General features: G+C 32.2%; 14 protein-coding genes and 1 long non-coding RNA gene across 21 annotated transcripts; 8 read left to right on the forward strand and 7 right to left on the reverse strand.

Moving 5' to 3' along the window:
* Window positions 1–1,729: 1,729 nt before the first annotated feature.
* Window positions 1,730–8,851, reverse strand: LOC130451730 (cullin-4B). The gene is made up of 5 exons (XM_056790943.1): window positions 8,485–8,851; window positions 5,869–6,948; window positions 4,995–5,800; window positions 4,110–4,262; window positions 1,730–2,354 (listed from the first exon to the last, which is right to left on the reverse strand). Exons 1-5 carry the CDS (start codon window positions 8,612–8,614, stop codon window positions 2,259–2,261), a joined length of 2,265 nt encoding a protein of 754 aa, XP_056646921.1. The 5' UTR covers window positions 8,615–8,851; the 3' UTR covers window positions 1,730–2,258.
* Window positions 8,852–10,625: 1,774 nt separating this feature from the next.
* Window positions 10,626–14,143, reverse strand: LOC130450757 (60S ribosomal protein L17). Its single transcript, XM_056789369.1, has 4 exons — window positions 14,038–14,143; window positions 13,757–13,847; window positions 13,417–13,689; window positions 10,626–10,851 (listed from the first exon to the last, which is right to left on the reverse strand). The coding sequence occupies exons 2-4, from the start codon at window positions 13,835–13,837 to the stop codon at window positions 10,651–10,653; spliced, it is 555 nt and encodes a 184-aa protein (XP_056645347.1). The 5' UTR covers window positions 13,838–13,847; window positions 14,038–14,143; the 3' UTR covers window positions 10,626–10,650.
* A 68-nt stretch (window positions 14,144–14,211) lies between these two features.
* LOC130450795 (tyrosine-protein kinase Shark) lies at window positions 14,212–20,814 on the forward strand. The gene is made up of 11 exons (XM_056789426.1): window positions 14,212–14,655; window positions 14,708–14,845; window positions 14,946–15,298; window positions 15,368–15,614; window positions 15,677–15,879; window positions 15,939–16,079; window positions 16,151–16,403; window positions 16,924–17,208; window positions 17,722–17,860; window positions 17,923–18,082; window positions 18,198–20,814. Exons 1-11 carry the CDS (start codon window positions 14,568–14,570, stop codon window positions 18,393–18,395), a joined length of 2,205 nt encoding a protein of 734 aa, XP_056645404.1. The 5' UTR covers window positions 14,212–14,567; the 3' UTR covers window positions 18,396–20,814.
* Window positions 20,815–21,855: 1,041 nt separating this feature from the next.
* On the forward strand, window positions 21,856–26,321 carry LOC130450765 (protein-serine O-palmitoleoyltransferase porcupine). Its single transcript, XM_056789387.1, has 6 exons — window positions 21,856–22,024; window positions 22,088–22,239; window positions 22,315–22,564; window positions 22,620–22,845; window positions 22,895–23,231; window positions 25,823–26,321. The coding sequence occupies exons 1-6, from the start codon at window positions 21,993–21,995 to the stop codon at window positions 26,227–26,229; spliced, it is 1,404 nt and encodes a 467-aa protein (XP_056645365.1). The 5' UTR covers window positions 21,856–21,992; the 3' UTR covers window positions 26,230–26,321.
* A 2,764-nt stretch (window positions 26,322–29,085) lies between these two features.
* Window positions 29,086–37,288, forward strand: LOC130451450 (testicular acid phosphatase homolog). The gene is made up of 6 exons (XM_056790466.1): window positions 29,086–29,256; window positions 29,309–29,404; window positions 32,134–32,373; window positions 32,444–32,753; window positions 36,808–37,001; window positions 37,123–37,288. Exons 1-6 carry the CDS (start codon window positions 29,176–29,178, stop codon window positions 37,267–37,269), a joined length of 1,068 nt encoding a protein of 355 aa, XP_056646444.1. The 5' UTR covers window positions 29,086–29,175; the 3' UTR covers window positions 37,270–37,288.
* A 2,760-nt stretch (window positions 37,289–40,048) lies between these two features.
* LOC130450881 (IDLSRF-like peptide) lies at window positions 40,049–52,998 on the reverse strand. Its single transcript, XM_056789585.1, has 3 exons — window positions 52,712–52,998; window positions 42,479–42,763; window positions 40,049–41,723 (listed from the first exon to the last, which is right to left on the reverse strand). The coding sequence occupies exons 1-3, from the start codon at window positions 52,842–52,844 to the stop codon at window positions 41,530–41,532; spliced, it is 612 nt and encodes a 203-aa protein (XP_056645563.1). The 5' UTR covers window positions 52,845–52,998; the 3' UTR covers window positions 40,049–41,529.
* A 9,352-nt stretch (window positions 52,999–62,350) lies between these two features.
* On the reverse strand, window positions 62,351–81,089 carry LOC130450882 (sodium/potassium-transporting ATPase subunit beta-1-interacting protein). The gene is made up of 6 exons (XM_056789586.1): window positions 80,799–81,089; window positions 80,603–80,740; window positions 80,432–80,515; window positions 80,178–80,345; window positions 77,927–77,987; window positions 62,351–72,839 (listed from the first exon to the last, which is right to left on the reverse strand). The coding sequence occupies exons 1-6, from the start codon at window positions 80,850–80,852 to the stop codon at window positions 72,118–72,120; spliced, it is 1,227 nt and encodes a 408-aa protein (XP_056645564.1). The 5' UTR covers window positions 80,853–81,089; the 3' UTR covers window positions 62,351–72,117.
* LOC130451077 (tigger transposable element-derived protein 6-like) lies at window positions 66,647–70,691 on the forward strand. Its single transcript, XM_056789875.1, has 3 exons — window positions 66,647–66,928; window positions 67,003–67,198; window positions 70,366–70,691. Exons 1-3 carry the CDS (start codon window positions 66,647–66,649, stop codon window positions 70,689–70,691), a joined length of 804 nt encoding a protein of 267 aa, XP_056645853.1.
* Window positions 81,090–82,819: 1,730 nt separating the features above from the next.
* On the forward strand, window positions 82,820–100,926 carry LOC130450604 (proton-coupled zinc antiporter SLC30A2-like). The gene is made up of 7 exons (XM_056789080.1): window positions 82,820–83,114; window positions 84,679–84,866; window positions 93,583–93,693; window positions 94,906–95,206; window positions 95,266–95,437; window positions 99,786–100,026; window positions 100,672–100,926. The coding sequence occupies exons 1-7, from the start codon at window positions 83,086–83,088 to the stop codon at window positions 100,809–100,811; spliced, it is 1,182 nt and encodes a 393-aa protein (XP_056645058.1). The 5' UTR covers window positions 82,820–83,085; the 3' UTR covers window positions 100,812–100,926.
* Window positions 100,927–102,637: 1,711 nt separating this feature from the next.
* On the reverse strand, window positions 102,638–120,964 carry LOC130451188 (facilitated trehalose transporter Tret1-like). Of its 3 annotated transcripts, none has more exons than XM_056790037.1 (4): window positions 120,831–120,964; window positions 110,755–110,994; window positions 105,958–106,071; window positions 102,638–104,763 (listed from the first exon to the last, which is right to left on the reverse strand). In XM_056790037.1, exons 2-4 carry the CDS (start codon window positions 110,881–110,883, stop codon window positions 103,501–103,503), a joined length of 1,506 nt encoding a protein of 501 aa, XP_056646015.1. In that variant the 5' UTR covers window positions 110,884–110,994; window positions 120,831–120,964; the 3' UTR covers window positions 102,638–103,500. The 3 variants fall into 3 exon arrangements, with proteins under 3 accessions (XP_056646015.1, XP_056646017.1, XP_056646016.1); XM_056790039.1 differs by lacking the exon at window positions 120,831–120,964 and adding an exon at window positions 116,195–116,397; XM_056790038.1 differs by lacking the exon at window positions 120,831–120,964 and having other exon boundaries at window positions 110,755–111,306.
* A 62-nt stretch (window positions 120,965–121,026) lies between these two features.
* LOC130451190 (uncharacterized) lies at window positions 121,027–123,236 on the forward strand. The gene is made up of 2 exons (XR_008910691.1): window positions 121,027–121,211; window positions 122,046–123,236. It is a non-coding gene; the product is annotated as an uncharacterized LOC130451190 (long non-coding RNA).
* Window positions 123,237–124,494: 1,258 nt separating this feature from the next.
* On the reverse strand, window positions 124,495–141,294 carry LOC130451189 (sporozoite surface protein 2-like). 4 transcript variants are annotated; one of them, XR_008910690.1, is made up of 3 exons: window positions 141,085–141,294; window positions 134,303–134,480; window positions 124,495–125,506 (listed from the first exon to the last, which is right to left on the reverse strand). XR_008910690.1 is itself a non-coding variant. In XM_056790041.1 (3 exons), the coding sequence occupies exons 1-2, from the start codon at window positions 141,095–141,097 to the stop codon at window positions 128,988–128,990; spliced, it is 888 nt and encodes a 295-aa protein (XP_056646019.1). In that variant the 5' UTR covers window positions 141,098–141,179; the 3' UTR covers window positions 124,557–125,506; window positions 128,970–128,987. The 4 variants fall into 4 exon arrangements, 2 of the variants coding, with proteins under 2 accessions (XP_056646019.1, XP_056646018.1); XR_008910689.1 differs by lacking the exons at window positions 134,303–134,480; window positions 141,085–141,294 and adding an exon at window positions 128,970–130,053 and having other exon boundaries at window positions 124,557–125,083; window positions 125,195–125,506; XM_056790041.1 differs by lacking the exon at window positions 134,303–134,480 and adding an exon at window positions 128,970–129,862 and having other exon boundaries at window positions 124,557–125,506; window positions 141,085–141,179.
* A 5,436-nt stretch (window positions 141,295–146,730) lies between these two features.
* Window positions 146,731–224,924, forward strand: LOC130451104 (3-hydroxy-3-methylglutaryl-coenzyme A reductase). Its single transcript, XM_056789908.1, has 14 exons — window positions 146,731–146,795; window positions 188,153–188,329; window positions 210,302–210,416; window positions 212,920–213,007; window positions 213,064–213,254; window positions 214,562–214,668; window positions 217,089–217,231; window positions 217,441–217,551; window positions 217,984–218,252; window positions 219,851–220,185; window positions 220,437–220,678; window positions 220,742–221,026; window positions 221,637–221,836; window positions 221,894–224,924. The coding sequence occupies exons 2-14, from the start codon at window positions 188,165–188,167 to the stop codon at window positions 222,304–222,306; spliced, it is 2,664 nt and encodes an 887-aa protein (XP_056645886.1). The 5' UTR covers window positions 146,731–146,795; window positions 188,153–188,164; the 3' UTR covers window positions 222,307–224,924.
* A 5,419-nt stretch (window positions 224,925–230,343) lies between these two features.
* Window positions 230,344–243,006, reverse strand: LOC130451105 (phospholipid scramblase 2). 2 transcript variants are annotated; one of them, XM_056789909.1, is made up of 7 exons: window positions 242,804–243,006; window positions 242,642–242,747; window positions 242,328–242,498; window positions 232,859–232,966; window positions 232,516–232,733; window positions 231,639–231,965; window positions 230,344–231,453 (listed from the first exon to the last, which is right to left on the reverse strand). In XM_056789909.1, the coding sequence occupies exons 2-7, from the start codon at window positions 242,694–242,696 to the stop codon at window positions 231,403–231,405; spliced, it is 930 nt and encodes a 309-aa protein (XP_056645887.1). In that variant the 5' UTR covers window positions 242,697–242,747; window positions 242,804–243,006; the 3' UTR covers window positions 230,344–231,402. The 2 variants fall into 2 exon arrangements, with proteins under 2 accessions (XP_056645887.1, XP_056645888.1); XM_056789910.1 differs by lacking the exons at window positions 242,328–242,498; window positions 242,642–242,747; window positions 242,804–243,006 and adding an exon at window positions 239,623–239,729.
* A 1,385-nt stretch (window positions 243,007–244,391) lies between these two features.
* Window positions 244,392–245,973, forward strand: LOC130451110 (ras-related protein Rap-2c). Its single transcript, XM_056789915.1, has one exon. It carries the CDS (start codon window positions 244,636–244,638, stop codon window positions 245,179–245,181), a length of 546 nt encoding a protein of 181 aa, XP_056645893.1. The 5' UTR covers window positions 244,392–244,635; the 3' UTR covers window positions 245,182–245,973.
* Window positions 245,974–288,358: the final 42,385 nt, after the last annotated feature.

The raw sequence follows: 288,358 nt of genomic DNA on the forward strand, positions 1-288,358 counted from the left end.
GTGAAGCAGTTTTATTAAACTTGTTAAATGATTAAGAAATTGAAATCAGACCACATGATTGCTTCAGCGAAATTTTTGCAAAATGCAAACGTTAGGAAAAAATGTTCTCCCTCGAAAGGAGTGAAGGGTTCAAAATTTTGGTATAATATGTATACTGGGACACTTTAATTGTTGCTAAATAAGCAAAATCTGGATTCATTCATTCAGCTACTGTGGGTCTTTTTAGTCTAAAATATCTTCAGCAAACTGTAGTTGTGGTAGAATCTTGAACCAAACAGCTACATGGACTAGAAAGTAGCAAAACATTTAAAATCACTAACGTCACGCTTTCCAATACAATGAGAGATTTAGAATTACTTTTAGTGCAGCTGTTGGGCATGTCTCATGACCCCGATTGTATATGTGCAAGCCAGTATTTGTACCTTTGAGAAATTGTTCCTTATGGTATTCAAACTATTTTTATTACCCCAAACCACTGCCCCATATGTGTTGATCCGGAGTAGGTTCTTTGGGTCACAACCCCAATTCCTCCACGCCATCAGGGTTATCTCCTTTTAATGTTTTTTCCAGATGTTTACCAAATAATGACTTTCCCGTCTAGCTTGATGGTTTTTTTCTTCCTAGCGAAGGAAATTAGTTGGGTCTTATGCGGTTTGACATTTAGTCTCACTGATTGGCTTGTTGTGTAGTTGAGTCCTCTTTGAACTATGTCATAGATGACTGCTCTCGTCTACATAAGTTTGTATACTGCTAGATCCACATAAATGGGTATGCAACTCCCGATTGTAGTCATCCCCTGTTTGCAGTGATTTAAATGGTGTCTTGCCCTACTTTCATTTCTGCTGTTCTAGTAGATGGTAGTTGTGCCAATTATCTGGAGGTTGTCGTTTCGGCTCCTCTCGCATCTAATGCTCTTTTGACAGCGTCGTTTGGAGTATTGACAAAGGCGCCTTCTAATTCTAGTAGTAGTTAATCCGACTTTCATCTCTATTTAGTAATGAAAAAAAAAAGCTTGCTCATGGTCAAATTTTCATGCATAGTGCCTTCTGATATTTTTAGAGCCTCAGCTATCTTAAGCAATTTCAATTTGCGATTAGATATAATTAATCAATTTGTGGACTTTTTTGATGTTTAGCATTAATTGGATGACCTGAACGTTCACCATCATCGGTGTCTATGCTTTTCGATGGAGCAAAGTCCTGATAACACTTTTGAAACCATTGCTGAACTCGTTTGATATTTTTTTTCATCAAGAAGCGAAGATAAATTAACACACGAAATTGTTTTCAAAATAACGAAAGTAGCTTCACTTAAATTGCTGTCACTTTCTTCTGATTAATCGAAATGTCATTAAATTTGACACATAGTCTTTTGAAAGTTGATATTTCATAAACATCATATGTATTTGACAGTGGCAGTCACACGACTTATTGGGCGATGTAATATTTTATCGTTTTTCCTCTTCGGTCATGATGCTTGTTTAGGTTTTGATCTAAGTTTATTTTCTGTATCTTTAATTACTTATATCTCATTTTTTTCTTCCCAACGCTTTTATGCTAAAACAGAATTTTTTGTTGTTATTATCTTTATATATTGTTTGTTCAGTTTCTTCACCGAATTCTTTCCAACATTTCTGTTTCGTTCTTCTCTTATTTTGTTTTATTTACTCTTCTTTGGAATTCAAATGTTGAAAGATATTTTTATAAATGTTAAAAGTAAATGAAAAGACTCTGTGATATAAATTCAAGTATATTTTAATAAATAATCTGTAACAAAACCATATGTTTGAGTGTACAAAGAAAATATATAAAATTTAATAACAATTGTCGTACCTTCCAAATGTTCAGCCTAAACAAAACCCAGGAGTGTAGATTTACTATAGATAGGGTATCAGTTAGAAAAGTAAAATGTAGACTTTTTATTATGGGCACAATCAACTCCGACAATTACTTATCGATCATAATTTAAATTCATGCTAATTTCGTGTTTGACAATAAAGATATTTTTGTTATAGTACTAATGAACGAGCTTGGATGCGATCTTTATGTCAAACTTGTCAATAGTTGACTGGTTTTGATGCAGTTTTCCTAATTAAAATATTATAATAATTAAAATTTCATTATTTTCAGGACACATAAAATAAATTAAACTAAATCATTATGTACATTAGGTATAGAAAAACGCCAGAACTTTCACTGGACTAGATATTTTTTATCCGAAATCTTGGAGATATTGATAGGACAATATGAACTTGCTACTTAAGCGACGTAGTTGTATTGATTGGGGTTGTCTTTATCACGTTCCATATAATCTCTATCGATTAGGGACTCAATGCGTTTTTTCAAATCTGCAGGCTGGAAAATAACAAATCACATTATATTTCATATATACAGCGCTTCTCCAAAGTTCTCCCCTCTTTTGAACGTCACAATTTAAACCCATTAAATCTGGAGTTCCACAAGGGCCATTAATATTCACCGCAGACTTCACAATCTCCAATCACATTTGCGGACGACACTCTAATAACCTAAAGTAACATCCGCAAATATACAAGAACATATATTCGAAGAACAGAAGAATGGCTCAAAAGGTGGAGAATAAATATCAAAGGAAACAAGACCCCAAATTAAACTTAAACAAATAAACTTTGAAATGAGACAATTTTTTGGTAGAGAATCAAAAATGTAGTTAGAAAATGAAATATTATTGTACAAGACAGTCATGATTACAATCTGGATTTACGGATCAATAGCAGTCATACAAAGGGCGCAGTCTAAGATTCTGCGAGCATTATCGATGCTCCTTAGTATGTTTCAAACCAAATGATACACGAAAACCTTCCATTTACAACAGTGCAAGAAACAATACAATGAAGAAGTCAAATGCATTTCCAAAGGCTGGAATCACCCGTTAAACCCTTACCATTGATGCAAGGAAGAGAAGATCGAAGACTAAAGATAAATTGGTCAATAGACCTAAAATGAGATGTGGAGGAGATCTTCTTATGCTGGGGCCACGCTAGCGGCTAACGTCAATGACCATTAGCGCGATAATTGTTTGCGGGTGACTACACTTGTCAATGTGAATACCTATTATTGGCAATAAAAACGGCGTTTTACTAGGATTCAAGCAAGATGAGCGTCGACGGAGCTCTGTATTTCATGACAATACGTAGTGTGGCCGCTTCATGGCATTAATTCTCGCGTTAATTTCTTTGATGTACCGCCACTTGATCTATCGCCTAACGCCAAACGGTAATGTTAATGCTGTTGTTAAATTATCGCGTTAATTAATGGAATTTCTCGTTAGTGTGGCCCCATGGCTACAGAAGAGAAGTCTCATTAGAACATATACGAGTTTTTTTCATTGTAGCCTCCAACACCAAATAACCTATAGAATTGTAAATTCTAATTGTTATTGAAAAAACATTATATAAAAAAATGAGTGTTTATTTATTTTAACTACCAAAAACATCGTAAATCCAAAAAAAATTAGTATGGTCAATTTATCGGAGAAAAATAGTAAACCAAAACAATGATCAGCACGTGAACATCCCGGGCGAAACGGGGCACGTCCAAATCAGTGGCACCATAATATTGGACGAATAAAAAACCGCGTTGGAAGGGAGAGCGCCGCATCGCTAGAGAAGCCGTTTGATTAGGTGTAGTACAGGGACGGCATCGTATTGCAGTGAGATTGTTAATATTCCCCTAAGGGGGGAAATAAAAAGTTTCATTTTAACGCTATCAAAAAACAAATGATTATGAATATTTATAAAAATGAAATGCAAGAAAATGATGAAAATATTGACACGTGTTTACATTCCATATTTTTGTAATAAGAATCGTGCATAATTATTTTTATTATTAATCTGCTGTATGAAACCGCAAATTATTTCTTAAGTGCGAAGTACGGTCCTGTTACATGCTCGGCTTTGGTATTTCCAATTCTGATCACGTGCACTTTACGTGAATATGTTTTAGTTTACTATTTTTCTTCGATCAATAGACTTTAGTAGAGAAACTTACAATAAGTCTTAAAAATGACGGTTCAAAAGAAAATAGAAGGGTGTGGACTTTTAATAAGCACTGTATATGATGAATCCTTACCTTTACTGGAAATTTAAGTTGTAAATACAACTCGCTGATAAGCAAATTGTGACCAAGTGTTTTCCTCATCTTCATAATACGCACGATTGCAGCATCAATTTGATACTGTCTGTCTTGAAATACTCTCTCTTCGGTAGCTTTCTGTTCTTCAGTCTGCAACCATTAAAAATGATACCACAATTGTTAAAACAATTAAAATTTTGGAGCTTCGATATCAAAACGAACGATGCGCGTCAGCGCTCAAACGTAAGCTTCAAGAATTTTTTTTTTGGCGTTATAAAAAATACTTACATCACAATTTTTTGTCAAAAGGTTCTTTATTAAGTGTCCTTCGCAATAGTTAGAAAAAATTTGGAAAAATTTTAGGGCTTCGACTTCAAAACGAACGATGCGCGTCGGATCTCAAACGTAAACTTTACGAATTTTTTTTGACGTTATAAAAAATACGTACATCACAATTTTTGGTTATTTGTTTTTCAATTAAGTGAATTGTGAAATTAATAAATATTTTCTTTGTTTTTCGGTTTTGTCTTCTGTTCAGAATCATGAAATATGTAGTTTAATAGTTTTTTATCCACTTAATCTTCAATTTTTGGGAGTAAAATTACGTTACCTCTAATAATGTCATTATTGTCAACATTTTTTTGCAAAATTTCAGTTTATTTTGTAAAAAAATATTCGTAGTAAAAATCCGTGGATGGCACAGGGTTCATAATCGAACATGTTTAAAGTAGATAAAAACACAGAAATATTTGAATCACTAACAGATAAACACTCTAGTTTGATTAAAGGTCTATATTTGTGATTTATAAAGTTCAAATTCACTAAACTATGAACCTTGATAATATCGTTTGAATTAAAAGTAGTAAATGTACTGGTACTTACAGTTTCCTTCATTTGAATTTGATTAATTTTAATTCGGAATAACTTATTAGTAAACTCGTTATTAAATCTAAATTTATCGCAGTCGTCAATGTCTCTTCCTTTGGGAAGTTTATTGAGAACTCTAGCTTTACCACAGGCTAAGGACTGAAGGGTTCGTCGCAGTTCTCCATCTTCTATATTAGTAGCTGCTTTAATGTATTCGAAAGTAACTTCATCATATTTATTGAACAATAAAATAACCAATGTTTGAAACAAGGAAACAACTAATTCCTTTGGTCCTGTTTTAAATGTGGCTCTCAATACACAATGGCCCAGAGTGGGTTGCCACTGGAGTTTTCTTCCACTATGCTTGCTGAGATAGAAATCCTTAAAAATATCCTGAAATCTCACCATCTGATCAGGGAGGGTGACATCCAAAGCTTGATAAGTCGGCCAATAGCCCATTGTGAGAATGCTCACTGTCATATCTATAGGTGCTAGATTTCGAGTATTAACATTTAAATGTTGTTTAAAGGCCACATTTATATCTTTACTAAGTTCCATATCTTTAAACATTCCCTCCAATTTGGAAGTGAATCCTCCACCACATTCTTGTTTCAGTTTACTAAGCATACTTTTTTCAGCATCTACACTCGCGGATTTTCCTACAAGGAGTCTTTTCGCTAAATCTTTCTTGTAAAAGGCTTCAAATACATCTTTGCCATGAATAAAGCGAAAAAGCACCATTATTTTATCAAGAAGTCTTTCTAATTCTTCTTCAGTTGCTTCTTTATTCCCAGCACGCAACTTAGAATCTACAAATTTTGCTAAAAGAAAATGATAGAAATATGTTAAAAGAGACTATAAATCTTGCAAAAAATAAATTTGTGCATACCAATTAATTCTGCTGGTTTGTTGGTTCTTTGATTTACAAAATGTTCAAAGGCCTCTTTGAGAGAATTGCCGAATTTCTCATTTTTATTAAAGCATGTAATGACTATGTTATCCATAGAATCTTTAAAATCTAAAAGTTCTTGAACCATTGTTTTATCTTTCTCGGGATCAATTACAATAGTTTTCCCCCTCTTTTTAATATATCCGTTAAAAGATGTACACAACTCGACAAGTCCATTCTTAACACGGCTCAATAATTGGTATAATAAAGTCAAATCACTTGTTCTATTTTCATTTAATAATTGTTCCAGTCCTTTTTGGAGTACATTAGTAACATGTTCGCTAAGTAATTGTTTTTCTACTGTATGTATTAGCTGATATTTGGTGCCGGAATCCAAATAATGTAGTACTCGCTCATTTTCTTCTTGGATTCTTTTATCTACATGCGCCAAGTAGTCTGGAACCTCCAATTCTTGCATGAGCCTTTGTCCTTCAGCTGCATACAGACGTTCTGTAGATTGTAAAAATTTCTGTTCAAAAGCCTTATCATATATTTGTAAATCAGTCAACATCCTCAAAAGGGATTTGAGGAGAGTTCTGTCAACTTTATCACCATTTCTTTCCTTCTCTATCAACATTAATAAGCCTTCCACAACTCTAGTTTGCACTAAAGTATTCAAAATAATATATTTACTAAATAACTCAAGTCCCATATCCCAAATAGACAAGATATTCGGATTCTGAAGAACGTACGTTCTATCCAAGTAAAGAAATATACTTCTAATCATTATCATTTGATTACAGTGGGCCAACCAAGTTTCATTCATCTTCTTTAAGAACAGAAATCTATCCATTGATTCAGCTAGGAATTGCTCTATATTATGAGATACATGATTTTCAGTTAGATTATATAACCGGGTATACAACGTCGGGGCCATTTTATGATTGCACATATTTTCTACTGCTTGGTATAATTCTTCCAGAGAATACTGATTAGGTTTGGACTGCTGGATAGCTAAGACAGCACTTTTGAGTTTTTCCCATGTCTGCTCACGATAATCATCTGGAAGTTTTGGTTCACCTAAAAAAAAATAACTTTCCTATGATTATATCAAATATTGAAAATATTAGAACATATAATTACATCATATATTCAATTTACAAGTATACTTTTTTATTATGTTGGTACTATTTACAAATAATGAGTAATATTAATATAATACAAATCAGACATCCCCTTATTAAAATTTAAGAACCAGTCTCACTAATTAATGAATCACTTTATGAAAAGTTTTTGCTGTATTTTTTTGTTACATATCATAAGTTACTTTAATATTTGATGTTAGTTACAAAAATGATAAAGTTCATCAAAACTTTAAATGTAGTTTGGATTAATATATTCATAACATGGATGGAAATGAGTTATGTCCATCATAACATAATAAAAAAAATAATATACAAATTCTTTTGACATTTTATTGACATAACAGAATAACTTACAAAGTTGTATTACAAATTTGAGCTAGCATGTATTTTTTCCTAACCACAATTTGAAGGAAAAGGATGGATGTATGGATTTGGTCAAAATAGACATAAGGGATGGGTAGACCACCAATAATCCGCACAGCTAAAATGAATAAAAACTTCAAGTACATTATTATATTTATCAAATGTCTCCATCTCTTAAATGAGCAATAAAAATATTATTCAAAGTGAAAAACCATTTTTTAATGTCTTCATCTAGTAAATTTTATCACAAAAATAGATAAAATAAACATTGTAGTTCATAAAATTACAAAAACTTGCATACACACATCATGTGGACCTACAAACTTCTATTTTTTTATATCCAGCTGCTATAATATCATAAATTCAGTTGGATGAATCCTGTCTTCAGAAACTAAATTCGGCAAATATATTCTCAATATTTAATCTTTCATGCAGTATATACCTGACAGCCATAAGATCTAGTCTATCTATATATCAATAAAAAATTTCAATTGAAATTCTTTGGTTTTTGTGAATTAAACCCAATAATATTTTCAACAAAAAATCAACTAAAACACTCTTTGCTAGACATTTAAATTTCAAGTAAACTGTCTTCATGTCTATTTCTTCGATATAAACTAATAAGAAAAAATTATATTATCATGAAATAAGGTTCAAGAAAAATTTCGTATAATGACATAAATTAAATGAAATTATAAATTTTGATTTAATTATATTCTTCATCTTGTTTATATACTATTTATTATCTTATATACTTCCATTTTATTTCAAATGCTATTTTTCATAACCATAAATAAATTACACAACAGAAAATATTAATAGTGTATTTTTAGGAAAATTTTCTCTTGGGATATGTTCAATCTAAAAGTAATCCGTTTTTTAAAATAACAAAGGCAATTTTTATTAAAGAATGAAAAAAATCTGCATGTAATGCATTTTTGTGTAGTTATGTCAACAAGTGATAAAGTTTAAGGACAACGATCAACAAATTCTTTAGTTATGTTTATAATAATGTAAAACTAGACTCACAATTTTTTCTTTTACATTATAATCATTCACTTTGGTAGTAATTTTATAAAACCAACTTCAGATTATGAAATACACTTACTCTTGAGGTTCTTGATTATTAATTTCTTCGCAGTAGGCTTAATGTTAATGAGGTTCATATTTCTAATTCCATTCTGAGGAATATTAGAAAAATTTGGTCTTCGGGTACTATTAACTGTATTTTCACTCATTTTTCAGTTGCCTTCAACCTACGATCATTCAAGGGTACTCTCAGGAACTTGAAAACAATTCTCTTTCAAGATATATCCATAACATCAATCAGCTAATTAAAATCAAAAGTTTTTGGTATATTAACGACAAGTACACTATTTTTAACTCAGCATGCATATGTTTTTGTAATCTACTGAGGAAAAGTACATCAAAATTTTTGGAGATGTCCAGCTACTATTATTGCCAACATTCAACTACAAACAACTCTAAGATAACCATAGATAAATTAGGTTTTTTTATTTGCACTTTTGCTCCACTTTATGAAGAAAATAGTGAGGTATTTTGGTTAAAAAAATTCAAAAAATGAACTAGACAAAAGGAAAAAGAAATATTTCTATATTTATTCAAGTTTGATTGTATAAGTTGATGCTTGAGATGAATAGTACCGATAACAATGAATTATTTTAGTTATTTCCAATTTTAATAAAACCAGTCGGGTAATGCATTTTTATTTCGTCATTAAACTTATAATTGAATTTTGAATGTATTAAGCTTGTTTAATAAAAAAAGTTTACTTTAACATTTAAATGACTGACGTTTCTGTCAAATTTTTATAGAAGCTTCAAATAACAAAACATACCCACTTTTAGGGTATGTTCTGTGACTCAAATTAAATGATTAAATTATGTGTATTGCCTAAATTGTTTGAATTATCATTATTTGGATTAAAAATTTAAAGAAAATATCTATTTATTATATTCCGATAGATATCTTAAGACAATTTACATCCGAAAATTAATATTTGGAAACTTTTCTTCGACTTCTTTAGAAAACGCACGCCGTACATAACAATATCATACGTTGTTTTTGACAATATATAATTGACAGTTGCAGTGTATGGCGTAGATGAGAGAAAAAAATTAAACTAATTTGCTAGAACATCATTTTCTTGCATATCTGTTCTTCCTGCCCATGATTAAACATTGTAACCACAGAATATACCTTAGGGTATCAAATCGATTCTTGAAAATTAATTTCTTTTCGTGTCACCTACGTTTTAGCTTGGTTTATGCAGTCAAAATCAACATTAAGCTAAACTTTTTTGGTTTATACAGTAAATTAATGGTAATTAGACATTTCCTTTTAGTCATACAAATGTGGTAAGCTCCTGATACTATCCAGACATTTCACTATTTTTTTTATCAGTTTTGAAAATAAAATACCACGGCGGAAATCGCCGCAATAATGCGAGTATAATTTTCATAACTAAAGAACAATGATATAAACAAAACAATACCACGAATACAGACTGATCTAAGATATTCTATGCTCATAACATCACAAAATTAAGTTCAGTTGGCCAATTCTTGGTTAAATTAGAAGTTAGTGTTAATTTTCTGCATGAATTAAAAGTAGCATTTGAGGTCTTTAACTAGTAATTTAATTTGTTAGTTTAATGGTAATTTTTAATTTTGGCTGCATAAACCAAGATTTAGACAAAAATCATATCTTTCATATTTTTGATGCAGTAGTGGATTATTAAGGCATTAAAAAAATAAAACCATTTTTACCACTTTTTTAATAACAAATACAGAGTATTCAAAACATGACGAGATCTCATCACCTTTTTGAAAAATTATTCTTTTATAAACACCAGCAAATGTTAAGATATATAGTGAGAAACTCGTATCTACTTGAAGTCTTAACACCCACTTAGCATAATTACAAAATTCGATTTGTTTTATTTTTTCTTTAGTGTTTGTACAAATGCGTAGTAGCTTTTTATAATGGTGGATATAAGGTTGGAGTATCTCTTTGGGGTAAAAGGTAAATAGCAGTTCAAAAACTTGCTAGATTGGCGCTAGTGTGAAGTTTACTCTGTTGCTAATGTAGCGCCACCTTTATTAAATACATTCCTCTCGCTACCCTCCATACTTTTCATGTGCATTACTTACCATGGACAGGCCCTTTGGTAACTAGTCTGAAATTCTGAAGTGTCAAGGGAATATGTGGAAATAAAATAAAATCAACTATAGTTTTAGCAATTGTATATTGTTTAATGTGCTACAGCAGCTGTAGCTTTAGATCTTTTGGTTTTGTCCACAGCAGCCTTCTTTTTGGAAGTCTTCTTAGGTGCTTCAGGGGTGGATTCACCTTCAGTTAACCAAAGTTCTATATGACATGGTGATGACATATAGGGATTGATCCTACCGTGGGCTCTGTAGGTACGGCGTCTTAAACATGCAGCTCTGTTTACCTATAAGTAAACGGATAAAAATAAAATAGGATTATTATCATTTCAGATGAGTAGCTTTTTTTTTATTCATTAATCATAAGGTAGATCAGCATATTTCTCAATTTTGCTGTATTATCCTACAGCTCAAGAGTCAATTAATAGGTGGGGAAAACATACAAAAAAGTTAATAATTAAACTAAGTTGAATAGTATAAATAAACAGTAATGCACTCAGATCAAATTTTAATAAAATAATGTAGTTTAGAATTTAAAACAGTGAACCCAATATACTTCAAGAGCTAGACATAAAACAGCATTGATTTAGTACACGACGTTTGAGTTCTTAAACCGCTAGATAAAAGTCAGTTTATCACCAAACTGTATTTCTGTATGTTCGTTCTAGACGCAAATGAAAATAGCAGCCTGTTTTCCACGACGAGAAATATGTCGGAAAAACTGATGAGGTACAAGCGTGAAAGTTTCTTCATAGTACTGTAGGAACCTCAACTTAGCGGGGTGCAATAGTGCCAGAAATGTATCCAGTTGGATAACCCCCGTCAGAAGAGACTTAAAGTTTTGTAAATTCCACACTGAAAAACCAACAAGGTACACGAAAAAAAATTTTTTTGGAGACCTGAATTAAGAGCAGTGCAGTAATGTTAGAATTCGGGCTGACCCAGAAACACATGGAAAAGTGGATAGAAGAGACGTCTTTTGGAAAACTTGATATTATTAACTGAGAAAAATAGAATTTACTAACAATTTGCATAATAACAAAAAATTAAGTGAGGAAAAAATGTTGGAAGATCATAACAAAACTCAAAAGAGAAATGAATTTTCATCTACATTCTATTTTAAAAAATTAATTTAATTGGCTAAATTTTTTTAGATCACTTTAAAATGATTAGCTCCATACAATTTGCTGAATGTATATTAGAATTCTAATTTGAACCTTCTATTCACCATATTTATCATTTTTCTAAATGTTATAATAGACCAGGTGCTATAGCCAAAATTTTATTAAAACCCAACATTAAAAACAATAGTAATGATTTTAGGCACACAAGTAGTTTTTGTAGAATATTTCAAGAAAAAAAATTGTTTTGCGAGCAAGGGGCCATGGAAAATGGGGAAAACCACCGGAAAACTCTAAAAATTGGTAATTCGTCAATAACATGGAAGGGATTGATAATCTATAGATACAAGTATTTAAAAAATGGAAATTCTCACTAAAAATAGTCAATTTTGGAAATATGTGTCCCAGTTGTTTATCAGTAATGGTGCGAGAGTTGTGACGCGCATGCTCAAATTAATTAGGCTATAAATTGCGTGGATTCGTGATTTGTGTAAAGTGAGATCAGATTCTCTTGATAATTGTTATAAAGTTGATTTGCTAGTTATACACAATTGAGATTTGTGAATTATTTATTCATGACTTAATAGTATTCCAAAAAACTGCAGCATAATCTTTCATTATTTATAGTTCCACATTGAAATAAATTTCTTAAAAGTGAGAGAAAAAACGAAATTATGTAAAACAAGTGAAGTTTTTAAGAAATTTTCAAACTAAAATAAGTTGAAAAGAATGAAAAAATTACTAGTACAAACAAGAATGACTGAATATGTATTATAGTTCAGAAGCCAGCAATAGAAATACAAGACCAAGTTTAGAAAAAAAAAAAAAGGAAATTTAGTCATTTCCTCCCAACTAAAAAATCGTGAAACTGTAACTATCCCAATATCTCGAGGAAATAAAATAATCACCTGACTATACTATACTGCATTATATTTTCAATGATTTTCTTTCAAATGAAAATTTTATTGATGATAGGTTATGTGTAGATGTGAATAAATATATTAGTCAGCTTGCTCTCAATGGAAAACCGTCGACCGACCAGGTTTTCCTTGACTCACTGCTAGCTGATTTTTTTTTACTGACTGAAATGACCGACTTTCTTTTTTTTTCGTTGTGTTTGGGAAGCTACTGCCGTTTATCCCACCCACCGAGCCGCAGCTGACGTTCACTAGGTTTTATTACATAACGCATATCACCAATTAGCTTTCGGCAGGAAATAATTAAACAAATTTCCACCTGGCTCCCGGACTATTAATTTAATAAATGATGGTAAGTAATCACCTGAAGTACATAATTTTTATTTAATTATTCAAAGCGATCCCCACAGACTTCCCTATCGAGTCATTCAGTGTGAAAAACCATCGGTTGGGATTGTTCAGAAATTGCTTGTATACCAAAAATCATTTTTATTGGTTTTAGTATCAGGTTAAAACCCTTGGTTCCTAGACTATAATAATAATTATTAAAAATGACACAATGTTTATGTTATTTGTTAAGCAGCTTTACTGTTTATTTTTTTATTTCAGACATGTAAAAATTGGATAAATTGAATCAAATTGCCCAGATATATAACTGATTTTATAATCACAAAAATTTCATATATACATAAATAAGCCAAACTTAAGGAGGAACATAAATTCGATTGGTGTCCTTTCAAAGTGCTCAATCTTTATATACTTCACGAAAGGTGCACTCTTAACAATTTCCATGTGTAATAAAGGTTTTACTAACCTGGATGTGTTCTACTACAAGTCTATCAACATCAAGTCCACTGTAATCTGCGTTACTTTCGGCGTTTCTCAAGAGTTGCAAAAGAAACTCCGCAGATTTTTTGGGCCATCTACCTTGTGTGGTCCCAAATTGTTTAGCCTGAGCACATCGACCTACACCACCATTAAACCTCCTAAAGGGAATGCACTCCTTTTGAACAACAACATTTTTTAAATAGGCTACTGCCCGTTTGAGGGGCATTTTTCTAATTGCGTTAGCAGTCTCACATGTGTTCTAAAAAAATAGATTTATAAGGTTATTTTTGGTGATCACAAAATAAATATTGTGGAAATAATTTTACCTTAAAATGAACCCTCAAGTTCGATCCTCTGGCTTTGCAGGATTTTGCAGCATTTTCGGGTTCACGAGCGTACCGGCCCATATTTTTAGATCTGAAAACAAAATTGTTACTACTACAGCACCAATTGAGGATATTTACTAATTTTAATCACAAATGTACAAAATATAACACACAATAGATAAAACACATCTAAAACTTTAACTAATTGCTTGTATCTATTAGTTTTTTCACATGATGTTTGAAATTTTTGGTGATTTTTAAAGATTTTATATTTGTCATACCTTACAATACTAGATATTAATAAGAAAGAACATTTAATTTGAGTAGGCAACCTATTTGACACGAGTTTTTCTAACAACGCATGCGTGCGTCAAAAAAGGTGCCCTCTTCAAGAAAGAATGTACATTTACTAAATTCTAATGCATAGATAAATAACTAAAGGTCTTACGCATATATTTATTGCCAGCATTGCTAATTCCAATGAAGAATACATTTACTTGTATTTAATAAATATTTGAATTCAATAAAGTGATTTTAATCAAATAAAACATCATTAAAATTAATTTTGCACTCCCAACTTTCTAATTCATAAGTTGTTTTGGATTGTTATTAGAGACAATAAAAGAATTTAAAAATATCCACAAAAAGTTGACAGTAATGATGACAATAATGACTGTTAACTGAATAATTGTGTCACTTCTGTTTTGTTTTGTGATAGTATGGTACAAAAGATACAAGTAATGCGAGTTTATATATTTAAAATAATGAAAACTAGTGATTAACACATGGAAATTGAACCTGATATATAAATATGAATAAACCAACTAAAACAGATGAGGATATTCACTGGTTTCATGGTAAACTGAGTAGGGAGGAAGCTGAAAACCTTTTATGTCAAGGTAACAATGAATCAAATTATAAGTCATATATTCATTTCATGTATTATTTTAGATGGCAGGAAGGACGGGTTATTTATTGTTCGGGATAGTAACTCCTCGTCTGGAGATTACGTTTTATCAGTTTATCATAATAACCAAGTTAGCCATTTCCAAATACGAAGACATGCAGAAGATGCGTTTTTTTCTATAGGTGAGTTATTGTTTTCATTCATTATGATAAATATTTATAAATATCTTTTTCAAAGTTTTAAAATTTTAATAAATAAATCATGGATTTACTTCTTTGTTAGATGAATATCTGAAATTCCACGGTTTGGAAGTCCTTATTGACTACTATTTTATGACCCCAAATAAACTCCCTGAAAATCTAGTCTTAACTGATTATATTAAAAAAGATCCTCCTCCACCTGATTCTCGAAGACACGGTCGTACAAATTTACTTCATAGAGCTACAGATCAAGGGAACTATACAGTGGTCTCTGAACTATTGAAAACAGATTATCCTCATGATGCAAAAAATCAAGACGGACAGACAGCAGTGCATTTAGCAAGTATAAGTGGACAAAATGATATTTTATTGAAACTTATTGAAAAAGGATATAGTGTCAATTTAAGAGATTCTGCAGGATACACTCCTTTGCATGTAAGACAAATTTTTTTATTCCTAATAATACATAATTTTTTTGTATATTTATTTTATTTTCTATTTCAGTATGCTTGTCAAAATAACTTTCCATCAACTGTAAGACTTCTCGTTCAAACAGGAAATGCCAATGTTCAAGCTAGGAACACAGAAACTGGTGCGGTACCTCTACATGAGGCTGCTAGCAGAGGTCACAAGGAAGTAGTAATGGAATTATTATCTTTAAATGCCCCTTCTAGACCTAGGAATAAAAATAATATGACGCCTGAACAATTAGCTCGCATGAATAACCATTTTGACTGTGCTGACATTTTAAGTAAATAATCTTGTTTATTTACCTGGTACAAAAATTTTGTTTAACTATATTTATATTTTTAGAAAATTATAAATATTCTCCCAAGAGGACAGACAGAAGTGAGTGGTACCATGGAACATTAGACAGACAAGAAGCAGAAATGATAATTAAGATGTGCAGTACAAAAAGTGGTACCTATTTAGTTAGATTTAGTGATAGAAATAAAGAAGACGTATTGACTTTATTAAATGATGATGGATTTTACAATTACATTATCCACAATAAAGTAAATAAAACTTGTAATAATTGTATTATTATATATTTATTCTATTTATTAATATTCAGGATGGATATTTATTTATTGACGATGGACCATATTTGGACTCTTTGGAGCACATTGTTGAACATTATAGTTTAATGCCTGATGGGTTACCGACAGTATTACAATTTCCTGTTCGCCCTAAACCAAAACCACCTGTACCTGAAGTAAGTATTCGCAAGATTTTAAGTTATGATACTAAATTTTAATTTTTACTGTTCAATGTATTTATTTTCAGTTCTCCACAATGCCTAAGCCAAACAAGAAGAAAAATTGCCTCAAAGTACCGCCAAAACCTGTTCCTAAACCTGATGAAACTCATAATAAACTTTTTCCTAGTCAATTCGCAAATATCTCATTTACAAGTGATTTCATAACAACGAATACCTATAACAATAACTACTGTGAAAACGAAAATGAGTACATTCCTGCAGAGCAATTGACAAAAGGGACTCTTATTGGAGAAGGAGAATTTGCTTCAGTGTATGAAGGTATTTATAGAAATTTAACTGTCTTAAAATTTGATCTACTAAATTTTCTCATCACTCTTTAGTTCCTTTCTTTCTCAAAGATTAGCATGTAAGTAATTTTTTGGTAGTTTTGATGTTGATTTCCAGTGAAAACCTCATTTTTGAAAACTAACTAATTAATGTAAAATTTTATATGTTTAGAATCTGATTGATTTGAAACACTTCAATCTGTATTGAGTATTTATGAACTATATCACTCATATATCTTTGTATTATCCAATAATTTTTGAAAATAACATTCTAAATCAAACAAAGAAACGCCTATCAAGGCGTAATATATCTCAAAATTGATTTTTTATCTTCTAAGCTCCAAATTGATGGCCAAATGTGTGGCAATTCATGAATTTAGTTGGTTCTACATTTTTCTACACTTTATTTACTACTTCCAGAACATACTACTCTCATATTTACATTATCTGGTCCTTCGAGCCAGATTGGACTCATGGAAAGCTTAATGTTACTTATTTGTATCCTATTTAAGGTACTTACTTGAATAAAAGTGGTGATTTGGTAAAAGTTGCAATAAAAATTCTCCACAATGAACAAATGGAAATAAATCGAGGAGCGTTTTTAAGTGAAGCTCAGGTTATGGTAAAACTAAACCATCACTGCATTGTGAAACTAATAGGTTTATCATTAGGACCTCCACTATTGATGGTACAAGAACTAGTTCCCCTCGGTTCAATATTGCAATATATTGACGTTAATAAAGATAAAATCAATCCAAATTTCGAATTTAAAATTTGGGCTGCTCAAATAGCTTGCGGTAAGTAACTTTTACAATATTCACTCCAACAAATATGTTAATAATATCTTCTCGAACACATTCAACATGTATCCTCTGTATTTCATGCTCCAGGATAATTAATTTGAGTGAGGTAAGCATTATGTGAAGAGAGAAGTATTATTTTTAAGTATTTTCTATTACTGCTCGAAATTACACTGGTCCTTTGAGCCGGATATGAAAGTTCAAAAGACAAGGCAGTGTAATTGAGAATGGAAGCAAACAGTTTTTTCAGTATGAGTATGATGAACAGATCCAGAAATTCCAACTTAGTGAAATGTAGTATGTATTTTTAACACTCACTATTATATTATCTGGTCCTTCGAGCCTTCTATAGAATCATATCCGGCTCAAAGGACCATACAATTTGTCTAGTGTTAATATCACCAACAATTACTCTACTATAGAATATTGAAAAGACCATATAATACAGTATGTTATATATATATATATATATATATATATATATATATATATATATATATATATTTTAAGGAATGGAATATTTGGAAGAAAATAGATTTGTTCATAGAGATTTAGCTGCGAGAAATATTTTGCTTGCCAGTCAGGTGCAAGCTAAAATAAGTGATTTTGGACTTTCTCGTGCCCTGGGAACAGATCATGAATATTACAGGTATGTATTTAATCATTCAATGTTTCATCTCAGTTTTGATTAAATATTTTATTTACTTGTAGGGCTTTACAAGGGGGAAAATGGCCTCTTAAATGGTACGCTCCAGAATCTTATAATTACGGTCAATTTTCGCATAAAAGTGATGTTTGGAGCTTTGGTGTTACGATTTGGGAAATGTACTCATTCGGGGCTTCTCCTTATGGTGACATGAAGGGATCTGAGGTAAGGATAACAGTTGATGTGTAGTTTATTATTATTCTTTATATATTGTTAATTAAAATTTATTTAATTCTTGATATGTTAGTATCTAAGGATTGATTGTGAGTATTAATTGCAGGCAATAACGTTAATAGAAGCTGGGGTGAGATTAGAAAAGCCGAAAGAATGTCCTGATGACGTGTACCAAATGATACTGAGGTGCTGGGAATACAAAGCAAAAGATCGACCAAGCTTCAATGAATTAGTTACTTTTTTTACATCCGATACTCATTACATGAATATTAGAGAATTATTACCAAAAGCAAATCTCGCATAATCTTCATTTTGTGCCAATTTTTTTTATCTCTTTAATGATAGCAATTATATTTTATAGAGGGTTTAGTAGGTACGCTCGGAATTTTTTTTAATAGTGCAATAAAAAAGTATTCCTATATTTTAAAATCCCATTTTAACCAATTTGAAATACTTGTTATGTTTTAAATTAGTTTTTAAATATCACTAAGAAATAACCAATTCCAATATCAATTTACACTTTGTTGTTACTAGTAGTAACTGTCAAAAGTTTTGATAAAATTAGGACTAATTAATTATTTTTGCAAATAAGTATCTTTTATAGGCTTTTTATTGTTCACAGTATATTTTGTGGTATCTAGATTTTATATTTGTCTTCCCAGTAACAACCCTAATTGTTACTGAATTCCCCACATGCACTATTCTAGCATGAGGTCTCTTGAATGTCAAATGTGAGATTAGTGGGTGGCGAGTGGTATTTTGTGAATATATTACAATACTTGAGATGCATTAACACAATTTTTATGTCAAAGGAATTAATTTTCACATTTGTTTTTAATTATTGTTTAAGTAGTGTCAAAAACGATAGTCTTAATTTGATTTGTTTATTTTTATTTAGATTCATTCTTAAGGTGCAATTCGTCGTGACACTGTTATTCCCACGACTTAATGCCATTTTATTATTATTATGTAATTTTCTAAAGCAAATTTGGAGAGTGAAAGCCATGTTATTTCAATTGGAAAAATAGTAATTTTTTTCAAGAAATTCGAGCTTTTAACAATTTTACCTGCCTTGCCATTATGGAAAGTCACTTGATTTATGATGACGGTTAATTTTATTACAGTAGGATTTTGATATAAAAAATATAGTTGTGATGAGTTCTCACTAGATGGAACATGTTTATAATTAGTCAACTGATAAATTATTATGAAACAAAGAAAAAGAGGTATTGGCATTGCGTGTCATTTCATATTAAAATATATTCAATGATAAGTGACATTATTCATTTTTATAATATAATTTTTATGTAAATATATATTGTTATATTTTTCGAATCATATTTTAATCTAATTTTAACTACAATATTGTTATTGTTCATTGCAAATTATTGAAACTGAGGCTTGAATTTGATTAATTAAATACATAATATGTATGATATTTAAGCATTCCTACACTTAAGTTTTAAAAATTCAATAGTTGATTTGTCTCGTGGATTAGTTTCCCCAATTTTCTCTTATCCACTGTCAGGGTCGCCGCTTTTGTCATCGTTCACCCTTTGCCTGCGAGATTTGGTAGATGGTCTTCTGTGCTTCTTCTATGTCTTCTTGTCTCCCAAACTTTCTTTGTATTTGAATCTTCATCCGTCTCAGGTGGTCTGTACCATTTAAATTCATTCTAGTATCGGTTTGACGTTTAACCAGTCGCTTTTATCTTCATTGACCCTTTGTCTGAATATTTGGTTTATGGTGAGCGTTCTCTATGTCTTCTTGTCTCCCAAACTTTATTTAATTTACTTAATTTAAATTCATTCTAGTATAAGTTTGACGATAAATCTCGTCGCTTTTCTCTTCTTTCACCCTTTGTTTGCAATATTTGGTTGATGATCTTCCTCTGAGCTTTTTCTATGTCTTCTTGTCTCCCAAACTTTCTTTGTCTTTCAGTCTTTATCCGTCATAGGTGTCTGTACCGTTAGAATTCATTCTGGTATCGGTTTGAGGTTTAACCTTTTCCTTTTATATATTATATTTTGTTTTTTGGAATTTTATTTCGAATACTTGTACTTTGCTTTCAAGCCTTTTTCTTAGTATCCCGCTTTCACCACCGAAAGTTAGGAGTTATACACTGCCATTGTTGTCTCTTTCTTACAAATAATGTACTCCTGATATTGTGGTATATATAAGCTGTATTCTTCATTCTAATACTTCTGAATATTTTTGGTAAGGTCTTGTTTCAGAGGTTCCTGTGTTCAACATAAAATTTTCTTCTTTTATTTACTTACTCATAAAGTTTTGTTGTTTGTTTTGATATAAATATCCGTCTCGAATGACCAGACGTTGTATCAACGAGTTGTAGTCAATAGTGTTTCGACTCTTTTACAAACACCTTATAAATAAATATATTTTTCATCTAACGTTAAATGTTAGACAATAATTGGATTTATATATATTTATATATACATATATATATATATATATATATATATATATATATATATATATATATATATATATATATATATTGAAGTAACCATTCCATACTTCATTCCAAACTGCAGAATTTTATATTTTTAACGTAGCCCTTGAAACGTTCAATGCATGTGCTCAAATGTTTATTAAATTTTGACATTTTGTATATTTATATTTTTATGTATTTATTTATTAATGTTAGCAAACGCCTTTATACAAAGATATATATTTATTTAAGAAAGTGTGTCATATGTGCAATATTTAATAAAATTATATTATAACTTTCCCTTTTCTTTTATTTACCTTTCAATACAGCAGATAATTCGAGTCTATGGGAAGAATTATCAAATTGTTCTTATTCCTAAAATAAAAAAAACGGATATTTCAGTCCTAAGGGTGCACGAGGCCCCAGCAGGGCTATAGTGAGAAATTGACTCATTATGACCGTAAGCGCTATCAGAAGAGACTTCAGGAGTGTGGTTGTGACCCGTTTGAGCTGCGGTACGAAGATATGGAGAAAAATAAGGACCAGTGGCCACGCGTTACCGAATTAGATAGACCTTTACGACCAAAGAACCTATGAAGAATTACAAGAGTTTACAAGCTCACCTGTAACCTTGTATTTTCTCATGTGAAAAAAAAAATATTTATATTCATATTTTGTATCGGTGTCATCATATGAATCATCAAATCCCCCATTTATATCAATATGTTCATCTATGTCTTGTTGATGTAATTCTTTTGATACCAATTTGTAACCTACTTCCCCGGAAGGAGACTCTTCCTAACGAAGTGGTATAGGCTTCAGTTGAAGTATATGAATAACTGGTGTTTAGACGTTAAAAGTGAATTAAAAAAAAGTGGAAAAGCTGGAAACACCTTATGAATAAAAATTAAACAAACTATCCCCGGACACAATTCTCCAAATTAATAATTCTTACTAAGAACAATAAAAAAAAATTTCGGCAACAAATAAATTTATTAATATATCCGCATCAACTACGAATCCAAAAGAGCATAATGAATAAAAGCAGTTACGAATTAAAAACAACTGGGATTTTTATATATTAAAGATAAGACTTGGAAATCCGGGATGGTTGTAGCCCTCAACTGAATTCCCAATTTTTGAAGTTAAGTTGAATTTTTTTGTTCGTGGTGCATCGTTTGACTTGTTTGGGTGTGGTTGAACTCCCAACCTGTCAATAAGTTCGCAGTGAAGTCAGTAAAAAATTAAATGCAACGGAATATTAGACAGAATTTATACACGAATGTTTATATTGTTACGTAGGCGTAATAGTAAACAGGTCCGAGGTAACGCCATTCCTACACCAGCGAAGGCCATGATGTAAAGAATTAGCGCCATAATCACGATTGAAAACATTGTTTTAAACAGAAATGTTTACATTTATAAAAATTAATTCAAATCTATTAAGTCATGTCTATTTCTGCATACGAAAACCATGAGGAGTAAGTATACTGATAGATTTATTTAAGTCTAACGTATAATTAATAGTTTATTGGGATTTGTAGTTCATTAGATCTATTATATGAACATGAATATTTTGAAGAAACAAGTCAAGAAGTATGGGAACATTGTGTTATTCCCTCCTCTATCAGTATATTTCATATCATATACAAAATACTCGTAGTTAATCTCTCCTTTGGAATCGTAATCTCTACAAGTAAGTGTTGTTATAATGTATTTAACAACACCGACTAAATTTGCTACAGTTATCAAATATTTGATTTTTTTTCAGTAAATGTTCCGAAAACAGTATTGCATGTATATTTTGCAGCTAGTGGAATTTATTTGATTAGTAATCTCGAATCAAATGTAGGAAAATATCTTATTTTAATATTTTTTACATCATCATATATTATTTTAAGAATCGGTAGCTACATACAAGAGCAATATTATCCAACCCAAAAGAATAATGTTCACAAAATTCAATACTTCAGTACTTCTAAGTTAGTGAAGTACACTCTTATTATTATTTTAGTGTTATGGTAAGATTTAATTCGTTTGTGTAGGTACACATATTTTATAGTTTTGTACTTTTAGCCAGTATTTTTTATTGAAATCTGAAACATGGATGGAGATTAGGGGGGTTATAATGGTTTTTAGTATGAAATTAATCTCGCTTGCAGAAGATGTTGAAAGAGGTGTTATAAAATATCCATCTCATTTAAAATATTATGCTTACATATTTTGTGGTGCAAACGTTATGTTTGGTCCTTGGATATCTTTTCAAGAGTACGAAGCAATGTTTTACCAACCTACAAAAAAGGTAAAGTCGTTTGTGTTATTTGTTATAAATATAAAATATATTTTTGTAGAACATATGGTGGGTTTTTGGAATAGCAAGGGCTTTATTGATATCAATGTTCTTTCTCATGCTCTCTAATTGTTGGTCAATGTATTTTATTCCCGAAGACTCGAATCAGTGGTTGACAAGTTATAGAGAGGCTTTTTCATTCAGAGCTAGTCATTATTTCATCAGTTTTTTATCGGAGGCATCTATGTTAGCAGCTGGTTACAAGAATCCTAAAATTTGGCATGAACCGAAGAAATGGCACTTTGAAATAGCTGATCCTTTGAAAATCGAGTTTCCCTCTGCCTTAGCCGTAGTTGTGACTACATGGAACAAACCAATGCATGATTTCTTGAAAAAATGTAAGTTTTAATTCATTTTCCTCTCAACGCTTAAATCTGGTTGTTCCTTCAAGCTGATTATAAACCTATGAAAGGCTCTAAAGAACTGACAGTGTAATTGTAAGTATTTATGTAATAGTCTTGGTGAATAATGTTTTCAGTATTAATATCACCAGTATATGTATATTTCTCATTTGAGTTACCATTAACACGTTTATGACATTGTGACCCACCAGTGGGACCTACACGGCCACTAGCCATAACTAACTTGGCTCACCAGAAGGTTACAATATTGTGAACTTGTGATTGTTCATTCTAATAAGAATTATACATTTCAGATACTGTCTCAAAACTATAGCAGCCAGGGTAGTCCTGCTTCCAAACTTATGGTGTCTGGTCTTTGACAACGTGATCACTGACCTAAATAAGGCAGACTTTTATACACAGGCTTACACTGATGATTTAGTTAACGTTTGCTCTGGAAGGGGCCTTGGGCGTAGACAGGTGATGCTAGTCCAAATAACGAAGAATTAACCCAAGCAAAACCGAACTTCTTCTTACCAGGAAGTGCAACACTGGCACGCCCCCAAGTGTAAAATTGAGAGACGGGACTCGTACGTCTTTAGGGTCGTAAAATATCTGGAGTAACTCTGGATACAAAACTGCTCTGGTACAAAAAAGGGGACAACAATATAAAAAGGCCACCTGCGCTCTCTGGGCATGCAGAAGAGCCTTCGGTTGTACATGGGGTCTTCTATCTAATATCCTCCACTGGATATATACCTCAATGGTTCGAGGTAATCGTGTGGTGAAAGGACACCCCAAAATAAACAAATCTTTTTCTCTTAGAGAACACGCTACCTTCTTCCAAGCCGAGGTATTCACTGTGATGGAATTTGGACGCGCGATATTCAATCGACACCACACGAACATAGTAATCTCAATATGCTGAGATAGCAGAGCTGCCATACAAGCCATAATGGTCCTAATAGTGAGCTCCAAGCTAGTGCTGGAGTGCAAGAGAGTCTTGAAAGAACTGATGAGTGATGTTTTCAAGATCCAGCTCGTTTGAGTGCCCGGTCACTCGGGCAACAAAGGCAACGACGAAGTCAGACTGGGATCGCTGAACCCACCAATGGGCCCGGAACCCATTCTTGGTATTGCTATTACGTCTCTCAACGATCTACTCCGTTGACAGGCTCCGTGGGGATGAATGGAGATAGCTGGGATGTGTCAAACAAAGGCACACATAGTTGGATCTTCTGCCTTTCTTACCAAACAAACAATTGATGAATCAAGAGTAAGGAGAGCATTGAGGTTCATCACAACTGAAAAAATGCAACTCTTATCAGGGAAGTTTATGCTGACCAATATGCTTAAGGGGTAATTTTAGTAGATCATCTACCATTTCATCTCAAAAATTATGTAAGACAATAAAAGAGAATGACGGAAAAATTTGCTCAAAGATTTTCTCTTGCATCAGGATAAAGCACCCAGTTACAGGGCCACCAATGTAATAGCCACAATAACTCAGACAAGCTTCGAATTAGTCAAACATTTACCATATTCTCACAAAGATTACCAACTGCTTCCAGAACTTAAGAGATAGTTTTTGTCGTCTTCAGTTTTCACAAGTCTGTCCACAACCTACTTTCCTCTAGATCGCGCAATCCCAAATCCTTTTACCACTATCAGCTGTAATGAAAACGTCTTTGGCTCTCCATATTCTTTTGGTTCCTTCTACCCATATCCCCAATCCAACAGTTGCTCCTGTTGAGGCTGATGCCGTTTCTTTTGCTATGAGGTAAAAATAATCTGAATGGTTTGATCCTTTGGGACTCAAAGAAGCTTCCTCAGTTCCAAATTGGGATAAAAACGTGCTATCCATGTACCATGACGTGTATTCTCCCAATCCCTAAAAAGAAAATCTTATGTTGACTTAGAAGTTAATTCCCATCATTCTCAAAGAGAGAGGAAAATAAAAGAACATGGATAGGAGAAAAATGTAGACCTTAATGAAAATTATATTTAGGTGAAAAGGATTTAGAGGCTGAGCAAGAGGATCAGTCCTCATAACAGACTAAAAACAATTTATAATTATCAATAATAGTGTATAACATCTGACTAATGACTTTCAACCAGAGATGGTCATCTAAGACACCAACTCCACTGTCATTTGAGAGTGCCCAGCACTCACATGAACGCAGTTCAAGGCAAGTCTCGCAGTTTGCCTAATGACATCAAAAGGTTCAAGTCAAAGTGCCTGATTGGCTTCTGAAAGTACATCGGCTTTTGGTAATGTCAAGTGATGCGCGATGGGCCTCTCAGATCCTATGTGATTAACGGTCCTTGGCCATTCACTACACTACTATGAACATATTGGAGTTTATCTAAGTTGGAATTTTTGATGATATTCATGCTTATATAACCAACAAAAAAACTGTCTACTCTTTCTGGTCTTCTATAAGTTCCTATCCGACTCGAAGGACCAGAATAATAAAATGTGAGCATAACTTAATTGTTTCATATTTTCTCAAATTTAATATTATCTGATGAATATTATGAATAGAACTTTAATCTGTAGGTGTATTTGATATTTTTAATATTTTCAGATGTGTACCGATCATGGTTGCCGCTAGGAAAATTTTATGGCATATTAGCAACGTTCGTCATATCTTCATTTCTTCATGGATTTGAATTCAAAGTATCCGTTGTATTAATATTGATAGGAATATTTTCTTACTTACAATTAACCACTAGGGATTATTTTGCTAAAGCGTTCAGCTGTTGTATCAGAGTATACCCATGTAAAAACATATGCAGTCATAGGTTCAAAAGAAACAGTATCGCGTCTTGGATTTGTAGGTTGGTTTTTTCATTTACTACCATTTTGCATCTTGTTTATTTGGGGATGTTGATGGATCCCAGTACTGATGAGACCGGTATATTAGAAAAGTGGAAAAATTTATATTTTGTCAGCTTTTGGATAATGCTTATCAACATTTTAGTTATTACGTAAGAATGTTTTTTAAATTTAACCTGTTCTTGAGTTATTGCATGTGATATTTCTAGCGTAGATTTTATATTTTAAATAAATAACTTTTACATTAATATATGATTTTTTCTTCTCTTCAGGCACCACTCGAATACGAGATGGAGATGCCTGAGGATATTGATCTTGAATTTCTGTAGATTGTAGTGTTCGGTGCCTTGGTAGCTGATTCCACAGGCTTCCACTTCTTCAAAGAAATGAGTCCAGATCAATTGACATTCTTGGCATTTTCAGGCGAACTCTGTGTTCATGAGCCACGTCTGCCTGTCGAGTAGGTCTTGCAAACACTGCTCTAGAAGGGATTATGCTGGACATTTCAGAAGTGGTAGTATCAGTAAAAAAGAATCAGTTCAGCGACCTTTCTTGTATGCTCTAAGCTGTCCAATATTCTGGTCAACTCTGGATCACCTATAAGTCGAATTGCTCTCTTCTGTATTGAGTCGAGCATCCTAAAGATATGCTTGAGTGCCGAGCTTAAAAAGTGCGAGCAAAGATGGACGAATCTGAGCCTTGTAGAGGATTATGAGCTATTGCGGAGTGTCTTAAAGAGTGCTACAACATTTTGTGAAGCTACCTTAGCCAATGGCTTCCAACCTTAACACACAATAAGCGAATTTGAGGTGATGGTGATATTTTATGTCCAGTCAGGACTAAATCTTGACATGCCAACAGCTACATGTCATATATTTGATGAATGAATTTAAGAATATCAACCAACCAGATTAATGCACAATTTCCCTCAGCTATTTCCATTAGAAGAAAATTGAGAAAAAAAAGTAGCAACTGGTGTGGCATATTTACATAAATATATATTCTCTTTACAAATTTAAACACAAACATAAAAGTTTAAGTAGGTCTTTTGATACTAAACTAAATTAACATTAAAATAGCCGAAACCGCATGACTATATCTTTTTTTCTATTCCGTGGTATCTTAAGAAATCAAAATATCTAAAATATATGAAACAACGCCCTCTAGCATTCACGTTGCTGATTGAATTGATTAAATTTTATATATTTTATATTCCCTGACAAAAACTCTTTTAAACAATATCAAGTGATTAAAAATCGGCTAAGCAGAACCGGACTTACAGGAATTTTATCATAAGAAGGTTCCCACTCTCCCTCACCTGCCATTTAAAGAGATATTTGTTGAATAATTCGATTATAGTATATAAAGTACCACTTAATAGGGTAAATTTAAACAAAAGTCCCTTTTGTAATTCTATATTGCCAAATAAGCCTCTAGTGGTGGACCTAAAATTTTGAAAATAATTTCCAGAAATTTTTGTTATAATTTTTTCTCTTAAGCTGTAATATATTCCGTTCCTGAGATTTGAGTTTCTTAGTTGCCCACCCGATACACATTTAATAACATCTACTTTATTCTAAATACACTCTTTGGTTTATTTATCACTGTCCTGATGTATTCACTATCACTATGACATCAAATCGTTTACTAACTACAGCTGCTAGACATCCGCTTTATATATTATAATCACTTTCTAGAACCTCCAGGTCTTTAAAATTTCTATATTGCCGTATACAAACAAAAAGGCCTTTTGCGTAATTGTCTACATATAAAAAAAACAGTCACTGTCCTGATGTATTCACTATGACATCAAATAGTTTCCTAACTACGGCTGTTAGACACTCGCTTTATACAAGGTGGCACAAAAAAACGCATGGATTTCAAATCAGTATAATTCGCTTTATTTTGATTATATACAAAATGGACTCACATGAATATAAGGTGTAATTATCCAATTTATGACTTTGTTAATTGTAATATCGATATGCACTGTTCGTAGTGAACTGATTACTTCAGACAGATGGCGTTCTTCCGCGTCGATACACATCAAAAGTCTTTCTTCGAAGTTTTCCATTACTTTTAATAATCAGGATGCGCTGCAGCGAGCGTCGAGACAAGTTTAGAGTTGGAGCGCGCCGTCTAGTGGAGCGGCGAGGATTTTGAAGAACCGACGCCCTAACTCTGTCGACATTTTGTGGAGTTCGTGGCGTGCAGGGACGACTTCTGCTTCATAACTGATCCAGTTGTGAAAAAAGTAAAGCTGTTGAACTGTAATAACTGATTCATTACTTTAGAACAAATGTTCAACAGCGAAAACTCTATGCGCCACGGACCACTGCGCCATTATTACTAAAACTGGACGCTTTAACCTACAAAACAACCAGCTCCCGCTCCGCTCCACCCACTCTCACTACTTAACTCAAATTCATACGTGCTTTTAGTTCCGCCCATTATATTATAACCACCTTCTAGAACCTCCGGATCCTTAAAATTTCTATATTGACTTATACAAACAAAAATGTCATAGAAAGTAGATAGAATTATCCGGCGCACCGTCAACGCTTAGATTCGATAACATATTAGAACAGGACCGTCTTCACGGTCTATAATATAAATATGAAATGCCCTCGACACTGCCACACGATCAACGGATTCCAAAACATGGATCAAATAAACATTCATTCATATTGTTTTATTGTCATTTTGTAGAGTATCACTTCGTTGAGTTATTTTCTGTAAAAATGATTTATTGTAAATGAAATATTTTTTCAAAAATGTCTCGCAGAACAGTTTTATTTCACTAGGCGAGTTCATAACGGTCTTTCAGTCAAAAGATTGTTCATTGAGTTCACCAATAGAGTTTTTTTTACTTTAATTTGGCGTATATATTTATTAGGTCAGGTTGTGACACTCCATAAAATTTGAAATCTTGAATTTGTCTAGCTTTTTAAATAATAAATAATATTAGTAAATAATTTTTGGACGTCTATGCGTTGTATTTGTTGCTACGCCATTGACTAATTTAGATAAATGTCAATCTCTTATAATTCTTACGATAATTAACAAATACTTCACCATGTGTTGTGACGATAGATTAATAAAATGGAAGTGTTGTGGTTTATTATTCCATTATTATTTATAAAACACGTGATCGGTAATTCGTCATTGAAACAAGTACATATTGTAAGTAGGTCAACTTTTAGTGCTTCTCAAAAGATTAAATTATGTATTTTAGGCGTTTAGACATGGTGAAAGGGCACCTTCTTCTACATTTACGAATGATCCATACATCAATTATTCTTGGCCAAATGGATGGGGGGAACTGACTAATGTAAGATAATCGAAAGTTTTTGGACAATTTCATTTTAAAGCTAGATCAAAACAAAAAATGTACAATTATTCAAATAAACTAGCAAAACAATTAACATAGAACTTTAGATACAAACTGATAATAGATATCCAAATATAGATAAAAAAAGCTCCCGTCTCCATCACGTTTTGATTCAGAAAATATTCTCTTTAAGTTACCTCCTGCTAGTTTTTCAAAATTATTATCAATCTTTAGTGGCGTGCCCATAATTTTGGCCTGGGGGCGGTGGGTTCAGGACATAAGTCCACGGAACCTCCGGGGAGACTGGGGGGTGAAAATTGCTTTTAAATGGTATTGTTTTGGCCCTTCAGTAGCTGTGAATTTATATTGCAAGATATACATTTTTTGTATAGAACATTATTATATTTTTTGGCATTTGGCGGGTCCGGTTCTGCTCGTCCTCCCTGTCATCACGCCACTGCTAATCTTTGAAATTATGTTTGGGGTTAGTCAAGGTTGATGAAGAGATATTTGTTAAAATAAGATATCCAAGTTGTTTGATTCTCAACCTAGTTTGCTACCTTAGAGCAGTTCTGTTTTGTTTAGGACTTTAGTTCTATGATTCTGTTAAAAGAAAAGATTTTGATTTTGTTCACATTGTTAATCTCTTTATTAAAATCATTATGTAAAAACTAATTTCATTGCTTCTGAATAAAGTATTTGGAAGTATATCAGAGAAAATTCATTGCACAGTTTTCTCGTTCGAAGACCGAGATATTGTGTGAGCTAGAGAAAAAATAAAATCATATTACTCAAGGCACTTCGTGCCACGAACGGATCTGTGAAACATTTTTTGGAATCTCCAGAAAAGTGTAGAAAACACTCATGAAAAATTTTTTTGTTAAATTTGGAAATACTCTAAATTGGAAAATAAATCAAAGGTGTAGATCTTTTTTAATTTTTTGATACTATTGATATTTACATGGTTTGAGCGGCTAGAGATTAGGGGATGATAATTATAGTATTAAAAATCATATATATTTAAAAAATAATTAATTTCAATTTCATACAATTTTTTTGCTTAATTTTTCATACCTAGAACAATTTAAAATATTATTTTTAACCAATATTCTCAATGGAAAAAGAATTTGTTGACTATTTTTCAAAATATGCAATAAAATACTAAAAAAAATTCCATTGAGCATGGGGGTTAAAAATAAAATTGTGAATTTTCACAATATTCCAAAACATTTTGTGAAATCAAAATTCATAATTTTTGGGGGGTTATAGTTTTTTACAGCTGTAAATACCATCCCCTAAGCATTAGCTACCCGAGCTCTGAAAATATCATTAATAACGAAAAACTTATAAAGTTCATTTTTATGTTAAAATAATAGATCTACAACTTTGATTCCAAGGTTTTTTTTGTTTCCAAAAGTTATGAAAAAGCCAGTTTATTAATTTTTTTCACCCCTATCAGGATGATTCCAAAAGTTTGCTGGGGGAGCATTTTAAAGTAACTTCGAAACTTACCTAAACTTCGCTTTTGAGGACCTAAAAAGTAATCAAAAGCAATAATCCCTAACAAAAAAGATGTTATCAATTTTGACAGTGTTACTTTTTAGCACTTCTTCATACATTTTTAGAGTCGTTTTGCTAAATTTCTCATTAGGACTTTTCGGAAACGTTAATTTCGGGTTAACCCGATCGAGATCTAAACGTTCAGAATGTTATCCGGATCACGTTCACTGTTGTTCGGTAACTGACTTTTCAGATACTTCAAAAATAAGGGTTCTGTAGTTTGTCTGGAAATATTCACAAGAACAAAGCTTATCATGAGCTTAAAAGTTCGATCCTTTTGAATTGGATTTGGAAAAAGTAGACGAACTTTAGAACACATTTAACACGTTTACTGCAGAAGCAATTTTTACAATTTTATTTAGTCGCATTGTATCAATAAAAATACTGATTTGAATACAAAGTTATCATCGAAAGGTGTGGAAAATGGCTTTTTAGAAAAAAATTCTATTTTTTAGTTGAATTATCCTCGGGGGACTAAATTATGAGTTATTTCGTAGTTGACAGCTGACGTGTTGCACAACTAATGGTATTCAACTATTTGTACTGTTTAAGTACAAAAAAAACACTTTGTAATCGTTCGTAAACAAAATGTATCACAAAATTAAAAATAAACGTTTTCTTCTGGAAACTACTTGGTAATAAAACAGTCAACCTCACATACACAATCCAGAAATACGAAATTTTCCAACATTGACTTCTTTAATGTTGACTTTCCTTGTACTATATCTGTTCCCATTTTTTTAAATTAGTTTCACTATAGATTGTTAATCGGTTAGATCACAGCCGGTTTTACTCGGCACTCTTGATGTGATGGAGTAAATTTCAATCATCAGAATCGTCACCGTACCAAGGACGGTTTTTTAATGGTTGGAACGAATCTATTATTTTGATCTATTTGGATACTACCTTTTCCAATAATATATGTCCTTTAACCGATCAGGTGCCATTTTCAGCGATCCGCTCTTCACCTATCAACAATGTCCATTTTCTATAATTTTTCCCGTTTGTGGTTTCTCATTTTCCTTTTTATAAAACATCAAAAGGGTTTTTGTCGAGACTAATTCGGCAACGACCTCAATATCATCCAAAGTACAAACTTTCTCATTCGCCACCAAAAAGAACGTGTTTACCAGTTTATTTATTATTTAGTGGTGTGTCTCTATTTCTAGAGGGGTAAACTGCAGTTATATTTGTTAGGGGAAAATATAAGACGTGAATATGAGGAATTTATTCCCAAACTGTACTGGTACAAAGATGTAAATATCACTAGTAGCTATTACGTTAGATGTCAAATGAGTGGGCAGTTATTTACTGCTGGATTGTATCCACCAGTTGGTGATCTAATTTGGAACCCGGATTTATTATGGCAACCTATACCTTTAATTTACCTACCTAGATCAAGGGATACAGTAAGTCGTTTTCATTAGATAGTATCTATTAAAATCTAATAATTATTTGATTTAAAATTTTACCCTTAAGAATATAGTTATGAAAGCACCCTGTGCTAAATACGATAAAATACTCAAAGAGATACGACAAACACCAGGTATTGTGGAAATAGAAAATAAATATCAAAATTTAAAAGATTATTTAACGAAACATACCGGCCAGAATATCACGAATATTGAAGACATTGAATCTGTTTATAATACATTAGAAATTGAACAGTTGCATAACTTCACATTACCAAATTGGCTTAATAATTCCATGATGGCTACTATGAAAAAATTAGGAGCTAGAAATTTAGCTCTTTATTCTGAAACCCAGTTTATGAAGAAAGTAAAAGGAGGTAAGTCGGACGAATTTTTTTTTATTTTAATAGCAATCAAAACATATACATTTCCTCAAGCTAATGGGATGGCTTCAGAGTATATAAGCTCTACTATGGCGCGATGAGATCTTCTCCAGCGACAAATCCTCTTTACCAGTTTTTTAGATCTGCCAATTTCTTTTTAGTCTTCTACTGTCTTATGGTTGCAATAACTTGCTTTCATGAAGTTTGTTCTTGGTAGCTGCATCGGCAGAACTAGTTCAGGGGGTGTACACTAAAGCGTTATTTGTAGCAGAAACAACGCTACTGTCGCTGTTCTTGGTAGCAGTGAAAGAGAACTGGTTCACCCAGTTCACTGTACTGCTTGCCCTGGGTTTAGAGTCAGCCAGTGTAGTGCAATAAGCCTTTATGTAGGGTTAGGTTTGGCCATAGACATAGTAAATTACTGTCTATGGGCTCGACACATATCATGGTGCATCATACGAAGTAGTTCGACTGTATTTATTTGCACAACCCATACATCCAGATACGCTCGATTGTAGGGTTATAGAGGAGGGCATTGATGTTTTTTTAGGGTTAAGATAACTTGGTCGGATTTCGTTTCGTTTGTTTTGATTTTACTTTTGTTGAACCACGTTGGGATGTTATTTAAATGTGTCTACAGCATCCTGGAAGCTGCAACTGGATTTTCGTTGCTTGTTAATATAACTGTGTCGACGGCAAAGGTGCTCATAGTGGTTTCATGATTTTCTAGTAGTACTACATATAATAATGGCCCTAAGATGTTTCCCTGTGGTACACCTGCTATTATCAAATGTGGTTTCATTAATTTTTGTTTCATACTCTCCATCGCTGTGGTAAGATTTTAATAGTTGGAAGTATGTAGTTGGAAGACAGTTTTTAATTTTACATAATAGGCCTGGGTGCCAAACCTTGTCGAATGCCAAGCTAACGTCTAAAAACACATATGTGCAGTATTTTTTTTTCTTCTAGTGCTTGATTTATTATGTGGCTTATCCTGTGGATTCCTTCTTGAATCCAAATTGGTGTAGTGATTTCCGTTCCTCATTCGAGCTCATTCACAAGGCGTGTTTTAGTAAACGTTCCTCAATCTTTACTATTGAACTTTGTGGCCATTTTAATATTGCAGATCGATAATTTATGGTTTCATTGGTGAACAATGTCAAGAAAACTTATTATTTGTAAAAATAAGAAACCTGTATCCCAACAAATAGTAGGAACATCTCCAAATATATCAAGTTGTTTACGATGTTCTAGGCGCCCCGCTCGAAAACATAGATTTTTCGTGTCATAGATGCTCTGATCCAGAATCGCATTGAAGATTTGACCCATACAAATTAGCTGTAATATGGTATCTCAATCCACGTGGTTCTGTCGCACAATATTAGTGTGAAGCGTATTTCTCAAAATCTAGTGGTAATTTAATAACATTGAAGATTTTTTAAAGAAGTTTACGATATTTAGAAGTGAATACGATCTTGTAAAGATTGGGGGACGATCAGGAGGTCCTTTGATTTCAAAAACAGACGAAAATGTAAAAAAATTTTGACAAATTTCAACACGGCGACGGGATTGGCAGTAAGATTATTGAATTTTATGAAGAGACAATGTTTGGGTTTTTGCCCTGTTTAGGGATCATTATTATTTCAGCAGTTTTCATCAGATTTGGTCAGTAATTCAGACATGAAATATCATTAAATGTGCGGTTGATAAGTATTTTATCTTTCTTTGGTAATTCCTTTGTCATTTTTGGGGTTATTTTATCTACGCCAGGAGCCGATGAATTTAAATGAGAAATATTTATAACAGTTGTTTGGGGGAGGTTGTGAATGTTGTCATGAATATTCAAAATGAAAATTCCCTTGGGGATCTACCGAGCGGATCTCTAAAGTTTTTGTTAATTAACAAACTTTATGCTTTCACCACATACTCTAATTATTTTGTGCATCGTTTCGGTTTTTTATTAAACTTGATTATAAAAATTTTTGTTTTCATGTACATAATGGCGCTTAATCATATTTTCTTAAGTTCCAATACAATTTCAGATCTCTTTCAAAATATATCAATAAACAACCAGTATGTTGTTGATGTCGATTTCCTGGTGTTGAGAGTTAGTTTTTGAGGATTTCTCATCCAGTTTTAGAGTAAACTTAGTCTTCTTCTTCCTCTTTCAATAGGACCAGGTCCTATTTAATCCTGTACGTTTGACCCTCTTCCTGGATCTTCCTGAGAAGCTGAACTCCAGCTCTCGTACCACCCCTTTGGTGGTCTGCTTACAGGTCTGCGTGTGGTCGGTCTCTGAGTTTCAACCCATCTGTCTTCTGGCATTCTTTATACGTGAATCTCCAGAATCTTTTTCGTGCCCTGACCCGTCTCATCACATCCTGCGCGCCCAGTTCTTCTCTTATGTCATCAATCCTTATTCGGTCCCTGAGGGTGACTCTATTGATGGTTCGCAGTGTTTTCATCTCCGTGGTTCTCATTCTTCTTTTTGTTGTTGATGTCTCGGCTCTGGTTTCTGAGGTATCACACACGTTTCATAGATTTTGGTCTTGCTCTGTGAGCTCATCGCTTTGTTTCTCCACACTATATCTCTCAGACAGCCGCCGACTTTTGATGCTTTCATCGCTTGTGTTCGTGCCTCCTCTGTCAAGTTTCTTTCACTAGATATATTCACTCGCAGGTAATTAAATCCTGATACTTGCTGTATTATTCCGCTATCGACTGCCAATTTGCTTCTAATAGGATTTTTTGATATTTTTGACAGAAATTTTCATCTTATATAGTAGACGTTGAAAGTCGTCTTCGTTTTCTGCAACAGCAATACCATCGTCTGCATAAAACAATATCTTTAAGGAGCGGTGACCCATTCTGTATCCTGCATTGACTTTGTTGACTTTCTCGATAATTTGATCCATTATGATGTTGAATAGGGTTGGACTAAGACTGTCTTTCTGCCGAACACCAGTATTAATTTGAACTTCTTCAGAGAGTCCTACCTTGGTTTTAATTCTTGTTCTGGTTCCGGTATAAAGTTCTTTGATGACTCGTTGGTACTTATAGTCACAAGTTGTTTTTCTCAAGACTCCTAATCACGTCTCCCAGGCGTATTCTATCAAATGCTTTGGTGAAGTCAACAAAACAGACAAACATGGGTTTATTGAATTCTATCGACTTTTCCACCAACTGACGAACTATGAGTTTGTTGGTAAACTTAGATCATCAGCATCAATCCCATTTGTTTATATTTAACTGCTTTAAAACAGATCTAAAATTGCGTTGGATTTGAATATGGTTATACACCAAGTTTACTCTAAAACTGGATCAGATGTTCCTTATTGCGGTTCAAAAAAAAAGACAGCACTAGGAGAACCAGATTTAACATCCACTGATTGTTTTTGAAATATTTCGAAATTGTATTGTAACTTTGATTTAGAATGAACCAAAGAAATTGATTTCATTGAGATGCTGTTGAAAAATCATATATAAAAAGAAAGAATTATCATCGAATAATAATAAAGAAGTAGAAATAAATAAACAAACAAAAAAAATCATGGGTGGTAATGAAGCAGTTAAAACATTAAACAACATATCAAAAAAAATACTTAGGTCATCCAAAGGAGGAAGAATAAAGCTGGAAATTTGGGAGAAGAAAATACTGGAGAGTAAAAAATAAAAACAATTGAAGAATAAAATGTATCATGAGCTGAAGAATCTTGATAAATACGAATCAGTAACAAACTATTTAAGTGTACAAAAGGTGAGATGGATAATGCATAAAAAAAGGATGCAAGAAGATATATTTGAAAAAAAAATTCATGGAAAATGAGGCAGAAGAGTGAAATGGTTTGCTAGAAGATGTTTTTATGACGATCTTAAAGAAAATTTGGCATGTAATCCACTTTCTATGGATAAATTATTATTTTAGATCTTTTTCCATAAAAATCTCAATATATATTAAATCTGGATTATGTGGTTGTCTGCTACATGCCCTCAATGTTGATACATCTCGATCCACTAACATGTACAAATGTGTCCTTGATATTTTTAGGAATGTTCTTAAACAATGCTATTAAGTGTATGGAAAATCGTTTGAAAGGAAGTGATGAAACTTTGTTATACCTATACTCAGTTCATGATCTAACATTAGTTCATATTTTAAGAAGTCTCGAGCTTGTAGATAGCATTAAACCTGATTTTGGGGCGACCCTTGTATTTGAATTATACGAAAATGGAGAAATAAAGGTAGATAATTCAATTTTGAACGATTCTATCAAATTTATAAATATTTTCAAATGTTTTTGATAATTTTTTTATATACCAAACATTACATATATGTAAATTATGAATGTTCTACTTTTTTTAGGTTAAATACAGAAATTTTTGGAGTGATAAACCAACGATATGGGCCATACCGAACTGTGATTCTCCATGTATCCTAAATGATTTTAAAAATTCTCTAATGAATGTTCTATGTTTTGACTATATCAAAGAATGTGAATTAAATAGTTAATATAGTCCATTGTATTTTACGAAGTGTTTCCTTGTCCTATTTTTATGTTCAACGTTTTAGTTTCCCAATCAAATTTCCCGGGCCATTTATCTTTGGTTATATCGTTTTTTACGTCTCAAAGGCCGCTTGACATGATGCAATATTACGTGTAATGCATGAGCATGCGCATGAATGGTTTCATGCAAGATCACGCACTTGCAACATCATAGTTTCGGTGCCATTTTTATAACGTCTAAGCTGCAATTTTAGGGAGAAATCTAGTTACTTTTGGCCCAATCTGTCCATCAGGCGAAAAATGTGAAACAGCAGTAGATATAATTATTGACAGTGATCCAATGACCACTTTTTCACATCGTTACTTACTTAGTTAGTTTTGTTATCATAATTTTTAAACCGGTCACAAAATAATGAATCAAATTTTAGGTTAGGTACTCATACATTGAATTTTTATTAGTGGCAGCCGTGATAAAATATTCTCAACCCCTGGCTCGCCAATATACGGCCCCTCGCCTCAAAGTCCCCCTTTTGCTAGTAGCAGCTTGCGAAGAATTCCCTGAAATCTACCTTAATTCTCTCGTGCAACGAATGAGACGCGAACACGCTGCGGTTGCGCCGCGAGGACATTGCGAACGCGTTGCAGAAACGTAACATTTTCATCACGTGTTTGTAGCGCATAATACGAGGTCTGGCTATTAAATAACGATAATGCGCGCCCTAGACGAGTTTTTGAATCGTGTAAGTGCTTTAGTGAGGGCCGAAAGAGCAAATCAAAATTCAATGTTGATCGTTTTTTTTTTCACATTAACGGTATCGTGATGACTGAATGGGTTCCAGAGGGTCAGAATGTCAACCGGACTTACTATTTGTCAGTTTTGGCAACACTTCGAAACATGTTCGTAATAAACGGCCCGAGTTGTGAAAGAATCACTCGGGGATTTTGCACCAGGACAACGCACCTGCCCATAACGCGCTATCTGTGAAGTCGTATTTGGCCAATAAGCGCACTACAGTGCTCGAACGCCCGCCGTACTTACCAGATTTGGCACCGTGCGACTTTTTGTTTTGTTTCTGAAGATTAAATGTGCTTTGAAAAGGACCCGATTTGAGTCGATGGAAGCGGTAAAGCAAAAAACCACAGAGCTCCTAAAGAGCCTCTCCAAAGAAGACTTCCAGCACTGCTTCGATCAATGGAAAAAACGTATGGAAAGGGGTGTGGCGAGGGGAGGGGAGTATATTGAACGGGGGCATTCGAATGTAGAATAATTTTTATGATAAAACCCTTTTTCGTACACTCATTAACAAAATAGATAAAAAGTGGTAAGTACCAGGAGTTAGGAAATTACTATTCAGAAAACAAATCATCATAAAATGTATCTTCAGCATTACTGTTATAAACACTTGGTGAAGAATTAATTGGCTGCAATTAATTATTCTAGGGTGACTCTAGACTTCTAAAATATCCTGGAAAGTTTGGAGCATAGCTGTTAGACATATGCTTGTATTTTTTACAAAATTCTCATAATCTCCATTTTGGCATCCAGTTTATAGTCTGGATGAATTTGGGTTAACTTTTTCTGCCTTTATTCATCCTCTCGTCCATCCTTTGCATTGACTTTGTAATAATTTTATCCTCTTCCTATGCTTTTTTGGTTCCATATTACGTAACGATTTTGAATGTCACTTTTAAATAACTCCCAATGATACCAGTGAGCACCCACGTCCTCTCACAGTCGTGTCATAGATAATAAATATACAGATAGATAGGCTTGTTGTGTAAATTTCGTTTTTAGCGCCACTGTGAGCTGAGATCTAAGAGAATCTAAGATTATTTGTCACTTGTCACAATCAGCAATCATTATGATGTAAGTGATTGAAAGGCTTTGGGATTGAGATCGATTGTCATCTCTCTTTATTAACTATAGTTTATTTCAGAAAGGCATAGAGTAATAAAATGGGGAATTCCGTCCAGTTCGGCTCAATTTCGGTGTCGGCCATAGGCGTAGGTCTTGAAATATTGTGTAGGAATTACTTAGGTAGTAGATTATACAGTTACGTTTTGCGTTTAACAGATTCCGTTTAACCTTCTATTAGTGCCTTTGCCTAATTCTTTCCTTTTTACGAGTATCCTACCGGGAAGCATTTGGCACACTGTTTTCAATGTTTGTGAATGAGTAACAATAGGCTAAAAACCCATATATATATATATATATACCCCCACCCGGGTGGTACTACCTGCACTTGATAAAAAGAAAAAGAATTTTACAATGAAATCAATACCAAACTATGAAAGTGGATTAAAGATAAGTTGGGTCACTCTGTGGTTCCTTTGCATACCTAATGAGTTTTTATTACTCTACATTTTTCTGAAATAACTGGGGTGAATGTGGTAGGAGAAATTGTGGAGGTCAACATATAAAGTTTCCATGGCATGATTCGTGTCTCGTTACGGACTGAAGTGTCGCGACAGTACAAAATGGCGTATATATAATACGGTGCCGACAATATTCATTTTCTCTCTGTTCGAGACACTTTATTTATGCTGCGCATGCTTGAGAATGCGCAGGACCGAGCTGGAACTTCGAAGGATAGAGAAATTGTTGCCATTTCGTATGCTTATAGAAAGTGTTACATATAGGGCGCGCGCGCAATAAATTCGATGCGCATGCACGGCGTGATGAAGACGGTCGTATGATAAGGCCCTTAGTTCGCTACTGCCTACAGATGATTAATTTTATTGTTCTTTTACCTGAAAATTTGATAGGTTTAAAAGTCTTTACAATTATTTTTCTTAATGTATTTATTAAGTTAGAAATTCCACTTCACAATAAATAAATACGTAATGTGTAACGATAAAAATATTTGATATGTATTTTATTTATATAATAATTGATAGACCAGCCTTTATTTTAAAACATTTTCAAAACGGGAGGTATATCATTCAAATGATCGTTTCATCGCGCACCAAACACAAAACATCTGCACTTCCGTTCGAAAAAATATATTTATAAATGTTTTCTATATATATATAAATATTTATCTATACATAGCAGATGTCCCGAACCGGGCTTTCGACAAATTTTACCGATAAGAATGCGAAAGTTTCGACGGTAAATATATTTCTTAGTGACAAAAATTGAAAAGTATTCAAGTCGAAACATTCGATTTTGGTAAATATTTGTCGAAGGACGAGGAAGAGACAGACAATATATAACATATTGACTATATTTTTCGCGTCTTGCGGATGTGATTGTGCTTGTTAATCAACGATGACGTTTCACACACTCTAAATATTTTTGATGGTAAAGTGTCAGGTCGTTATCTATAAATAGAGTCGTGTTCACGGCATCGATGGTAATATATATTTACAAAAATCACAATATCGGCCTTGCGGGATCCCATAGGTTGCAGGACGAATGCGCGTTAGGCCCTACAAAGCGCTCCCCGGCAACCCAGCGTTGCCGCTTATTAAAATAACTAAAATCCCCTACCGGAGGAGAAAATATTAACGTGAACTAGCACTTTGTTACCCTGCACTAATCGCAACAAAGTTTTAGGGTAACGTCAAGGTTTTTTAGCTCGAGTTATAGGATTTTAGTGCTATCAACCGGCCAGCCGGTGCATTATAAATTTCAAAATTACAATATCCTTAAATATTATTCTTAAAAACTACATCTAGTGTCACGATAATTGCTTTTTGAGCAAGAAGCACCAAAAAAGACATTTTGAAAGTATTATGTGAAAATACTACTTTTGCCATTAGATTGTAATCGATTCGGAAAGTGTTTGGAACCAAATAAACAAAAAAACGCATTTTTGGTGTACCTTCCTCTGGAGATAAACTCGTTGAAAAACACTCAGATGTCTAAATAACATTAATAAAAACTGTTAAATATTGTGATCACACATTGCCTTATATTAACAATACACTTAGCTATGATATGTGCCGTTGTCAAAGACCTTTTGGTTGCTTTGATATGTATTTCATAAGTCTGTAAAATTGTATATTGGCTGTTGATGAGTGCCGGCAGCCTTTCGAGACAGCAAAAAAAGACTGTTCAGCAAAGTCTAACATAATTAAAGCTAATTAGTAGTTGTTAACTTAAAATTGGTTGAGAAAGTGAGGGACGGATAGATAGTGGACTCTGCTGCTAAACAGGCAGATAGACAAAATCAATAAGGAAGATAGGAATAAAAATTTTTACTCAACGGTAAATGAGGTTGGGGGTGAGCGAAGAATACAGCAGCAGGGTCAAATATGGTTCAGTCTAAAAATCCAGTATTCACCAATTTTTCTAGGAAAAATTTCACGTCTCCCAGCTCTGAATCTTTTATACCCAATGATTTCAACATTCCCAAATCTCCATTTTCTACTGCTATAAAAACTGAACGTAAGTGCTCTAAATCTGATCGCATCAAATGTAAGGCTGCTCCGAAATCTTCAATCGTTTGTGACTCTGAAACAAATCGGAATTATACCAAAATAAATAAACTCGATCTCATTTGGAAATTAATATTTTTCCAACTACAATTTCCCTACTCAACAATCTTTTTGATTCGAAATTGAGGGTTCATATACACAATATTTCTTTTTAACATACCTCAAATGACTGGTAAATATGATACTTTTTATAATCATAAATGCCAAATATAACACCGAATATCTGTATCGTGATGGATAATGCATCTTCCTAGATTCTAAAAAATACTATACAAGGGTAAATTTGTGAAAAACACTACTAAATATTTTCAATTTAGTTCTGTATACGTAAAAATTAGAAAAGTGATTCGAACCCTGGACCTCCAGTTTGAAGGCGTGGAGCATTAAGAACACTGAGCTATCAGTGTTTGTTGTATATCTGTTTCTCAACGTACCATGGTTTTTGACGCAATTTATTTTGACATAGTATTTGAAACAAAATAAATGTGACTCAAACCTGTCAACATTATTGTTCATATATTTACATTTCTTAGTGTCTTAATATTTTATGTTACATTATATCACTGTATCTTATAAGAGAAATATATATCTATTATTACTGAAATAAAAATAAAATAATCGCTTTCGGGAATCACGGTTAGTGCACGTTGTCAATATGTCACCTTTCATCGATTGTACTACGTTCCATGTATGGGGTATGAGGAATCATATCTCAACCGACTAGCTAGGCAACAAGCAACGCTTCCACACATTACATAAAAATATGCTTACCTGATAATGCTATTGCTACTTTATCAACTCCTCCAAGTGGTTTAAGAGCGTCTCGAGCTTTACTTCCAAACAATTTTTCTAAATAATTTGGCCCGTGGCTTTGTAGGAGGGACTTTAGAAAACTTCCTGTTTCTTCTACAGGAGGTCTTTTTGCTGCTGTACACAGTCGTGAATCTTCATCGTATCCGTCCGGACAATCCGGCGCGCCATCACATAAATATTGGATGGAAATGCAATTCCCATCCCCAGGACATTTGAAGGGTTCATACGGATGACAGGCGTCACCTGGGAAAATTTAAGATATAAAATTCGTCAATAGAATGACGATTTGATCGCGGTAGTTAATTTGAACACATCCCGAATAAATTGTGAATTTTTCAAATGCGCATGCTTTGTTCAGAATATGTTCTGAACGTTCAAACTAGCTAGGAGAATAAACTGTATATAATATTCACTTTACTGAATAATTAAGATTTATTCTTTATATATGTAAATACAAAGTCAACTAACAAGATTTTTGATTACATGTACCTACGTAGAAAAACACTAGGTTAGAGGTTAGTGGTAAATATCACAAAAATTGTCGAACGAATGTACACGCATCGTATTAAAAAGAATACATCGAACGTATTCAGAACTCGTTTAGAATTAGTTATTATTGGTCCACGAACACAGAATTGTTCATCCCGAATGAGCTTTATTCGCACCGCGAACGCAAAATTTCACACTGCGCATGAATCTGATGACAGAACTAAGTCAACTGTACTCAATACAAGAATTTAAAGGTTATGTTTCGACACAAACAAAATTTTAGTAACTGAATCGATGAAAATAAACCAATCAGGAGTGGTCAATACGTACGAACAAGTTTTGTTTTTGACGTCTCTGCGTGTCCTGATCGTTTAGCTTATTTAATAGGATCAGTTCGCTTTTCATTATTCTGTTTGATGGTATCAACATGTTTGCAACTTCCAATCAATTAATTAATCTCTAGTTTGTTAAGGGACAGTTTTTCGAATAAAAATTTTAAATTAAATTAACGATTGTAATTTAAATTACATATCATTTTCTTGGTAATTAAAAAATGGTAGTAGGCTGTTTCTATTTCCAACATTTCGTGTTTATCAGCTATAACACTTTTGATCGTTGAGGTTAATTAGACCAATAGCACGCTCCGGATACGACAGTAGAATGGAGGAAGTTATAAAACGTCAAGATTATACTCGCTTTAGTTATTATTTATGGTATGAATATTTCGCTAGAGGATAAAATTGTAAATAATCCACTCGATTAAAAATTTTGTAGGAATCGATTGATTCAGGCCCGGATTGAGACCATTTGGGGTTTTCAGCTAAAACATGTAAAGGGGCCCTCTATTGTAGGGTCTGGGGCGCTACGGAATACACCAGTGGGTGTCCAGGAAAACTAATTGAGAATTAGGTGCTTGAAAACTCGTTTTTACGCTATTTTGGAAATTATAAAGAAGCAAAAAGTCAGCTAGGTCTTTTGTTGACTTTAATATTTATTAAACTAAAAAATTTACAAAATGTTTGAGATACTACATCACTACAATACATTTGCAGAGGAAATGCCAATATCAAAGTATTGATAGATTATGTCAAAATGATTTTTGTAATGAAAATAATGACAAACGGATTATAGGATCTATCTAAAAGATCCTGTGTATTTACCAGTTCATAATATTATACTATAATAGAAGGGGTTTAATTGAGATGATTCGAAATTTTACTTCCACAGCTTCTTTCTAAGCATCTCACTGTTAAACATTTTCAGAGGAGTGAAAGCATTTTTTGCCGCTTCTTGGGTTGGATACCAATCGTCACTGCATCTTTCTCCGTAGTTCTCAGTTCCTGTATTGTTAAGCAAACTACCGCAGCTCTATAAACGGTCGTCTTTCAATTTTATACATTTTACCAACTCTATTCAGGGCTTCTGTGGGAGATGTTTCGAGTTTAAACATAGACTCAAAGCACTCCTACTAAGAACTATCTTGTAAAACGTCTTTGATTGCGTAAAATCTTTCTTCGATATTAAAAGATATAATTTTGTAATGTTGAGCTATTGAAATTGTGTCAGCTACATTTTTTGAGTTTTCAGCAGGGATCAATTTTTTCTACCTCGATGTCATTTTCGTCCAGTTTAAGAGCAACTGCACTTGCGTACAACATTTCAAAATGCGCATAATTTGCTGTACCAAGTTTCAACCTAAATCAAATGGTTTTACTATGCAAGTGCTTAGAAACAGGGGAAGTGACCAAATCTAGTAAAACAAAGAATATAAACAAGTTTTCATTGGACCATTGACTTATCGAGTTTCTAACTGTGAACCGAAATTTGCTATCAAAACTTCCATTATAAATTTCTTCAAAAATCGAAATAAAATGAAAGAATTTAACTGAATTTACAATGATTAAACATTCTTTATTAAAAATTGAGTAAAGAACCTTATGTTTGCCCAACCACCTGGCTGCTCCTATTTTTTGAAATGTCTACAACTTGTAATGAGCTGAAACATTACTCCAAAATCACAAAAAATTAATTTTCATCTGAAATTAGATAAATAAAAAATGGTTTGGATTCCAATTAGAAACAAAAGTTTAACCCAAATTAAAAATTACCTTTTTGATGCTTAAATTACTTTATTTAATAGAAACTCCAGTTACTAGGTCTATGATACAAACAAGTGTGAAAATTACATCGACGCAGTTTAATTATTGTTTTTGACGTTTGCTGTTATAATTCCAGTTAAAAATTTATCTTTTGCTATAAAACTGTAGAATGATGCCTGTTTACGTGGAGTATTGATTAATGTAATGTTGGGTATACTTGATAAGGTTAAAAGCCCTAAATATGAGGTTAGTCTGTTTTAATTGAACCATTAGGGAAACCTCGACGTGAGTCTAATTAGGCAAATAGTTTCTAAATTCAAATTAGTATTGTTATAAATATCATAAATTATTTCGAAATCTTCAATTTCAACTATTAATGAAGTTTTATTTTGTGATAAAACTATAGACAAAGTACAAAAAATCAAATTTATCGAATATCACTTCACCTAAAATCTGGTGTGAAGGTTTTAGTTTTCTATTTTTGTTAATTTGATTATTAATTATTACAATTTCTGAAAGTACATCTATTGGATTAGCTATGATATTTAATTTAGAGAAATTAACTACTATTTGTTCGAGTAGATCATAGATTAATTGAAGACTAGCGGTACGAAGATGGTTTCAGAAGTAGCTGGTCTAACAAAAAAGATTTTGGAAAATAATATATTTAACTTCCAATTTTAGCTCCTCAGACTTTTCCCAGCGATGTTCCTTAAGTTCGATACTTTTTTCATGATAAGAATCATCAAAATAGCCATTAACTGCCGACATGATCTGTTCATTGCTGGAAAACAATCCGAGGGCCTAAATCTGGCGAATAGGGTGCATGAGTTACCAATTCAAACTTTAATTCATCAATTATTGCCATTGCAATAACGGATGTGTGAGCTGGTACTTGGGTTGATGAAACAACATTTTCTTCTTAACCAAATGCGGCTGTTTTTGCTAACGTTGCAATAATACTCGTCGTTGATAGTTTTTCATTTTTCAAGATAATCAATGATAATCATCCCACGCCAATCCCAAAAAACCAACGCCATGACTTCGTCTGCAGATGGAACGGTCTGTGCTTTGTTCGGAGTCAGTTCTCCCTTTCCATTCCATTCTTTTGATAATTTTTTTGTTTTGGGTGTGGAGTGATGGACCGACGTTGCATCCATGGTTATGAAACGGCGCAAAAATTCGGCAACGGAATGGTGGATCATACACAATATTTCAACCATCCGCAAAAATTTTGAAATTATTTTATGTCAATATGCATGAATTTAAAACTTCAAAAATCAAAATCTGAAGAAAATGATTTGTTACTTGTTTTACTTGTTTTGCTGAAAGAAATTATTTATTGTTTGAAATTTATTATTATATAATTATATATTTTATTATTTATTTAAAAATATTTAATTATTTTACCATAATTAAATGTTTTACCATAATTAAGTGTTATTTTATAAAATTTTTTAAGGAAGGAATTTCTAGTAATTGTGGGGATTTTAGGGGTTTTTGATTGGAGCTTTAGGGAGATAAATTTTTGAGAGTTGAGAACACTGGGAAAAATTTGTTAGGTTAGTCAATGATACCACCTAACCTAACCTAACCAAAGCTCACCATGTCAAAATAAATAACAATTATCCATAGCTTTTAGCGACTTACCAATATTTTTTCAATAAAAATGATTATTTTTCAAATTGCGGGTAATAATTTATTCAGTTTATCTATTTATTTTGACTTTCTTGTTATACTATAATGTTTAGACTAGGCCGTACTCTATTTTATTCTAGAGTGTGCGTATTTATATCAGGATCAACTAGTTTGGCATAGACTAAACTGGTTTATCCTATCGGGCTTCCGACAAATTAGTTTGGAATAGGCTATACTAGTTAATTCTATCGCCTATAGGAAGAACTAGTTTGTCCTGAAATCGAGTTTGGCCGGTAACATATATATGGCAGGCTAGTCAATTCTAAATCACCAGTGAATGGTTCCATCTTTTATTCAAGGTACTAACTTGTTATTCGAAATGTCTTGTCATCCTTGAGATGTTGATGTCCATGAATCCATCTTTTTGGAGGTCTTCCTAAAGGTCGTCGTGTCCCTGGTTTACCGTCTCGTGCGATCTTTGCTAATCTTTCTCTGGTCATCTTGTCCACGTGTTCGTTCCAAGCTCCTCTACGATTACGTCCCTATCTGATTATGTCTTCCACCTCACGTCCGTGTCTTATGTCTGCGTTTCTCTTTCTGTCTCTTAGAGTGTATCCGCATATGTTTCTGAGTAATTTCATTTAGTTTTTGGTTATTTTGTTGTCCGTTCTTGTTTCTATAGCATATGTCTATATGGGTCTACCGCAGGTTTTGTATATTTTAACTTTTGCCCTTTTGTTCATAGTAGGTAGTCAAATGACGTAACCTGTTCTTTGGTTAGGTTAGTGTCGCTTTTTTTCATTTTGTTTTCTAATTTTAAACACCAAAAATATTGTTTTACATTTATATAAACGAAAAAATATCTCAAAAAGGACCAGGCTTCAGGTTAGATTTTGTGATGAAATAGGATCAAGATTTATCCCTAATTTTACAATTTAAGGTGTAGACTTTCAGTTTGAAGCCTAATTTAGTGATACAATTCATGTCCTTTGGGTTAAATTTATGAGCATTTTTTAGGACACTTGATAAATTTTTTTTATTTCAAAAGGGAAATGTAGAATCCCAATATTACCGATTTGATTGAAAATTTTGGAAAAATATAGACTGAGTACGAAAGGAATTTTTCGCATATTTATACACGATCCAAAATGGCCGAAAATAGTATCGGAAATTGAGTAAAATCATTGAAAAAATAAAGAACATGTTCAAAAGAACGACATTGATTTTAACTGATTTTACGTCTACGATGTTCGAATTGATTAATTTTTAATTTCGAATACTTAAATATTCTAGTTATACGAAAACTATAATTTCCTATTGGCGTTTACGACATTCCAACATAACGTGACTACTACAGACGCATTTTATCGACTAAACTTTGAATAAAAGTGAATATGTAAAAAATTTATGCGTAATATGATTATACCTATTAATAAATGGAACTTTTACCCCACTTTCTCCCCAACTCTTCGCTACATCATTTATACAGAAGTTTAAAATGGTTGATGATTAAATAATACAAGACAAAATATAAAATTTTTAATTATAATACACAATTAAAAGTGAATTTTACATTCTAATAGTTAACCAACATTAATATTCACAGCCATTGTTTAAGGTTTCTTCTTTTTGATCTCTGGTTTCGTGGATTGAAGCATTAAGTGGACTAACGTGTTTACTAATATAATGAAATAAAAAAGAAGATAACTAATGACATTTTGTGTTTGACGTTATCGATTATTGAAATTGATATAATTTTTGAATTGAAGTTGCTATCATACGTAAATAAATCAAAAATGATTCCAATTTCTCAACTTCAACAAGAACAGTTAATACAACTTAGAAATCAAATCACAAGATACAGAAAGAATTCTGGAACGATAAAATATATCGCCGATTATAGTTTACTGGAAATTCATGAACTTAGATTAGAGAAACTAAAGAAGAAGTTGGAATGTCATATGGAACGAACTAATTGGAAATACAAGGAATTGAAATTTGATTAAACGAAGATTTCTATTTATATCGATGACGATAAATCTAATAACATGTGTTCATTTGTAAAATTTTGATAATAAATTCATTCCACAAATTTTTAAAGACTATAAGTTGCCTTGATCCTGTTTTTCAGGGGCTAGTGTGCATCATTATAAATTTTATTTTTATTTATTCTTCTTAATGTATTTCTTAATTTTTTTCTCAGATTTATAGAATTGTATATTTTTTGAATCATATATCTGCCAATATTGTACAATTTTTTGATTTTTACTACATTCTTATCTATATCTAGGATGAGATGAATATTGAGTTTTGAATTCATGGTCATCACAATGTTGTTTCAATTCTCACTTCAAATCTTATTATAATGCATTGTTATAAATTACATAACTAAATAATCCAAAACAACAGATCACCACCATCCATAACGATCCTGATAGCATTCTGGAGTGGGTTGGAAGCAGCAAAGACCCAGGAATATCACCATCACCGCAAATTCGCTTGTTGGGTTTTGAGGTTCGAAGCAATATGCCTTGGCATAGTTATGTGGCCCAATTAGCTAAGGTAGCTTCAAAAAACTTCAAGACCAAAAAGCTATATACTTCACAACAGCTTGTAATCCTCTACAGGGCCTAAATTCGTCCATCTTTTGAGTATTGCTCGCAAATTTGGAGCTCTACTCCTAAGCATACCCTTAGGATGCTCGACTCAATTCAGAAGAGAATAATTGGAGTTATAGGCGATCAAGAGCTGAATAGAAACTTGGAAAGCTTAGAGATGACCTGACCGATACTACACGGCAGATGCTGATCAATATTATCCCACCTAGAGCAGTATTTGCAGGAGTTACTCGATAGGCAGGCTTGGTCATAAACGAGTTTACCTGGAGGCACCCAGAACGTCAATTTATCGGGACTTTTTTCTTTGGAGAAGTGCAATATTGTTGAATCATCTACCAAGGCACGTCTTTCCCGAATACTACAGCATAAGGAAGTTCAAGATCAATATCATCCACACACAGGCACCACTTGAACTACTCGATTATAATAGGGTTGTGTTTGCTTTTTACATGAAAAAAAAATAAATAATCTAAAAATTTCTCAGATCATAAATGAAATATTAACTAAGATACAATTAATTTAAATTTAGGTTTAAATCAATAACTAACAGTGGATGTGTAACACAAAGTATTTATATATTCTGAAATTACTGAAAATAATTAATTTGATATTGAATTTTTGTTGTTTAAAAAATACTTTGTCATACTCCTAAAAGAAACCCAGTTGTGGAATGTTATTTTTCACCCTATATATTTAGGCATATCAATAAAGCTATGCTTTATGAACTATTTTTATTAAACAAACCTGGTATACGAAACGTTTATTATATTCTCATATTAAATAGTAAGTTTAGTACGAATATCAACATGAGAAACCAATTAGCTAATCTAAAAAGACTTAATACGACATTCTCAGTAGTAATCTCGTTATAACCTCTCTTTGTAATAAAAGTAGAGAAAAATAAAGTTACATACATAAAAAGCTCATTATTACATAAAATATGACGTAATAATCTTTCTCTTCCGTGGTGTAGATTGAAAGCTGTTCGAAAATTGTATTTATAGCTTTCATTGCCACTTCCACCTTTATTTGCACCTCCGAACTATTACATTGTAGACATTCGATATTATGCAATCAAAGGAAGTGCGCATTTATAGATTAAAAAGCTGCTGTAAAGCTAATTGAGAAAGGCGCAACGTTTTTAACATTTTTTTTCTTGCATGAAATATGTAAAAGAGACTTTAGATGTTTTTTAAACACAACCAAGGGAAAGCCGGATCTGAAATTAACTAACACGTTTTTTTTTTGGTGCAGAGGCAATTCAAAAATTAATTGAGTTTTCGTTATTTAATTTCGTGTTAATTTTTTAAAATATAGTTCGGAATTGAAGTGGTGTTCGTAGGAAATATAAAAACTTTACATTTATTATTTAGGTAGTGTGTTTAGGCATCATAAAAGAAAAATTTGATGAATATACAAGATATACCGAGACTTATTAACGACTGTAAAGTGAGAATACGAAATTTCGATGTTTCTTAGAAAGGTTAACAATAATAATACTTTACCTACCTTTATAGGTGCTCCAATATAGCAAAACTTCACTGCATATCGATTGGGAGAGAACAATAAAAGTTGAATTTGAAGATGGTATTGAGAAAAACCAAATTAGGAAATAAAAAAAATTCAAATTGAAAGAGGCAAATTTGGTTTCTTCAGTAACAATAAAATATATCTCAACCACGAACTAACAAAACTTATTATAAAGATACATTCAGCAGCCCGAATACTCAAAGAACAATTAAATTTGTTTATAAAATATTAAATAATCTGCAAAATCAAATTCAAATTTAAATAATGAAATGAACATTTACAGTACAAGGTCAAATACAAACTTATATCTGTTGCAAAACTGAACTAACATAAGTTTCAATAATCCTGTTCATTTCGCATCCAAAATATTCAATAGTTTAAGTAATGAAATTAAAATTAATAGTTCTTATCAAATATTCATTAGAAAATGTAGAAACTTCTTAAATATTTAGTAGTTATGTTATAAAGTGCATAATGCGACAATTTGTAATTAAGTATCTCTGACTTTCCTGTGACGGATTATTACTACATACATCGTCTGCATTTGCCAATAATTACGTTGTCTTTATTTTTAGTCTCTCTCTTCTATTCAAACCGATATTGCGTACTATTCATTCTAATACTATATTGAACAGCGTAATGGATAAAGGATCTCCCTGTTTCAGTCCTGTGTTGGTCTGGAAACATTTTGTTTTGCCTTAACCTTCGTTTTTGTATGTTCTAGTGTCATTTTGGCGAGCTTGTTGGTGTAGATCGTTCATAATGCAGTACAAATAATTTCTGTTCAGAGCATCGCAAGATTTTTGAAAATCTATGAAGACTCAGTAAATTGGCGGATCGTATTCATACCCTATTCTTTGCTGCAGAGTGAAAATGTGCTCTGTGACTGATCTGAACTCGTATTGGTAGTCTCCGAACAAGTTTTCTCCATATATTCTCAAACTTTTATTTATTTTCTTAACCCTTATTTTGTAGGCTGTATCTGTAGTTTCTGTATTCATCTTTTTTTTGTTTCCTTTCTTGTGTATTGGTTCAATTATTGCCATTATCCACGCTGGTATTCTATTTCGGTTCTATTTCGTCTTATCCAAAGGATTTAACGTTTTTAGTCTAATAATTGCGACTGTTATTTAAATCTAGAGGTCAGAGCTTCAAAGCACTGATTTAATATTTAAACAATTGTTAATACTTTCATAAAGTGTTTATATTATATTCGAAACTTAACCTAAAAAATGATATATTTTAATTTCATTTCCTTGTACGAGGTGTGTTATTCATTGTCTAACTACTTAATATAGGAAACTAATTCTGGAGTTTAAACCATATTATAACTGAAGAAATTCACTATTTGCAGCATAAAATGACCAAAAAAAAACAATAAATTGGATTAGTTTTATTAATTTGAATCATATTGAAAAATTTAATTGATGATATCAATATCTATTTCCCAATTATCGTTTAAATAAATAATATATAAAAAATATCACTACTAAATAGTTATGATATCTAATACACACAATAAGTTTCATGTTTGTATTACATACAATTCAATTGTTAAGAGAAAAAACGTAAATTATAGTTTTAATAACACTCCTGTATAGTTTTGCACAATTAGTAATTAGTGTTTTTATGTCGTAGCCCATAAATTAGAATAGTTATAATTAAATGGCGTTGAAAAAAAAGTGACAACACGCAAGAAATATAATGAAAACATAAATATTTTAGACTATTGATCGTGTAAGGTGACTGCGACAACTGTTGATACGATTACCAACAAGTTGCAGCGTAAGCAAATATACAAATATCAAGTTTCTTACCTCTTTTGGAGCTGATATGTCCGTAGAGACGGCTGAGGTCTATTGCCATAACGGAGTGTGGTATGGCAGCACACATGACCACGAACACGGCGACCAGCAAAAGGGGATGAGCCGTTCGCGCCTCCCGGACCATAGCTGGGGCACAATGAAGGGAGCAGCTCAGAGAAAAGCCGCCCTTCTCTGCTCTAATACTTATACACGGCAGCCGTGAGCCGATCACGACCGAGACCGACCTGTTAAGGGGCGCTTCGTTGTTGGGGTTGCAGCGACGCGCTCTATCATCGGATAGAGATAGACGCCAACACGCAGGTATAGTATCAGTGTACGGGGATGTTCTACTCAAATAAATATTCCTCACAATCTCAAATAATAAATAAAAAAATCCTTTTAGAAATTGTTCTAGATTTCAAAGTTATGGATGGGGTGAATGAAGAAGTGTTTCATCAAAATGAATAAAATTGAAAAATGATAAAAAATATAAATGACCATTCCTAACCTATATCATAAATTCTTTCTCATGCAACATAGAATACTGGACTTTCCTCATTTTTGGGAATCTAGCCTTGATAATAATAAACTACGATCTAGTTGTCCAGTCCAGTTGTTCAGTCCAGAAACTGAATGATATACGAAGATGTATTGATATCTAGTTAGCCTAGACCAGTTCCATGCATAAACAAAATATTGCGTTACCATAGCTACGAACAATAAATTATTAGAAGTGTCAGTGCAAAGCTTGACGTCAAAAAAGTAAACCAGAGCAACGCAATAAATTAAAAGAAAAAAGATGTTTGAATATTGACCAAAACCGTGCAATGGATAGAAACATCGCGTTCGATCTGTACTCGATTTGAAAACTATGTAGACTTCTTAAACTGAATTGTTACTATGGATAAGACTTGGATACATTTCTACGAGCCAGAAACAAAGCAACAATCGATGGAATGGCGACACTCTGGTTCTCCAAGACCTGAGAAGTTTCGTGTTCAAAAATCTGCTGAAAAAGCTTTTGCTTCAGTTTTTTGGGATTGCCATGGAGTAATCATGATTGATTTTTTGGGTGGATAAGGGTGGAAAAATAGGTGGAAATTAATATTCGACATTACTGACCACTCTACGGGAAAAAATTAAAGAGAAAAGACGCGGAAAGCTATCCAAAGGTGTTTTGTTTTTTCAGGACAACGCCCCTGCATACAAATCTCATATTTCCATGCAAGAAAATCGTGATTTAGGGTTTGAATTACTAGAACATCCACCTTATTCACCAGATTTGGCTCCGTCCGACTATCATCTCTTTCTTCAACTAAAAAAAAGTTTAAAAGGTAGTAAATTTTCTTCCACCGAGGAGGTAATAACAGCTGTGGAGGTCTGGTTTGCAGAGCAAGAAGAAACATTTTTTGAAAGGTCTAGAGACGTTGCAGATTTGCTGTAATAAATGTATCCAATTAAGAGGAGAATATGTTGAATAATAAAATATTTTGACATTGAAATTTTGTTTAGTTCTAAGGTAGGCTAAGAATTTTTCAATATATCCTCGTAATCGGGTCATAGCTATCGGATATGATCGTTTCAATTCTAGTAAACTAGTGACAAGAAACTTGATGAATAGAACACTCGAAGCTCTTATGTACACTTTTGTGAGAGGAACAGAAAGGCTGGAGAACCAAAAGGCAAACAAGCCACTTACGTTCACTACAAAGTTTATACTGTTTTATACTGGCACTACCTACCTACCTCCTACTTAGTCAAATACAAGACAACAAGAAAGGACCGTTTGAATATTGATTTCACGGAAACGTTTCTGTGTAACTGTATGTGTAGTCGTTTTTAATTACACTATCAAACCTTCTATTTCTTTTTTAATTTGAATTTAACCCAAGAGGTTATGGGCCCAGATTTACGCGAACTGTAGGAGTTGAGTACATGGACGTGCCTTAATCAAGTGTGTTTGTGAACTGGTGTGTGACAGTGTGATAGTTGATAATGAACACGTCAGGATCATTTGATTTCAAGGCTTCTATTAAGAAACTGGAGGATCAAAGAAACTAGTCGCGTTGGAAAAGACAAATCACCTTACTGCTAACACATCAAAAACTTTTGGATGTCGTAAATGGTACGTTGACAGTGACTGCTGATGGTTCCAATAAAGATGAATTCGAAGCCAAGGACTTGCTTTCTCGGCTCTTTTTGGTGAATACGCTGAATGCTACCAATGAGGAACTAACGTCTTCTTGTGAAATGGCCAAGGGTATTTGGACCAAATTGAATTCTATGTATGAGCTGAGTTCAAATCAGAGATTAGATAGGCTTCTGTAATTTTTCTTTTCTTATGGAATGGAATTGTTAATAATGTGATTTCAATGAGCTTAATGTCGAATTGAGGCTATAGCAGGTTGAACTATCCAAATTAATATTATTGGAGCGGATTATGTCAACTCTCCCTCCTCCTTACTTTGAATTTAAAAGTGTTTCTATTCAAGATAGAGCCCTCAATAGTCTAACTGAACGTTTCGAACGCGGTTGACTGGAAGGGAAAAAAGTCATAAACACGTTTCAAGTCATCTTCAACTTGCCGATATGTTCACGAAGAATCTTCCTGCTCCTGCATTCTCAACTAATAGGAAATGTATTGGAGTCTTGTACCTCGTACTTGTTCAAACACAAGATAACAACAATGAATATTGATTCCACGGAAACGTTTCTGTAACTTTTTTGAAAAGATATACACCCAAGTTAAAAAAATTCACCAAATAATTGGAATAAATATCTAATAACCTAGAAAAAAATTTGATATCCTTAATTCTCGAATGGAAAATATGACCGTTGTTCTTGTCAATCATTGACAAAGACGATTTCATCGGCCAGAAGAGAAATTTTTTGTATAGTCATGGGATTATGTTCATTGAATATCTTCAAAACGGTAAAACAATAACAAAAGGATATTACCATCACCACTTCATATTGTGGAGTGATAAACTGCAAAAAGCGACCGCACCTTCTTACACTTCCGTGATTGCCATGGATAAAATTTACGAATTGCACCTCTAATTGGTTTACCCCCTATCGTTTCTACCAGATCTAGTCCCCAAGGAAATTTCCCTGTTTCCCAACGTCTTAGTTTTAAATGCGGTACAGAGATTTTCATAAGACGAGGTCGTTATCGCGTACGTTAACGTCTATTTAAGGATAAAGACTGTAACAATCATTTGGAACGGTTAAAAAGTGTAGCCTATGTTGAAGAATAAAAATAATTATGGGAAAATAAGTCTCATTTCTTCTCCAAGCTAGAAAACCCACAACACGAAGACAATGACCTTAGTGACCGAAAAACGGCTGAAAGTACGTTTCCTGGATGGAGTCAATTATATTTTTGTTTCTGGAGTAAAATGATCGATGTCTCCTATGGCATATTTAGTAAATTCACTTGCAGACACTTTTTCATATGTAACCAAAATATTGCATACGTCTGCAATTCTTATGAAGGTTTATTCTTGTATTTAATGAATTTTTGATATCATCAATATGTACTTATATTTGGTTTGTAAGCTGTAATTATTACTAAACGAATTTACAATTGAAAAAGATTATTTGTAATTCCGATATTATTCAAATAACATCCTTTGTTTTATTCGATTCCAGCATTACGTCTATTTTAGTTGTCAATCTTCAACCATTATTTAAAATACTATTATATTCAGTCAATGTGACCAAGATGAAAACTTTAATAGGATGGCTTCACGGTAGATGTAATCTGAGATGTTCCCGAAAAAATATGGTAAACCACCACCCCTTGTCATTTCGATAGGGCCTTATACTCTCTCCCTTGTTCTATGAGAGATTCAGGGAGATCTTCTCGTCTTGTTGAAGTCATCTCCGGTGGCTATACATTCTTAACGTCGTAATGTGTGTGTGTTTCGCTATCTCGTGTAAACCCTCTCAAACTTTCTTCGGCAAGAAAAGATCTAATCCGGGTGGTCCTTCGCCTTCTTTATAACAATTGACACTTGTTTATGAAGTACGGAGTTACTGGGTCCTCTTATGTGTTGACTCAAGTTTTGTTTTTTGTGTTAGCTTAACCTATTGGTACAGTTGTCTCCTCGGTCCCCCGTGTTTTCTGCAGTCTTCACTTCATGAGTTCCTTTTTGTGTTTTTAGCTTCTCGAATAGCTTTTCTGCCCCTGGTGTATATCACATCCAGTACTTTTTGTATAATTCCTCGCTTCTCATTGTCCAGTTGACATTCAACGCTTGTTTAAACGTTATATTTTGTTAGACCTATAGTTTCTTCCTGTTCTTTTTGCACATGTCCCCATGATATAGAGGCATACGTGGTTTGCAAGTATAATCAAATATATTAAATATTTATTTTGAAATAATATATCCTTGATTACAGAAATATACATAGATATGTTGCGCTATTATTTACATTTATTTTGAGTGTTAAATTGATAATGTAGACTGGGCTTGATACACCCCGTATTCTGGATACTAGTAAACATGAATGAAACGAAGCAAAAAGTTTAACAAGTCTTTATGGTCCTATATATCTAGGTACTTCAAGAGCTGTATTAAGGCGGAGTATGAGAGAGAAACTAAATGGAGGATAGTGTATGCTGGCTACAAATGTAGGTCAACTCAGAATGCGTATTTATATAACAGCATTGGAAAAAAATTCACGGAATATAAACAACTTAATGATCTACCACCGTAGAACTTAGAACGTAGACATAAATTATAATACTCAACTTCTACACTGCTCTTTGAGAACCCCACTTAAGGGAATCGGAATCGATTAGTATGAAAACAAAACTTGAGGAGCTGCTTCAAAATACTAACGAATCTGTCTTCTTCAAACTTTGATGGGTGTATTTGACTATTGATCATCTGGTTATGGGTATGTTTGAAAAATTGCGGAGCTTCAAACAATTCACTGGCCGACAAAAAAATTTTTTTGTTGGAACACAAGAATGAATAGCATGTTGTGATAAAATGGACCTGTACAAATACGAAAATATGAAAAAAAATATTTGCAGCACGTCAGGTTTTTATGTTTCACATTTATAGAACCATATTGATTGGTTAAATATTTAATATTTATTAAAAAAAATAAAATTTTACGTTTTTTAAATCGTATATATTGACAATATTTGTAGTTTACATCTAATAAACATGCCTCACATCTATTAAAAACAAAAAATTTAAAAAGAAATCACTTTAAATATCAATTAGTTCTACTTTTTCCTTTTATGAGAGGTTGCAGTGTGTAATCACCCATCATGGCCGAATCCCATCGTCCTTGATACCGAATTTCCATTGTTCTAATATCTTGGAGGAACCTTTCAGCATGCTCGTCACTGACAGCTCCCAAATCTTCGGGAAAAAATGTCAGATGGGAATGGAGGAGATGACATTCGAGCATCAAGGGATTTTTAGGCGTCTAAAAGTTCGTCAACTAACTGTTGGTAGTTTGGATCCATATTTTTGCCCAAAAATCCCTTCACTACATCAACAAATGCCTTCCATGCTCTAAGTTCCTGTCTGGTGAACTTTTTTGCAAAATTGTCATCGTTCAGCGATTTGTGGCCCAATAAAAATACCTTCCTTTAATTTGGCATCACACAACTGGGGAAAAACTTCTCTAAGGTATTTGAATCCATCACCCTCTTTATCCATAGCCTTTACAAAGTTTTTTATCAATCCAAGTTTAATGTGAAGGGGGTATAGAAAGATATTTTTGGAATCTTCAAAGGGTATAAACTCAAAATTTTGAGATCCCGGTTAAAACTCACTTCTTGCTTGCCAATTTGTTTTACATAGTGTTGATCTACTACCCGATTGTCCCATAGACAAAGTAAACAGCAATGTTTAGTAAACCCTCCCCGAAGTTCCATTAAAATTCCAATCACCTTCAGGTCCCCACATATCTGCCACTTATGCTTGTAATTAATTTTGTCTACATAAGTTTCTTTCATCTTCAAAGAATGAGCAACTGGTATAAGCTGTTTAAAATTTCCATTGTGTAATAACACTGCTTTTAAACTGTATTTAGACGAGTCAATAAATAGGCGCCACTCGATGGGATTTTGCTCAATGCTCAAGTTTCTTCATTAGACCATCAATATCCATACACGCACACAACGAATTTTCCATACTGTAGAATGCAGAAAATGTAGTATTTCTTTTTCTGAACGTCGTAATTTTTGTCTCTTTGGCTAAAAAGTTCCATTTTTTGAGACGGGAAGCAAGAAGTTCAGACTGTTGCTTTGATAACCCCAAATCACGTACTAAATCATTCAACTCATTTTGAATTGGTACTTAAAGTAAAAATAGAGTCAGTGCATTGTTCTTCGGAGCTTTCTGATGATACGTTGTCTCCAGTATCTTCTAAAACAATATTTTGCGGATCTAAAGGCACAATTGGTACTGGTAAATCTTCGTTGTGGGGAACAAGTCGTATGGCAGATGGCAAATTTGGATACTCGATATTGTGCTTTCCTTTCTTAGAATAACCCTCAGTCTTTGTTAGACGAAAATAGCAGTCGTCAAAATGGTTAGTAGGTTCCCGCCATACCATTGGAATTGCAAAAGGCATTTTTTTCCCCATTCATCCAAGGCACCAAGGACATGCTACAAGTAACACAACGTGCGTGGGGGACCCACTGCTTGTCTTGGTCTCCAATTAATGTACCAAAATATTTGAAATGGGCTTTTTTCACATTTTTGGTAAATGAACAGAGAAACACGTACTATGAAACTCAACAGAATACTAATTTTTAATGTTATTTTCATGTATATTATTCTAAATAATACAGTTCAGGTATTTTAAGCTATTGAAAAGTGGTACGTGTTAGGGCTTAATAAATCTTTTTTCTATTATTGGACGGGTATTTCCATTTCCAAAATAAAGGGCTCGTCTGTGTTACGAATGATATTTATACAAAATATCATAGAAACATTATAATTTTCACTAAGTGTACGGGTTTCCAAGTCATTAAATTTATATTTGTATATTTCTTTACACATATTTGTTATTAAAACGCTGTTTAACTCATTCCCAAACATAAATAAAATTATAAATCGCAAAAGCTTGCGAGTAAACAACCTTGGATCGTCCCGCATATACTTGTTTACTTATTTCACGCTCTCTTAGTTTTTCCTGTACCGTGGCCGCCCAGTTTGTTTTTTATTAATATTCCTGTCGGTTGATTCGAAGTTTTTAACCCATGAATTTACTAAATTCACACTTGGACAATGATTAATATTTTGTAATTTCCTTTGAAGCGACCAATTGTGATTGAATTTTCAGGAAGCTAAAGCAGCTACGGTTCCCCTCTAGATTGGTTACAGAACTGCAAAAATTTATGCCCCACCCTGTAGTTTAATTATGTTACTATTCTAGATTTAAAAAAATACGTTTAAATTTAAGTTCTCATTGTCATAAAAATTGATTTTTTAGTACTCAATTCCACTATTTTATTCACAATCATCCCTAATCTATAACCAAGTTATCGTCTCCAGAGACTCACCATTCATATTTTTCACCTTCAGTCTCTGAAGACGATAACTTGAGTATCGAAACGCGCGAACAAAAATATCTGGTAGGGTATTATATCGAAAAGAATAATTCTTGAATGTCTAATCATTACATTTTTTACACCCTCTATAATGGATTAAAATTATGCCATCAATTTTATAAATTATTCATTTAATATCATATATACATATAATAGTTCTCGTTTTGTTGTGTAAATCTAACCCCCTCCCCTTTCATATCACTGATCTAAATGTCAAAAGAACATGAAATCGTTCGAGAAAAGGGTAGATCGAAATAAAATTAATCGAAAATATTTTCCACCTCATATATAAATGAATAATATTGATTAATTTGATCGTGGTCTTTATTTTTAAATATGTAAATACAAAAAATTTTATTCGGTTCGTTAATGATTTCTCTAGTCACATTTTCGGATATCGTAATTGAAAACTATTAATTAGAATCGATATTTAGTGTAATTATCGCTCGCTAGATGACACGTTCTATTACAGATGTCTATTATTGGTTTCTATTCGAAACTTTTGAATATTAAAGATATACAGAGAAATATGGAGAATCCAGAGCAATCGCACAATTCGCTTGTTGGGTGTTGAGGTTGGTAGCAATATGTCCTGATATAGTCACGTGACCGAATTAGCTAATGCAACTTCACAAAAACTTGAAGCCTTCTTAAGACCAAAAAATTGTATAATCCGCTACATCTTCTAGTCCTCTACGAGGCCTAGATTTGGAATATTGCTCGCAAATTTGCAGTTCGGCTCCCAAATATACTTTAGGATGCTCGACTCAATATAGAAGAGAATAATTGGTGTTATAGGCGATCAAGAGTTGACCAGAAACTTAGACAGCTTAAAGCATAGAAGAAAGGTTGCTGAACTGACTTTGCTTTACCGATACTACCACGGCAGATGCTATTCCGAGCTGTCCAGCATAATCTCACCTAGAGCAGTATCTTCAAACCCTACTCGACAGTAAACGTTGCTCATGAACACCTCTAGACGCCTATTTGCATAGAGTTAATATTAAATATAGAGAGAGCGAGGTATGGGAGCTTCTTCAAGTGAACTAAAACTGCTGATAGAGAGAGAAAAAACATCGACCTACCACTCTGTATCTCTTTCAACTCTATTCTTATTGGATCGACATAATGTCGAAGTTTCAAGGGGTAGTAACGGTAATGTATGAGAATAACAAGTAAACATTGATAAATTGTTTTAGTTTGGATACAAGAACTTTTCAAATTTAGATTCAAATCAATTTGGGTTTCAATCTTTTCAAATCAACTACTTTTCAAGAATGAATCTGTAACGTATATTTGGATTCTGTTGTCTATATGAGAATATCGGGGTCCTTTAATATACACTACCGTTCAAAAGTTTTGGCCACCCCATAATCCATTCAGTAAATTTCGAAATTAAACACTTCCAACAAATTTCTCTTTCATATTGTCAAACGAAGGTTGAAACGGTGTCTTACAAACCAAAACTAATAGTGTCCGCTATAGGGTGGGCGAAAACTTATGCTGGTGATTAGAAAAAGGAACAACGAAATATTTATTACGATTTGGTTCACTTGGACTGCCAATCCTGGTTTTCCCATCATAAAGGAAAGTAACAAAACATCTATTAGGACTAACGTCCACCAGTGTGGATTTTCGATTTGCTTTATTGAAAACGCGAATTCAATTTTCCAAAAATCCATTCCAATTATTGGCAACATTACGATATTTTTTGGGAATTGACAATCGATTACTTGAAAAAAATAGTTTCTGATGCTTTCAAAACAATTCTTCTAACCATAATAACATTTGGAGTCATTGAAAGCAGCTAACAGAATATGGAATAATGCAAGACGTTAGTCATTTTCTAGTCCAGCTGTACGATATATACACAGTGTTGTTTATTAAGTCAATTCTCTGTAAGTAATATCCTTGCTTTTATATATACAAGGGTCATAAGAAAAGTTTATATCGCAGTTGTAGGACAAAACTAGTTCCAACAATCCTAATAAGGGATGAATCACTATAAAATTTATTATCCCATGGTGAAATTAAATAAACAAACTATTAGAAAAAATGTTTTATTAAATAGTATAAAATATTACACAATATAAATACGAGTTTCGTATTACTTTGGTAGAAAGTATTCACTAAAGCTACTTGTGCCTTCAACTTAGAAAAATATCACCAGCAAAATATTTTCTAAAGACTAGGTTTTCAATTATATATCCAAAATGTTCTCGACAAACACTAGTGTTATCTTTCTAAAGAGTTTGAGTGGCACTTACACTTTGATATGTAGAATAAGAAACGTTTAGCAACAGGAGCGTATCTACGAGGTTGGTCTTAGAAGTACCTGGCCCGAAAAAGAAGATACAAAAACAAAAAATAGATGTTCAATAATATCGATACCCTTTTTATAATAAAAATCGTCAAGCTCCTCAAAATAACCATCAACTGCCGATATCCTCTCTCCATTGTAGGAAAACAATCCGAGGGGGGCTAAATCTGGCGAATAGGGTACATGAATTACCAATTCAAACTTTAATTCATTAATTTTTGCCATTGCAATAACAGATGTGTGAGCTGTTGCTTGGGTTGATGGTACAACATTTTCTTCTAAGCCAAATGCGACCGTTTTTGCTTGATTTCTTCGCTCAAACGTTCCAATGAGTTCGCATAATACTCGCCATTGATAATTTTTCCTTTTTCAGGATAGTCGATGAAAATTATTCCACATGCATCTCAAAAAGGCGACGCCATGACCTGGTCTGTAGATGAAACGGTCTTTGCCTTCTTTAGATCCGGTTCTCCATTGTTTTGATTGTTCTTTTGTTTCAGATGTGAAGTGAAAGAACCACATTTTATCCATGGTTTTTTAGTTAATATAGGATGTATCGCACTTTTTGAAATGCCTACTATGTCTGCTAGCTCACATACTTCCATTCGATTATCATCTAGTAACGCTTTGTGGATTTTCTTCTGGAGCCGTCACCTCATTTGGTCGACCATTGATATGCTGGTCCCATGGTCTTTGCAGCAACATTTTACGTTGATAACGAAAGGATCAGTCTCATCCAGAGTAGAATCTAGTTCAGCTTTTATATTGGTTGGGCTAAGGCATTTCAATTAAAAGTATTCACTGAAAACTTTCACTATTGATGGCTACCAAGTAAATACTAAACAAGGTGGCTTCTTTCTAATACAGTGCAACTACCGCCATCTCTTGGTTAGGCCAGGTATTTCTGAAACCATCCTCTTATATCAGTTCAAGCTACGCATCTGTGCAGCAAAATCCAAGCAGCAACTTTTCATAATATTAGAGCCGATACAAAATATGTAATAAAAAATGTTACTGTGTGTGTAAATGTAACATAATGATTATGGCAACTTTACAGATGTTTTGGAAAACTTTTATGTAATCCACTTCTAGTGTATAGGGTTAGAATTTGTGGAAATCCTAATTTAATATGAAAGAAATCTCAAGTTGCAGAGTGTGTTTTAATTTTTAGTACTTTTATTTTTCTTGTATTTGTATTTTGTGTACTGTTTACAATATTTATTAATATGGCTAAACCAACAATCTCAATTACAGAGTCTGATTCTAAGGGCTTTCCATAGGTTTACATCCGGCTCGAAGGACCAGTTGGTGTTATTTTAAGTGTTGCCATCTTAGTTTGAATCTAATTATCGATTCCCATAATTTCAATCCAATTATTGAAGTCATTACCGACTAAAAATTGACAATAATGAGGTTTGCAGACTTTTTCTTCCTCTATTTTGATAATTGTATTGAATAAATGTTGATAATAGTCGACAATTACATCTTCATTTACATTTTCTGTTCCTTCGAACCTTCTATAGATTAATATCCGGCTGGAAGGACCAGTATTCGTGTAGTGATAGTAGTAAAAAAGTATGTTTGATAATCTATGATATATTCTGTTAAATTTTGTTACTTCAAGATTATAAAAATTGCTGTCAGGATCACAAAAAGTCAAAACATAGAGTACAGACAATAGGAATAATTTGTACATGGAATGATGGCAAGGGGTAGATATTATTTTTGTAATGTGTCTAACATATTTTACAAAAACACACAAAAAAATTGCACTTATACTTTTGATTATCCATTCAACATATACAACTGAGGTGCATTAATTTGAACATGGTCCCACATTCAACCATTTTTCAACAAAAAATACTAAAAGTTTCCTTATCCAATTTAATGAATATTGTTCTATAACCTATACTTGCTGCTCTTTATATTGGTTGCAAAAGTGAAATAATTCCATTAGAATATGACAAATGACAGGACAAGTTAAAACGAGTCAAACTGTGTTCCAGAAATAAGAGGACACTCATCAGACTGGAGAGCGGAAATACTGATACTAAGCAGTTACAGATCAAGCGGAAGTCAGTTATATTGAGATACTACACAGGCAGAGCCGCTAATTTGGACTCCAAAAAGAACTGTTAAAATTTTAATAAGAAATAGCAAAGTAAAACCAAGAAATACAAGCACAGATTTTCCTGGATTATGGTGTTGAAGTGAATACCTCAACCATATGGAAAAAGCTTTTAAAAGTTTACCGGAAGGCAAAAAACCTAATTCTACCTCAGAAAATGATGTTCACGACAATAAATGTGATGAAACACATTTATTTGTACTTGGATATCATAAAGTGTTATGGACAAAGTGAAGGTGAGCTTCCAGGTCGACATCATCCACAACACCTTTCTAAATAAATGTTTTTACAATAAAAAGCACTTGAAGTTCAGTTCCTATTGAAGACTATACACGGAAACAGAAAGAATATTTCAACATGTCTTGCCTCTCTCGTTATAGTTCGACATTGGTCCAGAATTTTATCCGGGAAAATAAATGCTTGATTATCCTAGTAATTCACTGAATTCTGTTAAGAATTTGAGGCATATCGTCGTTGCGCGTGCGGATCCGCGTAAGAGCAATTTGTAAAGAACGCGTATTTGCTTTTTAATGATTTTACAGGAGGAAGAAAAAACTTGCTGCCAACTTCAGGCCTCCTATTGTTCCGCGGTATTGTTTTGATAGCACAACTGACGTTTCTCATTGGATAATTCAAATCAGATGATTATAGTAAATGATTGGAGTGAGATTCCAAGGCACAACAGACGGACACAAATAAAGGAGTCAAACAGGGAGACCCAATATCTATCATAGCAAACGGACAGAGGGAATTAATAAAGGCGATCAACAAATCAGAAGAAGAAGCAAGCAATTACGGACTGAAAATAAATGCAGATAGGATAAAGGAAAGGATACAAAAAGGCTGTCAAGCCTATGAAAGAAACATATACCTACAAAAAAAAACAGGTCCAAACATAACACAGGAGGGAGAAAGGAGAGCAAAGAAAAACGAAGAAATAGAGAAAGAGCTGGAGAAAGAAAATATAATGAGATACATAAAAGCACAAAGACTCAACTGGGTTGGCATATAATGAGAAGAAAACCAACTGAAATGATCAAAGCGATAAGCGATAGCCATAATCCACATGGGATGGATGATGTTTATGATGATAATAAATAATGAATAGAATTGAAGATTTTGGATTTTGTCCAAATTAATTCGAATAGTATAATACGATGAATTCACTTAATGCTATTTCAAAAACTGGCTTCCACAACTGCTTTAGGAAGTAACGACCATGTTATTTAATTAAAAGGGAGTGTAAAGACAATTTGGTGTGGTGGTGTGGGTATGGTGAATTTTATGCCTATATTCTACTGGTTACTCGAGTATCGATTTGAGCAGCAAACAGTCTTTTGGTTAGAGTCAAATTTGTAAAATTATCATAAAATACTCTTAAATTAATACTTGATCATATTATCAGTTGTTTCATTTGATTAAAATACTTGTTAAGACGATAGTATATTGTGCAACTAGTTGGAAAAATAGAATATTTCATACTAATGTTTTAAAAGTATGAAATACAGTAGAGCCTCTATGTAACGAACTTCTATATATAACGAATTTTTTTTAAAGACAAATGAAATTCCTTTATACAAAAATGTTTCCAAATAACGAGAAAATCTTCCATATAATGAATTAAAATGCTCCAGAAAAAAATCCAATAAGTAATTTTTATTATTAAAATTAAAATTACAGAAATGGTGACAAGGGGAGGCACATTAGAAGAACCCACCAGCTGTCGGCAAGGTAGTGTGAGTCACAGACAGCGGGCGGCTCCGGACTCCCCTTCTACCCGCCTTGGCAGTACCTACGGAGCTCGTCGGCGGCTCTGATCTCTCAGTATAAATTGAGTTGTTATTCAGAACAGAGCATTGGCGATGTCTAAGCAGAAAGCTTTAAGTGTAGCAGATAAAATTAACATTTTAAAGGATGTCGAGCGCGGCATACAGAAGAAACTTATTGTATAGAAGTATGAAATTCCTTCCAAGCACTCTCTCAACAGTAATAAAAAATAGGGATGCAGTTTTGAAGTGTCAGGAAGCTGGAGGAGAAGAAAGAAAAAAAATTAAAAAGTGTAAATTTAATTCAGTAAATGAAGCAGATCTAAAGTGGGTAATAATGGTGCGGAATCAAAATTTGACTCTCTTAGGACTACTTATAAAAGAGAAAGCTATTGCATATGCCGAAATGTTCGGTATTGAAGGCTTTCAAGTAAGTTCAGGGTGGTTGGACAAATTTAAAAAACGCCACGAAATAACAGTGATCAATGGAAACCGAAATTTCAGTTGATTTTACAAGATTATCAACCTGATGACGTGTTTAATATGGACGAATGTGGACTTTTTTATAAATGCCTTCCAAATAAGACTTTAGCTTTTAAAGACGATAAGTGTTTTAGTGGCAAAAATAGCAAGGAACGAGTAACTGTTGTAGTTTGTGCTAACATGACAGGAAAATTAAGAATTTTAGTAATAGGGAAAAGTAAACAACCAAGGTGCTTCAAAGGAATAAAATCATTATAGAAGTGGACTATGATTACAACAAGAAATCATGGATGACAAGCGAAATATTCGAGAAGTGGATAAAGAACTTTGAAAAGAAGATGATAAGACAGCATAGAACAGTTATAGACAATTGCCCTGCTCATCCTCATCCTCATCACGTGAAACTAACAAATGTTAAACTTGAATTTTTTCCGCTCAATACGACATCAAAATTATAACCGATGGATCAAGGTGTAATTAAATACCTTAAGGCAAATTATCGGAAAAAAATTCTGAGAAGAATAATTAACGCATTAGAAAATAAACAATCCCTTGATAAGGTTATTGACCCGCGTGTTTGCATAACAGATTTAGCCAAGGTTTGGCAAAATGATGTTCGGAAATTATGATAAAAAATTGTTTTATCAAAGCTGGATTTGCCGAAAACACGACAGAGGAACAAGTAGATGATTTACGAGACATCAATGTCTGCTGGAACGAGCTTCAATCAACTGGTGCAATAAATGATAACATTAGCTTGACGGATTATTCAGCCGTTGACAAGGACTTGATTGTGACTGAATATCCTACTGATGATGATATAATAAACTAGATAAAAGATCTCGATCACCAAGACGACGACGAAACGGATGATACTGAGGAACCAGAAAGACCGAAACCCTCAAAGTCCAAAATGCAGTCTGCTTTTGAGACCATCAGACATGGTTTCCAATGTATTGAAGAAGTGCCTGATAATATTTTCCAAATGTGAACATTTCTATGAGAAGTTACAAACAAGATATTAGAAAATATTTCCCAGCTCAAAACAAATAAATTACAAATTGATCTGTATACATTTTCCTATTGCTTCATAAAATGTACTGATTTTTGTTGTTGTTGTATTTTATTATGTATACATATGTATATTTCATGCAAATAAATACAGTTTATTTTTTGCTCTAATTAAGTTTTTTTATATAATAACCTAAAATAAAAAAATACAATTTCTTTATAACGAAGTTTCTATGTAACGAACTTTTACTTTGGAACCTTCAATTTCGTTATATGGAGGCCCTACTGTATACTTATTCTACACGTCTTATACACTATAATTCCCCAACGACCTACAGGAAATATTTATTCTTATGAACTAGTGCATTCCGCACTATTGCCAAATGGAATCCTGCTACCTACTTGGAGCCTATTTCTTGTAGGTAGTCGGAAAACAATTTCCCTATATGTGTTACGATATATAAGAAAAAACCCAATTACTTCACATTCTATATGTGTCATTTAATTCTTAATAGATGAGGAATCTACACCATACATTTACATACTCCTATTCTCGTCAGCAAAAAAACTATTAGAACTAACTTCAATCAGTTTTCTTTCGATTCAAAAATCGATTTTCATTCGAGAACTACTTTCTGATGCTTTTTTTTGAATTAATAATCGATTCCTTGATTCTGATTCTTCTAAAGCAATTATTATTGTTTTTAATTTTTGTAAACCGATTTTAATTCTTTTAGAGTCATTAAAAGGTGCCAAAATCGTTGTAACGTTAGTCCTTTTCGATGTTTTGCCACTTTCCTCTTCTTAAGAAGCAGTCCGAGTAATTGTATGGTCTAAGATCAGAAGACATGGCGAGAAATAGATCAAGATCAATGTTCATCTGCAGATTTACAATTAGTACTACCTGCAGACGAAATATCCAATTCAATATGGAGATCTTAATCAACTTTCCAGCTCAAAATCAGTGAAGTAATTGTTCCCAATTTCCCTAATTTTTAAAATTATATCACAATGCAGAAAAATCGATTCGATTATCTCGAATAGCTAATGAGAAATAAATTATGATAATTATTTCATTCTAGCTATTCACTTTCAAACCTCAAGACATCTAGAGCTATTTATACCTCAAGAATATTTTCAATAATGCTTATTAAACATATTTCGATTTTTAAATATCTCAAATTCACAGTTCACTTTTGTATTGTTTAATGTGTAAACAAAGTTAATCGGAGGGGCGCGGGAAGTATGTCAATGGGAAACTTGGCTTTTGAGAATTTAGTCGCTTTGGATTGGTAACGGCTAGAAAAATTTTACACGAGGAATTACACATGACAAAAGTCTGTGCCAAAAAATCTGACTTCTGACCAACAGATCTGCTCAGATTTTCTTGAAAGGTAAGAAAAAGATCTGTTTTAAAATGGACCCGATTTGAGTCGATGAAAGCGGTAAAGCAAAAAACGACAGAGCTCCTGAAGGTTCTCACCAAAGAAGACTTCGATCAATGGGAAAAACGTATGGAAAGGTGTGTGGCAAGGGGGGGGGTATATTGAAGGGGAACATTCGAATGTAGAATAATTTTTATAAAACCCTTTTTCGTAACCAGTCTTGTTATTTAATAGCCAGACCTCGTATAATATTGCCTGCAACTTTGTGGAGGCTGGAATAGCATCTCACATGATGGTATCATTCTTTTAATAGATAATTTGATTGTGTCCAATAAAATATTAAATGATTCCTCGGACATCCTGAGGACATGAAAATATTCTCTTGAATCTTCTAAAGCCAGTTCTTTAATAGACAACTGGAGGCTCCAAGTTCATTTTTTCTAATAATCCATTTTCTCAACCATATACGTTTAGGCTTTTGTATATCTTCAAAACATATACTGCTAGTTTCGTTAGTAAGAAGTTTTAATATTGATCGAAGAAGATTTTGGTTTGTAACTTGCCGTAACTTGTAACCCACTCGACTTGCTGCTAATTGATTTCAATCAAACACTGGCCCGTCTTAACGATTGTTTGACTCGACTTGATTGAGCAAACACTACTAATTAACTTGACTTGTGTGGGCAATAAATACACTCGACTGAATTACTTTACTAAGTCAGGGGCTGCGTCTGAACCGGACTTAACAACATGCATTCCAGTTGAAGTGGTTTTCTTGCCACCTAATCCAATCAATGGACCAAGGCGTGATATCTAATTTCAAGGCTTATTACTTGCGGCAAACATTCAAGCAGATGTTTCGAGAAGCAATCAATAAGAGAATTTTGGAAAAATTACAATATCATGAGTGCTGTAGAAAACATAAACCTGTTTTGGAATGAGATAACAGAAAGATCTTTGTAAGAAGTATGTTAGAACATTTGGCCAGATTTAAGTAAGAACAAAGACGTTGGATACTCTATCGATACGGATGGAATAGTGGAATTAGCTAAACAAACTTGTTTAGATGAGGTAAATGTAGAAGACGTCGAAGAAATAGTTCAAGAAACATCAACTAGTATTTCTAGTGATGAGCTCAAAGAATTAACTGAGCAAGAAGAAAACAAAAATATTGATAGTAGTGATTTTGAAGAAGAGCAAAAAGAACTTTCGATAGTGTTTATAAAAAGGAGTTTCACCAATTCAATTCAAAATACGGACCAAGTTGTTGAAAATTATCCAAATTTTGACAGGAGCTCAAAAGCAATTGCATGAGATAGCAATTCAAACTTTAATTCATTAATTTTGACCATTGCAATAACGGATGTCTGAGCTGGTGCATTGTTTTGTTGAAACAACACTTTCTTCTTAACCAAATGCGGCCTTTTTGCAAAAAAGTTGCAAGAAGTTCGCATAATACTCGCCGTTGATAGTTTTTCCTTTTCTAAGAAAATAAATGAAAAATGTACTACACGCAACCCCAAAAACCAACGCCATCTTGTCCAAATGTGTTATAGATCCACAACAACTTTTGTTGATAAGTGGATAGAGCATCTATAACTCTCCGTCTTGCTCAAAATGCAAACTACATCAGATGCCTTCTTGACAAAAGGGCAAAAATTGGAAAAACAAAATACACCGAATGATTTGACTGAATTATTTGTTTTTATAAATATATTCGTTTATATTGTTTTTATTTTCGTGAGAAATGAATGTTTGGTTTTATTTTTATTAAAAAAAAAAAACGTTATTAATTTTAATACCTAACCAATTTTCCATTCTTTCCCTAACCCCATTATTTACGTGTTAGCCTCGTTTCACATTACGTTGTACTTTGATGGAACGTATCCCCCGCGTTAAGCGGGTTTCTACTGTATATGCCAGATATACGAGGGCCATTTTTTTTCAACCTCTGATAGGCTATAAATAAAAGGCAAGTTGATATAAAACAATAATTTCATCACCAAAAGATTGGTAAACTTATGGTTACTTTTCGACATGATCACCGAAGAGATTTTGTCATATCTGTGGACAAGCTTTTCAATACCTTCTTCAAAAAAAGTTGCCGCCAATGAACAGACCTTGAAATTTCTGGAGACAAAGCAGTAATGGTGAATCTGTGGTTTTCTTTAACAATTCTGTCAACTCTCTGAAACGACAGATTTTCGTCCTTGGCCCCCATCATGATGCATATCATTACGGCCATCTTTAAACTTTCAACACTATCAATCATGAAGTTTTCCACATACACCCGAAACATTCTCCGATGGATTTCTACAGCACTATGGCCTTCAGTCTGTACACACTTGGCGGGAGCATCAATAGTGGCGGACATGTTTACGTAGCTGTAGCACAATGCCGACTGACGCCCGAATGTCAACAATGGCGGAGTGTGTAGTGCGAGAGCTTCGCAGTCGCTTACAGCGCTTTTTTCAGACCGCGTTGCGTCTGCACGGAGCGATCGGAGGTTGAGAAAACAACGGCCCTCGTATAAATTCCATTATTTGCACGATTAGAGATCATATTAAATTAATTATATGGCAATAAATCTGACAAATGTCCCATTTTCTGCTTGTATCTAATAACGACAATGTTGTAGTTACCCTGTATATGAAATTGTGTTGTTTCGATGAGAAATTTACGTTGTCTGTATATGTATCAAGAGGTATTTCACATAAAAATTAAATAATAAATTACCTATTTACATTGGAGTTTCAGAATCTATAGGAATTTGTCCGTGTGAAGTATAAGCTGGAGGTCCACTGTTCAAGAAAGCCATAGACCTCATACTATTTCTACTAGAATGTCCTCTTTTTTGTGGCACTTGAGGAGTAGCATGACTGTGGTACTGCTTTGGGGGAGAATAGTTTAAAGCTCTGGTTCCATGGAAATTAGAATAACTTGACCGGACAGATGCAGGTCGGTTATTGTACAACTCGTCCAATTCTTCTGTTTCGTTCAAGCTTTGCTGGGAAGATTGCTGGTAGTTTGGATTTGAATGACCAGCATTCACTGACCAATTTTGCTGCACCATCAAATTATTATTGGAAGACATATTATAGTAATTGGGAAGAGGTGATTCAATAGGGGAGAGACTAGATGGACTGTCATATGGTTTCTTCTGTTGCTGCTGCTCTAGTAGCTTTGTCACTGGATTCTGCGCCATCTTTCTTGATCTAGTAGAAGATCTAGCGTGTGATCTATGGCTGCTGGTGCTATGCCTCCCCGATGATCCTCTTGTCATTACACTGCGCCGTTTTACTCTCCTTGGAGTCATTGGTTTGGGAGAAACTGGTGTTGGTACTTGGTCAAATTCAGTGTCACTATCATTTGGCCGGTTGTCAACGTGGGGACTGAATTCAATCGAGTAAAGCGAAAGTCGTGTTTTTGTGTTCTTATTCTTTCGGGATGATTTACATGACGCTGTTAGAAAGGTGAATTATTTAGAATTAGAACGAAGTTTGAATTTATCTTGTCGGATAAAATTTTAATTTATTAAAAATTGAAAAAAAGAAATTATTATATCTGATTAAAGGTTATAATGAATTCATACTATCGCGGTCCCCTCGTTTTTTTGGCTCTAGAAAATTGAAAAATCATTCGATTTTAATGATTTTTTAAAAATCTTTTAACAAACTACAATTTAGGAAAAAATAAAATTTTTTTCATTTATTACGTGTTAAAATTGAAATTTTATTATTCTTTTTCTTTAATAATCGTATATAACATTTATATGGGAAGTTAGATTGAACTTATTCTATCCCTAATCTAATCTAAGAGGTTTTTGTTTATATTACTTTGATGATTCACTCTCAAGGAGCCGTTGAACCTTGACGTTGGTGAGGTGGCCTAATAGGCGCCCTACGTTGGCATGAGAAGGGGGAAAACGGCTCATTGGCTTGTTGAAATTGATCTTGTCAAAGAATAAGATTTTTAAATTTAATTTAGTCAAAATCATTCTTTCTCAATGGAATTTGGTTAAAAAATTTGTTTTTCTATGTTCGATACCAGTATTTTTAAAAATGAGCTCTTTTGGGCCAGTTTAATCAAAAATGGGTTTATTTAGGCCAATATTGTCAAATATTGAATTCTCTGAATTTAATTTAGTCAAAAATGTATTTTTCTGACCTTAATTTCTCAACAATCGGCCTCAGTTATTTTTTTTCAAATACTAACATTTGTAAGTCGAATTTAGCAAAAAACTGCCTTTTTAAAATGTAATTTGGTTGAAAAGTCGTTTTTCTATGATTAAATTTATAAAAAATGATAAAATTGGTAATGGTAAAAATGTTAAAAAAGATTTTTCGATTTTTTAGATCCAAAAAACGACAAGTTTTTGTTTATTTACTTTCAAGATTACGTAAGAAAAAATAAATTTTTAGAGGTTATTATTTTAAGCTGTAAAAACAGGTAAAATCATTATTATGTTGAAATAATTTTTTCATTTTCTAGAGCAAAAAAAACAAATAAACATCGATAGTATAAAACTACCAGTTGTATTTTTTAATTATAGTAATCTAATTAAAAAAAATACGAACAAGTAGAGTTGATAAACGAAAAAAAGACATTAATAATTTCAAATATCGATAATAAATTGATAATTTAGTAGTAATATTTCACTAATACTCACTATTACACAATCTGGTCCTTCGAGCCAGATATAAATTGAAGGCTCGAAGTACCAGGCAGTGTAATTTCAAGTTGTAGTGGTTCCAGCTCAATTAAGTGATAAAAATAGAAGTTAAGAATAAAAATAATAAATTTCCAATATAAAATGTGGCAAATAAACTTGTTAGGTGTAAATAACCTTCAATGAAAGAAAAGAAAACAATAAATAGAAAGTATGGATTCTAAAACATTTAATTAGTTCACAATAATTACATAAACATGCAATAAATAAAGTAATTCATGCTAGAAGCAGATTGAAAATCAGCAAAAAGCCACATATTTTACCAGTCTAAAATAATAATTGACTAGAGCTACAAAAAAAAAATAAATGTCCTATCATGATAAATCATAAGGGTCCGAACATAAAGATATAGGTCTCTTATGACCTTTTCTGCCGGTTATAACAATGTTATTGAAGGAATTACTTCTTCTTTTAGTGTCACGTATAGCGTCCACACGCATCGGTCTACTTTTGTGATGTATATCTTGGTTAGGAAAAAGATAAGTATTAGAATGGTGCAGAAATTTGTTAGAACTGTACATGTTATCTCTGGTCACATAAGTCGGATGTAACAAGATACTGTCAGGTGCATTTGGCTTCTCATATTTAACTGAAAATAAATATAAAAGCGTAGTGTATAACAGAGTTGGACCAAATAAGTTAGTATCAACAAAAAAAAGTATTCTAGCAGAATAGAGGGAATATGGGAGCGCGATTCAATGAATAATATAAGGTTGGCAACTAAGTACTTTCGCTTTTTACTAATAGATGGCCTTGTTTTATATTTTGGATACATTAGAACCCCGCTGATCCGAACCGCGTTAATCCGAACCACCGATCGGTAATAAATAATCGGAACCTCAATAAAACATGCTTTAGAACAGAAATGCGGTTTATTGAGGTTTTACAACACTGTATCACACCCCTAATTTTGCGAACGGTTCGTCATGTCGGTCAATTTCTATTGCTTCAAAGATGAAAACCTGTTTGATGCTGCGATGTTGCATCATCGATGTAGAAACAACAGATCAGCAGGTGCAGACATAGAGCTCTGCTCTGCGCTGAGCAAGGTCGAATGCGCTTGTCGCGTCGTAGGAGTGCGATACGACTTCATTGCCACCGGTGCCTCTTCCTTCGTCGTCACTGCTCAAGGTTGCCGCTTCTCAGCGGTTCACTGCAGCTGCTATGTCCTCGTCGGCAAGCTCCTCGTGGGTGTCGGGATCTTGTGCTATCCACTCAACGATGTCTGAGACGTTTGCTTCATTACAACCGGGAATTTCAGTCACCAGTCAAAGATGAGCAACGTTCTGGTCGGTCTACTGAAGATGATGATGACCAAACTGTTATAATTGATGAGGATCTTCATATAACTGTTCGAGAGGATGCAAAGAGGCTAAATGTATCAATTGAAGAACACTTAACATGTCTTGGGCTAGTTAAGAAGTCTTATATTTGGGTAAATCACGAATTGAAAGAAATTGATAATGAAAAATGGGTCCTGTACAGTAACAAAGTTCTAAAATGATCATGATGAACCAGCATAAACCACATCGAAAGCTGAAAAACAAAAAAAGCTCATGCTGTCAGTTAGGAGGGATTACAAAAAATGTTGTTTTTTGAGCTGCTTCCAAGTAACCAAACGATCAATTCTGATGTTTACTGTCAACAATTAATGAAACTGGATGAGGTAATCATAGAAAAACGACCACAATTGTCAAATTGGAAAGGTGAAAAGTATTTCATGATTATTCAAGTTGGTTGGGAAGTGATGTTAAAACCCCCATATAACCCTGATCTGGCACTATCTGATTACCATTTATATCGAAGTTTGCAGAATGACGATGATCTTCAATCGTACCTGGCTCAGTTTTTTACTGATAAGGACCAGAAATTTTATGAGCGCGGAATGAAAGATGGCGTAAGGTCATTGAGCAAAATGGAAAATATATAATTAATTAAAAACTATTCTTTGTCAAAAAAAGTGTTTTATTTCATACTACAAAACTGAAATTACTTTTTCGCCAACCCAATATAAAATAAAATCATTATCTTGAGACATCCTTTATAAATAATTTATCTATGTGTCTGATTCAATTTTTTTAAATATAATCTACTTATAAATCTGTCAAATTGATTGTATGTTATCTCTCGGAGGATATTGATAGAGACATAAATTTAGTTCTGTAAATAACAGGTATTTCCAAGTTAAACGGAAATCATCACCATCATATAAATAATATTAATTCTTTTCTACCACACGTTCTATTTCTGATAAGGGAAAACCGATAAACAGATTAGTGAACTTATCTTATCAGATAAAATTGCAATAATTATTATTAGTCATTTTTTTTGGAAGTTTAGAATAGATTCCAAGTAAACTTTCACTCATGTTTTGAAAAACTGAATTAAAATATTTCAATTATTAAATATGCCAGCAACACAATGTCTTTTGACAGAAACCTTCACAAGCTGCGATTGTTTAAGAAACAGGTGGATATTGATTAAAACTGTTCTAGAGAGTGCGAGATTGATACTACAGCATTAAAAAGACATCAACGAAGTCTTTAGACCAACGTTATACCTTTACAAGCAACAATTTATCGGAAAACAAGAAGATGTAGATGAAAATCTTTGGATACAGAGGAAAACATAACCTCTATTGATACTATAGCACCAAAAAGCGTTTCGCTAAGTCTTTCGAGCCTTTTTAAACCTTTACAAGCGGCAATTTACTATGGAACAAGTGGATATTGCTTACAATCCTAAAGTAGAGAGATAAAAATGAATTTATTGATTCTATAGCATCAAAAACATTTGACGAAATGTTTCGATTCATTTTAAACCTTTACAAGCAACAATTTATCAGAAAACAAAAAAATGTTAATGAAAATCTTTGCACAAAAAAAGGAAAACATAACCTCTATTGATACTATGGCATTAAGAACCATTTTAGTTTCAGCCCATTTTATACCATTACTAGCAACAATTTACTATGGAATAAGTAAATATTGCTTACAACCCTTATGTAGTGAGAGAGAAAAGATACTATACTATAATTAAATTGTTTATAACCAATTACTCGACCAGATTTGTGCTCGGCACCCTCGAAAGAACATAGGAAAACACATTCTTAAATGGTAATGGACATTGAATCACATTTTGGTTAATTACTAGTCATACCTCAATAAAAAGTCGCCTATACAAACTTAGAAAGTGGAATTTGTTTACAAAAAGATGTATGATTGTTTAAATTTAGAAGTACTACACATATTAATGTAATTTAATATTTTGTAGAAAGAATTACTGGTATTGAAAAGAAAGCAGTAGACTGTCATGCTAACAACAGAACTTTTTAGAAAATAACAAAAAGAAAACTATCAAGTCTCGCATAACAGATATATTTATCAAGTGCATGCTCATTTTAAATAAATTTTAAGGCTCAAACTTCATTTCATGCGTTAGGACAATAGTAAATTTATTTTATAAATGCAAAGTCCAACTCTGTACTTATACTTAAATAAAAAAAGACAACTAAGTGTTGATCTAACATTCTAATAAGTGCATTCCCATATACCACAACTTACCAAATTGTTTGAGGATCAAAACCACCAATGAAATCGACTGCAAGCATACTTTTATTTTAATACCAAGATTGATCAAAAAATAAACGAAAGTACAAATTGCAAAAACTGACAATCAATATTATATCATGATTTCTCATTAATAATTCAAAGTATTCTATTCGAAAACATGAATTTAAAAGTTTTTTAATCAATCCAAAGGTAGCAATGTGTTAGTTAATGTAATACTTTAGGGTGGAATTAATAAATATTATACTCACAAGTATCATCTTCCTCTAGAAACATTCGACTTAGACAAATACCGATGATGCTATTAAATACCTGAAAATAGAGCTTTGAAGATTATTTGTTGTTCGTAGTTTTCTATTAATGTAACTCACAACTGAATAAAATACTTCTACATACTAAGGTAAAAGCACCAATGGTGGACAGTTTGATATTATAATCTAAATAATAAGAGTTTTGTGAGTCACACAAATCTAGTAATACCTAACTCCATCTATATTCTAACTTCAAACCTACCTTTCTTCACCAAACTGTCATGACGGACAGGTGATTGACCTCACATGTTAGACTTTATTAATATTGTAGTCAGTTTTGTTAAGAAGGTGATTAAGAAATAGAGGTAAGCAATTAGGTTTTAAGTGAATAAATAAAAGCTACATATAACTGAAAGTTGATAATAATTAAGGATACTTTTGCTTTTTGAAGTTAGTTTAGGCATGTGTCAATTATTGGGTCGAAATTTCTCAAAATTCCAAAAATTGACAGGAGTGTCAACCATTGGATTCTGATCTTCATTTAAGGATTTTGTATTGCCTACCTTAACATAACTTTGCTATAAATATTATCAAAATATAACAACAGAAACCAATAATCGACACCCCTGTCAATTAGTAGGTAACAGTGTCAACTATCGGGTTAGAACTCCTATTAGTTTGTTTTTTTTTCCAGAAAATGCCAAATAAAAAAGTGTTTTGTTAATACACGAGAATTTAAATGAATGAAGTTATAGCTGATGTACAAAGGGGAATGGAGGTGCAATGGGTGACTTTGATGTATAGAGTCAAAGGAAAAACACTGACATTTCGTGAAAGGGGTATCCTAACTATGGCCAAAGTGGTATTTCCGATAGGAAAGGGAGCATCTGTTAGATAGTGTCCAACAGTTGACGGTTGTGTTAAAAAGAGAACATCCCTTTTTATAAAATAGATCAGAGAAGAAATGGTATAACAGTTTTTTACACAGAAATAATCCAAAGGACACCACAAAATCTTACAATTATCAGAGCTTTGGTAACTAGTGGGCTACTAAAAAGTTAGTCTATTAAAATCGACGAATTTATAATGCTGACAAAACTGACTTTTTATCTCAATCCAAATGGTAACAAAGTATTAACTGCACGTGGAGATAAAACTGTTAATAGTGAGGAAAAGGAATATTTCACAGTATTAATTCCAGCAAATGCAGGTGATCTCTCTTGATAATATTCAAGTAAGAAAGAATTTCTAAGAAATTAACAGGAATTGTACCAGATCCTGGGGTATTGGGGAAATCAGCTGGATAAACTGTAACACATTTTTTGAATTTATTATCAATATATTCTATCCATGGATTGTTAAAAATGAGATTTGATCACCGGTCATCCTGTTTATTGATAGGCATACTTCCCATCTAATATTACATGCGAGTCAATTTTGTGAGCAGCAAGAGATAATCCTTATTGCTTTATTTCCAAATTTTGTATATAAAATTAAGCCAATGGGAGTTGTTGTTGGAATGAAAAAATGTACAGACACTAACAGCAGAATATTTTTTTAAAAGAAAACGATGTCAGTACAATAGGGAAGTCCCAAATTATGAAATTGTTAGTTTTTCTGAAAATGTGTGCAGCTGGAGATCAATTGAAGTACGAATTTTCTGAAGATCTTTGTTTAAAAATCTTAATATCAAATTTTTATTGCTTTTTTGTGCTTAGTACCAAAAAATTGCTATCATTCCTACTTTGTTTCATTTGATAGGTATTTGACTTTCATTACAACCATAAATCAAGACTAGTCAAATATTTGAGATTTTTATGTCATTTATTGGAACCTTAGACCCCATTTCAAAAATGAGCAATATCTAGTAAAATGTGAATTAAAGATGTTACGATTTTTAAGCTCTAGAATATATAAGTATAATTTTTTAAAAAATGTCAATTATTGGGTAAAAAATATGTCAATTAGTGAAGACTTTAGATTTGCATAGTGTCAACAATTGGTTTTTTCACTTCTGCATACCTATAATTTTCTTGTTCAATTAAAATTAATAATAAATACTATATTAGCGCAATATTTGCTACGGTAAGCTTTTAGAAGTTTGTTCCTCATTAATTCAGAAAAACAAATCTAAACATGTCAATCATTGGTGCTCTTACCTTACATAATTCTTCAAAATCTTCAATTTTTTAATAATATTTCTGCTTAAAATTCAGATTTATTCTTGCTGATATAACATAAATATACTTACAGCCAGAATACATTGAATCCCTGCTTGCGCAATTTCAACATGTACATAGTTGATTAAACATCCTTCATATTCTACAGGTACTGCATCCACATCCTTAATTCTACAGCCAGGTCCTTCCTTTTTCCACCAACTGTCACTATTTAAATCTAATTTGAGCACTTTGTTTTTCTGAAAATATATTTTATACAATGTTGTTATTTGTAAATAATTAATTTAACTGGAGAATTTATAGGTAAATGTATAGTAATAGGTACCTCATGATCTAATCCTGCTACATTTAGATATAAACATATCATAAAAATATTCCAACCAATCCAAAAAATATGCCATAGTAAATACTAAAAATACAAAGAAATTAATCTGTCAATTCAATTGTTCCTATAGAAATATACTTAGAAATCTTGTATTTAGTTTACTTTACTTACAGCTATAATGTATTTAGGACGATATTGATAGGCACCAAAAAAGCCAAATATGATAAATACAATTTCAAAGAAGTTGACTAATATTGGAATCCATAGAAAACCAAGGAAGTCAAACACCTGTCTTTCTACTACTATTATCTGTAAAAAGAATTCCAAATTAACCAAAAGAAGCCTTAAAAAATATTGTAAAACTTACCATTTGCAAAAAGCATATTGATAGAAAAAAATACCTTCTTGAACAAATGCCCATGTCATGGATTTTGAGAAGCCTGCCTTTTGCAACTATAAAAATTTTATTATTTCCACTTTAAATTAAACAACCATTTCACAACCATCTTCAGTATAGTCGTAGATATATTACGGCCGTCACTGCTTTGTATAATAATGATTCATATTCTTTAATGATTTGAGAAAATGTTATTATTCTCTATTGTTTGACTCAGTTTTCCCATCACTTCACTTCTAGGTATATACTGACAGATTATTGACTTGACGTTTCTATTAGACAAGTTCGGATTATTCATTTCGACTTAAATATCCCTGAGTTGTGTCAAATCCGAGCGATAAGATTCAGTTAGTCAGATTATTTGTAAAGTATATTAAACGAAATGTTTTCAATTGAAAATTAACTGAGTGAGCAGTATAGAGATGAACAAAATTCAGTATTCACTGTGAGGAGCGTTTTTTAGTCATTGGTAGAACTGAGAAATAGAGTCACTCTCACACTTCCGAGTTTCGACAATGTAAACACTTTCATTATTTTAAATTGAACAAAATAGAATATAATGCGCCAAACCTATTTTTTTATTATAGCAATAATCAAACTAAAAAAGTAAAAAAACAATTTTTGGCACAAGAATAAAATTACTAATGAGAAAATTAATATAATTAGTATTATCGTGTGGGGTGTTTTGTACAAAGTTTTAAATTAAATCTGATCGCTCAAAATAGTTACAAACATACAGGTGAAACTTAAAAAAGCATGCTGAAAATTAATATTTATATAAATTTTTGAAACATACTGTTATGATTTAACTTATTCAATTTGACTCTCTCTGTAGATTAATAGAAATACTTGTAAAACAATCCTTCAACAACATTTCAATTTATTCATCGCTCTTCAAGAAAAATTCCCTTAATTATTTTCCTTACGTTTTTTCCATTGATCGAAGCAGTGCTGGAGTCTCCTTTAGTGAGAATCTTTAAGAGCTTGCTAGTTTTTGCTTTACCGCTTCCATCGACTCACTTCGGGTCCCTTTTAAAGCAGATCTTTTTCTAACCTTCTAAGGAAATCTGAGCAGATCCGTGGATGCAAGAGCTTTTGGTCAGGAGTCAGATTTTTAAGCACCAACTTCGCACAGACTTTTTTCATGTGTAAAATTTTTCCAACCGCTTTTTTATCTGTGTTTAAAGCGTCGGCAATCATCCGGATGCCCATCGGACGATCTGCACGCACAATTTGTTTGATTTTGGTTACCGTTTCCGGAGTAAAAATAGCCACAAGGCGACCTAGGCGCTGATAATCTTCAGTGGTCTCTCGTCCCTCAATGAAGCGCTTACACCACTCAAAAACACGCGCACGAGATAGAGAATTGTCCCCATAGGCCTCTTGCAACAATTTATAGCACTCAGTCGGAGTTTTTTTTCAATTTAACGAGAAATTTGAGATTGATACGTTGCTTCACGAGAAAAAAACACATTTTAATAGTGACGGAAATGCAATAGTGACATGACAAATTATCTAGATACCCAACGCACCCCCACGTCTAGGGCGCGCAGTCTCGTTATTCAATAGCCAGACCTCGTATATGGAAATGGTTGTCAAAGAAAGGTTCATATATATATATATATATATATATATATATATATATATATATATATATATATAATACAATCTTACGAGACATGTTCAACAAACTCCCATCGTCGATTTGATGATTTTTTGTTTTGTTTGCGGTTTTAATAAATTTTTTCAACCCGCCGCTGGTTAAATTTTGATTTTATATGAAATAAATATTATGTTGTTTGATTTTGAATATTAATTGAACTTACATTAATGGTTTAAATAGTTCATTAAAATATGGAATAAAGAATTCATCTTTAAAGTAAGATGTATTTATGTAGAAAGAATACCCCCTCGCAAAAAAGTGCCGTATTTTTCAAAATATTAAAAGAAATTTGTAAATAAGATACATAGTTGTTACTTTATACCCAGAAACTTCATACTATCAATTTCTTCATAGTTATCACTAGTTTCTAGTAATTATAAGAATTGGTATATGAAATAATTTAATGGATTCTTGATAGATATTAGGAAATAAGTTGTTATTGAATGTTAAGGAACCAAAATATCAATAGTGAACAATACGATAACGACCTTTTGATCACAATTTGATAAAAACTTTATAAACTGTGGTACCGAGTGCAATTATTTTAAATAATCTATCAAAGTACAAGCACCGCTTAGTAACTAAATAGCAGTGATGAAGGATGAAGAAAAACATACATTGATGTAAGTTTTTTAATAGTAAAAAGGGATTTTTTTTTGGCTCGTATACATCTTTTCATTTCTCAGGTAATCTGATTATTCTAGAGAAGATTTCGTTCGTGACCAGTTTCTTATTACTTGTATATTATGTTTGTTTTCATTTTTTGAGGTACACAAATAAGTAAGGTAAATATTAAAATAGTAAAGTACAAACACGAATTGAAGCATTGGCGTACTTGAGGGGAGGGTCCGAAAAATTCGAAATGAAAATAATTAAACCCTAGATTAGCAGTTTAATGTATAAAGCGCAATTTTACAAGTAAAGTTTAAACCTCAAACGTCACCAGGTATAGAAAAGTATACATGAATTTGCCTTATTTTCTACCCCTGAATGCATTAAAATAAAAAAAAACCGGGTGCTTCTATTTGAAAAAATAAAGATTTTATATTTATGATGTTAAACTTTGAACACTTTTTATGAGCACCCTGTATACAATGAAAAATTTTTCATCATAGATTCAAATACGTCTGACCTTGCTAAAAGCAACCGAATAGAAACCATTTTCATGTCTTTAAGAGTATCCTCGTAAAATATAATTAATAAGGATCTTCCACGGTCAAATTTTTTACAAAAAAATTGATTACTCGAAAAGTATGCATTTTACTAGAAAAGTTTCTCAACAAAAGTATAGTAAAAGTTTACGTAGATTTCAAAAATGTATTAATATACGGGGTGTTCTATTTAAAATAACAAAGTTACAGTCTACTTTTGGCAGAGCTGGAAGTCGGCCATCTTTGAAAATAGTTTAGTTAAAAAGATCGTATCCGAAAACCCAAACGTGGAAATTTTCATGATTTTACTATAAGTATTTTGCCATATACAGAGAGTTTTAAGTCGTCGTGGGACACTATGCATACAGCTCAGATTTACAGTTCTTCTAGACCTTTAGGTTCAATCTTCTTCACTATTCTTCTTCAGTTCCTCCAGTCTTTTGCTACTTATCAAATTATCCCATTATCTTCTAGGTTTGTAGATGTTTTGATTAGGTGATCTTAGATATTCAAACTTTCTCGAAGTTATATTATTTCCCAGTTGATTTCCATTTCTTTCATCTGCGACTTCGGAGCACATCTTCATGCATTTTTGGTTGTTCTTCATTTATTTGTAAGCAAAACTGCAAATTTACTACTTTGTTGTTAATTACCCAATTATTATTATATAACTATTAAGGCTGGTATCCAGCGAAGCAGTTACTTCATGTTACATTTGGTCTCTACCTGGATAACAAAGAAAGTAAAGACCAGTGTTTCTGGACACGTAGGACAGGTAACTAAGGGTCATACTCAAAATTTATTTATGGATATCAAGCTACAATCTGAGCTTGAAAGATACTCTAAATTTCGTTTTGTTCGAATTTAAATATCTGCAATGAATGCAAATTTGATGTCTTCAATGGCAAGCTGTAATAAACAATGACGTTTTCTTTGGTATTTTCCATTTCCAATTAAAATTATTAATTTTATATGTATCAAACTTTTTTCTCCTATTTGAGTATGACTACTTCCATTGAACCTTGTTTTTCTTCAGAAAAATTGATACAGATAATTATGGCTCGATCAGAACAAGGCAAAACAGTTTGTCTTCGAGAGGAGTTGTCTATTGTGTACACGGGAAACCAAGTGCAGGATGCTGCACAGTACTTGAAGGAGAGGTTTTGGAGCTAGAAGGAGAACCTAAAATAAACGCTAAGGAAAACACAGATACAACAGAACTTTGTAAGTATTATAAATAATATATTGATCATAATAAATTGATAGATTTCAGGTAATAACTAGCCTATTTCAATGCGATCTTTTCAGTCTATGAGCTCTTGAAAATCCTAATATCAAAACAATTTTCCTCTCACGTAAATAAAGACTTTTCTAAGTTAACATTCCTGGATCCGTTGATGATATTAAACACACTAATACCACTATGAAAATATTCGAATAATACTGTCTTACGTGTTTCGATAACGAAGTTATCATCTTCAGAAACCGAATATTACTTATGGAAAAAACTTCTTTTTTTTCTTTCATCTGAATATACTGATTAATCATATCTTCCAACATTTTTATGTACAATTCGCAATCACTGTAATCCTTAATTTTGATTTTTGGTTTTATTAAAATACAAAGTATGTTCAAATATGTTTTAAACATTACTCAATAAGCGATTAACTATGAAAAACACATATTTTTGCCAAAAATACATTTTATTCATCAATTTAATCTCCTTCAAGGGCAATATAATCATTCCAATGTTTTTCTTACTTCTCGACACCGTGCTTTTAAAAGGATTTGTCTTTTACATCAAAATAGGGTTCAGTTTCAGCAATTGCTTTTTCATTCGAGCTGAATTTCTTACCGGCCAGCATTTTTTTGAGATCAGCCCCAATAATCATTGGGGGCTAGATCTGGACTATACGGTGGATGAGGATTGTCTTAGTGAAGCAGTGGTTTTTTCTTCAACATATGAGGCCGTTTTTCCTTGTTTTTTGCATTCAAACGATCCTACAATTCTATGTAGTATTCGCTATTGATTGTGTCTCCTTTTTCGAGATAGTCGATGAAGAATATTCCATGCGCATCCCAAAATATTGAAGCAATAACCTTCCCAGCTGATCGTTGTGCTTTTGGACGCTTCGGACGTGGTTCACCGGCCGCAATCCACTCAGATGATGATCGTTTTGATTCCAGTAATTCCAGTTTGATTGCAGTGATGGATCTATGTTTCATCCATTGTCACAAAATCTGATTTATTACGTGTAAACATGGCCAAAGTATGCTCTGAATCATCAACACGTTGTTGTTTTTGATCAACTGTGAGTAAACGCGGCACCCACTTTGAAAAAAGCTTTCTCATGGTCAAATAGTCTTTTCGGCCTCAGACATCTCACGCAGTTTCAATTTTCGATTAGATATAACCAATTTGTGCACTTTTTTGATGTTTTCTGGAGTAACCACCTCGATTGGACGACCAGAACGTTCACCATCATCGGTGTTTGTACGACCACGTTTAAATTTATCAAACCAATAACAAATTGTTCTTTTCTATGGAGCAGAAACCAGATATTTTATAATTACGCAAATTATATTGAAACTATTTTCGCTAAATCCTGTATATCATAATTATGATATACAGGATTAGTTATGATTAGTTCAGTAAGAAATTTACTTTTTTTGATAAAAATGTGAGATGTTTCTATAAAAGGACTATATAAGAATATTATCTACATATCGTCTTATTCTTTTGCACACTACCCGAAGATTTTTATTGGCTTATGTAATGTATTCTGGAAAATCATTTCGGATTAGTTTATTTACGTTTCAACCTATTGTTGTACCTTCACTTTAAATGAACGACTATAAATTTCAACATTTCTATCACGTTTTTTTAAGAAACAATTGTGATTTGTATAAGCATTATATATATAGTGCAGTTTCTTTATAATGAAAATGATCGAACTCACAGGTAAGTCGACGCTCATGTAGGAATTTGATAAATTTACTGGTCACAATTATTCATGGTTTAAGTTTAAAAAAAACAATAATTTGGAATATTTTTTCACTTCCACTTTATAACCAAGAGTTTTAAATGCTGAACTAAATTAATAAATGGGGATTGACAAATAATGCCGCGTTCTTAAATTGAATGCAACATTTTCATTTTGTAACATGTAGACTGTTAAAAATTTTAAATTTCTTTGGTAATTTTACTAAAAATAATTCAATTCAAATCAAACAATTTTGTGAAATTTACTATGTGGTAATGTAAAAAAACTGAAATCAGTTGACTTAAGATTTTATACATAGGACAATTTATAGTATATATAGTTAAATGATGACTCTGGATCAGACGATTCTGACTACCATGATTATGTATAAAGATATTTTGGAATTGAAATGTTTTTTTTCTCTTGTTTTATTTCCAAAGAATTTATTTATTTTCCTCTATGGTTTTTGCTTTGAAATTTCGTTTTCCAAAAAAAAACGAATGGGATACAAAAAGGGCTCAGTTCACGTCTGGTACCCTGTTTAAACCAAACTTTCTTACAAGTAGGTACATTTTATTCGTCTATTTACGTTTTATAATCCAATATTCAGTTGTAGCAAGTTAATGAGGTATAATAATGATTTTTTTGTAAGTTCCAAGTAGGACTACATTTAAGTGAATCTGTGTGAAATAATTGCGAATAATGCCGTCCAATTTATAATGATTTGATTGCCTTTTAACGAATACTTCCTCGCACAAGATATACATATTTATAAATATAATAAATTTATAAAATGCGGTATCTACACCTATGGTACATCAAACAAAATTGTCGACAAGGGTTTTTAAACAAGTTTTTATAATCTGCAATTGATATTTTTCATCTCCAGTGATTGAGCGATCAAAAAACGCTCCCGGACAAACAGTGGGAGACCCAAACACTTGCTTAGCTTATTTTTCCAATCTGCTGTTAATAGTTTTTGGTGGTCGATCAAGGTTGGTTAAATGTGTTTAAAGGTTTCTAACATGGATTTGCTTCCAATTTTGCCATTAGCATGTTGGACTTTTTAATCGATAATAATCATAGATTAAAATAACCGGATCTCAACTCAAAGAACTATCTTTGGTATTTACGAACTTGAATACGCAAATGTTTTTGTTTGCATTATAAACTTTTGGAAACTCAAAAATTATACATTATCGGATATGTTCTTCTGGTATAGCAAATAACCTTAAAATATCTGACACGACACTAACAGACTGACACTTTTTGTTACCTCTAATAAAATGTTATTTTCTACATTATTAATAGCTTGTAAAGTATTTTTTTATTCAAAAAGCAAGCTTAAGAGGGTAAACCCTATTCCACTTGGATAGTACGAGTGGTGTTTGCTTTATGGAGATGTCGTGGGTATTGATCTTGAACTTCTACAGGTTGTAGTACTCGGTAAAGACGTTCCTTGGTACATGATTCCATGTAGCTGATTACACAGACTTGTACTGAAAAAAGTCCCAATTAATTGGCGTCCTGGGCGATTGCAGGCGAACTCGGTATTCATAAGCCACGTCTGCTGTCGAGTAGGTCTTGCAAATACTGCTCTAGGTGGGATTATGTGCTCCGAAGAGCATCTGCCGAGTCAGTCAGCTACCTTTCTTGTATGCTCTAAGTTTTCCAAGTTTCTGGTCAACTCTGGGTCGCCTATAACTCGAATTGCTCTTGCTTCAGTATTGAGTCGAGTCGAGCTTCAAATGACGAGCAATACTCCAGGGATGGAGGAATCTGGGCCTTGTAGAGGATTGGAATCTGTTGCGGAGTATATAGTTTTTTGGTCTTAAAGAGCAATTCAAGTTTTTGTGAAGCTACCTTAACTAATTGTTATTAATCTAATCATCTTCTATTGAAATGGTTAGAATACCAAAAAAATAGAGAAATATTATTTTAAGAATAATAGACTTTGTAAATAAAATTGAAAAAAAGCTTGAAGATTCGCATTTAGCGAACATTGATCGTTTATTGGAAAAATCTAGGCTTACATTACAAAAAAAGTAATTAGAGACTATTTTGTAAAAAAATTAAGTTCCTATATAGTTTCTTCCAAGTTTTTTTTAAATATTCTCTAATATACCTATATAAAGTGACTTTTGTAGGTTTTTAGATTATTTTTTACCCCCCAAATTAAAATCAATTTGAATAACAATCCTATTTATGCTAAAATCAATTTAATGAAATCAATTTTTTCAACACGTGGTCTATGAATCAGAAACATCATTTTTATCACCTACGAAACAACTTTGTTTAGTATTTATATAGAGCATGCTTGTTCCGTAAGCGTCTCAGTCTGTAAAAAACTCTGAGCTTAATAAGTCACAGTGAAAGTATGAAAATTTAGTATTACAATATGACGGTTCAAAAAGGAGGTACGTTATGAGTTCTTTGATATAAATATTTCTCAAGTTATTTGAATTAATATTAATATTTATTCGATGGAATTTAAGCAATCTATTGATTGTTTTATATATTTATAATATAACAAAAAATGTAATCAATGAGTACAACTTCATTTTGTAGTAAAAATGTTTTGTTTTTTTTTATTTCCAGTGATTTAAATTGTTTATAGTTTTTTTACGACGTACTTACTGTTTCAAATTTTTATTTATGGAATCTATGAGGAGAAAACATTGACATTTTTTTTTATTCAATTAACTTGATACAGCTGGAATATTCTAGAACCTGGAAGACGGTGGATTTTCCAGATTTGTTTTGTCGCTGAGCAGTTTTCTAAGAGTCCATCGTTGGCATTTTAAATTAATGTGTTATATAGCAGTTACATCTTGTTCCATAACCTCAAATAGACATGAGTGACCAGCTCTTAGTCTGCTCCAACTTCTAGGTTTTGTTGTAAGAGACTTGAGGCTCCTAGAGAGTCATTTGGGTTTAATCAAGCTTGGATCTGGTGCAATTGCGAGGAAATAAATTTCCACTGCTGTTACTAATTTTTTAATTAATGATGTGATTGAATTGAAAGGTAATTCGATGATTATGATTGTAGTTTAGTCCCAGTTTGCCCTATGAGACACAAAACGTGCTGTGATTTATACTTTTTGAACCGAAAAATCTTTCCGTGAAGTTCGTATATTAATTATTTCCCTTTTTGCAAATGGTGAAACTGATCATAACCAAGGAACTATCAGTTGAAACTCGTGCATTAGTAGCAAGCCTTCATAGGCAAAAGTATCCCTGTCATTACGATCGATCAAGAATATCTCGACGTCCCAAAGACTACAACGTGAAAAAATATACATCCATCAGTAGTTTTGGCGATAGAAACCGTCAGGATGGCCTCTCCAAACCACTATCGCTGAAGATAAACGTATTGTATTGATCAGTAGTAAACGTGATCGACGACTCACGGGCCCGGAGATAGCAGCTCAGATCAATGAATATAGATATTTGTTTTTGAGTACTCTTCAGTAAGTAAGGAGATTGAGAGAAGGTGTCCTTTTAGAAGGGATGTCAAAATGAAACTAAAAGTTTGCATTAGGCTAAAGAACATAAAAATTGAGCGCATGAAGAGTGGAAGAGAGTTTTATGGGGTACTAAGAGGGTCTAAGAGAAAAGTTTTTGGTTAAAGGTTAAATAAAGAACGCATGCTAAATCTCGACTGTAAAACGCGTCGGAAGCTCAGTGATGGTTTGTGGATGTTTTGGAGGAAGGACGACTGGAAATCTGGTGATAATTGATTGGAAACTTCAAAAACTAAGGCTATAAAAAAATATTAAAGGAAAATTTAGTACATTCTGGCTAGCGCCTGATCGGTGGAAAATTTATCTTCCAGCATGACATCGATCCCAAGCATTCTTGGAAGCTGTGCAAAGGATTGGAAAGTAAGAATTCATTGAAAGTAATTATTTGGTCGTCACATACGCCTGACTTCAATCCGATTGAGTTGTTGTGGGACAATTTGGATAATCAGAAAGAAGTTTCACACCTTTGGAATATCCTGCTAAACGAATAGAAATAATTAAAGCAAAAGGGGGTTACATCTATGAATAAAAAACTTGAATTTTTAATAATTGCAGACTACGAGGTCTGGCTTTTAAATAACAAGATTGCGTGCATAGAGGGCGCCCTAGACGGACGGGGTAAAAAACGAGTAGTGCGTTGGGTATCTAGATATCTTGTCTATAGACGCTCCAAAACACTTTTTCGTAACTATTATAGTATTTGTGCAGTAGCGGTTTGAAACGAATGTGTTTTTTCTAGCAAAGTATCAATTTTATATTTCTCGTTAAATTGAAAAAAACTCCGATTGAGTGCTATAAATTGTTGCAAGAGGCCTATGGGGACAATTCTCTATAGCGTGCGCGGGTTTTTGAGTGGTGTAAGAATTTTAGTGAGTGCAGAGAGAGCAGTGAAGATGACCAGCGCCCAGATCGCCCTGTGACTGTTTCAACTCCGGAAACAGTCACCAAAATCAACCAAATTGTGCGTGCAGATCGTCGAATGAGCATCCGGATGATTGTCGAGGCTGTAAACACCGATAAAGAAATGGTTAAAAAATTTTTAAGCATGACAAAAGTCTGTGGAAAGTAGTTGCCAAAAAATCTGACTCCTGACCAAAAGCTCTTGCGTCAACGGGTCTGCTCAGATTTCCTTGAAAGGTTAGACAGAGATATGCTTTGAAAGGGATTCGATTTGAGTCGATGGAAGCGGTAAAGCAAAAAACGACAAAGCTCCTGAAGGTCCTTACCAAAGAAGAGTTCCAGCACTGCTTCCATCAATGGAAAAAACCTATGGAAAGGTGTGTGGCGAGGGGAGGGAAGGATATTAAAGGGGAGCATTTCGTAACCAGTCTCGTAATTTATCAACCAGATCTCGTAGATATTCTTTTAAGTATGGATATCAAAATCTATCGTATTGTTTTTAGTTGTTGATACGCAAACTATAGGGTGGGCAAAAACTTTTGATAGGTAGTATACATTGGCAGATTATAACAAATAGAATTTGTTACCAATATCATATCATAAGAAATATTACTAGGCCTTATTTTTTTTCATATATCAGTTAAATTATAATTTTTTAAATGTTGTTCAAGTTTCTCAATAAACCAAGTCAATACAGCAGGAGACATTTATGATTTGGTTTTAGAACTAAGACTTTCTTAAAATAAATAAAAGCTGAATGAAAATAACTAAGGAATAAATAGATAAACTAATCTGTAGACAAACTAATCATCTTAATTTGTATGGACAATTTTTAAGTTGTGACACATCCTGCAGATTCCGTTGAGGCATGGTGAAAATATGTATGATAATCACGTATTTGAATTCCTGTGTGATACAAAACTTATATTGATAAATAAGTAATTAAAATATTATTTATTCTTCATTATCTTATCTCTTTTATAAGCAAAATACAATTTGTATTTTGCGGACCAATTTTGAAAATATCATGCGGTATGTCGCTCCATTAATTTTATATTTTGCTATTAATTTATCAATGTATTCAAAGTACTATTGAAGATTTATTTTATCAAAGATAAAAAAAATTGAAACAGAGAATTTTTTAGCGGTGTTTAATTTTAGAAATTTTCAAAAAATATTAATGAATAAATTCTTTAATAAATGAATAAAGGCCTATTAAGCAAAACACTTGCACGCGTCGATTTATATTTTTAACTATGCAATTTGAAGGAAATTATACAGGGTGTCAGGTCACAGTAGCCAATACGAACTTTCCTATTTTAAATGGAAATGTTTTAGTACTTTTCGCAGTATCAGCATTCTTGCATATGCTCAAACCAATTTTGGAAAAATTTTTCCATTCCGAAGCTGATATCGTAGAAACATAGTTTTGAAAGTCTTCAACAACTTAAGGTGATGAAAATCGTTGTCCGCGCATCTTTTGTTTCACATAAATCGGATGTTTTTTCCTTAAGTTGTTTAACGTGCTGCATGGGAGCTGGCATGCAGAATCCATCTAGAACATATCTTCCTCACATCTAAATGTTGCTTCTTTCAAACGTGCACTATCAATAATCTCTAAATTGTCACGCCAACGTTTACAAATAAAGCTTACGACTCATTAACGCCACCTATTGTTCGATTATAAAAACTTAAAAGGCAAACATCGTAATATAATGTTCTAAAAGAAAAATTGAGTTTCCATCGTAGACTCTAAGAAGTTCTCACCAAATTTGAGCGGCAAGATGCTTCTTTGATACAAACTAGTGATGATGATCAAAAATATCTCAAAATATTTAAAGGCTTCGTACTTATTTAGCATCATAATGTCAAGCCATGTCCCAATTTGTTAAAATCACCATATTCATCATAAACTTCTTTGGATCAATAAAAAATGGAACGCAATTTTCAGGATGGGCTCCCTCATTGGAAGCGCCTTATTTTCTAATTGCCCAATTGAATTTTGGTGTATTTTACAACTATTTTGAGTACTAAAAACGGACAATTTATCGTTTCTATAAAGCGATGCTTCATTAAATGCTTAGAGACTCATTTGAGTTGAATCTAGTTCAACCAAAAAATTATCCAAGTCCAAGAACTATGTCAGGATTATTGTAAGAATTGTTCCATAATATCGGGGAGCTAAATCAAGTTCCCCGCATAATGCAATACAATTAATAAGTTTTGACAATAAGAACCTAACCTTAACCAATTCAAAGCAATTATATTATACAGATGGGTTCTAAAGGTTTCGTGCTTTTCATCTGTAAACTTGTGTACATCGTTGATTCCTATTATTATTCAAATTATATATATATAATTAGAATTTTCTTAGTTCTTAATCCTTTGAGAACTAGGCTTATGCTCTATGCTCTTAATTCCAATTTTCTGCTGTCATTTGGTTGATCAAAGTGTTCACATTGAAGTGATTATAAATGCAGAGTTAATTTGATTTTAATTATTTGAATAATAACTACGATTTCGTCTTTTCAGTAAATAAGCATTGTCATCAGAATAAAGCACCCGAAGTTGACAAACGGGCAAGAAAAAAATTGATAATAGCCAGTACACTATGTGTCATATTCATGATAGCAGAAGTGGCAGGTACGATGATGCATATAATGAATAACAAATAAAAACAATTACAACTCGTAAAAAAACAAATTAATTAGAACAAAATTTTGCTTAAGTACTTTATTTTTGTATATCGATGGTTAAATTGCAAAACCTCGTAAGTCAATTTTTATCATTTATTGGTTTTTGATGTGAAATTTTTTTAAATAGATTATATCTTTAAACTGCAAAATCTCGTAAGTTCATGAACAGTTTTTAATACTTGTAGTGACATATTTCAAAAGCTAGCAAGATTGATATGAAAAATGTATAAAGAAAGAAACGTCTTTAGTAGACTACCTCCTATAAAATTTCAACAAATCGACCTACGAGCTTTCGCTATTTAACCATCGATATGAGAGATTAATAAAACCTAATTTCGAATGCAAAACTTAGCACAGCCATTTTAAATATTATTACAGAATAATCTACATATTTCATAAATGTACCTTAGTATTTTTGGGCCTTTTATTGGATTTTTATAACCATAAGCTTAACAGAACTATATGAAAAAGGGTTTGGACTGGTTAAAAACCCTGCTTATTAAAGATTAATGTTGACGACACAATGGAATTAGTTGGTGTACGATTTATAGAGTTATCAAAGAAGAGGAATATGGCGAGTATCAAACAGCACGTAGAGTTCCAGGAAAACCAAAATTTCAAACAGAAAATCATTTGAAGGAGAGACTTCGAAGGAATGTGAATACATTCTCCTTTAAAAGAAAATTTTCGAAATTAGACACAGTACATACAACATACAACAAATAAATTTTGGCAAGACAGGGTTTTTTGAATAATTACTGGGTTAAAACCACCATCAGAAAAGGGGCACAGAATAATGATTTGGCAGCTTAAACGGTTTTTTTAAAGGTGGTTTTGTATCTACTCGTTCCGATGACTGATTTGTTTAAAGAATGGTTCGAAGAAATGACAGATCTTCTTTCTCAAAACTGTATAATAGTAATGGATAAGAAAGAAAAAGAAAGTTTCCCACAATCAAATGATTTGCAGAAGTTCCAGCGCGGTTCTATGAGAAAAGAACTGTATTCTTTGGGTTCCCTTTTAAATTTTTTACCTTCAGTTGCTTAGAAGTTCTAATAGATTAATTAGGTGAAAATAAAAGTGTCCACTCTAAGATGATTCGTTTTTTAGTAATTCAATATATGAAGATAAGATTTCTAATTTGAATATCTGTTATTAGGTGGTTATTTATCGAACAGTTTAGCAATAGCTTCAGACGCAGCTCACCTTTTAACAGATTTTGCTAGTTTCATGATATCTTTATTCGCTTTGTATATGGCTAATAGACCATCTACGAAAAAAATGTTGTTTGGATGGTACCGAGCGGAAGTTATTGGCGCTTTAACATCGGTACTACTAATCTGGGTTGTAACTGGTATACTAGTATACATGGCAATACAAAGAATCATCTATGAAACATATGAAGTAGATGCTGTCGTTATGTTGATCACCTCTGGAGTTGGAGTTGTGGTTAATATTGTGTGAGTTAATAGATTTCCTATTTGAAAATAATCTATAATAACACCTTATCAATATCTAGTATGGGACTGGCTCTGCACCAGCATGGACATACTCATGGAGGGCACGAACATTCCGCGCATGGGGGTAAGGAAAAAGAAAATATAAACGTTAGAGCTGCTTTTATCCACGTTGTGGGCGACTTTCTACAAAGCTTTGGCGTTTTCGTGGCTGCTATAGTAATTTATTTCAAAGTAAGTAGCAATTTTTATATCATAAAATAGTATCAGTCTTCTCTATTAGGTATTAGAGACCATTTTTAATAAAGTTTTTTATGGTTTTTCAAGCTAAATAGTTTCTCTTCTTTCCAAGTCGTTACTCTACATTTTCAGGTTATCTATTTACCTTTTCCACTTAAAAATTTTCAAACGTTACTGTCCTACAGTTGATTTATCATTATCAAGATTATCTTTTAATAAAGAATCTATATGGTCATCCAAAATCTATATCACTATCAATTCTGTCTGCCTAGAGGGTGCTCTAGACGGGTGGGGTAAAAAACGAGTAATAATAATCGTTAATCTTCTTACCCGGAGTATCAACAATTATTGTCAACCGATGTCGACCGCCTTGTTCCTCAATGTCCATCATTTTTTTCTGGATCGATGTCGTTTTCTCCACGTGTTCTTGAAACACGATGACGAAAAATTATATAAATGTGAAAAAAATCAATATCACGAAACGACCATTCGGAAAAATAGCATGAAACTCATACATGTAGCAGAAAATTCAATAAAAAAAGGATATACCGAAAGCATCTGGAATTCTGCATGCGTTATTTATAAAGATCACCAAGAAAAAGGCTGTTTATAAGAGTAGCTTATCTAAGACCAGTTTCACTCCTCGTTTCACCGACTCCTAGTGCACTTGTTCCGGCAATGTTGCAAATCCAATATAGTCTCGCTTAACAGATTTTTATTGTTTTTTTTTCGCCGATACTTCGTTTCGTCCTGTACAATTGATAAAAAAAAAAAAATTCCAGTCATTGTACGTTCAGAGGATTGAGAGTAAATTATTTATCCAACTTTATAACATTCATAACAATTTCACAAAAAATCCTTAAATCTGAATATATCCATGTATTTTAATGTTAAAAATGCCGGATGGTTTGTTTCATTTTTTTACGTTAATATCGACGCACAAAAGTTTTAATCGATTTCACACCCACAGACGATTAGCGTTAAAAATAATTGAAAAAGTCAAATTAAGGGGTCTAACTCTGATGCATTTTTTTAATTCGATGTTTCGGTATTAAGTTGGGGTAGCCCTCGTGCACATGTTACATCGTACGGTCTGAAGTTGATTCTTTCCGTCCTACTCTTTTGCTAACTATTCGATTGATAATATTTTTCCTCTATATTTATAAGTAATTGTCAATTTATCGAGTCTTCAATAATTACCCAATTTTGCCCAATTTTAGCCAAATTTTGCCTCCTAATAATTGCGATAGTGAAAATTAGAAATATCAACCATTTTCTGCTAATTATACGGTGAATGAATTATCATTTTTACAAACAAATTATTTACTACTAATTTAGAAATTATTTACCTTAATTTGCCTAATTTATTCCCTAATTATTGCAATAATTGAAGTTCAGAAATAACAATTTTACACGCTAACTATACAGAGGTGTGCGTTGGGTATCTAGATATCTTGTCTATGCACGTCCCAAAACACGTTTCCGTCACTATTACAGTATTTGTGCAGTAGCGGTTTGAAACGTATCAATCTCAAATTTCTCGTTAAATTGAAAAAAACTTCGACTGAGTTCTATAAATTGTTGCAAGAGGCCTATAGGGACAATTCTCTCTCTCGTGCGCGGGTTTTTGAGTGGTCTCAACGCTTTAGTGAGGGCCGAGAGAGCAGTGAAGATGACCAGCGCCCAGATCGCCCTGTGACTGTTTCAACTCCGGAAACAGTCAGCAAAATCAACCAAATTTTGCGTGCAGATCGTCGAATGAGCATCCGGATGATTGCCGAGGCTGTAAACGCCGATAAAGAAACGGTTAGAAAAATTTTACACGAGGAATTACACATGACGAAAGTCTGTGCGAAGCTGGTGCCAAAAATCTGAAAGGGACCCGATTTAAGTCGATGGAAGCGATAAAGTAAAAAACGACAGAGCTCCTAAAGAGCCTCTCCAAAGAAGACTTTCAGCACTGCTTCGATCAATGAAAAAAACGTATGGAAAGGTGTGTGGTGAGGGAAGGGGAGTATATTGAAGGGGAGCATTCGAATTTTTGTAATAAAACCCTTTTTCGTAACCAATCTCGTTATTTAATAGCCAGACTTCATATAATAATAATAATTATAATATAGTAAAATTGGAAATACTTTTATTAGGCATTTTGGAAACAATTTTCGAAACAAATCAATAATAATGATTATAGATAAATATACATGACGAAAACCTTTCAAAACCATTAATGAAACTTTACCATTGCATTTAGTTTTGATAAAGGCGTGGATATCTCGAATCTATTATTGTCCGAAAAATCCTGCTAGTTTCCGAATCAAATATATAGTTTTTCCGAAAATCCAATTGTGTAAAATTTTCCTCAATTTGCCGCCTATAATAATTTTTTTCTGAGCAAATGATATCTTTTTCGAACTCCTTGTATCAAATAATCTTTACATACAGTAAGTTGACAGAATCTGAAGAAATTTTTTTTTAATTTTTAGTGTTATTTTTAAAAAAAAATTGTTCCAACATTAACCCCGTACATTTTTCACAAATATAAAACCGAAGGAATCCAATATAAAAAGTCACGTCAGTCAAGTGTTATGAATTAGTTCATTAATAAATATATCGAAATCTTCAATGGTTTCGGAAATATATAATTTTTTATACAAGCATGTCAAATTTCTTCAAATTTCTGGATTTTTTAACATAATAGTTACAAATACACCTTTTTTACGAAAGTATGTGAAAAACCATGTAATATTATGAATTTTTGTCCGAAAAATCTAAAAAATCATGTTAATTTCCGGAACAAATGAATATTGTTTTGGAAAATTCAACTTTCATTGATTTTCCTCAACTTTCCTTTTATGATTTTTTCCGAGCAGCTGATATATTTTTCGTACTCCTCGTATCAAATAACCCCTTTCTAAATAAATTTAGCTCAACCTGAAATAAATTTTTTCTCTATTTCCAAAACAAAGGAATCCCCTTCGAAATCTGAAATTTTGTTTCATGACTTCTAACTTTATGTTATATAACTCGCTTTTTATTATCACGAAAAAACTATTTTTATCATATTATCCACGTTCTTCTTCCAATTATCTTGTACTGCAACGTTGCCATTCCACAACTATATATACTATAAATTTATTCAGTGTTATTTTTGAGAAAAAAAATTATTCTAATATAATCCCATATATTTCTTACGAATATGAAACTCAAGGAATCCAATATATACAGTCACTTAGACACAAGCCTTCTCAATTGATTTAATTATTGTATTCTTACATAAGCATGTCATTTTTTTTTTAATTTCTGTAACAAGTGATTCCAAAACGTTTATTTTTAGAAGCCACTTTAATAATTGATCCTTATGGGTACCTGTGGCCCATTCTAACAATATCTTTGAATCATTTTAATGCAGTTTTTGACACACAGTTCCCCCGAACTCACAGTTTCTTCCAAAAGAAATATTTCTTAAGGATGGTAATACACTTATCGGCATTAATAATACCATCTAGAGACAACCTCAACAAATAATTGAAGTATAGCTTCAATTGTCATTTATACAGACTTCCAGTATATTTTGTTGCAATCTTACAATTTCTATGGTCTCTAGTCCATTTTAATCTATTTTTCCTTTGTGTTGAAGGTCTTTTTGCCTAGAGATAACAAAAACATTAGTATTAGTATTAGTATTGTACGACTCAAATCTAAGTTCCACGTCTTCCTACAGCATAACTCTTCAGTACATTGAACTGCTATAATTAACAATTAACACATCTGTTCTAATATTGGTTTAGAAGCTCTTCAATCGTTATTTGTGACTTTTCTTTTCATTGTATTTACGCATTTACACACTAAACTATTCACTAAATCATTCACTTATTTATTAATTTATTTGATTACATCGTTTGGTTCACTTTCCACTATTCCGATGTGTTAACTGTAATATTAAATTATTTATAACCTCCCCTGGTGGTAGCCACTGGTTTTATATTCTATAATCACTTTCAAGAACCTTTGATTTCATGAAAATCCTTAATTGATCGTGAGACATAAAAGGGCCTTCTTAGAAATTGTGTATAATAACAGTCACAATAATGTAAACTAGTCACAAGAAACTGCAAAGGAATAGTCGCCACAATAACAACGAAAACCTGGCGCATTCACCAAAAGTTTTTTCGATTGACATGTTAAAACCGGATTTGTGGTCTTTATATGGTGGTTTTGATTTTTATCTAATATATTTTATTTGAATTAAAATATATTTCAGTGTTTAAAAATGTTATACTCTTATTTTTATATAATCATGGTACTATTTGTATACAAATTTAACAGGTTTTATTATTTTCAGCCAAATTTGATGATCGTCGATCCCATTTGTACTTTCTTCTTCTCTGCGTTGGTGTTATTTACTACGTTTGCTATAATAAAAGACGCACTGTTGGTTTTGATGGAAGCAATACCAAAAGGGGTTAATTTCGAGGAAGTTATGAATACTCTCTTGAAAATAGAAGGAGTAGAAAGAGTTCATAATTTGAGAATCTGGGCTTTAAGTTTGGATAAAATTGCTATGTCTGCACACGTCGCTATAAGTACGTGAAAAATAATTATTTTCAAATTTGAATATGGTATCAGATGTAGATATTAAATACTCCTTACATTTGTATCAATATTGACATTATTTTATTGATTTTTTTGTAAGTGAAGCCCATGACACCATTTTGAGGTAGTTAAACACCTCAAATCCCCTGTTGACTTAATTAAACTAAAAATTTTTTGAAAAAAAAAAATTATTTTCATACCATGGATAATTCAATTCTAAAACTTTTCTCGTAATTTTTCTTAAAGTTTTTTTAAATGAGTCAAAAATTCTCATTTAAGTAGAAGGTAATTGCTAAATGAAAATTTTTCGTTAGGTAAACCCCAATTAACCACCAGGATAGTTCTACTATTATTAAATTCTCTTTATCGTTAATTTTTAAATTAAAAGGTTACAATTTTTCTCCAAATTCTGGGTTATACAATGAGGCCCTATAACTTTTAAGGGACATAACTTGGTATAGCGGTAAATTGACCCTATCGTCATATTTTTAGCTCCCCTTTGAGCCCTGTTTCAGTTTTTATCAGGGAGAGATTATTATAAAGGATTAATATTACTTTGAGACGAATAATTCATTAAATTGACATATTTAAATAAAACAATATTTGAAAATTTATTTTTTACTGTTTTATTTTAGATTCTGGTACCAATCCTCAAAATGTTTTAATGGTTGCTTCCAAAAATATCCACGAAAAATACAATTTTTTCGAAATGACTTTACAGATCGAAGAATTTCAGGAAGCCATGGAAGACTGCACCCAATGCAGAAACCCCTGAGTTATAAATAATTTATTTATTATTTTTTGGTGTATTTATTATAATCGTTGTTTTTTTACATTACGATCTATGTAACGCTTTTATCAATAAAATACTGTTTTTTTTTGTAAATAAATTGGTACTAGATTTCCCATTTCCCAGTAACAGACGTTATTTGGTAGGTACAACATTTGCTGGATCCATTACAGCTAATTACATATCGTGGACTCTGAAATAATTCTCCACGTTTGACCCATCCATCTATGGTTTGACCATGGAGGGTAGAGGTAAAAAGAACCATCTCGGTTGTATCGAAAAGTGTCTGATGAAAGGAACCAAATTAAGGTGGCGAGTGGCAAAATTTTAAAAACGGCGCCACAAACTATTAGAAAAGGATAGTAAATTAAATTCTTTTTTGAAAGTTATAACTATAAAATTGTACATAAAATATATAACTGCTAAATTCATATCATTTCCACTTGCTACACTAGCACTATTTTGGCGTGTCTTCTTATTATAATTTGCTGTTTACAGCTGGACACTTTTTCAATTAATCCCCCATACAAGACGGTTCCCCTTGCCTCTACCCTCCATAGGTTTGTCCATACAACTATTCCCACCACGTGACTATAATTGACGGCTCGAATCTCGCGAGATTGCACCTATAAAAATTTTTTGTTGTCAAAAGTTATTAGAAAGTTATATAAGAAAAGTTAATATTGTCGTTTTCTTATATTTTTCAATGTTTCAACTAACAAATATATAACGAAATTTATCCGACCGATAATTATAATTAATATTTCACTAAATTCCTCTTAGTATTAAGTCTTGAAATTTTGAATATTAATTACTTCTGATGATAATAATTGAATCCATTAAAAAATCCACTTAAAAATCAATTAGTAATAATTAATTAATTTAATATTTCATTGTATATAGATAGCAATAATTATATTTTCTATACAGATTGCAATAGATGGCGCTGCTAGTAATATCAATAAAAATAAAAATTTCCATTTAAATCTTTTTATTACCACACTTTATATAACTTACTCTATGTGGTTGATTGAATCGAATTTTCTAATTAAATTTCCACTTTTAATCGATCTGGTGAAATATTCAATAATATCTCGTGATTTAATTAATTTTTATTTGAAACAGAATGTCCTATTTTAAATTTATACCATTCCATAATGATTTTTTTGTAAATTAAATCGTTTATATGCGCCTTTTGCCAAATTAAGTTCCAAATGGAAAATGAAACTATATAAAAACAAAAAATTATGAACTTAATTTTTTATTTAAAAAAAATAAAATATAATAATGGGGACTATTGGAATAAAAATGGCGGTGCCATGTGACTATTATCGAACAGATGGTGCCACGTGTATTAACAATGTTGGAATAAAAATGGCGGTGCCCTTAAGACGTAACGCAACGTCACAGTGACATTACGCTCGCTCTCAATGATGTCGCTTCGCTATCTGTTTCTCTCGCACTCATTGGATATGATCAGAACATACTGCCGAAACCTCATGTTAGATCGAATTTTTTCATTAAATATTTCGATAAATATCGAAATTAGAGCAACTATTATGAATTAGTTACTAATAATATAGAGTTGTCCCGATATTCACTACCGCAGCTACTAGTTCAAAGTTTCACCGGCCTAACCCGTTTCGTGTAACCCGACCTTAACGTACTATCACGACCCAAACATCCGATGATGAAATTATGCTGATTGGGATTTACAAAATCGTTTGGTATTGCTTTAAATTTATAAAGTACAAAGTAATAAAACAATATTTTAGAGCTGAGCAATCGGGTGGAATAAAAAACATGTTTATTAATATATAAAAATATTTATTATAAAATAAATAACATAGTTGTATGATATAATGTATTTAATTACGTTCTATTGATAAAGAACGTTTGACGACATTCGATAGTACATTTTATACAAGTTTAGACAATCAAAATCAAACTACGTTTTATTTTGTATAAAATTTATATAAAATTTTTAAATTATTATGAATTAGGAATGTCAGATATTCAAACTTCATTGTTGTTTTACAAACAAATATTTTTTTGGGGGAAATAAAAACGTTCCGAAGTTAGATAGTATTCAGGACACTCGAACATAAATAGATCTATGGTTTTAAGATATTTATGGTTCCCTGAAATCATAGAGTTCAAAAAGTTTTGAATATATGTGTAGCAAATCAAAAAGGCATCGCACAGTAGAGATGTCAAGTGTACAAAACTAACAAATCATGTAATTCGATGGCGATAAATAACATTTCATATGTAAATGAACAATTTTAAAATGTGGTAATATATTAATAACAACAAAATCGAAAATATGAGACAACCAGATATGAAAATTTTGAATCTCCATAGTTTTACTTAGATTTTAGATTATTTAGATAATAAAAATTGCAAAATTGGATCCTGCAAACCAGGAATAAGGTGGGATGAGTAATTTTAGGATAATTTTTGATCAAATCAAATCAATTTTTTTTATTCTTTTCCCAATTCAATTCAACAAGCTATGAATTAGAAGCGAATACAGTACAAAAGATAATTAATTATCTCTACTTCAAACTTTCAAAAGTATAAATTACAAATTATTTTCGGCGAACGTTATTGAATGAACGAAAGGAATATTTTTCAAAAAACCTTAACAGAAGAAAAATAATTTATCTATTGGTTATCCTACATTAGTTGGCATGGGTTTAAGATTAGCTATAGAATTGATTCTCTTAGTTTTGATTCCAGTTAATTTTCTCTCAATATCTGCCAAACTTATACCTTTAGTTTCTGGCACGATGAAGTAGGAGAAGAGCAAGGAAACCCCAACAATACACCCATACATCCAAAAAGTATAATAATTTCCAATGGCGTCAATGATGAGTAGGAAAGTTTTAGTCACTACAAAGGTGCACGTCCAGTTAAATGCAGTAGATATCGAAGCAGCTGGTCCTCGAATTTTAGCTGGTAAAATTTCACCCATCATTAACCACGGAATCGGTCCAAAACCCAGAGAAAAACCCAAAACGTATACCATGAAGCTTACAAGAGGCACCCATCCAATAGTTGATACGTTAAAATGGGACACGTCTTTCAAATAAAAATACGCACCTAAAACAGCTAATGAAGCTACCATAGATACACTTGATATATATAATAAAATTTTTCTACCCAATCGATCTATTATCAATGTAGCTATAAATGTTGAAACAAAATTAACCACCCCTACAATCATTGTACAATATTTTTCATCAAGACTCGAACCAGACTCTTTGAATATTTTAGTTGTATAAAATATAACCGCATTTATACCACTAAATTGTTGAAAGAACATCAATCCCAACACTATCGATAGTAATTTCAAGTTGTCTTTAGAAAAAAGGTCCAATATGCTAGAATTGAGTTCATTAGATTCTTTTTGAATCTTCTGAAGATCAGCAAACTCACTTTCGATATCCGTCTTATTTCCACGAAGCCATTGTAATGCTTTCTGAGCCTTATGTAAATCTCCTTTACCTAGTAAGAATTTTGGAGTTTCAGGTATAAACCAGATCATTATTAGAAATGGTACAGCCAATATTGCCCCTATAAGAGCTAATACCTTCCACTCATAAAACATTCCAAAGATGAAACAGATCAACACACCCATGTTACCAAGAGCTGTGGGTAAAAGACCCAAAGAGCCTCTCACTTCTGGTTGCAAACTTTCCGCAGTATAAACCGGCAAAGTTAGGGAAGCTACACCAACACTAATACCAACTATTATTCTTCCTATGTAGAGGTAGATGTAGCTAGAGGCAAAAAAGCACATCAACCAAGATAGCAAGAAACAAACGTTTGTTAACATAATACTCCATTTTCTACCCAAAGTATCAATCAATGTACCCCCTCCTAAACCGCCAAGCAAAGCTCCTAAAGGCATAAAACTGGACATCCACGACATCTGAAACAAAAATTATTATTATAATATATCTAATTCTAGTCGACGGTTGCATTAAAACCCTTAATAGATAACTGGCAGTTATTTGAGCGAGGCTCACTGTCAAAACCCACTATCAATACGCCACGCTACCCCACGCCATGCGATGTCGTTTCGCGTGGTACATTGTTGTGTACACATTTGTAACACGCCACGTGACGACACGCTCATTTTATTTTATAATTTTGAACAAAAACACTTTCAGTAGCTTTGAGTACTTTATTAGAATAATAAATATGAACCCAATGCGATAAAACGTGTCCATAGACTGACATACAAAGACAAGAGAGGGGCATTCACACGTCTTAACACGCGTCGGTTACATCTGAGAATTTTGGCGTCCCATGTGGGATGGAGTGGCGTAGCGTGTGGTGGTTTGGGTGTGTTTGCAGACAATTGAATTAAATGGAAAAACATATGCACACATATTCGGCACGTGGCGTGGGGTGACGTGGCGTAATACTAGTGGGTTTCCGAAAAACACTAGAATGGAACGCAATGTCCAATCGTCGCACTTTATGTAGCTCATTTTAACGGGCATATCCTACCATAGAGGAACACACTATCTATCTCTTCTTAATATAAACTTTCGAAAAGACGGAAATTCGCGATTCCATATAAACACAAAATTGTTTTAAAAACATGGATAAATTTTTGTTTTTTTGTTTGATTATACCGATAAATTTAATGGAAATGAAGAAAAAATATTGTGCAAATTAAGGCTCTTAAAATTATATATCAAATTAGAGCTCTTAAAATTAACTACTCTGTACTTTTTTTGTTTTTAGGTTTCTTTTGGTAAAGAAATTGATTTAAAAGAACAGGTAAAAAATTCACGTTTCGATCTATTTCGTTCTTTATCAATATATGTAACTAATTTTGTCTCAAAACAGATCCAAAATTAAGATGATAATCCAAGAAAAACATAAAAAGGTTTGAAGAAGTAAAAAGTTTAAAGAACTTTATTTTTATATATACAAAAGGATTTTGTTGATATTGTTGATTTCAGACCTCTTTTCATTGAAACTTCGTTTTAACACAAATAAAATCTTGAAGTTTCAACTAAAAGAGACCTAAAATCAAGATAACTTATCAATAAAACCATAAAAAAGAAGATCTAAATAAGAAATTTACAAAAAAACAAAATAACTTACTTACCTCGTTATTGGTAAGGTTGAAATCTCGTTCAAGCGACAATTGGGCAGGTGAAGTATAAGCAGTTGAATATCCAATAATAAGAGAAACCCATGATACTGCAACAGCTGCAAAAAGCTATAAACATCGGATTAGTTCGCAAAATTTCTATCAGTATAATAAAAAAAGCGCTCAGTAAATAAAAGATTTAAGCAGAATGAAAATTACAACGAAACGAATTAATAACACAAAGTATTACCGCGTTATTCATATTTAACGAATACATTCGAAGAATTTTGACTTATCGGCTATATTAATATCAGTCTACAATGTAAAGTTTTTCAACAACCTGCAGGCCTCGCAATGAATTTTTATACAATGACTTTATCACATACCAACCCCCTCTTTTTCCATTGAAAACAGTCCATAAGTTATATACTCAGAATTAATGATACATTTACAATTAGCAGTACTTTGAAACTTGCTAAACGTTATACGAGGGATCGATAAAAGAGTACGTAAGATATTCTATACTTAACAATTACATACACTGGTGAGCAAAAAAAATCGACTCAAGTCACACGCTCGCCGTGAAAACTCTCTATAGCTTCCATTATTTTTCTAATTTTAGTATCTCAAAACCATCACTCTCATCTTTGTAATGAGTAGTAGTCTATGTTGTTATTGAATTATTTCTTTTGTAAAGAAAATACAAGTTTAGATTCGTCTTGAAATGAACACATCAATATTTAGTGTTCCTTTCCCTGCTATCCCAATCTTCAGCGAGCGCCGTTTTGAGACCCAATTTCGTGCCTGGTGCAAGATTTCTAACCCGAACTTTTCTCTTAACTAAATCCTATAAATGCTAGATAGGATTTAAATGCGGACTACTAGCTGGCCAAGGCATAGCATTAGTTTTGACATACTGTAAATACTGTCGTACTTCAATATATAAACGGGCATTGTCCTACATTAAGATGAAGCTTTCGCCTACGAAACTGACGTAGGGAACGACGTAATCCCCTAAAATTTCTTCTATATATCGGTGCGTCATTAATCCCCCTGCTCCACTGCCACTGTTTTTACTTGTCCGCCCATCCAGGAGTCTCCTCCAAAAGCCACGTTTTCTTTTATACAGCACCGCACGTGTTATCCGACAGGTTTTTCGCTGGGCTGGGGTTAATTTGGGGCCAGTAGTCGGTCTTTTTGAATCAAGGTTACCTGCCTTAGGTCTTCTTCTGAATGTCCAGTCGCTCGTATTTCTCTGAGCTCTTGCTGGAATGAACACTAGCGAAGACCCGATTTTTCAGCGATGTACTGAGTTAAAACTTGTAGATAACATCTCCGTAACCCCACAGTGAGAGGGGCTGAGGCAGAAATTCTTTTCTCCGAATTGTATCTCTTGGCTACGGCTAAATGTGGGGGAAAGTGCGCTTTAAACTATGGTAATATACCGTTTATATATCAAAACAGTGGCACTGGAATGTCATAAAAATAGTTTCATGGCAATCTCATTTCGTAATATTAAGTAATATTAAATCTATTTTAAGCTTTTGGTTATCATTATAATAATTTATTTTATCAATAGACATAATACATATTTAATAACAATTAATTGCTAAATCAATAAATTTTGATATTATTTAACTGCGGACAAAAAGATGAAATAATATCGAGGGTGTCTCATAAGTAGGACACAACGTTGTTTTAATAATGGAGATTTGACACTTGAAGATCATCAGCGCTCAGGTTGTCTACGTGCGTGGGATATTGAGGTTACAAGGGAAGCAGTGGAAGACCAAGATAGTACCAGCACTGGCTGATTATCGGACTCCCTTGAACGTTCTAAAAAAGTTCTCGAATTAACCGAGGTTCAAACGAAACGTCCAGTAGATGTGTGTGAACAGCTTCTTGCCCCTGCCAAAAAATGGATTTATCTACACAAGTCGAACATGGGAAATCGTGGTTAGACTAAGGAAAATTACCAGAAGACATCGCGAAGAGAAGGCGATTCGAGCGGAACGTCTTGTGTGTCTGGTGGAATTATGAAGGTTTAGTGTACTTCTAAATAACTCAAGATGGTCAAACTATCACACCATATACGAATGTAATTGCGCAATTGCTAGTTATGGAATCATGAGTGTCTTCTGAATTGATTTTATTTTGCTAATAACGGATATCTTCCCAGCTATTCGTCCTTAGACATATTCTATTTTTGTGTTTCTTTAGTTTTTATGTGAATTTCCCTTATTTTGGCCTGTTATACGATGATATATTGAAAAATTCTTAGCCTACTATAGAAACAAATAAAATTTCAATGTCAAAATATTTTATTACTCAGCATATTCTTCTCTTAATTGGTTACATTTATTACAGCGAATCTGCAAAGTCTCTAGACCTTTCAAAAAAAATGTTTCTTCTTGCTCTGCAAACCAGAACTCCATAGCTTTTATTACTTCCTCGTTGGAAGACACATTTACGACCTTTTAAACTCTTTTTCAGTTGAGGAAAGAAATGATAGTTGGACGGAGCCAAATCTGGTGAATAAGGAAGGTGTTCTAGTAATTCAAACCCTAAAACACGAATTTTTTGCATGGCAACATGAGATTTGTGTGCAGGGGCGTTTTCCTGCAAAAACAAAACACCTTTGGATAGCTTTCCGCGTCTTTTCTCTTTAATTTATTCCCGTAGAGTGGTCAGTAATATCGAATAGTAATCTCCAGTTATTGTTCTACCCTTATCCAAAAAATTAATCACGATTACTCCATGGCAATCTCAAAAAACTGAAGCAAGAACTTTTCCAGCAGATTTTTGGACACGAAACTTCTTTAGTCTTGGAGAACCAGAGTGTCGCCATTCGCCATAGATTGTTTGTTTGTGAATCGTAGAAATGTACCCAAGTCTCCTCCATAGTAACAACTCGGTTTAAGAAGTCTACATCGTTTTCAAATCGAGCACAGATCGAACGCGATACTTCTACCCTTGCACGCTTTTGTTTAACAATCAAACATTTGGGGATCCATTATGCAGCAATTTTTCTCGTTTCCAAATTGCCGTGAACTATATGATGAACGCGTTAGTATGAAATATTCAGTGCTTCGGATCAGATCCGTTTTAGCCCAATTCGACGGTCTGATAAAATCATGTCAAGAACTGCATCGATATTTTCGGGGACTGATACAGAAACTGGCCTTCCCGATCGGTCATCATCTTCGATGGAAAATTTACCTCTTTTGAAGCTTGCAGTCCAATTTTTCACGGTCGCATACGAAGGACATTGATCACCAAGAGTATTAAGCATATCTTCGTAAATCTGCTTACCTCTTAACCCTTTTTCTTTTAATTTATTGCGTAACTCTGGTTTACTTTTTGACGTCAAACTTTACACTGACACTTCTAAGTTATTGTTCGTTGCTATGGTAACGCAATATTTTGTTACTGCATGGAACGAGATATCAATACATACTAGTATTTATATAAAACAAAAACTAATATATTGGAGCTTGCAGTAAGTGATCTTCCCATCATCGGGGAAACTAGAATATGAGTGGAAAAATTCAAACCATATATTTTGAAGTTGCCTTAGGTTCAATTCGAGGATGAATTCCTAGGTGTTACTTTAACAAAATAAGCCATAATCTAGTAGTAGATTAATCAATAATACATTGAATGTTGTAATTGAAATTAAGTTAAAAATTCTAGAATGCGTAAAAATAATGCACATATTTTCGTAAAATTCTATACCTACACTACACCAACACACTCAAGTTATCTTCTTCAGCTAAACAGTTTTTCTTCACTATCTGAATATCACCAATTATTCTAAGCATTCCAACTTAGTCCTAATTTTAAGTAACCAAAAACAGACCGAACTTTTGCAAAATATTTGTTATTAGTTAAATAAATGTGAACTCATTGGTAGTGCTCAATTTTGTTTTGTTAAGAACTTTTATAAAATGGAAAAACTTAGTTTTGGGAAGTGTAACACCAAAACAAATACATGAAAGATTGTTGAAAGTATATAAGAACTATTCACCTTTAGTTAGAATAGGGCTACTGTATTTAAAAGTGCTCTTAAAGATCATCCACTTGAAAGATACCAAAAAGTGCAGCAACACCAGAAAATTGCTGGTTATGATTAGTTTTACTAAATGAGATTTAGTAGAAGTTTAGAAGAATTTAAACAATATTTTAAGTAACGGAACGGATTTAGCATAACAGCATTAGCTAACAACGGAACAAAAATATTCGTATACGATTTCTCACCAATATTTATAGCATTTTAGGTACGGGAAAAAATATTTTTGTGCGTCGTTTGATAACTATAGATGAAATTTGGATCTACCATTATGATCCGTAATTATAACAAGAGGCTGAGGAGTGGCGCAATCACGGTACCTCGGCTCGAAAGAGAATTAAAGTTAGGTGATCGAGTTAATGTTTTAGTAGTACAACACTTGCAACGAACACGATTTCCATCGATCGAAAAAGTAGTCTTCTACATTCTCACAAGAATCCCTTAATTAGAACCTCAATGGAAGGATTATGAGGTTCTAGAAGAGTATTTTGATTAATAAAATTTCTTTGAAACCATAGAAGTGTATTTGACGAAAAAGTTTATTCAATACATGGTAAATCGTTAAATTCAACCTTAAATTAAGAAAAAATCATTTTTAATTTGTTTATTTTGATGACCTATATTTTAGAAATATATGTATATGATAAAAATTGGTTATTATGTGGAAAAGAAAAATCAATGCAACTAACCAATAACTGGATTTTTCATTATTATGAATTTCTGAAATTAAATAAAAAACTTACTTGAGTTTTTACATTTTTTAACTTGAGCTTTATCTTTTCTTCTATAATTTCAACTTCTGGTTCTTCCTTATTGACCTGGAGAGGTTCTATCTCCTGCATAACCATCCGTATGTTGTTGTCTTTGTTCATTTTTTTATTTAGAGCCGAATTTGAATCTCCAAGGGACGACAAGTTCGCAGCTGTTGTCGAAGTTGAAATACGAGGGTCCTCTTTATTTTGCAGTCGCCGATGATTGCCATTCTGTAAACATTCATATCGAATGACCTCTTGGATAACAGTTTTATAAATTCAAACATAAATAATTGTAGAGTTCATAGGTTTTGTTATTACATGTACAATAACCATCAAAATTTGTTGATATATATTGTTATTATTCCCAGAAATAAATCAACTCAAATTTTTCGAAAGAACACTATTTTTTTCTAGTTATTTAAATATACAACTTATAAGTTCAATCAAACACTGATTGGTATTGTTTTCAACCGAAAATTACGAACAACATTATGGTTCAGATTATATCACAATCTTTTTCACCAAACGAATATTTCTGATAAGAAGATGACGTAGATTTCCTATTTCAGTACATATGTAAATTCATGGGTAATTAATTGGTTTCCTACTAAGGGAAACCATAAAATATCTATTCCAACCCACCCTCATTATATTATTTCGTAATGGAAATGTTTGATTATCTTATATCTGTGATATTTAAAATAGTAATACCTTAAATCAACAAAAAAATTTACTAACATTTGGATTATTTTACAAGAAGAATCACAAGTTTAACTTGTTGTTGTTTTAACTTATTTTTTCAAAAATAAATAGTCTATAAGTTGGCTAAGATACATAACATAACGAATGAAAAATAATGGTGAAGTTAAAAAAATAACAGAATGGAAGCCCTTAGAAAACCAGCCCAGAGGAAGACCAAAAAGCCAATGAGCAAGTCAAGTAACAAATGATCTGAACAAAATGGGAATTCGCATATGGTAGAGTAATACTCAGGACAGGAAAAAATTGAGCAAAATAGCGGAAAAACCATGCAGGGAACTTTAGTTTGAAAAAGAAATGTTTTTTCTTTAGTTTTTTTTCAGCTTGTACCATCTCAATTGTTTTTATTGTGCATAAAAAAATCCTCACCAAAGATGAGCCCTGTAGTTCAACTCTAAGGGCTCGCAATTGTTCACGGAATTTTCTACAAAAAACCAATTTATATTCTTAAACTTAAGTCTTCGAAATTATGAAAAACTCTACAATAAGTCATGAATACTAGTAACAGTCCTAAACAATTTCCGAATTGTCCGAAAAAACACTCGCCATTAGAAAATAAATCTATTTAATAGCGCATTGAAAAAGAATATTTTTTCGTTGGAAAATTAATATAAAGTAATATATTAAAAAACTATAATCCATGATTACGTCTTGTAATCATACATATAATTGAATTATTTTATTAACATGAGTGCTGCCACCTATACTACGTACTGACAACCATTTTTGAAATTTACAATCCATAAAAATATAATACTTACTAATACTAAGACTTACGTAATAATTTTAAAAAATTATGCGAAAAAAAATATTATAAGATATTCCTCCAAATTTCAAAAGCTACTAATTTTCTTAATGGCTATAACTAGTCTCCATGGCATGGAAATCAAATATTTTATAGAGTTTTTCATAAGTTCGAAGACTCAACCTTTAATAAAATAAAAATAGCGACCCCTTAGAGTTGAGATACAAGGCTCATTTTTGGTGAAGATTTTTTTATATCAAATAGAAACATAGAATTGAAAATTTTGTTGAAGCATCCTAATAGTTCGTATTTGTGTGCGGCCAGGGAGCCTTCAGATAGACCCGTCGTGCCCCACTTGACGTTACCAAAGGCTAATGTCCTTTGAGAAGCCGATCAGGCAACCTTTTGATGTCATTAGGCAGGTTGTGAGGTTTGCCCAAGTGTTCAAACCGCGCTCGTATGAGTGAAGGGCACTCATAGATAACTGGTCTGCAGTTCCGTCCTCCTCCATGCACCAACGGCACTCCGGATTCTCCGTGATGCCTGTTTTGTTGGACCAGTTGTTTGCTGTGAAAGCACCCTAATATATACAATACAAATAAACGGAAAAAGAGAATGACGGAGAGTCAAAGATGTTACAAAAATGACAAAAATAAATAAATGAAACAAGTGTTAGAAATATTAGTCAGAGTTATTTGAAAACCGTCATCACAGCTGGTGAAAACACCTAGAAACAATCAACAACAATAGACTCATCCAAAAAAAAACGAAATATACTTGGGAAAAATTTTAGTTTTGTTATGTTCTTTATATTAAACTCGCTATCTCAATCTCAAACGCTTTCTTACATGCGCACAACGTAACTATCGCAATGCAAAGATATTTATCAGACAGCAAAACATCCCTTAAAGCACTTGACTCTTATAAAATAGAATCAAAGCTTGTATGCGACCGCACTCAATCTTTGAACGCAAACAAGTTGGTATCTGGCCATACCGGAGTACATTGCAATGAACAAGCTGATCACTTGGTGAAAACAATCGGGGCAACTCCTTTCATAGGACCAGGTATCTGAAGTAAGACCCTAGGTATGAATCAATAGAGGAGTTTTCTTCCTTATTGTACCAACTAATTTCAAAAGTCACTTTTATTGATCAAAAATGAGCTAAGAAGAGTGTCCAGTGCACTAGCATCTAGAGGAAATTGGATAAACTCTTGTCGTTTCTGTAAGGAACCAGGAACAAGTTTTGGGGCAGTAGATTCACGGCCTTTAAGCCCTAGTTCATCTAATCTAATGTTCTTAAAGTTAGAATGGGATTTCACGGTCCTGGAATATGCGTGGGATGGGTAGATTGATATCACAGATCACATCGTAGTTCAAAAAACATTTTTTTGCATTCTGTATTCTCTTGCAAATGGTTTTTTTCAATAATTTCAATTCCATATCTAGCTTCACCTACGTAAACAATGTATTCTTCAATTTTTTTTATACCAATTTTTAGAAACAAATTGTTAATAATCTCCTTGGTATTGACCCTCGATGAGAATACATGATTACAATGATTGGCCGCTTTTGAAAATGGATGAAGCGAATCAAATTATTATACTAACCTTGAACTACATCTTTATCACCATGAAAAAATTAATGAAGTGTTTAAAAAATTGTGTTCCTGTATGAAACATCCCCAATACCATAATAATTTACAAGGTTTACTCTGTTGAATAGTGTGTATTGTTCAAACAGAATATATTAACGTAGTTAACCGGTTATTTGACTATAAAACAAAAAAATCTTTATACATATCTTAAATAAAATTGGAGACGTTGCTAAGATAATAAAATCAAATATTTTTAATATTGGATGTGCTTCCTCTGTAGAAATAATTGAATGAGATTAACTTGCGATCCTGCGACTGCATTATGTATAGGTACAATATGAAGTAGATACCTCAAAATGGCTGATATCTCATAGAAGATCGGATAGTTTGATTTCCAAAAAAGGGACTATACTATATATGGTATGGTTTATGTCTATATTGACATAAATGGTGTTGTTGGTATAGAGCCAGAGCTTATATTGGCTACACCTGAGAATAGACGAGATCCTTTCTAGAATATGATTGAGTAAGGTGCAGTAGACGTTTGTTTCATATCAGGTTATGGTTTGGATTATGGAGTAATGTAGAGAGGTGGTTTTGCTCAAATATCTCTGAATAAATAACTTCCCCTTCCTCCTAACATCAGACAGAAATCTGGTGTCTTCCGATCCGAGATATTTGAGGACAATGGATGGGGTTTTTTGACCCTTTATCTCTGGCGCCAATTGGAAAAGTTATTTTTTTGGTATCGGATTTGATCGAAAAATAAAAATACATTTTCGGAATATATGTAGCATACGGCATTTTACAATTAATCTCTTTGATTTTTAAAAATGAAAATTAATCTAATTATTAGGTATTATCGTTGAGTTCGAACGATGACTCAATTTAACTGTAATCCAGTTGTCTGCTTGGCTTGGTCGTCGATTTATTTTCAACGATCCCAAGCATTCCTCGAAGCTGTGCAAAGAGTATTTGAAAGAATTGAAAAGAAAAAATTTACCGAAGCAATGATTTGTCCGTCATAGTGGCCAGACCTCAACCCAATTGAGTCAAAGTTTGAGGTTTTTGGGTCTAAGAGAAAAGTATTTGTGCGTAAGTCAAAGGAAAAACGAATTGAACCAATTAGACGACGATTGTTTGTTAAAATTGTTACAGAAAATGCCAAAATTGTGCATCGAAATAATAAAAGCAAAAGGGGGTTACATCCATTGAAATATAAATATCAAAATCGATCGTATTATTACTATTTGTTGTATATGACGCAAACTATAGCGTGGGCAAAATATTTTGAATTTTAAACTAGAAGAAAAAAAGCTACAAAATATAAAAAAAAATTGTTTTAATAATTTAATAATTTTGAAAAAAAAATTGCTGATTTAATGCAATATAATTCATTTTTTTCCATTTGTAATAAATTTAAATGGGGGTATATCCATAGTTAAAAACGGGCACGTCACACAAAAACTATTCTATGAAACATTCTAACCATAACCAATATGGGTATATATAGATTATCTTGGAAAAATCACATAAAAGAAAAAAAAAACATTCCTTAAGTAGGTCCTACCTCAATGGTAAAAATCTCACTAAGAACACTCATTTTATAAAATATTTTATCAATACTAATACCTATAATTGATTTTTATTTCACTTATTTCACCGAGAAAACCCGATTATGCATCGTACATATTCGATATTTTTAAATTTGTTACTACATCCTTGATGGTAAATGAATGAAGCAAAAAACAATCAAGTACGCATAATAGATAGATAAAAAATAAATAAATCCACATTAAAATTGCCTTCCGTATTACAACCAAAAGCTGGTATATAGGGAGGCATATATATATAATAATTTTTAAAAGTCAGGTAATTTCATTTTTTTTAAATTGAAAAAATCGTAGTCGATATATTGGTGATATAGAAAGGATTCATGAATGAAAAATTTTTGGACACAATTAAAAAGAATTACACATTTAATCATTAAATAAAGAATTGTACAAAAAAAATTTGCAAAATAAACAATAATAAAATATATTTAATGAATGAAATGTCATTTAGCATTAGACAAATTACCTATATGTATATATTGAACTAATTTGTAATAAAAAAACGCAAAATTTAAAATGTCATTATTAATTAATCCGAACCGTGTATTGTGAATCTTTAAAATAATTATTGAAATGGACTATAAGTTGATTATATATCATTCATAGTAAATGCACAATTCTTTCAATAAAATAAGTTGTTAGAAATCTTCAAATTAATCTTAAAAAATCGAATGACTACAACTAACATCCATGCCGAAAATGCTACTACATACTTATTCCTATGTAAAACAAATTGTGAAAGATGTAACCTTGACTTCATCTCATATTGATTTTCCTCTTTTCTTGCCCCAAAATTTGATGGGGTTTCTTTCACAAGAAATATCACTTAAAATATAGTAGCTACTAACTGAAATCAAATATAAACGTAGAAGTTACATGTTTGCGCAGTGCAATTTTCGTACCACATGATAAGCAAATTTAAATAGCGTTCTGGAAGATTCAGTTATATAGAGCAAGGTAGATGTGTATACAAAGACCGCTTCAGAGATGCTTTGGAAGTGACTATTTACCCGATAGCCGGATAAATAACAAACACTAAACTACGGAAATGTTACTTTCATAAGATAATCTTTCAGACAAGTATTTTACAGAATCAAATTGAATAAAACAGGAAGAAGGTTTATTAAAATATATCGTAGCGAGACTGAATTTAATATAACTGACCCAATTTTTAGATAAGATACTGATAATTGAAAAAATAAACAAATCGTATCGCTTGTATTCTTCTCGGTAAACTTCTCAAAATTTCTCTATTCTAATAGTTAAGGGCTTTTTTCAACTTACCACCAGATATAGTAAAATGTAATGGCCAAAAATAGTAAATGATTACCAAAATTAAAACTGCATTTCAATGTACAAAATAGTAAACAATCTTCTAAAGTTTGACCCTTTAGTATTATAAGATTTTTTACTAAGACCGAGCTTTTTATGTCTCTAAATTAATTAACCACTTACCACTTCTTGAGCGTTTATTCAACCAAAGGTTAAAAAATAAAACTCTTACAATTTTAAAATCCTATATTAAAAACAAACGTAAAGATCGGTCCTTTGAAAACTAAAAGGGGACGGTTTTTTTTCAACCTCCGATCGCTCCGTGCAGACTGCGAAGCTCTCGCACTCCACTTCGCCATTGTTGACTTTCAAGCATCAGTCGGCGTTGTGTTACAGCCACGTAAACATGTCCGCCATTATTGATGCTCCCGCCAAGTGTGATTCGTTTTCTATAGACTGAACGCCATAGTGCTTCAGAAGTCCATCAGAAAATAAATCGTGTGTTTAGGGAAAACTTCATGGGTGCTTGTGTTGTGCGTAAATGATGTCGAAAGTTTAAAGATGTGCACGATGAAGGGGGCCAAGGAGTTGACAGAATGGTTAAAGAAAACTACAGATTCACCATTACTGCTTTGTCTATGGAATTTCCAGAAGTTTCAAGGTCTGTTTTGTACTCTATTGTTATTGAACGCTTAGGTTGAAAAATAAAAAGGGCCCTCGTAATAATAAACATTTCATAAATCTCTAATTAATGCTTTCTCAGCTTTGGCTGGTCATCCTCTTTTGCGTTTCATGCCAATCGGAATAGCTGTTGCCTCTGAAGATGGCTAGAAATGCTGAAGCCGATTTGCCAATCCAGATGCTTGCAAATAAAATCTTTGCATGTGTCGTGTAACAAATTTACTTTTTCTAGGGGCATTATTATTTCCCACTCGTTAAAATGTTTCTCTATGCATTCGTCCCATGGCCTTTCATAATTTTTACTATCCGAATCCGAGCTGGAATTCTGTATGAGCAAATTAGCTCAGTGTTAATCTTTAACGACACTTGTTTCCACAGCCTAGTCTACGTCTTTATAGACAGTATTAATTATGTATTCGTTTGGGTCCCAGTGGATGCCACAAGTTAAGTCGCGGTCGATGTTGACTGCACTTAGCGAGGAGGTCGCCCGAAACCATTGGAGAGTGATGTGTATTGTGCGTTAATCAAAATAAAAAATCCTGTATTTCGTACAATGTTGTTTGATACAAGTTCGGATACTGATGAAATGTCAGCGGCAACTAAGTGGTGGATGAAAGGAAATCTACCTAAATAGAAGAAGAAACAGTCTAGGAGAATACCACCACCTTTTCGGTGAACTAAAAAACGACCCTGATCGATTTAATTCGACCAATCCGCCAGCTAAACCGCGCCATAAGCATCGATGTAAATCAAATGAGTTTGATTTTTAAAAGCTTCGATGTAGACCTCCTGGATGGCACCGCGATTTAACTGTTTTGTTAAGCCTGGTTAACTACAATGTGTTTAATTTACAGGGATGTTGATCGCAACCGCAACCCACTTGTTCTACCGCAACCCTATCCCGCGAAAGGGGCTTGTAGGCCGGAGACGTAATTTATTATGGCATCATACTTTATTTCGTAATGTGCCAACATTTCATGGCAAACTTAGAGGTTTATAGTCCGGGAGCCAGGTGAAAATTTGGTTAATTATTTCCTTTCGACAGATAATTGGTGATATGCAACAGAAAGTTATGTAATAAAACCTAGTGAACATCAGCTGCGGCTTGATGGGAGGGATAAACGGTATTAGCCTCCCACGCACAACAAAAAAAAGAAAATCAGTCATTTCCTCCCAGCTGAAAATTTGTAAGCTACACATTAATATACTGTTGTGAAAAAATCAACTAGCTGATGCAATAGATGCTTCCGTAATAACTTTCAAAGCTGACTTCAGATCTACATAGAAGCTATCATTAATAAAATTTTTATTTGAGGGGAAACCACCGTAAATATAAATTTTTTTTTCATATTCCAGGCACCAACTGACGTATAATACACTATAGTATAGTCAGCTAATTATTTTCTTTCCTCGATATAGTGGTAAATTGGAATTTCTGGAACCGTTGGCGATACTCATACTGAATACACCAACACTCACAATTACATTTCTTACGCACGTTTCGATAACCAAGTTATCGTCTTCAGAGTCTGAAGAAACTGGGTTTACCTTGAGTGTGATTGAGAGTGTTGGTCTAAGTATCGAGATTACAGTGTCATAAATTATTAGTTGGGAGGAAATGACCAAATTTCTTTTTTTCTCATCTCGTCCCACCCACCGAGCTGCAGCTGACGTCCACTAGGCTTTAATGATACAACTTCCTGATGCATTCTATTAATTATCTCTTAAGAGGAACTTGGTCGTGTGTTTCTGTTGCTGGCTCCTGGACTAATACCTAGGCAGAAATAGCGCATTAATTTGATCGCTAATATTTGGTGATCATTCACTAAATTTGTAATTATTGCAATTTTAGACTTTTTTAGACTATTTTTTGGTGTTAACACGTTGATTGACACGCCTGTTATAGCCGTCCTGCTCACAGGAACACGCCTGCTATAGTCGTCATATTTTTATAGGCTTTAGGAATCAGACCTGTTACAGAAGTCATACATGCTTAATAAGTATATGAGACCCATGATAGGTGCCCCACCAGGCAAGTCGTATTATGTTTTGCAGCCCTTCATAGCCTCTAAATAAAATATTCTTCTGGAATGAACATAACCTACATTTACTCGCATTGGACCTTAACATTACGTGTTGTGATGCATTATAATTTGTTTTATTCTGTTGACCTTTCTAAAATTGAAGCTCTTGTACTAAGACTAATGCAACCTTATCCAAACAGAGGGCACCATTTATTCATGGACAATTATTACAATAGCGTGAATCTTGCAAATAGACTTTTGCAAAAGCAAACTCATGTGACTGGAGCATTGCGCTCTAATAGGAGAGGCAAGCTAACATTGGTCGTAAAGAAGAAACTGAGCACATTTGGAAGTGCAATAAAAAGTATATGTGTTAAAGTAGAGGGGAAAAACAAAGCCCATTGAAGTTGTTGAATATAACAAATTTATGTCAGGAATAGATAGATCCGACCAAATGATTTTATATTATTCGTCTCCTCGAAAAACGATATTATGGTACAAAGTCCTATTTTTTGCGCTGCAGAAATTGCGCAAAAACAAGCAAAAGGAGAGAGACGAATCTAAGATGCAAGATATGCCAAAGAAATCCTGTTCTCTGTGCAGTTCCATGTTTCGAAAATTGGCATCTTGGTATAAATAGTGAATTCCAAAATTGTTGGAAGTATTGTAATCAATAAAGGAGTTCAAATCGTTTAATTCGTTCGTTTTTACCTATAACTATATCTACAACTGCAAACCGCTGCGTCCCACCCCAAACGAAAGGCTTGTCCCGGGGGGCAAGACGGCAAAAACAGTCCACATATCTTTTCAATTCTATTTATTTGTGGAAGCAATATGTTATTCCTCAAAACATGTAATAAAAATACTTTGAAACGTAAGTGACAAGATGGGCCCGGTTTACAGAATACGAGTGTCCATCAACGTGTTAAGTAGGGATGAGTCGATTTTTGGACATTGGTATTGGTATCGAGAATCGATCGCAAAAAGTCGATACCGATACCAATGTCCAAAAACTGGTGGTATCGAGAATCTGAAAACACATCTCTAGTGTTAGTATATATTTTTGGTAAAAGAGTTTAGGGTACCGAAGTATTTTTTGGAGGTTCCATACTGAACTAATTGTGGTATGGTGAAAACCTAACAAAATATACAAAAACTTTTTCTAATAAAGCTCTAATTTTAATACATTCATTTATTAGGTATATACAGGAATGAGTTGAACAGAAACTAATAACTGTTATTCCACTGGTATCTAGTATGGTGCATTGTCTATAAATGAAACAATTTAGGTCTCGGGTAAATTATTTTTAGATGAAATGAGGTCCCATTATTTATAGAATCATTTCGAGATGTTAATGTTTAAAGTACTTACACATTATGGCGGCTTGATTGGAATAAACAATTAAAACTTTTCGTATTCTCATATACTGAATTGAGAAATAAAACTAAATAAGAAATTATAACGTTTCTACTGATATTTAAAGTATAAATAAAAGCAACGTTAATCTGAAAGATAATAATGATAATAAAATATAATTTTGTTACCGAAGATTACTCACCTTATCATCAAGAAAATCAGTATTTTTTAAAAATTATTTTACGCAACGAAATTTCGAAATAAAAACAGATTATAGTAGTGGGAAAATTCTATATATAATAAAAAGTGTTACAATTGGTAATTGTTTCATCATAAAATTTGTTTATTATTAAAAGTTCCAATTTTTTACAAAAACAATATTTTCCTCAACGGGAGGTAAGCATCACGATTCCAAAACCTAATTATACTAATTATAGTGAGGTGGGTGTTAATAACAGAATTAATTTCCTATAGAAATTTTAACTTCACAACTTCTAGATATTCCTGTAATTAAAATAATGCTTTTACATGGTAGACGCAATTTTAAACGTAGTTTCCTATAATTTGTATGTACAGGGTGTCTCACGACGAGTTAAAACTATATGTATATATGGCAAAATACTTAATAGTAAAATCATAAAATTTCTACGTTTCGGTTATTGGATACGATCTTTTTACCTAAAATATTTTCAAAGATGGTCGATTTCCGGTTCTACTTTTTGGGTTATTAATTTTTTGTAAGAAATTTGACCCTTGCAGACCCTTATAAATTATTTTTTTACGAGGATATCCTTAAATATATGAAAATGGTTTTTGTTCGATTACTTTTACCAAGATCAGACGTATTTGAATATATGTTGAAAAATTTTTCATTTTATACAGGGTGTGCATAAAAATTCAACTTCATAAATATCAAATTGCTTAATTTTTTTAATAGAACCACCCAATGCATACTTTCCTATACCTAAACCTTACCGTTATCCAGATATTAAAAGTTTTCTGTAAACTTTTAGAGACGCACGTGTAGTTTAAATTTTATTTTGACCCGTTAATACAAGCACTAAGAAATAAAAAAGTATTTTTCTTTATCTTGTCAAGGTCTGTATAAAAAATCGAATCAAATTGTATTTACCAATCCTACTCCAATTTCTGGTCGTTTCCGAGATATTTGAAGTTTTAAATTATTATTGTATTTTTTAACAAGTTTTAATTTTTTATATATACTTTTAGTAGACTTGGTGAAACCAGGGAAATCGACAAAAGACTGACGAGAGGGAAAAAATCGTTTGGAGCCCTTGGAGGACTATTAAGATATTTCTAAAGCTACATTTACATTTATGAAACTAACTATACTATATGATAGTGAGTGTTGGATCATGAACAAAAAAAGAAGAAAACATATGGGAAAGAAAAGGTATTAAAGAGGATTTTCGTAGGAATGCAAGAGCAAAACGAGTGGAGAAAAAGAACGAACGCTGAGATCAAAGTACTGTATGGTCAAGATGAGATGGGATATGGGGTCAGAGCAAAGACTCCTTTGGATGGAGCATATAGCCAAAATGGATGAAGACAGTTGGGTCAGAAGATCCTTGTGAAGTGAAGTGAAGAAAGAGCAAAAAGGAAAAGAGGGCGTCCACGAAAAAATGGATAGAAGCATGTAGATATTTAGAAAGAAGAGGAATAGAGAACTGGCGTGAAGCAGGCATGAGCAAAAATAGGAGGAAAGCAGTAGAGCGACTCCAAGACTTGTGCCTATAAGGTCTGTGTTGAGCTTCAAATAACTTATTTGGAATCTACTGCTTTAAATTTCAATGTAAATTACTATAGTCTGGTTATTAACGTCTTTAGGCCGCTTCCTATTATGCAAGACAACATGCAAGAAATTGCATGCAATGGAGTCTGAAGGACAGAAAACAGCATCTAAGCAATGGTGAGCCAGGCTCTGGCTAGATAGAACCCAGAGAAAGAAACATGGGTTTATCTATGAAAGTAAGACGACAAAATATTCAAACATTGGAAAAGCTCCTTAGGAAAATAGAACATAAATTAATTGAGAAATCCTTAGCGAGAGACGTAATATCAGCGAATCATAAACTCAATTCTTTGTAGAATTGCAACTTGAACGAAATAAAACTGACACCAAACCAATAATGTTACAAATGCGAAATTTTGCATGAAACAAACAGTTAAATTTCATCTGCGCATGCTTTTCATTAAAAAATATTGCTTCTTGCATTGCATTGCACGTTGTATTCTATCTTGTCAAGCAAACTAAAGTGGAATGAACCTTTAAAAATTTGAACCAACTATTTTTCGAATATATCTACAACATAAGTATTAAAAAATACTCACAGATACTTTTTTACCCTGTCTCACTGGTGCTAAATCGAAACATAACATTTTTTTTATATTAACCAAAAATATTTGTTTTAATTATTTTAATGTGTTTATGACGACAAAAATCTTCTCATGTGTTTATGATCACAAAATTCTCCTCATTAAGCAAGCCATTCACCGATTATCTTCGTTATATTCTCAATTTTTGTATCAAAATATCTAAATTTCACTCCTCAATATTACACTAAATTGTGGTAAGGGTAAGAAAAATTCTACAAATAAAAAGATTATCAACATTTGCTATGACCAAGTCTAATCATAATGTTACTAACTCGTCCCCGACATGAGCCGTCAAGCCGGTTATAATGGAATTCTAAAATTTGGCAAATTCACAAAACCTTTGGAGTTTGTTTTCAACACAGGCGATTTGTCTACATTGTTTTTTTTAACTAATTTCCAGAAAGGTCTATTAATTTATTTATTTTCTAGTATTATTGAGAAAGTCGTTTTAGATATTTAACGTGCATGCTCTTGATAAAAAAATATTTCGTCTATCATTTCAGTGCACATTGTATTGCATCATATCAAGAAAAACCCATAGAAATGAAAATTTGCTGAATTAAAAATATTTGTAATGAAACACATCACAAATAATTTAAATTGGGAAAAATTATGTATTCTCCACACGGCTTAGAAATAAAGTATATTTTGAAAATCAACAAAAAAGAGAAATTCCTAAAATAATCAAGCACCATTATTGTTTCCCTTAAGGATGTCAATTAAAATTTTATTTTAAATATCCCCAAAGAAACAAATAATTTGGAGATAAATCTAATGATACTGGAGACCACTTATTCAAAACACTTATAGATATAATTCTGTTTTTCAATTTCGTTCAATATCCTATTTATTGTGAGCAGGAGAACCATGATGAGGAAAGCAAATACATATTTCTTGTCATAGTCTTTCCGTCAGTATTTGTCTTGCAGTTACTCTGTCATCTATTGTGCAATGATTGATCATTACTTTGGAAATCCAAACGATAAATATATATATATATATATATATATATATATATATATATATATATATATATATAATAATAATAATAATAATAATAATTAATCTGTAAAAGCAAATTCCCAATACACTCTGGTGAATGGGATTGGGAATCCAATGAAACTTTTTACCTCGGCATTCTATTAAAACTTAAACTGGTGGATTTGAAGTGTTAACATTGATATTACTATTTTAAAATATAGTAATTTTTTATAAAATTATAAATTTAATTGATAAATAGTACACTATGCAAAAAAAATGTAAAAAATCATGGAAAATGTGCTTTCTTTTATTTTTAAACTCTTTATTGATATCAATATTTGGTATAAAGAATACATATATAAGTAAAAGTGGAAAAAGTAGAAAATATTTCTATTAGATTATGAAAAAAAAAGTTTGAAAATTGGATTGAATTAGCAAAAACTGCATTAAAAAAATGATTAACTTGAAAAAATTCAAAATATTACAGTAGTCTAAAACCTAAAGCACTATAATATAAAAGAATAATATATATGAAGTTCCTTGAAATAATTGTTAGGCTGTTTCTATAGGACAAAGATCACAATATTTACAAATTAGATTAAAAAGTCATCATTATGTTATAAAATAAATCTGCATTAACCAACCACAAAAAATACATGGCAACTAAATATTTTTCATGTATTATTATTTAAATTTTAATGATTAAAAGTGGAAAGTCGTTTTTTGGTTGAAGCAGATTGCAAATAACCAAATATCAAATGTATAATTGAAAAAATGTAGAAATATATGTCTTCTATTCAAACAGACCTTTCCATGGTGGTTAACAGGCCTACATTAAACATGACAGCTACAAATCTCATCAGGAATTATGAATAATAGTGTCTGAAAAGCTTATGAAAAATAAGATCATTATAAAACATGTGATTCATTGTTTCATTAATATTTTTATGTATATATCTAGTTAATTGATGTGTTATTCCAGAAATAAATGTACCACTCACCCATAATCATCGCTCAATTATTATTAGAATCAATATTTACTATTCTTCTAACCTACTTTAATCTTCACCTATTTTATACCAAAACTTCAATTCCTCGTCATTTAGACGATTGTCCTATAAATTTATCCACTGGTTCGTATTTCCAGTTTGTTTCTTTTATGTGATCTAATTCCTTTCTTAATAATTTTATTCTAGTTTGATGAATTTCTTGTAAACTGTTATCAGCGTTAGTTCTTACGATCTCATAATATTTTGTTAACTTTATTGCTGCAAGTGAGGAGTCTTCTGATCTATCTTCTTGATGAGGAGAAGCTAAAATCATTTTTGGTATATTTATGTTAGACATCCGAAAATTCGTTTAAAAATTGTGTTAGTGACAAATCGATAACCTCAAATATAAAATGTCATTGGTAATCTTCTTTTCAAACATCAATAAATACTTCTAAATAAGAGGTTAATCCGCCACAGGTGTTGCCACAGTGGGTGCGTAAATCCAGGCCACATAAATAATCCTGATCCTTTTGATTTAGATAACCGTTCAATAATATCAAATTATATTAAAAATCATAAAGAAACATCAAAATTATTATATGAAAAAGTTACAAGATAGAAATGCTGATATTAAAGAAAAAATAATTAATAAAAGAAATGAGAATAGAAATGATCCCACTTCTTATGCAAATCAAGTTACAGCTTATATAAAGACAAAAAGAGAAAAAAATTACCTAAATTTAAAAAAGCAGAAATGATAAAAGACTCTGGAATATTATTAGAAACAAATAAAGGAACTTATCATAAAAACATAATCAGAAAACCTAAAACTAAGACTAAAAATTTGTTACAGAAAAATGAAACTAACAACGATAATAATATTACTACTAATTTACAAGAAGATTAAAACAGAAGATATAGAAATTACGAATGTAAACAATTTATTATTACCCATTAATTTAGCAATCAGTAACCTTATTTATACTAAGGATACTTTTATATATTATATAGACCTAGAATATGTTCATAAACAAATTAATAATCTGAAACAATATTATTATAGTTTAAAAAATAATTTATCTCAAGCGAACGCTACAAATCCTATATCATATAATTTAGATGAACAATCACTAAGCAGAACAGAAATTTTAATTGATTTTGATGATATAAAAAATCAGAAAACATTTATCCATATTTAAGATTAAAAAGAGGATTAATAAATGTAGTAGGAAAAATAGATAAATGGCTTTTTGGAACTCTAGATTCAGATGATGAAGAAAGATACGATAATGCTATAAATGTTTTACAACAAAATCAAAAACAAATAATTTGCAAATATCATTACACAAAAAATTAATTGATTATTATAATAAATCGATTACGACTCTATGGAACAATCGACAAAAACTCTCAGATAATTTAGAAAAATTTCACATTTCGATAGAAAATAAAATAATAACTTTGAATAATTTTATAACATTTCACAGATTAATCTGGACTGTCAAAGTTTAATTACATTGATTGATAATATTGAAAACGCGCGAACATTTTCCAAATTAAATACAATTCATAGATCTGTTATATTGAGTCAAGAAATTTTATATCCCAAATTTAATAATATTTTAACGTATTATCTCTTTCTGGGCTCACAATTAACCTTTTCCAAATCCAAAATAATTTTTGCTACCCATGTTCCAATCTTGAAACCTAGAACCTATGAATTTTTCCATTTATACCCTATAATTCAAAACCATACGATATTTATCCCTCCTCAACCTTACTTGGCCAGAAATCAAGAAATTATTTTTATCAAAGAAGAATGTCCAGTGCTAGAAGAAAAATATTACTGCAAAGAAACATTTAAGTTAAAAACAATTGTACTATTGAACTGTTAAACGGACGCTCTGCTGAAAATTGTGTTGTTAGTGAAATAAATCTCCAAGAAACTATATTAGAAGAAGTGACAAATAACGAACTTTTAGTAATTCCAAATTCAGAATCAAGTGATTTCTAAATGTGTTTTGGACCGTTATTTGAAAATAAGTTATCCATCGATTATAAAAATTCTGTAGCATTCAAATAGAAAGTGAAATCTTCTGAACTAACATACAAATCTAAAAAGGAAAATCAATAATATTACCGAAATTAAACTTCAAATTTTTAAATAATCAAATTTCTAAATCTTCAAATTTAACCAACATAGACTTTGAAAAATTATATGAAATAAATAAAATTTCTAGAAATATAAAGCCAATTCATGAAATTCACAATTCACAAAACCATGTATCAATAGGACTATTTACAATAATTATACTCATTTGTATAATTTTAATAATGCTATGATTAATTCAAAAATATAAAAGAAAATTTGTAAGAAAACAGAAATTTGGAGAAAAGAAGAAAGAAGACATCGAATTAGAAGAAAGAAGAAAACAAGATATGAAAAATACCTCCATGCTTTTTATTCTTAGGGATGGAGGAATTACATGGAGAAAATTCTAGGTCATTTTAATAAAATGCAATAGTGTCAAATATTGTAAACACATATTGTCAACTCAAGCATAAATGCATACCCAATGGGTATATTCTGTATAATTACTTCTAAAACTCTATAATAGGTTAGTCTAGGATGTGATTCATCTATGGGTTAGTCTCACCAAGTGCTTTGATATAAAGAGATAAGAAAAGTAAGAGGAAAATATAAACCAGACAAATGACCACCTGTCCAATACAGTTGATCAAACATTAACATATAGATGTCACAGTGGAAGTAGACATTAAAAATTCGTTGTAGTATTTTATAGAATTCAATTGCGAAGTAAAATTGAAAATTGAAATATTAATTGAAAATATTAAAAATTCAATATCTAATTAATAAATACACATTTTCCAAATCTATTTTCTTGGTCAATGTTGAGTTATGTGAAAATATTTAGTATTCGAATATTTTTGTATTTAAATTTTCATTCAATGGCTATACTACTTTAATGATAGTCTAGAAAAATAGTTACATTAAGGAAAAGTTATTTGTTGTAACAATTTATACAATCTGAAATGAAAAAATAGTAATATACTCAAATCTCTTTATTTATTACTTTACATTATAATTCCAAAACTAACAAATGAATATAAATCCAATTTATTGTAAGGGAATGTTGTCAATGTGTTAGTAATATCAAAAGAGAACAATTTGAATTAATTTTAAAAATAGTGAATAGAACAAAAGTCTATCAAAACTTCCATCGAAAAATTTTTTTGAACGAATATCAATTTTTGGTATCAACATTTTAATGAAACAAAACTAATCACCAACTAATTCAAATCCAATTTTCTGAAGTTTCTTGTAATCGAAGGATGTTATTGTTAATTAATATCAAAATAATATGCAAAGAATAGATTAGAACAAAGCTTAATTTGAACTTTTTTCAAGTAAATTTCAATTTCATGAGAATGTTTTACAGTTTGAATGAACATTTTATTGACATGAAATTAATCCATTAATAATAATAATATTCTACCAATGAACAAATTAGATGAAGTATGAATTTAGTTGGTGACATTAAATGTTTTACATTAAACATAATGAACAAACTATTATTTTGTTCCTTTAACTAAATGATGTTTCTACCAATAATAAATTAAATAAATTACAAATTCTGTTGACAAAATGAAATGTTTTAAATTCTTGACACATGAAAAGCAAAATAACTAATAAACTAATTTTTGAAATGCACAACAGCACAATGTGATTTTCCACAATTACAATATAACTGTAAAAACTCACTTTGAAAGAGATTTTAATTCAATCATTCTTCTTACTTTCAAAGTCTTCCTTAGAGCAGGTGCTTTCTGGACAAACACATAATTGTTTTTTCTTTTCCATGTTCTCAGGATCATTATCAATGAGTTCAGATGAGGATTTTCGTTTATGGGTTTCATCGATTCTGCTGTTACCTTCCAAAGGTTCTTGTTCAGGATCACAGATAACCTCTCGTAGTTTCCAAAAATATTTTTTTCTTAGTTCACTAACAAGGACTTTTTGTGGTTTTTCACCTGGTTGATTAGTATACTTATTCAATAGCGCTAAGAATTCCATTACGTCTGTAGAACTGCAAGTGAAACTACGTCTTACATTTTTTTTTCTTGGTTGTGGTTCTTCCGTTACATTAGGAGCATCTTCATTTGAATCCGATGATATGTCATTAATTGGATTTAACTTAGCTACCATTTCATCAATAGACATCGGTGGATTATTTGAATCAAAATCTGCGAATATATCTGAAGGTGAGTTTGGATTATCTGAAGCACAAGATGAATATGTATCATCTGAAGCAGAAGGTGAGTGTGGATTCTCTGAAGCAGAAGCTGAGTGTGGATTCTCTGAGGCAGAAGCTGAGTGTGGATTCTCTGAAGCAGAAGCTGAGTGTATATTCTCTGAGGCAGAAGCCGAGTGTGGATTCTCTGAAGCAGAAGGTGAGTGTGGATTCTCTGAAGCAGAACCTGAGTGTGGATTCTCTGAGGCAGAAGCTGAGTGTGGATTCTCTGAAGCAGAAGCTGAGTGTGGATTCTCTGAAGCAGAAGTTGAGTGTGGATTCTCTGAGGCAGAAGCTGAGTGTGGATTCTCTGAAGCAGAAGCTGAGTGTGGATTCTCTGAGGCAGAAGCTGAGTGTGGATTCTCTGAAGCAGAAGCAGAATTTGTGTTACTGCATTTTGGAAGTGGATCTTCACTAGAGTTTAATCTTGAAAATGACATTCTGGGATGTTCTCTACCACCTCAATTGATGCCACTTTTTAGTTTCAATAACTTCTTTCAAAAGCAACCGAAATGAAACAAGCACTAAACGACATTCAATATTCGAATACGACTGAAGCTTGAACTCAATTAGTAGCAAACTACTTTACCGGCGAATTTTGGAGGGAAGAAGAAAGGAGTGAATATAAGTGTCTGCTGGAATGCGTTGAATAAGTATCGCCATATTAGCATCAGGATAAATTCTATTTACTAGATTATTTTGTACAGACGTTGACATTTTTAATAATGAACTGCGTGAATAAAAAATAATATTAAATTTTTTAACCCTCCAAAGGAAGAAGGTATTTCTAAAATCGTTGCGATGATTCGTTATTTTGACAATAGATGGAAATGCATAGTTTATGTATTTTTGACCTTGTAAAAAGTGTAAGTTGACTATCATTGGTAAATCCTAAACGTCATACCGGAAGGAATTTCATGAGCACATTCCATTATACTTTTCCATCTATTGTCTATAGAACGAATCATCGCAACAGTTTTATAAATTCGTGTGTCGATAAATTAGTTTGCTAGTAAACTATTCTGTAAACGAAATAATTGAAAACAAAAAATAGCGTCAGTCAAGTACAAGCGATTAAAGTGGAACATAATACCCCACAATGTCATTTGCAATATCAAACTCTAGTGATAATTCACTTCAAGAATGTATTATCACAAGCTCTACTTCTACTTCAGAAAAACCACCGAATTTTTCTAAAGGAAACTTGTCTTTTGTAATTCCATTGGATGAATCACATTTTTCAAATGAAGATGCTTCTAATATAATGGTAGCTCCTGAGCGACCACAACGGAAGGAAGGTACATACAATAACAGTACTAATCAACGCATGACTTTAAGATCGCAAGTATCTCGGAAACGTGGTATAGTAGAACATATATCTAAAAACAGTGCTAGTCAACGGAAGAAAATAACTATTTGTCCAAAACAAGGGGCCAGCTATAGCCCATATACATTCGAAGACACAAGATCGTTTTCACTTGAGCCTCAACGAAGACAACATCCCAAAGAACCTTTGAGAGGTATAAGCAATATCAATAAAGCTACTACTCAATGCAGAACATTGAGATCAATCTTATCTCAGAAATGTACTAAACGAGAATATACATTTGAAAGCTCTGCTAATCAACACCAGAACTTGGAATCGAATGAACAGAAGAAATTATGGAAATTATGTGTACCTCCAAAACGAAATGGCAGAAAGAGGGACTTAAAATATATCAATATTGAGTAAATTAAAACCCCTTTCAAAGTGAGTCTTTACAGTTATGTTGTAATTGTACTGTTTTTTAATTACTTTTTTATTTATTTCTATTTATAAATTACTTGTTCCTTTCTTAAAAATATTCAATATTGTTCCACAGATTTGCGTTTGTTTTATTACTGTTTTATTTTTTTGTATTTCAAGAATTTATTTTGTTAACAGAATTCCTACTTTATTTATTATTGGTAGTAAAATAATTAAAGGAACAAAATATCGTTTCATATTTGTATTGTTAATATGGGATTCATTTATTATAATAATAGTTTTTTTTTATTACGTTTAGTGTAAAACATTTAACATCACCAACAAAATTCATATTTCATCTAATTTGTTCATTAGCATATCAAATAATTAGTTTTTTCTGAATAAAATGTTCGTTAAAATTTTTGCATATTTAGTTTGCTTTTGATATTAATTAATAATAACATTCTTTGATTACAGAAAATTGGATTTGCATGAGTTGGTGATTAGTTTTATGTCACTAAAATGTTCATACCAAAAATTAATAGTTCAAAATATTTTTTGGATAAAATTTGGAAGGAATTTTATTCTAGTCATTCATTTTTTGCAAATTATAATTGAAATAATTTATTTATTAAATATTTAGAAGTGGGGCTTCCCTCCAAATTTACTCCAAAAATTTTTTTGCTGCAGCAAGTAAAATAAGTTATGTTAAGGGAGAGGAAATATTTTTTTTTAACGGTAATTGAAAAAAGAAATCATTTTTAACATAATTTTAGTTTCCTGTTTCATAATTTCTGTATACATCAATAAAAATTTATTTCATTTCTTCAGTGGGCGCTATATTACCCAAATATATTAGGGTTAACATGGCAGCAAGGTGTTTCCTATGTTCGGTTTTATCAAAATTTTAGGATAGATCTAATTTACTAAAGTTTATTGTAATAGAAGGATGTCATTGTATTGGTAACATCAAAGGTAAATATTTAGAAGTGGAGCTGCACCCCAAATTTACTTAAAAAATTTGTTCGCGCATATAGGGTTGTTTTTTAGTGCTCAGAAAGTACTAAGTTGGGAGAGGCACATATTTTTTGTCATAACAGTTTAAATGGCTTTTTCATAAGTTCAGTTTCCTCAAAATCTATATCAAACTTTACAGTTATTTTATTTCATTTTATATAATTAAATAAATAAATTTGATTATTTTACTGTAAATAAATGTTGACTTGAATAAAATATAAATGGAATTTTGTTTTACTCATCTATTTTTTGCTAACAAGAATTCAAATAATTTGTTTTTGTGTTAATAACACAATGACATCTTTTAATTACAAAAAACTTTGGAAACTGGATCTCTATCAACTTTTATAGTTATTTTATTATGTTTTATATTATTAAATGAATAAATTTTTATTTATAAATGTTCAAAATATTTTTACGAAATTGAAATTATTTAATTTTACTCATTTTTTGTTAACAATAATCCAGATAATTTGTTTTTGATATCAATAAAATGTAACTTTTTTATAAAAAAAAAACTCAATAAAATTGAATTTATTTTATAATTATCTGTTATTTGACTATAACTCCATATTATTAAATAGTGAATTTTGAGTTTTCCTTGTTATATATAGAACCTATAGAACTATTAAAAATTCGCATAAAAAATAAAATTGATTAATTCTTGGACATTGAAAAAATCGGTCATGGATTAGTGTATAGTTATTGGTAATTAGAGTAGGTGGTGGTAAAGGTTCGCTTAGGGCAAACATTCGATTTGAAATGAGTTCTTTTTATTGTATTGGCACCACTACTCTTGGAAGGTTTTGTCCATGAAGGTCAAGGTTTTTTTTTGAACACTTGATCTACATTGCTGCAATTTTTGAAACATTCCGAAAGGCAAACTGAAAAATTCAATTAGACAAATCTGAATTTCTGACAAAAGAAGTCACTTTTCTTGGTCACATTGTGACTCCTGAAGGCATTAAACCCAATCCTGGTAAAATAGAGTCCATGAGAAATTTCAATATTCCAAAGACTGTGAAAGTGAGATTCTTCTTAGAACTTATTGGTAATTATCGAATATTAATTTCAAATGTGAGTTAAATAGGGTGACTCCCCATTCAATGGGGCAAATGAAAATTTAAAGAAATTTTTTGTGTTCTAATTAGGGCCCTCAGGGGGCAGAAGTTGGTACGTGAATAGTTAGCCCAAATTTGCATATAATTTGAATAATTTTGAAATGGATGGCATTGAAACAATACACCTATTTATATATGTGGTATCCTTCCCTATATACATGGAGGATAGAGGTAAGGAGAATAATTTGTGTATTTAAAAATTTGGAAAAAGTGCCAAATATTTACGCCCAGGCATTATTTTTATTCTTTTTTACGACGTTTACGAGTTGTTCGAAACTTGCAAATAATGAACTATGATATAAATTTTTTTTAACTTGGCATATTTACATTCACTCTACACCCTTTGTTTACTTGACAACAGCGCCATTCTATATAATTACTTTGCTTTTTAAGGTCAAGCATACATAGCACATTCCATTATGCTTTTCCATCTATCATCAAAGAGAAGAACTATCATGACAGTATACAAATTAGTTTGCCGCTTAATCCATAGATAATGAATCAAATTTGTATATTATTATTGTTTTTTAGAAATTTCTTAAAATCAATTCAATTTTTCTTTTTGATAAAAAAATTACTTTTCGTTATGAAATTTTCATCGGTATATTATTAGGTCGTGTATAATGTGATAGATGTCGTTACATTGTCGAGATCTAGTTGGAATCATAAACATTAATTACTAGAACCATAGAAATTAACGTCATGTAATTTACGATTTTTTCACATTTTGTACGTTGTCAAGATTATCTAACAATAATTTATCCTGAATTATTTACCATTTATAATTCCTGTTCCTTCTATAAGATTATTTCCTCATAAAATTAATTTTTTGATAAACAGCTAAGTGTTATAAATGTTAATAATATTACTAGATTCTTGAAATTGGGAGGTTTTTAATTATTTACATTGAATATACTATTTATACATTATTATACATTACATATATTATTTGTTTTGATGAGTCTCGTTCATCAGATCCTAGACTGCGTGTACTTGTTGATCACATCTATGGCAGCAGTACGGAACACGTTTGGCCTTCAGTAAAATTTGAACGTCGGTTTTTTTGTTAACGTTTCATATTTTTAGTTGCGTATTACTTTTAAGTTATAACACTTTGACTAAAAATAAAAAATAACTTCAGATAAAGTGTAGTGAAGTGCTGGACAAAATCTACTATATTTTCATTATCAAGATTGAGATCTATTATTTCTACCATATTATCATCATTTCTGGTTCACACTCAATTCAATTGCAAGTTCAGTAGAATCTCTTAAACAAATAAGACTACCAAGCAAAAAAAGTTTGAAGGTATTCAAACTATTACTAATAAATGTTTAACGTTGAAATCATAGCAAGATAAAATCAGTGTTTTTTTTTGGTAACGGAAAATTACCATGGAATTCATAAGGATTGATTATATTAAAAAAAAGCCTCGTGTTTGTAAACCCTCTGTTACAAGCGAGTTTGTGCAGTTACGTAATATTTTAAAACGCATTAGTCAAGAAGATAGACCAGATGGGTTTGATTTCATCAGGATAGATTATGTTAAACCTAAGCGTCGTGGTCGTCGATTCATTTCTAACAGCTCACATTACAAAGGTTCTTCTAGAAGGATTGGACTTCGAAACTGTAGTAAAGTAGAAGATGAAGTGAAAAGCAGTGTTAATCAATATGAGCAGCTGGAAACATATGGAAATAAAGTTAGTGTTCATCCAGAATGTGCTCTTACTAGCACAGATAATGGTTGGATGTTCATCAAGATTAATTATTCTATTCCCAAACGTCCTATTTTCCAACCCAAATCTGTGCAGTGTAATTGTGGCAAACGGAAATGCACTGGTTGCATTTTATATTGTGGTAATGGTGAATCCTGTGATTGTGGACCAAATTGCTTAAATTCAGGCAAGGGTTTCTTCAGAATTGATTATAAGAAATAATCAGGTATATCTTTCAAAACAGTAAAAACCTGCACATTCCAAAAAGGGTTTTTTGAACCAGTGTTTTTTTTATTATCATGTTCCACAGTTTTTTTGTAGAACATTTTTGTTCTATTATTATAATATATTTTTTTGTGTTAAACATTGAATGTTGACAACAGAGTATTTATTTTAGATAGTTTTTCATTAACTTTACAAAAAAATAATATATAAATGATGAAAAATATTTTGGGAAAAAATTAAAAGTTTCAACTCACTTGGATTTTATTATTTTATATATTTTTTAATATATTTAGGATGAAACATTCAATGTTCAATTTTATCTATTTTTAATAAGTATTATAATATCCAATATATACATGTGATAAGTTTCATTGTGCTGAAATATTTTTTTGATAGAAAAAATATTTAATTTAAGTTTTTTGTTGCAGTGGTAGTATTTTGTTTCATTTCTTTTAGTGTAGAACATCTAATGCTACAAATTTATCTAGTTTGCCATAAGTATAAGTTACTTTTAGTGTAAAAAATTTAATGTTAACTATCTTCCAGAAGTACTAAAAAGATCAAAAATATAAGTGATAAGTTTTATTTCGATCAAATAGTTTTTTGATAAAAAAAGTATTTGATAGTAAAGTTTCCTTTTCCCATTTCAATTCATTTTGTTTTAATATTATTTTTAGTGTGAAACATTTAATGTTGTATCTTATATAAGTTGCCATAAGTAATAAAAATATCAAATATGTAAATGATAACTTCTATTTCGATCAAATACTTTCTTGATAGAAACGGTATTTGATAGAAAAGTTTCTTGTTCTCCTTTCAATTCATTTTGTTTTAATATTATTTTTAATGTAAACCATTTTATGTTACCATCTTCTATAAGTTCCCATAAGTATTAAAAATATCAAATATATAAGTGATGAGTTTTATTTCGATCAAAACCTTCTGTTACAAAAAAAGTTTTCTCTTCCTATTTTAAATCATTTTGTTTTAATATAACTTTTAGTGCAAAAGTTTAAAATATTTACAATCTTCTCTAAGTTTCCACAAATATCAAATATATAAGTGATAAGTTTTATTTCCATGCAATACTTTTTTTAAAAGAAAAGTGTGTGACAAAGTTTTATGTTCTTATTTTAACTTACTTTATTTCAATATTAATTTTAATGTAAATGATAAGTTTTATTTCTATGAAACACTTTGAAAAAATATTTGAGAAACAAGAACTTCAACCCATTTTGTTTTAAAGGTAATGGAATCCTGGTTAGGTTTCATTTTCTTGGAATTATTATTTAAAAAAATGGATATTGTTTTAGAGAGAATTTTGAGTTATTATTCGTTTCATTTGTATTTTAAAAGTTCACATCTTTTTGTATACAGTTAAAGTTTTTTCCTTTCATCTATCATTTGCTAACAAATAATTTGTTTTTGATGTTACTTCCTTTTTAAAAAAATTATTTTCAAACGCTCTATTGTGCGATTTAAATTGTATATTACCAAATAAAGAATTTTGAGTATTATATAAATTGTTGAAGAAAGTTTGAATATTAATAAGTTTATGAAATTTCAAAGGAAGTATTTTTGAAAAATATGCAAAATTTCTACTTTCATTAGTTTACAGTAATGAATGGAACTTTTTTAAAACAATGAGATAAAAAAACAGGTGAAGAAGCTGTATATAAAAAATATTTGAATAAATGAGACAAAATCTTTGGAAAATAATTAATTTGATTAAAAAAAGTTAGTCTTACAAAAATGTTTAAGACAAATAGAATATATCATACATAATAAGAACAAATGGAACAATGTGATTGTTTATAAATGTTGTATAACTTAGGTGAGTTGAAGTATAATTTCTATAGAATAATTTTTGTCTATTATCAAGTTAAATTGTTATAGAAATTGATTAAAAGGCATAGCTGTCATTAAAATATCATATTTGCATATAGGTCCCCGTAGATAAATTGTTCTAAAGTGTAGGAAAGACTCCAGCCAAAAAGAAACTATGTTTGTTCATTTCGACAAAGGATAAAAGTAATTATTGCAATGATAATTCCTGAACTACAGTTTCACTTTTTTCCGCTGATTTCTATACTCTTCATGAGAAAAAGGGGAGACACAAGGATGTTTTCCCACTTTTTAGCGTCCTTTTTTGAAGATAATGAAAATCTAACCGAATTACGTTATTTTATTTACCATTATTCAACATTAATAAGTAGTCTTACAGGTCAATGTTTAAATATTAACTTTAAACTGTACCAAATCTCATAATTTTTTGTCTAATTTCTCTAACAAAGGTTAGAAAATTAGTTGGTACAAAGAAAGAAAAAGCTCAGCTTTTCACATCAAAATGGAGGCAGCAGAAGTAAATTCACTGTATTTTTTATTATTTTTTATAAGCTACAAGAAATGTATCTGAATCAGACTTAAACATTCTATCAGTTTTGTTTGCAAAGAACTTATCAAATTCCAACACCTTCCTCATGATTCTTATATTCATTTTTATAAATATTTTTGTTGTTTCTATTCGGAGATTTTTTTATCAACATGTTCAAACTAAGTGGCATTGTGACTCAGAAACCAACTCAGAAAACATTAGGGTCAATAACCTCAATAGCTTACAAAAATATTCGTTTAAATCACTATAAACATTATTTTACAAGGTATTGGAATATTGTAGAATTTATTGATTTCAAATTGTTACGCTCGCGCTATATAAAAAAGTTCAAACGTAACCAAGTATTATAGAGACGAACCTAAACTATTCTTGAAACTTAAAGTGCATAGAATTATATAAATAATAAATAAATAAACGTAGAAGACTACATGAAAATATATTTATTTGAATAAGTTGAGATTTTGAAGTATAGTGAAACATATTGTAAACGCGTCATGTACATTCCAATGTTTTCCCCAACCGGGGTATAGGCTACAAAGCATAAGGTTTGTTCTTGATAGCTGCACTGGAACTGTACTGAACTGGACCAGTGCAAGCCAGTTCATGAGTGTATAGAATTAGTTCGATATAGTTCAGAGTATTGTAGTATTAACAATAATGGAAGACGATTTAGTACTTTTTGATATTTTAGATTCGTCCGATTACGAATATGTAGCACCATCGTTTCCAGATTACACTTATTGCACTATCTTGCGCTGCACTGTCTGAACTGACTCTAGACCCAGTGCAAGCAGTACAATGAACTGGGTGAACTAGTTCTCTTGCACTGCTACAAAAAACAGCGACACTAGCGCTGGTTCTGCTACAAAGAGCGCTTTAGTGTACACTTCCTGAACTAGTTCTGCCAAGAACAAACCTATATCCACACCTAGGGTATGTTCTGGGGTATAGGCCAACAGAATTAGGAGACAGGTTTAAATAGATTAACTAAAAACATTAATTAACATGGGGTAAAAAATAATGGCAGAATAAAAAATCAAATCGACCATGCACTAGTAGATTCAAAATTGATAACAGATGTCAGAAGTAACAGAAAAGCAGATGCAGACTCAGAACACGGTTGGTGATGAGACTAAAAGAACAAATACCAAAGAATGGAGAAAAGTCTGAGAATCTAGTTAAATATGACGTAAGGGTATCAAAGGATGAAGGTGTGGCGGGAAAATTTAAAAATGCAAAGACGACAAATCTGAAAAACAAACGAACATGGGAGGATTTTGAGATGGAGAGGGCAGAGATCGAGGAAACAATGAAAGGTGTAACACAGCAAGAACTAGAAATACTGGAGAAGACCAAATAATAAATAAAATTGCAGAGAGAGGATATGAAAGCATTTGGAGGAAAAATTGGAGAAAATTCAAGAACATTTTATAAACAAAGACATCAGATACCAAACACGATCGGAAAGAAATATTACAGAAACAAAGACGGCTAAAAAATAAATACTTGACAGGTGGAGGGATTATTTCAATGAACTGCTAAATGACGAAACAGGAAGGAATGAAGAAGACGAGTTTGAAGAAGAGACAGCGAATGAACCAGTCTCGGTAGGGGAAACACCATCGAAAACAGAAGTAGATTAAGTAGTGATAGGATTGAGGTTGAAAAGTATGGTGGTAAACCATTGAGGGAGCCGATATATAATTTGATTAAAAATATATGATAACAAAAGCAGATGTCAAACCAATTTGTTAAGACAGTTATTTACCCAGTATATAAGAAGAGGGATATAACAGAATTATAGGGGTATCATTTTATTGGATGTCGAATACAAAGTCCTAACTAGAATCCTCAGAAATAGATTGGGCAAATACTTAGCTGAACAAGCGAGTGAATACCAGGGGGATTCTGATCTGAAGAAGATCCAGATCAATAGCTTTGATCAAAGATTAAACCTGGAGCACTGATGCATAGACGAAGATAGCTGGGTGAATAGATCCTTATTAAGAGGAAGAGAATAATAATAGAAAATAGGAATAGAGAACTGGCGTGCAGCAGCCATAAACCAAAATAAATTGATATAAATCAGATTACATAAGGGTTTGTTCATTGGAATATTTGAACATTGGAACAATCATGTGTCTTATCGTACCAAATACTTATTGTCCTTCACAAGGACACATGTAAAATAGTTGGAGTTAAAAAAAGTTGAATTTATAATTGAGCAGTTACATTTTGTGTTAAATTCATAAGCAAAACATTTAAATAGTTCATATTTATTACGTATTCAATTTTTGAAAAAGGTTTTTCTGACTTAAATTTGAATGTGTTGGTTATCAAATTTCAATATCTAGTACTAAAATAAAGCCAAGTATAACTGGTGCAGAAAACTTTCCATATGTGGAAATGAAAGTGAAATCATTTAGGTCTCACTGGTCGTGAATACAAAATATGCACACGTGTTACATAACAAATCTTTAGAGAATAATTTTAACCAAATAATTATTTCTATATATTTTCAGGAACTTTTACTTACTTTGCATAGTTATAAAGTTAATCTGGATGTAGATGTAGGTAAAAATGTAATTAGATTATCTGTTAAACTTAAAATTAAAATATTTATTGATTCTACAGAGGCGTTTCTTTTGCATGAAATATTAGATAATTTGAACTCATTTGAGTAAAGCTCATCAAATGAATTTAGATATTTACCTCCCTCTTTACCGATGCAGCACCAACTTTTGTTTAATGGAAATAACTCAGTTCAGCTTATTAGACAAATGACTGAAAAGTTTGAGGAGAGGTTTCCCTTGTTTTTTCATTAGTACCTAGTGATTAACATCGTGGTTAAGATTTGCAAATTTATTTTTATTTCATTTATGTAGTGACGAGTTCATTTTAGTTTGGAATATAACATGATGTAAAGACTACAAGGTGCGTGTTCTTCCCCAGGGCTCATTTTCGACTCGTTCTGCGCATCTCTCAAGAGCCATTGAGAATTCGCTCCCAAATTGGCGCGTCGTTTTAGGAGCGAATTCTCTTGGCTGCTTCTCAGCTGGTGCGCAATAGCACACCATGAAGTCTTTACATGATGTATTCAATTCAAATATTTCAAATTGGCGCGTCGATTTGGGAGCGAATTCTCATTGGCTGCTTTTGAGCTGGTGCGCTATAGCACACCTTGTAGTCTTTATTTACATCATGGAATATAATGAAATTAATGTCTCAGTTTGTAATTCTATTTGAGAACTAATAAGCTGATAATATCAGCTCAATTTGAAATAAGTCAGATAATTTACAAAAGGGAAACTATGCACTCGTTTAGAGGTTCAAATGATCAACTGTTACAAACTAATTTACAATCTATATATCAAATTATCTCATTACCTTCTGCAGTCATCTGCTACTATCAATCGTTCTTAAGAAGATAACACATCTTGCACATATTAATTTCAAAAAATAGTGGAATGTTTGAATTTTTTGTATTATTAAGGCGAATAACTGAGAGATATCTAGTTACTAGCTAGACCTTAGAGAAAACAAACAATATAAAGAACAAAACTTTGGCACGTAGTCATTGTTGACTTCTTGAAATATGATATGCCAACATATGAAAATTTCAACTTTATACAATGTTATTAATATTTTTTAAAGCATGTGCAAATTTTTAAAGGTTATTAGGTCAGTTCCTGATTACTTCAACAATGTTTAAATATGGGAGATAAACACGGCAAAAACCATATCGGTTAGGTGCAAGGGAAATAGGAAAAATGGAAGGTTCAGATCACCAAGAGGTGTTGAAAATTCTACAGCGCCCCCTTAATTGCTATTCAAGTCTATACGAAAAAAAGGCAGGATATAATTAAATAACCATTTATTTGAAAAAAAAAACAATAAAATTTATATAATATATGTATATATTATATAATAATATAATATATATAAAATCTAAGGATCTATGGTATCATGGCTTCGTCAACACTGGATTCCGACTCCGAAACAGCAAATTCCACAAAACACAGTTTCAAGTGCTCCAAGTTTAGAAAGTTTATCATCTTTATAGATGGCGTTATTGTCGCAACCAAACCTGTTGCGCCGAAGAGTTGAGGTGAGTGCCGCGTTTTGTACATCAGGTTTCCCCTTTTTGAACCGCATATATCACCGATTGCTTCACGATTTCTTCCACGAAACTGTTACTGAAGAACATCTAGAAGATTTCCAGTGGAGTCAGCGGTTTGCTGTTTCTGAATGTGAAAATTTGCAACCATTATTATTCGATTCTTCTTTTACCCAAAAAATTGTACGACATTCTAATTTTTTTAATATTTTATGAATAATCCTCTTTCTTATTTGATTTTGTAAAGAAACCTTCCGATTCTCAGGAGGACATTGTGATGTGGAAAACATGTTGTGAAGAAGAGTTGTTGTGCTCAGAGTCATCAGATAATTAGATTCCTCAACCAATCTCAATAAATCTCCCTCTTTGCCACTCAAAACCAATTCTTTATCTGCTAAAAGTTGGTTGTTTATTCAAATTGTTTATAGTACCTCCAATATCTCCATCTCCACTATCCTTGTCGGTTTAGGGTGGAGAGCCAGAGAGAGGAAAAAATCGATCAAAAGAGTGCCACCATTTTATGCTCACCAGCTGGCGCCATCGCTTAAAATAGAGCTTAAACATATTTCATTTGCTAGTAACAAGGCAATTGAAGAAAATATAGTGTACTAGTGCTGTACAGGAAAGAACAAACTACTATGGATGATACACCTATTGGAAACATTCACGTTTTTCTATAAAATATTTCAACCTTAACGATTATCCATTAAAATATTCAAACTATAAAAAAGAAGATAACACAGGTTTTTACAAAATGTGAAACAGAAATGAACAAGTTCAAAATAAATTTCTTTTCGAATTATTCGTCCTCAAGGTTAATTTCTAAATTGCTACTGGCTTCGCAATGACAATATTCATACATACAGTGATGCTACAACTCATTAAAGCCACCTATTGTTCGATTTTAAAAACTTGAAAGACCCTCGTATTCACGGGGATAATTATACCCGTTTAAAACATGAATGAAACAGGTCTTGAAATTGAGATCAATTTAAACAGAACAGCGTGGTTCTCATGTTGTCCAGTTTTAAAGTATTTGAAATAGTCATGGCACGGCGCTGCTATCTAGAGACGGAAGGGGGTAGGATAGGAATGAAAATTTTGACATAAAGCATACAACCTAAAATCGACGAGTTGTTATACAGTGTCACCTTTGTTCCAATCAAGTTATTTCTTTTTCATATTCATTATAACTCATTTGTAGTTGGATATTTAATGTTTCTATTCCTCGATCATAACGCCGATCTGGTGGCGACAGAGTGAGATAATTAAGCGCACGTGTCATAAATCACCCCTACTATTTGTATGTAAGACCCTTATATTTAAAACTACTATATTGCTAGTAGGGGTTTGGAAAAGGATGACGATTCAACGGTTCAGACATACAGACATCTGTCTAAGGCATTTAGACATGAAATGCTGTGCGCATGTCCGAGAATGGAGCATGCTCACAATTGTATACATAGATGTTTAATATTGAATGTGAAATTTTGAAAATATAATTATAAGTTTTAATTATTTAAAATAATATTTATTTACGTACATAAACATAATTGATGGAAAAAAATTAACCGTGCGTGATTTCTCCCACTACACTTTCCGAATACGGTATCAACGCTTGCGCACAACGGATCAAGCTGAATAAGTGAGATATAAGAACGCAGTTGTTGTCTCTGTTAGTGGGCAGTACTTATGGGGATTAGCAAGATATGAGTATTAAATATATGCAAAGACCGTTCGCCAAAAATTGACATTTGACATTTTTATTATAGTTTATTCAATTCTTTTAGTTGTTTTCGAGTAGTGCTCCTTTTTTTTTCTTTTGTAGATAAAAGTAACAATAGAAAGTGAAATTAAAAAGTTCAAATAATTGTTTCATTCAACAAACTTTCACTTTTCCTTTATATGATTATTCTACTGCTATATTAAGATGGAAAAAAGTAAAAAATGGTCGGTTAAATATAGAAATAATCTACATTATGAATTTTATTGTGATGGAACTCAAAATAAATTTTATCCAAACACTTATTTTCTTTGAATTTAATGAAACAAGAAATATGGGAAAGGAACTATTGGTATGTAGATGAAATTATTGCGGATTGCCTATTTTTTGTAATTGTAATTGTAATTTGTAATTCTATTTGAAGGTTCTTCAATATTTCTGGCTTCACAGTCAAGTGCAACACAATCTATTTTCTTATAAAAAAATTAGATGTGGAGTTTTATTTGAAATTATTAATACATTTGATAGATATTATGCAAATATGACTTTTGGCAATGAGAATCAACTAACCAGGAGTGTTGAAAGCAAACGAAAACTTCCGCATTTCGAGGTTATGTTTAATTAGGTAACTAATTTTTGACAAATCCTTTTTTTAATAATTTAATCAAGTTTGTGTTTTCTAAACCTTTTAATTTATTAATTAGTATACGCTACTATTTCATTATATTACAGGCACAACTATTTCTACTACAAAAATGAGATGAATTAGACACCATGAAGTATGTTGACCAGCATGGTAAGAGTATGATACCCCACGAAATACACCATGAAACTCTATAAATAGACTATTGTGATATTACAAGAAATCGATCTATTTTATGCGGAAACATTTACTTCGGGAGATACCGGAAGTGGCCATTATTTCAGGAAGGCTAACTTTGTTCGATAAATCTCATCAAGATCTATCTGTGTGTTGAAAGTCATGATGATTGACGCATGCGCAGAAGAGTTTCTGTGATACAAGTATGCGAATGCATCATTTTTATCAAAAATTAATTAAATTCAATCAGTAGATGGCAGCAGTGCACGCTTTATTTATTGCGGAGTATTCAACTTTCATTTGCAATTTGATGCTCGCGTTATCAACATCTTTTGTTATTTTTCGATATTCCACCTAACCTAACCTAACATAATCTAATCTAGCCTAGCCTAACCTAAGATAATCTAACCTAACCTTATAGAAATTCTAAATTTTCATTTTATCTCTTGATACTTGCATACTTTTTTCACAGAAACTCTTCTGCGTATGCGTAAAGCATTATCACACACAGATCTTCTTGAGATAATGACCACTTCCGGTATCTCCGGAAGTAAATGTTTCCACATAAAAAAAATCGATTTTTCGTAATATCAATAGTTTATGTACATAGTTTCATGGTGTTCGCCGTGGGGTGGTTTATCATACTTGTACCCTCAGCAAATGACGTCATTAATCGCGGCCATATTTAAAATGGTGGTTCTATTTGTTTATATTCCTAACCTATGGACAGATAGAATTCACTGTGAGTACTCGTAGTGTTTATAAAATAAATGTAATAACGTAAATTTTCAAAGAAGATAAATCATTTCAAGAGTTTTTTGCCGATAGTGACATAAAAAAAATTCTTAAAAATGTAATTACAATTATTAGTCTGTACTTACATAAACATCACATTTTTGTCGCTAGTACAAGATAATGTCAATTTATGACTGGCCAATCAACTGGTGTATCTTTCAAAATGTTGAAGTTCATTTGGGGAATGAAAGATAATTAATAATACCCCATAGAAGACCAAACAGTGTAGAGATCAAAATTTACTATGAATTACTTCTGTTTTGACGTATTTGCAACAAACAAATCAAATTTATAGTTCGGTCAAGTGAATTCGAAAATTGTGACTACTTTAAAAAAATCTCGGTTTGTATTACAACAACGTCACAATTGACAATCATGTTTTTCATATATTTTCAAAAAGATATTATTGAGGCAGTATATAATTAGTTTCAGCAATTTTAACTCTAAATTCTTTGAATATCTTTAGCATGAATGTACATTCAAGAATGCAGCTATGTCTGGTAATTTATTTGACTAAAAATCCTGGGTATGTTAGTTTTGAAACCAAAAAATTATAGTAATAGGATGAAACTTATTAAAAAAAGGGAGTTAATATCATAAAAATGAACGGAAAAATAGTTTACGGGTGATCTGATGTGGAGAAGTGAATGGGGGAGAGTTTTTAAGAATAAAAAACGGTTTATTTCGATTTGCGGTAAAACTAAAAGTCCTATGGAAAAAGTTGATTAGCAAAGTTATAGGTAATAAAAAATTCTACAGCTTTTGTATTCACATTTTTTTCAAATAATCTTAAAATTTATGTGAAAACTTCAAATAACGAAGTTTTTGCTTTTTTATTTTAATCTTTTAAAAGAAAATTATTTTCTTACGAAATGCCCCAAACATCCTGTAATTTTTTTCATTAAGAATGCCTATTTTTTTCGTTATTTTGACCGCTAGTTTTCAATTGAAAATTCTAACTTGAAAATAACGGTTTTATTAAAAAAGTCCGTGGGGTTTTTTTGAACATAAAAAGTTTTCACTGAATTTCGTAAAATAATATATTTTTTTAAAATAGATAAAAATAAAAATCCAGAAATTTTGATGTTATGTTAATAACGAAATTTATATAATTTTTAATGATCTACATCTTTGATATTAAACTTTTTTTAGTAGTTTTACTGCAAATCGAGATAATCCGTTTTTCAACTTTAAAAACTCCCCCTGCCTCCATTACCCGACCTCAGATTATCCGTAAATTATTTTTTCTTGCATTTTCTGTTATATTCTCTTTTCTCTTTTCCAATGGGTATCATCCTATTACTATTTTCTTTCATTTCTAAAGCCTTGGTCTACTACTCTAATTACCGTTGTGTGTCTTTAAATATTAACTGCCATTTTGTATTGGATTGAAATGTATGCTCATTTTACATTTTCGGTTGGTTTCCTTCTACTGAACATTTTAAAAGTATCGAAAAGGAATTTAAAGCGGTCTACAAAACGCAACATTGGGATGCCTGCAATATCGGTGAGAACAAATTGTTTGATTAGAATTCACTTTCAGTGTTCACTGGAACTTTGTGAGCAGCGCGCGGGCTTTGCTGTTACGGCTGAAAATCTCGTGGAGTGAAATTTGTTTCAGTTAACTTTTTAGGCGACGTCTGGTGAGTTATTTCAAAAATATTTATGAAGATTTATGCTTCTTTGGCAATATTTATTTCGTAATAGCGCTGAAAAAATAATGGTTTCTGTGATTTTTGAATCGCTGATCATACATATTTGAAACAAATTATTTGACTTATCTCTGTCAATATTTGGAAAATTATTGATATTAAGCAATTCAATAGCCTTGTAGTTATTATATTTTCTCTAAACGTTTTCGTTTATAAGATTTTTTAATGGTTTTATCTGTTCAAAATATAACAAAAAGTTTGTCAAAAATGTGTCGTATGACCATTGACCATTTTGACCATTTTTTAAAACACCTCTTGTCTTAAAGTTTTTAAATAATTTTCAATTATAAAAATATAAATATAATAAATAAAAAGAATATCATGCAAATTTAGTAAAAAAAGGTATTTAAGTTAAATTACAACTAAACATAAGATATTTAAAATCAAGTGTCAAATATAAAAGACTCAATTTCAAGAATAAAATGTATGTTATCGTGGTTATTTTAATTATTGTGAGCTTTTTAATCAAATTTGAATAAATCAAAAATCCATCATTTAAATTGAGTTTTTGAATATGAAAAATATTTAAGTGGTTTAAATATCTCAAAATCTAATTCAAAATTTTGTTGTGACATTACGTATTCACTCTCACAAACAAAGAACGAAGTTAAGTTATGAAAAGTAAAATGGAATTTATTTTATTTTATACCTACAATTCGAATAAAAAATACTTTCAACGACAAACAGATTAACTAAAGATTAAACCTATTATTAAAACTACTGCTTCCAGATAAATGAAAATATTTCGATTTTTCAATTTTTTAAAATATTATAATGAATTTTAATAGCCCGTTCAGTGTATAAATATGAAATTAATTTATTGTTTTTTCAATTTCAACCATTACGAAAATACAGATACTAAACAAAAAACAATGGATACAGAGGATTTTTTTTCATCTGGGCAGACATGTTATCTCGTTTCTGATCTCATTCCAATGATGAGAATTGCATGTATGATTCTATAAACTATCTTAAATTTTCTCTATTATGTTGAGATGAGGGCTGTTTGCCTGGATTTCGACAATTTTTGAGTTTTCTCTATAGGGTGTAACATTTTCCATGCAGAAAGTGACAATTTCCTCTTGTCATCATTAATATCTCTCCAAATGATCATCGCCAATTATACCATCCTACACTATTTATTGTACATATACCATGCATTATTACCTACACCTTCTGTATAGTGGCACACGTCGACCATTGTTATAGAGGTACCCTAAACTCTAACATTAAATCCACCATTGCTGGTTTCTCAAGTTTTCCGTCACTGGTAACCCTCTTAATGCTCTAGATATTGAAGATTGTGCCGCATGGAATTATTCTGTTGATGGATTTCAATCTCTTCAAGATGATTATAGATTTTTTCCTATACAGTCTAACATTGTCCAAGGAGAAAGTAATAATTTTCTTCAACAAAGGAAACGAAAGGTATAACTTGTGATTCTAATAAATTAACAATCTATCTGTTAACATTAAGATCTCCATCAATGGGATGGATGATAGATCACGGACTACAACTCGTTAAGGAGAAAAATTGAGTTGATTTTTCTCACAAGGAAACGGATACAGACAAGACTGCCCATTAATATCGAGACAGACGAAATAGAGTCTAGACGCGGAATAAAGTGTTTGGGAATGACCTTAGATATGAAGATATATTTCTGGTTCTACATACGGAAGACAGCTTATTAAGCGGCCGAGAGGACAGCATTTTTGAGCCGCTTAATGGCAAATATTAACGAACCACGGCCAGGAAACGAAAGCTGCTGATGTCGACAACTTACTCAATTCTTCTTTATGGGGCAAACCGATGACGATGGACAAGGTGGAATGAGAATCGCCAGCTCCTACGGAACTATCTCTGTACAAGATGTCCTAGTGGGGGCGAGAATAATTTCCTTGGATCGTTCGAGCGGAAGTGTACGTTCACATTGGCGACTCTCAAGCGGTGAGCGGCTGAAAGAAAGTTTGGAGAATTGAATTTCAACATTTCCCAACTTTTGACAGAACACGGCTACTTCAGACGGTAACTTCACAAAATAAAGAAAGTACACCTGAGTATACGTATTGTGGATGATGCCAAACACACGTTCTTCGTGTGTAACCACTGGAGGGGTTTGAGGAAGGAGGTAGAGGAGACTGTTGGCAGCATAAATCCTTATAATATCGTCCAGGTTATGCATGTTGTTGTTGGCAACTGATTGCTACCTATACAGAGAGAATTCTTAGGCACGATATCATAATAGAAATGTAACATCATTCACGGATAAACCTACCAACCAGAAGTAATATCACAATAGCTCCTGGTTGGACAGAGACGACAGAAGATTTAGATTCATTACTTGGATTCCACATTAATACCACTCTATAGTATTATTATCCATTTACCATGGTTGTATACTGAGTCTAAGTCTTGAACTAAGTCTTCTTTGATGCCACACACAAATTTGATGAAACGATGTAAACGTAACAAACCTTTGCCTTAGCACTAATTTTCATCAGTTACACGTTAACAGCCCTGACCTGGCGGTTTGATTTCTTTCCGTCTTTTGTAATCTTCTTAATGCTCTAGAAATTAACGATGATAAATATTAAAATCAACCATTGTTGGTTGGTCAAGTCGAACCTATTTATATCGTCTTTGATTCCATAATAGCCACATCTATAAACTTTTTGTTGGTCACCTATTACTGTAATTTTTCGATTTTTGTATTTGGATTATGAAGTTTTGGCTCTTGAACAAAACGATTGAAGTATAAATAAACTAATATGGATGTTTATTTCACATAATAGGACTTATATTTCGAAATAGCAATCTTTTTTTATTATATTGAAATAGTAAATAGAAACCAAGGACTTCAGTTGCACAAATTTAGTTGTCTTTGAATATCTAATATCAAATTTAAACTATCTAATTTGAATTAATCATATTTGGAGTTATTTTTAGTTAGGTTCACCACTTATATTTAGATTTATTTTTATTATTAAAAAATATTCCCAAATAACAACAATTTTAGGTGACTTACGTTATTATAGGATTAGAACGAGATTTAGATCACAGTTTCCGAACGTCGCGTTCAATTTTCGGTTCAAATTTCAAATTCAAAACATCATCTAGAAGAACTTTTGTTTTTTATTATTTTCTTTGTGATATTTATTTAATTTATAAGTTTAGTTTATAATAGATTTTAGATGTTCAATAATTGTTATTGAGCAGTTATCAAGTATTTGCATAAAGGTAATGCCTAAAAGTACAAAAACTCGTCAGTTGATTGCATTTACTGGTCGACCAGGGTAGAAAGGATCCTATCATATGACTTAATCAATCAAAAATTAATTGAATGATAGAAAACATTAATAGCTACAATTCAAATTGATGAATTCTTTCCACGACAACAAGTATTAAGAAACAGAAAGTATACTAGTAGGAATCTAAGTAATTGTTAGGATTTTTGGCTTTAATGTTAGGAAAAGACTAAAAGAAAAGAACTCAGTTTGGCTAGGAGGATTATTTATTACAATAGCCTGCAGCCAGTCGCCTGTTGTCCACCACAGATTAAGCGATTTATAGTTCTTCCAGATGATCAAAAATATGCTATGAGAAACGTTTTACATTATTTTGACACCAAGAAGGCTAGATCAGAAGAAAAACATTTCGAAAGATCCTTCCAGACATATTTCGAGTCATGAATTCAACTTGGTAGTACTTTCAAATTTCATTTTATTTTTAATGAAATAGATGTTTTCACCAACACCTCGTATGTTTTTTGGGGGTTTACACTCATATACAAATACGTTGAATCCTATTTTATCGGAAGTAGAATTTTTTCCATAATTATTTTCAGCTAATCGTGTATTAAAGATTAAATGAAACATATTCTCCGATCTTGATTTTCGAAGCCATCTGGCTTAGCATCCCTTACTCCAAACACAACACTGTCCACATAGAAAAATGTTTTGTACTATACTTTTTTGTCCTTCATCTAGTTATATCTTTTCCTCGAATTCTGAAATAGTAAGTAGACTGTTTAGACTACGGCCGTTACCTTTTTGAGATGAATAATTAGTAGTAGTCATAAACAACCCAAAAAGTGAGGTACTATTTAAGGGATGTAAACCGTTTTACGTTATTTATGGCGAAACGAGACCTCTTAGAGAAAATTGTTTCATAGAAAAGTTGTAGATAATAAGAAAAAATCTAAAAATTTCATTGTTTATATTTTTCAAAAAATAAGTTAGCGAGAAAATGACAAAAAACTGATTTTTCTGTTTTGTAATAATCAGCATGAATTTTTTCAATTACGGAAAAATATTTGAGATGAGACAACACCCCTATTTTCGGCGAACAACTTAAAATTGAGGAGAAGCGAAAAAATTTTCGAAGCTGGATTTTTTTCATTTTTTTTCCAAATTTATGTTAATAATTCATAATATTTTGATGACAAAACTTACTTTGGTATAAAATAAATGAGTATGAATGAAGTTCATCGCGAAAACTTGCTTCACGATTTTTGATTGCGTCTTTGGGCAATAAGTACAACGATAATGAGGCTAGCCAAATACGTGTTTTAGGCATTGCACCCCTTCTTAATATTAAAATTTTGTAAGACCAATTAGATAGGTACTCTGTTTTTTAAACACAATAAAAGTAAATAACAAAACTAGTTGGATGCATGAACACTTGGAGATAGTTTTATTATGAGTTGAAGTTTAAGGTTTTTCGGTCTAAGAGGGGGATGTTTTTGCACTAGGAAAAAGAAGGCTATAAATATATATTAATGGAAAATGTAGTACGTTCTGGCCAGCGCTTAATCGGCAGAAAATTTATCTTCCAGCATTACAATGATCCCAATTATTCCTCAAATTGGAAAAGAAGAAGGTACTGAAAGTAATGATTTAGTCGTCCTCAACGTACTTGCCTCACTATGTTTTATTAATTGATTATTATTAGTTTTCATTAAGACTAATGCTTTATAAGCATTAATAGTAATTTCTCATCTTGTGAGACGAAACAAAACTGGTTCAAAATTTTGTACGGTTATTATAATCGATCATATTTGCTAGGATGTTATTAAAACTCCCTGTATAAATAAATCTTGGAGAATGCAGTTCTGTAGGTATTATATTGTGGTTATTAATATTTCTACATTCCCCTTGTCTCTGTTCTGTTAATCTAATTTGAATAAACGATAGGGAAACCTATCATCCTTAACTCGTGCCCACGCAGTGTAATCCTTAAGCCATCGTCTACTTATCTTCCGATACTTAAATTTTGAATGTATATTCCGTGACTAGAAATAAACCAGAAGTAACTTATTACTCTAGTACCCTACTAAAATTTTATGCGCTTTATTAGTTTTGTTCAATGTTGCAAACACGAATATATCTACTTGAAAATGTAAATGAACCTTGTATTGTTACTGTCAATTAGACGTTCTTATCATTAGATAAAGTACCTCAGTAAATAATAACAAATACGTTGTTTGAAAAGTTTCCGACCTCAACTTCAAGATTGAAAATTAAAATTTCATCTATTTTGGTTTGTTTGGTAGTCGTATAAATGAGTCGTTCCGAAGATTTTTTTTTAATTTAAAAAGGAAAAAATTACAATTGAGAAAACTATGCGTTATCATTTATATACACACTACCAGCCAAAAGTTTTTGCCTACCCCATAATCATTCCTTTAATATTAACTGATTTGTTTATATTATTTAACTGTGAATTTTTTCTTCGGTATTTATGATTGTATAGTTCTGTGAGACGCAAAACCGTGCCGAGATTTTTACTTTATGGAACAAGACATCTTTTTGTGAAGTTCATATATGAATTGTTTGGTCTTCTGAATCTTCTAATTTTGCTAATTTCCTGTTCACCATGCTTGCTCCTTAGACCTTGGTTTTTGCTTCTTCCCCATATGTCTTTCTTCTCTATTTCTCCTGATATCATCTCCTATATGTCTAATTTGTTTTCTTGTCATTGTCATTTTTGGAACTATTGAGACAAACAAATATGGTGGGTGTCGAAGACAGATCCTATTCGTTATGAAAAGTGGATTCGCAAACAACATGATAGCGTACATTGTTTTTGTGGAAGACAATGCAGATCTTTATGCTCGTCATTTTCGTGCCAGCACATTAGTTTCACTCCAGGAATGGTTGTACTTTTGTCATTTTGAATATCTGAGCCAAAAAGGAATTGATAGATCTGATTGGCTTCTTATTAAGAATTCTTCTTCACTTTTTCATTTCCAAACCAAATGCTTTCAAATGAGAATATAAACACAAATTTATCCGTTGTTGTTGCTTTAGGACAAAATCTGTCCAAAATTTGTCGTTGTGCTGAAAAAATTTGTAGTATGCTTCAACTGATTAGCACACGATTCCAATTTACTATGATCTGAGGTCAGGATTGTGGATCTCAACCACTAGAACCAGCTTATAATCTCCGAACGTCGCGTTCAATCTTCGGTGGAATTTTCAAATATAAAAATCAAAAACTTTTGATTTAGATATTTAATGATTGTTATTGAGCAGTTATTGACTATTCATAAACTAGCACGGACTCTGCACTAAAGTTTAATACTAATAAGCTATTTTTATACTGAGATGCCAAGAAGTATACAAACTACGGTGCAAATTAGACAACTATTTGAAGGGAATGAATTATTTTTGAAGCTCATATCCATAGACGAATGAAACAACCCATCAGTTGATCGTATTTATCCACGATATACCAGAGCAGAAAGGATCTTATCATATGACTACGACGTGATCAACTCGATCAGTTCCCGAACAACAATGAACGTGATCCGGGTCAGTTTCCAAACGTTTAAATCATGATCGGGTTAACCTGATCATAGTTTTCGAAAAGTCCTTATAATATATGGTAAGATTGAGATATCTTTGGGCATTAGTTTGACTACTATCGACAAGATAACACACGACCATTTTGCCGTAAAAAGAATTATTTCTGTTGGATTCCGTATAACTTGACCAAGTTGCTAAAGTTGCACCAAGGTAAAAAATCTACTCAGGATTTATGGGAATAATAGAATGGAAATCACGTAAGTCTATCCAGATGAGTCAAATCAAGCTATTCGCAAAAAGATACCTTTTTCTTTGATGACCAGTTGTGTAGCGTTTGTACCCGATGGTACACAAATATTTTTTTGCCAAAAATCATTGCTGATATTCAATAAATCTAAAAAAGTAGGCAGATTTTCATCCTGGCAATTCTAGTTCTTAAACTATGGAATTTTTTGTTACCGTAAATCATAAAAAAAAACTACAGCCGCTTTTACGATCAAACCTAGTATTTTGGAGTTAAAACAGTGATTCGAAAACTTGATTGTAGTTAAATAAGCACATAAAAAATTTCTTTCCCCCTCGCTTTTTTTTTCAGTTAGACATTCTTGCTTGCATACTCGTATTTTCTTCAATAACTGTTGAATTAACAACGTACCCCCGTACTATAAACTTACCTTGCATATGTTCGAATCGAATGTTTATAATTAAATTTCCCATAACCATTTATTTACAAGCGTACTATTGATTTGTTTTCTCTCTAATGGTACTTGACTCTAAAAAATCCATCTCACCGTAAAAAAATAAGCATTTATTGATGTATTAGTACAATGAACTCTCCTGGCCATCTCTAAAATTTTAAATGGTGAAGAACTTAGACGGATGTGAGAGTTGAGTTAGTGAAATGGTGAATCAGTAATTATATGAAATTTATTGCTGCATATGATTCAGATATTTTAATTCAAAACGCGTCGTCGAATCTCCGGAAATCGGGAAATGTTTGGGGAAAGTTGCGCGTGATTTTTATTTACTTTCAATTATCGGAAATTTTTTAAAAATATTTGTGTTTGGTGTGTGGGACGCTAAGCTCATTTTGAAAGATCGTAGATTCTATTTTTATAACAAAACTTTTTCTATAATCCAAATTGTCTTTTATCGATTTTATCTTAATAGAGGTAGTATCAAATGTATACGAAGGTTATTTGATAATTTCAAACTCTGTCCCAATATGACAAAAAAAACAACTTTTAGCTTTTGAAATGATGAAATTCTGTACATATATTATGATAAAAATAAATTATTAACATTCTTTTCAGTGTTTAGTTTTTCTGCATAAAATCACGTAGTTTCGCACATATTTTATTAATTCCCAACTCTGGCAGCTGTAGAACTCCGGGAAAAAATATAAATTCAGTTTTTCATATTTTAGAGCGTAAACTCCTTTTGTTCAAATCTGTTCTACCTACTCGTTCTTTCTTCCGTAATTTCCATCTGTGTTCGCGTTTCCTTCCTCATTATATTTTTTTCGCGCATTTCTACAGCTGCCAGGTTGGGGGTTTCCACAACAACCACCAGACTACAAACTCAGCCTCAACTCTAACATCGGGGAATCCATTTAAGAGCTGCAACCATCAAAAAAAAGCAAACAAAAACTAACCAGTAAATATAAAGAATAAAATCACCACAAATTTATTAAAATTTATTTTTGCTTGAAGTGTAAATAGATAGAGGACGATTTAGAATACATTCCGAGGTTTTAGTTAATTTCTCGATTAGAGTGGGAGATCGATAACAAATTAATTTCTTCAAAAACTCAAAAGTTAGAATAAATAAATCCAAAGTGACTACTGTACCACAATACGTGAACAAAAAAATATTCGAATTGTTTGAATAAAACCGTAACATGCCATTCGGCTAAATATCTCCGAAAATATTGATTTTATGAAAAAAAGTGTCAAACAAAAAATAAAGATTACAAAAAGTTATACAAAAAAAGTTTTGACATATTTTTTTCGGAATGTTCGTCAGTTAAGGTGAGGGGGGATCACTGTCACAAACTTACACCCTTGGAGAAGATTAGGTTAGGTGATGTTAATCAATTTGATTCCTGTCGAGATATTTTAGGTCATGATATAAAAAAATAGGTTTACGTAAAAATGTACTTTTCTATAAACAAGATTTTCGGAGATATTTAGTAGAATTATTCTAACTTTGCAGGGGGCTGGGGGGCAAACGAAACAAAATCGGGATGTCCATCTATTCTGAAAAAGAATTTTTCTTAATGCTAACCAAGAAAAAGTAAAAAGGATGATCGATAAAAATATTAATTTTCACGTGGAAATTATTATTTTAATTAATTATTGTAGCTAAAATGATATTTTTAATCAATATATAGTATCAGAATCAAAAGTTACATCCATTGTGAGTACGTTTATATAAGTTTTTATTTTAAAATTTGTATATTTCGAAGCAAAATTTAAATATAATGCTTCCAGGGGTACCACATTTATTTAAAACGCATTTTTTCTTAAATTTTAATTAATTAATTAATTTCTTAAATATTACTCGTGAGAATTTGTAGGTATAATTAATTAAGAAGAAGATTTTTTGATAACTTTCCATGTTTTTGAGATATTTATAAAAATTAGGATATTTTCAATAATTTTATACCCTTCAAATCAAATTCAACAATTAATTAATTAACAATTCACCCAAATTGAAAATTTTATGGTACAGTTATTCAAATTTCCATTTTCTTGAAATAAGAAAACTGTAAAACAAAGTAAAACTTGAAGATACATCAAAAATGACAGTGAAGCGTGACGTATTTTAAATGTGTGACAAGTATACCTCATTTTATATCCTTTATTTACTTATATACCCTGACTTAAATTAGTTGGTCATAAATTTAATAAAAGTTTATGTTCCAGTCATAAATAACATTGTCACATAAAATAGTGTTCTCAGATCTATTGTTATGGTGAACGGTTTTATCTTTTCATTTTCTTTTGTTTATTATTAGTCGGGTCAAAAGAGGTATTTGAAGTTTGATAATAACTTATGAGTTTCTTTACGTAAACCATGGCTTCTATCTTTCAATAAGAGATGTCACTATTAGGTGCGTCATTTCAGTTTTCCCAAAGTGGCACTACATCTTGTTGAACGCATGTCAAGTTTCATGTATTCGGTTTTGATCTTCAATTCGACCAGTAGAAGTATGAGTGGTCTTACAAGAAGATACATGAAGAGGATGCCTATAAAACGTAACGAAGCAGGATCTTTGATTAAGCGACAGGGATTCTAGCCGCAATATATTGACAGAAGAGAGAAATTGCATAAAACCGAGCAACCGATTTAAAGGCCGCTTGCAAGATCAAAATATTATAAATAGGAATATTCCACGCCGTGTTTCACATTTTGCAAGTCTTACCATTGCATCATGGTTGCCACAAATCAAAATTCCAAAAATAAAAGTAAACAATTTCCTAACCTCAAGCACTGGCAATAATTATATCTGGCTTTTGGAGTCTGATGGACAGTTTATCTAGATAATTAGACGCGAAAACATGGAAAAATTAGTTGAGAATGGATGAAGAAAGATTAAAAAAACTCCCGAAGAAAATAAAAATGTCATAAAATCGATAAAATTGCAAGTGCGAGATCTTGCATGAAAAAATCAGTTGCGTATGCTTTTTATCAAAAAATATTGCGTGTTGCATTGCATTGCACGTTATCTTGCATCATGTCAAGTAGCCTTTACAAACTGAAACCTAATCAGTGACACTTTTTGGCCTATTTTAGATCCCTCGTATTGACGTTCATGAATTATAAAATCTCTTTTATGACATAAAATTGTTTTTTCTAATCGAACGACAAAACTTATAGAACAATCAGGTAGTTTATATAAACCTACGCTAAAAAACACGTCTTTCCCAATCGTCCCAATCGAATATTTTTTCGGAATTGTATTCTTTTTCGACTTTTTTTCAACTCTCAATTTATTGTTTGTTTTAAATACCAAATAATACTGGAATGTGGTCTCATAATAATCTGTTTAGTTTAGCTACCTTTTAGATAAAGAAACTTTATTAGCATTGGCGGGACTCCATTTCTTTTGATTTGGAAATAGCCTATTGCGTTGTCGTCATAAGATTCCCTTGTCGACCTGAAATAACTGCTGTGTAGAAGCTTCCATCACGTCAATAGTAAGTTTCCGTAGATTTGAGTAGTCTGCTTTTTATTCGTAAAATGCGAATACTTTTCGCAGTAGAAAATTATTTACTCCAATTATAACTTAAAATAATTATCATAACAGCAACTGTCATTAAACGCTAGTTGATCAGTTAAAATTTTATTTCTTCAGTATCTTCCACATCAACTATTTTCAGTTTAATCTTTTTTTAAAAGATAAACTCTCCATTAAAATGTCAAATTGTTACTATTATACTTTCTATTTGTTTTCAAAGAATAAGGTCCGAATAAGTAGAAATGCGAATGTTTTAAAAAGTAAAACGTTATGATCATTAAAAAATTTTTTATTGGGTATGTCTTAAACACCATAAACCAACTTCATTTCACATAATTATGTCCTACCTAAAATTACCAGAATCTTACGTAACGATGAAATCACTTTCTCTGAGGTCAAGTGTATAATTTTACATTGATTTTCGCAGACTTTAACTGTGTTATCAAATTCATATTCTGTAATAAACAAGACACTATTCCAAATTTACTAATATTTCTAATACGAGGGTTGCTACTTAAGTTTGGATATAGACAAAGAAAAACCAAATTTATAATTGGATATGGCTTCTGATCTGCGGGAATAAGAGGAAATCATTGGGTGCCAAACAAGGACTGTACTGCGGATCAATTCGATGTTTTGACTGTTCAAAAATGTTTTTGTTTTAACTGATGTGTGGGAGCTCGCATTGTCTTGGTGGAGAATGATTCGTCTTCTGCGATTGGTTTCCCTGATTTTTTCGAACACTTCTGGCAAACAAATGCTGGTGTACCATTCAGAATTGATCCTTCTACGTTGCTCTAATGGAACGGTGGTCACATATTCCGAAAAAAAGCCGACCATTTGCTTCGAAGTGCTTCGAGAGCGAACAACTTTTGATGGATTTAAGTCATCTTGAAAGACCTATACAGTCGATCGATGTTTAGTTTGACGATCTTTCAATATTAGTTTATGCACAGCATCGATGTTTTCTGGCACAACAGCCGATTTTGAGCGACCTTCACGAAATTCATCCTGTAGCGAGATATCACCACTATTGAATTAAAAAAACCAGCGAAACACGATGGATGAAGATGGTGCTTCATGGTGCTGTTGGTTTAATCTCCGTCTAAGTATCTGTAAACAAGTCAATAGCACACGTTCAGAGTATGTTCTCCATTAAAAATGTCAAGATGGCATATCTCAAAACTTAAGTAGCAACCCACGTATAGTCGAAATATTACTTTTTATAAACAATATTATGATTTATAATGTAAGTGTGATTCCAGAGATGATTTTAGTATGCAGTTTGTCATAAAATAAAATTCGTAAAAACCACATTTAACCTATGATTGTCCATAACCTTAATTTCATACGATTATAGAGTAATTGTTCTCAACAAATTTGAAGAATGGAGCAACTGGCAATGCGAAAATCTAGACCCAGGCTGCAGGTTAATGTTTAGTGCTTTGGGGCATACATTACTGAAAGAGAAAAATGAACGCAATACTAAATGAAGGAGAAAACTAGTACACTGATGGCTCTTTGGAGTTATGGCTTAACTTCTGACGTCCCAAAATAAGTGAATTTTTTTCGTTTGGAGTACATGTCATCTTCTTTCAAACAGAAATCTTCCCTGTGATGGAATGTAGGATGCGCTACTCAATCGACGTCATAGAAACATAGTTATTTCAATATGCTCAGACAGCAGAGCCATGAAGCTTGTGCTAGAATGTGAAAAAGGTCCACATGATCTCGTTTATCGTGCTCCTAAGAAAAAGAAAACAATTTTTCCGATATGGTCATGGCCATAGTGATTTGGGGTTCCAAATATGGACTGGCCAATATTATGATGATTTACTAACAGATTTTGATTCCGGCTTAATAAAAAACGAACACATTTGTTGAAGAATAAAGTTTCGATCTGCTCGTTCGCTATTGTTGCCGAACTACATTATGATTTATCGCCTCATCCATTACATTCACCTGATCTGACTCCCTCCAATTTCTTTGTAATGTAAACAGGAAGTAATACTTTATGTTTACAAAAAGATAAGTCATTGCAGGAAAAGGAACAGCATAACACTATTTTGAAAATAATGTTGGTATCTTCGATGCTAGTCAAACTCTCAGAAAAAATTTAATTGGATTTGCTTCAGATTTAATCTAATATTGGAGGAATTTGATTAAATGGATTCTCGATTTAGGAATAAGCTTTCAGGAATTTGAATACTATAATATGACATAAATGACAGTTTATTAACATATAATGTGTGTGAAACATTATTGATTTGCTCATTATACAAGTGACGTTGTGGGGGCTTTCCCAGAGCTGAATAATTTAGAAGTCTATGAATATTCCTAATGTCCCTCAATCGAGGCCAATTGAACGTTTTTGATTAAACAAACAGTTTGCATGAATTTTTTGTCACCACACCCTTATATTCTGGTTTTCTGGTTAAAGGACAAATTTGCAATGAATCTGTTTTGTAGGTTATGCATGGGCACAGAACAGAATCGTTGTCCTTTCTCATATATGTAATACTCCTATATGGACAGTTGGTATAGGAAAAAACGTCCCTACGTTACAATATTTATTTTCTTTCTCGTTTGAGGCACTTTATGCATGCTTGAGAATACGCAGAACCAAGATATAACCTCGGAGGATAGAGAAATCGTTATCATTCTACCTTCCTTAGTCGGAACAGCTTCCACTTACCACCTACCTATATGTAGAATAAATTCCATTCTGTATATATAAGTAGCGCCCAGTTTTATATCTGTTTATATTTTTACGATACTCAATATTTTCTAACGAAATTGGTTTGTCCGTTTGTGATGAAGCCAATGAACATGATTAATCTTCGTTTGTTAAGCTCAATTGAGTGTGAATTTGATATTCGGTATTTCCAAAACTGAAAATGTGCGAGTGGTAATGAAAATATTTTTTTATTGGAACATTTATTCACGCATTTATTAATACATTTTCGTTGAAAAGCTTAAATAACAATGATATTGAAATAAGCAGTATATGAGCGGTAATTTATAAGAGGTAAATAAATTCGCACTGTTGATATAATTCCATTTTTACAATTTTTAGAATACTGACTAATTGATGATATAGAAGGAAAAAATAAGATGCTATTTGGTCAGTAGTATTTGCTGATTGTTGGAGATCCCTTTGTAATTATAATAAATAATAAGTAAATAACAGAACTTTGATAATACGAGGTATATTCACAAATTAAGCTCAATTTTCATTTGTATTAACGGCAACGTTACTATTGCAGTTACTCTCGCTCAAGCAAAAAAATTTTCGTCATTTTCAGATCGTGTTCTTTGTAGTGCTTCTTTATGACCCCATCCTTCATTGAAAATGCCTCCACTTGTGCTTATAATTAGTGCTTTTGATATGGAATTTCTGCAAATCTCAGGAACACTTGTTTTTGAAATTGTTATTGAAAGACGTTTGGTAAACTACGTCTCCAACTAAAGTTGAGGCCAACCAAATCTTGACACCTCGAAAACTCATTTGCACCGTTTTTTGAGACACAAAATGCATTTTTTTGAGAGAGAAATCGAGATGCGCAATACAGAACAAGCAGCACTTGTACTACTCGTACTATCAAAAGGTGTTGCATCAGGTGTTGTATCCTTCCTCCAGGAATATGATCATGATAGAAGATTGGAGCTTTGTGAACAAATTATGGATCAATTAAGCAACATTCTAGTTTTCTGTTGACGTTTATGTAAAGCTACTAAATTGTAAATATTTAACGGATCAGAATCCACGCTAGATGAGAAAAGTCCATATTCAAACGCACACAAAAAAGTTGTGGTTTGAACATTGTCTCTTCTTATCATTATTGTATTATTCTCCATGCGGTTCTGTCTTGTGTTTTTTCCCATTCTATTCAGGTCTTCACAATTTTGATCTGGGCCTTCTCCTTCTTCTAATTTCTGTGTCCCTTTGTGTAATGACAAGACTACTGCGACTTCACATGCTCTTTTCAAATGCTCTAACCTTTTCATTCTTTGTATTTTCATTCTCTTAATTATGTATTCCTCTCCAAGTTCCGCTTTTATTCCATAATTCATACGTTATCTCTATTTATTCTTAATCCTCATATTGTTCTTTAATTTCTGTCATTGTCATTGTTTCTGCGCCGTATATTGCTTTGTAAATATTCATTCAGTATTTTGCTTTTGAACATTTTATTTGCATGATATGCTCTATTATACTCTATTTGGAAAGAGCGTAAAGTAATAAATGCTCATCATAAATGCAAAACCCTGAAATTTTTAGTATGGTACTTTGCGTCCAAAATTTTGAATATTCAAATATGCCAATGATAAATAAGTAACTGGACAGAGATATATTTTCCCCATAATTGACTTCTCACACAAAACAACCAACAACTTACATTTTTGCTAGGCCTAAATCAAAAGTAGAAACTGATCGATACAGGTTTAGTCATTCAGTATATATAGCTTTGAAAACGCTTTTAAGAAATTAGAGTACATCGTATATTATCGTAACAGATTTCTATGTTTGAATTTATAATTAATTCCAAACTTGTTTTGATCATTTGTTTATGTATATAATTTTAACAACTACTAACTTTCTTTTTCAGTTATATATAGTTTCATAACTGTAGTGTTGAATAATATTTGAATCGATTAAATTTATGTTTTATTTATTTATCGGAATTATACGAGGAGCATTCTCGATATATTATTTTCATTGGAACATTTATCAAATAAAAGAACATCCACATTCGATATTTCTTCGCGGATTTAAACTAATGCATGTTTCTGTTATAGTTTTTTTGTAAATAAATCTCAATTTCGAGACCAATAATTATCAATTTTAATATGAGAGGTTAGTAACAGAGTCTCCATATCACATTCTAGTGTTTTTTTTGTTTTTTAATTAAAATAAAATCCGGTAAGAAATAGACATGCCAATTTGAATTGGTCTATTGGAAAAGAGATAAAGAACATCGGCATACCATTCTTTATTTATATTCTCTCTCATATTCTCTACTCGCATCTGATTGGTGCTTTATTCATAGAGTTAATATTGTTAATATGATATTATTTTATGCGAAAGAATTTTGCAGTTTCTCATTAAATAAAAAAAAAATACTTATAAATACAAGTTTCTCGAAAAAATATCGTCAGTCAATAAGGCTATCAGAATAACAACCCATCTTTAAAATCTAGACATATATATATTATGAGGTTGATCTAAACTCTAAATGAACATATTTAACAAGAAATATAATAGAGATGGGAGGAATACCACAAATATACCACGTTATAGTAACGCCCAAGCTTGATTGATCTTTCGTATAACAAAATTTGTTATTTACGATGATGTATTGATATCTAATTAGCCTAGACCAGTTGGATGTCCAATTGAAGTATCGAGCCATCATCAAGTACCTGTATTTAAAAGGGTTAAGAGGTAAGCAGATTCACGAAGATATGCTTAATACTCTTGACGATAAATGTCCTTTGAAAAATTGGACTGCAAGCTTCAAAAGAGGTAAATTTTCCATTGAAGATGATGACCGATCGGGAAGGCCAGTTTCTGTGTCAGTCCCCGAAAATATCGATGCAGTTCTTGACATGATTTTATCAGACCGTCGAATTGGGCTAAAACGGATCTGATCTGAAGCACTGAATATTTCATAAGAACGCATACATCATATAGTTCACGTCAATTTGGACATGAGAAAAATTGCTGCAAAATGGATCCCCAAATGTTTGATTGTTGACCAAAAGCGTGCAAGGGTAGAAGCATCGCGTTCGATCTGTGCTCGATTTGAAAACGATGTAGACTTCTTAAACCGAGTTGTTACTATGGATAATATTTGGGTACATTTCTACGATCCCCCAACAAAGCAACAATCGATGGAATGGCGACACTCTGGTTCTCCAAGACCTGAGAAGTTTCGTGTCCAAAAATCTGCTGCTGGGATTGCCATGGAGTAATCATGATTGATTTTTTGAATAAGGGAAGAACAATAACTGGAGATTACTATTCGGCATTACTGACCACTCTACGGGAAAAAATTAAAGAGAAAAGACGCGGAAAGCTATCCGAAAGTGTTTTGTTTTTGCAGGACAACGCCCTTGCACACAAATCTCATGTTGCCATGCAAAAAATTCGTGATTTAGTGTTTGAATTACTAGAACACCCCTTATTCACCAGATTTGGCTCCGTTCGACTATCATCTCTTTCCCCAACTGTAAATTTTCTTCCAACAAGGAGGTAATAAAAGCTGTGGAGATCTGGTTTGCAGACCAAGAAGAAACATTTTTTTTGAAAGGTCTAGAGACGTTGCAGGTTCGCTGTAATAAATGTATCCAATTAAGAGGAGAATATGTTGAGTAATAAAATATTTTCGCTTAAATACGTGGAAGTAGCTGATTCACAGTTTTGTAATTTGCAAAATTTTTTTGTGTACTTAAAATAGATGTCAAATAATGATTTATGTTTGTACTAATACAAATTCTGTATAATAGGCAGGTCTTCCTCTTAAATAAAATCATTGTGAGTTACATGGGAAAACCCAACATTATGTTAAATTTTCTCGGACTTCTCTCTATGACATGCGAGCCTTAAATTCGTTCCTTCATTATTATTAACGCATCCTTCCTGGAAAAATTATAATATACTATTCAATTGTTTTTAACAATTACTTCATCACAATTTGTAACACGGACCGATCTGAATATAAATTACATGCGAAATTTATTCAAGAAATGCTTTGAACATTTTGTCATGATCGTCATAAATATTTTTTAGAACCTTTCATTATTGTTTGTAGTATAGTTTTTTCTATAGAAACGCATTAGCTTTTATGAATATTTCTTTGCCATTGTAACTAAAACGAATGAAGGGGTAGTGATATGAATAGGTTCAATTTTAATTCCCTACATTTGTTTCTTCTCTAAGAAAGAAAAGCTATCAAATGATCAAAGTTATTCGACTAAAAGCTATAAAATGTACTTATCATATTATTATTAATTTATCACTTTATATTAATGAATTTTTTTATAGATATAAACATAATTACATTGAACTATAATCTTATTTCTAATTTTTCTAACTGTTCATACCCGATAAACCTATTCGCTTATATCTAAATCATTCTATGAACACACTATTTCCGTGATTTCATTCATCGCTATAATTCTGAATATCGAAATTTGAAAAGAGGATTTTTTTTTATTATCATATTTGCATATTTACAATCTAAATCACATGTGAGTATTAAGTAAATTAGTTGTTTGTACTTGACTTGAAAAGGAAGCATTCATTGATGCTGCTCCTTAGTACTATTTTTTAGAGTTGTAGTAGATCTTGGAGTCAAGTTCCACGTAGTCTTCCCATACGTGGGACGTTAGCGGATATTTCTTCTATAAGCTCGTTGTCTTGGTTTGCCTTCTGTTGATTATATATTACGGCCAAACGCTGAATCTCATTTTTGACGTAGGGAATGTATTATTTTGATAGCCTAGGTTTAGCGCATTCCCAGAGTTAGATCCCGGACAGCCATATCGGCTCTAAGATTGATTTGTATATAAGCAATTTGTTGGTTATTGACAATTTTGATTTCCGTCTGAGGAGCCAGTACATTTGACGAGCATTGATATCTAGTTGCCTTCTTTTAGCCTCAGGTAAGTCGCTGATCTAGATGAAGACCGAGGTATGTTACTGGAGGGCATATATTTTGACGCATGGTGAAGGTGATTCGCACAGATTTAGCTGGGTTGATCGTAGTTCACATTTTGATGTACCACTCATTAAGCAGGTCGATATGATTTTGTAAATCTTCAGTAGCTGTTAGTGAGGCGTCGTTTGTAGCTAAAACGACTATATCATCAGTCCTTTTAGTATTGTTGGCTACTGGAATATCTGATGTGTATATAAGGAAAAACAGTGACCCTAAGACCTACCTTGGGGGACTCTAGATTTCATAGGAGATAAATTAGATTTCTGATCTGAGAAACTTACAGAAAAGGTCCTATTCGATAAGTATGATCTGGAGAGAAGGTAGTAATTACTTATAATACAGTTTTTTAACATAACATCTTTCTTGCAACTTCCATTTTATTTGTGTCCAAAGAATACAGTTCTTTTCTCATAGAACCGGGATGGAACTTTTTTGATTTGAGCTAATTCTATAAATATTTCTTTAACCACTTGGATGTAGGCAATTTTTCTAAAAGTGTCTAGTAGTAACTTGCATTATCCATTTCTGAGGAACAAGATCTTTCATGTATTTAAACATCAGCATTCAAGTCCTCACGTATGTATGATTTTGGAGCCTTGTAAACACTGCGACCCAAAGGATCTATTGATCCATCAATTCCATTACTTTTAAAAAGTTTAAAATGTGGGATGGCTTTAATTTCCAAAGATCTTCGTCTTCTATTTCATACGCTCCCAGGTGTAGTGCTCTGCATTACATACTAGAACTCCTATTAGTATTTGTAGATTGTTTTTACTAAGGTGGATACATTCAACAGATCTACTCTGGTTATAGTTTCCCAGTCTCAGTCCTTTTAAGCAATCCCAAACGAGTTTGGATTTTATGATATTGGAGCTTAGAGAACAGGATGATGATCTCCTGTTTGCGATAGCTCCTCTCTAGATTGAACTGAACACAGTTTTCAAATGCATAAATTTCTGATTGAGAAATGCTTGATGCGCTGCTCAAACTTTTAGAGTGTTTAGTTCTGGGCTCCTATATTTATGCCAGTTCTGTCTGCTTATTTAGATCCGTATATAATTAATAGCATTTCTGTATGATGTTTTCATCCCACTTGCTGTTACAGTTTGTTATTGAGGTGAAATTTTTCTCAAAGCTCAACTTTTTCGATGCAACGTTCTGAGGCATGTTCCAAGGTTGATCATTCTTTAGAAACGGGGTTTTTATGATTATGTCTCTCTTTCCAGTGCTATGTGGAGAGTTGGGAGATTTAAAATCACTGCCGTTGTCTTCCACATTCTTTTTCAAATAAGGTGAAATCAGTATTTGAATTTATTGAAGCTGTCAAAGAAAAGCGGTTCGCTTTCTGAAGGAACTGACAGAAAAAGACTTCTTGTACTGTTTCGAACAATGGAAGATTCGCTCGGAGCGATGTAGAGATAGAGGATAGGTACATATTGAAGGTGATAACAAATAAATATACATAATATCAAAATAAAATGTTTCAAATCACCAGTTTCTTTATTTAATAGCCGCACAGTGTGTATTGTCAAAAATTATCAATTGTATTAAAATTTTATGAGGGATTTCCGCGTTACCGGTAAATTGTTTCATATTTTTTGTACTTTTCGGCTGAATTAGATGTGACTTTGAGTGAGTCCCGAATAAATTATAAAACTAAATTTACATCACTCAACTTATCAATCTAATACATCTAAAAAATATGCGTTGCTATTTTGAGATATTCTGTGTGATATTTCCCTTGTGTTTATTTACGAAATTTATTTCAACTGCAAATCGTTTGGGAATTTATAATACAGTGCTAGAAATTTCCTGGTAATAAAAAGTCCTGATGCTTTAACGAATGTGATGACTGAAGACAGGTTTATCACATGCCTAATATCATCACCAAAGCTCCAGTTAATAGGTCTATCCAATAAATAATGAAAACTAAGAAAGATAAATTAACAGCAGAAATATTAATTTTACAAAAATTGAAATAATAGTTTTGCAGAAATTGATTTTCTAATTGAATTGAATTTGTGAAATAAACATGCTCGAATCCTGGACTATGTCTTAATTGAAACACTTAACTGGTATTTAATAGTTATCTAAAAAATATTCCATAAATAAGTCGATAGAATGACATAACGTCATTAGTTTTAATCCAACAGGCCCTTTTGCCCTTCTTTGGATAGTGATTTATCGTCGTTATTTTCGATATTTCTGTCAACTTCGACGACTAAGTTATCTTAGTAGGAAATCATATTTTGTGAGCTGAATAATATACAATAAGATCGAGTTTCAAAAATAAACTGTGTTTAGTCTACGATAAAATAGATTTATATTAATTAACTAATTATCTAAATTTAGAAAATAATTTTTTTTAAATCTTTTCTATCAGATTTTTTATGAATAATTCATTTTAAACTGCAAATTATCAATGTTGGAATGCTCATTCAGTTTCTTACTATCGACCCCAGGATGTAAACCTTATTTTTCATTTTTCTTCGTCTCTGAATTTTTTCTTATATCGTCTACCTTTAATTTCTTCATTAAAATGTTCGTACTGTCCATCTTCATATCATTGCGTCTCATTTTCTGTATTAGCTCTTATAGAAATGATTTCTTACATAATTGATTTTCTTTTTACTACGAGAAATAATTTCACAATAAACAATAATAGTGCATAATGAAGCATTCTCATATCTGACTGTCAATAATGCTGTCAGCTTTAACTGTCAATTCAAATATTCGTGTGAGTAAAAAAATTTACACCCGCACACTCAAGGTAAATAGTCTTCAGCAAGAAAATCTGTAGCTTCTATTCTTTTTTTTATTTTAGCATTTTAAAGCCGTTAGTCTTAGCTTCTTAATGAGTGGTCTGTATAGTTACTTTTTTTTATTTCGACAGCGCTGGTCATTGGCACACAAAAATAATCATATGATGATACATCAGTTAACGTACATTATACTCTCATACAGTGTGGTGGCTTTAAGAAACTATGATTTTCTTCATTTCCTTCGGGTAGTTAAATGTCTCCTTGAGGTTAGTTTTCATATCAAACTGCTGGTATCCGGTAGAGTATTCTCTGCAGTCGGTGAGGATGTGCTTAACAGTTACAGGAACTTGACTACTTTGACAGAGAGAACGACTTTCTGACGAAATCAATTAACCGTGAGTTTCATGTGGTTGATGCGAAGTCTTCTTATTGTCACAGCTTCTCTTCTACTCAAAAAGTTGTAAGCATGTGAGAAGTGGATGGGTAGATGTTATGTAATACTGTAGTACTCTTGCTCCATATATCACGCCAAGAGTTTTTTGAAGTTAGCCCCAGAACATTGGCAAGCTGAACTATGATTTCAGGAGGACTGTTCGGCATGGCGATCTTCAGATTCGTTTCCAGCAATTCCAGTGTGCGATGGAAGCCAGATGAAGAAACTGTTATATCAAGAGCAACGAGAGTTTGGTAGATGTCATGAATGTTTTGGACTATTGGATGGTCAGTGAATATTGCTTTAATTGACTGTATGGACTAAGGAAAGTCAGTATATACGGCGATATGTTCATGGAGAGGAGAGATAAATTTGAAAGCTTACTGTATAGTGTAAACACTACACGTCGAGGGTAAGCGGAAAGAACTTATGAGTTCGTGATTTGTAGTTACTGCGCAACCGACACTGGATTCAGCTTTGGAGGCATCCGTATAGAGAAATAGGTCAAAGGATTTTTTATACTGAATTTCTAAGAATGCTTTATATACAAGGACGCTAGGGATTCATGTTTATTGTAGATGTTTAGTGAGGTATCTACTATAGGAGTATTTTTTATCCAAGAGGGACAAGAAGGCAAAGAAAGTGGAATGGTCGATATATAGTTATTGAACTATTTATTTGGTAAAGAAAAAATCAATCGAAAATTGTTTTCTTTATGCAACACTACGAGAATCTTTGTTATTTGTTAGTTCAATTAACGTGTTCTCTGACAAATCGTGGTCTCGGTGGGCTGGTTGTAATTTGGTCTTCTTCTGACTGTCCAGCCACTCCTCAAGGTTCTCTAAGCTCTTGTTGGACTAGGACATCTGTGAGGTCTTAACACCTCTTTCTTTGAAACAACATCTTCGATGAAAGTTAACAGTCTCTTGATAACGACGGTAAACTTTAGAAACTGCAGATTAATTCATGTCTAGCGCACTGGACACTTCTAGCTAACTCTGACCTTGTCGCAGGTGCTTGAGCAGCTTATTGTATCTTTGTTTAAGGAAAATTTTTGTTTGTTGTTAACAGAGATGTTTATCGGTTGAGGTTCGATGACAACTGATAGTGGTGGATCAGGTAGTTAACCTTTTATAAGGATCATATACCCCTTACTAGCACATGAGAAAATTACTGTGCTATTCAGTTTGGTTATTGCTAAAAGTGTATTTTTTTGGTTTTATTAAAACTATATTTATTTATAGTATAAAACCTACAATAATATATGTTGTTATAATAAATATTCCACATGCAAATCGATGTACTCCCTGTATAAATGAATCTTCTCCGCATAAAATAATAATAGGACCCAAGAATGACCTTTAAGTGTGTCATATTATGTTTTATTTCATCTTGTTTGAACATACTTCTACTACATTTTAATTTTTTGGGTGATAGGGCAGTGTCCGCTCAAGAGAAACTAGTAAGCCTTGACTGATATAATGCTACTAATAATAAATATGGACAATGAATTATTTTTAACATCAGGTTGTCTCAAAGTACAGCATTTGAAAGTTTCTTCTTCCAATTTACTAATTTTTTTACATACAATTACAGGGCGAATCATGAGGAACTTCTACCACATGTAGGGTCCCTCAAGGAGGGTATCATGTGGCTCCTAAAAAAGTCTACCCCTCTTCTTTATTAATTTACAGGGTGATTCGTGAAATTGGCCATAAATTCTAATTGGCTTTAGTAGTAGTAAATTCCTGGACAGACTTTGGAAAAATCAATTTAGGGATACCTATTTCATTTTGCACCCTGCATAATATTTATTTATAATGCAATAAGTGATATTTGACAATGTGGGATGGAAATTCGGATACTATGAGGATCGTTTCTAATAGTATTACAAAAAAAGGTATAATTCTATCAATTAATTGTTGTCAGTTACCAATATTCTCTGTGTAAACTAATTGCTTAAATCGTCCACAAATATGGTAATCAACGGAATTGAAATCAAAGGATTTTGAAGGCCGTAAAATAGGACCTTCACGTCCTATCCACCTGTTGCCATAAACATCATTTAGATGTTGTTTTATTACTAGTGAAAAGTGGGGAGAGTCCCAATCATGCTGAAAATACATCCCTCATACTGAACACAATGTTTACACCACCACTACACTAATACAATTACACTGTCTGACGTGCGTTTCGATAACCAATGAAGTTGGTTTTGAATGTTGGTGTAGTGCTAGAAATAAATAGTGTGTTCAGTATGAATATCCCCAACGGTTCCAAAAATTTTCTCGGATAACAATGTTGGCGTTGGAAAGCAAATTCGGCAAAATATTTTGGAAAAAGTCCAAATAAACCTGTCCCCTGAAAGGGCTATAAAAAAGTGAGGACCTTGGACACGGTAACCTTAAACGAACGACATTCTAGATTAGTATGAAGATATGTGACATGTGATTCACGGAAATTACTTATTTCGTCTCTTGTAAATTGGGCTTCATCTGTAAATTCCAACCTATACATTTCATCTGCAGGATGTAGTCTCTGAACCACCATATGATCTGGGTACAGATGATATTTTTGTATTTGTATCTCTTAAATTTAATTGAGTAACATTAAGTTCTCGATTCACTTGTCTAGTGCTTGTAGTTCATAGTAACAGCGTCAATATTATCATCTTCCTGCGCTTCATCTATATGTCGTTCTTCTCGGATTAGGAAGTACTTACCTACTTAAGGAAATCGAAATCAGCTCGCACTCTTTTAAATGTAATATATTAGGGAACGTGGCAATGAAATACCCAAGTAGACTAACTTTAATAATATATTTTCCGAGCTTTCGAATACTTCATCGTATTCATCGTCTGGGAAATAATTAATTAAGATTTTAGGTGGTTTTAAATTATATTAATTCTTTTTTTAAATTCATAGGCTTAAAAATTCTATATTGAAAAAAATTAATTAATTTATTAATCAATATTTCTATCAACGTCAATTTGAATATTGACGTTTTGACTTTTCTTTGAGTCTTTGACATTGACATTGACATTGACACTTACAATTTGCGTATTTAAAGAAAAGTCGAAACATCAACTTTCATATATCTTTCAAAAATAAGTGAAAAAATCTAGTTTTGAAACAGAAGAAACCTAAAATATATATAGAATATTATAACAAATGGTAAATGCATTAAACGTATTGTAAGTTTTTCAAGTGAAAGTAATGAAGAAGAAAAATAGTCACTGAAGAAGAAATTCAAAATTGTTAATAAAAAATATGACTGAAACTACATAAGTTACGGTTTTGCATATTGCGGAGACGAATCTTCTTCTACCCCAAAATTATCTTGTGTGCGGAGAAACTTTGGGTAATAATTCGATGGTGCCCAGTAAACTAGTACATTTAACCACTAAACACTCATCGGTGGCCTAAAAAGACAAAACGTATTTTCAACATTTGAAGGACCAATCGAAGAAACAGGTAAATCTCATGAGTTCGTCTTTCAAAATCTCAGACAAAACAGAAAAAGCAAGCTACGTGATCTTCAACATGTTAGTTAAAGCAAAAAAACCACCCTTGTTTGCTGAAACTTTAGTTTTACCTGTCTGCATAGAAATTGTTAAGATAATGATTAGAAGAAGAAGCTGCTAGTTTTTGCGCTACAAGTCGATGACTCCACTGATATCAATGCCACTGACTAACCATACAACTGGTAAAGAAATAATTAAAGTAACAGACGAATATTTTGATGAAGGTAATTTGGAATGGGGTATAAGCTGTATAAGTTTACTTAGACAGGGAAGGTTAAAGACTTTATAACTAAGGCTGATGAAAAACTTCCTAATATTGACAAACAGATTTGTTTTTTACACAGGGAAGCTCTCCAAGAAATTATTAAAATCGTAAATTACTTCGAGTCGCGACCGCTGAACTCTCGTCTTTTTAATGCAGATTGTCATGGGGGAAGATCATCAGTCACTTTTGTTTCATAAAGAAATAAGATGGCTTTCTCGCGGGAAAGTACTTTCCCGAATTTATGAGTTAAGACATGAGACTGAGTCGTTGTTGCAGTCCCAGAGCTCAGATAATGCGTATCTGTTTAAAAAAGAAGGATAGCTTGCAAAACTTGCACATCTGACGGATATATTTGCTCACTTCAGTGAACTAAATAAAAAAATGCAAGGCAGAAATTCCAATATTTTAACATCGTTAGAAAAAATTGAAAGCTTTCGCGCTAGATTGGAACTATGGAACAGTATCGCTACCAATGGTAATAATCAAATGTTCCCGAATGTCACAGCAGCTGATCCGAAAAAAAAGTTCATGGTTTGAACGTAAAACACTTGAAACTTCTTGCAGAGAAAAATTTCTATTTCTCCAAGATTGATCTGCAACCTAAGGACTGGGTTCGAGATCCATTCTCCGAGGGCATTCTTTTTGGACATTTACCTAAAAATGAGTAGGAAGAACTGATGGAAATTAAAATTAAAGTTTTCAGAAACAGATTTAGAACATTTTTGGCTATGTGTGAAAAATGAATATCATTTGCTTTCTAAAAAGAGAACGCCTCAGAACGATCGACAAAGAGATGAGAGCAGCTTTGTCAACTATTAAGCTAAGGACACATTTTTAACACGTGTCGTGTTAACACGTTATTTTAAATAGATCTATGCATATTATTGTGATGTGTCGTTAGAGACCGAAAACACGCTTTAACACGTGTTTTCAATATCTACGTTGATCAGATTTTCGTTAGAAGTGTTACGAAGTGTTGTAGGTTATAATCACCACCTGTGCCGAGTTTGTTCTGAGCGTGACTGAAAAGTGTTTCCTTAACTATATTCCTTTTCCGTAATATATCTATAATTATCTTTATTTTAATTGAGGTAAAATTTATAGATGAGGTACGAAAGTATGAGTTTTTGTACAATTTCCGAAATAAGAACTATCGAGACCAACGAAAACGACAATCTCAAACCAATACTTATGTTTCAGAAAATACTCAAGGAAGTTCTTTTTCCAATACATTAATTAATTTTACAAATTTATAAAATGTTAATCTACTTTTCCAAAAATAATATTAGTTTTATAATAATTTTATACTCGGTTGTATTTAAGACAATATAATATTGTATTTTGTTGTTTTCTACGTTAAAGTTATTAAAAGTATTCCTCTGGAGATATTGCTTCTCTAAAATTTGTATTTTGCTTCTTTAATTTACTTTCTGGTAAATTGTAAACCACGTCGAATTCCTTCTTGGTCATCCTTGGTCACCCACACAGAATATGATATTGATGATATTCACCACGTTCGTGCCTACATTGGTTCATTGGATGAACCCAGTACTCCCTGGATTCATATTGTAGCACAAGAAATGCTGCAGTAACCGCAACCATTTCCTCTTCTTCATCCAACCAATCCATCTCTTCTTGTAGGTACTCCATTATATTATAAGCTTCGATGGATTGTGTATATGTGTTGTGTGAACGTGAAGGTTGAGGATACTACTTCACCAGTTTAAAAACATCAAAATGTCAGCTGGCACACACGTTTTACAACACAGATATGTGTCCGGGATCTCTGATGTGTCCTTAGCTTTACTCCAAATTTAAACGGTCTATGCTCGAATAAACAGTCTCGTGTTTTGCATTAAATACCTTTTTTACAATTTAAACTTTACGTTTGTTGATTAATAATAAATATTGTTTAGATGATTAATAAATAAATGTTAATTGTTATTACTTAAAAATGTTTTTTTGTATGTGGTTTACCTTTTCCTAGGTGTACCGTGGACAGAAAAAATTTGCGGAACACTGATATAGAGTAAAAAATTAGTGTGTGGATTAAATTACACTAATTCATCCATTTCATTTAAATTTCCAAACATCATGAAAACATTTTAATAATCAAATGAGCTGTCTGAACACCACAGCCAATTATAATTTATGGTCAATTTCACAAATCACCCTGTAAATTAATAATCGAGTTGATACTGCACATTTTATTGTCCCTGAGAACTGTACATGTGGTAAAAGTATCTAAAGACTCTGTATAGCATGTAATTATTAATTTGCAATACCAATTTAAGAAAATATGAATATTATTCGGTTACTAATTTTTATTATCAAGAACAATACGCAAAATAACCTATAAATCTTATCTCATTGCGATTTTGTTTTAAAACCAGTTCTAAGACAAGCGATGGTAGTAAAATATTTCGTTCTGGCGCTGATAAGTGTGGAAAATTGATTTTGCTGTTAATTTACATCTAACTGAGCGTAAGAAACTTGAGAACTCTATCTCTGTCACACATATGACACCTGTCTCAGGCATATGCGAATTGTAGACGGGAGTCTGTACTCTGGTTGTAGGTCAATGTATTTCTTTGTTTCCAAATTTACAGATCTTATCATTATACAAAGTGGAATACTACAAATTTTTTCATAAATATTATTACAGTTTTAGGAAACGAACATTGCCGAAAAGAATTCTAAATTATCGATATTCAATTTTATATTGAAGAAGCTTAGTCAATACAACATAATAAATGTTTTAAAATAAAAGAAAAATATCAAATTGGAATAATTTTTGATCGATTGAGTAGGGCGGTTCAAATATGAATTCCCGTCGTTAGTTACGACGAAGCTTGTTGATATCGGCCACGAAGAATTCCTTAGGCAGACCTACGAAGGCTGGTACAAACATGTGGTAGTCGCAGGGTGATAAGTTGAAATACCGAACACACATTCAGATTTATCATGATATTTTGCCTCTTTTGTTTGTGTACGAGGTTTGGCTACGAAAAAATGTTTTATTATAAAAATTATTCCACATTCAAATGCCCCCTTCCCCTCACACACACCTTTCCATACTCTTTTTCCATTGATCGAAGCAGTGCTGGAAGTCTTCTTTGGTGACAGCCTTTAGGAACTCTGTTGTCGTTTTTTGTTTTAACGCTTCCATCGACTCAAATTGGATCCCTTTCGAAGCAGATCTTTTTCTAACTTTTCAAGGAAGTCTGAGCAGACCCGTTGACGCAAAAGCTTTTGGTCAGGAATCAGATTTTTTTGGCACTAACTTCGTACAAACTTTCGTCATGTGTAATTCCTCATGTAAAATTGTTCTAACCGTTTCTTTATCAGTGTTTACAGTCTCGGCAATCATTCGGATGCTCATTCGACAATCTGCACGCACAATTTGGTTGATTTTGGTCACTGTTTCCCTGAGTTGGAATAATCACAGGACGACCTGGGCGCTGGTCATCTTCAGTGCTTTCTCGGCCCTCACTAAAACGCTTACACCACTCAAAAACCCGCGCACGAGAGAGAATTGTCCCCAAATGCCTCTTGCAACAATTTATAGCTCTCAGTCGGAGTTTATTTCAATTTAACGAGAAATTTGAGATTGATGCGGTGCTCTACGTTCGTTTCAAACCTCTGCTCCACAAATACTATAATAGCAACGGAAACTTGTTTTGGGACGTGCATAAACAAGATATCTAGATATCCAACGCACTTCTCGTTTTTTACCCCACCCGTCTAGGGCGCACAGTCTCGTCATTTAATAGCCAGACCTCGTATTTATCTCTTTAACCAACGAGCCTGTAGCAAAGTTGAAAGATGTATATCAGGTCATATTGAGTGTAGTAACAGATATTAATAATCAAGCCTAACGAAAGCCGGACAGGTGAGTGATATAGGGGATATGAGCGATAAGGGGAGTTTCACGTGTGTTTTCTTAAGGTTATGGTAGTATGTAGGATTTAGGGCGCAGTAAGTTAACGTTCTACGCTGCAAATGTTGTTTGGTGTGATAGTGGTTCGCTGTCGACTAACATGCGGCTCATTGTCGACGGTTTCGCGGCCATATGTCAACGTGGTCCAGGTGTACTCCTACTCCTAGTCCACGGGAGGCTTTACACAGGAGGATACTTATAATATCCGTAGTTAGATCTGATTTTTTTACGAGTTGGGAATACGGTGTATCAACTAAAACTAGTAATAAGTATTTTGAAAGTGGTTTACGAGGAAAAAAAGTTTGGGACCTTCTGGTTTAGCCCATTTAAATACAGTAGACCTACTCAGTCATTTACTACCGAATTGATTTCGAAAACGCCTTGTTTTTAAGTCTTCGCACATCAAAAAACCGAATGGCAATACGTTGCGCAACGGTGGTCGGCACTTCAAGCTCGCTCATGGTCTTAGTACGTGCGTTTGTAACGAAAACTATGCCACACCGTTAATAAGAGACCCAACTAACACATAATCCAGCCATAACCTCAAAAATATACAGGCTCCATCTACAGTATTTGTGTTGGTCACATTTGAACACCCCTTGTATTATTCTTATTCGTTTCAATTAAAGAAATTTATAGTTGACAATTTGATTAAATTACCAATTTTGAATTAACGAAATGGAGTGTACTTTTTCTTTTTGATTGTTTTGTGAAATTACCTCTTTTTTTGATATTGAGTAATTTTCAGCAGTTTTATCCTGATAGGTTATTAGGTCATAATTATGAAATCACTTTATTTGTTATCAAAATATTGTTTCAAAAAAAACACCTTACTAAATTCCTTTGTCTTTTGTGTCATATTGTTTAGAACTAATTATTATTCTTCTCATAATTCCTGCGTTCACAAAAGACCGATGGTATAATATTTTTATAACACAAAAGACTATTTCTTTGTTTGTCTATTTTTAGTTAATAATAAAACTTACTAAAATGCTGCCTTTATTCCTGAAGCTTAAGGAAAAAAGTTACGTAACAAACCTTATTATTGTTTATTCACAATAAATAATCCAAAGGTCTGTTTTTGATGTTGTTACTATGGTAACGTCCGGGAATTTTCATACCTCACTCAATCTACTTTTATATTACAGAAGGTATTCACAAAATATCTTGATATTTATTGAGTTCTGCAGAAAAAGACATACTCCCTATCATAGTATATTGTTATTCATTATTCAGTTCAAATCCTTATAAAGAACTAGACGGCTTATTACGCATAGCTCTGAACTTGATGCATTGAACAGCTCTAATTAAATCACACCACTATAGTATAAAGAGCGAGCTGATCACAAAATATTACAAAAAGAAAGACTAAAAAGTTTCTCTTTATTTCTTATTTTTTTAGAGCTCCGCAGTAGCTCCCCCTGCTATGAGTCACTTTAATTAAGCACGCCAAATAATCAAAGGTGAAAAAATTATTCTTTTTAAACACCTTGTATTTTTCATAAGTGGAATAATATGTGAACACTGTTTCTATTTAGACCTGACGTCTAAATATAACCGCATCCCCAGTATACAGTCTATCCAAAATGTAAAAAAAGAGAGAAGTAACATTTGTCAATGGAATTTTTCACGTCAGACTGAAATCATTTATTACATACTCCTCTGAAGGAATTACCACCATTTTGTATTTGAAACATAAATAAAAAGCATGAAGACAGACATAGCTGAGCAAAACGATGAAAAAATCTTCGTATTCGCGTATCCGCTTTTAATTCTGAATGAAAATAATTTAGTAGACGCTTCTGAGTCGCGGAAATGTGCGTGTTGAACAGAAAAATGTTTTGTTTTAACGGATTTTATAATCGATTGAAATTGCTACATCCTTGTTTATCATTTTATGTTTCTTGTTATACTTTTTTTATCCCCATAATCTTCCTCATATTTCTAAACAGATTTTAAATGCCTCTGGATTAAAATTTTCATTATTTCCTTCAAATTTATATGTTTTTTGCTACTTTTAGAACATTTCCGTGTTGTCACTTTTTATTACAGAAATAGTGGCATTCCTCAGACTTCCAATTTTGTTTTATCGTAGATATGCGTATTCACAAATTTATGAATAATTGAATATTTAGCTATAGAAAAATCCAGATGACTAAAATTAAAACATAACAACATCTTTTGTCGTAAGTATTCAGCAGATCTACAATGATTGCATCGAATGGATGCACATTTTTTCGCCGGCTCCAGAGAAATTCACAAAGATGCAGGTCCTGATTCCCCTCCTCGACATTCTTCTTCCCATGTGCCTCCAGCTGGATTCAATATTTTGGGTGTAGGCCCCTGTTTCGGGGTCAACAAAGTGCTTTTGATGGTTGACTGTAAAGTGATGGTAGCCTTCACTTTCTAGCGCCAAATATCCTTTCAAGCAGTCAGTATAAATGATAGTCCCGACTTTGACATGCTTCATTATCAGCTCCATCAATATTTTGGCACTTCTAGAGTTATCAGGACATATTTCCAATCGGTAGCCGTCGCCGCCACGTTCGATCATTCCTAATATCCTCGACCCTCGACCATGCGTCCTCTATTGTATTTTCTTCGTCCGATTTCACATTCGTTTATTTCAACGACGCAACCATCCCCACCAATTTGACCTTCATCTTCATATGCTCGGTCTAAACTGGCCATACAAACTTCTCGGGCATAATTGAAGACGTCGCCCACTGATTTTGACAAAACTGTTGTTTCCAAGATTGAAGCCACTTTTATCGTCTGTTCAAATGAAAATACTTGTGAAAAACAATAGGTGATGATTATTATTTGACGGACTTTAGTGTGCAATCGTTCGAACCATGTGTCTGAACCTATGGTTGAACGATCTGCCCTTGATTTGTGGCCAAAAACGGTACCATCAGCATACCATTTAGCAAATTGGTTATGCTTGCTGTACCATCTATAGACTCGCACAAGATTATTATTAATGGCCCAAATTTTTGCTTAAGCCTCTGTTGGCCTAATTGTTACCATTTTAAAAAGGTTCCAACTTTTTGGTTCCATCTGAGACTGGGATGATGTTATTTGTGAATAATATGAGAGCCTAAAAATAAAAAAATTAATCATCAACTACTTACATTTTTGAAAGAATTCCTTTTAATTTTAACATCAAAAAACCAAACCACAATTAATGTTTTAAACTTGCAATTTTTTATTTACCACTAATCCAATGAACGAGCAAAATGGCGGATATTTCTGCTCCTACTTACCTGCGCACGAAATGCGGGAATTTCAAAAATATCGACGTCACCTGTAAAATTTCACTGGCGTTATTTGGCTCAGATGGATTCCGTATACCAACTTTCATGAAGCATGTCAAACAACTGGATATTTGATTGAGAAAATATCGAATTGATGTGCTATTGCCCATTGGCAAACATTACCTCATATTTCCACGATATCAACTTCAGAGTAGACAATGCTTCCAGAATTTCTGTGTGTATGTTTCTGTTCCAATTCTTAGAAAAACCCGGATTTGAGTGACCACAGTGGTAGTATATTAATTCAATTGCCGAGATAAATTAAGTTCATTCAATATTTTTAAAATTGTGACGTATTTTTGTTAATAAAGTTCCGAGAGTAAAATATGTAATTCAGGAAGACTTATAAATATTTATTATAAATAAATATTAAAACAAAATAAAAACCTGATATTCAAAATTTAAGTGGCGTTAGAAATAATGATTAAATAAATTCATCTTTTACGAATTAAAACTATTAAGTGAAATGATTCGAAATCGATTGGTGTTACACGCAAAATATGCATTTTCATGCAGATCTTGTAACGTTCAGGGCCGAATTCAGCAATTATATTACTACTTAGACAATTTGTTGAGCAATCATTGACCTATTCTTTATTTAATACCACTCGTTTGTATACAGTATATCTAGTTTTTGCTTATTATACAGACAATTATGCCCAGCGTTTTCTCAATAAAATTAATAATCAAGGCTTTACACATGTCAATATTATTATTTACAAGTTAGAAAATATAAAAACAGTCCTAGGAAGTAGGCGTTATTTGCGTTAAAGAGAGAATTATTTAAAAAGCTGCGCTGCTCTCTTTAGACGTGATTGTGCATTAAAAATTTAATGGGAAGTGTTGACGTCATCAAATACTTTTATCACCTTGTTGGTATAACTGCATTACTGTCAAATGTCCTTGCTACTTGATTATTTTATGTTTCTTACATTTCTTATTTGCAACGTATTTTACGTTTAACTTGAGTTTTGATTTCAATAGTTACATTTCTCTTACTTTTGTATTCTTTCTTAGAGCTTATTAGTTATTTTGTGAAAGTAAAATGTACCTTCAGAACCTAACTTCAGATTGTTTGTTGTTTCAACTATTTAAATTACAATATACTTAATACCTAAGTAAAGTGTAAACGGTTAAGAGGTAAGCAGATTTACGAAGATATGCTTAATGCCCCAGGTGATCAATGTCCTTCGTATGCGACCGTGAAAAATTGGACTGCAAGCTTCAAAAGAGGTAAAATTCCCATTGAAGATGATGACCGATCGGGAAGGCCACTTTTAGCACATACCTACACGTTGGGAAATTTTGGAAAAAATTATTCTTGATTACAATTGGCCGATGGAGGTTCCATTGGATTCCCTAGTAATATCCAAACCAATTAATATTAGAAGAGGTTCCAGACATGTTCGCAATATTTAAACATTTGTAAAAAGGCGAAAATAGATAGATTAAAAAAATATACGACGGCTGACTTGACTCCTATCCACAAGATATCAGTTTCATTTTTCAATATAGTCCTCATTAAGTTTAGAATCTGGAACATCATTCAACCTCTGCAAACTACTAATTTACCTATAATATGACTTCATTATCTAAAAAATATCATTAAATACATTGTTGGAAATAGCCGGTGATCACTGGAGCTAAAATCTGAAGAAATCCCAACCAATACAAAGGCAAAAGCTAATGCAGACCCGGATTTTGGTGAGCACTAGCACTACATAACTCGGTATTGATGGGTGCACCATCTGGAATGATTTGGGAGTACCAATAAACCTTCATAATTACACCAGACATTTTCCGCTCAAATCCACCTCTCTTTGCGACGGGTTCTGGTATTTGTGCTTTATCTAAGAACTGATTTTCCATGCTTGGGTTGTTTGGATAAATCCATTTTTCCGACCAGCTTTCAAAAGGACAAGGAACCGATTACACATAACGTTTCGCTTGAATCCCGGTTGGCGAAGGTATCTTTAGAAGGTCCAAGGGATCTGCAAGTGCTGGCTTTCTACTGCTGCCCTTATAATCTCAATAGACGCAGGTGGACGAATTGAGCGCAAACGATCTTCAAGCGTCAATTCTCGACTATTAAAAAGACTAAACCAACGTCATGCAGTTGGTTCATTAACTATGTCTTCAACTTCACATATTTTCCTTGTTGTCACGACTGCTTTAAACTTTTCGTTTCCAATAACGTCTTGACAATACACGAAATACATATTGAAATAAAGTAAACCACTCTTCATAGAATTAACAAGTTGCGAATGCTTGAAATAAGGCGTAGGAATTTTCACATATCAAATTTTTTGACAATGATGCATTCTTCTTCTTCATTACCCACGAGACACCCTCTGTAAAATTGAATTGTAGGCAACTTCTACAACAAAAACATGAACTTTTTGAGTAGAAGGGAAGCTGAGACAATAAGAAGACTCCACATCAGCCACACAAAACTAACAGCTATTTGATGTCGTCAGAAAGTCGTCCTATCTGCCAAGAAGACACTGCCCTACAGAAATGAAGAAAATCCGAGAGTTTCTTAAAGCCACCAAGCTATATGAGAAAGTATAATTAATTTATGTTGTAATAGATTTTGTTATTTAACTTATGTTTGTTTTCATGTGCCAATAGCCAGCGCTGTCGAGGCACATTAAATTGTAATAAAAAAAATAAAATTGTTTCCACCGCTTACTTTTTGGTGGTGATTTGTGAGGTCACGCATCTAGAGCACTTAAGTTTGAACCATCTTCCTCATTACATGTGCTTCATTAGGATTAATAGATATTTTGGCTCAACTAGATTCTGCTTATTGTTTAAATATACAGAGGTATGATAAAAATGTGTGAAACAATTTTTAGTTGGTAAATTTTCTGAATCTGCTGAAGTCGTTCATGAACAATAAAAGTAAAATAGTAAAATATAGTGGAGATATCGGGAAAGACTTGAAGTAGTACTTTTTTTGCAACAATCCATTGCTTCAGAACGGAAGTTGATGAATGTGGATTTCATAAACAATAACATTTTTTTGCACGAAAGCTTTTCATTTGAGCGTTTTTGCCTGACACATTCTTAATAATTTAGCGTGCTTATTAGCTATATTATCCATTTTCCAGGTAAAATATTTACGACTCATTAACTATTGAACATTTATAGATACATTTACGAATTCTCAAATAAAGTTACATAATTATTAATTAAAAAAATTCTTGATTATGAATGAGCTATTTCTACATTTTTCTCCAAACAAAAAGTATTATACAATTTCTACCTTTGTGCAACCACAAGATATCTTGTTCAAATATTTGAGGTACCAAATAGAATGTTTTTAAACTGACATATGTTGAAAACCGTGAAAAAATTGTGTGTATTCCGAGTGTTGTATGTAATTAAATGGTTCACTTAAAAATAAATATTTAAAACTCCGAATCGCCGTTCTGAGAACGTTTCTGTAAATAATTATATGGTACATATAAGACAATTTGACAGTGCCAATATTTAATCAGTTTTCTAGTGTTATGATTGATAACATCTTATAGTTGTATAAACGATTTCTGGTATTTGTCGTGAGGTGGAGGAATGAACTGTTGGCGATGTAGATGTCAAAAATTTATTAATACACGTGTGAAAACAAAGATTCGATATCAATCATTTCTTAATATAATCAATCATAAGTCAATAAGAAGAGACATCATATTACTTTATCAAAATTACTAACATGATGATGATTTGAACGTTTTGTTTATTTTACGTAGTATAGAAATAAAAATATTCCCAAAAATGAGGTTCTGTAGAAAGAACTGATCATAAAATCATTATAAATTAGTAAAAATGGATCAATGATTTTTGACTTTTCGTAAACTATTAACGAGTTAACCGAATCATGATTTGAGAAAATTTAATAAATTCAAATGAATCTATTGAATTTTCTGCACATGATAAACGAGCGGGACTAGTTGCTGACATCAATTCTGAAGGTGGTGTACTTAGGTTTCTTTAGTGGTACTACCCTAGATTTAGCTTATATCAAGGAAAAATTCACTCAAAAATCCCCTACGATGATTGGTATTAGATTGGGTAGAAAATTCTTGTGGTAAATTCTAACAAATCGTAATGTATCACTAAGATCTATGATCAAAGCATTTTAGATGACTCCTCCTTGAATTGATTTAGAAATTTTCTCCTATCTACACTAGAAACTGAATTTTCTACATATAGTACAGGAAAATTAGGCGAATTTGAGCTAAAACCTTAAATTAAATTGAGAGCGATTTTGATTTTCTTGATTCTGGGAGGTTTTCGGTTACTGAATAAGTCTAGCAACTGTTAACAAAATTACGGGCACGGATTTTCGAAATTTTGGGACTCGGGATTTTGAAAAGCCAATAACTCGAAAACTATGAAGAATTCGAAAAAAACTGACGTAACAAAAAATGTAGTGTACAAAATTCTCTACAAAAAATTATCCCAGTTACTTGTTGCTAACCTCAAAATTTTCCCCTTAAAAGGAGTTTATACCCTCAAAAATATTTTGAAATGCGAATAACTCAAAAACTACGAGGATTTCGAAAGAAAAGGCTGGAAAAAAATGTACAGCACAAAATTCTATACAGATTGGTATGTAAGTATTTTTCCTAATCTCAAAATTTTCACCGTTAAATGGATTCATGTACTCAAAAAAATTTTGAATGGCGGATAACTCGAAATCCATGAAGATTTCGACGCAAACTGCCGGGACAAAAAATTTAAAGCATAATAATCTATACAAAAATGGTTTTAATTTTTACCTAACCTCAAAATTCCCATTATAAAATGGGTTTAAACGCTCAAAAATATTTCGAATCGCGAATAATTCGGAAACTACGTATTCTAAAAAAGTGCCGGAACCTAAACTGTGAAGCACAAAATGGACACCCATATTTTTATGAAAGAGAAACTATTTAGAAGTCTGTGAACATTGAAATAATAATCAATTGAAAACGAAAATAGTGTTAATAATCGCGTTAGTTCATTTGAAACCAAGAAGTAGTGCATATGTGTTTTATGCATCATGATGCATTTTTATTTATTGAAAACGAAGTAGTTTTCCAAGAGCGGAAACCTATGAGAATCTAGGAAATCAGAAGCGGCCCATTTAATTTCGGGTTTAATCCTATTTTACCTATACCAATAAAATCTATTTAGTAACTTGATTATTACATTTTTTGTCAGTTCTTCGTTTGTGCTTTCATACTTTAGAACAATGTGAAACTTTACAGAATAAGCATCTCTAATGTGACTTCTTGTTAATCCCTATACTGTTAGAAACGATTTGTTCTGGGTTTACTCTGTTTTTTTTTCCTAAATTTATTTTGTATATCCAATCCAGATATTGGTAATGAGACTCTTTCTTCATTTTGATCTTCCTTCTGCATAAACAAAAGATTCTTCAATAGGTAAACGGTAAAATGTAGAATAGAGGAAAAGGAAGACCTTCTTAGTAATTAATTTCTGGTCACGGGAATCGCACCCATCGCATCTATTAGTTAAGCTCTAGAAGGTTTAGCAATTGAGCTACATAAGAAACACTACCGTACATTTTACTATAAACAGCAGCCATTTTTAGCTTATTAGGGAAATATAAATAATCAATCGGAGTCAGACGGAACTGTTGGTTACAAAACGGAAATTTTGGAATTTCTAACGTTCGGCTGAAAATCTCGTTGTGGGTTAGGATCCACAATCAGCTGATAGCCCTAAGGTCTTTCTGAAGTTAGTGTGAAGAGTGATATTGGTTGGCGACAAAGAATAAAATGAAACATTTATTTAAACAAACAATCATATATCAAATATCAAGCTTCTTAACTAGCACAAGACATTTTAAGTGTTATTAAATTGATACATATAGCCTCTTCGCAACCTCTCGAACAGTTATATGACGATCATCTTCAATTATAAGTTTGATTTGGTCATCATCAACTTCAGTAGGCCGACCAGAACGTTGCTCATCTTTGAGGGAAAAATTTCCGGAACGGAACCAATTCTGGCACGTGTGCTTTGTTAAGCAATCAGCAACATAAACTTGACATATTTCTTTGTGAGCCGCAGCAGCTTGTTTTATTTACGGAAATAAAAAAGTAAAATAAACCGAAAATATTCGTTTCTGTACTCCAATTAAAATTAATCCACAACTAATAGAAATCACGCACTAGTTGCTTCTAAAGTTACGTCAATGTGACCAGTATCACGTGACACATGGCAAAGTACAGCATTAACATAAGTTAATCAAAAGATAAATCAAGTAAAAAGCGAAACTACTTAATTTCCAACCTTATTTTTAATGACAAATGCCGATTAATCGTGCGCATACATGAATTTTGAATAATTTATCCAGTTAATATGGAAACTTGAAATTAGCAAAAATGTTGCAATTTTCTGTTTCGTCTGCAAATAGCCCCATTACCAAAGATGCCTAATTTGCTTTGCAATTTTATTCTCAGTATTATCAAATTATAATATTAACAGATAAATTGCTTAAAACATGTTTGACAAAATTTGTTTGTTTGATTTAATTAGTGGGTATATTTGTCTATGATCTGAAGGACTCGTGACCGATGGGATCTCGTCCCCATGTGCTGCCGTCTATTGTATGTGAATATTTTTAGAAATGATCTTTTGTTAAAAAAAATATGATCCTGCGTCACTCCATTTTTTTGTTACAAAAGCACTTTTGTGTGAAATTAAATGATAAACATATTGAAGTTAATACAGGGTCTGGCTCTGATTGAAATATGACAGATGTTAAAAACATGAAATTATCACGTTTTAATTGGAGAAACTGGTATTTTTTGTTTTATTTTCAAATTTCCAATCAAATTCATTCAAAATGTTTCTTTTTGGATAAAATACAACTTACCGAAGACGGGTGGAAAAATGTAGACAATATGAGATCAAGTACAATTTACTCCTCAACCACTCGGCCAACATTATGATCGAAGTCGGATCGAAAGTTTGTAAAATATAATGCCGGTCATCAATTAGCAAAAATCTTATATTCACAAAAAAAGTTAAGAGACGCCCTACTGCAAACTAAATAGTAAACAACTTGTCCAGGTCAGCATTACAATATTTAATTTTCAGAATCAGTGAATCATTTAAAAGTGTAGATAAACAACAACATTATACAAAAAATTAATCTCCTAGAATTCCTAAATAAAACCCGTTACTAAATCGAATAATATTGAGAAAATATTGAATGTAAATAGGATATGATACATAATTCCCAATATTTTTCCGGTAGATACTTTTTGTAGGGTTTCCGATTCACAGTCAGTATTACTGGGGTGTGTTAAAGATCAAATTATTCTTAAATAAAAGTTTTGTCCATAATAAAGTATGTGGCACCCGTGGAGTCAAGATCAACCATCAAGTCTATTCGCAGATTTAGTAAACGTCCTACTAGACTAGAGCCTAGCACAGAGAGGCTACACAGTTGAAAAGAGACGGCATCATCTATAAATGAATGCTTGAACAGTGATTCAAACAAATTTCCAAAAAATCAAACCTGATTCTTGTTTACTCCAATATGCGAACAATCTACAGTATGTCGCATCAAGCATGTCAAATCTTCAAGGTATACTTGCGGAATTGAAAATGACGCATATGCTTGAGGTATTTTCGGTACAAACTCTAGGAACATGTAAAAAAATTGTTCTAGATATAAAAACAGTAACAACAATTGAAAGTAGTAATAGTAAGTTGTAGTGAACTAATATATGTAACATGTACCAGTTTTGAATAGAAATAAAACAAATTCATCTATGCATTTAATTTTACTGAAATTATATTCGCTTGTTATATTAAGTACAACTCTGAACAATTTTTAATGATGGATTATTTATCTAAGTTCGTAAGCCGATTATGGTTTTACAAAGTGAAAAAATGTTCGCTGTTTGATGACTGGCATATAAAGTATTCTGTGTTAATTAATAGGGGTCGATTTTGAGACTTCATGTCAATCCATGAGGTTGATATTTACTACTTTGGGAATGATAAAATTATTTGCCTGATTGCAAAGTGAAAATAACATAAAACATAAACCACTTCTTAACTTCAAATTTAAAATCCTATCACAGGCAATGTAATAAATTGGATAGGAATTTTGTTTACACTGATGAATGTCAAATATTTTCGCTTTTAGTTTAATACTTAATTCTAAAATTATAAATTTAGGTTATTTCCAACTTTTTTCTAATCTTAATATTGATAATCGAAAAAGAATTTTTGTTTTTATTACAGGGGACGTTAAAGATGTGGGACCGGTATTTTGGTACATACGGTGAGTTTTGTGCTTCACATCCATGGGAAGTGATAGTAGCTACATTAACCTTAACGGTGCTATTAACCGTCGATCAACAACAAGCAACACTTCCACCAAAACCGACTTTCAGATTCTGCTCAAAATGTTTGAACGAAGTAAGTACCACCATCTTTAAATATTAATGCTGTTTGTAAAATTCAGTAAACATATATTTTTTTGTACTGTTTCGAATTCTAAAACCGAAGTTGAGATGTATGATCAAAAAATATGGTACAAGATTATTATAGCACCTGAATCAATTTAGAGCGCTCCCAGTTATCCGCATTATCTGCTAGGTATAGCGTCTTCAGGTGTTTGTTGAGGCGACAGAGCTCCGATAGAACTCCTGTTAGTTAATGCTCGGTGCGCTGCCCAGGATCTCAGAGTGTTTGTTTCTGATGCCGTAGAATCCTATTCCAGTTCCGTCTGCTGTTTTTGATCCGTCCGTATACATTTGATGGCATTTCTGTTCATTTCTTGTATGATTTGCTTTTATAGTTCATGAAGTTTTTCTCAAAGCTTTCAATGCAACGTTCTGAGGCATGTCCCAGGGTTGATCATTCTTTAGGAACGGTTTTTCTTTGATGATTCCGTTTCTGAACATTTCACGCTTTCAAGAACTATGTTCACTGGAGAAGATATAGGAGATTTAGAATCACTTCTAGTGCAGCTTTTGGGCAATATTTCCAACCCAAACCACTGCCTCAAGATGGACCAATGAATTGCTCCTTTATACTGACAAATAACAGGAATTAACATATTGTTCCCTAAACAGCCAATCAGCGTTAAAGGCATTCTATACTGTAGCTACTTTGAGATTGTGTGTGAGCTCTAAGCGGAGAAATTTTATGTCGCTGTGGCATTTTATGAAACGAATGTATAGTATAAGTCTTAGAAAAGATACTTATCACAGTTGATTTAATCTCTAGGCTGGAGAATCTAGATTTTGAGCATCACGATAGTAAAATCTATCTATCTATCTATATCACTTTGAATTTGACCGTTTGCACACTAGATTTAGCATCATGCGGGTTCTGGTTCTTCTCAAAAATTTTTCCTGACATTGATGATATCATGAAAGCGTAAGTCCGAAAGATGCTTCAAAAAATACTTCCAGTAATGGTTCAGTTTTGGAAAAAGTGCATAGTCATCCAATTTTAAAGGAGCTATTCACTTTTTTATAAAATAATTTACCATATTTATTGATCACATAAATTTTATCTATGCCTGAGAAAAGAGAAGAAATTCATTTAACTACATGATGGTTTGCATTCAAATGTGAAGGCGTAGATGAAATTTGTCAATTAATTGATATCGTAGGTTTTGAAATTTGATATAAAATTTTGATTCAAAGCTTCGGATTCATTCCAAATAATTTTTTGGAAGTACAGTAAGGAAATAAAACTCCACAGGTCCTACAGTGCTTCAACATATCAAAAAAATTACCATTCACACTGATATTTTTAAAATATTCATAAAAAACAATATGTTTGAATATTGGATAGTTTTTATGTGTCCTATTCCACTTCAAATTAATCTCACTGTTTGAATTATTTTTATGCGAAACCAGAAGCTGTTTTTTGTTAAGAATTAATTGAACATTCTTCAAGAGACAATCAGTATAAAGGAGATAGCGCTAAGCGCAAATACAGCATCGAATGAATTTTTGAAATAAACTTGCAAGAAATAAACATTTAAAATGTCACTAAGAATTCAATTCTAATACTCTAATAGTATATTATTCACAAGTGTATAATGGAGGTTATTATTCACGAGGCGAAGTTTACATAAATCACTGAGTAAATAATAACTCAGTATACGCGAGTAGAATAATATACTTTATCTACGACTAGTGAATATTTTTGTTGGAAAATTTTATCACATTATTAGAAACACTCTTATTTTATTGTAACAAATACAAGGGCCGTTCATTTTTCAACCTCCGATACGCTATAAATAAAAGACAAGATGATACAAAACAATAATTTTATTATCAAAAGCTTGGTACACTTGCGGTTACTTTTCGGCATAATCACCAAAGAGATTGAGACATTTGTCATATCTGTGGAAAAGCTTTTCAATACCCTTCACAAATAAAGTTGCCACCAATGAAATCAAGTAGAGTACAAAACAGACCTTAAAACTTCTGGAAATTCCGTAAAGAAAGCAGTAATGGTGAATGGCCATTTTTAAAGTTTTGACACCATTCACGCATAAAACCATCACATACGACTCATTCTCCGATGGATTTCTTCAGCACTATTGTGTGTGTAGTACGAGAGTTTCGCAGTCACCTACAGTGCATATATCCATAATAATTATCACAAAAATCCATGTATTATTTTGACAAATATTGATAATAATCTTTGTTGCCATTTCAAAATTCCAATGCCATATTATATACTTTCCTTTACTTTTCTGACAATAAATTTGATTAGGCAACTTCAGCAGCTTTTCTAATTTCTGATGATGTTAAAGATAAGTCATTTTCATATTCCGTCTCCAAGTTTAGTTGGTTTTTAAACATAAAATATTAAAACACAATAATGTTGTTGAATTTTGAGTCAAATTTATTTTGTTTCAAAAGTTATTTCGATTTAAAAATTGTTTCGCAAACCGTGGTACGTTAAAAAACAGATATACGTCAAACAAATTCATGTCGTTGACAGCTCAGTGTTAATGTTCCATGATTTCAAAATGGAGATCTCGGTTTCGAATCTAGTGTAGGAAAATTCACTTTTTCAATGTTTTTTATATGTACAGTACTAAATTGAAAATATAACATAAAAATCGACTTTTAGTAAGAAAACAATATTATATAACTTAATCAAGAAAGTATCTGATAGCAGTGATTAATGATTCATTAATCACTGCCGTGTTAAATGGGTATTGTTAAGGTCGAGCAACCTGATTTATAATGGGTACATTATACAACAGCCGTGGATATTTTGAAACGTGTAAATTTTTTTAAAGCAATTGAACATCTGAATAGGAATATTTACAACGCCCCTCGTAATAACACTTTTTCAATTTCGTATATGTCCGTTTTTTCACATTATTTGAAGCTTAGATCATTAATTCTTTGAAAAAGTGAGAATTTCTAGTTCTTCTAGAAAATGAACTTGTTTATTATCATAAATATATAGATAGCACTTGGAGTGTTGTGTTTTGGTTCTAGTAATTCTATTACATTAAGCAGATGTTCGCTTAGTGTGATTTTTTTGATTGAATTATACAGTAACTTCTTGAGTGCTTTTAGAATTTCAAAATTACCTACTATCTGACCCACATAAAACGCAATATTCGGTTAGGGTGTAAAATATATGGGGTTTGAATGTAACGAAAGATACACAACTCAAATTTTTCGATAACTTTCTGAGTCAAGTTCAAATCCTCGCAATTTTTCACTTTATTCAGTTTCGTTGATATTTAATTTTTTTTAATACGTTAGATATTGTTTCCTAAAGACGCAAATCCATCATATTCTTTATGTGGGTGTTGAAAAAATATTCGTTAGGGTTCAAAAGTTTCTAAAATCCCCATCGCTTCTCTAATGCTATAAATAAATAATTCCTTCATCAGATATTTTAACAAAATAGCAAATTCCACTTGCGAAATTTTTTTTTTAATATTAGAATTATTTATTAAACCTACGCTTTCTAGATAATATAGCCATAAGCCATTATATTACTTCAGAATTCCATTATGAAATCTATCTAATTATTTGACTCTTCACCTTGAGTTAACGATGCATTCATTGTAAATGATTTTTATCTAATAATACTTTAAGAAAAATCGAGCAATGACCTTTTCAGACCTATTTTTAAAACAAGTACCTCAAGAGGTATGCTTCTCAATACTTTTATGGGGTAATTTATTCTAAAATATCTTATTTACAAAGAGGGTGGTTGAAATTTATATGCACACTCGAAAGTATTCTCTGACGCAAATCGGTAGAGGATGATTACTCTAAAAATCAGGTTATGTCTAAAAAAATGAAGGGGTTTGTAATATCTAGTTTTATTTTAGAAAATATATACCAGACCATACATTATTTTTCTATAATAACTGTAATATTTTAAATTATTCACTTTAGCAGAATAATGAAATTAATCACTGCATATATATATATATATATATATATATATATATATATATATGTGTGTGTGTGTGTGTGTGTGTGTGTGTGTTTTCGTAGTGGGATTGTGGCAAAATTAAACACGAAACTCTAATATATAGGCTTTCGAAAACTCATATATGGGAATCAATTAATTAAGAATTTTGTTGTGACATTTTGTAATATATTTTTAAAAACATTAGATTCATCAAATTCAATATTCTGGTTACCATAGAAATCGTTGAATTTTATATGTTATTTTGTTCTGAATTTCATTGGTTAGGTAAGGTTAGTTGGTTGTCAATAGCATTGAATTATGAAATGTATATTAGAGTTAGTACACTTGGGTGTATATATATATGAGAGGGTTCCGCAGTAAGGATTATTAACAAAAGAAGTAGGTTCACGGGTTGGAATCAACCAAGCCAAGAAGTTGTTATGATGGAACCATAGTAATAAGAAAATTATATAATTTTTAATAGTGTTGATATTTATTAGAGATAAGTAGCGGGAAAACTATGATACTAAACTTATAGTTTAAGCAATTCAATGGATTAAAATATACTACTGATATTAATAAAAAAAGCAATTGATGGTTGACTTTGGCCAAACACCCTATTATGAAATAATATCACGATTCAAGTTATCCTGAGTCACTGATGTAAATCGAGTTCAAAGATTCTGTTACATATAAACAAGTGAAGCTAATAAAAGCATGTTAAAAAGATGGGAAAGAAATGAGTTCTTGCGGTTAATACCCGAACATTTAAAAAGTGTTGATTTATTTTGTCATTAAACATATACTTAAAAAATTATTAAACTGTCACTTCATTTTGTATTATTCATACATTAAATTGTTTGTAATTGATTGTGTTAATAAAGGTTGAAATGGGACAGTTATAGACGTGACAAAAGGCTTACCCCGTTGATAGAAATTACACAATGTAACTTGTGTTTATCTTAAACATCACTTCGTCGTTTCTGAAACACTGTAATTAATTTTTTATTGCAAGTGACTTAGCACAGCCCTTGAATATTAAATACATTATGCGTCGCAGTGCTCCTCAGGCCAGTATCAAAAATTTTTAAAATCTACTCAATTCTACAACAGAAAAAATAATAATGAGCACGCTGTTTTACAAAAACTATGGAAGTCAATGAAGTAGATGATCAAAATCTTCACCGTAAATATCTCGGCAACATCTTAATCTTATGTAAAACTGTCTTATAACCCTTATTAACATATCAAGCAAGCGTTGGTGGTTAAACCATATAGTACGAGAATGTATTGATATCTAGTTAGCCTAGACCAGGTCCATGCATAAATAAAATATTGCGTTACCATAGAAACGAACAATAACTTATTACAAGTTTCAGTGTAAAGTATGACGTCAAAAAAGTAAACCAGAGCTACGCAATAAATTAAAAGAAAAAAGATTTCCAATTGGAGTATTGACCCATCATCAAGTACCTGTATTTAAAAGGGTTAAGAGGTAAGCAGATTTACGAATATACGCTTAATACCCTTGGTGATCAATGTCCTTCGTATGCGATAGTAAAAAATTGGATTGCAAGCTTCAAAAGAGGTAAATTTTCTATTGAAGATGATGAGCGATCGGGAAGGCCAGTTTCTGTGTCAGTCCCCGAAAATATCGATGCAGTTCTTGACATGATTGTATCAGACCGTCGAATTGGGCTAAAACGGATCTGATCTGAAGCACTGAATATTTCATACGAACGCGTTCATCATATAGTTCACGTCAATTTGGACATGATAAAAATTGCTGCAAAATGGATCCCCAAATGTTTGATTGTTGACCAAAAGCGTGCAAGGGTAGAAGCATCGCGTTCGATCTGTACTCGATTTGAAATCTTAAACCGAATTGTTACTATGGATAATATTTGGGTACATTTCTACGATCCCCCAACAAAGCAACAATCGATGGAATGGCGACACTCTAGTTCTCCAAGACCTGAGAAGTTTCGTGTCCAAAAATCTGTTAGAAAAGTTCTTGCTTCAGTTATTATTGCTCTTTTTGATAAGGGTAAAAAAACAACTGGAGATTGCTATTCAACATTACTAACTACTCTAGGTGTTTTGTTTTTTCAAGACAACGCTCCTGCAGACAAATCTCATGTTGCCATGCAAAAAATTCGTGATTTAGGGTTGGACTTACTAGAACACCCCCTTATTCACCAGATTTGGCTCCGTCCGACTATCATCTCTTTCCTCAAATGAAAAAAAGTTTAAAACGTCGTAAATTTTTCTTCGGTAACGAGGAGGTAATAAAAGCTGTGGAGGTCTGGTTTGCAGAGCAAAAAGAAACATTTTTTGAAAGGTCTAGAGACTTTGCAGATTCGCTGTGATAAATGTATCCAGTTAAGAGGAGAATATGTTGAGTAATAAAATATTTTGACATTGAAATTTTGTTTGGTTCTATAGTAGGCTAAGAATTTTTCAATATATCCTCGTATATAGAAACTTTCACAGAATTTATCTGATTATTGAAACATACAGCAAGAAAATGATTTCTTTGGTTAGGTTAGGTACAGAATTTCATAATTTTATGCAACATTCAGAATAAAGGAAAGCGAGCCGAAGTTGCTGATTCAGTTATATGAAATAATTAGATTTAAAAAACAACAAATTGTATAGTTTTCTTGTCCCCACACCCTTAAGAGACTTATAGACCTTTCATACGATATATCACAAGCTTATATTTCTCATTTAAATAAGTGTGTTTGTACCTGTCATTCGAAGGGGTTGAAGGTAGCGATGGAATTTTCACGTTGAAGAAGGTCAGTTTTTAATTTGAATTTTATTTCGGGATTTTTCATAAATATTTAAGTTTTTCATCTGCCTGATTGATTTTAGACAATGTAACCATCTTAAATACGTCCCTGTTCTATATTTACATTTAATGACTAAATTGGCCATAGAAAACGATTAGATTTTTTTGTACTTGTCGCAACGTTTGCTTAGTAGTAAAAATTATATTTTGGATAATTGTCGATAATCATAAAGAAACTCATTTCTCATTTCACTTTCACTGTCAAGGTCAATAACCGCAGTAGCAAAAGTCCATCTCCGTACTGTGGATGGAAGACCTGAAAATAACTTGTCGAGATATAAGTCAGATGCGGAACTACAAACAAGGTACAGGAGGAAGAGCAAGTACAGGGTGGGATAATCATTCCATAACTATAATTTTTCTAACTTTAACTTTATAAATAATTGGAATCAATCACGATTGACTTTGACAATGATAATTTCAAGTACCAAAAATTGTAACCCATAATAAATGCGATTAATTCTATTGAAAATTAATAAATCGGACAAGGACGAAATATCGAAATTATGAAATTAATTCCACCATGTTTCAAGTACACCAGTTACACTACTTTTTGAATATATTGTGATAAACATTAACGACATTGAAATAAGCTAATTAGTAATTGGATATTACGTGACAGCTTCTTGTCTATAAAAAATTCAAAAATCATATTGAGTAACTTTTGTTTGTTCCTATTGCTTATAGCGAGGAAGATCCACAACAATAGTTTATAAATATTACGAGGTCTGGCTATTAAATAACGAGACTGGTTACGAAAAAGGATTTTTTTTACATTCTAAGGCTCCCCTTCAATACACTCCTCTCCCCTGACCACACACCTTTCCCTAAGTTTTTTCCATTGATGGCAGCAGTGCTGGAAGTCTTCTTTGGTGAGTGCCTTCAGCAGCTCTGTCGTTTTTTACTTTACCGATTCCATCGACTCAAAACAGATCTTTTCATAACCTTTCTAACCTTTCAAGGAAATCTGCACAGACCCGTTGACGCAAGAGATTTTGGTCAGGAGTCAGATTTTTGGCACCAGCTTTGTACAGACTCCTGTCATCTGTAATTTCTTCTTTATCAGCGTTTACAGCCTCGGCAATCATCCGGATGCTCATTCGATCATCTGCACGCACAATTTAATTGCTTTTGATGACTGTTTCCGGAGTTGAAACAGTCACAGAGCGATCTGGGCGCTGGTCATCTTCAGTGCTCTCTCGGCTTTCAGTAAAGCGTTTACACCACTTAAAAATACGCGCACGAGATAGAAAATTGTCCTCATAGGCCTCGTGCAACAATTTATAGAGTCGGAGTTTTTTCCAATTTAACGATAAATTTGAGATCAAATCGTTGCTCCACGAGAAAAAAACACGTTCGTTTCAAACCGCTACTGTACAAATACTATAATAGTGACGGAAACGTGTTTTGGGTCGTACGTAGACAAGATATCTAAATACCCAACGCACTAATCTTTTTTTAGCCCACCCATCTAGGGCGCCCTCTAGGTGCGCAGTGTCGTTATTAGCCAGACCTCGTGGAATTTCAAGAAGGAGGCACATTGAAGCCTTAGAATCCATCGAAAGATTAGGCAGATTGAGACAACGAAATTGGATCAATTCTCAGATCAATGGATAAATAACAACCTTAAAACTTTTTTATAATAGCTTCAAAGTAAAAGACGAAATTTTCCATGTACACTCGTAAGCAAATAATCTATATCATCTTTTCTTTTTCTGATTTTAGCTTATCAAAGCCATTAGTTTTAGCTTTATAATGATTAATCTATATTGTTATTGAATTGTTTTGTTGGTAATTAGAAAATATCATATAAAAAAGCAATGAAGAAGGCAATAAACAATTTTAAATTCGTCAAAATAATAATTTATTTTTTTCCGTTAAAATCCCTGCTGAAACCTTCTAGGAACCTCCATCAAAATTCATATTTTCTTCTATGCAACACTGCACGAAACTTTCTCAGTTCTTCTGCAAACGCGTCCTCTCATATCACCACCATGAAGGCACACTCTGCTTTCGTCTGAGAAGAGAACGGAGTCCCATTGCTCATCAGGACAATTAACGTGTTCTCTGGAAGACGCGCTGCTTGCTGGAATTGATTTGCATTCAGTAGCTGGCATTTCCGCCTTAAGTCTTCTTCTGATTCTCCAGCCACTACTCGCGTTTTCTGAGCTCTTTTTGGACTTGAACACCAGTGAGGGCTCGATTTCCCACCGATGTGCTGACAATTGATCGGTCATCTATCTCGAATGTCCACCTTCTTGTTCCGGAACCGCATCTTCCATGAAACTTACCAGTTATTAATAACAGTAATCTTTGGAAACAGTGGGGTGCGAGGAGCGCACGTGGATCGAGCGCACAGGCACATTTAGAATACATTTTGTGCTTCTAGCGCTCACTACGAAATTTTGAATAATTATTATCAATAAATCGAAACGAAAAACCATCAGCAAACATCTAAGATTTTCCAAAAAGAGCAAATTATATAAAATATTGGACAAAAATTTATGGAAAAAATTATTTTTTCTAATAATGAGTGAATTTTTGGTATTAGGTTCAAAAGAATTGTGAAATTGTGTATTTTCTGCACTCGAACCATCGTGCTGCACTAATTCAAATTCCTAGACAATCTCTTAATCTAGACTCTTAATATAATATAATATAATAAATTCAATCATATATAATATAATAATACAATAATATAATAATAATAATAATAATATAATAAATTCAATATTTCTAATACTAAAAAGTTTATATTTAATATTACGTGCAACTTCACACCCTATATAAATAACAAAGAAAATGACGGGAATTTAAAAAAATAAATGCTCACGACAGATTTCTGAATTAAGACACTCTGTATACATTTAAAAAACGCGTTTGGAAATATTAATTGTCCGCCAAGATATTTTCGAAAAATATATTCCGTGGTATTGAATTTCACTCTATGTTTTCAAATGAATTTTCTCTTATCGATAGTATAGAATGCGGAAATTTCGTGATGTGTATGTGCTAACTTTCAATGAAATTTCCAACAGGTCTCTAGTAATATAAAACAGAGATAAATTTTTGAATCGTACACTTGACCTCAGAGAAAGTTAAAACTTTATGTAATCTAAAAGCAACCGCTAAATTTATTTGGGTTGAATATTAAGTATATGTGTATGACATTGTAGTTTCACGTTCTTAAAAATATCGAAATATCAATGACTAGAGGGTGTGAATGTGTTGGAATCATATAATTGATTTACAGGGTCACCAAAAATTTGAGTAACTCCTTGAGACAACAACTACTCATTATATAATTTATGTTAAATACTAAACTAGTATAAAGCTTTAATTTTTTTTTAAATAGTCGAAATCTTTTCAACACCATTTTTGTTTTTGACAAAAAGACCCTGAACGTTACCAAACTTTCTATAATGTTACGCCATGAGGTTTCAATCGGCAAAAGATCTCGGTTATTAAATTGGAATATTATTTTCTGACATCGAATCTTTTACTTCTTTAGCGGTACGACAAGAGGCACCATTTTGTTGGAAAATAAATTCAATTTTGTTTGAATTTTTAGGTTAATTTGAAGCACTTGTGTGTTTCACTTTCTTCTTCAATTTGGATTCGCATTTAATTGGACTTACCATTTTGTTTTTGGTTCACCTAAAACTGGTCTGCATTCCGTAATTTTTATCAATGAAAGTTTTCCTATAAATATGGCCATACCATACCAATCTGCTTTAATAATTTCAGTATGTCTTTCCCATTACTTTTTGTATATATGATACATTAATTTTTTTCAATTCTCCTGTTGTAAGTAGTCTGCAAATTTCCTCAGAATCTCGAAGATTCCGTCTATTGTTATTTTATGTTCAAGCGAATGTTTTTTATTTCGCAAGTATATGAAGAAATATCTTGATTCTTCTCAGAAGAATCCTACATACATCACGTCTTCCTATACCTTCTCTTGTATTTCATTTTCCCCTGGTTTGAATTTATTTCTTTCTATGTGCGTTTTTTGCTCATCAAATTACAGGGATGTACCTGGCCCAACACAAAAATTTTGGAAAAACAATATATTTAGTTATCAACGTAATCTCCTTTTGGCTCCATACACTTCTTCCAGCGATGTTCAATAAGTTCGATACAATTTTTATAATAAGAATCACGTCTTCATTGACGGAAAACTTGACCACCGAGTAATTTTTCAAGTCTGGGAACAGAAAATAATCCGAGGAGGCTACAAACTTCAATTTTCTAATTTTTGCTATTTCAATAACGGCTGTGTGGATTGGTGCATTGTTTTGATGGAACAAGACTTTCTTCTTAGCCAAATGCGGCGGTTTTTGCTTGATTTCTTCGCTCAAACGTTGCAAGTTCGTATAATACACGCTGTTGATAGTTTTCCCGTTTTCTAGATAGTCAGTGAAAATTATCCCACGCAAATAAAAAAAAACGACCATTAGACCTTGCCTACAGATGGAACGGTCTTTGCCATGGTTATGGAACGGCACGAAAATTCAGTTTTATTTTTGTGAAACATTGTGAAACACTTCATGACGTTTGTTTTTGATCCATTGTGAGCAAACGCGGCACCCATCTTAAAGCTTTCTCATGTACAAATATGTGATCTACCGCACTTTTTGAAATGCTTGCGCACTTTCAATCGACCATCATCCAGTGAATTTTCTTCAACATTTCTGGAGTCGTCACCTCATTTGGTCAATCACTGCGATGCTGATCTTTGCAGGTCGTACGTTCTCGCTTAAACTCTGTTACCCAATATTTTACTGTTGATAACGAAGAAGCAGTCTCACCCAGAGTAGAATCTAGTTCAGCTTTTATATTGGTTGAGTTAATGTCTTTCAAATAAAAATATTGTATCAAATAAGGATGACCAATTTTCTCCATGTTCACAAATTCATTGAAAACGTTCACTATTGATGATAGTCAAAAAAATACTAAACGACGTGGCGTCTTCTAACTTGAAATATATGCTGTATGAATTGTGTACTTTCTAATATAGTAATATGTTTGAAGATGTATTTCAAGCCTTAAATATTTCTTGATGTTTTGACGGTTATGCCATCTTCTGTGTTGGCACCTTTCTAATTTAGTTTCAAAATGTTGTAAACACTGTATCTGCTTGACAGCAGTGCTTTTCAATTTCACCTCAGACTAGACCAATTCAATCACAATAATTATCAAATGAAAGGGCCTTATTTACTCAGTGTTCTTAGTTCAAAACGAACCCTTAGTAAAACTCGAGATATGCAGCATTAAGTGGAAAAGATCTCAAAAAATTTCAAGTGAAGTTGAATGTCTGCTCTTAAGTCTCCTCAGACTCAACCAATTCACTCGTGTTAAATCTCAAACGAAAGGGTTTGATTTACTGTGTGATCTTAGATCAAAACGAACAACTGACTCCAATTAGAACACTAGATATGAAAGAAGAAACATCAGAAATGAACGGGGGAAAAGTCATGTTGAATATAACTTGAGGAGGGCATAAGTTGAGTGATTGAATGCTTGATGACAGATCTAGGCATAAATATCGCGCACTCAAAAACAATGAAGGAAACCGGCCGGATGGAACGGCCAAACGGGCTTTTTTTAAAAATTTTTAAATACATAGATTCCTTTCTTTGCTCATCTCTTGTCATAACTCTTGCCGCCGATTGCTTTATTATTATATTTATTATTATTCTTTGTACATTAAACTGTACTCGATGTTTAGGTCTTCTTTAAGTGTCAACCTGTACAAAAACATTTTATTATTAATTTTATAGGTAACTGCGCCAGTGTTTAAGAAATCTGTGTTATTAGAAAGAAATTAAATCTTATTTAATATTTTTGTTTTGTTTTTTTCTTATTGGGTAATGAGAATCAAAGAATATGTGAAAAAATCAACTAATAGTGATGTCAAAGAATGATTACGTTTAGACATAACCGGTTAAATAATTAGTTTACTTACAATCTTTGACTTTACTTTGTTTCTATGTTTGAACATAGTATTTAGCAACTTCCTAGGAATATTCTTCTACGAAAATAACCGTAATACTGATGGTCAATGGTTGCGGATGTCTTTTATCCCATTGTTGACGGAACGTCTATTTATGAACGACATAGCATCTAATATGAATAGTATACAACAATGATAACTTGTCTGCTCTTGTAATTTGTGAAACTTTGAGGAAGCTTACCTTTGAGTTAACAATGAGTACGGCCAGAGAATAAATTTAACAAAATATTAGGTAAAATAACGCACATTTTTTTTGTTATTTTATAATGGGAAAGTGACAAACAGATGTTTAAGGATTAGCGGCTGTACCCACCTCTCTATCCAATATCATTCCAGTGAACTATTTTCAAGGAAACCAAACGATACCTCACGTAAGATAACTTCACTTTATAACGAACGATACTTAATGACATTGCAAATAAGATTTACAACAAGGAAATCTGCTTGACCTCAAATTTTTATCAATAATATTCTCATTTTTATAAAATTTAATCAAAAACAATTCGTGGGTAAACTAAAGCCTATTGGTACGTTTATAACCAAACAATTCATAACGATCTGAACATTCCGCTTATCGAAGATGTAATAAAGAACTATAAAACGAAGATTGAAGAGACTATGGCCAGAAGATCTCCTCTCAATGTACCGTGATTGAATGGTTCCTAGCTCACGTTATTAGACTTATTACTTTGTGTGAGTAGATAATAAAAGTACACTGTATCAATAAAAAAACGTCAAACTACCCAAACACAAGCTCTGTAGAAGAAATAAAGACTATAAAAGACCAATCAAAATCAACCTCACCCTTAAATGGAAATTCCTAATCGAAGAAATACACAAAACCAACAAGTATCTCACTCTCTAATTTCTATACAACCTCAGTAAACTCCCGATTATCCGCTATGCGGATTATTCGCGAATCTAAATTCTTATTTTCTTTTAATAATGATAAAAAACAAAAAAAACTTTTATTTACTCAAATCAATAGAAAATAATATCAATGAGTGGTTTAATTGGGATATTAGTCATCCAAGCTTCAAACACCTAACCTTGAAAAATTGTAAAAGAAGCGCTAGATATGAATGTGGAAGATAGCGATGAAGAAGATAAGGTACAAAAAAAAGTGAGCCACGACGCATCTTTAGCTCATGTTGAAGACCCTATTCAGCATTTAGAAGAAGGTGACTCAACACTTTGCGATAAAATAGTGATAAAAAAACTCAAAGCCCAAATGAAAAAGAAGAGCTTCAATGCAAAAAAGAAACAGAAACTTTTAACTAAATTTCTAAACAAATAAATTTACAAATTTGTAAGCAAAACGTCTGCTAATGTCAAATATTGTGTGTATAACTTGTTCAAATGCATATTTGAGTTACTTTCTTTTCATAATTTTTTGGATTATCCGCTAAATTGTACTCAATTTCACATATAATCGGGAGTTTACTATATCTCAGAAATTTTCGACCATGAAAATAAGATTTAAGTCTATTAGATTTCATTAACGAAAGGGCCAATTAAATACGTTTAAATTCATAATTATTCAATGAAATCATTTGAATGTGTACAGATAGTAGGTAGTGAGTTTGCGAATGTCCTTTATAGAAACAGCTTCTGCAATAATGGAATTACTGTTCATCAAAAGTTGGAGGGCACATTACATTTGGGTGAGCAGTAGCAAAAGGTATCTTTAGGTACATGGTTCTACTTTGTACTTTGTACACTACCACGTAGAGATAACGAATGGTTTAAATTTTGGGACTAGTTTTAGAATCTTCATCTTTTATAGATTTGGCACGGAGTGTCCGATTCTCTTTACCGCCCTAGCTACTCTCATATCTGTTCCACAATCTCTTTCTATCTTCTATGCTATGTGCTGAAGGATTGTACTATAGAACCATTATTTAGAACCCATTGATTCGGTTTAATAGTATCAATAGTATAGTATTTATTATACAATCACGTGAGGGATATTTTTGAGCACGAGTATCATTCATTATTTTATCTACGACCACATTAAAAAATTCTTTTATGAAATATACTCATACCAATGTTTGAATTTAACTATAGTAGTTTTCAACATTGGATAATGAGACATTAACGTTTTATTAATCAAAATTGGAAAATGACGATGCTGTTTCACACTTTTTAATGACAATACAAAATTATTACAATTACAGAATCGGTAAATATTTACTTTTCAACTTCCACTTCGGAGGGGGTTGGGGTTGCTGAGAGTGGATGTCAAGAGCATCCTGAAAACAATTTCGTTGGAATTACCCTTCGGTCGACCCCTCCCAGATCTCGCAATTCTTTCGAAAAGTATGTTTCTATCAAAACATATCGATATGTAAACACATTAATTTGTGTTTACATTTCTCTTTCAATTTGTGTTGCAGGTACTATTCTATACGAAGAATTTATTGTTTTGCTTCTTATATTTAACCTAACCTAACCTAACCTAACTAGTTCTATATTCATATAAATATAAATTCTATAATTTTCTGAATACAATTTATTATGACTGAATAACGAATTATTATGTAAAAAACTGATTTTTTTAGCTATAAATATATTTTAACCCTCCATAACTTTTTTTAAGGGTGACCGACGGCTAATTTTTTGATATTTGTGGGGGTTGAAAAGTACATAATAACAAATAAAAAAGGATGTTATAATAATCATCCCATTTATATCATGCTTAATGTTAATGGTAGTCGTAATAAAACTAATTTTTTGCAGTAAATATCAATTTGATCAAGTTAATAGTCGCTCTTATTAACAATACTGTAGTTATTCATATTTTGAATTTGAAAATAAACACAGACAATTCTTTTTGTGTGATTTATAGTAGATTCTAAAGCGTTTTATTGCTAAGAAAATTCTAAATATACATATATTAACTGTTTAGTGTGGTTTTAAAGCTACTGTGTATTTATGCAGTTGAATTTATTTGAAAATCGCTCTTAAAATTGCTCTTTTTATGGTATACAACATACCATTTGTTTTCTATTACTTTATCGGTTTAAGCTGATACGTCAAGAACCAAAAAGTTGTTTTAAGTTATCAAAAATGTATCGAAAGCATGTAAACTAAAAAATTTCGTACAAATTATTTCCATATATTCATTCTGTATACACACGAGTTTCATTTAGTTTACCTTCAGACTCTGAAGACGATAATTTGGTTATCGAAACGCACGTCAGACAGTGTAATAGTGAGTTTTAGTGTAGTGGTAGTGTGTTTAGTATTAGTGGCTTCAACAAGAGCTAGATGAAGCTTCAAATCTAAAAGGAAATTCACAAACCATGACGAATGTTTCAAGAAATGCTGGAATTCGAGCTGATAATGCTCGGCAACTGAGCAGGGAACCCGTGTAATTAAGTTAAGATTCTCACGAGAACATGAGTCCAGATTTTGTCTAAGTACTTCAGATCTGAGAAAACCTGTTTGTAGAAGAATTGATTAGAGGTATATTCTTTGCAATATAAGACTTTGAACAAACTTTGGAAGAGGGTCTATCATGTTGGGGTGTGGAATATCTTAAAGAGCTAACACAGAATTGGTAGCGGATCATTAATTGCTCATAGGTACATTACGGTGATTTTAGAGCCACTTGTTGTTCCTCATGCCTTCTTATAGGCAATGACTTTGTATTAATGCACGATAAAGCACTTTCCCATGTCGATGTCACTAGATATAGACACTAGTGCCTTCTATAGATAAGTTTTGTAGTTCTAGATTGACCTGCACTTAGCCCAGTTTGAACCCTATTGAGCATATGTGGGACAATATTTACAGAGGGGTGAGATCCACAAATTCGTTACCAGTAAATTCTCAACTACTGAATGAGGTGTTAATGACTGAGTGGGAAAATTTGGATCAAAATTACTTGGAGTACTTCATCAGAAGTTTACCACGACGTTGTTGTGATGTCATTTGAGATCGAGGAGGAACGCACGTTACTAAATTTGATTTATTTATATTCAAAAAAATTATTTTATGCTGTATTTTTAAATTTCTGAGTTCTTTTAATCAACTTTCAGTCTGTTATTAATTTAAATACTGTTGAGACTATCTGAAAACATTCTTATAAATAATAAAACTTTATTTTTATTCTATCTCATTGAAATCATAAGAAATCATAGAGATGTGATATTTCTTTGGCGGAGTGTATAACATGCTTTTAACCTTCGAAAAATATATCGTAAAGTTTATTTCATTGTTGGTTTATTCGTTCGTTCACTGTATGAATGAAAGGACTTTCTATTTTGTGAAGTAACGCATACACATTTTTTCACAACTGACTAGTAATTTTTTTCATTGGTATTTCACTAATACCAAATTTTAAAGCTATTCAGAAAAAATCTATACCTAAATATTTGCTATTTGAAATAAGAACATTTTTTGTGCATTTAAGCGTTTAGAATGAAAGAATTTATGGGTCTTGGTATTACATAAAGTTCTATAAAAAGTTTGTAGGATTATTCTTCACACGTACGTGAGTTTCTTCTGATTGGCAGATTTTGTATGGAGAACCACTCTGTCGTGCATTCACTAGTAAATTTATAAATGAAAATAGTCCCGTCGTTAATACCATTATACTAAGTCCGAAATACGTCTTTGTTGACCGCAATATACGGCAGTTTGTAATTTGGAACAAATTTTGCTTGCTAGTTTTATGGAATGTCCAAAGTTTCATTGGTAACTCATTAAAAATAATATATTTATGATTGAAAACCGATTAATTTGAATATAATCGAAATTTTATTGTAATATTTCGAAAAACTATTTTTAAAAATATTTTTATTTTTCTTATTTTTTTCAATTGAAATGATTTACAAGTTGAGTCAATTAATACAAATAGTTAATTATCACTATCACTATCAAAATGAAAGTAATAAAAACTCATAAAGTCTATTCATAAAGTCTAAAGACTATTTGACAATATCCTAATATCCTAATTCAAATAAAAAAAACTGATTATTTTCCAATATATTCTCCCTGTATTTCCTTACGTCTTACTATGTCACTACAATGAATATGATGATCTATAGAATCAAAATTATCGTACACCGCCTGTTTAATTTTATCGTCGCTTTCACACTTCAACTCGACATTCTATTCAGCTTCGTGAGCAATAATAGTCCGAAAGGACCAAATCAGGGCTATATAATGGGTGTTTAATCTCTGTGAAGGCGCAATTGGGTACAGTAGCCTTTAGAAGCGATGAGGTAGGTATGGACTGGAACGTTGTCATGAAGCAAGTGAACACCTCGGTATTACCACGCCTTTTTTCGATAATTTTTTGATACAAGTTCCTTAGTAAATTAAAGTAATATGCTGCGCTTACGACTGTATTTTATTCCATGAAATAAATCAAAAGTATACACTCTCAGTGTGAAAATATTGTAGCTATTACTTTTTTGGCGCTTTTCGTGACTTTTGCACGGGATCTCCTTTCCGACGCCACTGTAGAAAATTCTTTTGGATGTCGGATCATATTAAAAGGTCATTGTTTCATCACTCGTTACTCACTTGGTCCTCGCAGCTCTAAAAATCGCTCACAACATTCTCTTCTTCACTAATTTTTGTCATATTTAAATGCTTGTAATGTAAAATCCTTAGAATACCAGTTTGTGATGCAATATGTTTGATTATATGCCCCAGTCACAATTTCTTCCACTAATTTAATTTTTTCTGAAGTAGTCACCTTCACAAGACCTTCGGCACGTGGGTCATCTTCTAATAATGTTCGGGCCAAGCGAAAGAACTGAGAAAAAATTTTTCTTTTATTTAGTTTTTAGAACTCATATTGACCAAGTCATTAAAAGATCTATCAGTTCATTTTTTGGTACAATTGTTTTTAATTCGATGATTAAAACACTTGTTTCTGAACATGTCGCATTTGTTTTGATTTTCAAATCATGTACAGGGTGTTTTAAAAAAAGGTGATTGCGTCTCTAGGATAGATAAAAAACTGAAAAATATTTGGGGTTTGCTTGTTTACACGAATATGTTTTGGAAGCTGATACATTAAAAGAATTCGTTTTTATGTCTGACTCTTATAGAGGGCGCTAGTTATGCGGCTCGTACCATTTAGTATAGAACTTAACTTTTTCAATATTAGATTTATTAATCGAAATTTCAAGTAAACTTAAACGTCATTTAATTTTACACCAAAATGGGACTGACTAATCAATAATAATGACTTTATCAATATTTTAATCGGTTATTACTTCATTAAAAAGTTTTATCAAGAGTACATTTTTGGTGTAAAATTAAATGACGTTTACTTGAAATTTCGATCAATAAATCTAATATCGAAAAAGTTATGTTCAGTAATACCTTGCTACGATCCGTGTAACTAGCGCCCTCTATAAGAGTCAGACATAAAAACAAATTCATTTGATGTATCAGCTTCCAAAACATATGCGTAAAATATTTTTTTCACTGAGCAAGCCCCAAATATTTTTCAGTTTTCTATTTATCCTAGAGACGGGATCACTTTATTTAGAGCATTCTGTATGTAATACATTATTACATATATGTTTCAAGTATTGTATAAGTACTGAACTGATGCTGAATTGATTGTTAATTGTATATCTTCTCGATTTTACCTGTTATAATGAATTTTTGAACTATTACTTTTTTGAAATCTGTTTTATTTTTCCGAATCCTGACCCTAAAAATAAAAGTTTTTCAATATTTCAAACCATCGTTTTTATGTTCATTTATATTCATTCAATTTGATGAGAAAAACAATGATTTTTGGATTAACTTGCGAGTCATTTAAGAGTTATAAACACTAAATATCAAATGAACATATTAAGAACTTCCAGAACCTCAAGGTTCTGGTTTTCATCACAATTATTTGAAATGTTTTTATGTAACATCAAACGATTTGAGAATCTGGGTTTCAAAACGATGCGATGATATCTTTGTTTCAACTATTACATTTTGGTTTTAGTAGTAATAATCTTCTAATAAAACTAAAAGTTAGATAGAAATCTTTGTATATATTTGCATATTTTAATATTTCGGTAATAAGTTTAGTATGTAAACAAATATAAATATGTTAATTTGTACCATGACCTGATGTAAACATGACCACATTAACACTTTTTCATCTTTGGTCAGTGTTATTCTTTCCTTTATCTAATATTTCGATACCTACTTTAGAAAATAGAAAATTAAAATTCTTATGTTAATGAAACTGAAGCATCGTCCACTTTCTCTTTGTGTTAAGTAATACAGTATGCTTAAAATTATGAAAATTAAGTCATCAACTACTTCGGATGACACATGTTCAAAATTTATTCGATATTCAAAATAATATTAAATAATATTAACTGACTAAAATATTTTATGCAAATTGTTCTTTGAGTAATTGGGGCTAAGAGGACCTAGCGGCGTTAATAATTAACACAAAAGACAAATTCTCTTGTGGGTAACTTTTTTAAATTAATATATTCGTGATTGAAAACCTATTTAAGTGATTGAATTGAAATTTTATCGTAATATTCCAAAATCTGTCATTTTCTTCTTCTTTCTGACTAATATAATTCACAAGGTGTGTCAATTAAGTTTAGGGTATTAAGGAACTTCGTCCATATCCGCCTACCAAAGCTAAATGGTCCAGGTTCATCTGGATTATACAGATATAATATCCAGGCACCCGAATAATTACAGAATGTCCCCAAAAACTGCTTAAGTTTTAACCAATAATGATTTCAAAATCACTCACTTAACCTCAATTCGACTGATAGCGCCCGAGGTTGAGAGTTGACAATAGTATTGAAAAGATTCGAAATAATTCATTTTTTAAAAAGTAGTTTTCCTTTAGTTTTCACTCCCCTTTTATTACTTGTTTTTCTCTTTGTTCCTTCTTCCTGTGCTGCTTTTTTTTGAACAATTTTTCCTTGGTCTCTCTTTTCTTCTATTCTTATGTTTTTTGTTTTTTTTTTTACTTCGTGGTGGTCTTCTCTTTATGTGCCTTTACCACTAACTATGTTTACTATTGGTTCCAGTTTGAGTATTTCTACAATTATCTCATTTCATATCCTGTCCATATTCATTTCTCTGTTATTTTTTTAGTTGTTTTATCTCTTTTGGTACTATGTCTAAAGTAGGTACTTATCGTTTTCAAATCCGCTCTCTCATGTATATTATTCCTTATTCTATGAAAACCATTGCCAGTTTTTTAAATGTAGTCATTTTATCTATTATTTGTCATTTCATTTTAAGATTTTCTTGGTTTACTACCATCATTCCGCATTTATTAATATTTGCTTCTATTGCCAGGTCTTATGTTGTCTTTGTATATATCTACGCTTTCATCGAAGTTGTTAAATGTATCTACTATTATTACTATATCGTCGGCATATACTTATAGTCAATTACCCAATTTATGGCCCTTTTTTTTATCATAATACTAGTTTGAACAGAAGTTTACTAAGATCCTTCCATTTCCATCCTACCCATTCATATATTGCTTCTGTTATTTCTATTATGATTCGGGGGAATCCTATTTTTATGTCTATTGAGTCGAATGTTGCGTTTAAATCGATAATTTTGTTTTCTAATTAATAATAAAAAAATGAATCGGGTTATGGTGTGTAGCAAAGAAGAGTTTACTAGGAATAGCGTTTGTGTCCAGATACAAATCCGCCGATCTTTTGCGCCGAATCCGAACTGTCACGAACTGTTTTTGGTTACTGTAGAAACGAATCTATTAATGCCTTAATTCGGGCTACATTTACAAGCAAAACGTTTTACCATTGCCATTGAAAAATATTCAATAAGTGTTTATTTAACACTAGTGGCGAAACGTTTATGTACACAAACTTTCTAAACAGAGAGAATGATCTATAAAATTTTATAAGGATTTAGCTTTAAATTAACGTTGTTGCCGGAATTCTCAAAAATGCTAATAACTGTAAAATATCAATTATTTAGGTTTTATAAATATTTATGAATAGAAAATATATATTATTACGCCTTTTATTCTATTCAAGATACTTTGAAAAATGAAGTTTACTCAGGATATTTACGAGATTTTGTTATATTTAAATTTGTTTATTTTAATATTTTTCAATTGTTTCAGGCTGAATATAACGCGGCTGATGTTATAGTAATGACCGTTATTAGATGTTTAGCAGTGTTGTATTCTTATTATCAGTTTTGCAAATTACAGAAATTGGGTTCAAAATATATACTGGGTGAGTAGATATTTATATAAACTTTACTAGCGACCAGTGCTAAAAAATTTATTACATATTTATTGCTAACTTATTCACCAGTAAATTTAAAAATTATGTAAATCATAATAATTCCACACATATTTCCTTCACGAACAATATATTGTTTGTTTTAGAATTTTTATTACGATGTTACGATAGACAAAATGCTTTTTGTTAGTGTAGAACACACACTATAATAAAGTATTCATTGAATCCCTTATAAGTGGTGCTTGCTAAACATTGTTATACATAATATCTATGAAGAAAGTTGAGTGAAATTACTCAATGTCATGGTTTCTAGGTAACACTGGAGAAAGTAAATGGATATTATTCTAATCATTACTCTTACATATTATTCATATACAACAACGTAATCTCCGAGCGTAATTTTCACTACTACCAAAAAGTATAACTTTATTATTGACTTTTGTTATTAATACCTCATTTTCTGTATACTTTCAACGACCCCCTGTATAATCGAGTTACAATTTATCCACCAAAACATTATTACAGAAGTTTTATAAATGAATTTTTCACATTAAGAAATAGTTTTCCTCAACCAACCATTATTTGGAGACTTATTTTCAATCACAACTTTTACAGCGCCCCCTACTTTTCTTTTGCATGTAATAATAAACTACGACGTATATTGTATAAAATTTTGATCCTAATCCCATTAGTACGGCTGTTAGAGCCGTCCTAAACTTACATATATAAAACAGCACAGCAGACCTTATAGGCGGATCGATGGCTTGAAGTCTCTACTGCTTTTCTCCAACTCCTTTTGTTCACGGCTGCATTGCACCAGTTCGCTATCAATAACTTCTGTAGTCAGCCTTACATGCATCCACGTGGACTCCCTCTTCTTCTTTTTGCGCCTTCTCCCCTTGCTGAAGCTCTTTCCACCCTCCTGTTTTCTTCCATTCTGGCTATACCCCAACCAACGCCCTTACTATATAGCCGATCTCTTTCTGACCTTTTAATGTCTGCATTCCTTTCATTCATCTTGTTCCACTCGTATCCCTCCAAAAATTTTCTCAACACTCCTCTCTACCATGCATTTAGCCTGTTTTCGGTTTTGTTTAATGTCATTTTCACCACTTGTATCAATTTCTTATGTATTCCAAGTTTTGCTCAGGACTTTAAAATAAAACTTTATTACAAATGTGTCAAAAGTACAGATAATAGATAAATTTAATGAAATTTGACAATGTCGTTGGGCTTCATCATCATGTCCGGCGATTGGGAATAATATCTACGGCCTTAGCTGTATCCCTTACCTATGATAAGAAAAAGAAAGTTGATTACAATTCCAAAAGTTGTTTGCATTTTTCTTTTCACCCCTTTCGCGGCGGTGATCGAACTAAAGTCAAGGTAGGCAGATAACGTATTAACAATTCCCAAAACCACCACAATTTCAGTCCTCCAGAGGAAATTTTTTCCTATATCAGGACCATATCTGAAATATCCTCAACCCACATGAATATGTTCCCATCCGATTCACAATGCAACCAACGAACCAGGCTCCCTCTCGTCGGTGTTATGGGTTTTCTGCGGTTTTTCTAGTGAGCTCTTTCATCAGCCCAATAGCCGACGACAGGGAATCAGCTGTACCTACCCGCCGTACTCAATACACCCCAAATTTATTTTCAAGAGCGGTAAAGAGTGAGCGAGCGCATACCAAAGAAAACCATCTTAACACCATATAATTATCCCAATCGTAGCACTGCAAAGGAATTTTTTTCCTATATCAGGACTATTGAAGAAAGTCTCAATTGATTGATGTCAGAAATAAATCGATATCTTGAATTGTTTCGGAAATATTGAATTTTTCATATAAGTATGTCAAGTCTATTTTTAATTTCTGGATTTTTTCGAAAATATGTATTTTTATCCGAAAAATCCAAAAAACATGTTTATTTCAGGATAAACTGTTTAATTTCACGGAAAATCCAATTTTTGTATCAAAAAATCCCTACAGAAATTCAGCAGAATCTGAAACAAGATGATTTTATAGTTCCAGAGCTTTATGTTATATAATTTTCTTTTTGTGATCACAAAAGGACTGTTGTATTTTTTCTATGATAGTATCAACGTTCCCCTTCCTATTTACTTGTATTACAACGTTGCTACTTCATATCTGTAGGAATTATAAATTTATATAGTGTTATTTTTAAAAAAAAATTACTCCAAATTTAACCCTGTATATATCTCACAAATATGAAACTGAAATAATCCATTACAAACAGTCATTTAGACATATGTTTTCTGAATTGATTCATGTCAAAAATAAATCAATATCTCGAAAGGTTTCGGTATTATAAAATTTTTTATATCGAACAATCAACCCCGCAAGCAGCACCTACAATATTTTTTATGCTTTTAGTAATTTTTAAATAAAATTTTAATATTTTCATCGATTATTTAGGTCCGCAAAATAATCATAATATATTAGAAGAAAAAAAAATTATCTTTGTTTCAGGAATAGCGGGGTTATTCACAGTATGTTCTAGTTTTATATTCACTTCAACAGTATTAAAAATTCTTCGTATCAATGTTGCCGATCTTAAGTAAGTTATAAAAATAAGAAAAATTTTGGATATATAATGAAAAAATTTATTTCTAGAGATGCATTATTCTTTTTCTTACTACTAATTGACTTATCCAAAGCAGCCATGCTAGCACAATTTGCTTTGACCGCTTCAAATCAAAACGAAGTAAAAACAAACATTGCGAAAGGAATGGCACTTTTAGGACCTACTATTACTTTGGATACTATAGTTGAAACGTTGGTAATTGGTGTTGGAACGTTGTCTGGTAATTATTTACTTATATTATTATCAAAAATTTCAATGTAGTAGCTGATTGAGATTCACCAAATGTAAACGAGTTGAAACTGTTGTTCACCAGCTAATTCTCTCGAACCGTTTCATGCAACATTTACAGTGAAGAAGCTGCAAGGGAAATGCTTTAAAGAATACCTAGAAGATCGGTTCAAATCGGTTGTCATTCCGAGAAACATCGATGCTTTGCGCAACATTATTAAAGAAGATTGGCATGTGGAAAAGAAATATTCAAGATGGATTCCGCATTCCAACTCCCATAAATCACGTAAAAAAAGAGAATATTTGATATCTCATTGTCCCGATTCACCCGATCATTCACTTAATGTTTTTTTTCTTGTTTTCCTCTGCGCGGACACCTCAAGAAGCTGTTGAAGACTTCCAAAACCATGTTCCTACGACATCAGCATCAAGGTGGTAAAGAGAAACAGTAACTGCTTTAAAGACACGCGTCAATTGTATTTCCAGAACTAAATAACGGCGACAATCTTCAATTACTGCAATAATTATATATATATATATATATATATATATATATATATATATATATATATATATATATATATATATATATAATTATATAAATTAACTACGAGGAGCTGATTCGTAGGCCTATTGAAACATTTAAACTCTATAGTTACACCGATATGCTTATTCTGAAACAAAACTTTATGTATTTAAAATCTAAAAAACGAAACCATATGAGCGCTACAGTATTACCTTAACCACCTTCTCACATACAAGTCCTAAAAAAGAGACCAATTTCCAAAGAGCGGCGTGGTTCTCATGTTGTCCGGGTTTTAAGTGCTTAAAATATCTTTGGTGCGGCGCTGCTATCTAGGGATGGATCACCACGCCGACCTAGTGGCCACAGAGTGAAATAACTAAGCTGTTAAATGAACCACCCCCACTACCTTCGTTTTAAGACCTGTATAGAAGACCGTGAGATTGACACGTGGTCTATATGTGATTAATTTCTGATGTGCGTATAAAATGGTAGCGGGCAGTTATTACCAATTGATAACGTTTTAAAATCTATTACATTGAATATACGAGGGTTGCTATTTAAGGTTTCATAATCGAACAATAGGTAGCGTTGATAAGTAGCAGAGCAGAGCACCATTGTCAAACAAAAGAGGCGCCGACCTCAAGAAGCTGTTGAAAACTTTTAAAACCATGTTCCTACGATATTAGTTATTCCAGAAGTGGTATACCTTAATATTTGGTTTTGCTTTGATTTTCTTTCCTACAGCATTATGTGTAGTGTTATTTTATTTTTAGGAGTACATCGGTTAGAAATGCTGTCATATTTTGCTTGCTTATCAGTTCTAGTTAATTACATGGTTTTTATGACGTTTTATCCGGCATGTCTTTCTCTCACATTAGAGGTAAACACCTAAATTACAATTTTTTCCACTGTTGTTATTAACCTATAGCTTGCAAAAGCTAGTTACTCAAAAATATTGTTTAAAAATTTATCGTCTAATAGATCAGGTTAATATCCTTCTAGTATCTCGATCATGTAAATGAATATATACATGAAATTAAGATGCCAATGGTACATTAGACCAACTCAACTTTCATTACGTTGAGAAGAATTAAGATTAAGTATCTGGCCTCACCTAGAGATGGCGGTAGTTGCTTGAAAAATACCACATAATCTGTTCAGCATATGTTTCAAGTTTGAACCACGTTGTTAAGTATTTGTTTGGCAGCCATCAATAGTGAACAAAGCTGAACTAGATTCTACTCTGAGTGAGACTGTTCCTTCATTATCATCAGTAAAATATTGGGTAGCAGAGGCCGTACGACCAGCACCTCGGTGGTCGACCAAATGAGGTGACGACTCCAGAGATGTTGAAGAAAATCCACAAAGTGTGTGAGCTAGCAGTCATAATAGTCATTTCAAAAAGTGCGGTACATCGCATATTAACTGAAAATTTGTACATGGGAAAGCTGTGCGCAAGATGGGTGACGCGTTTGCTCATAATGGAACAAAAACGGCCAACTTATTGTAGTTTGAGCGAAGTAATGAAGCAAAAACGGCTGCATTTGCTTAGAAGAGAGTTTTGTTTCATGATTTGAAGTTTGAATTGCTACCTCTTGCTCCCTATTCATCAGATTTACCCCCTCAGATTCTTATCTATTCTCAGACTTGAAAAAATGTCTCGGTGTTCAAAGATTTTCCAACAATGAATAAATAATGTCGCAGTTAATGGCTATTTTGAGGATTCTTATTATAAAAAAGGTATCGAACGTATTGAACATCGCTGGAAAAAGTGTATGGATCTAAAAGAAGATTACGTATACTATAAAATCTAAAATAGGTGTGCTGCAAACTTTATAAGGAGTGAGATAATTTATAGTCCACAAATCGACCGTAGATATAATGCAATTTGTTTTACTTTCGTGAATGGTCCGTTTGATGTCACAAGACATTTATTTCGATATACATCGATTACACAAAATGTTGATGTGAATATCTCACCTTCTCTATTAAAAACAAGTGAAATTAGTTAACCTAGAATATTTCTTGAACGTTTTCTAAATCCTGACTCATTTACTATAATGATATATAGGAAAAGGGCAAAGTTCCTTTTTAATAATAGTAATTATTAATTTTGAATTATTTTAATTTTAATTAATGCCGGTGACGGAAGTGGATATAATAGAACAGAAAAAGGTATAATTTGAGAAGAAATAGCTTTAAATAAATCAGAGTTAAAAACGACACCTAGAACGAGCCTAACCTAACCTAAAAATTGTATTTTCTTTATTTACAATAAGAAAATTATCTATTTCATTTTTCGTGCACCATTACATCTACGGAAAAATGCAGGCATCGATCGCCATAAAGCTTCAATTCTTGGAATATGTAATTCTTCCTGAAACACGAACTCTCATCATTATCTTATGGAGATAAACGTATTCTGATAAGCAGTTGTAAGCACGCCAGCTGTAAGTGGAATCAATGTTTCTCTATATCGGCGATTGTTGGTACAAACTTTCCAATCTAAAATCTTCTGAGCCATCCTCGATGATCTCAACAACTGGTGCCCTTCAGCAACTTAGTCTTTATGGAGCTTGCACCTGCCAGATTTAGCCTCATCTATATGCACCACAGGACCCGGTCTTCTAATCTACCCCTTTCACTCTGCTGATTTAGGTACGACTGCTTTTGCACAAGCCCTTTTACATACGAGTCTTCATTCGCGAAATTGTACATCAAACTGTATATACTTCTTAGGATTAATCTATGTCCCTCTTCTTGAAGATGTATGGGGCTTATCCATTTCTTGATACCATAAGATGGCATTTTTTTGTTTACAAACGACCTTTTCCATCAATATGATACAACTTCACCTCATATTTTTTCACTATATATGAATTACGAACGATTACCAATGAATTTAGAGTTGTAGATTCGAACCCAGAGCCACAGATTACGCAATGTCAAGGACCTTTATCAATTTGGATATGTATGTGATTAAACGTTCATTACAATGTTTATATATTTTTCGTCTTCTGCGTGCAAGTTTGATAAACCTAGAGTACATTATAAAGGTCAAAAAATCATATTGGGATAGCTGTTTCCGCAATTTTATATTCCATATTTTCCCATCTTACATACCAAACCTCACCACCACCCGTCACCGGATTGATACGGGAGAGTAGCCAAAATACCTGACAATCGGTTATTTGATATAACATATTGAGATTAAGCTGCAGACTATAGGTTATTAAATCCCGATCCATTCAACAATATTTGAGCTGTGCAAGGTACAAAATCGTATAATACTTTTTTTAGTTGTCTCGAAGTACTGGAATGTATTCCAACAAGCAAAGTCTAATTGCTAAAGCTTTTCGTGAAGAGGATCATAAATCAAATCCCGTTGTACAACGGGTGAAATTGATAATGTCAGCAGGCTTAATGTTAGTCCATGCGCACAGGTAAGTTCCCACCGAAAAAAAATTTAAATATCAATGAATGAAGCTGTAAATAGCAACGATTTGAATAGCTACTTAATATTTACAAGCTCTTGACCTTTTTTAACTTATTTTTACCATATATATTGTTATTTAAGAGATGTTTTGTGAGATTAAGCAGTGAGGTAATACCGGGAGTTATTATTTCTTCAAAACATACTTATTGGTTTTAGTCGTTGGCCATTCAAAGAAGAGGATACTGATGATATTGGATCATTAGTTGTGGAACAACATATCACTCTAAATCGAACAGAAGAAAATGCTTTACATGGATATATTATGAAGTGAGTCTTATTTGATCATTTTAAATTCAAATCATCAATAAAGCAAAAGAAGTTATTTTTTTATATTTTGCTTATCTACTGTATAAAGTTAATTGAAGTTCGGATTTTTGTTTGGAACTAACCTTTTGTTTGATATATAAAATAAACTCATTATATCTTATAGTTAAAATACTTTTATCATGTTTAATTACATTGAAAAATATTGGAGTTATTCTATGTGTAAATAGAATTTTATATCCGTCTTAATTCCACATTTCTTTCTCATATTACAACTTTTGCAAGCAATAAAGATTAATTGAAATATCTTATATGATTCAAAATATTCCAAGGTTTTGTCAACACAACATATCGAAAATTAAATTACAGAGTTTCTCCAAACGAAGCAGCAACATGTTGATCTTCTTAGTATTTAAATTCTTATTTTGTTTTTAGATGGATGACTCTAAGTGCTGACCATATAGTGATATTGGTATTGTTGCTTGCCTTGGTAGTAAAATTTATCTTCTTTGAAAACAAAGAAGAGTTTACTGAAAAAATCAAAGCGTCCATGTCAGAAAACTTGGAAACAGACACAAATAGCGAATTCGTCAAGCTTAATGAGAAGCTCCAGAGCAAGTATTTACCTCAGACTCACATTTTCAGACCTGAAACATTTATTTTGGGTAGGAGTGATAGTGATGAAAAATCAAGTTCTTTCAGTGGTAAGTATTTATTAAATTGATATTGATCATATTAGTTTAACTTCTACCAAACAAAATTTTGATTAGAACACTGTGAATACATTTATAGTGATTTTTATATGCACTAAAATAACAAATAAGAAAATAGGCGTAAATACGATTAATACAAGGAAATTTAGTCTAAAAAGTGGGTAACACTTCACAATCATGTTGTCAAATCAACTTTATTTGTATTATCCTTCATTTTGTAAAATCGTTCTAGTTTTATTTGGCGGACCTGTAGCAGCAACCCGTTGTAGATTCTCAAGGCAGTCTTATTACAAAATATTGAAAAATTTGCTAGTTTTAAAAACACAGATGAATTATATAAATACATTCAAAAATTACCAGAATTATTTTTTAAAAATACCAAAACATACATAGAAATGTTTTAATCATGTACATATCCGGGTATTCCTTTACCAAACTTGCCTGTAAGCTCGAAAATTTTTATATAATACCATTAATTCTGTTCTAAATAAGTCCAATCACCTTCATTCGAATTTAGTTTGACATAAATTAATTTAGTACATTTTTCGAATAATTGAGAGAACAATTTGAGATATTCACAAATCCAGAACGTCAGATTGTTGACAAATGCTCAGCTGTTTATTTATTTAATTTTTTCTACGCCCATGTCTGTAAACGTCAAAAATCGCACTGTCAACATTCCTTGTAAATGACATTTAACAATAACATGCACGTAATGAAATCTCATAACGTACACGTGCGTTTAGAGAAGAAAACTTAAACTTATTGGTTTAATTAAATTACAATCTAATTTTTATTTACGCAAGACTTTATTTAGTTTATTTACACAAATTTAGTCAATTAAAAAACATAAAAACTTTTAGCATTAGCGAGATATTATTTAGGATTGAAATAGTGATGCCCCTAAATGTAGGCAGCACATTATGCAATTCCTTTAAAAATAGGACAGACAGAATTGTTAAGTAGCATGTTTTTTATTCAATGGAAGAAAATGAATGGGCATAGAAAAAGTATAGTACGTTACACGAGTTGTAAGCCCATTACACACTCATGAAATTTTTCACTTAGGGCGTAATGGGTTACTTACAACTCTTGTTACCTAATATACTATTATATATTTACAATATATTATGAAAAAAAATGTTTCCTCTAAGTAAGTTGGAATTTCTGGAACCGCAGGTGATATTCATACTGAATACACTGTTTACACTCTAAACCAACACTCACAATTACACTGTGTGACGCGCATTTCGATTCCCAAGTTATCATGTTCAGAGACTGAAGGAACACAACAAACAGTGTAATTGTGAGTGTTGGTTAGGTGTGTTCAGTACAAATGGCCAAGCAGCAAAGGATGTAATGATTAGAATTTAGGTAACTTTGTGATCGGTTTCAGTGAAAATAGGATAGAGATGAAACTGTATGTGATTTAGAGATAAAGTTATTGATCAATGTATTATCAATTCTAGTATCAGAAGCTATTTGTGAAAGTAGGGGCTTTGTCATTAGTGTATTTTTCTCTCTAAACAACGAAGAGGACTTAATTTTGAAAAATATTCCAAATTAAATAGAAACATTTTATTTTTCAGATGATGTAGAGTATGAAGACAAATCAGTACAAACCTCATTCTGTCAAATAGATTCTAGTCAGCTCTTGAACGACGATATCAACGAAAGCGAACTGTGTAGAAGTTTAGAAGAATGTTTGTCCATATATAATGACTCCGATTTGGGTGCTGTCACTCTTACAGACGAAGAAGTAATTCTGTTAGTACAAAATAAACATATTCCTGGATATCAGATAGAGAAAGCCGTCGATAATCCAGAAAGGGGCGTTAGGATAAGAAGAAAAATGTTGGCTAAAGACGCAAATTTCAAAAATCACTTATTAGATTTACCATTTAAAAACTATGACTATAGTAAGGTATGTTTATGACCTCGAATTATTGAATTCGACTCAGCATTATATATATATATATATATATATATATATATATATATATATATATATATATATATATATATATATATATATATATATATATATATACAATTTTTTTAATTGATATAATAATGTTGTATGAAATACAAATCAGTAATGTGTGGAAAATAAAAATAAAAAAAACTGTGAACACCGGGAAATTAAGTGAATTTGTGTGTATTTTTCAATTTTAGGTTATGGGAGCTTGCTGTGAAAATGTTATTGGTTACATGCCAATACCTGTAGGATATGCGGGACCTTTATTATTGGACACTCAAGAATTGTACATACCGATGGCAACAACTGAAGGATGCCTAGTAGCTAGTACCAACAGAGGATGTAGAGCTTTGAAAATAGGTGGTGTTACATCAAGGATTGTTGGAGATGGAATGACTAGAGGTCCTGTTGTTAGATTCCCATCTTTAGCTAAAGCAAGGTTTGAGAAATTATGATAAACAAAAAATCGATATTTGTCATATTATTTTTTAAAATTTTTCAGTGCTGCTATGAAATGGATAGAAAATCCAGAAAATTTTGCATTAATGAAGGAACAATTCGATTCTACTAGTAGATTCGCAAGATTGACCAAAATCATGATAAGAATAGCAGGAAGATACCTTTTCATCCGTTTTGTTGCAAAAACAGGGGACGCTATGGGTATGAATATGCTTTCAAAAGGAACAGAAATTTCATTGAAATTTGTACAGAACGAGTTTCCTGATATGGAGATATTAAGTCTTAGTGGAAACTTTTGTACTGATAAGAAATCAGCTGCTGTTAATTGGTAAGAGCATCTTCATTTTTCTTGGATTTTTAAAAGTTAATTTTTGTTAAAAAATTTTCAAACATCCCCTTCACTTTAGTTTTTCTCGTATACTTTTTGATTCAAAAACATTTATCAATTTTTTCATTATAATAGATGTTCTTCCTATTTATTTAAGCTTTCTTAAGCAAGTTATTTATACTCTTAATTCACTAAATTATGCACTAAAATTTGTTACTCAACACTTATTTACTTTTACTATATTACGAATTATTTACTTGCTCTAAGCTATAGGTTTTCTAGATAACTTGGATTCTAGAATGCCGATTTTATAAAAAAAGTTACCACCTAATGTAATCAACTTGTAAAATCAATACAAAGAAATAGCAGCCGTATAAAAAAAACATATACCTTCTATAAAGAGAAAAAACTTTAGATTATATTAACAGAACAGGACCGGCTTCATGGTCTACGTTCATTCCATTTGAATTTATTGCAAACAGACAAAAGTTGCAGATTTTATAATAAATAATGATAAGGGATGTATTGCACCATATAGTGAAAAATATTTCGAAATTCTATTAATGATTCTATATTTAGTACCACATTTCATTCAATTTCAATTTTTTAGGATTGAAGGTCGGGGTAAATCTGTTGTATGTGAAGCTATCGTGCCAGCAAAAATAGTAAGCACAGTATTAAAAACAACAGTAAGCGCCTTAGTCGATGTCAATTATTCCAAAAATATGATTGGGTCAGCTATAGCAGGAAGTATAGGAGGATTCAATGCCCATGCAGCTAACATAGTTACTGCAGTATTTATAGCAACAGGTAATTAATTTATTATTTTCAATTACAATTAGAATTACTGTAATAAATATTTTTCAGGTCAAGATCCAGCCCAGAATGTGAGTAGCAGTAACTGTATGACACTAATGGAGCCCTGCGGATCAAATGGGGAAGATCTCTATATGTCATGCACGATGCCATCTTTGGAAATAGGTACAGTCGGTGGAGGTACTGTGCTTCCCCCTCAGGCAGCTTGTTTGAACATGTTAGGTGTTAAAGGTGCACATCCTGAAAATCCAGGTGCAAATGCTGATCAATTGGCTAGGATAGTATGCGGTTTGGTCTTAGCAGGAGAACTTTCACTGATGGCTGCCCTAGCAGCCGGACATCTTGTTCGAAGCCATCTTAGACACAATAGATCCACTACGTTATTACCAGAAAACGCGAATATACAATCTATGAAGGTTATTAAGAGAGAATTCCTTGCACCGCCCTGTAAAGATACTGTTTAAATATAGTGTAAAGTGAATTAGTGTTAAAAACCATAATGGAGTATCTAGTCTTTGGTTAAAATAGACTCTGGTGTAAGAACGGGGGTTACTTTGAAGTGATCTTTCTTGCACAAAGCTTCAAAATAGAAGATAAGTTGTTATATTTTGCAATCTTCATCTATAACTGAACGAATATATTCCTAACCATTCTAGTGTCTAAATATCGCTTACATTGACATATCCATATCAGGGGATTATAACAAATAAAATTGTCAATAACTTTTGGGGAAGTTCAAAAGACAGTAAAGCGCATGGCATATGAATGTATTGACATATTAGTAAAAAAATAAGTTGCTTTAGATGTGATTACAGTTTAAAGCCTTGGTTCTTTGGATACTCATTGTGATGAGCGGTCACTTCGTCGACCACAATAAAATTATGTCATCTGATCATACATAAAAAATTATTCAGTACGTCTCTGTCTTAAAAATAAGTATCTATAAACGGAGTATTATTAATATTATGGAAAAAGAAAAATCTAATAAGTCCAGATGTGCGCATTGCCACACATACAACCAGTTTGGGAATGTGAAGTGGTAAAGAATATGTAATCATCAGAATATGATAACCTGTTTATGATAGAACTCTTAACCCTTAATTTGGAAGTGTAACTTGCAAGATACATGACTCCCTAATTTTTTGTTTAAATTTAGCGCCTTTATTTTAGTTCCATTATCTACCGCATCGTCTCTTTAGGCCTTGTAAAGTAACCTCCATCAGTTTCCAACACACACTTCAAGTGAAAGTTTGTTTATTTTGCAAATTGTAACAGTGAAATCAGCATCAGCAAAGAAATGGCATCGACCTCCGGTTGGGTAAGTTTTCAGTCAATATACTATTATTTATCATCTGAAATCAGCTTTTTTAAATTCAAACAATGGAGTATAATTTAAAAAATCAGATTTATTTCACCTCAATTCAAAATTTATTGAGTTTTATTATTTTGGTTTTAATTTTATTTAGGAATTTGTTAGCATTTTTGTCTTCTCAACCTCATTTTGATGTTTTCTTTTCTTTTTCAGAGCAAAAATTTTACTTCAAGAGCTGGCTATATTCTTCCATTACTTCTTAAGCCAAAGGCGGACTCTGGAGATGAGGAAGAAAATGAAGAAAATTTGGAGAGTGAAGATATATTACTTCAGGCAGCGAGCAAATTTTTAGATGTATAGGTTGAAGAACGTTTTGATGCAGAGGATGCATCACAAGCTCCAGAAGTGTCAAAAGATGAGACAATGATGGACCTCTCTATTGCTGTTTTCATTACTTCGGCCGCTAACCTTCAACCAGCTAATTTGGCAATGTATCTACAAGATACATATTGCATATCTCACCAAAAAATGAACCCAAATTTTTCAAACTTTAAAATTGGCTTATTTAGACCTTAAAGAACAATTTAATAAAAAATTTTTTTAATCAATAAATTCGTTACCAAATTAAGGGTTAAACTTTTCTGGTACAATTGCTCCATGCTATTAAATGGTCTTTTTCAATATTAATAGTTTCTACAAATTATAAAACACAGGTAACAGCTTCTTCTGGGCCTCTACCGTCTTTTCCTTCAGTCAAAATCGTTTACCAAAAGCATCACCGTTCCTTTTACCATTACTATTTATAGCTAAAGCTTAGATTATAGGATATACCGACAGACTGTTTTTGATAGCCAATTTATAATAGCGTACTGTCATATGACTAATTTTATGCCTCTCAAACTTTTAGTCATTTAATTTTTTCAAATGATAAAGGAAGTTAACATCTTATAGAGTAAATAAAAGTTCTGTCTTGTCTTGAACTTATGCTTATGGCGACATTTGTGAACCAGAGTCTGTACTAACGTAAATAGAATTAATTATAACCTTGATGCATATCATGCACTAATCGCTTCAAGTATGTATGCTTGAAGAGGAAATAGCAATTACAACGGTCAAAGTTTCCAATATGCCAGTTTTTTATATCAGCGTGCAAAAGGTGTGGAGAAGCCTTTCTGGAAAACAAGTTTAGGAATTGTTTTTAGAAAGAACAATGTTGTCAAATCGTGAATTTCTTTTAAAAATATGTGTCCGTAAATTGTCTCAGTTTCCATTTAAATACTCTAGTTGGATAAAATCTTCAAACAGCGATAGTTTACATCGACGGACTGCCCGCTCACACAAAGCCACAAAGGCATCAGAAGTAAAAAATTGTTCCGGCCTATATAGTATACATGCCAGTGATCAATTTAGACAATTAAATTGAATATTTTGAGCTGGATAAAAGTTCTAATAAAATGGGCAGTATTATATCGATACTACCTTATTGTCAAATTTCCAGAGAATATGTTAGAAAATAATGAACAAAATCAATTCAGCCATTGATAAAACCGATTCTTATTTTTTTTACTCCATTTACTGCGAATGTATATTGAAGATTTACGTAACTGTTTCCTTATATTTTCTCCAACACAAGTTGAAAGAATCTGTGATGGTCGATTATTTTTCTTAGTATTTTTAGAATGGAATAAACTGCTTCTTTGTACAAGGAAACTTCTGTAAATGGTCTTTATTTTAATTATTTAATTTATGTAAATATACTTTTTTTATTATTATATTTGTTTCATTTACCTCCAAACTAAATACCAAAATATGTATATTGAATCATCACACCTTTAACATTGAATGAAAATATGGTATTCGGTTGATACTGTCAAGTGTTTCTCTAAGTTAGAATTTTTGGGACCCTTTGTAATATTTATACCGAACACACTATTCACTACATTAGCACCATAACACTATTTGACACTTAACTATTTACTACTAATAATAAAATAATTATTATATGGTATGGCCTTTCGATCCTTTTGCGAGTGTCCATATTTAGCTCGAAGAAGGAGAGAGTCTAACTAAGTGATGTAGTCTTAATAGTAAATTCCAGGTTAACCTAGCCTGTCATTCAAAAATAACAAACATAAATGAAGGTCTCAATAGCGAGACACTTACGGGGAGTCGCGATTGTTATTTGTTTATACAGTAACAAGCAGGGTGGAGCCGTAGACGCCTCTACTGGCTGTTGCTAGGTCGAGCAGTCATATAGTGGGAGGGGGAAGATGAAACATTCTAGACACACTGTGTCTGACACAGTTGGGGCTGAACTCTGTTGGTGTTAGACACATTCGCGCTAATTGTGGGTGTGTTGGAGACCAAAATCTAATAATACGTTAACAAAAGTTAGAGTGAAGGTAATGTTCCTAGTCGAAAGACTTTGAAGTAAGGTGCCTACGAGCAGACGTCTGAATCCCTTGTTTTGTGGTTTTCCCAGCTTCGAGAGATGGGCAGTCCTGTGAATGGGCCGATGCTACATGCTACAAGGCTAAGGCGTTTGAATTTCATAAGAACTTTAAACGGCGAGAAAACATTAGTGAAGGATGAATCGATGGAAGAAGAGGTATGGAGTAAGGCAACTAAATATTAGTAATGAGAATCTATCAGCGACTCATCTGAAATTGCGGAATTTCAAAAGAAAAAGGAAGAAAATATGTTCAAGGAAGGATAAACTTTTGATCAAATTTTTAAATCCGACGAAACGGGCCTTAATTTTCTAATACTACCTTCATATTGAACCCATTGTTTAGAACTACACTTAAGTTACACTGTTTGGTCCTTTGAACCTTTCATAGTTTTGTATTTAGCTCACAGAAGCAAAGAGTATAATTATGTAGTTGTAGTGGTAGTAATTAATGGGTTTAGTTTAAATATCAGCAACAACACCAAAAATTTTCAATAACCGTGTGTCATAAATTATTTTTATGTGCCCAAAAATATGCATTGGCACTTCTACAACATTTACAAACTGTTATTACACTTCAAGGAAGACTCTTCGTGAACATATCGGCAAGTTGAAGATGACTTGAAACGTGTTCCAGCTTGATTTGCTCTTTCATAACTTTTTCCTGTATGAAGTGGATGCACATCTATGTGCTTAATCCAACGATGAAACTCTGGGTTCTAAATTAATCTTATAGTACTTATATTGTCAACAAGCAACATTGGTAACCTAGACAGGCTTGTTATTTCGTTCAGTAACCTACTCAGCCACACAATTTCCTTCACGTGCAGCCACTTATTCAGCTTCACTGTACTCAATGACACGATTGGTTGTTTGCGACTCATCCATGTAATGGCAGCTCCACCACAATTAGTAACAAGCCCAGATCTTGAGCGTCGTATCTCCGGGTCCCCTTCAAGTATTTGAAAATTCTTTTTACGGCTTCCCAGTCAGATTCCAGCAGTAAAGCGACCAATTGCTTTGATCCTCCAGTTTCTCAATAGAAGCCTTGAAATCAAATGATCCTGACGTGTTCATGATCAACTATCACACAGCAGTTTAAAAAACAAACTTGATTAAGGCACATCCACCTTTTGTATTTACAACATACGAACGTTTTTGGTTTACTATACAGTCATGAAAATTGACATAACTGCGATTTTCATAAATGGAAGTAGACCATGAGGCAGATAAGAGGTAGGAATAGCTTCATACTTCAAATGTTTCCGATTGAAATTTGTAAAATCACTTTCCAAAAAATGATTTTACACAAGCGGTAATTTGATGTTGAGTATTTAATTTTATAAAATTCTTTCCATTTAGAACACATCAGGAAAGCGTTTGGTAAATTGAAACAAATATTTATTTATCTTGACAATTGACAGTGATGCCACATTTCTGTTACACTGATTGGTAAGTGGCAGAACTAAATTTGTGTTGCTGAAATTTAGTTGCAAGTCGACGTACTTATTGGTATGTTCTGTAGGACAGTCACTTGTCAACTGTCAAAATAACTCATTCTTATGTCATTTTACCAAGCTTAGGTTCTATTTTCTTGTATTTCAATTCGATTCGACTTGTGTAGTCTTTGACGACGAGGATGGGATTAGTACCCATGCGGACAAAACGTATGAGTACTATAATAATAACTTTCAAATATTAGGAATGCTTGGGTATCAAATGAAACACCATTTAAAAGTAATATTTTTATTTCGAGTGTATAGTGAATAAGAATAAATATTCATATAATAAATAACATCTCAACACCAAAACAAGAACTTGAAAAACCATTGAATATCTTTTTAAAAGGCATCTATCAGTTCTGTTTAAGCACATGAGACCTTTTTTGGCTTAAAGTGCTGTTTCATGTTGACGCTCGACGCTGGCATACAGCTTAAAATGAGGTCACATGGTATAATTTCGACTTAAATTTAAAAAGCATCAAAACTAAATATTGTAAAGCATCTTAAATCGAATTTATAGCAAAAAACCTGCGATGAACTACGAAGAAATAATATCATTAATAATTTTAACGTTATTATATATATTTAAAAATTTAATCAAGAAATTACTGAAGTTTTTTTGCAGCGTTTTGAAGTTTGACGCTCTTGATTTGACACTGCATTAATTAAGGATTGCGCTTCAGTCGAAATTATATCACATGACCTCGTTTGACGCTCTAGCAAACGTCGAGCGACAACATGAAATTGCACTTTCACATTTTTATATATAAAGACACTCAGACTCATCACAAGCGGTTATTTTAAAATGTAAAGTCTTAAAGAACGCATCCAAAAACTAGCCTCAGAAGTACACTAACTGATAATAGGGATAATTATTTGAAAAATAGAATGTTAGAAGTACTTCCAAAAACGTCGTATAAGAATGTCCAACAAAATAAATTTAAACAAATAAACTAAATAAGTACATTGTTAAGCATTTGAAAAATAAAATAGTGTTAAAAATATTTATAACAATTTTGGAAGGAAGAGAATGTGCTTATTAAACAACAAGGAAGTATTGGCACTTGACGTACTTTTGAACGATTGAAAAGCACAAATTTTTCTCTTTAAATTTGATGGGGGAGCCTGCTTTAGATGCTTCAAAAAATCGATGTTTTTGGGAAGGAAAGATATCCGATTGAAATTTTCAGGGTTTATTGTTATATATTTCACCAATTTTTCCATGTCATATTATACTGGTACAAGCATTTCGCCGAGCCGCTTCGAGCGTGCATTTGTCGTGAGACGGGAAGGATGCAGGTAGCAATTTCACTTTGGACTGTTTAAAAAGTGGGTTAATCTGAAATTTCTTGAGGTTTTTTAGGTTCAACTAGAAGATAATTTAATCCTGAATACAATCCATTTTGTCTCGTTTCGATAGGATGTTTAGTTTTTTGTCTATCTTTCCCGTCAATTAGGAAAAATGAAAAACCGATAAATCGTGCGTCAAGTTTTCATAATTTTTTGGAACTCATCGCATTAATATGCAAATCAGCGATTCCTGGTTAATAAAGTTGCCGGTTAGCCTCTTTGGATTAATATACGTAAAATAGATCGAGAGGCTGCCGGAGCGTACCTTCTCTGAGCGATCCGTCCGCTCAACGGTCGCTGACTATTTGTTCTGTAACTCCGAAAATATTTCGAATTTGCTTCTAAAATTTAAGGGACACAGTCTTCGATATTTTAGGAAGACATTTATACAAAAAATCGATTTTTGAAGCCTCTAAGCGGGCTCCCCTCCTTAAAATCTCACATTGGTTTAGCAATAACCAAATTTAAAAAAATATCTGAGTTACATAATTAAAAATAGCTAAAACAAAAACAAGTCACACAAAGAGAGCTTTTTCTTAAAACTAATCTTAAAGTAAATCAGAATTTAGCACAAATTAAAGATTTTGTGCTTAATAAATTTTACAGAATGGACTTTATGTTTAAGAAATTACTTGTCTGTGAAAATTTTGTGTAAGTTTGTTGTTGCGTCTTCTAATAATTATGACAGGAAATCTTCCGATCATCATAGTTGTCAGATTTTATTCTCAAATCGATAGAGTCGTTATTTAGGTGGCAGACGAGTGCGTCGATCGCCTCGCTCGTATCAGAAAAATCAATATTTTATAAATTGTTAGTTTATCCTCATTCTTCATTACTTAGTTGTTGTTTATTGTTGGTGTTAGTGAGAGAAATTAATTTTAATGAGTGAAACCAATGGCTTTTCATATTACATAATTTGCTGCTATATGTCTCGAGATACGCAGCGTTGCCAAACCGTTCAAATTTTAGTTATAAGTAATCCTGATAACATTAACTTGTAGACTGTTGTAACATTTTTCTATTACAATCTAAATCTTTTATTTTTTGTTTCGTAGCCACCCAGTGGTTCTTCGATTTCTTACTAGTTCGATTCACCGCAATTAAAAGGGTTATACGAGTTTTCAGCAATACACTTACAATCATCACGTTTCGTACAACCCAAGATTTAAGTCCATTCTGTATATTCGTTATTTAAGAAGTGCAAAATTCTCTGGCAAAAAACTTTTTCCATAATAAAAAAAATTACAAAACAAATTGAACATGTATAACAAGAATTAAATTGGAAAATGTGAACACACTACCAACACTCACAACTACACTGGTGGCTTTACATAAATCACTGGTTAATATCCGGCTCGAAGGACCAGACAGTGTAATTTTGATTGTTGACAGTAAACAGTATGCACTAGAATGTTTATACAAAAAATTTAGCTGCGCAGTTTTATTGTCCGTTTTGTTGTTTAAATAAAAACAATTATTTGGTATAAAATTTAAATGCTTGCCACCGATTAAAATGTATCCTATATCTATAAAAATACAAATTTACCCAATAATAAAGTGCCATATTTTTTCGAGTATTAGTGTATATCTAATATTTTACATGCAAGGTTCACATTTTGTGAACTAATGAAGGGAGAACATTTTTATATTCAAAATGTTTCAAATAAAACAATTACATTTAAGAGACCTCACGCTACATGAACGCATCTAGTGGCGATTTCATAGGATTTATTAAAACTGTAACATACAGTGACATTTTATAAATATGTAAATAAAAGGAAAACATAAATTGTGAAGTTTTAAAAACTAATGGTAAGCTTATATCAGAAAAAGTTTACTAGCTTTTATAACACAGTTTTTATTATAAATAAGTCAATATATATATATATATATATATATATATATATATATATATATATATATATATATATATATATATATAAAGGTAAAGGAGACATTGTTCTTCATTTATTTTGGCGTTTAAACAAACTACTACTACTACAACTACCACTGGCACTATGGCCCTCAAAAAGCCTTGGACTTGTCCACCACATTCTTCCAGTCATCACAGTCCAACACTCGGCGTATCCTCCCACTCACCCCTAGCTCCCGAAGATCCTCTTCAACATCATACAACTAACGTTTGCCGACCCTCGGGCTTCTGACGATACGTTTTGCCCATCCCCACTCCTTAGGCATACGGTCCAAGTGGCCTAGCAATCTGAGTCTGGCCCTCTTGACTTCTGTCACCAGACTGGGGTCCAAACAAGGATATAATTGATATACAACAAGAACCCCTTTTTTCGAAAACAAATACCCTCTTCAGGATCCTTGGCAAGGAAAAACATAGAAAAGGTAGATTCACTTGCAGAACACCCTACTGAAGTTTTTACAGGTAATGATGATATAGATGACCAGGAAATAATGGAATACCTAGCTTATATCCCCCCTTATAACAGAAGAACTGACGGAGCTTTTCACTTTTAAGCAAGTTGAAGAAGAAATATCCCGTTCAAATAAAAAAAATCGCCAGAATCTGAATGCACCTTGGTATGGGAAGATACTCTCCATAAAGATCTTGGAATATGTACATCAAGGAAAAAATCTAGAAGCATAGCAACGACTAAAGAGACACGAGAATTCTTTAATAGTAGAGCTCTAATGAGAAAGACAACTCCCTATAGAACATTAATGAAAAATAAGGTCCCTTCACTGGCAGAGCCCTTACCGTACTATTCATGAACTGAGTTCTACCCCAGCCATTAAAAAAATTATTTTATTTTTAATTTTTGATATTAGTACTAAATATGAACCTTGTATTTGTCCTATAATATTATGATATATTCAATATATTTGTTATTTTAATAATGGAGGGATTCAAAAATATTTTATAAAATATAATGAAGACACTGTAAAGCGTACATTTGGCAACATATATAAATTAATTTTAAATTACAGCAGAGTTATCCTTTTGGGTATTTTCGAAGAACATGGCGTCCTGAAAAAATATCAAACTATAGAATAATATTTTTCAAAATGAACAATGAATATAATTTTAAATTGAATTTATAATTATAGGTCCCCCTTGTAATTTGATAACTTTTAAATTCTCAATAGCCCACCAGATTTGGAATAACAACCAACTATATTACGGTCTATTATTCCATTAGTATCCATACTTACAATCAAGAAGCATGCGCCTAACATAACAGCTTTCATCCGAACATCCAAATCCATAGGAAATGTTATTCCAAAATAATCAGTATCTGTAAACATTTCCCTTAGTAACCCAGACCATTGCTTTGATATCTTCCCAACTTGGACAGCACCATCTCCCGACATTATTTTGAATTCAACATCGCCACATATACTCCAAGTGCACAAAGGTCCTTCTATTCTTAATACTGTATCACCACTGGAGTTTTTTATGGCGAAAGAAGGGCAGAAGATGCTCCATTCTTGTTCTACAGTACCTACAACTGTTCCTGGAGGAGACGATACCTCCATACTCTAAAAAAAATTATTTATCATTAAAATTAATTTGAAAGACAAATATTGCTTTTTTCATATTGTGAAGGGTACACAGTCGGTCATAATTTAATATAATGGAAACTATAAAAGATGGTGGGTGGCTTTATCTATTATTGGATAACCGTTGAACTATTGTTCTGGATTTTTTGGAAACAAAATTAACTGTAACTAAACAGACGTTTCTAAAATGTTCTGAAATTATATGGAGAAGCATATATAAAACAGTAGCTCACTATAGAGCAGTTAATTTAATATTGAAGTGATACCATAGTGCAGTGTTAGTGTACTGAATGATGTAATGAAAATGTAAGTGTTTAATTAACTTGTACGATTTTATCTACGAACCTTTAACGCGAGGAACGTTACAGTATTAAATAGGAAAGTTCTAATTCAAAGTTCTTGATGTTCATTGACTGTAAGTAAACAGAAGTTTCTACAATGTTCTAGAATTATTACAAAAACATATATAAGACGCTGTCTATCATATAGTTGAATATTGAACAGAAAGTTTCATTTTAAATTATTTTACCTGTAAGCAACATGGGAAACAGCAGGAATCACAAGCTAATGGTCTGTGGAGGTGGATAACTTCATTTCTGTAATTATCCAAAATTTTCATATCAAACGGTCTGAGCGGACCACAGCAATTTCTTGTCAAGCAATCAGAGTCTTCTACTGCATAATAAACTTTTTGTCCTAAACTATTTTTTACTGTGAATTTGTTTTGTGTTTCGAAACCAGTCAGTGCTAAAATCAAACGATAAGGAAATATTTTTAATAAATTAAAGACAAAGTCGAAAACAACACAAAACACTTGAATTATGCACTGTGGCGTGGGAATTTCAAGATATTTAAAGTTTAACAAAACATACCTTCAAGAATTTCAACTTTTTGCTGTACTAATAACTGATCAATCATAGTAAGATATTCCAAGCCTGGTGGACAATTCGGTATGCTTTGAGGCATATTCATCCATCCACCTGTAAGAAAATATTTAGAAAAAATTACCAAATGTTACTTTTTAGTTGATAATGGAATGTAATAAGCGACAAAGATTGGAAATTAAATTCTTCTTCTTCTGAGTATGTCCAAGTTATTCAAACTTCACTAACTACTGCCCTAAATAATCCTGTTTCGAGATTTTTCAAGCAGTAGATTTTACTCCTTACGAATTTTCTTCTATCTAAGACCTTTCCTTGGAGTTTCAACATGAAGCATACCTGATTTTATATCCCAGTTATCCATTTTTTAATAATTTCAATTGGATACATAGTCAATCTAGGAGATTTTAAAGATTCGTTCTGTACAGAATTCAGCATCATACAGGAGCGCAGACCAGATGGAGCATGTAGTTTTTTTTGTTTATAAATTAGGGCCCAACATATCAGATCGGCCACCCAACATTTTCTCCAGAAATACTCATTAAAATTAATACTTTATTGAAATTTATTAGCCATTAACCCTCATAGAGCTTGAGTATTTTTAAATTATAGCTTACGGGGCCGGTCTACTTTGGTCATTAACATCTCATATATGCATCTAGTTGCCAAAGCAACTCTATTGATTATTGATTACCAGGGTGCTGCTTAAAGCAACTTAATATACGGCAAGACTACACTATTTCTTACCAAGCCACCAGGGTATACCAGGAAATTGAGAAGCGAACAGTCTTACCAAAAAAGGCAACGACTCCATATTTAGGACCAGAGCCCTAATGTAGTCTTAAGAGATGTCATATCAGTATACAAACAATTCAAAAGATTCATAATAACATTCTCCTAAACCACCCTAATTACTGTAGATTCTGGAAAAAAGGGAGAGAGGCATCTACTCAGCGAATGCCTTGTCCATTTGAGTAAGAGGGTATTTCTAAGGAGTAGTGCTAACAACTTGACAAATAGCCCCATTTTAGAGCGGTCTACATATTCTGGAGGCAGAACAATTAGATGTACAAAACATCTTTTATAGGAATATTTCTCCCTTGAATAGCAGCTTGTATACAATCGAAATGACACTAAATAGGTGGAGTTGCAATTGCGGGAATTGATTCGTCGAGTTTCTTTGACAGTATAATTTTTTCCAATTTTTGAAATGACAGATATACTGCATTGACAAGGTAGGAAATAATTATTTTCACACCTAAAAATTTTTAGCAACGTCGTTAATATTGTTTTTATTTTTTTATTCAAATTTAGACAATAATGAAATGTAATTAAGCACCGTCTGGATCAACGTATTTTTATAAAACACTCACTTTTTTCTTGTATTTTTACAGGAAATCCAAAATATTATCGACAATGACGACCCCGATATATAAAATAAATAAATCACTTATCAGAAAAATATCAAAATACAATTAATTCTGTCCTCAATTGTTGAACTTCAAGTTATCAATATATAAGAAAGAAATTCGAAATCTATTAATGGTAAAATAGATGTAAACAATTTGAATAAAATTTGAAATTCCACTTTATTGATTTCAAAGTAATTTTAATTGATAATAAATAAAGATTTTGACTTAATAGGAATAGTGTATCATTTAGATTGAAATAAAATCTACACTCGTAAGCAAAAAAATCGAGTCCTTGCAATCGCAAGTCACTAGCAAAAACACATCTCAGTTAACAACAAACAAAAATTCTACCTAAAAATGGATACAAATGATAAAGCTGCTCAAACGGTCATCCTATTGTGACAAGACCAAAATCAGCGAGAAGTGAGGAGGGTTTACTGTCGTTGAGTACGCTTGTCAACACATCAAGCGAAATCCACCCCCACTGGTCTTCAAGTCCAACAAGAGCTCAGAGAAACGCGAGGAGTGGCTGGAGAATCAGAAGACTTAGCCCAGCTAACTTACCTTAAGCCAAAAAAATTAGCTACTGACCCGAAATTAACGATTCGCTTGCCCACCTTGTCTACCAGAAAACACGTTATTTCGACTGATGAACAATGGGGCTCCGTTTTGTTGTCAAACGAAAGCTGAGTGTGCCTACATGGTGGCGATAGAAGAGGACGAATCTACAGAAAACATGTAGGAAGATTCGCGCAGTGTTGCATAAAAGAAATCGTGGCTTTTGGATTATTTAGGTGGCCATTTCAATGGAAGCAAAAACCGAGTTGGTTTTGGCAATGCCCGTCCACATACTGTAGGTTTCGTACGGCAATATTTACAGGATGTCGAATTGTAGCGTAGCCCGCACTTAAATCCTATCCGGCATTTATGGAATGAACTGAAGAGAAAAGTTTGGAAGCTGTTATTAGAACCTGGAAAGGGGGAAAATTATCATTTTGACGAATTTAAGCTTGTATTTTATTAACTGTTAATTATAACCTGTTTTTAATGTTTAAGATCCTTTTTCGTTTGAAATTTTTTATTTACCAAACAAAAACTCAATATCAACCTAAACCACCTCATTACTAAGCTGAGACTGATGGTTTTGAGATACTATAGTCAGGAAAAAAAATAGAAGCTACAGATTTTTTTGCTAGTAAGCGTGCGACTTGAGACGATTTTTTCGCCCACGAGTGTATTTTAACATTTATGTGATAAGTAATATAATATCATAAGGTTGTTGATGTCAAATAATATTCTGATAGAGGCCAATATCAAAACTATTTCTATACAAAGCTTATTATTCATTAAAATTGACCTAAAACAAGAAAATTTATCAAAAAAATATAGTGAAAGGTCTACTAAACAGAAACCGAAAGAATTTTACAGAATTTGTATTTATAAATAATATTTAACTGTATTAATGTATCTAAATGTTCTTGATTTTAGATCTCTTCTGTTTCAAAATTAGTATTTTTAATAATTTTTGGAAGAAAGATAAAATTTGACGTTTCGACTTTTCTTTATATTTTGATAAAGACTTGAAGAAAAGTCATAACGTCAAATTTTATCTTTCTTTTAAAAACTATCAAAAAAAACTAATTTTGAAACGGAAGGAACCCAAAACAAGAACATTCAGATCAAAAGGTCTGAGAAATAAGAAATTAAAGAAATTTCAACAGTATTCTTATTGTTGTTATTATTTATGAATTAACGGGGTGAAGATGAATAATAAAATATCATAAATTTGTGTATAATATCCTCAATCGTAAGAGTGATCAAATTATTTCGAGTTTTTTAAAAGAAAACAGATTATATTTTATTTAAAACTTGTTTACGTATTTATGGGAATAATAAGTAGACAGTTCGATGTCCCATTTATATAAATATTTCTTTAATAACAATAAATAATGTTTCCCATCTCGCTGTTTATATTAAAATGTTACACAATGTGTTAGAAACTATAGAAAACCGCAAATAAAATCACACATGTTTTTTATAGGAAGTATTTTTACTATAAGAAAATAAGGAAAGTAGTAAACTGTATACAGTTTATAAAATAATAAACATTTTGCTGAAATACTTTAAAATTACCGGAATTTCTGTGAACAAACTGAAATTAGATTATCAAATAAATATGTAAGGATGAAATCTTTCAAAATATATAAAGAACGCAATCTACCGAAAGAAGAAATTGAGAAAATTATTTAAGGAGGTCCAAGTTGTGTATTCTTAACAGTTTAGTTTAGTTGCAACTTGCAAGGTGAAGCGTGATTATAGAAAATTTGGAAGGGCCACGTAAACACCGAAATCCGATTGAAAAATGTGTTCAGTTCAATCTAGAGAGAAATTATCGCAAACAGGAGAGCATCATCCTGTTCTCCGAGCTCCAATATTATAAAATCCATGGGGTTGCCTAGGAAAATTGAACGAGCTAAGCTAGCGCTGATAAGCTCGCTAAAGCGGGGGCAGGCAAGCCCTTCATGGAACCCGAACCCTTCTGTGGTATCAACTACAGAACAATGGAAAAAGCATTGGAGAAGAAGGTAGATAGAAGCAAAACCAATTATTGGGACAACCTACAAGGGCTGAGGCAGGCAAACACTCTTCTGGGAAACTATAACCAGAGTAGATCTGCTGAATATGTCAATCTAAGTAAAAACAATCTGCTAATAGGAGTTCTATGGGGGCATTGTCACCTCAACAAACACCTGAAGACCTAGCAGATGATGCACAGAGGACGAAATGAACTCCAGAGCATTACAACTGGATGAGTATGGAATATAAGACGAAGCCATCTCAAATTCTAGACTTTTTAAAAGTAATGGGATTGATGAAACAGCTGTAAACATTGGGTTCTCCAGTATTGGAGCAAGAAATGGGGACACAATAGATCCTTTGGGTCGCAATGTATATGAGACCCCGAATCCATACATACACACAAACGCCGAAAAGTCGGTTTTTCAACAATTAATGGAGAAAAATCAATATACAAGGTATTCCGAGACTTGATGCAACAATTTCGAGAGTAGAGAGTAGATGACGTGAAAATAATGCTGATTTAAAAAATTTTTTTCATATGACTCATCGTTTATGAGTTGCGAAATCAGAGCTTTATATATAAATATATATATATATATATATATATATATATATATATATATATATATATATCCTTGAACATCATGAATTTTTAATAAATGATTACGTATGTCTATGTAGGGTGTTTAAACGGAATAAATAATTCTATACTATCTGAAGGACGACCTGTACAATCTATAGATAGCAAAAATTCAAAAATGAATTTTTCAAGCGATTTTTAAACAAAAAGCGACTCCTTGTTCAACTCGGTAAAAATTAGGAGATATATAGATTTTTAGATCGTTGTACATACCAAGGAAACCGTTTGCCGTAAAGAAACATTCCTAAGAAAATTATCATAAATTGTAATTATTTATTGAAAATAATTACGGGAGGTATTAAAACCGCAACTTTAAATGCCTATCACTCAGAAAAGAGGCGTCGTATGAGAAAATTTTTTATGTCACATCATTATAATTAAAAAATATGTAAAAAATATAAGTTATGTTTGACATTGTATAATGATTGATGGTATGTTTCTGTTAAGATATTAAATATATTTTTTATTCTCACAATTTGTACTCTAATAAAATAAATTATAATTTTTTTATTTAGAAACTAACAAACTTGCTACATGTTCCACATAATTGGAGTAACAATTAAGATAAAAGTGGCATATTACATATTTTCATTGAACCATAATTGATATTAATAATTTCAATGAAATCTTTTAGAAAGTTGTTAATAGAAGTCTGGTTCTATTAATAATTATTATTATACAAGATTTGATTTTAAACATCAATTTTATAATCATCATTTTTTGGGATTTCAGACGCATTCACATTCAATAAGAATATTATTTGAAGTAACTGACTATTTACTCGATATGTAGATGATATGAATAATAAAAAAAGGCTTTTTGTGACCAAACATTTGTTATGATTTAGATGAAGTTCGGTACGATTGCAATAAAAGGCTATAAATGAATAAAATTAAAAAATAGATAACTATTTAAAATAAAAATAAGTTCACTTTTTGGTCCACCCTGTACACAATTGTTTCTTATTGCTATTACGATTAATTTAAAATTTTAGTACCCAAAACCAATGCACTAGTTACTTTTATACAGAGTGTTTATTTTGTAACGGTTTCGAAATAGAAATGGTATGATCATATCTTTTTAAATACCCTATATGATTTGGTAAAACTGAGTATTGCAACAACGAGAATTATAACAAAATTGTGAATGTGAGAAAATATACAGAGTTTTGTAAAAATGTTGTTTGAAGTAATTCATCTAACAAATAAATTTCAAAGAAGAATCAGCTTCATAAAGTGTGAGCCAATAAATATGATTTGTTATGTATGGAAATATCGAACGTTACATTTTGAAACCATTCTTATAGATACTAAAGCAAAAGTATATATAAAGTTCTAATGAATTGAATTTACCTCTGTTCTTCTTCAGTATAGAATTTGAAATATCCCTTGCTCTTTGGTGATTTTTTTCTAAAAATCCTCTTCAGTCTTTTGAACACATTTTGTGGTTTAAATCTAAACACAACCTTCAGTTCGGGCATTTTTAATAGAACTGAGTAAATAATCCAAGATTTTTAATGTTTATCAAGTATTATTGGAGAGAAATAAACATTTGTTATCAGCAATGTTGTCTTCTTAAGTCATTCAATGGAATTCTCTTTCTATAAGAGCATCAAGTTAAAAACAAAAGTTTCTAACAAATTTTCTTATCTGAATATTTCATACAATAAGTTTATTTATATATGAGACAGATATTGTTTAATTAGAGTAAATGCTTATAATCATTACTCTTCAAATCAGTTAGTTATGTAAATTTTACGACAATACGAGGGGATTTGTAAAAGTTCTCAATCTATTTACACAAATTAGTTAATTGTATGTACCTCATAATTGCGATATTATTCAAGTTACTGCAGCTACTGAGTGGGCAACTAATAACAGCAAGAAAAATATTTATAACAAAAGTGGCAAGAGTTAAAACTTTGGACCAATTTTTTACACAATAATTTAAATATTACAATCACTGTAAAAAAATTATTTGATTCTTCAAACGAAAAAAAAAAGTACCTGAAGGGATGGTTTTCGCGCCCTATATATAAATATATTCTTTTTCATCGTAATTTTCTCGACAACGTACTAAAATTTCAACGAAATCGGAGGAGTGTAACTAATCTAGATAATTACCTAAAAAAGCACAGTAAAAAAGTGAATAATTTATAAGATTATCTACTGAAACATTTCTCAAGGTTTATAAAATCTAACAAAAATTTAACACCACATCATACACTAATAGTTTCAGCACTAAAAACAATACTGACACGACAGAGCAGGACATGGTCGATAATTTCAAACAAACTACGAAATATTAGTTTTTTTAATGGCCCTGATAATGGTATCTGCAGATAGAGAAAGTTATTCATGATAAATAGAATATCCTGTAATACTGTACTAAATCCATTTAGTCACTAAACTTAATAGACAAATAGCTGGAATTTAATCATCATAAATAGGTATACAGCATATACTTAAAAATACTGATTTTGCTCAATTTATAGAGATATATTATAAATTATTAACTTACTTTCAATATTTGATGAAATTATTGTTTGATTGGAAGACATTATCAATAAAATTCTCCTTTGTCGAACTGTTTTATATTATAATGTACCTCTACCGTAACCGACAGTTACTTAAAACAAAGTATATGATAAGACAGAAAATATACTTAACCCATAGGTCACCTTCAATATGGTAAAAATTGTGGGTAGCTTATTAGTAACATTAATAATCATCAAGTAAATTATTTGGAGCATGTATAAATTTTATCTACAGGGACATTTCAAAACCATGCCCTTGATATTTACATAATTTTTCCAATGAAATGAAATCAATAGTTGAAAATCATAAATCTGGACTTGTAAAACGCGGAATATCTAAAATCCAGACTGATTAGTTCTTATTGTCATTTTTAGCTTCTGTATTTGACACTAGATGACGACACCACACATAAGAATAATATCAAGAATATATTTATAAAGTATTTAATAATAATAATAATAATTATATATATATATATATATATATATATATATATATATATATAAAATAATAATAATTATTATTATTTTAGAAATTTGGTTTTCTGAAGTATTAAACGCGATTTTATTATATTTTATGCATACCTCTGTTTACATTATTATGTAATGCGATATGATTTCTCGTTAACGCGATAGATGCCGCCACCATAAATGCATTCAAATGTTCCTAACCAGTCCTTTCCCAATGATTCCTGATTTACGACGTTGTATTGTACAATAATGTATTTGTTACAAAGAGTATGTAGCAAAAAGTTAAGTGAAGAGAATATTCAAAATATACTTGATTTCTTGGAAGAAAATGTGCAACTGAGTTATAGGAAAATCTCAAAACTAATGACAGAACATTTAGTTGATGAAATCTCTAAAGGGTTTGAAGAATTTTAAGGCCTAAAGTACACTACCGGTCAAAACTTTTTACATACCACATAATCCATTCATTAATAGTGTCCGTTTTTTGTTTATTTTATACAAAAGCATGTTGTTTATATTGCGAGTGCGACAAGTTAAAACTTGCCAATAACTAATTTGTTTATTATACTTCAACTGTGAATTATTTCTTTGGTGTTTATGATTGTAGTTTAGTCCCAGTTAGACCTGTGAAACGCAAAAACGTGCTTTGCTTTATACTTTTTGAATCAAGACATTTTTTCTGAAGTGGGTACACGAACTGTTTTCGTTCTCGCAAATTCAGATTTGTAAATTTCAAAACGGGTAAAACCAAGTAACTATCTTTTGAAATTGTGTTTATTGATCATAATTCTTCATAGTCTGAGCAAAAGTAACTGTACCATTTCTGCCCAATTAGAAATATCTCGACGTACCGAGGACTACAACACGAAAAAAATATGCATCCACCAGGAGCTTTGGTGATAGAGAAAACGTTCAGGGTGCCCTCAAAAAAACTACAACAGCTGAAGATAAACATAGTGAATTCATCAGTAAACTTTATCGTCGACTCACGAGTTCAGAGATTATAGATCAGTTCAATAAATCTAGGGATCTTTCTTTGAGGACATCTACAGTGAAAAGAAGTTGTGACAAAATGTTTTTTTTTGGAAGTGCGACAGTGAAAAAACCTCTTTGAAGATACCAAAATAAATAGTTGCAGTGCGTTAAAGAACATAAAAATTGGACACATGGAGAGTGAGCCTTAGTTTAATAGAATGAGAGTAAAGTTTGAGTTTTTGGGTTTAAGAGATGTTCAAAGAAAAAACAGATGTTAGATCCATGTGTATCCGATTGTAAAACACGGCAAGGGGCTCGGCGATGTTTTGGAGGCAAAATGATTGGAGACCTGGTAAAAAAAGGAGATCAGCAGAAAATTTATTGAGAACGATCTCAAGAATTCTTCAAAGCTGTGAATTTGAAAGAATTGTAAAGGAAGAATGTGATTCGGCCATCACCGTCGCCGGAGCTTAGCCCGATTGAGTTGTGGAAGAAAATTGGACAGAGAAGTCAGAAAGCTGTGCCCTACTTCCACTTCACATAATTGGAATATCCTGAAAAATAAATGAAACCAACATTGTGCACCAAAATTAGTTATATATCACGCAAACTATAGGGTGGGCAAAAACTTTTAACCAGTAGTGTATGTGTAATATAAAACAATTTATTACATCAGAAATAACAAGATTTTCTATATGATGTCACAAAAGGTATACAATGAGCAACTTCTAATTATGTATGACAAAGATGAGGTAATGAAATTGTAGGATACAGAGTATAAATTTTTTATTATTATATAGGCAACTATAAATATATTTGAATAACGAATTAAAAAGCATTACATACCGGGTGGCCCAAGTGGTTGATTTGTTATTGGACCATATCCAGCACCAGGTGGATATTGACCTGGAGGAGGTTGATAGCCTTGTTGAGGAGGTGGGCCATAACCTTGATTAGGTGGATAACCTGGTGCATTTGGGGTTTGATATCCTGGTGGAGGGGCTGGAGGATAACCACCTACAAATAAATGTAAATAACTATTTTCCCTTAATTTTAGTTTGTTATAGTAATGTATTTGAAAATATTAATCTAGCACTTTGTTTATTGAGTATTGTTAAAAATCATAAAGATAACACTATTTACAAAATTAAAAGTCTTACTGTTATATGGGGTCGGGTACATCCCACCTTGTTGGTTAGGAGGTGGATAAGACATTATTTAGAAAATGCTAAAAGTTTGTTTTTAATTTCACCACCTCTCTATAATCTACAAATGAAATATAAAAATTGGGAAGATTATTATTTGATTTATAAAGTACTTACTGCCAATTTCATTTATTAGATAATAATATAACCTACAAAACTACCAAAGAAATCAAACACCGTGAAATTAACAGAAAGATGAACAATCAGTTATTTTTAGTTCAGTGTGTTAATTTTGGTGACAAAAATCCTTGTCATCCGAAAAAAACATCAAGCGAACACTAAAGCGACCCAATGATCGAGTAATTTCAATCTATTTCTCCTTCCTCTACTATAAACAATCAGGTTTACAGAAAATTTTCCCTTTCTTTCCAACTAACAGGATAGTTAACAGTAATAATGAGATAGTAGTATGTACACACGTTGATTATAAATTGACAATAACAAACCAAGACAAATAACTAATACTATTACTAAGCAATAGATGTCGACGTAATCCAGAAAGTCAACATTATACAAGGACGTGTTATTATTTAATCAAAAATTCAAATCAATCTAAACAGAATTTCATTTACAGTAGCCATTATCTTACTTTTCTAATCTCATGAACCGACAGATATACATTATTAATTAATTGCTTCATTAACAGTTTTAATTCGAATATAATAAGATCGTACATATTTTATTAATTTAATGTACCTTACCTCACCAATTGGCACTACAGCTCGGTGTTGTTTGTAACTCGTCATGATACGGAGTCTGCCTCTTCTTCTACTGCTTTATATTTTTGGCATTCATAATTCTCTTTGGCATACACTTATCCTCCATTCTTTGAGTGTGTGTGTTTGAATGTTTTTATTGCCTAGTATTTCATCGATTTATCTATTATTTCGGATTGTCCAAAAATCCCCCATATATTCTTCTGATAATTTCCTCTCAAATATTAATCTTGTTTTTTTTAGTCATCACCCAACATTTACTGCCATAAGTTACGATTGGTCTTATTAGAGTCCTTTAGATTTTTAACTTTGGTCATCTTATTATTAGTTTGTTCTTCAGGAGCTTCAGCTTCGCTATTACCACTCTGTATTCTTTCTTGTATGTCAGGGCTTGTTGTATTTTCTCCGAGATATTTAAAGTTATTGATACCTTTGAAAGTTTTACTATCTGTTATTAAATCTTCCACTCTCCTACAATCTTCTGATGTGGACATCTTCATAAATACAGTTTTAGATTCATTGATAACTAGAGTGAGCTTTTTATAATTTTCTCTATACTTCTTCTAAAAGTTCTGTCAGTCTTTATTTCTGGATATTATTACATTATCAATCACTAAGTTGATCTAGCTCAAATTGAAATTTCTCTAAACTTAAAAATTATTCACGGTAGCCATTATCTTACTACTTACTTTAATTATCAATAATTTAATTCGAATGTAATAATAAGAACACACAAATATTTATTAATGTGGATATTTTCATTTCATTCATGGAAATTCATTAATTTTTTTTAGATTCTCATCAATTTATAAATCTTGGTTTATGAATTTTGAGAAATTGTTCGTGTCGCTATCTAGGAGTCAGAATTGTAACTATAAATCGGAAGTTCACGAAGGAATCGTCTATATTGATAATGTAGATATCATGAACCGTATAAAGTTACCGATGTTGTTACTAATGAAGAAGAAAGGAATGCGCAAGTCAAAATATCGGTTGTTGAAGTAGTATCAGTATCCCCCATCCTGAGCCGAGTGGCCCCTCGTGGCTGTACGTTGTTCGGTTCCGTTTATAAAAACATTATGAGTGTTCACTAAGATGGCGAAATGTTAAGTTGTATACATTGAAATGGAGTGGCGAAATGTTGCAAGTGTTACCATTAGGAGTATTCGCAGCCCAATAGTGAATAAACTTATAGTGAATATAAAGTACGATTAGTGTATAAACCAAATAAAAATGCGTGAATTCAAAGTAGTTGTTCTCGGCTCGGGTGGGGTTGGAAAAAGTGCATTAACTGTTCAGTTCGTTTCTGGGTGTTTTATGGAAAAATATGACCCGACTATTGAGGACTTTTATCGAAAAGAAATTGAAGTAGACAATTCGCCGTGTGTGTTGGAAATCTTAGACACGGCAGGTACAGAACAATTCGCTAGCATGCGCGACCTCTACATAAAGAATGGACAGGGTTTTGTCGTAGTGTACAGTTTAACAAACCACCAAACTTTCCAAGATATCCGCCCTATGAAGGAACTCATTACCAGAGTTAAAGGGACAGAACGAGTCCCTATCCTCCTAGTCGCTAATAAGGTGGATTTGGAACACCAGAGGGAAGTAGATATTGCGGAAGGAAACGTCCTTTCCCAACAATGGGGATGTCCTTTCCTCGAGGCAAGTGCTAAGAACAGAACCAACGTCAATGAGGTATTCGCAGAAATCGTTCGCGAGATGAACTTTAGCCCCGAAAATAAAAAACCAAGTTACTGCTGGTGTACCGTGCTCTAATATCAATCTCTTCTTCATTTCGCCCTGTATAATTTGTTTTGTTCTGTTTAGTTCCATTTTTTAATATTCATCTACCTACGTTGGGAACAATGACACTTGCTTTAATTAATTTTGAATGCAAAACTGATGATTTTCGTTTTTTTTCTGCCCCTAAGCGGTATACCCAATAGTTTTCACGCTATTTATTCCTGTATTTATCATCTTTACTGTCTAAAATTTTTTATTGTAAATGCTCATTCATTCTAGTATACTACTCGAGAAATGGCTTAGAAGTGCACAATATTCTATATTTTTATACATTGAACAAAAAAATCTTCGTAAATGATGCATAAAAATGTATTTTATTTACTAGTTTTTTAAACTGAACCATATCTACCGTATAAGATCTATTGATAGTGCCTGAAAAGAAAAAACACTGCGACTAAAAACAAGAAGAAAACGCACGGATGATGGTGGTACTTCTTTCGGCCTAAAAGTACTTTTTCCAAGTCAACTAAGAAGTCGATGGGCCTCCCAGTGTATTCGCAATGCGAATATATCATCCTACATACCTAATAATGAGAGCTCATACTGTATATATTATAACAATTTTATCAAAGATCTGTGTTTGTAACATAGGAACTTTTTTTTTCAATCAAAAAGTGATGTATGCTTGGAGATGCGTGCCTGCTGATAACTAATAAATGTTTTTGTAAGAAAATATTGATATGTTGCTGATAGATTGTGTGTTCTGAGAGCCAAAAAGGATTTGTGATATATACGTATTATAATAAAGTTTAAGTGGAAAAGTTACCGTTTTTTCATTTTGTGTTTACCAGTGAAACGTCCCATTTTTAATTGTTGCAGTGAAGTAAACACTAGGTACGTAATTATAAAAAAAAAATCAAATATCGTTGGTGTCAGTGTAAAATGTATTTTATAAAATTTTTATGGCTGCCTTTATTTTTTAATAAAAATGAATTCAAATTACACATGAGTCAGTTGGAACTTTTGAATTTAATGATTCATTTCTTAATAATATTCACATTTTATTCGAAAATATATTGGTGGCTATAAAATATATATTGGTCTTTTAAAAAAGTTAATTTTTCCTTTGTTTGGACGATTGTATAAATTTCATAAACTTATATTGCTAATTTGATAATAAATTTATATATTCAGCAAATATTAGCTTAAACAAAAAAAAACAAGTAACGTATGTACGATTTTCAACTGTTCTGGTAAAAATGGGAATGTTTAGGTTTGGCCAAATAATGTTAGCACTTAAACATGAAAATTAAGAACTGTTAAAGTTAAAATTTTGAATTAATTACAGATGTAGAAGAACAACGAAATAAAAACATGAACAATATAATCTCTAAATAAAAAATGGCAGGTGTCACTAAAACTATTTATTGCCGTATTTAAATAGTTAGGAACGAATTTTTTTAAGAAATTGTGATCTCTATAATTTTTTAAATCCTTAACGATTCGGTGGTTTTTTTCTAAAATCAAATGCCAGGAGCTGGGGTACAAGATATAATATTTGAAATTTATGAATAATTTTAATCAAACTTCATAAAATTTATTACAAAGTTTCATCTTTAGTGACGTTGAACAATCAAATGGCAGCGTGTATTACTACAAAAGACTATAACATTATTGTGCTTAAAAATGTATATACAAAATATGATTTATATTTGTTTCCACAGATTCATTATAATTTTATTCTATAAAAAGTGTATTTTTTATTTTATATATATATATATATATATATATATATATATATATATATATGTGTGTGTGTTTTACATAAACAACCAAGATATGGTTTTTTATTGTTACAATTATTTCGCCTTTTCCTACGCATAGTGCAATGAAATTATGTGGTCTATTCTAAAATAAATATTATTCTATATGGTAATTTGCATGATTATTTACAGCGTTTAAATCTAATGAAAAAAATATCTGGTTATAGCAACCTCCTAGTCTTTATAAAAACACATTTGAAATCTGATCAAACAGGCATGTTAGAAACCAGGAAAAAGAAATAAATTATTAATACTGTGAACAATTGAAAGCTGTTTTTTTCATTTTTCATTTTTCATGAAACATCCAGAAATTAAATATGTTGCACATGTTATTAGTGAAAAAAGTTGACATGGTAAAAGAATATACTAGCTGAGAAACTTGAGATAATGGTTCAGCTAGACAACTCTTTTGGTCAACTGGAAATGATATAACAATTGTAGCCAAGATTGACAATTATAATATATGGTGTTCAAACAGTATTTCCAATACTCTGAGACAATGTCATGATTTTTTTCTACATATATCTAACCTTCAAAAACGGGTGTCTATAATTTCAGCTGAAGTTTTTGAATATGCGTAGGTTTTTCCTTGATATTTGACCAAGTTTGAAGTCTCCTATTTCCTTTTCTGTGAGGCCCATTAACGTCTTCCTATTATTGCAGCTCAATGTTTATTTTGGCTTGGCTTTTTCTACATACATCTCGACCTCATATAAACCCCTCTCTATTATTGCAGCTCAATGCTCCAATTATTTTGGCGTAAGTTTTTGAATATGCATAGGTTTTCCTTGATATTTGAGCATGTTTGAAGCCTCGTAATTCCTCTTCTGTGAGACCCACCAACGTCTTCTGATGTTTTTCTACATCTAACCTTCAGAAACATTCAAGTATTTATGATTACAGCTCCAATAAGTTTGGCATGAGTAATGTTTAACAGTACAGACCAATTTGAATGCTGTAAGTATCTCCAGATTCATGGCGAAAAAACCAGTGGGTTTTTGATAATAAATTACAATGCCGGCAAGATGTTTGTGTTACTTTAAAGCGTGATAAATATGTCTGATAAAAAATTTATGGTATTTGCTTAGTTATGTTAGTCATTATCTCGTTGGCACATATTCCATTAAAAAGTCTAACTGGTATTTTGGAATTTTGAAACAATTAGAAAGATTATTGGATTACTAAAATTTGAAACCAGATGCAGATTCAAATAATTCTTCTGCGAGGTGAAAAGGAGACTTATTAAAAAAAAAGTAATTATCAAAGAGTAATTTCATGGGCTTACGACGTATTTGTAGGTCAATTGGACTGCCAGCTCATTTTTATAAATATTTTTGTTTTATTTACAAGGTAAGTATCAAGTTAGTAGGTCAAACAATTTAATAATTTTTTAAATGATTGTGCCAATACAAAATTATTCATTCATTCGAAAAGATATTTTAAAACTACAAGAAAATAAAATTACCTTTATTTATAATCATTATCTGTAACAAATACAGAGTGTTCTAAAATACGTTACAGCGCATTAAACCCATGTAAAGAACATTTCATTTTACAAAAAAAAAAAATTCATTTATGAAAAAAAACATTATCAAGATATTTGCTTTGTTGCTGCTGTACATCCTCAAGACAAAGTTGAATTTTCCATCGACAAGAGTCTATTCTTCGCGGATTTTATTGGTTAAAACTCCTTGGGGACGTGCTATATAACATTTCTTGAAGAATTAGAACTCCTAGGAGGCGTTTCTGATATCCACCGTTTAGGTATCCAAGGAAAATGGCTGTAACGAGTTTGATGAAAAGGTGCAGTCCCGGTAACATGTTGGAAAACAAATCCAAAGGTGCTCATTGCAGACCATACCGTAATTTTGGTAAATGGCAGTGATTTTTGAGACTTCACAGATGACCAGCAGCTGGTTTTGCTTATTTACCAAGCAGTCTAGAAGAAAGCCCACCTCTTCGTAAAGTAATATACCGTTGAAAGTGTGAAATAATGTATTCATAAACGGCGATACACCAAATCCTTAGTGAGTATGTTATGAACAGCCATTTTTAATAAATTCAAGGCCGCCGCGTTATTTTCACAAATCTCTAGCAAACTGTTGGTTTTGTATCCGTATTTAATATCTGATTAACCTCGTCGGATGTGCATTATTTAGGTATGTTGTAAGCTTTGACTTTCAATGTACATAAATGTACTTCTACAAGTTCGATTAATATTTGATAAATAAATGGAGGAAGCTTTCCAGTAAAAGCAAAAAAAATATTAAAAGTAAGAATGATTCGTGGGTATGAAGGCAATTAACTGAATGTAAAAGTATAAAGAATATTGAATGAAAACATTTTTCTAATATAAAGATTTTTTTCTTAGTATTTCAAGAAAACTATATAGAGACAATCAGGATATCAAAATAAGTCTATATTGGAAATTCGATTAGATTATTAAAAAGAAAAGAAAGTTTTATGTTTTTTTAATAGTATGTTCGGTTTTTAATTTCAACAAGTTTCAGATATGTCATGGAACTCGCCGCCTCTGCTTGGATTTGTGTTTATTTCTAGAATTAAGAGGACGTGGGAGTTTCGTTATAAAAATTGTTATCTTCAACTTTGTTGTTTCGCAGTACATTAGACTTTAATCAAAAACATTATGTTCGTAACAACCTCAAACAGTATAAAAATAAAATGTCATCACACACGACAGAAACGACAGTTGGGTATTCCACACACAGACACTAGGAAATTTTTTCCAAAAGAATAAAACGCGAATTCCGGAAACAAATCTGGCGACTAATAAGAAATCAGAGAATAGAAGCAGATTCATTTATCAGTTCCAGTCACATAGAAAGAAAATTTATTTTTATATACGAGGATATATTGAAAAATTCTTAGCCTACTATAGAACCAAACGAAATTTCAATGTCAAATTATTTTATTACTCAACATATTCTCCTCTTAATTAGATACATTTATTACGGCGAACCTGCAACGTCTCTAGACCTTTAAACAAAATATAAATTCTACAAACTGTTGTGTTGTTGCGTTGTGTTTGAAAATATTTTGGAAATAATTTTATGGTCGATGTGGCTAAGTGGATCGAGTTAACAAAGCGTAGTGAAGAATGGAAATTATGATAAAAACCAAAAAATGATTGAATAAATCGTTCCACGCCTATTAACTAGTCATTGTGTTGCAACGAGATTTCAGTTTGTATTGGTTAAGTTGTAATCGCGTTAAAAGTAGAAGATTTGTTTATAAATTGTATGCTTTCTTAACCGGTTATTCCATTTTCAAATCCGTAATATTCGAAATAAATCGTTTTATTGCAAATACAAGCAACATACAATTACAAAATCTGAAACGTTATTTTTGGCACAGATCGTGTAAATATATATTATGTTCAGAAAATAAAATTCTATTTGATGTTTTATACAAATTTAAGTATATAATTTGCAAAATTGCCAAAAAAATGTGCTGAACTAGAGTATTTTGACCTTATTTGACATTTATAAATACCCAGTGACAAATATAAAAAAGAATAATTTTTTGCCTTTAGCTAATTTCTATTATAGGAAATATCATTCTAATTTTCATTTTTGATTAGATAATGTGTAATGGACTTTACATTTGAATTAAATGTTCAAAATGACCACCATTCACTTCTTTATAATAACCGAGGCGATTTTGAAATTCTAGTACAACATTTTGTATGACCTCAGGGGTTATTTTCTTAATTTCTTCCGTTATTCTAACTTTTAAATCAGCAATATTGTCAGGTCTATTAAAATATACTTTAATAACCCCATAAGCAATAATCAAGGAGTCAAATCGGGGGATCTAGCCGGCCATTCGATCGTTCCGCGTCTTCCAGTTCACATATTGGGGAAAAAAAATAATTTCTAACTGTACGTGCAAAATGCGGTGGAGCTCCATCTTGTTGGAAGTAAATAGATCTATCTCAGTTGGATGATTAACATCAGGAAAAAGTCTTTGTAATGTAGGCATTAAGAAATGATAAAAAAATATGGATAAACCACACTATTAACTGTGCCCTCAAAAAAAAGGGCCAATAATTTTATTGTTAATGTTACCAGCCCAAAAGTTTGCTTGTTTAGGATATTGATTGTGTACCTCAACAATCCAATGAGGATTTTCTCTGCTCCATTATCTACACTTGTATTTGTTAACCATTTCGATTAAATGAAACGTCGTTTCAACAGGAAAAACTATTTTGTGTATGAGCTGTAAATCAGCGTTCATTCTGTCCATCATCAATTTTCATGCTGTAATTTGTCAATTTAAGAATAAAAATCGAACTCTTTCAGGTTTTTTTTACCAAGTACACAATAAAGCTAAAATTTAATTTATTCCAAAAATAAGGACCGCATTGTATAATTTCGAGCATACGGGGCTTTTGGCCTCTGAAAACCTTTTCCTATTGCCCTAAAACTTTCATTAGCTCAGGCACATTTATGAAAATTCTAGGAAATATTTGGATTTTGTAATAACATTTAAATCGACCGAACTAAGTTTTGAAAATTGGGTTTAATTACTCTATCATACATAAAAATAGACTATACAAATTTAATATATTCAGAAACGAATAATAATTTAAAAGGAAGAAAGAAAGAAATTTGATATTTTCAGTTGAATTTCGTCTCGCCCATCCCAATGCAACTCAAAATTTGCAAGAAGCATTCGCACCAGCTACAAACTTTTTATTATTTATTTTCTCTGTAGGATATTTGAACCAACTCGATAAAACGAGATCTTAACTTTTTAAATACAGGATGGGCCACAGTACGCTTCAGGCGAGAGAATCGTTAAGATATCTCTTTTACTTATAGACCAGTTTCGTATAGGACAATCTATACAATTCAACAATAAATTCAGTCTAAATAATGATGAAGAAGGTGGGTGGTCATAATTTAGTGAAGCTCCGCAGCTCTAGAGCTGGCCTAAAATGAGAGAACCACCTATTTACTAAATTTCTATTTCTATGACTCACTTGTCAACCTACGCATTTTAGTTTGATAAACGATAAAAGTAATGTATTCACAATAATTATCAAAATACATTATTACTAAGAATAATGGTAATCTTATAAGTATTAAACGATAAATTATAAAATAAATACAGATATTATGGACTTAAAGTCAATTCGATTTTAATGACTGTCTACAAAATGTTAGTTAGATGCACTAAAATAAGAGGGTATTATAATAATGGGTCCACTTAAATTATGGTCCCATTGTTTTTATACGAATAAAGTTTTAATCAATCTAAGGTTTGCCGTACATGTTTTAAATCACAAGTTGTTATCTCAAAGTATAAATATTGGTTTTGTAAGTAATCTGTAGACGGGATATTTTAGAGGTTGTTTCGTAATCAATTTAGTTATTTCTATAGTTCCATACAGAATATACAATATAAGCATAAAAATGAAGCGAATATTGAAATATTCTTTGACAAGGGCGTCGCCAGCTTATGACTAAGGGGGGGAAATGGGGCAATATTATGGAGGATAAAAAATATGAGCGTCTGGTACAGTCGAGAACATGAGGCGTTACACTTTGGAAGTATGCCTCGACGACAATTATAATAAGAACGGTCCTGATATCAGTACCAATGTATAAAACTTCACAAGGATTCTTTGCAAAACTTTCAAACACGTTACCATTAAAATTATTTAGGCTTTTATTTATTATAGCACTGTGTACACTCATCATGTGTAGCCAGACCATTAAGGCGATCTTCAGCCGTGGTGCTTCTTAGCCAAGTCTTCTGAGGGTGCTAAAGGATCGCTCTACTATACAGGTCGTGCATGGTAAAGAGATCAAAATTTTAAGTTTAGATTACGCCCATCGTGCCATAATTGCTCCCAAAGTTCGATTTCACTACTAGTATGGTATTATTATACCAGTATTCTGAAGGGCTTTCTGCTGAATGATTGCTTCTATGACGTTGATGTCCTCCTCTACTCCGACTTTCTCAGCAACAACGGCAGCTTCATTTATAATTTCGTCTGTAGAGGACTATGTGGTAAAAAGAGGATGAGATGTAGTAGACCAGGTCCTGAAACTAACTAACTCTTTTCTGAACTTCATGTGAGTGCTTAGACGAAAATATTGTGGTAAACCCACTGAATTAGCTATAGAAGCCAAATGATGGTGTCAGATGACTCCCGAACAAAAAAAATATTTTATGGAGAAGCTTGTTCAAAAATTAAAAAAAAAACAGATCCATGTTTTTGTTAACCTTTATTTATAATATTCTTCATTTCTAATATCTAATATCAAGGCAAATCATCACGAAATATACGAGGATTTATTGATATCTAGTTAGCCTAGACCAGTTGGATGTCCAATTGGAGTATCGAGCCATCATCAAGTACCTGTATTTAAAAGGGTTAAGAGGTAAGCAAAATACATACATTTTCCTTAGAAGGACTAGCTTGAGGTTTAGGGCTAGGAATATGTCTTGGTGTTGACCGCATCAAAGGAAATTCCTATTTGACTCGATTTTTCTAATTAATAATACCAATCATTTTGCTGGTTCATGGGTTCATTTCGACCTTATTGATTTTTTGTACCCAAATCTATTCCGTTTCTTATTGGTCCATAAACATGGAAGCTCAACACACCTTTTGTATACTTTTGGCGGAATCCAAGCCTTGTCGTTCATTCACAGATGGTGACCGGTTACGAATGTAGTTACTCTTTAATTACAAGGATGTATTGATATCTAGTTAGCCTAGACCAGTTCCATGCATAAACAAAATATTGCGTTACCATAGCAACGAACAATAACTTATTAGAAGTTTGACGGTCTTAAAGTGAACCAGAGCTACGCAATAAATTAAAAGAAAAAAGATATCCAATTGGAATATCCAGCCATCATCATACCCTTGGTGATTAATGTCCTTCGCGAAAAATTGGATTGCAAGCTTCAAAACAGGTAAATTTTCCAACGAAAATGATGACCGATCGGGAAGGCCAGTTTCTGTGTCAGTCCCCGAAAATATCGATGCAGTTCATGACATGATTTTATCAGACCGTCGAATTAGGCTGAAACGGATCTGATCTGAAGCACTGAATATTTCATACGAACGCGTTCATCATATAGGTCACGTCAGTTTGGATATGAGAAAAATTGCTGCAAAATGGATCCCCAAATATTTGAATGTTGACCAAAAGCGTGCAAGGGTAGAAGCATCGCGTTCGATCTGTGCTCGATTTGAAACTTCTTAAACCGAATTGTTACTATAAATGAGACTTGGGTACATTTCTACGATCCAGAAACAAAGCAACAATTGATGGAATGGCGACACTCTGGTTTTCCAAAACCTAAGAAGTTGTGTCCAAAAATCATCTGTAAAAGTTCTTGCTTCAGCTTTTTTTCAGATTGTCATGGAGGAATCATGTTTAATTTTTGGATAAGGGTAGAACAATAACTGGAGATTACATTACTGACCACTCTACGGGAAAAATTGAAGAGAAAAACACGGAAAGCTGTCCAAAGGTGTTTTGTTTTTGCGGGACAACGCCCCTGCACACAAATCTCATGTTGCCATGCAAAAAATTCGTGATTAAGGATTTGAATTACTAGAACACCCCCCTTATTCACCAGATTTGGCTCCGTTCGCCTATCATCTCTTTCCTCAACTTAAAAAAAGTTTAACAGGTCGTAAATGTGTCTTCCAACGAGGAGGTAATAAAAGCTGTGGAGGTCTGGTTTGCAGAACAAGAAGAAACATTTTTTTTGAAAGGTCTAGCGACGTTGCAAGTTCGCTGTAATAAATGTATCCAATTAAAAGGAGAATATGTTGAGTAATAAAATATTTTGACATTGAAATTTTGTTTGGTTCTATAGTAGGCTAAGAATTTTTCAATATATCCTTGTATTTGTACCAATTGGATTGGCAGTGCATTTTTCATTTCTGTATTTCAGGAAAAAATGTCGATGTTTGATAACAGACGAGTGCAGTGCAATGTTCTTACGAAAATAGTCAACATACTTTCAAATAATACAAAAAGAATTAGTGATTTTCGTTAGTAGTATGACCAATGATTTATTTGTTATTTCGATTATTTCTACCAATAAATTACACAATTCTTCACGCCGACAGGGTCTAAATGATCCGAGAATAGTTGCAAACTTAACCATCAAGTATTTCTAACCTGGTGCCTCGTTTATAAACATTTCAAGTTTATGTATGAGAATTTTTGGATTTTTATGAGATCGCTTTCACTTTTCCCGTCTAAATATGCCATTATCTTGAAACATTTCTAACATCAACACCATTTTTAACAAAGTCGCTTCACTTAATCATTGAAAATTTGCTCTGAGTTCCACATTTTTTATATTTTTTTCTGTAACTACGCTAAGAAAACAAGTTTATTGAAGTTCCCTTGAACATTTTGCAATTTGATTAGGTTATGTATATGCAGTATCGTACTGCTGAGCTGATTTTTCAGTTGGAATTCTTGTAGACTCTTTAATATCCACAGGAATATCGACAAATATATTAAACACTTACGAATCAGCGACAAAAATGCATTTTGAAGTTTAATTTAAATAGGGCAGTTCTACTGAAAAAATTGTAGGCTATTTGTATTAAAAGTGATTTCAGTGAAATTGTTTTATTCACTCTGCTCATTCTCTTTCACTCACAAAATAAAACATCACTATTCACTTCAACCACTTCACGATTTTTTTAATTAGGCCAAGCTGTTGAACATTCTCACTAGACAAAAATAACTTTTAACGCTCACGTTAACTAACTTTTATGAGAATATCTAAATGTTGAATAGATCAACCAACCAATCATTTAGAGTCGTGATTCCTAAAGACCACCGGGAGTCCACGGGAGACTGGACGAGGGTCTTACTTTAGGCGTGACAAAAAATGGGGGTGCACAATCGTAAGCGGGGATCCATGAAAATTTATTTGGTATCGATAGGGAAAAGCTAAAATGTTAACTTGACTTCTCCTATCAATATACATAATATTTTAAGAAACCCAGAGACTGTTACTTGTAAAAACTTGCACATCCCGTATTTAGTACAACGCGTCGAGACTTGCCGTTGCCGCGCCGGCCGCCGTAATGACCTCAACTTACAATTATAAGGGGACAGCCTCCATTTTAATGAAAACAAAGAATGTAATTCCAGCTTTTCTTTGTAAATTGAAATTTATGAAGGAAAATATTGTTCGGCGCGAATTTTCACGGTTTTCAAACTCGTCGTTGATAAAGATATTCAGATAAACGTTCAATTTGATTTCCTTGCATGATGATTTTAAAATCAGATATCCAGTCGATAGAAATACCACCGTGGTTTATAAATCCATTTGATGAAACGGAAGTGAAAAATTTGATATAACAAGAAGACCTACTCGAGCTTTGCACTCATGAGGAGCTGAAAGTGACATTTAAAAGAGGGTATCATAAATTTTGGCTGCCGGAAAATATCCTGGACTGTGGGGAATTGTACAAAAGCGTTTCCATCGTCATTTCTTATAGAAAAAATTTTTAGTGCTGTTACAAACTTATTAATAAAAAAAGGAGCAGATTGCATATCACTGAACGGGGATATTTTCGGTTATTTCTGACAAATCTCAAGCAAAATTATTGTCAATCCATCAAGTACACCCAAGTACTTACAACACAAGAAAACATACTTTCTTTTTACCACTGTGTATGAGAAGTTTCCTAAATAACATTTGTGAGAATTGATTGGTTATTATGCTGTGAGTCACTGTAGATTTAAAAAAAGTGGATAGTCACTTTTTCGATTGGTCAACTTTGCTTTTTTGGTATCCACTCACAGCACAATCAATTAACATTTGATTGAAAATTTATTTAGTTGATTTTATTATCTAATAATTAACCCTATTAAGGGATCAATTCTAGTTTTTTTTTTCGAAAACTTATAATTCGTTGTTGAAACTTCGCTTTTCTTCGAGATTTGGAAATTGGTAGTAATGGAACAAAACAGTTTGGGAACCAATGACTCAGAGTAACGACGATCTTTATAGTGAGGTAGATAGTTGGATATTTTTTACTTTTGGTAATGGCATCGTAAAGTCATGTTGAATATTGTAGATTTTTACTACCAAATATTTGTCTGTTGTGTAAATGAAAATTTATTTTTCTTGGTTAGTAAAGAAATACAAGTCCTTCTTGAAAAATCAATAAATCACAAAGTGATTCATTTTATTGAACGGCACAATAAACTTATTTACGATGCGTATTGTTTGGGATTTATACCATTGTGGAAGATTTTGATTCAATTTATTGTTAAAGGCACGTTTAATATGCATTGTTCTGTTGAACGCTGCACTCAAATGTCCATAAATTGTAAAGAATATTATCAGTTCTGCTTATTATTCAATTTTAATGATTTCCGCTTTTTACTGTACAGAATTAATTGATGAATTCATTAAAAACGCAGATACAAAATGTGCAGTTTAAACAGAAATACTAAATTTTGTGCTCTTCGCATATTAAACGATCAGCTCAATCCTCTTTTTGTTTCAAAGTTGGCACTATACTCCGTACATTTAGTTTTTTTATTATTCAGCTCAAACACTTCACGATTTTTTTAATTAGGCAAAGCTTTGAGCTTTCTCACTTGACAAAAATACTGACAGCAAACTGATTATATAAAAAAATGTATTTTGGATGATTTTTAATCCGTTGAGATAAGGATGCGCCAACTCGGGGTGGAGACATTTGAGGTCCGAGTACATAATACAACTCGCGATAAATTCATAAACAGTATTACCTGTAATTTAGTACGTATGTAGGCACTGAAGATATAAAATAGAGAAATGATTTTTTAAAATTTGCGGAAGCCGTAATTTGTAAAATTCCATACAATATAATAATTCACACTTGCAATTAGTTAGACTAGGTTAGGTTAACCAAATTAAATAATAGATTATGAATTCGTGAAACGTATCAACAACGTGTTGATGATTTAGAGCAGTTTTTGGCCATGTTTACACGTAATAAATCAGATTTTTTGCATCGATATGTTGAAACATGGATCTATCACTTCATTCCGGAATCGAAACGATCATCATCTGAGTGGACTACAGCCGGTGAACAACGTCCGAAGAATTCAAAGGCACATCAATCAGCTGGGAAGGTTATGGCTTCAATATTTTAGGATGCTCATGGAATATTGTTTATCTACTATCTCTAGAAGTGAGAGACACTCAGAGTTGTTGTTGGATCATTTGAATGCAAAAATCAAGGAAAAACGGCATCATATGTCGACGAAAAAACCACTGTTTCATCAAGACAATGCACCGATTCACAAATCGATAGCAGTGATAGTTAAATTGAACGAATTACACTTCGAATTGGTTCCTCATCCACCGTATAATCCAGATATGGCTCCCAGTGCCTACTGGCTATTCTCTGATCTCAAAAAAATTCTCGCCGGTGAGAAATTCAGCTCAAATGTAGAAAAAATTGCTGAAACTGAAGCCTATTTTGAGGCAAAAGACAAATTCTTCTACAAACGGCATTTAGAAGCTAGAGAAGCGTTGGAATGATTTCATTTTTGATGTATAGAAAGTGTTTTTCTTAGTCACACGACTTATTGAGTGATGTGTTGTATCATATGTATATATTTAATCTGTGTCCCACTTAATTTAATTAATTTTCTTAATAATTTTATACTTTCGCGGCCCCCTCGTTTTTTGGCTGAAGAAAGTCGAAAAATCATCTGATTTCCATGAATTTTTTTTAAATCTTCATTATGAAAAAATATGGAAATAAAAAAAAATGAAAACTTATATTGGTTAGGTTAAGTTAGGGGGGGTGTGTTAAAAATTCAGAACAAATGCTGCTTTTTAAACAAACCCACCGTCCCCCGCCCCTTGCTCCACTCCCAATTCTTTTTAACAGTCAACCTTAGTAAGATAATTGACTTAAGAATGTTTTTGTTCATATAACTTTAATGATTACTTAATAAAAAAGATACAAACGATTATATGTGAGAAAAGGTCAATTTTAAGAAAAATTGTTATTATTTTTAATTATAAAAACATAATAAATCAAAATTTCATATAATTTTTTCTCAATTTGTTCGTTTTTTTTGTGTAGATTATGAAAAAAATAAAACAACTTTATTTGATTATTTGGAAAAAAGTTATCAACAATTATACGTGAATGAGTGCATTTTCATGAACATTTTTCGTAAATCCGTCGTAAAAACGAAGATTTAAAAAAAATCATTGAAATCGGATGATTACGACTGAAATATTTCAAAATAAACAATAATATAATCAATACAATGAAACTTTCTCATGTCCTGCAGCACTTCCGATTGACACTGGTTCGTAATTTTGACTGTCGATGTTAATAGCTTTGAAGAAACACAAGCACAATGTCTAGTCTCAGTAAATTATGAAATATCCATTGCAAACGATCATATATTAATTTGGGCTACTCCGCTACTGGATTAAAGTGCTTTTTTCCAACTTGTTTCATGCCGTGTTGCTAAATTCAGATTCAAGACTCATACGGGTATGAAACACTTTAAATAAAGACCACACACTGAATATGGTGGTAGATAGTTTCTAATGTTTCCTCATTAGGGGAATGAGTAGAAATATCACCATGAAAACAATCCAGTAAATGTTGCATCATGTCATTTGTTACAATTTTGAAACTAAGGTGTTAAAGTATGATGCAAATTTTATTTTTTTACCTAATTGTCGGGTTAAAAAATAATTACTTTTGACAGTGATCATTTACAAATTATTTGTTCTGAGGTCTATAACCTTTTTGACTAAATATTTTAATAAACGTCTATAGAAAACAAAAGTTTTCAATGAAAATATAAATATTTTCCAAGGTAAGAATAAATGTATTTGGACTCGTACGGAAAATGAATAACAATTTATAAAAAATGTCTCAGGCTTCTATTCCTGGTCTATAAAGTTAAATAAATAACTAGTATGCAAGACACTACAAAAAACAACAGGATGTCACGGCATTTGAATAAATAATTAAAAATACAAAAATCTAAGAAACAGCGCTGTCGATATTGGACATTAACATCAAAGAGTTTCCAATTGGCAAATAGTCAAATCGACTTCCTTAAGGATAATGGTGTTTGGATTATTTGGAAACAAACCTACACATTTTTTTTTTATTTTGAACATAAATTAATGAAAATAGAATGATTATTAACGGTTGCTATAACGGCATCTCATTGTTAGTCTGCGTGTGAAGGTTAACCATGTCTGATTCAGCGGCGGAGAGTGTAATAAGTTATAAGAGGTTATTGCCCCTTTCATTAGACCCATATTGGAAATATCCTGTAATCTAATCAGATTCTGAAGCGGGATTTGCGCCATCTACAAAGTCGAAAGTAAAAACTAAAAGTTAGAAATGTCGCGACTGAGAAAAATATGTTTGGAACAATGGTACTCATACTAACACATCAGAATTAGTACAATATATAGAGGGTGTCTCATAAGTAATGTCCATTTTCATATGAGAAAATTTCTACGCCTCAATTTGAACATGTCGTCACTACTAGTCTCTAATTACATTACGATTACTTTGTATGTGAGTTTTTATTAACAGAAATAATACTAAACCCTCAACCCCATCAATAAGTCATTTTTTTCTTTAACTTTTTCACATCTTAGAGGTTTTTATATGTTTTTTGTGATAATTAGTCTTGATTTTGAAATAACATGTAAAAATTGACGTTTCGACCTACTTCGACAAACATATCAAAATATGTTAAGTCATACTTTACAGCTATAGGTGTAATGCTAAGTGCTATAACTTATGCCGGATGTTGACAAAGGGGTTGTTACATGAACACCACGAATTTTACAGCTTTGCCGTGAAGTCTACTTTATAATATTCATAAACAGGGGGAATCTCGTTTTATTCACTTCAAGTAACTTCAGGATTTCAAAACATTCAAGAGGAAATTAGAGTGATCAAAACGTTAATTTGACTTGATCCAAACACTTGTAAGTAAGATTATAATTGTAAAGTGATTTTGAGGATGAAGTAGTGATAAAAGTTCCAACAACGTTTCAGTTCCTTTTTGGTAACTTTTAATTTACGTCACTGGCAGATACTGGTAGCTTTAACGTTTTTGCCAAGTAAATCCACTATTAAGTTATTATCACCCTTAAACTTAAAAGTGACAATAACTCTATAATGATTATTATTTGCGTTGTGTCAACAAACGTCAAAATTCATTTGAGTTTCACTGCGGTGTCTTAAGTTAAAAGCAAAAAAAGTCGCGATTTTCCTATTCTGTTCCGGCATGGCCATAATAACCACTTATTCAATTAAAATCTCTTTGAAGTTGAAACTATAGTCACACTTTGGTTACGTTTTGATCGCTTTCATTTACCCTGACAATGGTGAAAACCACTTTAAAGTGGATATTTTTGCAAGTAGTCAATATTAATGTCCCGAGTGCATGTCAAATTGTCGATAATTTAATTTTCTCGAGTGCGCGAATGCGGACGAGAGGAAATTATGAGACAATTTGACATGCACGAGAGGGCATTTTGGCAGACTATTTCCTGAGAAAAATTTAATTTAAAATAAACAATTGTTCCTTTTCTTAAAATATAAAATTAAAACCAAATGATGTTTATTAATCCTAGACGAAAATTTGGCACTAGTGCAAATTATCGATAATTTGCACTAGTGCAGTATTATCGCTGAAATTTGATCGTTGCTAGGTAAACATAAAATATTACAGCTTTTTGGTTGGCTTAAATTTTTCGAAGGAAATAGTCATATTTATACGAAAAAATGATGTCGCTTTTATATCAAGCATGCACTAGGCTTTCGAACTGCACTTTCTACATAGTCACTTGGACAGGTTTCCGGAAAATTTAGTAAATACGAACAGAGAGCGTTTGTATCGGGACTCGGGCGGCATGGAAAAGCGCTACCAGGATTTCTGGAAGACTATGATGTCTGACTATTATTGGTCTTTGATACGTTATTTTACAAAATCTGCACATCAGAGAAAAATATTAAAAGGAAGTTCCTTAGAACCCAATGATTAATTTTTGTTAGTAATGTTTTTCTTAGTAAATAGATGTTTTTCTCTGTTTCATACCTCAGAAAGTATAACTGATAATTATATTTTTTAAAATAGCATATAATATGTAGTCATAAACATCTAAAATTTCTTCGGCAATAGTAAACTAGTGTTATTATTGATTTTAATTGGTATAATTTCATATAGTTTCAATAATAATATATGTAGAAGACTTTTTTTGTTCTAAAAAAGCCCACCACTGAGTTTTTCATTACAAACTTAAAAGATATGTGTATGAAAACGACGTATAGTACATGTTTCGTTTTACATTATTATTTCTTTGAAATATCTCATTAAAATGAAGTATCCATTTGAGAATTATTGCGGACGTTACCCCATCTCGTATAAAAAATATTTAAATGCAATAAAAAATGTACTATAATATGATTATCAATACATGTTTATGAAAAAACTTGATAAGAAATACTAGTTCATTAATTTTACTACAAATATCATTCTATTAAGGTCAAGTCAAAGGTTAACTTCATATTAATTTTATCGTACTTGACAATAAATAAAAATAATAAAATGATGTGATGCAAAAATTTTACTATATTCGTTGGGTAAAACATTGAAAGTGGTACACCCATAAGGAAACATTTTTTGACCTTGAATTTTTGGTAACACCCTCACCATATTTAGAGAAGGCTATGATAACAATATCCACGACTATGTTTACAAAAACAAATGTTTGCGAAAGAGGAATTGTAGACATATTGTTAATTATTGCGAATTCGTATAATTGTATTAAGCGAAATGAGATGCCTCAATTCCGAAGACAGCTCACTACGTTTTTGACAAGGGACGATTTTTGGGCGTATAATATAGTCAACAAGCTCAAAAACAGATAAAGGTCCTAATATTATTATACAGTGCGTATTTATTAAGTATAGGCTAAAAAAATTAATACTTAAATGAAGTTTATTTTTTAAAAATAACATCATCTAAATGACGGCCCTCTCCTATCCTCTAAACGCGAACGCAGATTTGTGAAAACTCTTGTCCATAAATATGAGGTGATTGCTGCCATTTCCTGGCGGATATTTTCCTTTAGCTGACTGATTTTTCTCGGATTGTTCATGTAAAATTTATATTTGAAATGTATTAAAATATTTAAGGAATTTCATAGTTGCTTGAAAAGAAACTTTCCTATAAAAAAGTTCCAACTCCCGAAACTCCATCTGTATTATTTATAATTTTAATTCAGTTCTGAAAATATGGTTGCTCTCAGCTGTTTCGTCATTGCCGTAACTCCCACGGTTACTAATCATCCCGGATTTCGCGATTTCCATTCGCTTGTCCTCCTCGGATCAACATGGATTGATCTGGGTTTGGGACTTTAGTCTGCTACTAAATCGAAATTACTTTCCACAATCTGCATTCAAGAGGGGAAGTTTGAAAGAGTTTGTGGATAAAGCCGAAATACAATGGCAAGAGCTTGTCAAACAGGTATCAACTAGATGGTTGTCATTAGGCCCAGCCCTTGAGAATATTGAATTTAGTTCTTATTTTCTCTATTTGGAGGACGGTTGCCCTAATGTTGGGCTTGAATCATTCGAAGTCCTCATTTCCTGATATAAGCACCACCATAGAAAAACCAAATAGACTTCTCCAGAAAAATCTCTACCGAACTCTTTGCATCTATGAAACATTCAAAATAACAATTTTTCTGGTTAAAATCTGAGGATTGCCAAGAATCGAGCAGATATAGCCGTTTTCCAAAGTGCAGTTCAGCGACGAAAACGCTTTACAGAAATCTCTTTTGAAGGCCTTACAGAAGCTGCCGCTGCATAGAAAATGTCCGTAGATCATTTATTCTTTACTCTATTATAAAACCATTTTTTTTCCAGAAGCTAGCAAGCTCTCAACTTTAACAGTTCAGGAGAATTGGGATCAGATTTTCGCTAGCGCAATAGAAACGAATTTGGACGCATTAAAAACCGTTGTGTCCTGCGTATCCTTGGTTAATTTTTTGTGTTTATAAAATTTATTTAGTGTCCCGGATTTCTGTCGCCCGGAGTTAGCAACCCTGGTGACGCCATGACGATAAAATAATTTTTTATGGCATATAATGTTAATTTAATCGTAGACAAAATAACTTACGTGTTACTGTTTGAAAATCCACTTAACATCGTGCACTATAAAAGTAAATAACGTAAAGACATTGCTAATTAATGTATTAAATACTTATCCATGGAAATAATGCTATTCTTTTTAATTGAAGATATTTTTAATCGCAATAACACTAAATTTAAAAATCGATGCTAACTATCCGGTTTTGTCGAGTGACTCAGACATCCAAGAATGGATTTCCTTGAATAGCCTTTCAATGACGAACGAATTTTTCAAAATTGTAAGTAATATTATTAACTGTTCTGTATCTAGAATTACAGTAAACATCAATAAAATCATTTGAAATGATTCATTCTAGAACGCATCAATGACTTTTAAGCTCATAAACGTACATTCTACTAGATAAAATTGTGGTTTAGTCAGTTTTTTTAAACCTTTATAGTTCCCAATATTTTGAATATTGTCTGTTTCACATAGACAGAGAAATATTTATTCAATACTTTTTTTAAATTTCCTTTTCTTTAGCTTTTCAAGAACTTTCCGAAATCCAATATGAAAATCACGCAGCATTTTTGAAGAATAATTTTATCTATGGTGTGAAATCAATTCTATAAAGTTATAAAGAAACAAACGTAGAAATTACTGTATTTCATGAATCAAATATTATCATTTTCACCTATTGAATAGTGCAGGTAGACCTGAATTTTCCCAATGACAAAATTACATCCAACCACAAATTCATACAAAGTTTTATAACTGGTAGATTTTAGATATAAAAACATTGCTTCATTACTTTTTTTTAAAAAATCCAATGCAATTTGATCTACTATTCAACAACAATATTTTTTCTGTTTCCGTATTCTTTGATCTTCCGAAAATCTTTGACTGTGTAGATCACAGCATATACTACATTTTAACTTGAAACCTCTCATCAATAGTTTGTTTTTAGATATTGAAAGTTTATGTTGGAGTTCCAAATTTGGATACGTACACACACAAGTCGATAGCTACGTGCTACGTGCTAAGTCTGGTGAATAAAGAGGATGTGAGCCTCATTCTCTTAATTTTTAAGATAACATCAATATTCTGTCTCTATTTTTTAGTCAACGATGTATCAGTATCAAAAATTGTTCCATTCCTGTTCTCGATTAAATGAAACAAAGACTTTTTGAAAGCTATAACCCGGGTTCAACTGATTGCTGCGATTTATATCTCAGTTTCGGTGGAAATTCAAATTTGAAATATAATCTGCTAGAAATTTTGAATTTTATTATTTTTACTGTGTTGAACGTTAGTTCTTCCATGATATTTATTTATTCATAGTATAGTTGTTTTTATGCTAAAGTATCGAAAATTATGGAAACCGTAAACTTCAGTAACCTATCTATGACGTTACTCATGAGAATTAATAGTAGACAGTCATTTAAGGGGAATAAATAAATTTGAAATTTCTCAAAACCATAGAAAAATGAAACAACCCGTCAGCTGATTGCATTTACCAGGATACAAAAGGATCATATCATATGACTACGATCCGACAGTTTCCGAATAACAATGAACGTTATCATAGTTTCCGAAAAGGTTAAACTAGATATTCATACTTGCATAACAACCCAAGAAGCTAAATCGATCCCATATATTTAAGAAATATTGTGAAAGGTCAAAGTTAGCAAAACTGAGCTTTTATATTCACATAATTAGGAACAAAAGTTGTCCTAATACTTTTCCAATTGTTGAGAAACAAAATTCTGAAAGTTCTATTTTTCGTAATAAGTACATGTGTCCACCTATAAAGTACTTTTTTTTTACTCTGGTGAGTAGAGCAGTTTTAGTGTAAACTTTGTAAAGGGGTACAGTTTGTAGGCTGGTTTTCAATAAAGAACGAACAAGATCTAAATGTTTACGTTAGTTTGACTATCATTTCAAAAATACGAGGATGTATTGATATCTAGTTAGCCTAGACCAGTACCGTGCATAAACAAAATATTGCGTTACCATAGCAACGAACAATAACTTATTAGAAGTTTCAGTGTAAAGTATGACGTCAAAAAAGTAAACCAGAGTTACACGATAAATTAAACGAAGTCCACCGAAATTGTGAAAATCGAAAAATTGGGGTATCGAACCATCATCAAGTACCTGTATATAAAAGGGTTAAGAGGTAAGAAGATTTAGGAAGATATGCTTAATACCCTTGGTGATTAATGTCCTTCGCGAAAAATTGGATTGCAAGCTTCAAAACAGGTAAATTTTCCATTGAAGATGATGACCGATCGGGAAGGCCACTTTCTGTGTTAGTCCCCGAAAATATCGATGCAGTTCATGACATGATTTTATCAGACCGTCGAATTAGGCTGAAACGGATCTGATCTGAAGCACTGTATATTTCATACGAACGCGTTCATCATATAGGTCACGTCAGTTTGGATATGAGAAAAATTGCTGCAAAATGGATCCCCAAATGTTTGAATGTTGACCAAAAGCGTGCAAGAATAGAAGCATCGCGTTCGATCTGTGCTCAATTTGAAAACGATGTAGACTTCTTAAACCGAATTGTTACTATAGATGAGACTTGGGTACATTTCTACGATCCAGAAACAAAGCAACAATCGATGGAATGACGACACTCTGGTTCTCCAAGACCTAAGAAGTTTCGTGTCCAAAAATCTGCTGGAAAAATTCTTGCTTCAGTTTTTTGGGATTGCCATGGAGTAATCATGATTGATGTTTTGAATAAGGGAAGAACAATAACTGGAGATTACTATTCGACATTATTGACCACTATACGGGAAAAAATTAAAGAGAAAAGACGCGGAAAGCTATCCAGGACAACGCCCTGCACACAAATCTCATGCTGCCATGCAAAAAATTCGTAATTTCGGGTTTGAATTACTAGAACACCCTCTTATTCACCAGATTTGGTTCCGTCCGACCATCATCTCTTTCCTCAACTGAAAAAAAGTTTAAAAGGTCGTAAATTTTCTTTAAACGAGGAGGTAATAAAAGCTGTGGTCTTGTTTGCAGAGCAAAAAGAAACATTTTTTTTTTAAAAGGTCTAGAGACGTTGCAAGTTCGCTGTAATAAATGTATCCAATTAAGAGGAGAATATGTTGAGTAAAAAAATATTTTGACATTGAAATTTTGTTTGGTTCTATAGTAGGCTAAGAATTTTTCAATATATCCTCGTAGCCAATACTTGATATTTATTTTTAGTGCCGTGGTAATGATTTGTAACTTATTTTAACAAAGTTTCGGTATGTTGTCCATTATTTACTTAACAGTGGTACAGCCTACTATCAAACTGCTCCCCACGTTCACTATAAGCAGCAGTTATTCTTTTAAATATATATAATCATGATCCCATGAAAGAAATTTAGAGGCGCAACCTCTTCGCTGTGAGGGTGAGCGTACGTAATTATCTATGCAAAAGTTACATTGAAATTCCTATATACCTTCAAGTTTGCCTGCAGACACCCAGAACTCCAATTTATCGGGACTAATTTTTCTAAAGAAGTGCAAATCTGTGGAATCAGCTACCAAAACACGTCTCACTATAACCTACAGAAGTTCCAAATCAATTTCCTCAGGCATCTCCACCGATAGGCATCACTCAAACTGTCTGAGTGTAAAAGAGTTCACTCTCTTTTTACATTAAAAAAACACAGTTTCCAATACTTCATATTCTTTTCGTTTCTTTCCTTTTCATGTGTTATTTATTTCATTATCATATTAGTGTCGGGCTGAGAGAATATCATTGAAGTAAGTTAAATAACTCAACTTTGTACAAAGCTATTTAAAAAGCAAAAATAAATCAATAAATAAAGTGGTTTCAATAATCTGACTACTGTACTCAACGAATGTCAAACTATTAAGAACACAGTATACGCGTACAAGCAGTCTTAAATACTAAATCCTACTGTCTACAAAAGCTATAACCAATTATAGAAATAGATATTCATGATCATCAATATGATATAAAAGTAATTTGATACGTTTGTGGAACTTCAAATGTGTAAGGGACACATGGAATCACTTCACTATGAGGTTGGTTCCCATAAGGAGTGGTCAGTGTACAACTTGCATCAAGTAAAAAATCTTAACGTATACAATAATAACTAGAAATATACGGTAGACGAGGTAAATGAAATTTATAATCCTGATATAAAAATTATACTATCAGATATATTTTTAATCACCTTGTGAGAATAATAAACATTTATTGATCACATGATTAAGATAAGTTTAAAGTTGACTTTTGACAGCACGTGATAACCAATTTACGAGACTGAAAACTAACAATTTATTTGTTTAAATAACAAATATTTTGCTTACAAATTATCAATTATACGTTGACGTCGTAATTGATACAGAACGTCCCCATTATACGTTATTTAGTGTTACATAATAATTATTTAATGTGTAAGTTCAATTCCTATGCTAGATTCATATTCACATTATAAACTATTGAAATAGAAATGTATTCATGAAACACGAGCAGTAAACTAAATTTTATGAGCTACACCATTATTTTCATTAATAAAAAAGTAGTTTGCTGAAGTTATTTGTTGTCGTACACGATCTATTACTATTTGCTGAAGCTGCAACAGGTCTGAGTATAGTCCCAAAGCATTTATCATTTGACACGACTTCAAGGAGGTTTCTACACCGAATACCCGGGGAAGGGTGGTGTCGCGCAGATTGCTTATAGCCCGCGTGGTTGATGTTGGACAAAGGTGAGAAAAGGCCTGACTCTTGAGACAGGCGAAGAAATTGAACTAAAAACCACGCCTAGTTATTAACTGAAACCACTTAACTGAAACAACAAATTATTTTTTACTGATGGCTAATAACTAATAATTATAGTAGTTGACATTTGTTATCCTTGTCAAACATGGACCAAGCGTCCTGTACGCAATGTTCGAGTATTCGCTCGGGTGCCTGCTTTGTACACGTGTTCTGAGGTTTCATCATGTTTTCTACAAAACCTGCAGTAACCGGTGTCATTCATTTTTATTCTTTGAAGGTGTTTATTGAATTAAAATGAAAAACCCTTTGAGCATGTATAAGTTAGCGGTACAAAGACAGAAGTTATTGAATATGTTAGTTGATTGTAGATTGACAGTGCAAGAGATTAAGCACATCAATCAATTGTGAATGATCATTTCGTATTAGAAAGTTTTCCGCAAGTTTGTTGACACATTTGTTCACAATAGACTACAATGTGAGAGAAAAATGGACGAGGTTTTGAGTCTTTCAGTAACCGTGGACAAAAGGTGGACCCAACTCAACATTAGAGACCAAAAAGCATTCAAAATAGTCGGTTTATCTCCAAACAAATTCAAAATGGGTTTGTTATGTTCTTAAAAGGGTGAAATAATAAAAGATCAACTCTTTGGGTTGATTTAATGAAGATTTGACGGAATAAAGATCACATTTGGTATATAAAACGTTTCTTTAGCACCAGGAGTGTTGCAATAGCATTAATCTATAGATTGAGTTACAAATTTTTCCTATTTTGTCTTCTTCTACAGTATTAACCTCAAGTAACTATATCTTCTTTCCACACCAGGAGGTATAACTTGGCGAAAAAAAATCAATGATGAAATCTTAGGAAGTGTTTCTATATGTTTATTAGAAATAATAAAAATGTTGATCCAAAAATCTGTCATCAAAAATTTACTGTTTTATAGACCGGGGTATTGTGTTTTATGGGTTGATGCATGATTCTGGTTATTTGGATTATAAAAAATATGTGTGACGAAAACCTTTTATACTTTTCTTTGTTAAAATAAAATTTGACATAAGGCGATACCTAGAATGATAAACTAGACAAGAGGATTATCTTAAAGGATAGTGTTTACATCTACATACCATTATAAATACAGTATTACATTTACAATTCAATTTTTGTTACCGAAAAATCTGATTCATTTGCTTCATATCTCACAATAATGTTTATTTAAATTATATTTATATTATAATAATGATAATTGGGCTTGTTGTTAGTCCAGTCAAGTATCTCAAAAATTTCACACAAAAGTTGGGAGGAGTTGCCATCGTGTTTTTAGAGATTTTTTAACTCAAAAGTTGTCTACCAAAATCATTCCTCTAGTTTTCCCTTGAAATTCACAATTTTTGATAAATCAATTAAAGCCATATTACACATAATATGCACGATTGCGCCGCCTATGTACAACATTAAATCCACAATATAAGTAAAACCATTACTGCGTGACTAATACATTAACTGTTAATGATAATTTTAAGAATATGAACTAGAAAACCCGGTCCTTTATTTAATATGACTAAATGTCCTTGGACAGCATCTGTCTGCTTTTCAATTGTCCAAGTAGCACTGTCCGTCTACCTGCTCTTTTTTTTTAAAACGAGTTTGTTTTCCTATATTACTCCTCACCAACATTTTTATCGATTATTATTAACAGATTTAAATATGAATTCGTAAGTAGTAAGATCCAGAGGAATGGAAACTAATTAATGACTTACTAAAATCATACCACATATTATTTCCACCAGCACCAGAAAGCTCCTTAATACTGTTACGAACTCACCCACTGATTTAGACCGTGATGCTAGTCCTGTTCCAATATGTAATCGAAATTAAAGTTTGGCGGATACATTTGTATTTATTTATTGCTTCCATCATTTTGTTTTGAGACCTGTTCACATTATGTTGTGACCTGTTTTAGCAGAAGAGTCAGAACGCTATTTGATATCATAGTGATAGCGAAAAGTAAAACAAATGGTGTACCCAAGAAAATTATTCGATAAGTGGTATGTGTCTAGTTCATTCACTTTCTTCTTCATTATGAAAACGCTCCGTGCGCGGATCACTTTTGTTTCGCGAAATTTTCTTCACTGCCATCTTTCCAAAAAGAGGAGCTCCTTGTCACTGTGAAAGTACTCAAAGGCACATCCCTGGATTCATTGATCTGAACTGCTATCTCTGGGCTCGTATGTTATCGATCACGTTTACTGATCAATACATTACGTTTAGCTTCAGTGGTTGTGGTTTTTCGAGGCCGCTTTGAACGTTTTTTTACGTCTCACAGGGCTAACTGACACTAAAGTTCAATCATAAACACCGAAGAAATATTTCACAGTTAAAGAATGATATATCAGTAAGTTTTAACCTGGCACACTCATAGACAAAATTTAAACACGCTCTCGTATAAAGTAAACAAATAACGGACATTATTACTTTTGTAAGACATTGTTTCGCCCTTCGATCAAAAATATTAAAGAGAAATTTTTTAGTGTATTATTTTGGAATTTAATGGATTGATTATGGAGTGGGCCAAAACTTTTGACAGATATTGTATGTTGACATCCAATTTACTCACAAGATTTAGAACCAGGAGATTTTTGGCTTTTTGGCACAATTCCTGGGATTGATATGGCTACGACAAAGCATATGAAATTGCAACAAAAAGCAATACAGACTTGTAAGTTAGAATTTCTGGAACCGTTGGTGATATGTATACTGAACACACTGTTCACACTTCCACTAAACCAAAACTCTGAGGCGCGTTTCGATAACCAACTTATCGTCTTCAGAAACTTAAGGTATTGTCAGACAGTGTAATTGTGACTGTTAGTGTAGTGGTTGTGTAATCAGTGATATAAACGTGAATTAAATGTTTCTAGAAATTACTTTGCAGAAAGGCGATTAAAATGTTTTAATTTCCTATTTTGTTTTCAAAAGAATTCATCGTCGTATTTTGTAACTCACCTTGTTTATTATTATTCAAATTATCTGAATTTCACATTCAAATTGTCATTTCCTGTTCGTTCTGTATGAAATACAATTCATAAAACGATATATTTTCTTTGTTTGCAATATGGATTTTGTCTGGTGTCTCTTGGAAAAAGAATTTCCATCTGGAGTTGTAACGGATGAAAAGTCAACAGATATAAATTGAAACATTCGTTCCAGAGTTTCAGAAATCCTGAAATAGCAAATCGGATATAAAAGGGACACAATAATGAAAAATGGAAGTCGGAAAGCTAGGCATAAAATTTGATTTCCATTTGAATATCATTAGTCTGTATCATTGACATCAGAAAAATCTAAATTTATAAATAATTTTATGTCTACAAAATTTGTAGTTTACGGTTAAATTCTCTTGGTAAAATCCGGATGTACAAATTTTGCTTCTAAATTTTTCTTTGAAATGTGTTTATAACTTGATATAATAAAGCAAGTAGGTATAAACAATAGTTAGTTATGCAACAAGTGAGTAAAGTAGTATGTACTTTTTATCACGAGGAGGACGGTTTGACCGGCATTTCCTACGAGTGAAAAAATGTTACTGTACTCATGAGTTTCATACAAAATTTTATCTACGTCCGTAGACTTAAAAAAATTTGACAAAACTTTTATCAATTTTTATTTTGTAATAATAATATTAAAAGTACAACTGTGAGCATTATTAATATGAAGTGGAGAAGAAGTTACATTACTACTACTACCGTTACGTTGCTGGCACTCTTCTAAACGGGAACGAAGATTGGCGATAACACGTCGACACAAAGCTCTTGATATTGCTGCCATTTCTGACCTGATGTTTTCCTTCAATTGGGTTAGGTTCGTTGGATTATTTTGATAAACCTTACTTTTAAGGTATCCCCATACAAAATAGTCAAACGGGCTAAGGTCGGGGCTTCTGGGAGGCCAGTTGATGTTACCCCTTCGCGAAATGACTTTATTAGGGAATAATTCATTCACAACTTCCATCGAGTCATTCGAGGTATGGCAAGTGGCCCCATCTTGCTGGAACCACGTTCTTAAATTGAAACCTGTAACTCTGGGACCAAAAAATTTCGCAACATATCGCATTAACGGTCACTATTTATATCTATTGCTCGGCCTCGTTGATCTTCATGAAAATAAGGACCAATAAAATTCCTTTAGCAGACATAGCGGCCCAAACAACGACCTTTGGGCTGTGCAGGGGTCATTCATGCTTTCGTCTCGGATTCTCGACTGCCCAGTATCGTCAATTCTGCTTATTAACATGACCATTCAGGTGAAAATTTGCTTCGTCGCTGAACAGTATGTTTTCAAAGTTGTTAAATCGCTGCATCATTTCGTTCGCAAAATTCAATCGATTAGCATAGTCCGTATCCTTCAATTCTTGAACCAATTGAATTTTATAGGCTTTTAAATGCAAATCTTCCTTTAAAATCAAATGTAAGTACGATTTTTTGATGTTTAACGCTTGGCTTCGCTTTCGTATGGATAAAGATGGATTTCGACGAACATTTGTGGGTCGTTGGCTTTTATATTTTTTATAAATGTTTACCAAATTTAATCTATTGTCAGATGTTTCACAAATAACAGTAAATCGACGTTGAACATGAGTTTTTGTATCAGGTACTGTGATAATTAAAAAATTTCCTGTATTATTAATAAAGTTACACTTCATTTTATATAATTCCTCCCTCCGCAGAGCTCCTGCGATTCCGAATATTAAAGCAACCTGAGAGATATTACAAATAATATCTGAGCTTAAATTAAAATTTTTTGCTGTCATACTTTATGCATTAGATAATGATAATCTGGAGCTTGCAGAAATAGAAACTTATTTATCTTTTCACGGGCAAATATTTTAGATTTCTTAGGTCTATAGTCAACTGATTTATTTTTCAAATATGCAATGAGTTACGAGTATTTTCTGATGTCTACGTCTTTATTTATCATTAGGGTGCCTTTCAGTTTTGATTAAGTCGACCAAAGTGTTGAAGACCACATTATGGATTTAGTTTCATAGTAAGCTAGTAACACTCTTCCTGGAAGCTGTTTATGCCTTTTTTAATACGCCACTTCATAAAAGAATTAAATTCCTTTAAATACTGTTCCATGGATTTCTCAGAGAGAAGATTCATAGTCGTTGAAGTTGCAGATTCAACAACATCTTCTGGTGTGCAGTTTTAACTTTTTTCACTATTACTCTCAATCACAGCGCACTGTTTTGATAAAATAATTTTATAACTTTGTTAAAAAATGACACGTTATGGCACTGTTTTTAACGCAAAAGCGTTAAAAAATGAACCGCTACGGTACTTCACGCTTTTTGACCGATTCAGAAATTACATTCTTTATGAATGCAAATGAATAAAAAAAAACGTGAATATTGTAACGGACGTAGAAAAAAAATATTATTAAGTTGAGTAATAATTTAAACAAATTTATGTTATCTACAAAGTTTAATTGTTAAATAGCAAATTATGTCATCATCACGTGTGGTCTTAATGGAATGAGTGGTAAATGAATGGCATTTACTTAAGCACCCATTATCATAAGTACCACACAATAATGAGTATTTAGTTTTTCCTATTCGGAAGTAGAAAAAGCGAAATGTGTATCTATGGAGCTTCAATTTTCAAAGCAGAATCTTACGAGAAAGAAAGGTTGTCTGTGAATAGGATGGGAACATTATTCATGTGGGGACTGGAGTTGTTAGGAAGTTGTGTGGTGTAAACTGAAATAAAATGAAAAGAGCAAAAGAAATAAGAAGAAAAGAAAAGCCAAGGAAATGCTTTTCATAGATGTTTGAGTAAACTAAAAACCGGATAGGCGAGTACATTTGCAGCTGTATTATTCCCTATCGTCGGCCATCTGGGTGGTACACCAGGTTACAGGAAAATCGCATAAAACCTGCAACACCAATTAGAAGAGGAATTGTCGAAGAATGCAAGGCCACTAGTAGACGAAGGAAAGGATAGGGAAGTATCCTCATAGTTGAGAGAAAGTGCCGTTTGTTTTTCCGATGGTGCGATCGGGTCTGTAGGTGATTCAGACGTTTCAGAATTGATGCTACGTCAATATCGATATAAACGATGTTGCTGAGGCTAAGTTGGTACTTGTACTGGCAGTACCTGACTGCTCGCAAGACAAGAGTCTTTTTAGGAGATGGTTGCGTAAGTTGCAGTAGACATAAGAAGATGGGTGCATCGGAATTTTCCTCCTAATGCTTTGATGAGACAGATTAGTCTCCGTACTCTGACCAGAGTATCGTTAAGATCTGTCCAACTGATAGAAGCTTCAACTGAAAATTATGGTAGAATTATGGTAGAACCCTTACGCTCCGGGTATCAGGATGCTTGAAGACGTTGGTCTGGGTTTTTCGAGAAAATTGATTCGGAAGGTTTTAATATCGCACGTTGAGGGAGTGTGTTAGTGCGATATCGTCGGCACCTGTTCCAAGAGGTGAGGAGATCTTAAGCCATAGCTGACCTTGACACTAATTAGGCGGTCAGTGAGGTATGAGGTGAGGTAGTATCATCGGATATGGTAGTCGGAAATCAGAAGGTTCGTAACGAGTCTGGCGTGACAGACTTGATCTAAAGCCTTTTGCACATCAATGAAAATGGCTTCGGCGCAGTGTTTTCGATTGATTGTTTAAGTTATAATAGTTTGAAGATTAGTGATGGCGTTGTGACTACAGTGTTCAGATCTGAATATATAATATTCCCAGTATAAGAATTACGAAATATAAAAAATTTTATCGCCATTAGTAAAAAAGTAATTTTGTCCCCAATTATACAGAGTGTGTCGAACCATTCTAGTAAATGAGTTATTTGGCAGGGAGACTCAAATTAATGTTTTGATTCAACTATGTAAGTGGTTTCTTGTGTTGAAATTTATTTTCTCGAGAATTTCATTCGAGAAATAAACTTTCAACCTCAAGTTGCAATAAATTCATGACTCCCTTAGTAACTGTCCTATTCGTTTTTGTCTTTAATGGGGATGCGGTCACTACAAACTATTTGAACTACAGTTGAGGTATTTAGTTTCAGAACTTTATCGTAAGGAAATGATAAATAACTTCTGTTGTAAATTTACATTAACTTTGTCGAAGTTATTGATAATCAATGTTTTAACTCTATCCACAACCGGCGTTACAGACAATTCATAAAATTATAGAATAAAAAGAAGAGGTTCCACGATGATTTGTGAAATTGTTTTGAAATAATACAGTCCCCGAGATGCCACCCTCTCTATACACCCCCCATAATAAAAGAACTTGTTTATATTTATATATCTGTTGCATAAAAGGTTTTTCTAAAACTTGAGGCCATCTTAAGCGAATTGATACTACCCTGTATGCACAGTTACATCAAAACAAATTAGTTTTTACATAGGTTATTTCTAATTGAATTACGCAGATGACTTGTATTCTTTGAAAAAACCTTTCCTAACTAAAAATTGAAATATAAGCAAGGGGCCTTACCTTATAACATCGTATTTGGTTTGTTTGTTTTTTATTTATTCAATACATTTAATATGATACATAAAAATCGGGATTTCTACTCCCAGTAATTAATAGTCGAAGTATCTTTGCCCGTATTAGGGAAAACCAAGATTATATTCAAATCAAGAGTGTCTCTCTACCTCAAGAAAATAGTGTTAAACCAGTGTGTAGTACAAGGTTTGGCAAAAGATGCGAAACAGACAAAAAAAGAGAACGTAAAAGGGTAGTTTTGATAAGACACAAGATCAAGGTCGGACGTTATCCACAGAATTAAAGTAGATAGGTAGATAGCAATGGAAAGAAGAAGAAACATAAAGATACTTAAAAAAACTTAAGCTGAGACCACAATATACAGCTTTGTGCTCAAATGGTGGATGAATATATAAATATTAAGGGAGGCTACTACGTAGAAAATGATGATGATAATAAGACTCGAGAAAGTTTCTTATACAATTGGTAATTATTTAAATCCATTGTTTTAAACTAGAAGAATTAAAGCAAAAATATAGTACAACACAAAAAACCATCAAGCCTTTCAAAATTTATAGAGTAGAGAATATACATCAATATCTGGTGAAAGTACCAATTATGTCATGAGATCATTTTGGTGTATCTGTATACCGATGATTATTTAAAACATTTAACTGTAAACTATTCCACCAAAAAACATTTTGTTGTATGATTAGTATCGTTAAAGTCATTTTTAAATTAAAGAATTAAAAAAAAATAACAATTTTAGTAAACAAGTTCGTGTTAATACAGGAAAAGGTACTTCATGTATTGAGGGGCTCAATTAACTTCGTCAGGCTAGGATAATGAATCGGTTTTACGATTTTTACCCTAGAGAATCAAAATAAAAGGCATTATTCATCTACATAGGTTCAAACTGTAACTTGAGGTGAATATAGAATATTCTTAAATAAGATTAGAGGAACTAGTGAATAAACCCCGTAACCAGTCAGATAGCAACAATTTTCCTTTGACTTGGGGCTATGCGACTTATTTCTTATGGCTTTAAAAAGCTTGAATGTAGCCTTTGTGAATGCTGACGTTAAACCAGCTTCCGTTCCAGCATCATACATTAAACGATGTTCATATTAACCAGATATATAGTGGAGGTTCATTGCACAGCCCCATAACTCGGTTCGAACCTTTCGTCATAAGTGTCTTCGTGTTTTTTACTTGCTGACAGGAAAAAATCTGACTTCCTCTTCTTCTTCACTAGTTACCCCACGTGGTCCATGACCTGCAGTCTTTCCCAGGTATTTGGCCTCAGTAGTTTTCAAAATTATTTTTTTTATTTTTGAAGAAAACTATCTCCATGTGTCACATCATCTTGTCACTTCCATGACCGTTTTGATTTACTATAACATTATAGGATTTTTAATAAGTGATACTATTAATACCAAAATTAGAAATATCGTATTTTTGTGCTAACACCATTAAATTAGTATTTTTTACATATTCATTTATTACTTTTCGATCTTTTGCATGGTCTCATAATCCATTATTATAATTTTTATTTGTTTATTACATAATTTCAAATCAAATACTGTTATAGAAATCATTAAATGTAACGGGATTGCTTTTTATATTCATTTCGAGACACCAGACTCCACTGAAATCTTTTTCTTTCTGTATATGTGAGAAGTTTCATAATGCCAACAGATAGACAAGCTTTTTATATATTTTTTTTTGTATCGATCTTAACAAGTCTCCAACACGACGCATTGTTAAAAGTATAAACCCAGCTAGTAGTGGTGTCCATTTTACAAAAAACATTATATAAAAGATGAAAATTTAATCAATTGTTATTGAATTTATTATTAATTATTATTATAATTTAAGAACAGGATCTAGGATCCAGAATTACTATCATCCTGGTTAATTTCGACGAATATTGAACCACAACCTAACGTCAATCGACATTTTTGTCTCTAATTGCTCGTAATTGTAAGAAGAAAAGTATAATCGACTGACAAGTTTCTCTTGTATCTTGTTCTCGTCAGAGCAGTTCAACGAGAAACGCCGTTTGCGAATTATAAAAATGTGAAACAACAAAAGAAAACATGAGATTTCATTCTATTATAGTCAACGGAAATTTTATTTCTCATTATCGCACACTACGGCTATTAACCTAACCTAACCTGAGTTATAGTTTGCAATCGGAAATAAAGATGGTGCTAGAAGGTGTTTAAATATCAGTGCTAAATGATACACAATAGAAACTCTATCGAACGGGTTATACTACTCTGATGAGATGCAGTAACAAGTGAATAGGTCTACGGACTCTTTGAAATTGTCATTAGGGATGTTGGTATCGATTAAACAGTCGATGAACATCAGTTCTTTTTAAAAATGTGAAACAGACGTCAAGAACTTTTATCTTAACACAAGTAATCTGGTTCTTAGAAAGATTATGTTTAAGAATTTATTTGTTCACTAAATAATATATGAGATGATAGCTTGAATTATATAGGGTCATGAAACATTCTATAAGCTTTATGAGACCTTCGTAATACCATTCTTTGGGATTAGATGTCGAAAATTGTAGCACTTTCATTGGATTAAAATTTTTTCTCACACGAAAATTTCATAATGGTTCTGAATAAATAGTAATGTGACGGTACCAGATCCAGAATAAATGGTGGATGTGGTAGGGGTTCAATACCATGAAGTTCTTCAATCTTATTTTACATAACTTAAGCAATATGCAGATTAATAAATAAGATATAAGCTGTTTATTTAACTTTATTTGTGGAGTATATAATTTTATTATGGTTTAGTTAAATATATCGAGGGTTTAGAAGTGAAAGTACTCAAGTCAATTTTGACAATTTTTTGGAAAACATAAAAACAGAGTTTAAAACTTGATTATAAATTCAACGAATTTTTTGAGAATAATGGAAGCTACTCCATATCCAAACTATATTTTGCTTATTAAGAAAATTCGGTTGTTCAGGTTTTTTTGATTATTTCACAGAGTAGTTATTAACCTGTGTTGCACGACTTGATAACTTTCTTCCAATAACAGTACCCAAACAATAAAAATAGGTAAGAACAAGTCATCAATGTGTCGAAATTGTTTATTAAATACACAACAGTACGAACAATTAATGAATTTTCACCGTTCTAACTAGTATAAGGCAAACCAGACATTTTTGTCTTTTTACTTTCGTTTATTTTCCACTTTTGGTTAGGTTAGGTTAGATTAGGTTAGGTTAGGTTACCTTTTGGGGGGTAAGATTTTTCCCAATGAGTAATTTGCTTTGCTCCACTATGGACGATGTTTTCAATGGAGTGTCCGTAAAAGTACCTTTTGAATTTTCAATATTTTCAAGGAGAGTCAGATCTATATTGATATTATTATGAGCTATTATAAGTTTTTCTTCTAGAGGTAAATTTGCAACATTAATTTCATTCACTGGCTACATAGAAAATTCATTTTCTTCAAAAATGAAACTTTGAAAGGTATCAATAATAGAAGAATGAAGCAAGTAGGAGTGTGATACGTTTTAGACTATTTCATTACGCCCTTCATCGCTCAGCTCACTAGAGCTGGCGATAAATTCGGAATCAGCATCAAAATCCGGGACAAGCCCTAGACTTAAGAGACTTAAAATGTGTACAATATTTTAATTGTTCGTTTTTCTTTGCCAGCTCACACATAAGTCTAGACCGTCTTACTTTAATCAATTTTGAAATTAGTTTAATCACTTTTGATTCACAAAATCAATACTTGAAACAGTTCAACAGATTGTTGTAAACAAAACACAATATAATCTTCTATTACTAGCTACAGCTGCTTCGTAACCTACACAAGCATGGCGGTAAAAATACCCATAAGCGCTTGGGTACTTTTTCCATCAAAACGAGTGCCGATTTAACATGATGTCAAAGAGGTAAAATCGCCCAAGATCCAGTGGGCGTGTTTATTTCTATAAGTTGATGCCTTTATTGATTTGGATAAAGTGTCAGTGGATTATTATTTCCTTTTAAAGAAAATATTCCATTTGGGTGATTTTACCACTACTAGAGAAAAATAAGCTTTGCATTTGGGTTAAATATCTCACTTTCAGAAATATGGATTTAGGTATTTTTATGGTTATTTTTTATTCTATGTTTCTATGTTTAATTGCAGCAAGACAGATAAATAAGTGGTTTATGAAAAACGTTTGGGGACCTCTGTATTAAACTAAACTGGAATTTTGGAAGGTCGTCAGACAGAAAGCCCAGGCACCATTTTTTATAAAGAATAAAGGCCTGTTTTGACAAAATATACCTGAACACTGTTTTCGGTAAAATCGAAAGCTAAGAAATGTAATATGAGAGTGAATAATGATTTGATTTTTAAATATCTTTCTACAACTATTTTTAGTTATCATTAGAAGTTTTTTTGAAAATAAATATAAATTCTTGATATTGTAATATTTCTTTTATTTAAACACATGAATAAACCTTGTTAAATTCTGGTTACACAATAATAGAGAGTTGTATAAAACTGCCTCTAGTATTCTATATTATTTTCCGCATTCTCAACCCCTATTGTGAGTAGCCCTTCGACGTATTGGTTTTGATTGCTTTTATTGAATTTACAGATCCACTGTATTTCCTTTGTTATGTTCCTTAATTATATAATTTATTGAGGTTAACAAGACAATATCTAACAAGAGGATATTTCAAATGTTTTGATTTTGCCGTCAGGAAAATAAAGAAAATGGTTGAAATTGAATTAACTCGAGTTGTAGACTAGAATAGAGCCAAAATGTGCTACACGGCTTAAAAACGAGTCTTGATATTAGAAATAAGTCATATTATAATGAAAATTAAGACATGTTTTTAGCTATTCTGCTTTTCTACTCTCACTAAAAAGGATGACTTTTGTTTTTACTCAAGTTAATTAGCGATGAACAATAAGGTACCATAGAAATTTACATTTGTTTCAATTCAAATCTAAACACTTTAACCAATGTATACTTCACTCTTCAAGTGCCCTTCTTAGTATCAAAATCGATCAGCATCAAAACAAGGGAAGGTTAGGTTAGGTTAGGTGTGAAATTAAACTGTTGGAGAAGCGTAGTTCGTTCAAGATGTGTTCGCTCCAAAACCGTATGGACGATTAATTCGGTTAAACCTCGGATGGAAAGCGTCACTCCTTGGGGTTGTGTGAATAAGAAATAGAAGAGGTAGATATGAGAGAATGCAGAGGATATATCAGTTTTTCCTATAACGTGCTACGAGGTATATTGAACTGGATTTATATTAATTGCATTCAATTAGGAAAGTTTGAAGGTTATAAGAGAAGAGCAATTTGGAATTCTCTAGGTCAGACGGCGGTCAGTCGGGTGGCGAAGAAATATTGTTCTATTGAGCTAGTTGTCGGGGCAATCGTCGTAGGATGAAAAATAAACCTATATATGCGGCAGGAGTGCACATGTCCTTCAACGATACCAGTTTTCGAGATTCCATACCATACTGTAAGTTTTAAACTTTGCAGTGGTTCGTAATTCAACTATTGTGGGTTTTTATGCTCGATCACAGATATATGCAAATGGAAGCTCATTAAAACAACGACGACATCATGCTTTCTCTTACAATTATCTGTTTATGACACAAAATGGCGGTTATTGACAGTCCTCCACGTTTATAATATGCTACGCAATCCTACACGTTGTTTTTTGTCACTCTGTATTTTTTCACATAAATTGTGAACTTAGATCACAATTTATTTAGTTTTTAATGTATCACACTGTATATATATATATATATATATATATATATATATATATATATATGTATATATATATATATCCATTCTGATTCACAAATGATTTCATTTTATTGATTTTAATAAACGACATATTAATCTTGCTTTAATTTATGACAAATGTGGTGACTATTTATTATATCTGATGAAACAGGATACGATTTTAGGGGAGAAACCTTTACGTTCGTGTAATAAAATCAGGGAGAAACAGAATACGGCTATTCTAACCCTTAGGGGGTAGGAATTACATAATAAATTATATATTAGGGTAGGAAGCTTTTTTTCGATTTATCAAATACTTACGTAAATATAAAAATTATTTTGGTGTGAGTTGGTTAATAGCTAAAAGCAGAAACGTCTTTGATCATAATAATATCTGATATAATATGTCATTAGTAATTGTATTAAATTCTGTGGAGCTTTCGAATTGGTTCTCAGCGGACATGATATTCAAGCTGAATTAGATGCAATTCTAAGAAGTGAGTTTTTTTAAAATTATCTAATTTAACCTAACCTAACCTAGCCTTGCTTAACCTAACCTAACCTGAACCTAATCTAACCTAACCTTATCGAGAGAAATCATCAATATTGATAAATTAGCTTTGTCAAAAATTTCAAAATACATTGAAATACATTCATTTTTACATCCCTTGTTGAAGAGACACAAAAGATAATGGAAAATATCAGAAATATCAGAAAATTGAAGGTGACGTTGGCACTTTTAATTGTATATATATATATATATATATATATATATATATATATATATATATATATATATATATATATATATATATATGTATAAGTACAATTAGCAATAAAATGAAGAGAATGGTACGAGTAATTAATAAAATTAATTGTGCTAGTTGGGTGTGTATTGACGGTAACAACATTTAATCAAATACTGGTAAATGGATATATTCAATGTATATTGTCCTCGAACCATAGTTTAACGAGAATTTCTTCAACATTAACGAGTGGATAAGCATCTAACGAGTTAGCGATTTAGCGATTGATTATCGCGTGAAGATGCGTGATACACAAGCTTCTGACGATCATCCTTCAGGCTAGGGCAATAAAGGTCATAAGGCGATTTGTTAAAGTCCTCATGCGTTAGGTAATTCCAAGACTTTGGCATACATAGGCAACTGGACGATTGGAAAATCGGATAAGGAGATATAACGTAGCGATCCGAAAAAACACATCGGAAAGAACTCCACAACTATGTAGTGTTAAATTGATAAGAAGAAAAAAATATATCTCTTCGAATTTTCATTAAAGAAAATAGAAGTAAAGTATAGCATACACTTTAATAAAGACGTACCAAAGTAATAAATTTTAAGTGTTGTCTGATTGAAAATTGCCGCTTCCACCTACTTATATCATTATCAAAATATTTTGAGCTGACTCTATTTGCATGGATCTTTAATTAAACAGAAGACCCCACTGCAAAGTTTTCAACTCACGTTGTGCTATGAACTAATGAAAACTGGTATAGCTGGGCTCGGGATCGAGATAGGAAAAATTTTTTTCAACAGAACACTTTCCCACTATTGTGTTGTTCCTCATCGATTTTCATAAGAAAGGTATTTAAAGAGTGTGAATCCAAAAAAACAGTTTACTTAATTGTAATTTACGAGACGTCCTACTGATATTTGCACTGATAGATTGGTTTTTATATTCAAATTTCCTAATTAATTTCCAATACAGTGTGAGTTTAATAGAGCAAATATGTTTTTTATAGCCTTATTGATCGTAAACTTGTGTAAACACACACTTTATACATTTTTTTAATTGAAAATTTCTAATATCAAGATTTGTTTTATTTGTTTTTAAACCCTTTAGCATATTTTGGATCTATTGTAGTTATAAAGCAAAGTCCGCAAATCCAGTTAATTAAAATTCAACCATTTTCTTTATTTTCCTGATGGGAAAATCAAAACATTTTAAATATCCTCTCGTTAGATATTGGGCGGGGTGCGAGTAGCGCACGTGGATCGAGCGTACAGGTACATTTAGAAAACATTTCGTGCATCTAGTGCGCACTATTTGTGTCGAATCCAAAGGATAGTTCGACGAGGGCACAAGAAAATTTGATCTGCCGAAGTGAGTGTCCTAGAGAACGAATTTTGAATAATTATTATCATTAAAACAAAACGTAAAACCATCAGCAACAAACAGGATTTTCCAAAATGAACAAATTATATAAAATATTGGACTAAAATTTATGGAAAAAATTATGTTTTCTAAAAATTAGTGAATTTGGTATTAAGTTCAAAATAATTAAAAAATTGCGTATTTTAGGTTAGGTTAGGTTAGATTAGGTTAGGAGACTATGATTGTAATCGCATCGAAGAGAAAGTATTATCTCTTTGTTACTCTGTTCTTAACTCTTTTATAATTTTTCTTCTTTTATTTATGGTAATGAACATTTCAAGCTAAATACAGCGGTTGAAGATACCGTCTTTATACCTGCAAATGTGCGCTCGAACCATCGTGCGCTCGACACACCTGCGCTCGATGCACGCATTCAGATATTGTATTGTTAACCTCAAAAAATTTTATAATTATGGAGCATAGTAAAGAAAATACAGTGAATTTGTACATACGATAGTAGCAATCAAATTTTTAATTAGAAAAGACCTAAAATCAAGACGATTTAATGGCAAAAACATATGAAAGAGTCTATTAAATTAAAGAAATAAATGAAAATTTAACAAAAACCAGAGAAATGCTACAAATTTTCTTGGAATAATTGCAAGCCACTTGAAATTTTTTACCAGAAACCGCCACTGTGTAATACTGTTCCATATTGTTGACGATAAAGTGGAATTATTTTAGGCGTTTCTTACAACGATGGGAAATAATTTCTGTTGTCTTTTCTGTATACTGTTCGCATATTTTCGTTCGTTAAACATGGGAAACTATTAAAACTGAAACAATGAATTAATGTGAAAGTCGGTAATGCTAATTTTTTTATGTTTTCATAAATAACAACAATTTATACTCACAGAAGACCGACAAGGACAAAGAAAACGTTTTACACAAAATAACAATCAACCATATATTTGTTTTATATGGAATGTAATTTATTCTGGAAAACAGATAGTCATGAATATTATAATACATGTAATTCTTTTCAGTTTTCTCTTATTTATCTATCTAATTATATAAATACAAAAATCTCATAGTCTATTTTGTATTTATTGTGAAATTGGAAACGAAATTTTCAATTTTAAAATTTGTGTCTGTGATACCAAAACTTCGAGGAGTCCAAATAAACTCAGATCAATTTTTAGGCTTTGAAATTGTTGACATTATGTTTCAAAAATTATAGTTGTTTCTTTAACAAATTAAAATAATGCAAAAGTTGTGTCTTTAGTTATTTGGAATGTTTTCCTAATTTGAGTCCTTTTTTTCTAATGGGAAAACTTATTTTTTTGGTTGGACCTCGTAATGTAAAGTTTCCATGATAGCCTTACTAATTATGTCGAAAGAGATATTTTTGTAGAAACAAAAGACCCTATTCATGGAATTAAACCTAAAATCAAGAAAATTTATTGAATAAACTAAGGTCTAGGAAGTGAAAAATTGAGGGAATATATATTATATGCCAACTGTACTAAGATAAATGTGAAAAATACATTCCAAGAGACGAGACAAGAAAGTAATGGACGGTATGATAAATGAAGCATATCTCCCAAAAGTCAGTAGTAGAACGATTAATAGAAGACACTAACTGTAATGGTTCAAACGTGTTAGAATAATAATACACGAAAAATAACCCGTTATCATATACAGAGACGTTCTGAATTCATAGATAAAAACATCGTTATAAATTATGAAGGGTTCATCCATAAAAATATTTAGTCGTTGAATTTTTCTCTAACGGGATCGCATTATGTATAGTCCCAACGCCCTTGTCTGTGTCAGCTCATTTCGAGTATGATAAAATTCGATAGTATCAGCGCAAATGTTTGCTGGTTTAGGCAAAAATTATAGTTAAAATACGATACGTTGAGGCTGATAATACAAAATTGTACAGTCGTAGGTTTTCCCGGACTGCTATGTATTTGCCTGCACAATTTGTTTTCAGAGATGCATTAACATCCAAACAAAAGCTCTGCAGAGGAAAACAAGCATTCAAGAAGCATCTCTTTCTACCACTCGTGGGTTTAAACAGTTTCAGTTGCAGCGAATGAATAGAAACAAACAGTGAACTTATACAATTAGTTAATATGAAAAGTGTATTTCTTAATTTGTATTCTCTACAATGTATGAAGATTTCTCTAATGCAAGGTGACGAAAATGAAAAGAGCATCGTAAAAAGAAACAGTTAAGGAGCGTGAAGTACATTTACTTTCTCAACAAACGAGAAATCGCAGAGCAATGACAAGACGAATTGAAAAATCAATAATTGAGACACAATCGAATGATAAAAACAGCCACCCTTGAGACTATCACTCCAAGAGAAGCGCAAACGAGCAATATTGCAATCTGAAAAACTACTACGTAGTTCCATCTAGTAGGGAATTTTTAAGTACATTTTTAAAACATTTTAAACATTTTTAAACATAATCAAGCTCTGAAGGAATCGTTTTTTTTTTTTTAAATGGGATTAGCCAAACAAACAATTAACGATATCTGTCGACGTGCTGAAACAGGTATTTAGATTGTAAGAAAGGCTAGAAAGTAGATTCAGAAATGTATTTCAAAAGACACAAAAAGTTTAACTGGAAAGTAATGATATGATTGATGATAACATCTCGTGGTCGTTTTTCAGCAAACATTTGTCCTTCTAAAAATTCTGTAAATATATAAAACATATAGTGATAGATCTAGATTAATGCAGTTCATTAAGAAAATGCATCCTGCAGGAAATTTTGTGTTTTCGCCAGATACGGCAACTGTTTATTATACAAAGGACATTGTGGGAGCTGGTGCTGAGTTGAATATTCCGTTCATTGAGAACTCTAGGAATCTTGATCTTAATTGGGGCCAATTGAACGTTTTTAGCAAAATTTGAAAAGCAACTACACATGAAGAAAATTTTGAGCAAACCTTGATCCATAATTAAGTTTAAAAACAAAAATTAGAAAAGCGAGACGATTGGATGTTGATTCGGCCACATAAAATGTGTGTAATTATAGATTTATTTTATTTCATAGAGTAATGTGCAAATAACAGTTTATATGGATTTTTTGTCCCCACAACCTTATGTTGTTCATAAACAACTACATATTGTAGCTACAATATATTATCAAAAAAACTGTGTACCTCTTATCTTTTAGAGTTTATCCCTCCTATTCCAACTACCTCACAATGTCAAATCAAGTCTTTAAGTGAAGAAGGATATTCCAACTGGTTATATAAAAGAGAAACTTCTAATAAAACTGAATCGCTTTGTATATACCGCGATTTGGCTGAAGAAGAGCTACAAATCAGAAACAAGTTCGCTTTCCTTGAGGATAACATTTAACCTTTTGCCGTTTAATACAAAAATAGAAGCAAGAATGCACAAAGAAATGTATTTATTTTTTAAAAACGTAATCAATATTTGATAACATAGTGTAAGTAATTTATATTGACTTTGCCATAGGCGGAGGGGAAATCACTAAAAATTAGAAAAACGAGGGTATCAAAAATTAAACATGTAGAAATATAATCAAATTCGAAGTATATTTGAAAATTTAAAACAGTTCAAGAGGAATTAACAGAAAAACATTGATGTAGTAGAAAGAATTAAAACAAAGCAAAATATTTGCCCAATTTTTGCCCACCCTATAGTTTGTGTGATAACCAACAAATATAAACAATATAATCGATTTCGATTTTTATATTTTGACGAATATACATAGATAAGAATATAGTAATAATAAAATTACAGTCTGCAATTATTACAAATTCTAGTATTTTATTCATCGATGTAACCTCCTTTTGCTTTAATTCGACAATTTCGACATTTTTGGCATTCCCTGTAACGAAGTTTGGGTCCACTTCCGGTATAACCGGGAGTTTCAGAAAACTGAAATTATTTTAACTGAAACGAGAATTTTGGAAAACCGACGCAAGCAAATTTTCAGAACACTAGTCACAGTACTTTCCCATATACAGCTCGTCGTGAAAGACCCTGTATTTATGTATTATTTTCACCTCCAAACACCATCA

This window comes from Diorhabda sublineata, chromosome X (assembly GCF_026230105.1).
Source record: "Diorhabda sublineata isolate icDioSubl1.1 chromosome X, icDioSubl1.1, whole genome shotgun sequence".
NCBI lineage: Eukaryota > Metazoa > Arthropoda > Insecta > Coleoptera > Chrysomelidae > Diorhabda > Diorhabda sublineata.

Bases quoted from the DNA above. Each gene is read 5' to 3' on its own strand.
- LOC130450795 (XM_056789426.1), top strand. From the start codon at position 14,568: ATGAATAAACCAACTAAAACAGATGAGGATATTCACTGGTTTCATGGT. The intron at 15,615-15,676 runs GTAAATAATCTT...TTATATTTTTAG, and splicing joins TGACTGTGCTGACATTTTAA to AAAATTATAAATATTCTCCC. The intron at 17,861-17,922 runs GTATGTATTTAA...ATTTACTTGTAG, and splicing joins ACAGATCATGAATATTACAG to GGCTTTACAAGGGGGAAAAT.
- LOC130451450 (XM_056790466.1), top strand. From the start codon at position 29,176: ATGGAAGTGTTGTGGTTTATTATTCCATTATTATTTATAAAACACGTG. The intron at 29,405-32,133 runs GTAAGATAATCG...CTCTATTTCTAG, and splicing joins GATGGGGGGAACTGACTAAT to AGGGGTAAACTGCAGTTATA. The intron at 37,002-37,122 runs GTAGATAATTCA...TACTTTTTTTAG, and splicing joins ACGAAAATGGAGAAATAAAG to GTTAAATACAGAAATTTTTG.
- LOC130451189 (XM_056790040.1), bottom strand. From the start codon at position 129,938: ATGTCATTTTCAAGATTAAACTCTAGTGAAGATCCACTTCCAAAATGC.
- LOC130451077 (XM_056789875.1), top strand. From the start codon at position 66,647: ATGTCGAGCGCGGCATACAGAAGAAACTTATTGTATAGAAGTATGAAA. The intron at 66,929-67,002 runs GTAAGTTCAGGG...CCGAAATTTCAG, and splicing joins TCGGTATTGAAGGCTTTCAA to TTGATTTTACAAGATTATCA. The intron at 67,199-70,365 runs GTAAACAACCAA...ACATTTGGCCAG, and splicing joins AATTTTAGTAATAGGGAAAA to ATTTAAGTAAGAACAAAGAC.
- LOC130451188 (XM_056790037.1), bottom strand. From the start codon at position 110,883: ATGAACAAAGACAACAACATACGGATGGTTATGCAGGAGATAGAACCT. The intron at 106,072-110,754 runs GTAAGTTTTTTA...CGATGTTTATAG, and splicing joins TAAAAAATGTAAAAACTCAA to CTTTTTGCAGCTGTTGCAGT. The intron at 104,764-105,957 runs GTAAGTAAGTTA...TTTTTGTTTCAG, and splicing joins TCAACCTTACCAATAACGAG to ATGTCGTGGATGTCCAGTTT.
- LOC130451110 (XM_056789915.1), top strand. From the start codon at position 244,636: ATGCGTGAATTCAAAGTAGTTGTTCTCGGCTCGGGTGGGGTTGGAAAA.
- LOC130451105 (XM_056789909.1), bottom strand. From the start codon at position 242,696: ATGTCTTATCCACCTCCTAACCAACAAGGTGGGATGTACCCGACCCCA. The intron at 232,734-232,858 runs GTATGTTTTGTT...GTTTGATTTTAG, and splicing joins AAAAGTTGAAATTCTTGAAG to CACTGACTGGTTTCGAAACA. The intron at 231,966-232,515 runs GTAAAATAATTT...AATTTTTTTTAG, and splicing joins GTTTCCCATGTTGCTTACAG to AGTATGGAGGTATCGTCTCC.
- LOC130450765 (XM_056789387.1), top strand. From the start codon at position 21,993: ATGTCTATTTCTGCATACGAAAACCATGAGGA. The intron at 22,240-22,314 runs GTAAGTGTTGTT...ATTTTTTTTCAG, and splicing joins TGGAATCGTAATCTCTACAA to TAAATGTTCCGAAAACAGTA. The intron at 23,232-25,822 runs GTAAGTTTTAAT...TAATATTTTCAG, and splicing joins GCATGATTTCTTGAAAAAAT to ATGTGTACCGATCATGGTTG.
- LOC130451730 (XM_056790943.1), bottom strand. From the start codon at position 8,614: ATGAGTGAAAATACAGTTAATAGTACCCGAAGACCAAATTTTTCTAAT. The intron at 6,949-8,484 runs GTAAGTGTATTT...ATTTTTTTTTAG, and splicing joins AATAATCAAGAACCTCAAGA to GTGAACCAAAACTTCCAGAT. The intron at 4,263-4,994 runs GTAAGTACCAGT...TAATGGTTGCAG, and splicing joins AAATTCAAATGAAGGAAACT to ACTGAAGAACAGAAAGCTAC.
- LOC130450881 (XM_056789585.1), bottom strand. From the start codon at position 52,844: ATGGTCCGGGAGGCGCGAACGGCTCATCCCCTTTTGCTGGTCGCCGTG. The intron at 42,764-52,711 runs GTAAGAAACTTG...AAATTTTCCCAG, and splicing joins ACATATCAGCTCCAAAAGAG to GTGACGCCTGTCATCCGTAT. The intron at 41,724-42,478 runs GTAAGCATATTT...GATTTGTTTCAG, and splicing joins AGTAGCAATAGCATTATCAG to AGTCACAAACGATTGAAGAT.
- LOC130450882 (XM_056789586.1), bottom strand. From the start codon at position 80,852: ATGGGCATTTGTTCAAGAAGGTATTTTTTTCTATCAATATGCTTTTTG. The intron at 80,516-80,602 runs GTAAGTAAAGTA...TTGTATTTTTAG, and splicing joins GTCCTAAATACATTATAGCT to TATTTACTATGGCATATTTT. The intron at 72,840-77,926 runs GTGAGTATAATA...CCTTTCTAACAG, and splicing joins TCTAGAGGAAGATGATACTT to CGTCATGTAAATCATCCCGA.
- LOC130450757 (XM_056789369.1), bottom strand. From the start codon at position 13,837: ATGGGCCGGTACGCTCGTGAACCCGAAAATGCTGCAAAATCCTGCAAA. The intron at 13,690-13,756 runs GTAAAATTATTT...CTATTTTTTTAG, and splicing joins ACTTGAGGGTTCATTTTAAG to AACACATGTGAGACTGCTAA. The intron at 10,852-13,416 runs GTTAGTAAAACC...GTTTACTTATAG, and splicing joins TTGTAGTAGAACACATCCAG to GTAAACAGAGCTGCATGTTT.
- LOC130450604 (XM_056789080.1), top strand. From the start codon at position 83,086: ATGAAGGATGAAGAAAAACATACATTGAT. The intron at 95,207-95,265 runs GTGAGTTAATAG...ATCAATATCTAG, and splicing joins GGAGTTGTGGTTAATATTGT to TATGGGACTGGCTCTGCACC. The intron at 95,438-99,785 runs GTAAGTAGCAAT...TATTATTTTCAG, and splicing joins CTATAGTAATTTATTTCAAA to CCAAATTTGATGATCGTCGA.
- LOC130451104 (XM_056789908.1), top strand. From the start codon at position 188,165: ATGTGGGACCGGTATTTTGGTACATACGGTGAGTTTTGTGCTTCACAT. The intron at 213,008-213,063 runs GTAAGTTATAAA...ATTTATTTCTAG, and splicing joins ATCAATGTTGCCGATCTTAA to AGATGCATTATTCTTTTTCT. The intron at 217,552-217,983 runs GTGAGTCTTATT...TTTTGTTTTTAG, and splicing joins TTACATGGATATATTATGAA to ATGGATGACTCTAAGTGCTG.